Source organism: Glandiceps talaboti, chromosome 2, assembly GCF_964340395.1.
Source record: "Glandiceps talaboti chromosome 2, keGlaTala1.1, whole genome shotgun sequence".
Taxonomy (NCBI): domain Eukaryota; kingdom Metazoa; phylum Hemichordata; class Enteropneusta; family Spengelidae; genus Glandiceps; species Glandiceps talaboti.
In genome coordinates, this window is record NC_135550.1 from 30799176 (window position 1) to 31011675 (window position 212500).

At 35.8% G+C, this 212500-nt stretch overlaps 10 protein-coding genes and 1 long non-coding RNA gene across 18 annotated transcripts; 5 read left to right on the forward strand and 6 right to left on the reverse strand.

The window, feature by feature from the left end:
• The first annotated feature begins 6793 nt into the window (after positions 1-6793).
• On the forward strand, positions 6794-8612 carry LOC144446569 (cyclic AMP-dependent transcription factor ATF-3-like). Its single transcript, XM_078136367.1, has 3 exons — positions 6794-7018; positions 7719-7847; positions 8451-8612. The coding sequence occupies exons 1-3, from the start codon at positions 6794-6796 to the stop codon at positions 8610-8612; spliced, it is 516 nt and encodes a 171-aa protein (XP_077992493.1).
• Positions 8613-18783: 10171 nt separating this feature from the next.
• Positions 18784-39556, reverse strand: LOC144446954 (uncharacterized). Its single transcript, XM_078136816.1, has 4 exons — positions 39445-39556; positions 21459-21714; positions 19447-19578; positions 18784-19091 (listed from the first exon to the last, which is right to left on the reverse strand). Exons 2-4 carry the CDS (start codon positions 21693-21695, stop codon positions 18939-18941), a joined length of 522 nt encoding a protein of 173 aa, XP_077992942.1. The 5' UTR covers positions 21696-21714; positions 39445-39556; the 3' UTR covers positions 18784-18938.
• LOC144450929 (uncharacterized) lies at positions 26778-32543 on the forward strand. Its single transcript, XR_013482271.1, has 3 exons — positions 26778-26804; positions 28932-28998; positions 32485-32543. It is a non-coding gene; the product is annotated as an uncharacterized LOC144450929 (long non-coding RNA).
• A 4951-nt stretch (positions 39557-44507) lies between the features above and the next one.
• Positions 44508-58563, reverse strand: LOC144450312 (cyclic AMP-dependent transcription factor ATF-3-like). Of its 2 annotated transcripts, none has more exons than XM_078140921.1 (4): positions 58511-58563; positions 51466-51756; positions 48200-48307; positions 44508-45983 (listed from the first exon to the last, which is right to left on the reverse strand). In XM_078140921.1, exons 1-4 carry the CDS (start codon positions 58520-58522, stop codon positions 45834-45836), a joined length of 561 nt encoding a protein of 186 aa, XP_077997047.1. In that variant the 5' UTR covers positions 58523-58563; the 3' UTR covers positions 44508-45833. The 2 variants fall into 2 exon arrangements, with proteins under 2 accessions (XP_077997047.1, XP_077997039.1); XM_078140913.1 differs by lacking the exon at positions 58511-58563 and adding an exon at positions 56447-56693.
• Positions 58564-62353: 3790 nt separating this feature from the next.
• Positions 62354-68845, reverse strand: LOC144449553 (protein c-Fos-like). 3 transcript variants are annotated; one of them, XM_078140122.1, is made up of 3 exons: positions 68459-68845; positions 68009-68110; positions 62354-65644 (listed from the first exon to the last, which is right to left on the reverse strand). In XM_078140122.1, the coding sequence occupies exons 1-3, from the start codon at positions 68657-68659 to the stop codon at positions 65621-65623; spliced, it is 327 nt and encodes a 108-aa protein (XP_077996248.1). In that variant the 5' UTR covers positions 68660-68845; the 3' UTR covers positions 62354-65620. The 3 variants fall into 3 exon arrangements, with proteins under 3 accessions (XP_077996248.1, XP_077996232.1, XP_077996240.1); XM_078140106.1 differs by having other exon boundaries at positions 62354-65922; XM_078140114.1 differs by lacking the exon at positions 62354-65644 and adding an exon at positions 65779-66223.
• A 6212-nt stretch (positions 68846-75057) lies between these two features.
• Positions 75058-79253, reverse strand: LOC144449531 (cyclic AMP-dependent transcription factor ATF-3-like). 3 transcript variants are annotated; one of them, XM_078140078.1, is made up of 4 exons: positions 79056-79253; positions 77953-78198; positions 77297-77404; positions 75058-76682 (listed from the first exon to the last, which is right to left on the reverse strand). In XM_078140078.1, exons 2-4 carry the CDS (start codon positions 78175-78177, stop codon positions 76419-76421), a joined length of 597 nt encoding a protein of 198 aa, XP_077996204.1. In that variant the 5' UTR covers positions 78178-78198; positions 79056-79253; the 3' UTR covers positions 75058-76418. The 3 variants fall into 3 exon arrangements, with proteins under 3 accessions (XP_077996204.1, XP_077996212.1, XP_077996220.1); XM_078140086.1 differs by having other exon boundaries at positions 79052-79253; XM_078140094.1 differs by lacking the exon at positions 79056-79253 and adding an exon at positions 78328-78365.
• Positions 79254-87073: 7820 nt separating this feature from the next.
• Positions 87074-92350, forward strand: LOC144453503 (uncharacterized). Of its 2 annotated transcripts, none has more exons than XM_078144816.1 (4): positions 87074-87173; positions 89412-89660; positions 90461-90568; positions 91161-92350. In XM_078144816.1, exons 1-4 carry the CDS (start codon positions 87138-87140, stop codon positions 91464-91466), a joined length of 699 nt encoding a protein of 232 aa, XP_078000942.1. In that variant the 5' UTR covers positions 87074-87137; the 3' UTR covers positions 91467-92350. The 2 variants fall into 2 exon arrangements, with proteins under 2 accessions (XP_078000942.1, XP_078000943.1); XM_078144817.1 differs by lacking the exon at positions 87074-87173 and adding an exon at positions 88402-88545.
• A 9788-nt stretch (positions 92351-102138) lies between these two features.
• On the reverse strand, positions 102139-109040 carry LOC144453499 (uncharacterized). 2 transcript variants are annotated; one of them, XM_078144809.1, is made up of 4 exons: positions 108715-109040; positions 107241-107630; positions 105127-105234; positions 102139-104863 (listed from the first exon to the last, which is right to left on the reverse strand). In XM_078144809.1, the coding sequence occupies exons 1-4, from the start codon at positions 108841-108843 to the stop codon at positions 104474-104476; spliced, it is 1017 nt and encodes a 338-aa protein (XP_078000935.1). In that variant the 5' UTR covers positions 108844-109040; the 3' UTR covers positions 102139-104473. The 2 variants fall into 2 exon arrangements, with proteins under 2 accessions (XP_078000935.1, XP_078000936.1); XM_078144810.1 differs by lacking the exon at positions 108715-109040 and adding an exon at positions 108152-108344.
• A 21005-nt stretch (positions 109041-130045) lies between these two features.
• Positions 130046-131377, forward strand: LOC144446578 (uncharacterized). The gene has a single exon (XM_078136379.1). The coding sequence runs from the start codon at positions 130046-130048 to the stop codon at positions 131375-131377; it is 1332 nt and encodes a 443-aa protein (XP_077992505.1).
• Positions 131378-133513: 2136 nt separating this feature from the next.
• LOC144449629 (protein arginine methyltransferase NDUFAF7, mitochondrial-like) lies at positions 133514-141447 on the forward strand. Its single transcript, XM_078140206.1, has 11 exons — positions 133514-133599; positions 134359-134510; positions 136091-136171; positions 136862-136972; positions 137305-137524; positions 137799-137860; positions 138460-138576; positions 139399-139542; positions 140024-140129; positions 140685-140752; positions 141009-141447. Exons 1-11 carry the CDS (start codon positions 133530-133532, stop codon positions 141192-141194), a joined length of 1317 nt encoding a protein of 438 aa, XP_077996332.1. The 5' UTR covers positions 133514-133529; the 3' UTR covers positions 141195-141447.
• LOC144449619 (ESF1 homolog) lies at positions 141327-149737 on the reverse strand. Its single transcript, XM_078140194.1, has 11 exons — positions 149717-149737; positions 148407-149033; positions 147678-148012; positions 147086-147234; positions 146768-146881; positions 146247-146506; positions 145210-145368; positions 144704-144849; positions 143944-144043; positions 143245-143345; positions 141327-142433 (listed from the first exon to the last, which is right to left on the reverse strand). The coding sequence occupies exons 2-11, from the start codon at positions 148978-148980 to the stop codon at positions 141981-141983; spliced, it is 2391 nt and encodes a 796-aa protein (XP_077996320.1). The 5' UTR covers positions 148981-149033; positions 149717-149737; the 3' UTR covers positions 141327-141980.
• Between the last annotated feature and the right edge of the window lie 62763 nt (positions 149738-212500).

Genomic DNA, 212500 nt, shown 5'->3' on the forward strand with positions numbered 1-212500 from the left:
TAAGAGAAAGGTAACTAGCCAGTGTTTCATATTTGTGTTAATATTCATGACAAGTAGCATACACTTCAATCGACACCGTGACCTTTTAATAAGGCAGTGATGTGTGTGTGTGTGTGTGTGTGTGTGTGTGTGTCTCGTAGTGTTTCTACCTCTCCGAACTCTACCTCTGTTGTTCACCTCTCTCTCACCTATAAAAATGTACAGAATTAAGACTCTCGAAACAGAGACATGCACACAGAGCGCCCGCAAACGTTAATCGGCAGTATCACAGGCACAAATTATACACAGTGTACGTAGTAATTCTTCGCTGTGCATATGGTCACGCTACATCAAAGTATTAATAGGTCAAGGAAGGAATTGGTTAATGAAAGGAAATTGTCACTTTAAAGGTACTTTGTTAAGTTTACTCACGTTTTTCTTCTAATGTCACAAATCTTTTCATCCCTCGATTACGAAGGATTCTTTACATTTACTACCTTTAAGTTTTTTGACTGTCCAAACTGTCTCGCAAACTTTTCCATTTTAAAAAAAAGACAAAACAATAATAACAATATTTTACCTTCATCAACATTGCATCAACGTCGTCGTAAACTACTAGCTTCTTTAGCGGCGCTTAACAGACCTCGCAGAGGTACAGTATATTATACTATGACTTGTGGGAATGGAAAATGAAAAACTAAGAATAAAAAGACGGAGATAGAGTGATATATAGAAAGACACACATCCAATAGCAGAGATTGACAACGAAAATAAGAGGCTGTTAAAAGGACAGACAATTGACAGGACAAGGTGCTGTAGACATTCCTACTTGTATATATTACGATGTAAGCGAACAACAAGAATTGAGATATGATATCGCTATACTTTCGAATTCATTCATCTTCATATTTCGTCTTTCATTGATACTTAGCTGTTTTTGAAAAGTGAGTATTTTATCACAAGTTATTGTGACCTTTTAACTAGGTCATCATTATAAAACCTAAACTTCTTTCGGTTTCGGTTATTGAATGGCGCAACTGAACACTTACATTCTAGACAAGGTTAGAGAGATATAGTGAATGTGGAATGTATGTCGGGTCAGCTAATTCCGAGTATCCTGCATGTAATCAATGTCCAGCTGGATTGATGTATGCAGTGTGCCTAGCAAACACAAAATGAATGTTGGATTGTTAACTCGGAACGAGGTAAATGGTATGCGGTGGTTGATTCTTATTATTTATGAGCCCGAACAGTGTATGTAAAACTTCTTGGTTTCTACAGATGTAGAAAACACCATCGACGAAATTAAACGTTTCGCCATATTGGCTATAACCAATGATTGCATCACTGAATGAATTGGCACTTTGTTATCAAACTTTAAGTACTGGCAAGATGTACTTTGCCAGAGTTGGATGGACATCTGATCTACATTACCTTGCAGAAGCACTATGGTTTGTACAGAAGAGTTTAATTTTACTGGTCTGGGGTGATGGCGCAATGATGATGCTGTATCTGTGGATTTTGTTCACCTCTTCACCTTGGAAACCGGTTCCCAATCACAGAGTCAAGTGCTGCATATATTTCCAGTAAATGATTAAAAATTGGATGAATAGTTCCCTTTAATCTGGAACTATCATCAAGATGTTGTCTTGTAACGGTGCCTCTATGTACATACTAGTTAGTTATTTTATTCACTGTACCAGATACACAGAACAAAAGGCAATGGTACCGCTCACATAGATTTGACACATACAATTCACCTCTACATGTTAAACCTTTCTACTATCTTGGTAAGGGTAACATAATTAACGGACTATGGATATGGAGTGTTTGACTGTTACCTGCAGCAATATGTCTGACTTATTGGAGTGTTGCCCTGTGATACGAATTGAAGGACATAACCCAAGGTTACCTTGTTATTGACAACATGTCTAGTGACACACATAAAGCAACCACAAACAACTCAAATTCTGAGAACATCATGTTGTAGTACGGTCGTACTGGTTTGTACGTTTAGAGGAACCAAACATTGATGGCCGTCCGATGTAATGACCGTGAGTTGACAATTTTCTCTCTCTCCAGATTTTCTGATTGAGTTAGTGGAATGTATGTAGTCCTTCTTAGTCTGTTCATTGATCTACACTTATATGGCCCCATGACCTAGCAATTAAAGTACTAGTGTCTACGATTTGACCACAGCTGTTATTGTTGGTAAACTGCCTATTTTAGTTTTTTGTCGAGAACTTGGCCAATTAATTCTTCTCACTGTCTGTAATCAATAGTTCATCTAGACAAGTACAATTTATGACGACTTTATTTGCAAAGTGAAAAATCAGTGATTTTGCGAAATGTCAAGGTCTTCACAACGTATCACATTTTGGTATCTCCCTTACTACCCGCCAAAATTGGAGTATTTAGTAATTTGAAAGTGAGAAACACCGACTATTTACGCCAAACGAAGACTTGCCTTATACTCTTCAACATATTTAAAAGGTATCCAGATTGCAGTCACGTGACTAGCCATGATTATAAATGTTGGCCTTGTGTAACTTTTGGACTTGTTATTTTATGAGTGGCCTTTGTGTTGTTGGAAATTATAATATGTCACAAATTTTGATCAGCCGTTAAGGTTCGTGTCATGGCAGTGAGTTGTATTCTTGCAACATCACAAATATGCAAATTCTTAAGTCATGCAATATTTTCGACCAATATAAAAAACAACAACGAATCTGAAAAAAAAATCAACTAAATAAACCATCAAAGGGGAAAGGAGAGTGGGTAAGAGTATAAGGTATAAAATGGTAAGAATTACACGAGTGTGTCAAACTTTGCTGTATGGTGCATTGTATTTTCTTGAGGCTTTGGGTCGTTTTTGTACAGAGTCGCATAGTCTCCGAAGGACCACGAGCATGTAAAGATAAAATAACCCACAGTCACGTGTGTTAGCATTGAACGATAGAATCATGCCAAATCACACGTAGCCAAAAACGTAACCACTACGCCTGCAACGGAAGTCTAAACTTGAATTTCTTAGAACGTTCTGTTGTATTTAATGGGACGCTTTATTCTTTGGAAGACGTACTCATAAGTAATTTACTAAAAGTTTCCCTGACAGCTTGTTTGAAAATATATCATATTTAAAAATACATATTCCCGTCATTAATGAATAAAGGAATTGTCAACGAGGACACAACGCATACTTGTAACGGTAAATATGTGATATTTAAAAAAAATATGTTTAGTGTATCGCTATAGAAAATACTAATTTGACACAACTGACTAGTACTTGAAAAATATGACGACGGTGACGACAAATTGGAACCACCGCCGTACGTATCTTTTGGCAGGACTGGAGAACACTGGTTAGGGCCTAACGTATCTGTTTTGTCAGACAAATCATGATTATAGGGTTGCGAATGGTAGAATTCAGCTCTTAGCCAGTATCAAATTATTTAATCACATTCTTAGAAGTAACCTGAGTCACCTGTGAAGGTTGGATCGCCTTTTGTTTGTAACACATTTTACATATGATAAATAGCAAGACTAAATTATTTTAAAAATAATTTTTAAAAATATCTTCTTTCTAGTCAGTTTCGATCGGTTAGAAAAAAGAAGCCAAAAAAATGCCACGAGGGTTACACTTTCAGAAAATTTTCTTACCAGTCTGTTCCCCCCCCCCCCCCGAAAAAAGTCAGGTTCACGGGAAACAAAGAGAAGTACTAGTGACAATATTACGTGGAACTGCCAGTGGGTTAGAGACGAAACATCACGTCGTATTTGAGATTTTGGCAAATTTATAAACAGAACGTACGAGCATTACGTCAAACTACCCGGCACTGCACTGTACTGTACTGCACTGTACTGTACTGTAAACTCACAAATCACATAGGTTATACACGAGGTCGTGTGAATAACAAAGTCACCAACCTTTACGTTAATCTCATGTATTCATAACGTCTTGTATAGCTCTAGGATTAATAAAGGGTTGGCAACCTTTACCATGCAGGTTTTTAAAACATTTTTATTTCATTCGAACAACGCATATAAATGTGGGGTTTTTTTTGCATTCTGAGCTTCACATCACACAAAACATATTCCAATTAAATTTTAAAAAATGACAGAAACTGCATCATACCGATGTGTCGCCAGTGTATGCTTTGTTGTGATTTTATATAATTTAAGTACATCTTTAGGGAATCTAAGTTTTATTTCAGAGCAATATTGCGCTAATTATGAGCAAACCAAACACTCACAATTGATCGACTTGTTTTACAAAGTTGCTAATAAACCTGCGCATGCTTGCATGTATGTAGGCAAGCAGGTACGGCAGACAGACAGACAGACAGACAGACAGACAGACTGACTGACTGACTGACTGACAGACAGATTGACCGGCTGTCAGTCAGGCAGACGGACAAACATACATTCACACAGCCAGCCAGGCAACCAGCCACCCATCCAGACTGGCTGGCAGATAGACAGACAGACAGACAGACAGACAGACAGACAGACAGACAGACAGACAGACAGCCACCCAGCCAGCCAGCCAGACTGGCGGACAGACAGGCAGACAGACAGACAGACAGACAGACAGACAGACATACATACATACATACAGACAAACAGACAGACAGACAGACAGACAGACAGACAGACTGGCGGGCTGGCAGAAAGACACATATACACAGACCAAAGGTATATACACTTGTTGTAGGCATGCATGGTACATGTATGTGCTACTTAATCACTTTTTAAAGAGTCATGGAAATCGTTTTTACAATACATGTGAGTCCACATTTTCAAAACAAATGCATTTTGGTATGGCTCATATATACAGCGCCACAAATTTTGGAATAACGAACCGTGATAAATCATCATCATCTTCATGAATAGGAATTAGCATAGTCCCTCTTTGGGCCTCCTAAAGCCATGTGGGATCCATATGTCATATTGTCTGCAGTGACAATGATGGCACACTACAGTATACGTAATTACAGTCATAATTTGTCAGTTCGTCTGGAAATTTGACGTTTTCTTCTGAGTGCCACTCCTGGTCCGTAATGTTCAGTAGGCCTTGCCAATGGACCATGAGGTTAATTCCATCTGTTTCCAGTGCCCAATGGTATACATTTCCTAACTTGCCACAGTCAGTAAATTTGCGTGACCAGTGACCACGGTTGTAAAAATTGGCGACAGATTTATACGATGATTTGACTCTTCGTTGAAGTTTACCTTCAAACAAAATTGTAGGTAGATTTACCGTTTGAAATACTGTGTGAGGTATTTCATGGTAATCAATCCCATTATGCCTCTACTCCCTTGAAATGTTGAGGATGATCTTATTTTTCTTTCAATGAAAATGTTCATTTTCTGTCAAATGCGTGGTTAGGATTCGTCCCTTCATTCATTCAAATATCCACTCCCCAATACCGTTCTCACTGCTTATATTTTGACATAACCATTACTCTTCGGAGAGTGATTTCGAGGCTATCTTCTATCCCCTTGTTTCTTTTCCTATAGAGCTGTATGGAAAACCCTGCCTCGTCCAGAAAAATAGTGAATGTCGTAAACAAGGAAATATGAACAGAACCAGATTTTTTTTATTGTAAATGTTTTCCATTTTATTAGTTCTCAAAAAGTCATTTTGATTGATAATGTGTGTATACGATGTCTTAATTCATACTTTAACCACTTCGAATGCTTGGTTTATAGGCCCTAATGAGTTCAGTCATTTACAGCGGTTGGCACGGTCCAAATACATAGAATTTAATGTAATATTTCAAATGTTGCATAACGTCACACACACACCCATTGCCATACTCATCAATCATTACATCATGTAAATTCAGACCGTTATTATACTCAATGAGTTTGCTACTGATCACGTACATTCATATCATTGCAACTTAACATAATGACCCATTAATATTTTTTACAAGTTCCACATTCCCCCTATTTCATTCGCGTTATACTCTATACACTGTGATGTATGTATACACTCAGAGTCTTCAACAAATTGTGGCGCAATAAGTCAAGTCTTTGTTCTCTGGTCAATCATTATCTCTAATAGAGCGTTATTGTGTATCTATGGGATTATCTGAAATAAATCAAATTTGTCAAAAAAGTGAAGTATGAGGTAATAATTCGTTTTAATATTACTCTTCTACCATATCGTCGTGAAAGTCCCCAGACTTCAAGTTGTGTGTATGTACAATTCAATTATGTAATGATCCAAAGTCGAAATGTGACAATGTAAAATGGTTCTAATAGTCATTCGCTGGCAGATTGCCACCACATTACATTACATTAACTTCAAGTGGAAGCTCAAAGTCTGTACGCGTCGTCGTCGAACCATCCCTTATTTTGTATCCGTGTGGGCCCTATGTGTAATAATATAGACTTCAGACTGAGTAATTATTTCGTCGAAAATTTGCCTAGCCATGATAATTTCTATTCATTCGGCTATGACGTATGGCGGATTCGTACCTCAATTGACGTCATGTAAGTTAAATAAGTCGTTCCAATGTTCGATAACTACCATAATCAGCGAGGCGGCTCCGTATACCAAGTCTCTTTCTAATTAACAGTTTTTGTTTGAAATACAACTCTATTCTCTCACAGAAACTTTTTGCCAAGTAAGATCGCAGAGGTTTTTAGGTACGACATAATTTGTTAAATTGATATCAACAGTGAATTTTATTTAATTATACAGTTTCTATCCTGTCTTTACTTGTCGACCTTGGTGTAAGAACAATGATTGTTGTTGTTGACATTTTCTTTTTGGTGTGTTCGCAGTTTTTAGACTGAGCCAGAAATGGACAAAGACGTCTTGTTATCAAACCAATATCCTTTACTCGATCAACTTGAAAAAATACAAGAAAACAGACAAACAGTTCAGTACTCGTTACCGTCCACTGATATTTCTCACACCACGTCACCGCTTATCAAAGAACAACTAAAACGTACAATTCACACCAAAAGGACAATTCAGGGACTGCCAAAACTAACGACAGATAGTATCACACGTCAAGTCTGTGAGGTGAGTAACACCGAGAAGAGTGAGAATTAACACCCGTACGCTCTCAGAGAGCACATGTTACTTACAGTCCGAACCAAATGTGAAACTGCATATTTCCATTTAGCTTCCATAATAGCGAGTAACTTCTCAAAATAAAAGCGGATGTGTAATTGTTTGAATCAAAGAAGTTCTTTGTACCTTATTACATATTGTTCTAACCGTCAAGCCCCTTTTACGGCAACGCTAGTTCACCTTCCCTCAGAGGAAAATACTCTGACTTGAGAGACTGGTCGTTCTACGATTAGCATTAAATCAACTGAGGCGGTACTTTGATAAAGAAATGGGATCAGCAAAATCTATTTGTTAATTGGACGAAACATTTGAAAAATACAATTACCATTGGTGTCAGGTGTTGTGCAATATGTTCACATTCAGGTATGAATCCCCACTCCCCAATCTTCACTTTCATATAGATAGGGTCATTTTGTTATTCGAATTTCATACATACACAGGTGTCCATCATTAAAGGATAGGTAAACAGTGATTGTAAAATGCCCGTATGGCAGAGCTTTGTGTATAAATCAACCTAACAGCCAGGTGTACAGCCTGTCAGCCAGTTTTTCTTAGTGATAAACGAATTTTTACACAGTTGACAATGCATAGCGTTGTTTAGTCATTTGGTTCTCTGTCGCTCTGTTTGATTGGACTTTGTAACGTACAGGTGATGAACCAAGGCAACGATGACGGACAAAAGGAGACCGATATCAAAAGAGTCAGAAGGGAGCGGAATCGGTTAGCAGCTGCAAAATCTCGTTATAAGAGAAAAGAACAAAGTGAACATCTTTCAACGGTTAGTTTAAATACCTCATTTGAAATGTACCCATGTGTGCTTTAAATTTATTATCTTCTCGTTTATAATATCAATGGAACATATAATGTATGTCATGAATGCACTTCTTACAGAGCGCCATATAATGAAACATAGTGTTCGTTGGAACTATTTTATATACTTTAAGTTTAAAGCGTAAGTTTCATATCTTTCAAACATGTATATTGTAACCTTTCCCTGTGTCGTATAACTTTATATCTCGTTGCTCTGCTGTATATTAAATGTCTGTACAATCTATTTTTTTGTAGTCATAAATTGAAATAAATATTTCTCGGGTTCCAACGACTATCATTATGAATTTGGCTTGCAAGAAGTCAGTGTTCACTGCTGGGAAAGTTTTGATAGTGCATCATATCCAACGATTTGTCTTCAAGTAGGCGTTTACAAAAGACTTCAGTTTAATAACGAGTCTGCATAACGGTCGGAAGCTGAGAGGTGTGTGTCCATCCTGTGCTTACGAAGATCAAAATATTAACATAAGAAAAGAAAAAGACCCATTCATACAGGGCATACCACATTCTATGATAATGGTTAACGTCCTTTCTCTTCTATATTCAATTTTAGGAAGTGGCAAAACTTGAGGAGGGGAATTTCAAACTCAGAGACGAAATACGAAAACTGGACAGGGAAAAAAATCGACTATCGTTGATGCTAGGGGTTCACGAGCTCAAGTGTCCAATTCGTGGAACTCCATTGACAAGACAAGAGTCATGGGGCTCTGCATGACGTTTTCTTTTCAACACAAGGTTAATATACAAAACACTTATTGCCGTATGACGCGACCTACTCTTTGCTCACATTTGTATATGAGTTGAAAGAAGAAGAAATAAGATAAAGGCGACACTTTACACTCACAAGTCATACGTTTTCACGTGTTGTGTAACGATTGGTAGTCACCTTGCATAGCCAATGACTCATTATGTAACTTATTGACGATCCCGTGTTCATGATGTTATTATTTATAAAAATTTATACATATATGGACTGGTTTAAGACATTTCCCACTATACATTCAGAAAAACCCGACATTTTTATATTTATATTTTAAAAATTTGTCATAGTACTCTAGTTCAAAACAAAATTTGTGTGGATTTACATTTTAGACGATTTAATATTCAATTTTAGAAATTCATTTTGTTGACCGAAAATATTATTTTGTATCATTATTATATCATCTTACACATTCTAGTCGCTTAGATTATTATTAATTAAAGACAAGTTAAAATATCTTGTGACTTTATACGATTTTTTTTCTTCATCGCTTTCTAAGTCAATCATATGAAACTCATATGAAACAGTTGGTACTTTATAAGACTTTCTCTTACACATGGCGTAGTGATGAAGGCCTGTTGTTTAAAAAAAATCACCAATCTTTAAATTTGTAACATTTCATTAATTGAGATCAGATATGACGGTGCTGACAATCAAACTAAGCATTAGTTATAAATCATTACTGAAAAATATATCTCATAATGATCATATACTCGTCAAGTAGCATTTGAGGACATTCTATGAACTACTATGTACTGTGTGTCATCGTGGAATTCTCACAGGGGATTGTGACTTCGAAGACATATAGGAAAGTAACTTGGGGATGCCATGGAAAGGAATTGGGGAATGCAAACGTAGTTAGTTTTGTTATGGTTGTTTTAAGTACGTTGTAAACTATTTATGGATTACTATCTAACATGCCTATGTCACGTGATTGTTGTCTTGTAAACTTGAATGATGCAATGAAGTACGGCTGCTGAGACGACAAATCGAAAGACGAAACTTCACTCGGTTTTGCAATCTTGCAATGTACAAACGACGAACTATCAGCTTACATTTACTCCACTTGTCTTTAGTTAGACTTCAAGTCTTTTCCTCCAATATGTGTCAGTACACACTACATATAAATTTGGTTCAATTTTTATTTAATCACTGGGCCATTAAAATGAAAAAGAACCACGAGTGGGTGACAATTAAATCTCGACCTGCTTAAAAGTATTGTTCAATCGATGTGTTCCATTTAGGTTCATACCATTTTTATATCAGATTTACAATGTGTTAAACGTTCCCATGAAGCGACATACTGACACACAGTATACTACACCTCACTATGGTATTTTTATTCAACGAGTCAACGAGTGTTAAAAACGGTTGCTGACCATAAAACGAAATAGTTTATCTGGATTGTCTGAGCCATGTTATAGTCCTTAGTTACAACAAATAAATTGCATATTTATTGCACAGGACATGTACACACAGACATATTGGTATATGGACAGCAACGTGACCTACATACACAGTGTGAAAGAGTTACGTGACTTCGTGAAAACATGATTGGGAAATTCACAACAATTTTGTTTGGTAAATGTCACTATAATAGCAGTATCGATCGTAATTTCAAATTGTATGTAAAGTTCTACATCTACATTAACCTTTCTTTCTGAAAAATTAAAGTCTTCATGGAACACATAGTCCCGGCAACATACGTCGTCCATAATGAACACCTTCTGAACTGACACTTTAAAAGTGAAAATATTGCAAAACAATAATTGTTGTACCATACATTATGTTACATACATTAGATTCTTAAACAATATGACATTGTTTTGGCATATTAGACCTCTAAAGAAGATTCACGTTTACCGTAAAGTGAATGCAAAATAAGATAGTAACTGGTACTATTCACTTACATAATGTTGGTGTGTTCTTTATCAACGCTATAATAGGGCCGTTTAGCCCACTTGTCATATCCAAACTCTATCTTAGCCATTCTAAATCGATGGTCCCTAAATGGTACCAGACAGTAATATGTGTGGTTGTTAAATTTAATAGTTTAGTTTCAGTGTGTAAACCATAAGTTTAGTAATGCATTCATGTTACTAAGATTACATAAACAAGCATAAAATGGTACCTCGAGACTGCTGACCATGAAAGTCAAGTTAACATCTAAAAATACCAACAGAACGATCACATTTGGTAGATGAACAATTCAATATTACTAGTAATAATAGTTATGCACAAATCGGCTAATATAGTTTCAGCACATATGCCTATCATTCGGTCTAACTCAATAAGGATGATCCTTTTTTTCATGTAAAATAATGGGTCCGTCTATAAAAGATCTGGGGGGGGGGGATACGTATTTGTGTGTACATGTTGTATTGGCGATGCTTTAAATTCGTATTCAAAGTTTTAACAGTCAGGATGTATTTGAAATGGCCATTAATAGTCAGAAGGAAACTTCGAACCATATGTTTTATTAACGTCTCAATATCAGTGATAAACGATAGTTTTATCTTATACATGCTTGTGGTATGATCATCTTACCAGAAGTGACGCTCTTATTTTCTAATCCTTTCATAGAGACCACAAGAGTTTTGTCAGATTCATGAAATATAGGGGTGGTCGGATAATGAGAAACAGAAATGAATAAGACAACCCTAACCAATGACAATACCGTTCGCTCGTTGTCCATGTTCTGTCCCACACAAAAAACACACACATACACACAGACAGATATACATACATACATACATACATACATACATACATACATACATACATACATACATACATACATACACACACACATACATACATACATACATATATACATACACACACACAGGTACACATAGTTACACACGCACATACACACACAGTTACAGACACACAGGCAAAGACACATAATCACAAATCTAACGTGTACAACATGTGTTAACCTCTTTCCTCTTGAAATCATTTGAAGTGTGAAGAAAACGTGTCCGTCACATGGTTACTCTTGCAATGGCGAAAGTACGCATTCAACCCGCTGTCATGTAGTATTATTGCTAAACCAATTGCAGAGCGTTGTGTCTGTGATTTATGACGAATAAATAACGTCTATCTAAACCACTGTGATTAATATACAGTCCATTCTTAGGGAACATATGTGCACGTATAAGTGATCACACAATATGTCAGAACAAAACATTTCGAGGCTAATAAAAAAAAGAAAAGAAACCAAACCGTTTTCTATTTCTTTGTACATTTTATAAGTACTACTAACAGCTTATGATGTAACATATATTTACCTTTTGGTTTCGACTGACTATACAAGGACTTTCAATTCTACTTTTCTATTTGTACATTATAAAATTATAAAATTACAAGACAAGTTTTTATTACTTGATTACAAATAAAGCTGCCAAATAGATAAACATGACAATGTCATCTTATATCGAATACCACTGATCTGTTTATGAATTTGCTAATGTTTGTCAATTGTTGAATTATCATCTATGCTAAAACAGTTTACATCAGAAACATATTGCTTTACTTCTGTATCATGTTGGGTAGCAGCACAGTATAATTTGAACAGATGAGTAATTTGTTAAACAATTTTGATGGTTTGCAATATCCTAAATGCACACTATTGTACTTTTGATTAATTATCCGAAGGTCATAAATTGTCAGTTTATTGACGTATCCAAGGAATCAAATAGTTTAAATAGATAAAAGAACCCATTAAGGAAAAAAATGGAGAAGTGCTCAAGCGAAACAGATAATGGAATATAGAAACGGAAACCCGGTGGTAAGATTTTATTAGAACCAGGTATAAATAATTGTTTACAGAAGTACGACGGTTACATAGGTGTAATGCGTAATGGCAATATGTAAACTAAGCATTATCTTGATACCATGCAGCTGAAACGGTGACCTGAACTTATTTGCAATCCGATGTTTAGATCAGTTTTGCTTGGTCCATTGTTATATCTGTCCACCCCTAGAAACTCTCCGAACAATTATCAGTCCAATCCACGCAGTAATGCGTTGAAAATTTCTTACCAAAAATCATATTTTTACCGAGGCTCAGAACAGCTCTTTTAACAAGGATTTTGAGTTGAAAGCTTTTGACCAAGATCATATTACAAGTACCTCTGGTATTTGGATGATCAAATAGTCAATCTTATTTCGACACATTCAAAAACATTCTAATCAAATGGAAGAATTAGCTCTGCCTCTGTGACACATTTGTGACCAAAAGTAACTTCATATGGCGGTCATTTTAGTTCAATCAACTTCATAACTAGACACTGTATATGTCCCTGCCAAGGATCAAGGTAATTGGTCAGGCAGGCTTTTACTCTAGTTTGAACACACCCACCCACCCTTCCACCCCCGCACAAACGCTCATGCACGCATACATACATACATACATACATACATACATACATACATACATACATACATACATACATACATACATACATACATACATACGTACGTACGTACGTACGTACGTACGTACGTACGTACATACATACATACATACATACATACATACATACATACATACATACATACATACATACATACATACATACATACATACATACATACATACATACATACATACATACATACATACACACTAGATAAGGATATCATAAAATATATTAATCATAATGCTAATTATGCAAATTATGCAAATTAGTACCAACAGCTTGTACTCGTGAAATAAACCTTTATCAAGTAGTGTGTCAATCAACCAAGTCACTGATATATTGACAAAACAACAGATATGTAAATTTGGATAATTAATACGCACGAATTTCGCTAAAAAAAATAAAAGTTCCCAGCCATAAATACGCAGAATATTTGTACAGTATTTCATTTCATTTGATGCAGTAGTTTCGTAAATTATGGTGATATTGAGAAAATGTTATTAATATGAACAAATGTCGCCCAAGAAGTGATTAACATATGAGTTGCTATGTTTATATAGAATATATGGCAAGTATGAAAGTCATTTAATTTTAGTCAAATCTTACAAATAAACTTAAGGAAACAACAAATTTCTTAACATGATATGAAAATAAGTATGATAGACAGACAGACAGACAGACAGACAGACAGACAGACAGACAGACAGACATGCAGGCATACAGACAGACAGACAGACAGACAGACAGACCTCAAAGACCCCAAACATAAGCATTCCACCGCATAAAGGTAAATGCACCTGCTAACGACAGAACACAGAAACAGGGATACAGGGATTTATAAATATAACATTGGTGATATACCACAAGAGATTACCCCATTCCAAACATAACTGCATATTTGACGATTACAGTCTACAACTAAACGTCAAATGTCTGACAACGCCTAGCATGATCAAACAATTCTAAGAAATCACACTTTAAATAAATTTCGTAGAATAATATAAATATGTAACGCTTTTACATCCATTACCAGGGGAAATTCCTAAGCCCAAAAAATCCACCTAACTCAAAAAGGTTGTAAATCTTTTACAAGGAAGAACAGTAGGACAGTGACCAAATACATGGGGAATTATTCCAACCAACTTCCTTGTTGTATAGGAGGAAGTTTCGAAATATTGTTGGACAGAAATAACTTAACATGAAAATAATCAAATTTGAACTGTGAGCTGAGCTGTATATATTCTACATGTTGACTATTAGTACCTGTTTTTCACCGATGGTGATTTGTTGTACACGGTGTGGACAGGAAGGTTGGTCAAGAACTTGTTCATTCTAATTCCCTTTTCTTGAGAGTTGAATACATTTTCTAAGGTAAGAGGGTATACGGGATATACAATATGGCAAATGATGACAAACTTTTAGCAATACTTTGCAAATCATTTCTTTCTTAAAAGTTAAATATACTATTGTTGGTTTCAGCTTTTTATTTGTTGAACTTAACTCAACATTTTCCAGAAATATTCCTCCAAACGAAAACACCACCACCACCACCACCTTTGCTTTCCTCGATGTCTGAACAATGCGAAAAACATCCATAATTTACACTTCTACAGAATACCAAGGGACAACGCTCTTAAGAAACAGTACTATGAGGTGATGATACCCCCAATTTGAGCGAGGGCGCTGTATTCTCAATTTCCTGTTTGTAGTCTGCAATGGCCTATTCCTGACATCTTGCTTTACGTTTGTGTGATCCCTCGTATGTTTGTTTTCTATGTATAGCAATAATTTTCTATGCCTATGAATTCGTTTATACAAGTAAGTTGAACATTGCGTGTCTCCCTTTACTCTCTCCGAAACTTAATACGACTAATGTGGAATGTCCATACCCTCATTTTCAAAGAATACCTTTGAAGATATAGTGAATGGGCGGCTTATGAATGGCTAAACGTTTCACACAGTGTTTAGATATATCTTCCTGATGCTCAGTTGATGGCATCATGGACATTCGTTGTTTATGACACCATGTCAAAGTGAAGGGATTTATGTATTTTGGAATATGTCACATATGATTTTTTCTTCGGGTTTACAAAGTTGAGTCATTGGGTTTTTTTCAGGAAAATGTAGATAAATCATTGACAAGTGTGTGTATAGCGATGCTGAATGAAATATATACACTAACATACACAACTATCATGAACACTTGCAATCGACTAAATAGTAATTTTTCAATACATTTAACACCACACCTGTAAATTTATCGAAAATGTTATCATTACACTTCCGAATCGCAGGAATTCACTCTCACTTGAGTATCGCACTGTCTTCGGCTATAACTGTTCGATTGACTACGTCGAGATTCTTATGGGGTGAGATTCCCGCCAAATTTATAGATATATTTAATTGACACAATTATTTCTTTATTTATTCACTTCTTTATTTTAAAATAATATTAATGTATTTACTTTATTGGCAAATTTATTTATTTTATTATAATTCTTTCTTTATTTATTCACTTATTTATTTTAATAAAATGGATGTATTTACTTTATTGTCAAATTAATCTATTTCAATTATTTTTATTTAATATTTCCACAATTATTTCTGTATTTATTTATTTATTTATTTATTTATTTATTTATTTATTTATTTATTTATTTATTTATTTATTTATTTATTCTCTTATTTATTATAATTATTTCTTTATTTATTCACTTATTTATTTCAATGAGATAGGTGTATTTCCTTTGTCAAATTAATTTTAATCATTTTTGAAAATATTTCATTATTTATTTATTCACTTATTTATTTTCCTTATTTCTGTATTTTGTTCTTAATTTGCAATTTGTTCTTGTTATTTTTATTTTTCTATTATTAATTCAAGTTCAATTATTTCACTTATGTCAAGAAACTTGCTTATTTAATCATTTACTTTTATTTCTTAACATTCAATTAGTTTTTTATAATTCCGTTATTTAAGTCTGTATTTTGCATCTGATTTCACTTTTCCTCACCATTATTAAGATTTTAATTATTTATCGTATTAAATTATTTCATTACTTCATTTGCATACAGTCAATTTAAACATTCTCAGCAATATATTTTAATTATGATGTTCTCTTAAGCTTATCATTAAATTATTTTTTCAATTCAGTATTTTGTTATTTAAGTCTATATTTTGATTCTTATTTGTGCTTTTCATCAATTGTAATTGTTTAAGTTTAAGCATAGACCCTACACACGTTGGTGTAGGGTCTATGGTTTAAGTTATCAACTTGAAATATTTAATTTATTCACTATGCTTGCAAACCATGTTCCGGGGCCAAAGATATGTCGTTCATGACGTCGTTCACTATTAGTAAATCAAGTATCATGAGTATGGCGGAAAGTGAACGACAGTACAGCGACTGATCTCCACGACATTTTACAGGAAAATATCCCAAACTGGAGGAGGAGGGGGGGGGGGGCTATGAAATTTGCCGCACGCATGTTGGTGGGCGGCATTTAGACTGCATTGCTTGCCCGGCTGCACGGCACGTCAGATTACCCATATGTAAGACACAAACAATGTTGTTGGTTCTACACATGCATTACGTTGTGTCACTTTTGAAGAAAATATATGACGGCTATCGCGTCGTCCCTGCTGTCCCAAAGTAATCAGTAGTAGGCATGAATTTATTTGTCTCTTTCTTTTTGCTCAAATGCCATGGTTTAGTACACATAATTTACCGAGCTGTGGTGCATGCTTGTAGGTTTGCAATTTAGACTATTAAAAGTACAAACATCAATTCACAGTTATAACTTTATTGGCTGAATTTTATTTCTTCGGGTTGATTGCTCGAAAGTTAGAGCGTAATTACCGAGATGTTTACACTACTGTACAAAACACATGGCCTGTGTGATGATGGCGTCCGGGGATGGCGTATGCACCGTGCACGTCACTTTTTTGTAGAAAATACGAGGATTTACAACCCAGCCATCCCACAATCGCAATTAATATAGTACAAGTACATACATTTACTCACAGTTATAAATTTTACTTGTCTCATTTCTCACTCAAAGGCCAGAATATAATATTAGTACATGATACAATTTACCGAGTGACAGTATTGCCATTACAAACATACGGTGTACACGTAACTTGACTAATGTTGTGCCTAGCATGATGATACACGTTACACCGTCCATGTGCACCACCGCAGCACCGATTGTCCATAGAAAATACAGGTAAAGATTTACGACCCTGCTGCATACTGTCTCATATTTACATTTAATAAAACTACACAAACATTTATTCACGGTTACGAATTTATTTTCTCTCGAAAGTCATAGTTTAATTTTGTTACATCGATTTTTGGGGATAAATGGCGCACATCAGTACTGCCAGCTTCAACACATTCCTGCAGATCCTGTAAAGTTGTTAAAGCGTGCCGAATGTAATTGAAGACTTCATTTGGAATATCAAAACTAAGGGCATGCCAAACCAATTCTTCTTCAACCAAAACAACTTTATGGACTGCAGTATTCAACTGATTAAACTCTGAAACATCATCCAGCGATCTAACGATTCCAGGCATATATTCACATATATTTATAAGCTCAGTCGCCACGATGCGCGATGCATGATAGTCAGTTAGTGATCAATCACGATTGGAGAGAAGTGATGCAAATGCGTCATATGACGTATCGTAAGACCCTGAACATGGTTTGCAGGCATAGAGAATAAATTAAATATTGTATTTTGGCGGAGATCTCACCGTAGTTGAAGAAATTTATTCACTGTGCTTGATAACCATGTTCCGGGCCAAATACGTTGCACGTTGAAGTCATAGGACGAATCGATGGCCCCGAACCATGGTTTTCAAGCAAAGTGAATAAATTACTTTAAACTATGGTGAGATCTCCGCCAAAATAAAATATTTATCAATTGTAATTGTAATTGTTCAAGTTTAAGTTATCAACTAAACATGGTGTGCAGGCATAGAGAATAAATTACTTTAAACTACGGTGAGATCTTCGCCCAAAAAAATATTCATCAATTGTAATTGTTCAAGTTTAAGTTATAAACTAAACATGGTTTGCATGTAAATAGAATAAATTAAAGCACGAACAAGAATCAAAATAAAGACTAAAATAACAAAATAATGAATTGAAAAAAAAAAAATTAATGATAAGAGAACATCATTATCATAATATATTGCTGAGAATGTTTAAATTGGCTTAGCAAATGAAATAATTTAAAACGATAAATAATCAAAATAATAATAATGGTGATGAAAAGAGAAATCAGATGCAAAATATAGACTTAAATAACGAAATTATGAATTTTATAAATAATTTAATGTTAAGAAATAAAGCCAAGTGATTAAATAAGCAAGTTTCTTGACAAAAGTCAAATAATTTAACTTGAATTAATAATAGAAAAATAAAAATAGAAAGCAAATTAAGAACAAATACAGAAATAATTAAAATAAATATAAGTGAATATATAAAGAAATAATTATAATAAATAAGTGAATAAAAAATGAAATTGCGGAAATATTTAATAACGAAATTCTAAATTCTAAAAATAATTACAGAAATAATTATAATAAGAAGTGAATAAATACAGAAATAATTGCGGAAATATTTAATAATGAAATATAAATTTTAAAAATAATTACATAAATAATTAAAATAAAAAAAGTGAGTAAATACAGAAATAATTGTGGAAATCTTAAAATACATTAAATACATTTATTTTGACGGTGATTTCACCCCATAGATTCCTTCCGTTCTAAACTCTGTACATTATATTTTTCGGTATGAATGTAACACCAAAGTTGTACATATGTTTACCGTAGTTTCAACAGATTCATCGCGACGAACCGCCTGGACTTTTATCTTTGATTAAGGCACATTTCATTTCATGGATCTGCAGTGCCAACGTGAGCTGTTGTTTCTCCTTGTCAAGTTTCTGTATTTCTTTTCTGAGTTTGAAAAAATCCCCTTCCAACTTCACTGCTTCCTAATTGATAGAAATGAAAAAGTATTAGGTTAACAAGAACATACATACCTGTAGAAACATGTAATCAAGCAAACGCCTATTATCTTTAATGACAGGGCTGTACACACACACACACACACACACACACACACACACACACACACACATACATACACACATACTCACACACACACACACACACACACACATACACACACACACACACACACACGCACGCGAAAAATGAACTTATCCAAGATATTATGAGACGTGTGTGAAATCTTAGATCACGTATGACATCACCTAGCAATATGTGATGAAGTAAACTTTGTCGTAGGAGTGGTTATTTACGAAATGATTATTTACAAAGACAAACCTTAGAAAGTTGTTGCATTCGTTCTCTTGTTTTGCTCCTGCTTCTTGCTGCAGCTAACCGGTTTCTTTCTCTTCTCAATTTGTTCCTGCCTTGGACAATGACCTGTTTCCTTTTCTCGTCATCAACTCTGCACTACAAGTTTTGACAACCGATAGAAACAAACGTTTTAATAGTTACGTATGACACAAAGCATCACAGTGCATTAAGAAATAACTGTGACTTTTATAAGTATGATGTTACTATGAGATACGAGGTGACTAAGGTACGGCTTATTTTGTAATATGACGTGTTACTATGAGGTACGAGGTGACTAAGGTACTGCTTATTTTGTAATATGATGTGTTACTATGAGATACGAGGTGATTAAGGAACTGCTTATTTTGTAATATGACGTGTTACTATGAGATACGAGGTGACTAAGGTACTGCTTATTTTGTAATATGACGTGTTACTATGAGATACGAGGTGACTAAGGTACTGCTTATTTTGTAATATGATGTGTTACTATGAGATACGAGGTGATTAAGGTACTGCTTATTTTGTAATATGATGTGTTACTATGAGATACGAGGTGATTAAGGTACTGCTTGTTTTGTAATATGGCGTGTTAAAATGTGATGTGATTTCATATGATATGGTGGATACGTGTGCGATGGGATGAGATATGATGACTGTGATCCAACGCATGTAATATGTAATATGGTGTGATGTGAGAGATGATGTCAAATGAGATGAGATGAGATGAGATGAAATGAAATGAATTGAGATGAGATGAGATGAGATGAGATGAGATGAGATGAGATGATGTTTTGTGATGTGATGGAATGTGATGTGATGTGATGACTGATCCAACGCATGTAATATGTAATATGGTGTGATGTGAGAGATGATGTCAGATGAGATGAGATGAGATGAGATGAGATGAGGTGAGATGATGTTTTGTGATGTGATGTGATGTGATGTGATGTGATGTGATGTGATGTGGTGTGGTGTGATGTGATGTGATGCAATGTACATTTGATGTGATGTCATATGATATGATATATGACATGATATGACATATGACATGACATGACATGACATGACATGACATGACATAACATGACATGACATGGCGGCCTACAAAATCTTGTTTTGTGATCCCAGAGATCGGTAGCCTTGTGCTTGATGCTGTTAGCATTGGCCTGTCAACATTTAATAGAAGTGTCACCTATGATTGGCAATCGTTTTATTTTGTGATACCTGAATTGTAACCGTGTTGTTTTCTATTACTCTGAGGATTGGCGCTACTGTGCTGACGTTACATGACATGTACATAACAGGATAAGACACGACACAATATGATATGGCATAACACTGCCGATAGGGTGTGACTCGAATGCAACACAGCATACGAACGCGTGGCTAGGCATAAATAAACCCAGACAGGCAATATAAGACTTTGCAATGTCAATTGATCGACCATTCATGGCAGTATGTTAATGGCAATGCATTGAAATAGTTGACAGCTAATGTTGATGAGTATATTGCAAGTGATACAGTGGGGAAAGGTACAAGACTGTTGTTATATAAATTGAGATTAATATTCGTAAAAACAAATCATTTAGACCAGGCTGTCCCATTGATAGGTAAGGCGTAAATGTGATCCGACCTTTAAGCTTATAATCTTTGACAGGTTATACATTGTTCTTCAACTTTCGCTTTCAGTTTCACCGTATTACTTTCAGCGCAAATTCTTTTGTTTTCAAAAAAAAATTCCACATTTCAAACTGCTCTGCCGGAAAGTGAAATAAACATCAAGAAAAAACCCTGAGACGAGAAAGAATTCGTTTCAGGAGTGAAATGATGGTATGGTGTGGATAGTGACGTAATGTTTGTGAAGGCAAAGGATACAACAGATCATCGACCCTCCACTTGGTGGAGGGTCTATGGACAGATTAACAACATCAACCATTGAATTGAAACTGTTTTGTGTATACAATTTTACATGCAAGGTAATTAAGTATACGCACGTGTTTATCTTCAGAATCTGTATACATAATTCCTTCTTTGAATGCTTCCGGCTGTACTTCACACCGTCGCTTATTTCTAAGCTTTGTCTCACTTATGATATCACCAAAACCACATGACTTGACGGTTGGTAAATCACAGACAGACGAACGATCTCGTGTTTCTACTCTCAGACTATGGGTTAGATCATCGTAGTCATAACCAAGTTCAGATGAAATCTGGACGGACTCATCTTCCATTGTAGTTCAGCTAACCATCCTGTAGATTAGGATAAAATGAATACGTAAACGCCATGAGTTTGATTGTCTATCCTCTGATTGGTGGTTAGTTTGCAGGAAACGGCACATCGTCATTTCCGCCATGGGACGTTGCGCAGCATGTTGACGACTGTGCAAGGAATGTCGTCATGACAAGTGCTGGTCTTCAACTTTCTTTTTAGCCATAACTCTGAGAACACAAAGAACTAAAAAAGTAGTTTTAAATCGTATTATTCAAACAGTAAACTTAACTTAAGTTGAAAAGAAACGGTGAGATAATTTCATGACTGTATCAATCAATGTTGACGTGGTCAAATATTGGAAATGAACACCGCGTCGTCGTCATCGTCATCGTCATCATCATCATCATCATCATCATCATCATCATCATCATCATCATCATCATCATCATCATCATCATCGTCATCGTCATCGTCATCGTCGTCGTCGTCGTCGTCGTCGTCGTCGTTGTTTTGGAAATACCAATATCCTGCAGCATCACAAGCATAAAAGGCTAATTTTGTGCAACCTTGCAATTGGTAGTTTATTGAATACTGCCTCGCTTCTTCTAGGTGTCAATTTACGAGATTTCTTCCCTATAATTCCAATAAGATAAACGAGGGTGTCTGTCAGGGGTAAAGTCAAAAGACTATCTGAGACTTTTAATTTTTGTTGCTTTTTTGTTGTCGGGTTTTTACTTATTTATTAAATCAAAAAGATTTTTTCAGTGACTAAATAATTTCAGGAAATCATAACGGCCCCAAAATAATGCTGACTGTTAGCTCACAGAGAGACGAGAGCCATAGATTTATCGTTCACAAATAGTTCGGTGCAGTCGGATAATAGAGGGCGCCCTTCCAATCATGTCACCGTACACTACTTCCTTATTTCACTTTTTAAAAACTGACTACTAGTGTGAACATTATCTAGAATTAAAGTGATCGATATCACGGGTCACGGGTCACACCATAGTCACATGTCTCAGGAAACGTTAGGGTTATCAAACTTTTTTAACGCGGCCAAGGTTGTTGAACGCAAATTCGTAGAAATCCTCCATTGATACATTTCGGCGAAATGTCGATAATTCTAAATATAGGCAAATGTAGCAAACGACATATTTAATTAATTTTTATGGAGCCTTTACAGTTTGCCTTCTTTTTCGGTCGTTAATTATTGAACATTATCCAAATCTTATTAAATACTACGTATTTTCACAAAAAGTCCATACTACCTGTGATTATTTTATATTGATAATTTACATGACCGAAACACCATTCAGATGTCAATGTATTCTGACTCTTCCAAGTTGTGCGAATAAATAACCTATTTGAATACTGTTAAGGCGATTTCCATACAGCTCGTCACAGCTCGTTGACCAATCAACATATATCAAACTAATCTGTTTCACTTTATCACTTTCTTACTCCTAGGTAATAAATCTGAACGTCAGAAATATGCTTTAATATATGTTGTCAACTTGTCAAAAGGGGTGGATTATTGCTAAAGTATATACTCTTCTTGGTAGTAACTAAATCTTTATATGTATTCTTGTGAAAACTAACGCAACAAATTTCCTAAAACTAACTCAACAAGTTTCCTATGTACAGACTGAGCTGTATGTACATTTATTGGGGTCATGGTCCCTTGAGATTGTTCTGGTTGGGTAGAAGTTTGACTCGTACTTCCCTTGTGAGCAAATACGTATATCATAATGTTTTGTGATATATACGGGCACAATATGTAAAATATTTGTAATGTTCCGTTGGTCCACCGCTCAATTCCGACTTGAGAGTGAGGTCCGAGTAAGGGGTCCTGGACTGAACAATATGGTGTCTGTACCAATGTATGTATCCTACATCATCACTGACTTGCAGTCTAAAGCCTTGGTCTCGTACACAATTTTTTTCTACAGTAAAATTATCATTATTAAGACATGGTGAATTTTTAAATTGCAAAATTTAAACATATACTGCAACACTTACTGCTATAAAAAAACTTCGTTCTTTGAAGAGAACAAGTATATGAAAAATTAGTTTTCACCGTTCATGCGCTCAGGCGGAGAGACGGTGACAGCAAATAGCATCTCGCCATGTCATGTAATGTTGGACAGTTTCATTGTGAAAAACATCCATTGTTAGGACGTCCTAACAGTTGAAAATTGTAAACTGCCAAATTTACAATAAATCAATCACGTGTACAAAATACGTCAAGAAAGAACCATAACAAGAATAAACACACAAACATGGTTTAATATAAATCTAGTTAGAAGATAAAATATACCATTGTCATCAAAATAACCCGGCAAATTATTAAGCGGGGTTATCTGTATGTCTGTCCATTTATCGATTAACAGAATGAAGTATGTCAATCATTTTCTATCAAGTTAGATTTGTCGTCTACAATTGTCGATTGAAATTGAACAGCCTACCGCGGTATACATTCGATATTATATATAATTCGATTACGGTTGCTAAATCTCAACTTTAGAGAGATACTGCCACTTGTCATGCCCCACTTATTGGGCTGTAGTTGTCCATTGGGTAACAATGGACAGTCTTACTTAAAGTTTATGTAGGTGTACCATCTTTACCTTGTGTGAGGAAGGTTATATATTGGGGATAAAAAGACTGTGTGTGTGTGTGTGTGTGTGTGTGTGTGTGTGTGTGTGCGTGTGCGTGTGCGTGTGTGTGTTGTGTGTATGTATGTATGTATGTATGTATGTATGTATGTATGTATGTATGTATGTATGTATGTATGTATGTATGTATGTATGTATGTGTGTGTGTGTCTGTCTCCCTATTTGTATGTCTGTCTGTATGTCTGTCTGTCTGTCTGTCTGTCTGTCTGTCTGTCTGTCTGTCTGTCTGTCTGTCTGATCGTTTTCTAAAAAAACGGCTGGCTCAATTCAAACGAAATTTGGTGCATGTATTCTGTAGGGTAATGGCAACAACTGATTAGGCTTTGCTAAACACCCATGAATATTAATGAGTTATTTATGTAATTAATAGTTTTCGGTAATTAGCCTATATCTAATTAAGAATGCACTCTCCAAGTTCAATATAATTTGACACATACATTGGTGATAACAGGATGCATGTGTCATATAAAGTTTGATGATATAGTTTGTGGTTTAATGACTAATTTGCATAACTAATGAATATCAGTAATTACGCTATCACTTACGAATGCGCGCTTCAAACTCAATATATAAAAATTGGCACATACTTCAACCATAAGAAAGGGTACATGTCCTGAAAAACTTGTTGATATAGCTTTTAGTTATAATGAGTCGTTTACATAATTAATTATGTTCAGTAATTAAACATGAAGAGTGTAAGTTTCAAATTCCATATAATTTTGTAATGTTTACATTAATGATACCAGGGTGCACATGTCTCACAAGGCTTGCTGATGTAATACTTAGTTTTAATGAGTCATTTACATAATTAATGATTCTCAGTAATTAGGCTATATATGTCCCCTTCAAATTTAATATAATTTGGTATATATCTTGATGGTAACAAAGTTCATGCTCCATAAGTTTGATAATGTAGCTTTTTGTTTTAATTACTCATTTGCATAATTAATGATTTTATAGCATGCAAAATGACAACTTTCTTTTTAAAAGAGATTTCTATTTAGACCTATGGACACTGTGTTTAGGACTCGTGTTGCAAGTGAACAGCTTGATCACTAAAAAATCCGCCGTTTCAGGTATTCTTAGCGATCGAGGCTAAAGTCCAGCAACTGCTGTGAAAAATATCAACATTACTCTGGGGATTAAACGTTCACCAAGTTATACCCAACATGATCTTGTATTGACATAAAGGATCCTGTCTAAACGGATCAATCAGTGCCGAGTATTGGAATAGCTCCCTCATGCGCCACAAATTGTTACATTAACAAGAACCATAATGCATATGACGCTGGGGAAAACTCAAGGTCAAGGCCTCATTGCTTAACATTGTACTTGACAATATAACCACTGTTGCAGTTTGCAGGCGTCATTGAAGCAATCGGTAGAGACCTGTTCTTCGGTTTCTTCTGGTAAGTGATGAAAGTTTGACAAATATTTCCAACCACTTCTAACGTTGAGGCTCATGATTGATTCAGACCCAATATTGTATTCAATGTCCCCCTTTGAAATCTTGCAAATACGCCTAAATATGCTGCATGCAAATAAATACATGTATTCGCGCTTGAAAGCGATTTATAGTTTGAATAATTGGTAAGTAGACATCGGTAGTGTCCGATCTAATAGTGTTTTGAAAATATTACAGAATGAATTGCTTGCTCTCTTACTAAACAGTATCTAATAGGATATTTATGCAACTAGTGTGTTGTCGCTCACAATTAACAGACCTAAAAGTGAAAGTCCTGAATGCAGAATTTGTCTTATTTATTTGTGGTAAATATAACACGCCATTGCCCCTGGCAGGTCTAACTCTTAGTAGTCTACATATTTGTTTTCCATTTGATTGACCTCCAAAGAAAAGTGGTAAATTATTGATTTGACAGTGCCTCAAAATTAAAACTTTTTCCACGTAGCATCTACCAGTCTTTCAACGTAGGCAATATGTCTTATCTAATGTCCATGATTCAAGTTCAAGATAAATATTCAATGTCGTTTAATATATCTCGGTATTCGTTCATTAATAAGACTTACACAATCAATAGTGACAACGTAATTCCATGGAGTTACCTGGTCCAGATCATCACAGTCCGTCCAGCCATTCTTATTGCGTTGTTATGGTATCAAAATATACATGAAACAAATACCACCGCGTTGTCGTTTTAAAAAATGGTGTCATTTTTCATCGTTTCCTAATTTACTTTCTGTTTGACTAGAATACATTTACTTTCAACCATAGCTAGGTACTTGAATGCGAACAAGGGGTATTTCCCTCAATACTGTATACTGCTTTTCTTTGCACGTGATTGGTCGAAATAAGCAAAGCAGGCTCTGATTGGTTCAAAGTGAACCATATGCGCCCATCATGGGGGTCAGAAGTCACGTTGTTCCAGGTATTCATAATATCAAATCATTTGCTAAAATAGGATATGTGAATGATGTATTACCTTCTAAGATTGGTGAGTATTTGCATTTAAACTTATAAAATACATACTGTGGTTATTACCCTCTTGATTGTGGGTACACATTTTAGGACAGGCAAAGGCTGCGCCGTTTCATTCTTATTACAATCCCTTCAATGACGTCGACTTTTTATCAAGGGCTGTGTATGGCCAAAAGGGAAACGAAATTCTTTTTAGCGACTGTAGTACATCCTGTTTTAGCACATGTCTCGAAAATAAAATGGAAATTGTACTAAAAGTGTCATTGCAACCCATTATAAAGTGTAATATCGTTTAGTAGAAGAGCGAAAGCTAAACACTGCAGGGTAAGGGTCTGCGTCTTTGTGATACACGGTACTGCTAAAGCTGTACAATGAGATTCGTAGAATTACTTACTCATTTGAATAAACCAATAAAACGAAATCGAAAGAAGTAAAAACTGTTGACAATTCTTCTTATCTAGTCAATTATGAATATTGTCTCTTTATCAAAAACCCTGGTCATAATTATCTCAAATAGACATGATGAAATTTGATAAACTTACCAATGGAACCATCGCAATACAAGATTTTAGTGACGCAAAATACGTCATAATGTACGTCATAATGTGTTATCTGTATGTATCTGTATGAAGTTAATAATGTATTATTTGTCGACTGTATATTGCTTTCATTTCTATATCACTGACACCATACGAATATTACATAGGATAAAAAAGCTTGCTTGTGTTATCCTATACTTTGTTCCAAGTTCAGATTTTGAAGCTCAACTTGGTATGATCTCAAAAGGCTCAGACATCGGTCGTCACAGTTAATTTACTTGTAAATTCATGGCCCATGCCAATTTATCAAACATAACCTATTACGATTATTAACAAAGAATCACTTTGATGTTATTTGTTATGAGTAACCCCTTAGGAAGTAATTCATTATGAATTACTCATCGAGTGTTTTAAAAGACAGTTATTATTATTACAAGTACCTCTTAAAATTCATTGCCTAGATTTGATATAGCATCTGTGCTATGATGGTACATTTTGTGTTCAAACATAAAATTTGACTGCTATTTGAAAGAGTGGTTTCTTATTTTAAATGACTGCTCTTTTCTTTCTTAATAAATAAATAAATAGTTGTCATATGTCTCAATTGTAGATGGTGTATTTTCTGTGATTGAAAGCCTCACGTAGAAAGTTTGTGATGTCAATTGGAAATGTTGTCAGTAAATGCTGTTATTCATCATATATATTCATATGACTAAAGTTTGGCGTCAAAGTTGTTATTTTGTCTAGTAACAATTTCCTGAGGTCCATGTCTTGATTGCGATAAAACAAAAAGTGTACTTCTGATCATTTTATATTGAATTTTAGCAAAGGTCACTGTCTGTTTCTATTTTGAGTGGGAGTATGCCCATTCTAATGAATTGAGCCATAATGGAGCGTTTTGCACGGGAAATTGTCCCTAATAGTCAACAGACAAGGTAAAACGGTAAACTCGACGTTTCGTCTATCATCATATCAATCTCTTCTAAATTAATATAGTTTTTGTTGGTTCCATACATTTATTCTGCAACACAGTCTCTTTCCAAATCATCACAAAACGTCGTGTGAAGTAGTTAGCCTGAAGCGCTTTAAAAAACATTATATTGTCTGTTGGCAGTGTTTATTTTATCGCTCTGTATATCTGCCTGTCGGTCTATCTCTCTACGCAGCGATCGTCAACGTTCTAACCACTTAACTTATTCTCCACGCTCCTTCTTTATAAAGGAATGGAAGACAGATTCAACCATTATACAATAACCTGTGCAATTCTGGCTATATACTTGCCTGTCCTTTTCCATGCAACCTATTTTTCAGATAATTATACAATTACTTTCTGTTTTAGCCCATCCCTTCTTTCGTTTTACCTATCTGTCCTATATCTTAAAACAACCATTTTGATAGGTCGAACAAAGATAATAACATCGACTTTGATTTGTTAGTTTAATGAAAAATTGCTAGATACAAATAATTGTACATACTCCAGGTATATGGTATACAAGGGATCTTGATTTTGATACTCAGAATTACTTTAATAGACCCGAATTCTGAAGAACAACGACGACCCCCTTTCCCCGTACATTGACTTGTTTCCCTTTGTATACATACAGGTGTATTACAAGTCAAGTCATTATTTGCCTCAACGTGTCTGGTGCAGAGAGAAGTGGAACCTACGGTGTAAGTAAAATAAAAGTTTGTCTTTTTGATTTGTGTATTACCGACTAAAATAATTATATTTTGAAGGGTTTTGTTTAGTGTGCGACTGTGTTTTCTTGTATTGTCTTATTAAATGCATTCATTACAGCTGCGAATCGAACTGGGCTACATGGCGAACTTAGTTTGTGTTTGTTTAGAAAATGAACCATATAAAGAGCCCCCTCCCTTTCCATTGAAGACGGGTATTCAATTTCATATTACCGCTAAAAAAACTGAATTTTAAATACATTAAAAGAGAGATGTTAGACGAGAAATTATCAGAAATTAGACTAGTACCAAGAATGTACCTGTCAATATGCCAACCATTGTCGGTGGTGCTATATCGTACCATGCCAGTCATACATTTGGTATGCACCTATAGGCGTCAACAAGGCTTCTACAAATACAAGTGTGTCAATTTTATCTTTGCATAATGCAAAAAGGGTCAATTAAATGACAGAAAAAGAAATAAAGTAAACGCCAACAGTAAATAGCACGTTTTTTTTTTGTTGAATTACGATTCATTACGGAAAGGTTGCACAGGGTTACTACTTTATGTATTTCGCCTTAAAGTCATTCGCAGGCATTTGAGTTGCTCCAAAGTACACGATACGTATGACAACTGATTTAAAGTGAAAGAAAAGTTAAATTTCTATATACACATTTATTTGTATGAACTATTTAGTGTGGATGTAACACAATTTACTTACTTGGCAGAAAGTCACGTGACAATTTTTCGTTAACAAATCACTTTCAGAATATTGGAATTACGTCTTAACAAAATTGCGATGTTTAAACTGATGAGTAGTTATTAACCGATATTGATTTATCCTTTTATCGGAATTTTGTCAGGTAAACACATTGAAAACAGTTTCCGAGTGTTATTGATATTTGCCATAGACTTCCACGTACTAAACAACTTTAACAAAGAAATGTTTGGTATGTATGGCGGCCGATCGCAATCACAATCAATTTCATCTTCAAAATGGAAGGAATTTCAGCGTTTTATTCCAAACCCAGGAAGTATATTTTCGTATGGATTTCGTTATGAATAAAACCGAGTCTTCTAGTCAGTCCAATGACAAATGACGAGATAGGTAAAATATGCTGAGGTTGTTTTCCCCCCGAATATTTACACTTTTTGTCAGAAAACCTTAGCATTTGGGTGTTTGAGACACACACAATTCTTGTTTGAAACACACACAATCCTTGTTCGAAACACACACAATTCTGGTCATAAGACCTTAGCATTTGCCGTTTTGTGCAACAATTTACTCTAAAACTGGACACATCAAAAGATGCGTCAGTTCCAGGCGACAAAACAAACACTCCAGTCGAAACCACACCAACTTGTGTCTGCATCAACTCTCATTGACGGAACCCTTGATGTCTTCTGTTTTAGAGTAAATTGTTGCAGAAAACAACCAAATGCTAAGGTCTTATGACCAGAATTGAGGTGTTCGAAACACACTGAATCCTGGTCAAAAGAGCTTAGCATTTGGGGATTTTCTGCAACAATTTACTCTAAAACAGCACACACCAAAGGGCCGTCAACACGGATTGACAGTTCGGGTAGTCTACACGACGGGTGTTTCGGTGACCAACAATTCTGACTCTCCGACGCCCCAGCGGTGGCAGTCGCTCGATCATGGATGGGTGGGTACCGCGGCTTGTTAGCGAAATTTCATATGTACCCCTTTTCCAGTTAATATTTCAATGAAAAAGACCCCCCCCCCCTTTTTTTTGTATACTGAATCTGGGAGAAAATCACTTCAAAAACCCCCTTTTTTTCCGAAATCCGGGAGGTTTTACCTTCAACTCGCTCTGGATTTCTACACTACGGGGTTCGGTTTCGACACGTCGTGTCGAAACCCCGTAGCGTATAAATCCAGAGCTATACCTTCAACGCACAGTCGCTTGTAAACTGTTATTCCTTTCCTAAATGGTTTTATTCTTGTCTATGACGGTCCTAATACGGAACCAATGACGTTATTATAGGGATTGGCGATATTCTTATAAAATCGGTAGCGATGCAATACCCCCCTACATACATGCAACACATTGAGAGAGAGAGAGAGAGAGAGAGAGAGAGAGAGAGAGAGAGAGAGAGAGAGAGAGAGAGAGAGAGAGAGAGAGAGAGAGAGAGAGAGAGAAGAAATGGGGCATCGTACCCATATTCTCGGAGGGTGATCTGAAAAAGGTACCCCCTTTTTATGATTCCACGGACCTAGATGGCCGACGAGATGCGAAACATCCATTGGACCGCGACTAAGAAAACAGGTCGTAAATTGTGATATTGCGATTCTGAAGAGTCACTTTTACGGTAGGCATGCTCGCAGACGTTGTACGCGTTTCGCTCAAGGGACGACTTACTCCGGCCGTATGCAAGCAGGACTACTATCACGGCAGAGTACCATATTATTTGGATGAAGAATCATTGAAGTTTGAGCGTATCATACACCACTTTTTAAAATTTGATGTAGACTCTGGACGTACGTACTCTACGAAAAGACACAGCGAGAGAGGGGTTAAAAAGGAGACACGAGAAACATCATCAGTGGAAAGCGGGATGGTCACCGAAAACACTGGACATCGCGTAGTAGACGTCTACTGACTGCTCGAGCGCTCTCTTCAACGTTGAAAGCGGCATCTTTTGATGGTCATTAATGCTTAGCATTTGGGACTTAATGTCAACAATTTACTCTGTTCGACAGACCAGAAGTTAGTGTGTCTTAGACACCACACGAAATTGTAACAATGTGTAAAGCAGGATGCTTTGAAGAAGTCACCTCCGACTAACGCATCTTTTGATGTGTTCTGTTTTAGAGTAAATTGTAGCATAAAACGTCAAATGCTAAGGTCTTATGACCAGGATTCAGTGTGTCTCAAACAAGGATTGTGTGTGTCTCAAACAAGAATTGTGTGTGTCTCAAACACCCAAATGCTAAGGTTATATGACAAAAAGTGTACAAGTTTTGACATTATTAACATTACTTTGATATGCGTTCATTGACCTGAATATTTCACATTCATCTCAAAAGTATTTTGTATAAATATCAAAATTGTTGAGTAATGTGAAAATTCCCAACTATTGGCATTAGAGAGATTTCATTGAATCACATCACAAAACAATAATCTTCGTTGGTATTTTGCTTAGTGAAATATTAAATTCTGTTACGATACAACAGTTTGTATATTCACTAACAGTTTACTGTGCAGTATCAAGTTTTTTTTGTTGGAGATGAAACAACTGAACAGTTTTGTGATAACATGAGCTCTCTACTGTTCTTGCCTCTGACACGATAAGCAATCATGATCACTGCGTGTTTTCCAAACAGTGTGACAGTCCCCTAACTTTTTGGGTGTCCTCATCAGTACAATTTCATTAGGCCTATCTCAGTTATCTTCGTTTATTTTTAGATTTTCCTGTTTTTCTGCATTATATCTTTCTCTGTCGTCTACACACAGAATGTATTCAGGGAAAAAGATGGAAGATGGAATTTATTCTTTATTGGGACTGTCGTCTACAAGTCAGTTTGAAAAGCGCGAAACAACAGCCGTAACGATCGGTGGAGTTGAGGCGTCATCCTCGTTCACGGCAAACAACGTGTCATCCTCGTTCACGGCAAACAACATGTCATCTACAATTGTTAGAGAAGGACTAAAACATGTTATTCACAACAAAAGAAAAGTTCAGGGATTGCCGACATTAGGTCTTGATAGTTTGTCCACAGGAATACAAAACACTAAACAGGTACGTAAGTCATCATTTTTGTGATTGTAAATGATCACTCGACGCTATTTCAGAATATTTTTATGAGCAGTATAAGTGTCAGCTATCATCATGCAGCTAAAGTATGGTGATTACTTTTGGCCTCTTATCATACATTCGTTCTTTCCCTTTTCTGTCATTTTTTGACTCTTTCTCTTACCCATGGAGTGTATCTAAAAAAATCTCGGCAAATGTTTTTGTTGTATTGGCTTATTAACCGACAAACAACATATTTCCATAATGATTGCCAATTAAAGAATGAATGTACTAGAATTTACAGCCCGGCCTATGGATATGAATTTTGGCATCAGAGCTCAAAGACAATTTAAGGAAAGAAATGAACGGTCTATGGACCACCGGAACAGAAAAATAAATATTGTGGCCTAAATCCATTGGAAGAAAAATGAGATCTGGAGGTGACAGATTGCCGTACTAGGGACAAAGATGATGATGATGATGATGATGATGATGATGATGATGATGATGATGATGATGATGATGATGATGTGTCAATTTTATCCACGTCAAGCTCAGACCATTGTAGTTTCTATTTTCTATGATTTGACAATGAACATAACTATAGTTGTTTTTGGATATGTTTCAGTTGTCTTGTAACATTTACACAAAACCTTTGGCAAAACCTGGTAATTTCTTTTATAGGCTATCACTGACGACGAAGGTGGTGGTGAAGAGGATGATGATGCACATGACATGTTATTACAAAAAAGGGAGAAAAATAGAATAGCGGCTCAGAGGAGTCGAGGCAAAAAAAGACAACGGCTAGACCAGCTGACAAAGGTTGGTTGGATTTACAAGTATGCATACATACATACATACATACATACATACATACATACATACATACATACATACATACATACATACATACATACATACATACATACATACATACATACATACATACAGTCAAACAACTTACTTACATGAAAAACTGTTTACAACAAAACTCAAATTATTATCAAAACGTTATTGATTGATCAAGTTGAAACTCTAATTCTTTCAAAGTTCCCAAACTTACAGTAAAACAATTCTAGTTTTGAAGTAAATGAAAACTGACCAAATTTGACTGTTATTTGTAACTATTTGCATTGCAGGAAGTGGACAAACTAGAAGAAGACGCTTTCAAATTAAGGAATGAAAAGAGAAAACTTAAAAGCGAGAAAAACAGATTATCACTCATGCTAAGGGTACATGAAATGAAATGCCCTCTGAGAACGAGTGAAACCTATGGAAGAGAAGAACATATCCATTCAGAGAATGCTCCAGGTTCTGTCTTCAGTGGAACTGTTCTTTGAGAAGAATTTCACCCACATTGACGGAAGGGTGATATTTCAAATGGCGCCAAGGCAGCTGTTATTCCCTCCAGGTTTTATCAGGACATTTCGTTCCGGTTTGTTATAATTACACTGTTTGCGTTGCCTTTATTTATTGACTCAGGAACTGTAGTATTTGACGGGTATTTTCTAGAAAACTCTACCTATCTTAGAGAAAGACATTCTATGTCTTGCACAGATGACGTTATTGAAATCCGTAAGAACAAACTCCACGAGTAGATTTATTGTCACCTGGGTATGATCAAAATTGCAGTGTTAAAAAATGTTAGAAGCTTCTCAATGTGAACGCTACGTTGACGCGTTGTATGTTTTCTCTTTTGCATGTTGCAATTATTGTGGTTACATTATCTATTTTAGTCAGTAATTTTATATTTAAAAGACAGCAAGCACACACACACTCACACACACACTCACACACACACACACATACGCACACACACACACACACAATACACACACACACACATACTTAGTATATATATTATACATACACATGAAAACTGGATGGTCTCAAGAAAACTCAACTCTGAGGGTTTCTAGAAGTTCTGACTAGTTTTCATCAGGTCAGTAAATTACAAATCTTAAATATATATTTAATCTTCGGGGCAATATTTCAACAAATGTATGTGCAATGTAGTATTTTCCGCCTCGGACGATGTTTGAACCCCCATGCCACAAAATTATCGATAAAGAAATGGAATTCCAGTGTTGGGCTAGTTTGATTACCGATGAAGTCGAGGTTTCCATTTATAATGAAATGTTAATTGACAGAACAATTTGCATGCCGATATCGGTGTTTTGACCCAGAACATTCTCTTTTGTTAGTACGTATTGCAATTATGTCACAGTAACATTTTAACAATTATACTACATATTGTGTACCGTAACTATTGTCCATTATGTATTGCGATAACAATTAAACTATGTTTTATCATTGTCATATACATTGGGGGTTTTCTTTAGTTGGTATTTGCATTGTTGATGGTGGACAATAACAGGGATACAGAGTGTAGCGAAAGAGGGCCTTGCAATACACGACAAAGGAAGGACCTAATTTCAATAACCCTACTAGTGACGTAACAGGTTCTGTTCGTACATGTCGGCTATATCTTAACTCTATACACCAAATCTACGAAGAGATGTAGTTGGGGAAATTGGGCACAATGAAGAGTAGGCGAAATTAGGCGTTATGGTTGAAAGTTGTATAACCTGGCAGTTTATTATTACCGTATCTACTATTCTTAAGGTACGTCAGTTCTGATACTTTGTTAATACTGATACATGAGTATGTTCCACTTATCAATGAATCATCACATTGTAAATTGTATAACCTCTTCTTAAGACACTTTGGGACAGCTAGAGGGGTTATTACAGGTAGATACCGTAGTCTCGTTATCAATTAGACGTTGGCTGTGTTTTGATGACATAAATACATAAATAGTTAGCCAGTATACTATTCAGTCCTATAGAAAAACACCATAGATTTCTATGCTAATTAAGAACTGGGGTTCTTTATGCACATATCATTTTTATCAGAGTTCAGTATACACGGAGCTCATTTTCTTTGATCAGTTATCAAAGGACTTCAAACTTTAAAAAAGAAGAAGAAAAATATGAAATGATATACAGGAATATCTTAAATGGAGTCATAATACTAGACGCCTCTTGTTCATAATAGTGCATCGTCAGTCATAAATAGGTTGAATTACAGTTTCGATGATATCAACGAATAAATATCAGAAAATAGACATGACCTGTAAACATTGTAAAGGATTGCTACACTCTCTGAAGAGATGTCAATGGTAAAAGTCAAATACATATAGCTACATGTATGTTTCGTTTTATACTACGTGTAATGTTATCGCTTTCTAGTTCTTTTTTTCATAATTTTACATTTACAGTTTGTGCGTTTTACATATTTACGTATGATCTTTCATAATAAGAAAAATTTGACTTTGTACAAATTGGAAGAGAAAATTTTTGTAAAAACACATTAAGTTTATAATAATAAATACAACGCATATATAAAGAAAACTATCTCCGTACAGAGCCTATATCAATTCTGATGCTAATTTCTGCCAATAAACTCTGGAAAATGTCCACAGACTGAAGCCTGTCAGTGTCTTTATGTAGAAGCCATGCCCTAGAAATTGCAAACATGGCCACTATGATGTAAAGGTTTAATTGTTTACTTAAAAGTCTGGCCATCGTGATCGATATTGTTTAGTTCAACGCATACAGTAGAAAGGTCTCGATCTGTTTCCAGAAAGATTTTACCCTTAGGCTTTTGCAATCAATAAGATGACTGTTAGAAAGGTCGTTCTCCACGTCATTACAAATGCTGCACTCACTGTTCTGTATCCATATACATCTATATAGATTGACACCATGGGAAAGATCATTTATGAATCGAAACATAAAGTTTGATATCAGTGGCTCCGATGGTTCTATCTCGCCACAATACTGACCAATCATAAGAAGCCCCTAAACCTGACATTTTCAAGGGATCCATAGTGGTATAAACATTTATACTTATAAAAGACCAATAATACATCTTAGTGTAGGCATTTTGAATACATATGTGTTTCTTAGCAGTGTCATCCATAAGAGAAACATAGAGTGGTGGTAGTTCATCGACATTATTAAGTACTTCAGTAAGGACACTTCATCTTCGTTTGACAGACCATTGTTTTGGTATGGTGTTCTGATCAATAGATTGTACAGTTCATATACATCATTTGATTTGTCCTTCAGCCTTTCCAAAAATTCGCCCAGTTTAAACTATTCCATCATCTCCAATGATATCTTTCACAAATAAAATGTCTAATTTAAAATTCACCCAAGCTTTGAAATACAAAATTGTGCTTTCTAGGTCTATTCACTTTTTTTTCTAGATCCGTATCGATGTGTTAGTTTCAAAGACATATATTATGGGAATTGATATCAGTTCTGTTTTTAGTGATGAACTTGATAATGTTAACAATATATGGTAATTATACCATAAATATTTGTATTTATATCTGTGTTCTTTCTCTATGTTCAGTAATAGAAATACTAAATCTAGGTCACTTTCAAGTACACAAAATATTTTATTTAGGGCATCGTGATTAGATTTTTTTAACGTTTTTATTAAAATTGCCTTCTTTCGCAAAAGAGATGGAAATAATCACAAAGGATGGGATTTAACAAAGAAGCATTTCCATCCTCATCATCAAGTCGTAGGATCGAAGAGATAATGAATGGGCCACATCAAGATTGAAATGTCAGTGGTCACTCATTATAGAGTTGCAACCTATGACGGATCTCAACATTTCCACTAGTGTAGGTCAGTCGCAAAGTTATAGTGATGGAATAGATACAGTGTTGCAATTATATGTTGATATACAGCTAACTACTTCCATAAAAATGACATCTGTTCACGGTTTGTGGTGAAGTTAGATGGCGGCATTAATTGTTCCTGTAATAACGTCACTAACAAATACTTTCACAAAAATCTCCATATGTCGCCATGATGTTTTACAATGCGAAGTGACAAATCTTTAAAGCCAAACTTGTATCAGAAAACAAGGGCATCAAACTGCTGAAAGGGTCAAATGGAGAACGTTAAACATCTTAAGTAACTGGGCATTACCACCGCGCATAGTATATTGACTGAAGTTAGAATGACATTCTCATTCTTTTATATTGTGTGGACCAAAGGTCAAATCGACGTCGCTTTATATTGTTCTCAATAACTGCTGAGACATCGAAATGTATGCACCCCTCACGGTAAAGATGGGAATATATCTACAATAGCAAAGACATTCAAGATTTTGGTTTTAATAACTAGATGAAGTTTTTTCATTCGATTTTTTTTTATCTATCAGAACTATCATGTCTATGGCTGTGTGTTTGTGTATCTAAACTTTGGTATCGAATCGACATGTATCAGATAGCATACAGGTAGTGTAGTGTAAACAGAAGCTGTTTTTGCTGTCTGTCTGTTTTAATTGATCGTACTTTATATGGTTAGTGTTAGTGAGGGTCATAGCAATCAACACTCAATATACACGAAGGTCACTGTATACATGATGTGCTAGAAATAAACTATAATCAATGTTTTACCGAGAAATGCAATTTCGTTGAAATCTACTTATGACAGAGCATTGAATTCTACGAATTCAAGCATATAGCAGGCTGGTACCACCGTGTATATCTTTTTTATCTGCAGTTTTGGGTCAGATGTCATATTTAACTTAACACCTTATGAGAGCTATGCACAGGTGTTATTTACACTCAAGTGCTCCTAGTTTATACTTTAGTGTTCCTAGTTTAGATTATTAGTTATATTAAAACAATTGTGTCTGAACTTTTCCTAGTATCAGAGATTTTAAGTATGTCACTGTACACATTTTAGTATATCACAGAAACCCACAAACAAATTGAGATTTAATACAACTAAAAATATTTTTTTAAGTGAGAAAATATACGTTAGAGCCAATTAACGATGGTGATTATAAAATAATTCGAAATAAAACTTTAAAAATACAATAAATTAATTTGGTACTGTAATTTGTTTAATTGATATTTTATAACAGAAATTAGAAAAACTACATCTGGAATTAAAAAAACCAAATAAACAAACAAACATGAATGTATCATTAACATATAACATGTCATACGGTATATCAGTAGATAATCCTGTTGTACAATCAAATAATATATTTGTGATTAAGATTAAGAAGTATTTCAGTGTGTAGCAAACGAGTGTTGAAATATTGAAATGTACAACATGCAGTTCTTCGAGGTGACTTCACCTACATTCGAACAAAGGCAACTGCAACCCAGTGCTATTGCATGATGTGGGTCTGTTCACGTGAGCACAGACGTTTGATTTATCGTTGGTATTCAGAACGACTGACCAATTTACAATTTACAAATGACAGACAGACAGACAGACTACATTCGGGTTCAATGACCTGTTTGTGTTGTATTCACATACACTACCGTATCGTATGGGACATTTCGGCAACATATTTTGAAAGACGACCATTACTATTCTAGAAAGATTTTCAAGATAAAATCTATCAACGATACTTCAACACTGTTTTTGTAAATGTTTACAGGTAGCCATGACCAACATGTTTTGGCCTAGGATAGTTCCCTTCGTTGTGAAATTGTGATAACTTTAAAGTCATTTCTAAGACTACACCAGGAATTTCTCTCATATTGACGTTGAGAACAAATGGGGAAATAATACTAACATTGTACAAATAGCATTTGAAAAATAATGGCAAGTTTATATGAGAACGACCGACCTACCTGTACGAGCCTCGTTGTCGTATTAACACCAGCATCTACAGTGACTGCTCGGTGGTCTGATATCCGGCTGGTATTCTGTTGAATCCAATTTTGTTCATAGCATGGACATGTACAATCAGGTAATAAAATGTCTAGATAGTCACTTGACAACACAATCCATTATCTCTCTTCCGAGAAAATAATCCGAAAGACGCTAATAAGATACGACCCTTTCGTAGAAATCATTGGAAATGTATTAAGCGTGCTAAGTGAAGGGCCAGGGCCTCGAGTAGTGCGCCCTCTAGAATTGAAAAAGATACTGGGAGTATCAGATCGATTCGAAGAATTAATATACTGTATCATGTATTCACAGGTTATCAGGTTGTTACGTGGGCTGTCTGTTGATATCCTTTCTGTAATGTAGATGGTTTATTTGAATTTACTATTGGGTACTGATCGGATGAAATGCCAACATATACATACATTTGTAACTTCTTCTGCACAGAATTTGAAGCACAGCAGTCCTTCTTTCGTTAATATATTTCAATGTGCTGTGTAAAGTGAAATGAGCAGCATTATATCCATCTCAATTCTGTCTGTCTGTCTGTCTGTCTGTCTGTCTGTCTGTCTGTCTGTCTGCCAACAGACAGACAGACAGATCGAGTTAACAGACTATCTATCTATCTATCTATCTATCTATCTATCTATCTATCTATCTATCTATCTATCTATCTATCTATCTCTCTCTCTCTCTCTCTCTCTCTCTCTCTCTCTCTCTCTCTCTCTCTCTCTCTCTCTCTCTCTCTCTGTGTCTCTCTCAATCCTATTAAAACAATTCTCCGTCCCCATGTAACATAATAGATTGGTCCAATGCCGGATTAACTGTATGGATGATTGTGAAACGTATGCGCAGACTTGGGTCGCGAAACCAGATTTGTGGAGTTTCTCGGTTGTCACGTTTTTTATAAAAGAAACGTGAATATATTGTATCTGACTATACCAATCACCATGTATGTAGATGGTCTGCGGTAATGAAATTAACTACGTACATCTACATATATGGATATCACATACACACACTGTCAAATGGATGCATCGTACCAATAACGTAACAAACAATAGGAAAATGTGAGACGTGTCGCCAGGATCGAGTTAACATTTTTACCGGGATCTTGTTTCTACCTCCAAACAGATTACCATGTTTTATGGCTCCTTTGTTTATACACTGCAGGTGAGTATGTACAGGTCTGCTACTTCTGAGTGTGTATCTTATTTCAGAATGAGAATTTGTGAAGAGTGGTCAAACTATTCTCCAAGTCGATAATTAGATTGTATATTGTACATCGAAACTGCAAGAGTTGATCTCTTTATCATATACTCTGCTGTAATGCACATCTTTATATCGGCTAATGTACACGAAAACACTGTAATGGGAGTGCAGACCCAGTATTTTCCTATAGCATTTTTTTTAAAATTAACATACAATGATATACAATTAACTTTTGCACCAAATTTAATATGTCGATTTAAATAAGATTTAGAACTTTATACTTTTCGGCAAAACAACAATTTTCTGCTTATATCAAATTAATGTCGTAGCGTTTCATTGAATTGTTTTTACACGTGTTCATAGTAGATATGTGTGTAATCGTGTAGTTAGGCACTTCTGCCATCCAGATTTCGTAGAGCTTAAATACAATGGTCGCTATTGTGACCATTTATGGAAGTACTGAAACTGAATAAATGTCCCGTTTCAATTTACATAGCAATGAAAAGATAAACATGTTGGTTCGAAACTCGTCACCATGTTCCAAGAGATGCGAAGCGAAAAAGGGAAGAGATGTGTGCATAGGGCATAGGTAACAACATTCAATATCATCTTTGGTTTCAGTCCAATTATATACAGTTAAATCTTTCTGTTGATATACATTTAGATATATAAGCCCTAAGCTTAATGTTTGTTCTCGAGGAGGAAAGTGTAAAGTCTGATGTTGCGTGAACATCCGCTCAAATTAGTTTTTATTCCACTCATAAATAATTCTTCCATAAACTAATAAATCTCATGACATCTTGAACGAGACTGTTGTTTGAGATATTGTAAAGAGACTTTTATATAACTTGTGAATTAAATAGAACCACGCTATAATTCATCTGAAGTCCAATATATCTGGCAACTATTAGCAATATGGCTTGAGTTGTTTTCAAAGGTGCCTCAAAGGAACCCCGAGTAAAGTGGTTTAAATACAAGGACACTTGGCAGGCAGTGAGCAAAACTTTAAACGAACGAATGAGAGTATGGTTTGTGTAAGAAACGTACAATTAATGAAAAAATTGGAAAAAAGTATAAGTACAAATGTATTTAAATCAAAATAGTACAGAATTAATCAAATGATAATTTAACTGGAACAAAATAATCCATTTAGTATATATGGTGGTATAGCACTCATGTTATCGCCATGGTTCATGCCTGATTACGTTGTCATTGGTTACGTTATAACATTAGTGGCTTCGTCTTAGGTACACAAGAATTCTAGTCAGTCAGTATTCACCATTACAGCTCTATATATAATTCATTGACAGATCGGGGCTGACGATACGTAGTTCAAACAATTCGGGAACGAGCAAAATTTAAGGGTTTTTTTTCGCAGTCCCCTCTTCGTTATCAAAACATTCATGCCCCCCGAAATGAACCCAAGAATTTTAGTAACCCCCCCCCCCCCACCAAGGCTACACACCAAGGCTACACAGAGATTTTTATATGTGCAATGTTACGGTATACACACACGCATTCTGGCTTGATGGAGATGTGAAGTTGTATGGTTCACTACATTTAAAATAACAGTCATTACACATATAGACGCAAGACGTGCTTTTTGCAAGGAGAGATCTCACATAGGAATGTGTCCTGTCTTAGCCAGCAGAGCTTTCCCCTTCATTCTTGATTTGGAGAGAAACAGCATCACCATGATCGCTAGAGAGAAAAGTGTGGGAGGGCCCCCTCTCACATTTAGCACTAGTTTTGAAAATATTAAAGTCAAGTAGGAGACTAGTCTAGTTCCTATACAGTATCGTCACGATTTCTACCTTCACTCACTGTGGTTAGAAACCATATAGGTGGCATCCAGACTAGTTAGAGACACAGAATTTCAAACCATACACATTATTGAAAGCAATAGAGTACTTGAACATTGTCTTCAATACCCCAATTGTACTATAAGTATGTTATTATGTGGTTTTATTGTCTACTACAAAGAATTATTAAGACAGACACACGTTCGCTTGGTTATCAACTGTCTTATAATTAAATATAGGTAATTGAATAAAGTAAAGAATTTTACACAAAATTAACGTACGTACGAGGTGAACGACTGTTCCTAAGGTTTAAGTTTGTTCAAAGTCATTTTTACTCTCTATATATTACATGATGGGTGAGAGAAAGAGAGAGAGAGAGAGAGAGAGAGAGAGAGAGAGACAGAGAGAGAGAGAGAGAGACAGAGAGAGAGAGAGACAGAGAGAGACAGAGAGAGAGAGACAGAGAGCTAGAGAGACAGAGAGAGAGAGACAGAGTAATTGACGCACTAGATAGAACAGCTTTTGAAACTCAACGTAAAACATAGATACAAAGCAGTAATGTAAACAGTAACAGGTACATAGCCATTTAAGGTATTTCACACCAGATTCCTGGAACTCACTCACACCAAAAGCAGCTACAGCCATTGGTTTACGCGTGCCAGCACATACACAGAGCGTTAACATCAACTACGTGTCATAGGAGAAATATATAATCTTCGCTTGTGATACAGACCTCTATCGGACTACTGTATGGGGTCTAAATATTTCATTGTTCTGACTATTACATGTATTCTAAGTAAATTGTGTTTATATGGCTGAGTTCATAACATAATTTAAAAAAATATAGACAATTCAGTAATATATACATCAAAATATGTATTTGAGTATGTATTTGAGTATGTATGTATGTATGTATGTATGTATGTATGTATGTATGTATGTATGTATGTATGTATGTATGTATGTATGTATGTATGTATGTATGTATGTATGCATGCATGCATGCATGCATGCATGCATGCATGCATGCATGTATGTATGTATGTATGTATGTATGTATGTATGTATATATATATGCATGCATGCATGCATGCATACATGCATGCATGTATGTATGTATGTATGTATGTATGTATGTATGTATGTATGTATGTATGTATGTATGTATGTATGTATGTATGTATGTATGTATGTATGTATGTATGTATGTATGTATGTATGCATGCATGCATGCATGCATGCATGCCTGCCTGCCTGCCTGCCTGTCTGTCTGTAGGTATATGTATATATGTGTGTGTATGTATGTATGTATGTATGTATGTATGTATGTATGTATGTATGTATGTATGTATGCATGCATGCATGCATGCATGCATGTATGTATGTATGTATGTATGTATGTATGTATGTATGTATGTACGTACGTACGTACGTACGTACGTACGTACGTACGTACGTATGTATGTATGTATGTATGTATGTATGTATGTATGTATGTATGCCTGCCTGCCTGCCTGCCTGTCTGTCTGTCTGTCTGTCTGTCTGTCTGTCTGTCTGTCTGTCTGTATGTATATATATATATGTGTGTGTGTATGTATGTATGTATGTATGTATGTATGTATGTATGTATGTATGTATGTATGTATGTATGTATGTATGTATGTATGTATGTATGTATGTATGTATGTATGTATGTATGTATGTATGTATGTTGTGTGCATGCATGCATTATGAATATATAGTACATATATTTAAATTCTATGGCCATATAAAAAAGACAGTAGAAGTCGACCACAAATTATCTTGAACTTTTGTGCGGCCATTAAAACTCAACCATACACAGTTCCTTTGTCGTCGTTTCAAATAAAGTTGCCATGTGTTGGGTTTAAAGTATCATATGGTTGCCAGCAGGTTTTACATTCCACATACTCAATTTACTCAAGTACAATGGTGTGACATGTTCGTCACATTGTTAATAAATAGGGATCATTGAGACCTCGTTTCCATAGAAACTATAAATCTACATTTATTCCTCAATGTACATCAACCAATGGCATTACAATATATGTAATGGGTTGTCGTTAGCGTCAAAAAAAGTAACACAACATGACAATAAATCCAGTATTCAATGAAAAATGAATGTGAGTAATCTGTTGCATTCTATAGTTGTGCTTTACATTGTAAAGAAAGAAAGCTAAAACAGGCTACAATATAAAGTGATAGCTACATTCTAATATTTCAAAGGACGTAAATTGATAAATTATTCAAAAATGTTCAAATCTCATTCATTCCTTCCTTCCTTCCTTCCTTCCTTCCTTCCTTCCTTCATTCATTCATTCATTCATTCATTCATTCATTCATTGATCTTTCTTATTCGCCGAACAATGTAAAATTCACGTTCGATTTGTCGACTGTCATTTCTTGCATTGTAGATTTTCATTCTCAAAGTGTTGGTCTATGACTTCAAACAATAAAGAGTTCCTTTTATCAAATGTAGACTACTGAAAGCGTAGACTGATTTTCATACCCTGGATCCAACAACGAAATTTAAGTTTCTTTCTATGTCATTTCAAGTGTGTAGAAATCTTTCTGACAGGTTCAAACATTCTAAAAAATGTTGCTCTAAAAGTGTTTTTCTTGTACTTTCAAACACTCTTCTTCCAACTTGGTGGTCTGATGTACACGTGTTATTTCATCATGTAATGGTCAAAACGACTGAAACATAAGGACTTAAATTTCACAAACGAGGTATTTGACAAATACAAAGCTAGGCAGATATGAAAGACGCTGGGTGTTGTTATGTACATGTTTTATCATTTGGGATTCGTGGCTCTGGTTAAGTCTGTTTTATTTCAATGGCTGTGGAATAGTTATAAAAAAAATACACGAAGTGGATAAATGTTTTCATTTTAAGTTGCCTGAGTTAAAGGTTAGGGGTCAAAACCTTGACCTCTTTACGATGCCGAATTAGAGAGACAAAAAAACCTCTCCGTTATACAGTAAATAACATATTAATAAGCTTAGACAAAATTCAAACATGGATTGACAAAAATATATGATTTCTCTCGCTTTATGACAATTGCAAACATCTCGTTGATCACGATGTTGAAGTACGCTCGTTTCTGATAAAGCTAGCTTTCAGATTTGGTCAAGTTCTAAGTCAGCTTTCATTGTACACCTACTCATTCGACCAATCCGAATCTTCTATGCCAATAGTCTGTGTTCATAAGTATGTGCAACAAGCAATTGCTTCTTCCGATTACGATGAGGTTTTTCCGGCTGATATTGTACAGCATTAACTTTACTTTTACTTCCGTGTGGTCTCCCTTTTTGTCTTCTTAGCCATCTCGATGGGTATTCAAGACACTCCTTTGAGGACAGTGTATAAGATGAGTGTTCAACAGGAATGTTAGTTCTTCTTTTTCTTTATGTAAGCAATCTATCTGCTTCAGAAGAGATTCATTCTGTGTCGTCAGTTTTTGTGTTTCCTGTGACATAAAAGGGAGAAAGAAAAAAATCATTTAGTAAAGTAAAAGAAGGACCTGTACGATAGAGGTCTTTAACTAGTAACAGACTCATGTGAATGGCCCAGTTATTAAATTCACTGATATTACATGGTTTACATATAGACATAACGATATGCATCGTATGGCGAAAGAGAACTCCCTAAAATGTCAAATGGGAGTCAAAAGAACAAGACTTAGACTGTTTCCTATCCATACATTAATCGTTGGTACACTAAATTCGTATTTTTGACATTCACCCTTAACTGTACGAGATGGTTGCCGGAAATTAGTTTTTTGGTCGCGGTACAAGGTTTACAAATGCTATCCTATTTAAACGCGAAAATCACCTTGACGTCTCTGAAATGTTCAAATTTTGATTACGACACCTTAAACTGAATACAACTACTCCTCTAAAGCACAGATGGGGGCAACAATTGCGTACAATTCTCAAATAACACTCTTTGGAGGAATTTCCGCCAATTCACTTAGGTACTACCAATGTGATTATGATAGAATAAAAAGATATATACATGTGCCGAAATCGAAAGTACATAAACTATTTTATTGTGTCGCCAGAATTACTCCCATGTTCAAATTTTGGACCTTAAACAACGAAGTACATTTAAACTAAAAATAGTTTTGTTGTCTAATCGTTATTTTATCCTTGTTTTTTTGTGTTGCAACATAGGTGACATTGAAAGGTGGATTTTTTTTCTTTTAAAACGTATCTGTAGGTGATGATATAATGATATTTTCCCCATTTTCAATTAATCACCGCGTAAACCTAATGTTGAAATTCCTATTGCGAGATTCGACATTGCACTATGATCCTTTGGAAGGGGTAACCCCCGTATATAAGGGTGTTTCCTCGCGTGAAGCGAGGATTCCCCTTTCTGACGTGCTACATCGACTTACCACTCAGTCGATAGTCGCTGAGGTTTGTAAAGTACCCATTAACCTAAACCCGAGCCTCTCACACCACTACGATGGTTTTTATGTTCGTTTTCGCACGCTACTCTGTCTGTGTTAATGCTAAAAACCATATTCAGTCGTTGAAAACATTTCCACGAAGGCATTAATAGTGCTTGAAAGCGAAAATGTAAGTTAGGCTGCAACTGGCCTAATTTATAGGTCATGCTAGGAAATTCCACCATACACATTGTACTAATCTGTGTGACGAGTTTCCCCTTATAATGCATCAATTTAGTATATCAATACCAATCTCGTAGTACCGCAATACCAATCTCGCACATAGATCCAAATTTGAAGTTCGAAACAGCACATTTAAACGCCCCATACACAACTCACTGTAATTACAAAGTCAAGTATTCAGTCTAGCGTGAAAATAAAATGAAACAGCTAACACCGCCTTTAATAGTATTCTCTGAAGAGTCTTTCTACGAAATCGCACAACGAACACATTGTGATGTAAATTACAGCTGCGCTCATTTCGCTTGGTGACCTTGCGTGTGTTCATATAGTGTCTATATTTAGAACTAGATATTGATCAGCTCATGGAATTTGCTCTACAGTTTGTAACTGTATATGTGACATTTTCATTAATATCAATCGATCTAGTCTTGAACTTGATAATGATAATTAAATCTACTTTCTCTCCATGTTTGACGTTTTCAGATTCTCGATAATTCATTGAAATAAAAAAGAAATGCGACAACCAATATGAGGCGAATGACATTTGCGTTAAACACAGACGATAAATTCCATAAGCAGAATTGGTGAACTTTGTAACGGAACTCCTTATCTATGTATATTGTCTTGGCTTCGTCATGATATGCTATTTATCAGTCACGCACATGTTGGCATATAGTGTTACTTCGACATGTCAAATTTAAATATACGAGAATGACATGGAATTAATTGTATTGTAAACATATAACAGTCGACACACAGATAAGGTCACATTGTATTGTCACTGTATATCAGCATATACTTTTGAAACTAGAAAATGGTGGAGAAAAAGACCGTCATCATAATTTGCTGAAATGGTAGCTAGAGAGTACAAACCATCGATATATTCAGCTACATATTATGAAGTATCTTGAGCTGAAGTTAGGCTACTGACTTTATTCATGCATACATACTATACGCCGACTATATCTCTGCCTTGTACATATGTCAACGCTAAAAACCTGATCCAGTAACAAAACCCTCCAATTTTGCCTATTAAATATTCTCACCTTCTCGAGTACTTGCATTCGCTCTCTCTTTTTGTTCCGACATTTTGTTGCCGCAGCCCGGTTTCTCTCTCGTCTTTCGTCTCTCCTCTCTATTTCTTCTTGTGTCAACTGTGAAATATGCAAAATAGGAGAAAATTATGTTATTTTACTTCGTACATGGACAAAACGCTAACAAACTTATGACTTTGCCATGGCTATCGCTGAACAGAAAAAAATAGCGGGAACAGGTGTCGTCTGCTCACCTCATCTGATGCAAGCTCATCGAAGTGGGGAATAGGTGCTTCATAATCGTAATCCATTGTTCTGTGTCCGAAGTCGAATTCTTACAACTATCTAGGATGAAATGTGCTAGTTATATAGTGTTTTATACTTATAAAACATAATTTGAGACTAGTAAACCCACATAAATAGTATTCATCGGCAGGTACATACAATTTCACGAAATTAGGCAATCCCAAGTACCAAATATAGAAATACCCAATGCATGCGCATGCGTGGTAGTTACAACAGGAAGTTACGTTGTGCCAAACAATAGAGAGTCTATATTGGTACCGAATACCTGGAACTTGGGATATTCCCAGAAGCGTAAATACGATGTACTTCCAATATAAAATGAATTGAATCCCGCCTACAGTTACGAGTCTTGCAATATGTACCTGGAAGACAGGTAGAGAAGAGACAGTGCGTAGGCCCGCACGACACACTGCGAGGGACCCGCTTTCCACGTAACACTAACATTGCACGTTGCCCGTATCTGTACATACAACGTACGCTCGTGAGAAAGTTTACGTTTAATCAGTAAACTGAAGTGAAACTGTATGAAAACGAAAGAAATTTGCCAGATAAGTCGAGAACAGAGTCATCACATAGCGTTTAAAGCTGGCAAAACGAAACTAAAATAAGTCTATAACTTCAAATTCAGTGATTCTACGAAGCTTTGCGCCTACTCAACCCACATATGTACCTCATCACCACCCACATATCCCCACCCTCATTTTCAGTGCATCAGGGATTTTCATGTTGCGGAGTTGATATATTTTTTTTCAATCTCACATTTTTCTGCGTCATTCTAATTTATGTCATTCCAATTTTACGGAGTTAGTATTTACAGTCTAAGGCGATGCACCGAAGTGGTTGAAATACACTTGCTCACATCGCATCATTAGAGCACAAAAATGTAGTCGAAACAACAACAATCAAACAAACTAGCAAACAAGTTTAGGTAGTGAAGTATTGACGTTCTATTTGTTGGCTCTATAACCTAGAATCAAGGCGGGGAGAGGGGATATGACAACGTCTCCCATATATAGAGGAGGAACTCTATGCAATTGTCTCTCGAGCTTACATACGTCAAACACGTTGAGGACAACAAGAGTTCCAACTTTATCCCTGGGACCGTTCCAGTGTCTGAGCGATAGCGAAAGTAAATCATACTAAGTTTAGAGTCCCCACTTTAACCCTGCATAGAGTAAAATGACTACAGTCGCATGTAAGAATTTAACTGACATTTTTTGGCGAAGTGAAACTAAAATAACCCACCAATAGTTAAATGTAGGATGAAAATCTAAATTATTTTAGTTAGGGCTCAGACCCCTACCCCGTCTTCTAACAAAATTGGCCAAATTGATTATTATTTCAGACAGCACAATCAATTCCAAATCAGTATGTAGTAGTATGTAGTGATATGAATACAAAGCCAGTATGTAGTGAGGAAAAATAGGTCTTTTGTTGACACTTTACTTATTTTAGTGCCATACATTTCCAATAGCGAAATTTTTTCAATTTCTCAATTTGACATTTTAATAGAAATATTCGTATTAGGGGTACAAATATATCCATTAAAAGTAAAATCGATTTTGTAGGACGAGAACTAAATTATATAAAATGACTCAACCCCCATCATATTGATCTTGCCTCTAACTTAGTAACTTTGGCAACTCTGTTAATTCGCCTTTGAATAAAAAATGCTTTGATGACGTCATGACTCTTCATAACCATGACCAAATAGATAGTGTATGTCTGGTTTGTGTATTCTACCAAATTGACCCCACCAGTTCGTCCTATACTCGTCCGCTCCCCCCCCGTATATAATCGGAAGTAGAAGGCACGTCTGGTGTACCATTAATACATGTACTGACCTTAGATCGCAATCCACTGGTAGCCGTATTCATAAAAAACAACAACTCCTACGCATTTTTGGTTTCTTATCGATGGCGCCAAATTTGTTCTGCTTTCAGTAACATGTGCTTGGCAGGACTGTCATCGTCAAAATGGCTACTACAGAATATAGTATCAAACTATCAACACAAACCAACCCGTACGAAATGACAACCAAATTCTTTGAAACTTATCGCACCGCCATGTTTTAGCAAATGAAGATTTCGTAGAAAAATAACGGTCGGGGCGTTTCAATATACAAATGAAATAGGAAGGTTTTCGCGTGGTGTATCAATTGTCTAAACGTCTAGAGTTTAAAAAACCCTACGTGATTAAATCATGAAAACATAGTTTAGGCGAGCGGATAGAGGCAACACAAAGTTCAGTTAAACTATTCTGATTGTCAAATTTGACAATATGGCGGCTACTATGATACTATTTACGGTGTGGTGTGATAACGAAAGAATAACGCTTCTTTATTTTTTGTTTCAATACAACACGGAATTAATATCTAGTCTCCTTAGAAACACATTTTAGTTCATCGGTATTTGAAAAACAACTTTTGAGAACTGAAGTATGAAATATTCGACGTGTATGTCAACCTGTGATTGTCCGTCTTATACTAGCCTAATTCATACTAGTAATACGTATTTATATCTCTACAATACCTGGAATACAATATATTGTAGAATTTGAAGCTGAATTTCACGGTAGAGCTTATAAGTGTTGAATAGGCGAACCTTGATGCGACGAGTAAGACTGTTCTTCGCCGAAGGACTCGACTCTCGTACTACCGCTTTCGTCACAGTAACAGAAACACAACCGAGCGCGCGTGCGTGCCAACATCCGGACGATGTTGGACCCCGGGTGTTGGATGTTGCATGTCTGTTGCGTACAAGAAAGTTGTAACTTACCATGAACCAACATGAACTAGTTTGTTTTTACACAGTTTATATTTATAAACGTGCATGTCACTGAAATATAGTGTTTGCATGATCAGTGTGAGAAAACTACAGTCGCCGCGTTACAAGACTCGGATAGGCAGATATGTTTAGTTCCGTAGTCCCTAAGAACGACCAACGATATACAACGTTACATTGGATGCTTACCCTTTCTCCCTTAGGCCTATACGGTTCAACCCGTAACTCTGTCAATCCTCGTTGAAGCCTCTTCGTCTGTATGGTATACTTTATTTCTTCTTTCAGCACTGTAGTTAACGAAGCGTTTGCCCCGTCGAGGTCGTCACTCTCTAAGTCTTCTTGAAGTACGTCTGAGTGGTTGTCGCTGTTCGCCTCTTCTTTGTCGACGGCCGATACACGACTGATATCGATCGTTGCCGAGATCAGCCTATTGACACAGTCATCAGATACGAGCACGTTATCTCTTGTCATGGGCGTTTTCTGCGGAGAAAATGGTAAAAAAAATATTATGGAAAAAATTCGTTCGGAAATCAAATGTTCTACACTACAGTATTCGACACGGCAATTATGCTCGCGACTTCTTCATGAAACAGAACTTGATGAACAACTTTGAATTCGAAAGACAAGTTAAAAACTCACTTTTGTGAATTCTTCCTATAGACTTAGCACTATATTGCACAACTTTCAAATTGATTTGTTCGCTGGTCTTCATGTGTACTGTATTTATACACTTTTATTATTTGTTCTGACGTTACTAGTCCGTCGCCGAAATATTTTGAGTGACATTATGGGTCACGTGGTATTCAGATATTCCCCTTTGTGTCTATTCTTAGTAACATGGTGGCTTAGAGGGTGAATCTATCGAGAATTACAATCATCGTCTTTACTTTTGTCAAAATGCTATTGAATTGTTTAGTTAAAACGACTCAAGCAGAAACACGGTCTGCTATAATATTGTATGTATAATTACACATGGTAATGTTTAACATCAGTCTCCCTTGTGATACAACAGTTCACAATGGATCTCGGAGAGAAAAAGGTATTGGCAGCCATACCACCCCTCTGTATAATAGTCTACTCCGGTTTACCCAAAAAAACAATCAATTCACTATCCAATCGGCAAATCCTGTCAAACACGATTTGTCCAATAGAAAACAGTCTTGATACAAGAAAAAACGGGTCAGTAACTATTTTTGTACACGTCGTTGTAACTTAAAAGCAAAACTTCGTACGTCGTAGTCAAGGAATGGGGTTTTGGTGCATTACGTCAGTGTCAACGTCAGCACATTTTCCGCGTTAATAGGAAAGTACGTCAAATATAATTTCGTGAATATCGCCAATGTTATCCCAAAATCACGGGTTATTAAACCTTACACGATTTAGCATTTCTCAATGTCACTGACGAGCTCATCTGTGAACATCTATCGTACCCCCCCCCCAAAAAAAATCCTCATTCCGTATTGTAGTTACTGTAATTAAATAGATATATTCTTTAACAATACAACTGTATCAAATATAATGCATACTATTCAGGCGGAAGAATATGTACAGCGAAAATAGAAACGATAGCAATGTAAATAAAAAAAGGTAACTAACTAACATAAATAAATAAATAAATAAATAAATAAATAAATAAATAAATAAATAAATAAATAAATAAATAAATAAATAAATGAATGAATGAATGAATGAATAAATAAATAAATAAATAAATAAATAAATAAATAAATAAATAAATAAATGAATGAATGAATGAATGAATGAATGAATGAATGAATGAATGAATAAATAAATAAATAAATAAATAAATAAATAAATAAATAAATAAATAAATAAATAAATAAATAAATACAATGATGTGTGATTCATTCTGTCTCAGGCTGTCAGTCACGGTCAGTATGAGACCAATTTTGATTGAAAACAGTGCTTGTCATCATGCCATGGAAAATTTTACAAAGTAATAACATGACGTCTAGTTGGTTTAAGGAGAAGAGATAATTTAATGCTGAAACGTACATCACAGACAAGTATGTGCGTACAGTAAGGTTCTGCCAGCTATGGGCTTGGAAGTGAAATGACCTAGAAAACACTACTGGTCGTCCGAGTCTGCCGCGCTGTGAGTACAGCGCCACCAGCGGTAATAAGCCATGGAACCAGATTTTGGAAGCCATAATACTACATGTAATATATGTCACCTGTTTTAAGCTTTGTTAATATTATACAGGAACACAATGCTACTGATTGAACACTTATTTTTCTGTAAATCGTACTAGGGGACCGTACCCCCTAGCCCACCCTCACTTAACACTTCATTTCCATTCAACGAGTAAAATTACGTCATAACGAGAGAATCCATGAAGAAGATTTGATTAGCCTTAGATATTTCTTGTACGATAAATTTGGATTCATATTATAATTTGATTCCATATTTAATAAATAGTACACGTAAAACTATGAAATTGACAAAAATTTGCTGTCAAAACTACATTTACACTGTTGAAAGTTACTGAGGAAAGGATAGCAATAAATAAAGTTAACAATCTTAGCAGAAAAAAAATGATACTACCGATCAAAAAAGAAAGCAACAGACATAACAATAATTAACTTTTCAAGGCCGTTAGGCCAATGTGACACGTCATTCGGTTTTTGATAGAGATATGGCCGGAATTTAAATTCATTATTCATAATTCATAACGCTATCATGTAATTTATTATAAAATATCATTGAACAGCTTGTCTGAGAATGAGTATCTATTCTATTCGACAAAGTGTTTAAAATCTGGGTTTCGCCAATTTCCTCAGGCGAGAAAGCAGAAAGAGAATTAGGTTTGTAGATGTCATAGTTGCCACAAGGGGGCGCCATTACATATTTTGCCTATCGGAATCTCGAACTCAATCCTCCGTCTAAAAACCGAAACGACCCGACTCAGTCTGTCGAAACGATTGATAAAGTGTACAATCGGAACTTTAGTCATTTTAGTATGTGTCTTTTAAGTTTTTCGCTGAGCTCGTTTGAACCGGGCATTTGCAAACTTGTCAACAGACTTCATAACCGTAATTGTATTCACATATATATTGACAGATGTTTCCAGGCTTAGTATTTTGTGGTCAACATGGGAAGTGGGTTACTAGTGCTGGTCATGAAAATATGCGACATCTCATTGACGTAGTTGAAATATGCATTTCTGATCATTTACAATAAATGTCTTACCCTTTATGAAAAATATTAATATATGTATCATAACACAACAGCCTACAAAGCTTGTATGAAATGGTGATGATGATGGCGATGGTGATGATGATGATGATGATGAGAAGGTGAGTACGAGAGTGGTTAGATTTTTGTTGACCCAGATGTGTTTGTTTAGTAATCTCTGTAAAAAGTTGCTGGTACAATAATATCACGGTGTGGCGTCGCAGATGAATAGCGCCCTCATACGATGTATTTACAACGTGTATGATAATGGTGATGACAAAGTGATTATGCCGTGGCCGTTCGTAGTCTAGGCAACAAGAAGCGATGAATAATAGGAAAGGCATTCAACCTGAAAGAATTCAATCTGAATTCGCCAAGGTCACATAGGAATTTGTCGATGGAAAAATGAGTGATTTATTAATTTGACCACTTAAATTTCTGACAGACCGAAGAAGGATGGATAATTTAAACAACATATATACAGCATGTTGATATCGAAGAACGACGCTTTCTCTGGCCTTGCTAACATGTTAACTGATACAACATAATAGGTCAAAGGGATTTTCAGGACTCGCTTTTTAATCAAAACTAACTGGCGGGAAGATTTACGTTCGCCAACCCACTGATTGCACATGTCTGGAATTCTGCAACATTGGCGGTTTTATTTATATAATGTTAAGTCTCGAATATACAATAACGAGATTAAAACCAAAAGCGAAAAGGGGTTGATAGTTGGTATAGTTGCTATTTTATTTAATACCGTTTAGATTGCGGACAAAGGTCAAGGCTTCTTGAAGTAATTCGAAGTAAATTTTTGACTGTTGACGTACCTTGCAATTCCAAGAACAATTTAGCCCGTATCTACGTTATGCAATATTTGGGTTTTAAATTATGAAAATCCTATGTTCGAATCTCGGAAATAAGTTATAGAACACTTTCGCATCATTAGATAAGTCTCTTTATGTGAACGGATATATTATAAAATGTGCGGGATACTTGCATTAGGCGGACGTCGTGATTCAGTAAAAACGAGACCCGCCCAGGAACTCAATATGCATGGCTGTTTGTTTAAAAAAAATTGTTGGTGATTTACATATAGTGACGCATTACGATAGCAACCAAATATTTCAAAAAACCACTTTTGGGCGTTGGTCACACATTCCGATTATCATCCTCACAATCCAGGCATACTAATTTGTATTGCACTGTCACTACTTCGCAGAGACTGACGCGTATCTACTTCATGTACATATAAATTTTCAAACTCTCAAGGCTAAAATGGTATTAAGATAAATCGCTGTAATACAACACTTGGTTAAGAAACTTAAATTTATTGAGCGTGACCATGCGTATCCTTGTAAAATGTCTATACCGCTTTTGGAGATCATAGAAATGATTCTATGCGATATGAATTTGTGCTGCGTGCGCATCATAGCGTCTCCAGCCACGTAGCCAAGGATGATGCATCCTATGTAAATTAGTTTTTTTTTTGAACCCTGGAAAAAAATCGTCAACTCGGTGTAAGTACTCACAGGATGACAGTGTACGCATTAAGTCATCCCACTGGCATGTCCGTATATAATTACAAGAAACAAAAGATTCGAGAACAAAGCTCAGACTACTTCAACTTGACAATGTCAATAGAAAGGCCGCTATATTTTTTTGTCGCGAAAGTGTTCTAATCAATACAACAACACGTGTACACAGTGTTATTGGTGATGATTACGTAAACTGGATAATATTCCAATTTGAATAAATGACTAGACAATGATCCGTCATAAAGCAGCGTCATTGACTGGACATGAAATAGTCTAAAATCTAGAGACACTGCATTTTGTGTTAACACTGTAGAGATCAATAGAAAGACTTCTAAATCCAAATGATTAAATACGCTCCCAATGCCAGTCCCCTTACGTTTCTTCGACGTTGTAAACACATTCTAACCATGTTGATAAAATTATCATGTAGCCTTACCTGATTACTTATTTCGGTTAAGTATCTATCCAAACTTCCATTTACGTCTGTCGGCCGAATTTCAACATCGGAAGCCTCCCGCTCCATTTTCTACGTCGGAAAGTTTACTTTTTTCACGCGTGTTATCTTAAATGGCGAGAAATTGTGAAATACTGAGTTTCCACAGCTTGTATTGTTTGTACACAAAAGAGCGATGAATCACACGACCTACATAAAGTACGCATGCGCAGGATATGTTCCTCTCATTGACGGAGTGAGCCTCCTGCATGACTCGTAACCGGCTTTTATAACCAAACCAATTCTATTTATAGGTATGACGTCATCGCAAATTAACAGTATTAAGTTCTAATTTTCAATTGGCCACGTGTAAAATGTGAAGACATACATTAGAAGGCTCCTTGGCAAACGTTTGCTGGTGTAGTCATGACAACCAATCAAAACAAACATCGTTTCAAGCTCCAACTCGACGAGTAGAAATATCAAATTTAAAATTTCACATATGAAATGTTTAGCTTGCAATTTGTAAATGATGACTCATCAGCTGGCATGAACCAATAGTGCGACACGTCTTTTAAACCTAAATTTGAAGTGAATGTTCCAGATGTGTTCAACCTGTTCGAACACGTTACCTTCAACGAACGAAAGCAGTGCATACATACTACCACGTGTAGCTACTTAGTGATACGTATATATGTGCAGCCTGTATACACCTCTGGATATACTTATGTATCCTTTTCCCACCACTTTTCATATCGGCAGAGTATTTATTATATGGCTTGCAAGATAAGACGGGTGCTTAGATATGACTTCCGCATATATGTGGAACAGTCACATTGTAATCATCGTCGTAAACCACAACTTCTTTTACGACACCGTCCAAGACACACCGTTATTATAATTATGCAGTGTCACGGAAGAAATAACAGTTTTGGTTTGCGATAGTAAATTGCAATATACGGTGCTACCGTGGATATCTCCACATTTCACACACCGTTTTAGAAAACATACATGTAGTACACGCGCTGTATGTTTGTAACACGGCAAGCATACTGGCTTCCCTCTGAGAGAAAGTGTGCCAGGACATTAAGTACAAGAAGGTCAACCCGGTCAAGGTTTTATGATTTCGATCGATAAGTCATGTCTCTAGTTAGTATAGATAAACGATATCACTGTGTACAGTCTGAGACCACTATAGTGAATAGTAGTCTGAGGTACAGTGTAGTGACCAGGGTGTCTTTCCAGTGAAATCGGAAAATCACCGTCACTCATGCTTTGTATTGCAACAGCGTGGAACGGTTGACTCATTTGTATACGCTGCAAGGTAAATAGTGTGTTGACAAATAATGGTAATAGTGCGATCCCAGTCAAACATTGTGTAATTCCTATCATAGGCGCACGGTAATATATTGTTCACAAAAATCGATATACTCGAAAACAAGGTATTTATTGAAATATATTCTTCCAGCAGCTCTTAGTGTTTTCACGCCATCGTAGAATATTACATGGCAATTACTTTTTGTAAAAATAACATCGTATTTGCAGTTTTTAAAAAAAATACCATTACGTCAGCACTTTCTGTTCATTGTGCAATATTGAATTTGTTATTGTAAATGTAATGAAATGTAGCGTGGCCGAGAAATGTGCCCGTAGTCTACCGAGACAAGCTTTTGACATTTATTTGCTTATCTAAAAGTTTGAGATATCACAGGGGATGTCAATTAAGATGACTGAAACAATGGTAACTTAAGATACAACTAATTTAAGGTCAAAGAAAGTCGATCGAGCAACTTTCCAGTGAAATCGGAAAATCACCGTCACCCATGCTTTGTATTGCAACAGCGTGGAACGGTTGACTCATTTGATTTGTATACAAGGCAAATTATTATACACCTTTAGTACACCTTTATTCAGACGCAACAAGTTGTCATACGGAAACTGTGCAATATTCTTGTTAAAGTATTTGACAGTTTACAACTTTTAACACCCCCCCCCCCCGCTTTCTTAATTAGTCAACTCTTCCTTTGAAAATACAGGAAAAGTCATAATTCACTCATTCATCCTCACCTTATAAGCCATTTTCGGATCTAAGCGTGTGAAGATCAAAGATGCTTCGTCCGTCGTTTTCTACGGTTATAAACTCACTTTTACTTTTATTATAACGAACTTTGGATATGACACATTGTCAGGACAACATTACGACACAGGTCCGTGTGAGATACATACGCGCATGCGTATTGATATGACTTCCAAAAATAGATTAAGTCGTGTGATGTTCAGGAGTCTCCAGTAATAACGGGGGGGGGATGTCCCGGGTTATTGCGTAAAAATGGGACCCTCCTCCGATTCTGCCGCGCTAAAAAGTGACACTCCCTCAATTTCCTTCCTCTAAAACGTGACCCTACCCGCGTTCACATAGTTTGAAAACATTGGTTAAAATACTGTCAAACATGGAAATGGACTCGAGTCACAGAATCAATGGTAAAGACTTAATCCCACCGATGCCACCATGTGAAAAGTTTTAAAAGGCATTGGTTATTTCCCACTACCATCAACAGAATTTTAATTTGTGTGTCTGTGTCGTCAATCAAACTTTGCCAGGGCTCCGAGTTTAATATTTGGGTTCACAGTTATAGGAAGTCTACTCCATTTTACTTCAAATTGTAAACCAAACAATGATCAAATGTCTGAACATATTATAATAATACGGTCACTCATACACTTGTCGCTGACTCAGTTACTGTGTTACGGCTCACATGACGAAGAATCACGACTACTACCATTTTTGGTCATGTGACCCGTTTAAGAATTAATAGTATGTGAATAGTGTTATAAATAGCATTTGTTTGTTTGTCAACACTACACTGAGAAGGGACACTTTAGGCTGCGATCAGAATTTACGGCAGGAGGGCTGGGCAGAAATTGGGGGCAATGAAAACTTGAAGAATTGAGGGTTCAAAGGGGGGGGACATGTGTACCATGCTACCACGTGTGGCTGATGGTCTGAAGGGGGGGGGTGAAATATTTTGCTCATGATTTGAACCAAATTAAACCTCAGGAGAGGTCGTTTACCGAGTAAATTAAAAGATTTCTCTCAGGAGTGGTCGTTTACCGAGTAAATTAAAAGATTTCTCGCGGCTTCGCCGCAATTACTTCTAAAACCTATGTTCAGTGATGAGTTTGGTGACAGCCATGCGAATGTGTTTGTGTATACGTGTATGCTTTCTCTGTCTGTCTGTCTGTCTGTCTATCTGTCTGTCTGTCTGTCTGTCTGCCTGTCTGTCTCTAGTCTCCGTTTCTCTATGTATCTCTATGCCCCCCCCCCTCTCTCTCTCTCTCTCTCTCTCTCTCTCTCTCTCTCTCTCTCTCTCTCTCTCTCTCTCTCTCTCTCTCTCTCTCTCTCTCTCTCTCTCTCTCTCTCTCTCTCTCTCTCTCTCTCTCTCTCTGAGGAGACTTTTTTGAACATTCAAACCTCAGGAGCAGTCGTTTACCTTGTACTTTGCAAAATTGTTCACTTCATTTACCTACCATACATTTAATTATGAGGCAGTCAATAGCCAAGCGAATGGGTGTGTCAGCCAAAATATCTCTGTATAAGTTAAAGTACAGGTAATATAGCCATACAATTATTTAATAATGTATTGAGAGTAAAATTGGGGTATTGAAGACAATTTTCAAGTACTCTATGGCTTTCGATGTGTATGGTTTGAAATTTTATGCCACTAAATGGCCTCCAGCATGTCCTTATTTTCAAAAAATGTTCTTACCGTGGGACGGGACACAGCTTCCCCACTAGCTACCGTGGGGGATGCTATTTCTGCCCAGAATCAAGATTGAGAGAGAAAATCCTGCTGGCTAATTTCCAAGTACAAGTTACAGCCAAATGTGAGTCCCTTTTTCGACCTATGCCATGTATGAACATTGAAGTTGATTTCCACTGTTAGTTTAATGTAGTGTACCATGCTGTACTGTACAGCTCTGAAGTGGAGCGGGGGGGGGGGGTACTGTATAGTTACACATTATCAAAATATGTGTAGCCGGGAAGGGAGGGGGTTACTGACCCCAGCCTTACGTAGGCGAAAAGAAAGAATACCTCAGTAGTAAATTAATGAATGTATACAGTTGGACTGTATAAACCATAAAAACTGACTGTTGTGGCCTCGTTAGACCAGAAAATGAACATAAACCAGTTGTTCACGTTTTTCAAAATTAATTAACTGAAAAACATAATCAGATTATCCATGGTCAATCTTAATGCCCTATTTGTATGTTTTCCAGTGTCCTTACTGGCTGTATTGTTTTTGAACGATTATTCCGCACCGGTAAACACAATTTCATTTCAAATATTATTATCAAAGATATGGTATCATAAAAAAACTATTCTAGGACATTTATATGATAAAAGGCCCAGGACCTCTATAAAATCTAACTCGTTCCTAATTAATTGTTTCATGGACATCGTCACTTATGGGACAATCATGTCAATTAATGGGAGAGGTAACCTTCAATACTCTTTTGATTGTGATCAAAATGAGTCATTAAACCATTCTCACTGTATCGGCTTTTATTGAAATAGTTTGAAATTCGAGATTTAACAGGTGCATAATTTTTTTATTATGTGTTCCAACGAAGTATAAGGTAAACAATACTGAGGGTATTAATCTTAACAGCAATTCTGAAAGACGTTAAAAAATACGGTAGAAAATGAGGACAGTTGTCATTATTATTGTTTTTATTATTGTTGGCTTTATTTCTGTCGGGTGATGATTTTAGGGTATGTTTGTTTCCTCACAAAGAAGTGACACAAATCACTCCATTCGACCACCTTTCCACTGCTACATCCCAAACAATGTTTTATTGACTATATCCATAAGTCTGGACACAGTATCACGCAAATAAACGTCAACAATATTGGCGCGCGTTGGACCGTGGTTGGGACTTCCTTCTTGTCAATGTTCTACACCAAAAACATGTAACTGTTGGGTTTGGTTTAAATTTTGGCACGGAATCAGAAAAGTATAACTTTGCAAAGAATCTATTTATTTCACTTGGTAATCTCCAATCAATGCATTAGTCATCCAATGATGCAAGGCATTGAAACCATTACAATACAGATTTTTCTTTCCAAACTTCGATGGATCTGACCAGCTATGTCATCGAGGCAACTTTGACCTCAAACTGACACAGTTCTCAATATTCAGTATGCATTTTTGACGAGGTGAAATGTCAGGTGAACAATGTTTACACAAAATGTGTGTCATTTTTCTCTCGTTAAAATTAATTCCAAATTCAGATTGATCTCGCATATGACTTGTTTCGACATCCTAGACCATGGATGAATAAGTATAAATTTTGTGAAAATTTATTCCATGTAAGATGCACGCGAACCTTTATCGCAATATAGTCAGGTGGGGTAGTCACTATTCAGGCGATCTTCGTACCTGATTATCTATATATCTTGTTGTCTTACTAAACTGGACTGTGGGACTGCTACGGTTAGAAACCTAGTCGAGGGGACAAGCTATCTATATGCTATCGTTTATGCTCTGGACTCTTTTCCAGGGTGAACTTAAACATAGTAACCCCAAGCCTTGCATTCGAGACCATACCTGTGCGTCTGATTGTCTCTTTAATGCCAGGACTACATGCCTCTCTATTTGTTTCAAAAAATTCGACCAGATACAATTTTTTTCTCTGTGTTCTTGTCCTGTCTAAGTTTACTAGTGCCGGTCGTTCAATCTAACAACTTCAAATGCATCACTGTATGGTTACACAATGTGGACCAACTTGGCGAACAATACTCAATATTGGGTTGGAGGTGATGACCTTGACGATTATAGAAATAGATAAAAGTCGGACACTGGAGGACGAATCGGATTCTGTATAATCTTTTAATAATTAATAACGCCTCAACGGACATTCCAAATATCAAAATTTCATAACAATATATAAAACTCTAAATAAACACCTTATTTACAAGAATTCACAATTCTATAGTTAAACGATAAAAGCATGTCATGACATCTTTCTGTGATGGTCCCTGATTGAAAATTGATAATTAGTCTGCGAGTATCGTAGAATGGGTACGATAACAGCGCCGACTCACCCCTTGTTGGTTCCCATACTGATTCAGGAATATGGTTCACGTCTAAACAGTCAAATGATACAACAAAACACACAAGTTCACATAAACCTAATCAGACAATTAACAAAGGTACGTACTTCCCCAGTACGAGTCTATAAACTGGCCAGAGTGTGGTAGAACGTGGAGATAAGACTTCTATGCTTGTCTAAATATCACTAAAACGTGATAATATGCATTGAAATCAAAGTATAAGTGAATGGTAAATATAATACTGATAAAAAAAACTCGGCACTTTATGTGACTATTTCATACAGTTCATCAACTTTGTGATAGTGTGCAACGTAAGACTGCAACTTTTCTTTGTTTCTGTTGTGATTTCCGTGATGTAAATTTACATTTTTGTGTATTTACTACGTCATAACGCCAACAAATGTTAACAATTAAAGGGTTATTTCAAAAGCAATATAAGGTAACGAAAATTCTTCATTACTACTAGTACTACTACTAGTCTTACAAATCCCACAGAAATAAATAATACACAGTATATGTTGATGAGTTGAATTATTGCAATAGTAACTACATTTGCAGGCAACCATTATTTGTGAATGCTACTCGACACTGTGATTAAATATCAAAATATTGACCCATCTATAACTGATATAACACAACATTATTGCTGAGGGTTGAACCAACCTTCAGACAATTTGAAAGAATGTTTCTTTGTCTGTGGTTAAACTCACTGCCTGATAAACTAAAAAAAGAGTACCAGTAGTTGAAAGAAGTTGATTTGACAGGTCGAAAATCATACATGATCTCTCAGAATTACATACATTTATTCTTTTTTCATGTATAACAACTGTAATTGCACTATCAAGTTTTCGCGCCTATAGCTATGGATATGATATTAAGTGCGGGGAGACACTGACTGCAGTACTTTAGTAATGACATGAATCTTATGGAGCAACCAAACATTTGTATTGTCTCGTCTCTCCTGATCGCCTATAATCATCAGCATGACAGATCAAATAACGATCGTGATACTAATAGCATGGAACGTGAGATACATATGTCACCATGATTTATATCCTGTCGGGCTTTCACTCGGAAGGTGGCCTTAATACAAATGTAATGATAATTTCCGTTGTTGTTGTCTTCCCGTCCTTCGTCCGTCACTTCTTGTATAAGTGTTTTTAATCGTGTTCCTTTTAAAATGTATTGGAACCTTCACGGTGGACGATGTGATTACTTTATGGAGGCAGTGACCATGATGAATAGGAGTAATGGACACGTACCACACAAAAGATGGTGGAAGTTGATCTGAGGAAGTATACAGGGAAACTTTGGATATCTACTCGTCTGGTGTACGACTTCCTGAACCATCGATTGTAGATATGCATGGTGAGTCAAACCATGGTGGGGTTTTTGACGGTCGGTAATGTGATATATTTAGCGATAGTGACGAACTTAGTGAAGGTGATTTCACACGTACGTATTGTTCCTCCTTGAGGTTCGATCACCAATTATTACTTTTGTAGAATTAGTCTGTAATCAGTGTGACGCTAGAACTTACACGTATCAAAAATACCTTTCATGGTCGTTGGCGTGTTGCGCAACTGTTTAAACGAGTCGTCAGTTGTTCAATTTATGTCTCCATTTTCATTCTTATTTTAAAATATCATATATACATGACGTATATTGCAAACAAATCGCCATAATTTTCTTTTCAGTGTTGACATGGTCTAACTGTTTGTTTGTTTGTTTACATTACTGGAGAAACACGACAATTTGAATGTTGTGGCGGCAAATCACGTCGGAACGCGAACAGCTTCTACGAGACTTCAAGTAATCATAATTTCATCAACCCCATATACGTATATATAAACAATGCATAAACAGACTGACTGTATATAGTATGTTTAGCAGTTCTCCTAAGAAATTCCTTGTGAACATTTATATCAACTTTAATAATCCTGTCCTTTGGAGCCATAACTCTAGGTATTTTGGTTGCGGCAAGAAAAGGGTGATAGTGATTTATCACTCGACATAATTTATTGCATAACTGTTTTTGTAAAACGTGGCGCATTGTTACCAGTGGAAAGTATGATTGTCTTTGATACTGGGGATAGTACAGGCTTGACTAGCAAGACAGTCATAGTTGGTCCTTGCCCTATCAGCTGAGTGTGCAAAAATCACTTCTCAATATTTGGCTACAGAGGTAGACATGAAGATTACTGGCATAAAAAGCAGACCAACTCTGAAGAATGGTGCCAAAAGTATGAAGTTTCATCATTCAACATACCAAATGAGTTAACTTCTACATAAATACACCAAATCATATAAACTTACATAAATACATCTGGATGACAAACACCTTCATCCCCTAATTCTGCAAATTGTACAAAGGAAAGTCATCAATTCAAAATTTCATTTGACACACTTAAAGTACATGCAGTAAACTGCATTATGGGTACAATCACCCATGTTGTCAGTTATTGTTGTATACATTAGATGTATGCCAATGGTAGCATCAGTTGATTGGCTGATTTAGGATATAAGCTTATCTCAAATTCTAATAATTTCCTTCTCTGTTCTGTATAAAGTTGAACATGTCTGATGAAAGTGTAAATTTATGAATATGCCATAAATACTCTAAAAGAACATGGTTGGAAGTGGAATGAAATTCTTGAACTTAAAATCTTGTCATGTAATTTTACAAGATAGTGTCACACATTGATTTTTTAAAGATTCAAAATCTGGATATAATCCAGTCCACTTTCACCAAATTGTAGCCTAGCCAATACCACATGCCAACTATTACCACCATTGAGTGGTTTCTTTACATAATTGTGGCATTAAGATTTCAGATCATAACATTTTTGGTTGACCAGAATGATCTTTAGCATGAATGCTAAATGTTAGTAAATGATGAAGTGAGATATGGTATTTTTTATTACCTGATAACTGTGTTATTACTCTTCCACTACCAACCTACATCAAAGAAGTATACCCATAAATGTGCCTATCACACTGATGCAGTTATTGATAGTTCTTATTAAAATTTTCCTGGGACGTCTCTATCTGGTGAAGCATCATCACTCATGATGCTGCTGGTAAAACTAGAAGGAAAGATAACAAAATTGTGCAGTTATAAATATCTTTAGTGCAGTCTTGTTGAAGTAGCCAAACACAATGGCTCAGATTGTTCCATACAAGACTGCTGACAGTGATGATATGAATTGTCATTTTCTTCCTCAACCTCTGTGTTTGCATCGTGACATACAGGACAGCATGTTTTAATATTTTTGATGGCATGGACCCAGTACTCTCTCCTGTCCTCCATGAGACGAAGTTTGGCCTTCAAGGCTATGTTTGCATCTTGCAGATCTTCAATTATCTAAACACAAGAATCAATATTGAAATTGCAGTCAGCGAAAAGGGATCTATAGGGTGTGCTCCTGGTTTAAGTTTTCTTTCGGGATCAGTGGTTTATTTTGAACCCATTCTGTTCTTCAAATTTACAAAACGTAATCTATAGGTCAAAACATCAGTTTCATAGAACCGGGAAAAGAGGGCATCTTGAAAACAGCACCAGGCCGGACTTGACCTAATAGTCGAGTCAAAAAGTTCTTGTGTTCTTCCAGGCCTCGTATCTTCTCATGAAGTTCTGCGTTAGCCTCCTGCAAGCGTTCAGACTCCTACAGGATCAAATGCAAATTAATGGGCAACACTATGATAACTGGCTATGAACTTTACAACTTAACATACTGTACTCTATTTCCATAAGTACTACAGATAATGCTTACCATGTGAGTGTTGATAAAACAGGGTGGCCTTATCAAGTGGGGTGATACATTTAACAAAGTGATAACCTCAATTTGAAACTCACATCTGTCAGATAACATATACAGTTTACAACTAAAGTCGACTTGCCACCTTTTGTCTCTTAGTTGTGAATAGATTCTATCATCTGCCTTATTTTTCTGACAATCTAATCTATAACTTACCATTTACATGCAAATTTGTGTATTTATGGCAAAGTGTCATGTTATTCAGAGTTACAACTAAATACAATATATTTTATATATTTTCACTACCTGACCTTAGTATAAGGTCAAAAGTGTTCTATCCTTGTCAAACTTGTTCTAACGAAGGCTCTTACTTTCAAGGTTAAAATATTTATTGCCTGATCAACTTCAAATTACCCAATAGGGAACTTGCAATCCAGACTGAGCATGCTCAGACGCAAAGGACTAGGGGATTATCTGTGGTTATCGTAATACCTAATCTGGAGCTACCAATAAAAAAACCTCCCAAAATTGTCAGGGTAAACTATGAATTGACCATTCGTGGTTGCAAACAATGTAAAAGTATTGTGTACAATACCAATTCATTAGTATTTATTATCACATTTCCCATGATGTAACATTCAACATGGCGGGTTTGCAAGTTCCCTATTAGTTGAAAATATCTGAGATTGCAGTCTATAACTCTGTTATCAATACTTTCATTGAGGATTAATTGCTTGTTGCATCCTGCCCCTCAATCATAGCAATCTAAAGGATTTTGGCTACAAGATAAATATGACTACTCAGTACTGGCACAATATTTACTCTTGTTGACAATAGTTTGTATAAATGACCAAGTTATTTATTTCCATTTTGCGATGGATTGTGCATCATGAGAGAGAGAGAGAGAGAGAGAGAGAGAGAGAGAGAGAGAGAGAGAGAGAGAGAGAGAGAGAGAGAGAGAGAGAGAGAGAGAGAGAGAGAGTGTGTGTGTGATAGTGATGTGTGACACTCTTTTTTCCTTCAAATTAAAGTATGCAATCAAAAGAAAACAGTCAAGGTGTGGATTGAGCTTTGTCCATTTACATGTACTTCATTTGGATGGGGTGCTATAGAAAGTTATGTTGTATTACAGAGATAGTGTTACAAATTATTACATTATGTTAAAATATTCTATGATAGACTAGGGACAAGTCAGTTCAGAATAGAACAGAATAGAATAGAATAGAATAGAATAGAAAAGAATAGAATAGAAAAGAAAGGAAAGGAAAAGAATAGAATAGAAAAAGAAAAGAATATGAGAGGTAGAATAGTGAATAGACTAGAAAAATGAGATAAAATAATGTGAACACCGAGTATTGACAATGGTGCTTATTCAAAGGAAAATGAAGACTATTTCCGACAAGAGTAAATAGTTAGTTTTTTGTTCATTATTAGTATCGTCATATCTACCTATCCTTTTGAACAGTTATGCTTGACCTACTCTAAAATGTGCTTACTAAGTATGTCTTCTCTATTGAAGTAAGTCTCTGTGTTCTCCAGATCATGATGATGATGATAGCTGTACGAGTGGTTGCATCATACCTTCTACACACTCTACTATATCAAATTATCATGTCGTTATATAACAACCCCACCAACATGGCTCATCGTTCATATTTGAATCACGGTCTACAAATCACCACTGTTTCTTACCTTCGTGAGGGAGTCGGAAGATTCTCGCTTCCTATTTCTGTATCTCGTGGCAGCCATTTTGTTTTGTTCACGACGTTTCTGTCGTCTGTCTTCTTCGGCAGCCTGTGCAACGTAAATGAAGTAGGTGTCAATAGCAATACTATACTGAAGGTAAAATGGGTCGGGGAACAGAGGCATTATGACTCTACGAGAGTACCCACGATATGTAAGTTTGGCGAGCCAATCGTATTACCAACTGGGCAATATTGCAATGAGTTGCAGCTTCATATGTCATGACATTAGTCAAGATGAAGGATTCCCCTCTGTGGGTGTACCCACGGTTCAAATAAACAGTACTTTGCTATGTCAGGCAAGGTGATCATGCTACGTCCGTAGCGTTTGTCAATGCTGTAGGGATACACTTGTAGTTGTACGCTAACCTGACTAGGTAATCGATATTGTGACACGTACCTGTGCATTTCTGGTAAGACTGCTCATGTCGATTGTTAGTCTGAGCCCACTAGTTTCGGGTTGAACCCACTCTCCAACAGCTGCAGCATCTCCACTAGTGCACTTAAATCCGTATATGCCTTGTAAATTGATACCTTGCTGACCCGTCGTGTCCTCGCTGCCTGTATGTGTTGTTGTCTGTTGATGCGAATTGCTTGCCATGATAGTTCTTTTCTCTTTTGAATATCTGGTTGAAGTCTTCAACGGAACAGTTCGAACATAATATTTGACTTCGCTCACTAGCTCGTTTGTGTAAGAATGACGTTGCGTGAGACGATTCGTAGTTTAAATCGTAGTCTCTTGCAATCACATGCCGGTATTGCAACATCACCTGATTATAATCGTAGGTCGGGGGGATCCCAAAGTATGACGAGGTGACGTCAGCAATCACATGACGGGGAAAGGCCCGGATGCTTGGCAAAGATGATGTAATCTCGAAACGTGATTTCATCAGCGATATCATGCATATGCATATTAATGCTGACATGACCTATTTAAATTTCACCAGACATAGCTGATTAATATTCATCGTCGTCAGTAGTGACGTCGTCAGCTCATCTGCCCTCAGCCTGACCTGTATTGTTCAGTCTGTTCGTACCTGATTTAATATGCGTGCGCCACACTCAACACTGCCACGGATCTGACATCTTCGACGTATCAAACTACCAAACTGTAAATATATTCGATTTATTTCCACCGATCAAATTAAAGATAAGACCATCATTTATCAACCTAAATTTGGATATTTGATGACATGTACACAAAACAGCGTGTCCTACTTCAATGACACTTCAGTCACTCAAGGTTATGTTGCTATTATATTTCAGACAGGGAGCTTGTTTGTACGGTGGCGGCCTCCGAGGGTTTGTCGATCCCAGACATGTATTTTAAATAACAAAACATTACATTTAATTGTTCTTTTAACAGTGTTGTCTTCGACAAATAACAAATAAACCCTTCAAAATTAAAATGTGTAATTTTTCACATTTAAAAAAAAAAGTAGCCGTATGGTGGCGATGGTTGCCATGGGGACCCATTCCCCCCTAGACGGATAGACTTGTGCAAAGATCAGACTATAGATTTATATATAAGATCTGTCACTTTTTGTTTGCCTTTCCGACTACATTTTAATACATGCCTCCGAGTCAGACGGATTTTAATTCGAAGTAGCTGAACTGGCGTACATTATGTGTTCACACGATTGCCGGTGTCCTTGCGTTAGGTTCTTAGTTGTTTGTGTTTATGTTTATAATGTCGATTATTTCGTCTATTTTGGTCACATTTTGTCTTCATGTTTTGCCCAATTTCCTATATATTGTTATCATCATGTCACTGACTCCTTTCACACTTCAATATTACGGTTTATTTTTCATCCTGTTATTTACAACATATTTTTGTCAGATTTGTTGTCATTGGCTTGCTGCACGTAACATGCTCAACACTGTTCAACTAAGTTCTGTCCCCTCTCCTATATTTTATTGAAAATAACAGGACACGTTCAACAGTAATCTACCATCGCATTGGTACAAATTGTATCCTGAAAAAAAAACAAGATAAAATTATTGAAAACCGCATTATTACAAATTTATTGAAAACCGCAATGTTACAAATTTTATCCTAAAAACCAGGATAACAATTTTTGGAAAATAGTGAACATATAGTACTGGAATTCTGATAATGAAAAGGGTACTTGAAAGATAGACTTTGGCAATAAAATCACAGGTGATGATTCCCATGTATTTATTCCTAAACACCCAGCAAAGACTTTACTCATTTTTTGCCCTTCAATAATTGTCACAATTTTTGCCGCCATGGCCCATGTCGTATTTGTTGATGTTGATATACGAAAAGTCTAGTCCCATTGTTAATCAGTAGCGGCTTCTGATAAACCTAAATTGTGCAGTTCCTATAAAATGTTTAAGTGTTCGATCAATAACTTCTTACAGTAACTACTTAAATGTCAACATTTCTGATTAGTTACATGTAGTATTTAGCGCAAAGGTTCCAGTTGATTCTCTTATAACTTTAGATTGATAATGAATGAAACTGTAATGAAATCTAATTAAATTTTGTTTACATGTGGTTTATAGTACGCCTAGGTACAAATTCGTGCTAAATTCGTTGTAGCCATGACCTGCGTAATGAAATGGTAATATGACGAATTTCACCAATGTAATTAAAAGGTTTGTATTTTGTCTATTTGGTGGAAATTTGCGGGTCACTGGACATTTAAATACTGGTTGGATAATCTATGACCGGTTAGAAGACCAACACAACACGGAAACGTGAACGATGCTGTCATATCACCTACACGGCTTTCAGCAGGCCGTGTCATTTCTTGTAAGAACTGAAATGGTCAATGTTAATACGATACTGGCTGGACAAGGTTGCAACCAAAACAAGGAATTGCTACAGTTACCTGCTATTTGCCTATTAACTATTTTACTCTTCCTACGGCATTATCCTGACAGTTTGATGTCGTGGAGGTATACCGCTCTTCTGAGTTACATACAACAAGCCCGTGCCGTGTATGAACATTGTCGTATAAAACGTGTCCATCGTGTTACTAAAACTCAAAGAGAACATAATTTCTTTTTTTAACAGATAAAACTCTGGTGACATAATTGTTTTTTTCGCACTTAAGAGTATTTACTAATGACAGGATATTGAATGCGACGTTGTTCAGTCGATGTCTCTGTTCACGGTCGCCGGCCACAATAAGCCCGACGCGGCATATCCGCCCGCACGTCCAAACAAACGGGAAGCTCGAAGCAGTGGGCAAAAATCCAAATGACCATCGCATGGTTGCTGCGCCATTATTTAGAGTCAAAGTCAAATTAAAACATACATGTACTGTAAATTTTCATATTTTTGAAACATCGATAGGAATTTTAAAGAGCTAAATATTAGGATTTTCGTTGTGTGTACTGTGTATATATGCCCGTGTGAATTCTCCGATGACGCATCGACAACAATTATGTATTGCAATATAGAGCGGCAACTGAGCACACTACTTTTCAATTCGTTTAATTTTCAGTCTTTGTTTCATTTAAGACTATGAAAACAATAAAATGAATAAACAATTACTTAATCCACTAACTGTTTTCATTTATACGCCCCCATCATTTCTTTCTGATTGTTTTTTCTCAAAATATTTCGTAGTGCATCATGCGACTCGGACTACCAAACAAACGACACACCGTACATGATTACCTTACACGGCTACTCACAATCCTCAGGATTTCCTTCGATTTTCCGCCGATGTAACTAATACCAATTAGAAGATCTAAAACTGCCTCGGGGTCTTATCCTAAATAAACGAATCAAGGACAGTTATACAAAATAAACAGAAATTCTGGAACAAGCAAAACAAACAAAAAACATTTGCCCATGTTATCAGACAAAATTGCGGGGACTGTCGGTGATACAACTTCTGGTACGTACCGTGTTAGTGATGTACACGGGCAAGTTGTCCATCCTGGTAAAAGAGAATCGAGTTTCAAATGCCCTCGACTTTAGAAGGCCGAAGGAAATGATATTCAATTTGACGCCTTCGTCTATTGATTTAAATAAGGATTATTTTTCATGATTCATGATGTGGTTATTTGATAATAGTACCTGCTACTTTCCCTCTACTGTTGACATCAAAATGTGTGTTTTATCATTTAATGTCAGTATTGCAAAGCTCTAATTAAAAGCCGAATGTGTTGGCGATGTTGTTTTCGTTTTTGTTGCTACTGCTATTTTATAGGGATGGCCGTTGGATGATGATGATTGTTGTTGTTGGTTGGTGCTGTTGTTGTTGATGATGATAGTGATAATGATGATGATGATGATGATGATAATGGTGGTGGTGGTGGTGGTGGTGGTGGTGGTGGTGGTGATGGTGATGATGACGATGGTGACGCCGACGACGACGACGACGACGACGATAGTATTGCGGGGAATAGAAACTTGAAGGAGGGGGTTGAGGAGAGGGATAAGAGTAAATGAGACAAGGGTGATGATGATGATGATGTTATTATGTGTGTTGCCGATCAGTTTTGTGATAATGGGGCATTCACCTTGCCCACATGACTATCTGTACAACAACGGTTTATCATCTTCTTGTTTATTAAAATGTGGGCGCCACATGTGACCGACTAGTCGCGACAGCAACACCGCTAGCTGTATTTCATTTTAATTGACCATTAGTTTAGTTCGAATCTCTAACTTTAATACCTTGTCATTGGTACATATCACCCGTAATCTACCCTTGTTTTGTTATGACAGTATTTGTGGTTTGAAGTCTCACCAAAAAGACTCCAAAAGCCTGGGAAATTAACAGCCTATAATCTCATTGCCATTATTGTCTAAGTGCTTCGATAATTTCGAGACGACGGCGGGAAACAAAAGACATATATAATTGCCGTGAAGACGAGACAGTGAAAGAATTTTTGTGATTAATGTTGAGATATTGGTGGATTAGTAGAAATGTGATAACTGTGCATCGATAAGGCGCTTTTTATGAACGATGGACCTAAAGACTGCATAAGTGCAAAAACAAAAATTACGAGGTTGCTAATAGCCATACATGGATGGCTTGTGACCGACAGTCGGAGCGTGAGTCTCCAACAGGTGTGCAATTAGTAACGGTAAGCCGTATGACAGGCCGCGGAAACAACAAAACAACAGAGAAAAGAACGGAAACGGTAGAATAATTCAACGCGGAAATTAGCCAAGGGAAGAAACAGTAACCCGTTGTTTTGTAATCAATACTATAGGGTGGTTGTCAACAATGCATGTTGTCAAGTTTCGGTTGAAAGGTTAGGCCGTCTAATGGCTCTAAATTAGCAGTGGATTCACTGCACGCTGTTGTGTGCTGTCGACACTGAAACGAACAGACGTATTCGTTTTCCGCTAGAGTTATCCGCTTCAACGCAGCCCGAGTTGAATTATGGCTTTCCGGCTGCTTATTTACATACTTCATTATCGGATCCATATTTAGACTGTTGTCGAGTGGATGTAAATGACCTGTCTACGGTCACAATTTTCTTCATATCTGTACAATATGGTCTGCGTTGATATGTGAAAAACAAAACAAAAAGCGGGACAATGGTTATTGCTTGTTGACACTTAAGACAGACACGGGGACAGACACCGCATGTTGTGTTACAAAAAACTGACCACAGTAGATGAAGGTCAAATAAGGCCAAGAAAATGCGGCTCTATGTCAGAGATGATCTTTTGTGTCTGACGCATCGCTGTGACAACTGTTCCTGGCACGCGACCAGGCGATATTTTTTATTGACTCTGAAAGCGAGCACCGTTGTAAACTACACGCGTCTGTAGTCATAACAGATATCATAAAGCATAATACCATGCAAAGAACTACCCAAATCGATTGCCTAAACTGTCGGATTCTTGGACAGGTCATCAACAGTATTACCGTCTCCACCCGCGAGGTGAATGCGGCATGTCAGACATGTCTGGGCCTCACGTTTGCAGCTTTTCAAAATGATAGCGTTTGGTGTAAGCCGAAAGAGACGTCGGCATTCTCAAAGGGATTCTATAAACTTTGTCTTGCTAAAACCCAGTTAAACTGCCGACTGCCAAAGTATTGTTTTTATGGGTCTCGAAGGCCAGGTTTGAAACATCAAAAGAGAGGGTATAGAGTACACTATTTGATTAGCTGGCCGACCATGAAATTGATTATAAGTTGATTAAGAAATAAACACGGAAAAGCGAACTCAAGACTAAAACTGTAAAAAAAAGAAATGAAACGAACACAATTAAGTCACCCAATTTCACTAATGTAAATCCTACTTGTTGCATTGATGGATACAACACAATGGAACTGGAAAATAAACTATACATCCATTAGACTTGTCAGTAAAACAATGTCTGTGTTTCTAGACAACAATGGCCTCTACCAACTTTACAATAGTGTTTGTGTCTCATCCATTGTCCGATAGTCCAGTTCTCGGCTACTTAGTAAACAATTACTTCTGTTTCTCGATATTTCGCCTGCCCCCTTTCTCTGTCCAATCTTTTTTGTCCCAATGTACTCTTTTCCTTCTCTATTTTCCCACCTGTCCAGCTTTGCCTATTACCTCTTCATCATATCATTTTTTCGAAGCCCAAATCTTTATCATTGTTTTCGGCCCCTTCTCGTCTGTTTGTTCGTTTCTTCATTACTTCCCTTCCTCCACCCTCCACCATTTCGTACCCCTTTCTGTCTCCCACCATTCATTCTTCTCTCCCATTCTCAGTTATCACTTTTCTGTCCGTCCGTCCGTCTGTCTGTCTGTGTCTGTCTGCCTGCCTGTCTGTCCGTCCTTCCGTCCGCCTGTCTGTCTGTGGCCGTCCGTCTGTCTGTCTGTCTGTCTGTCTGTCTGTCTGTCTGCCTGCCTGCCTGTCTGTCTGTCTCCCTCCCCCTCCCTCTCTCTCCCCCCCTCTCTCTCTCTCTCTCTCTCTCTCTCTCTCTCTTTCTCTCTCTCTCACCGAATGACCACCACTTGGCAACATGTTTATTAATCTCTTTATTTGTTTGTACAAAAATATGACAGTAATCCTGTTTGATTTATAATTTCACCAATAAAGAATTAATACCTCAACCACAACTTTTTAAAAACAAAAAGAAATGAAAATGTCGACTTCAGTTTGAAATTATAAGTGGAAGCATTTTTGTGTTCCGACGGAAAATGAATGTGACGACAATGATGGTAGCCAAATAATTAAGTACACAAGTTTAAGATGACAACACATCGCATTTTCAGCATCGTCATAAACATCTGTTAAAACTATAATGAAATTCACACGTCTAGAGAAAAAAAAAAAAAGTTTATGAATGAACAAGGAATGTAATTAGGAGCTATCATTTAAATGGTGAACTTGTAAAAACGCAACAACTTGAATAATGAAAGACAATATTTCGCTCCTTTTATGTTTAGAATTTGAAAGACGATTTACACCAAATACCAAAGTTGTCAAACCCAATGAAAATAAAATGAACGACTCGAATAAAAATACCGTAATTTGACTTGAAATTTGAACAAATGTTTTGGCTTTTACCTGATTTAAATACAATACATTTGGATCACTGTCGTTTTCGAGGTTGATATACAAAAAGAACATATCTCCTAAGAATGAAGTCCTTTGTTCTTAAAAACCACGGTTAAGCACATCCTTAGGACCTTGTGACCATCGAAATAAAAGCTATTATTGAATTCGAACTTAAAAGGTCGAACTAATTTAAGTTCGCGTGTTCAATGCAAAAAAAACAACAACCTTAAAGTCGAACGCTAGGTGTTGTTTGCGTGCCAAACCTTTCTGTAAGTTACCTGAGCTTTACCTAGATGGATGTTTCTTTTTAATTTTTTTCAAGGTTTTATGTGAACGGCAATGACCATGGCCGCTATTCGCGCACAAAAAAAAACGACGCAAAAATATTGAAGTGCCCTGTAAAGAGCACTAAATATACAACACTGTATAAACTGAGGTAGATGAAACAATCACATCAGGAAAGGACACAGGCTGACGGAATGTCGGATTTTTTGGCTAAAAGCCAGGATTGCGACACGCAAACCAATCCTTGGCGTTCAAGGTCCTTTGATATTCTTTCTTATATCTCGAACAAAAAAAAGAAGAAGATAAAAACGTCAGGTAGAAATTGTATGAAATTCTATACATGTCCCTGTTCTTGCTAGGATTTTCCCCTAGGATACAAGTTTCCACGGCTAATTCGGCGTCACAAATTGCCCTCAGGATGTAGACTATGAGAGATTATTATCTTCAACCTCTGTTGATGAGTTCAGCTTTCTTTCAACTCATACACCTGCATGCTTTCACACAAAGTGACAAATTTACGACGTACTTTCACCAACTCAATGTTTCACTTGAGGCCGGTTCTGATGATTTGTTTACAAACAAGTCAAGTCTACTAGATCATCTGTAATCCACCTGTATAGTGCGATACTGGTAACACGGCAGTGTGTTCTGGCAGAAATGGCGTCTCCATTGCGTCAGCAGTTGGAATTTTCGTCGATTCGTCGAAATGGGTACTGGCATTCAATTCGGCAGTGGGTCGCATCAAACAAAGAACCAAATGTGACTGTAGAGTCTCTGACAAGTACTTTTTCTCAGATTCCAGTCGCGCGATGTTTGCCTTTAATTTGGCGTTAGCTTGTTGTAAACGCTTTGTCTCCTGTGTAATTAACAAAAAATAAAGGGAAAAATCAAATAAACTTAGCATTCCTAAAATAAATTGTCATCATTCTGAATAAAATTATTTCTTTAACAAACGATTTTTAATAATGACAGTCATGTTTGCATTGGGTTGCAATGAGATTGTTCGTTTTGTATTGATCTATAGTTATCTGCGCGATCTGAATATTGTCATCACCATGACTATACTAACATACGTTATTGTCAACCCCTGTTGAAAACAACAATTCCTGTTTGAATACAATGTAAAGAGCCCAACATACTTTTGTTTTTTCTGAACATAAACCCATCTCTACTTATGTTCAAGTTGCATATGAAGGGAAAATCCGATGTAGTTTGATTAACAAATGACTTTTAATCGCCGTCAAACAACAGGCAGACAGAGACCCAACGGAAATGCATTGTTTCCTAGGTTGGAAACTTTGGCTGACGTTTCCATTTAGGCGGACAGTCGTTTGCGGTTTGTGGCTGATTTTACATATCAATCTCAAATCTACCAGGTCTCAGGTTCACAGAACAGACGCAGGTAAACAGTACATGCGCAAAAATACATGTTTTCAAGAAAAAAACAAGACATGGGTAACTATTAAATACCTGTTCCAGTGTTTCGGCTTTATCCCGCTTCTTAGTGCGGCACTTGGCAGCTGCGATTCTATTTCGTTCACGTCTCCTCCGACGCTTCAATTCCTCGTCCAATGTAAGCTGGTTTATCGAACGAGAAAGGGAATAGTATTAGTAACGGCACGCAGTTAGCAACCTCGAGTAAATGTTTATGGTTTTGATACGGTCTCCTCGTCAACAAAATGTACGCAAGTGAGAACGAAATGGGTCAATTTATAAAAGTTGGCGGACAGAAACAATGATGAAAATAAAAGAACTTCCTAAATATAAAACGCAGGAAAATCTCAGCCAAGTAGCTCAATTTTGTAGTGTCATCCATACAAAATGGCGACCTGTGCGATACTGAGTGCGACATTTCGTGTTGTTGGATTTCTACCCATACAAAACCATCGAATTTCAAACTAATTTATCAACTCTTGCACTCTTGAATGACATAGAAATAACAAAAATTTTAAAATTATTCGAAATTTACCAGAAATGTAAAAAGTAGAAGAGATTTCGAACCCAACGTCAGTGGACTATATGCCGTGTGGATACGACGTCTGATTGTCATTAACATGCAACGGTTCATAATACACACAGTTTTCCGTAAAATTCAAACACAAAATCTGAGTATTTTAAGCACTTACTATGTCTGGCTTTATTTGTCTGTCTTCTACCTTCAACTCGTTGAGTCCATGTGCTTTTCGCTTGGCCTGGATTGCGAATTTCAGCCCCTCTTTAATCAACATCGGCATAATTTCGTTCTGTATGATAGCTGCGCTTGGATCGCTGGACATTATGTCACTCTCCGGGAATTTGTCCACTCTGTCCCAGTCAGTGGACGTAGCCTGGTTGATCTGTAGTACGTTCATGACTGTTCGAATAAAATCAACCTGCAAGTGTGATAAAAATTTACGTTAAGAAAAGACGTAACAAAACAGACGCTTAATACACTACTGACCAAAACCACAACAACGAATGAGTCACGGCACTGCTTTGCAAGTGACCGGCTTTCAACTAACAAGTCTAGGCGGATCCAGGCCACTGTTTTACCAATAGGTATCAGGAGAAATTCTGTTTCCATCACGTTTCTACCCTTTTTATCAGAAACTCCTGACGTAAGCATTTCGTTTGTTGCGACATTTCACTGAGGCCATACTTGTAGTAAACAAAGCTAATACCTATGTGAATTTTCAGCTAAAATGTAGCGAATACCAAATAAAAGCAAGTCAAATTTTGTTACATTAATTTCCGACAAAAAATGTTGTCCAAATAGCTTTCTAACGAAAATTTAGAGCGAGAAAATGAGTCATTTCCAATTATTGATTGTTTATAGCTACACAATTTTGCAAACGGGGATTCCCGGGGTCTTGTATGCACTGAGCTCATGCATTTGCATAAGTTTGTATGGCAAGATACACCGCAAGTAGACAAAATCTTACCCTGGACGTAACAAACAATTCACTTTATGTCTGTCCAATATCAATAATTTGAAGTCTGTTAAAACTTTGACATTTCGATACACTTCGTCAAGTAAACTGTGCTTCTGTAAAGTTTGGAATGAATGAAAAACCAGTGCTAGGCTATGTGGCGATCGATGAACCCTACGTTGCTACACATACCAGAGGATAGGCAGCCGAAAAACAGCGATTTGACCGTCGAAATAGTGCCGAAAGCACGAAACCAGCAACTCTTCAAACTTAATCGAAGTCCAACAAATAAAATATTGAATTTTACATTTCTCACCTACCGATTTAAAGGGCCGAAGGTGCGAGCCAGCACTTCACGTGTAAATGTTGTTGTTTGAGTCCCGAAACAAGTCAGTACATGTACTCGTCTCGACTAAGAGCTTTTGTTACATTTGACGCATGCGCACTGTGCTCGTCAGGTGTGCAGCAGACCGCACTCGAAATTAGATGTATTTCGTTCGTCGTTTTTCAATCCCGTGTTTTCACCGAGTGCAAAATTAGAAATGACATCACTGTGAATAATTATTATGATCGCTAAAAGTAATATTGGTGTTTCTACTCGGAGCGTTTTCGATGTAAACAAATAACAAACCACGCACGTTCCAATGTTATGAATGATGGTAGTGGGCCTACATACTGTTATTCATTTGCCAATAAATCACTACGTAATGCATGTTTGATTTTACCGTTCTATGCAAATTTTATTATTCATAATTTCCATTGTGTTCTGCTTTGCTTTGCTTAAGTCAGCGTAAGTTTACAAACACCGCTACAAACTTGACGTCATTTTCTATATTTTGATTATCGTGTTTAGACACGCTATACTCAGCTTGCCACGAGAGGGCATACGACTTTGAGGCCACCGTTTTCAAAATAGATGTATGTCTGTATTGTACTGAGTTTCGGGTGGGAACATTATAGTGACTAACGTTCATGTCAAATAGTCAATTGATTGATAAAGAGATGTCCATTTATCAATTTAATCTTATTTCCTTCGGTTTAGTCTGAAGCCAATAACCTATGATTGTGTGACGGTAGAATCACGGCGTAGTAATCCCGGTTACACTATCGTGTTAACAAACCATTCATGTAAAATTTGCACACTTTGCAAATTTACAAAAAATCCCTCTCTTTTTTCTGTCTGTAGGTTTTGTTTCGTCCGAGACGAAAGTGTGAACAATGGCACGCGACTATAAAAGGCTGCAGCCGCTGATCAAAAGAGAAAGCTCTAGAGCTGAGAACGTCGTTGACTATACGTGTCAAACATAACAGCGTTTCGGGTCCAGCGATGCAGGGACTCGAGACTCTTACAAATACATCTAACGAAATAATAACAATCACTGTTTGAGTAATATAAGTTAAACCTCTTCTCAACATCACGAACTTTGAAAATCTAAAGTTTAGAGCGGTAAAATCACCATGGATTATACCGCATCGGCATGCACAGTAACACACGAATAATTTTTGCAAGTAATATGTTTCAGCATCTCTCTAACGTCTATAGTTTCACTACAGTATATTCCCATACAGTGACTGGTGACATACATGTAGTAATGATAATATCGGTGAACCAAATGAAATTTTATGACAAAATAGAAATATGAAATCTACTTACTGTAGTCTTTAACTTCAGTTAATATCTGTGTCGAAATAGACGAGGCATCAAGATATGACGTTTGGCTCCTGCTTGTAAGTGCCTGGTGTGTTTGATTTAAGGTGACAGACAGTTTGTGATAACTGAAACGCTAGATTGAATGTTTTATTTACAATGACAATCTCACAGACTGTACTGCACAGGACAATTCAATCTAGACAACAAAGCAAGCAGGGTGGTGGGAAGTCAATAGATTAATTACTCATTGCTTGTCTGCATTGTGAGTGTATCATCAAAACTGGTGTACTAGTCATCAGTTCGTATGTGTTTGTTTCATTAACATTCGATTGTATGTAAATTTTATTAATTTCAATCGAATCCATCACTAGGTAAAATATGTTATTCAAAAGTCTCACATGCAAATAAGAGGTACACCCCGGCCAGAGACTGAAGAGCAAACTCATATGAGCACCATATTCTACAAATAATAATATAATATACAGGTGTCGACAATATCCGACAGGAAGTCGCGTGAAATCGAGCTGTAATTATTCGTTTCCGAGATTACACAGGTGGCCTCGACATGTTAACACTGTGTCACTTTCACCTTGACCACATCAATTACATTCAGCTGACCCCTTGACCTCCATCCATGATGATTCAATACGTGGTAACGAGACTACGGGGATACGCCCTTGCTCAAGGTAGAATCATCGCAACGATCCACCTCAAAACCCGCGGAAATGAATGCATATTACGTGTCATAAACACAATGCTTCATGCATCGAAGTTATCGGCGGTTCGTTGCACCTTGTCTACTCCCATACATTACCTGGGAGTTCGTAGGCGCGGTTTCTCTTCTCGGGTTTCCCTTCATCGTGATGTCTTTCCACGATCATTATTCGCTCGTCAATATGTCTGTATTATGATATGACACACATAACTACATAATTGATAGCTCATAAGTCGTAAATTGTTTGGTAACGCAAACTAGTAGTTGGGAAATATGTGGATTTTTCACCAAGCAATAAATCATTTTGTCGGTTTTATATACAAGAAAGAAAGTTAATTGTCGGACATAACAGATGGAATAGTTTCCATATTTTTAGTGCCTTAAATATTTTGATACCGGTGAAAGATTTAATTATGTACTAGTAAGTTTATGTTAACGACACACTTCCAAGCTGGCAGACTTCTGCCTTTGCTTTCTCCATTCGCCATTTTTCTTTCGGTCCTCTTCGCCATTTCAAGATGAATATAATAATGAATGTGTTATCCCTTTCTGTGGCCATTGAAGTACACACATGCACATATACACAGTTTCATAAAGTGTCTACTTGTCTATTCTCATAAAATTATGATATATGATCGTTTGATCGGTAGGAACATATAGTCGTTTCTCATCCACATAAATATTGATTTGCATGGATAACTTCAATGATAAGTGCAGACAATATGGAACCGGATTGGTTTTATTTAAAATGGCGAAGAAAATAAACGTTTGACATTTAATTGGCAGTACTCTCAGCCTAGCTATACACTTGCAATGATTGAGCATAACTATCATCCACTGCTATTACCAGTGTCTTAGAGCCTGCACTTTCCGGTTTGTGTTTTACTCGTGGTGTTTAAACTTCCAAGGGATTGAATTTACCAATTTCGCTATAATATTTTAATTGATTTGATGGGGGAATGCACGAAAAAAAGTTACAGTTAGGTATTTTGTTCCAGGATTTGATGTCAGAGTGAAATGTTAATATTATGAAGCATTGTGAAAGTTGGTTCTGTCAGAGAGTTATATTTGCAATCAAATGAAAACTGCACACCTACACAACAGTGACTTTTAGCATAATATAGAAAAGATTGACGTCATTGTGGTTGTTCAAACATTTTCTCTGGGAAAGACGTAGACACATCTAAATGGAGAGAGTCGCTATACATGTAGTCTGGATGCCAACGTGGTCTCTAACTAAACCACGTCTTCGGTGAATGGAGGTGTAAATCGTAATGATTCCTTAGTAATGATACAGTATAGGAACTACATGTATAGTACAGCCTAACATGGGCATTATAGGAATAATTTGGCAAAATAATACAGCTGTTGACTACGGCTTACATGTTTCTTAACTTACATGTATTAGCCGTAGCTTTCACGCTGTTGTTCATAGACACCACGAACCCAGTATATTGCAGTATCCTGTTACATGTACAAAGGCTTGCTTAGCCATTTGCATGATTCGTTCGAGTCTTACAGCCGCCTGTTCATAGCCGTTGAAGTCTCCGCAATTTCAGGACTTCAAAAATCCAAATAAAAAACTGGTGAGTTTCCGATAACCGGACCTACCCTAGTTTAAACCACCGACTTTAATGATTTTAACTTTAAAAAAAAACCCGAGAACTTCTTTGCCTTCCTGATCTTCATACATGTCTGTTTTCTTTCCCCCGTGATGTCTGTACATATTTCATCAAATTAACACAAAGGGGGTATTCTGACCGACATTTAGTTCGTCTCTGGGTAGGGGTAATGTTTTTCAAAAAAATAAAATAAAATAAAATCCCGACCTACCTATCCTATATTCTGAGGGAGTTTTGTCAGAAAGAGACAATTTTTTTATTTCGCTTTAGCATTTTCATGTTGCAACTTCCATTGTGTCTAACTCTCCGCTGAATACTCTTCTAGAGTCAGCCTGTGAAGCTAGGTCTTCAAAGACAACACGTAAACAAACGTCAAATTGGTCGAACTTTGTTTATTTTCATTTTTTTCAAGAATTGAAATTAGAAAGTAAATCGGTTTGAAAAATAACGTTTACCTCCAGTTTACTAAGATTGTTGCCTAAAGAAAATAGTAGTTTATTATGCTGTCTCTACAACAACAACAACAACAACAACAACAACAACAACAACAACAACAACACATATATGCGCTGCGAACAGATCAAAATGACCGTTCTATCCCACTGTACATGATATACACACGACGAATATATTGTTCCCTGAACCACTATTTGAATCAATTACATCTTGTGTGGTGAACGTGAGATTGGTTTTGAATTACACGTAATTGTAATGTATTTTATCCATCAAATAGTCTCCATGTCGAGACGAGTCTCTAAATTCGACGTTATCGTTTGTATAAATCAGCGGAGGTATATTTACTTTACTTTTGTTTGGATATCTGCCAACGTCCCTTTATTACAACTTGTATTAATTTGGAAAAACAAGCTATAGGCAAACTATTAACTATGATAGATACAACTTAAAATTATAATTTGTTGCATGTGGTAGGTGACACAAATGAGTGATAGGGATACCTTGGTTCTGTGGATATAATCACCCTGTAGTCAAGATTTAGTGTTACATCAGAGTAACACCCTACGTTACATGTTGTAACAGTGAACGAGGTTGAATGTGTCATCACCTGGGGAAATCTTGCATTCCTACTGTGAGTGTAATCATGTCAATTAATAGCTTACATCCCCATGCATCGTCGTAAACCACAGCCTCTTTTACGGCACCGCCCAAGACGCACCTCCATATTCGTTATTTCTCTGTGTCGCGGAAGAAATAACAGCTCTGGTTTGCGAGAATTATCCACATGTTGAAATAACGTTTTTAGTTTATGTCTGTATTAGCTTGGCAAAAGTTGATTTTCCATTGTCATATCTATGTATCTGTAGGTAATATGAGAGTTATTCAAGCACCCAAGTTTAAAACTTATAGCCATACATGGTAATAACGGTACCTGGCCATCTTGTGCGTAATTTCCTAAATTTAGAAATGATGTCAGTGGTGGCTGTATTGATCACTAACCTGGCACGGTTTTGGGTTTTAAGAAGGTAACAATACAATGGTCATAGATAACATCAAAACAACCAACAACTAGGTCATGTGATGTGGGATTTGCTGTCAATCATCCGATAACCAACTTGTAATTTCAATATGTAATCTGCGCCAACTTTAACTTTAACTATGTCATACTTGCAAGACCATATACGTGCACAGTGGTATCGATGAAAAGATACTTCATGATACGACTGGTGCAGACTGCGGCACACTGCTATACACTAGTACATCACCGTCTGTAAGGAAACAAAGAGCAGTGAGATTGCCAAAAGGGGGTCACACAATATGGAAACGTTATCTTTGTTGAAATAGACATGAGATAGACTAGGTATTGATAATTGAGTATTTGCTATGAAGCAGGGTGGTAAACATGCTATGTGTCACACAACAGAGAGAAACATGCCTACGCTGTGTTGTGTTGTCCTCGTTCTCACGATAAACATAGCCAGTACACAAAACAAAGGGAGATGATGGCTCACAAACTTATACCTTCAAAAATTAGACTTATGATATGTTAATCTTGTCATTTGTCTTCTTTGCAATACACATCAACACACCATTTAGAAGTATTGCTTCAATGAACGCGGGGATAGACTGTAGAATACAAGTACTGTTATATAATCCTGGTAGGTGTGACCACAATGTCATGATAGAGGGTTTGCAATCGTATACTAAGACAACATATTTCGTGAGTTGACGGGGAAGGGGGGGGGGGGGTTTATATCGTTTTAACATTCTAGAGAAATATTATTCATAACATTGTAGGGATGCAAGTACCATCATGATAAGTATTTTCGTACTCGATGGAAGAAGTTGGAATAAGCTGCTGGTTGCCACTCGATAAAAAAAATAGCAACGCTGTGATGCAATGACACGGTCATTTCTAAATTTAACTCCAATAATGCGTGAATAATGTGAGTAATAAGAATACTAAATGAGGTACTTTCCCTTTATGCTAATTAAAGTCGGCGGGTCTGATTTTGAAGAGTTCGTTCGTTCGAGTAGGATATCTGTGAAATGCTAACTTTGTTGAATGAGATCTTGATAGGCCGTGTTTCATGGTACAGAGAACACGGTAAAGCGGGGACAAAATCAGCAAATATCAGTACTTTTCGTCCTAAACTTACGCCGATTATCAACCTATTAGCTTACAGAACAAAAACAAAAATTTCACCAAACTTATCAAAAATAACCAGGAAAACATGACCCGAACTCTACCAAATAACTTCTCACGGACTAGCTAAGGTCACGGTCCAAAATCCAACCACAGTGAACAAGAATATCCGTACTACAGTGGTCTAAGCGTGCCAGAACAACAATGGCATAAGTCATAAAACTACTTTAGCGGCACAACATGTCAATAATAATATGGAAATGAAACAAAAACCGTTATATTGATGGTAATTCTCAGCTAATGACAACTACAATAGTGTTTCTATCATGTTGCGATTTAAGAGGCAATGTTATTCAGAAACTACAGGTAGCAATACAAAATGTATGTTAAATGTCCGTTCTCCCACCAATGTATGATAAATGTCCGTTCACCGACCAATGTATGTTAAATGTCCGTTCACCCATTCTCGCAAACCAGAGCTGTTACAAGTTGTATTTCTTCCGCGACAGTTCTAAATAACGGTGCTGTAAAACATGCCGTGGTTTGCGACGATGCGTTCACCGAACCAGTATGTCTACTATTAAAGATTTAACAATTTATTATTTACTGCCATTAAAGAAGGCGGTCATTGTTCAATTACAATCAGTAAAAATTACAACAATGAAAGAAACCAATTACCAAAGAAATGAAAATGAAATTTCGTTGATAGATTTTTAGCAACAAACGTACATTCTGTCATGAATACATGTAATAATTTACAGTTAATAAAAGTCTGATAAAAATCACTGATAAGGAAAGTAAACTGTGAAGTTTAAACTTCGATATTACAATTACGATGTTCACTTTTTATCTCAGCCATAACACAAGATTTGATCAAAAGTCGTTTTGGTAATTCGATGTCGAAGGGAAAACAAAGAGGTAATCGCTCTGCTGTAACAACTACTATAGCCTTTTTATTTAGTCATATAGTGTGTACAGGGACGCCAGATATTACATGTCTACTCATGGTGCTTACTTCACGCAAAACAGAGACCTAGCTAAATCATAGACAGTGGGGAGACCGGACCATTGTCCTTTGGATAAATTAAGTCTCAGACCAATACAAGTTTTCAATACAGTTGATGAACTGAGGTAAAAAGGTCAAAACACCGTAAATTAACATGGTCTGTGTAGTATACAATATGCTTCTGTGTGTTTTAAGGTAAACAGAGCGACTGTAACACGTGGGTGTACCTCTCTTTATGTGAACTTGAACTCTGCGGTCACGAGCCACATGGTCTAACAGTTAATATTATGTGGTCAAGGCGGATGAATGTCACAAACATGTCAAGGTGAACTGTGCGATCTTGGAATCAGGACAATGGCCGGCCATACGTTTCGAACAATTCGACTGTCTAGCTAGTGTAAGCATATGGTTGATGAAATCTTTAGCAGTCAATACATTAATCGCTTCACTTCAATTAGATGAGTATCTGTGATTGAAATCGACAACAGGTGTATTTTTTGAGAGAATGATTGTCGGCTTAGATTTCTAACAGACGACCAGTCGTTTTTCAATGACATGACCCTATAAAGATGAAGACCATAGAGTAGTAGACGAGAGACAATGTCATCCGGCCATGAATGATTCAACTATTGATTTCCCCATTGTCGACTAGAATAACTAGTTCTAAATGGAGTTCATTCAACTGAATAAAACTACGGTGTCTCCCCTCTTAGACATCAAACCGTTAACGTTATCAACCACGTCACTACTGTATACGCTGTTGCAGACATAATCATTGAAGGGGTATTTTAAATTTCTGGAACACGATGTTTCTCTTCGAATCACACTGTCATAAACTAGAGGTAAGTAAAACCAACATTTTTTCGATTTTAAGGAAATAAACGTATTCACATATCAAACCGAATTATTTTTTTTAAAGTGTGTATTGTCGGCAGAATATCTATTATAAGATATACTTGATTTGATTTTTACTGCAATGAACACAGTGATTTATTATTTTCTTTTTTATAAATTATTTCCAGTTTGGTATATATGTATGTTATCGCCGTCGTCAAAGAGTAATATTCATTTTCATTATATGAACGAACTACTTCGCACCAAGTTTGAAAACGTCTAAGATTATCTCATGTTTAGTCTTTTAGTTGGTTAACTGAGTTGATATTTTATATATTTACTTGAATATTTACAGTAGGAGAGAGAGAGAGAGAGAGAGAGAGAGAGAGAGAGAGAGAGAGAGAGAGAGAGAGAGAGAGAGAGAGAGAGAGAGAGAGAGAGAGAGAGAGAGAGAGAGAGAGAGATCGGTATTATCTGTATCATTGTCACACAAGGGACTGAGGCAGACACGACGAATTTTAACCCACCCGAAAAAGGAAACACGTTAACAACTGCTAGACATACAATAAGTGGGCATTGCATCACTTGTAATGACATATAGACATATGTAGTTGGCGTGTTGTACTATTTGGACCTTTATATGGAGTCAAATCATCACTGGACTGCTATGAATCGCCTCTAAAAATAAAAGATAATCCTATATCATAACAAAATCAATAATTTTAGAAAATAAAAACAAGACAAATATTTAATGTCACATCATGTTAGTCCATAACCCTGCAGAAAAATACATTATATTTAATCTACTGCTGTTGTCAGTATGTGCCGTTTAAAAGTCACGCTTAGTTGTAGGTCACATCCAGTAGCCTCGACGTCCAATCAACAGTAGACTGGATTGTGCGCCCTCTATCAAGCCAACTTTAAAACATACATTTGTCATTTTTTACTGAAGTAATGTACTTCAAGTTAGCCTACATTGGATTTCATACTGTGATGAAAAAATAAATGTCTTAAATTTGTGCAGAATTATACTGAGTGGGAAGAATACAAATTAATAAACTATACCACAGGTAGGCTTATATATATCCCATGTTTACTACTAACGATAACGTGTGACGCATGTCATATTCATATCCTCATAAACTGTGTCAGAAGAAAAGGCAATGTGTCACAATTACAGTATTAAAACCATGACACGTGTTTCTATGTGACGTATGTTCATAGAATACATTGTTATAAGGAAAACATTTCGTGCGATTTAACTCAGCATGTGTACATCAACAATGCGCATGCGCTAAACAAGTACAGACCTGTTTTTGAGTCGACAGCAACTTTAGCACGTGAAATACTGTCTCGCGCCTCCGGACCTTTAAACATCGGGTAAGAAAACTAATATTGTATCATTTAGTGGTGAGGAGGATCAATAATTGGTTGGGAAGTTATTTTTAACATTGGATGCAACTTTGTGGATCAAATTACAGCGATATCTACTTTGGATGACTGACTCGGTGATGGCATGATACCCGTAGTGTTGCTATCGCTGTAAACATGGTTAACCGGTCTTTCATGTCACTCTAATATTCATTCGGCGATATTTTGTTCTGCAATAATTAGAATTTTTCTCAAAAGTAAGCATCGCGATATATTGACTTTCGTTTTGTTGATGAAGCATTATTTAGACTTCTGTATATGACTGCCGTATCAGGGTACTGCATGCATTGTAGTGACTATGCCAGTACGACGTACACCCTGTTGTTGAGATCCAGGGAAATCCCCATATCAAAAATTGCTGAATCAGGTTTGCATCCTTACACAATTATAAACCTCGTTCATTTTTCAGACAAGATCTCGTCATAATTATTTGTTTCTTGGATGAAATATGACAGTATAGTTTCTGGCGTTATTAGGACCCACAACGAGCTTTGTTCGATGCCCATGTAAAAAAAAACACACTCGTTGGAACAAGGTCACATTTGAGAAAATGCTTACGTCAGGATATTTAGCGCTCTAGTTTGATTAAAAGCAACAAACGTTGTGAGGAATTATTGGAAAATGTGTCCATGTGCTCGAACTCCAATGCTTTAACTGTACCATGCACTAACAAAGCCATGACTCCATTTCGTCACGCCGTGACAGTCCTCGCTTGTTGTTGTGACCGAAACTCACCCATATATCTGTTGTTTATAAACTTCAAATTTTATTTCAAAACTATTTTTTAAAGCAAATCTTTTTATTTTATGCTACAGGAAGAATTTGGCCACGTATACATGGAAGTAATGGACGAACTACAATGTGAACACATGACGTTCGTCAAGGGTAATAATTCAAACGAAGTGCAGTTTGACGATGATCGCTATCAACGAGATTCTACAATACAGAACGAAATTATGCCAATGTTGATAAAAGAGGGGCTTAAATTCACCATCCAGGCTAAACGAAGAGCCAAAGGACTTGATGATTTGAAAGTGGAAAACTATTGCAGAAAACCCGATGAAGTAAGTAAGATTTTAATTATACGAATCCATGTAAGGAAAAACTCTTGTATAGTATCGCTATGACTATGCATGTGACCGTTGTAGGCTTCACCTTTGACGGCATTTCTCATTTCCCTTCCCGAAAAAGATGATTTTGAATCAGTTCTTATAATTATTTCCATAAAAATTAAAGCACTTTCGCCCCTAAATATAACACGCAAATGCATTCACTTGGGACTTCATCACTTATACTTACAAATTCATTAAACTGTTCAGATTGTATTGAATTGAATTGAATTGAATTGAAAACCAAAACATCCTACACTCACGTTCGTTCGTTAATTTAAAATTTAAATATTTCTTATTTTTAAATATGTTTTATATATGAGAACAATTTTCTGAACTCTGAACTTAAAACACGTAATATTTTACATATACAAGAAAACATTAACATATACATTGTTACAGTATGTTATAGAGAGAAAGACAAGTCAGTTAAAGTGTAAAAAAATCAACTCTCCTTGTTGACCCCAACGTCTGTTTAGACAGTATATCAGATATTGGTGACGAATTGTTATAACTTATATTTAGGTGTATTTCTAGTAGTAGCGGCATTTTCAGGTTAGTTACATTGGCCAATTACTGACTGCTTTGTAGAGCTTGGACTTGGACTTAAACAGTCCTGGTCCATCAACAACAACAATTAACGTTGACAACAATTTGAAAAATAGATATAAGTTACATAAGAAGTTGAGTTATATTCATTCACTACGTATTGACATTTCATCAAAACTTACTAACGTCTTACGTCTATAAACCAGCTCACTTCCGAAGATTTGGAGCGACGCCGCATTCGACGAGAGAGAAATAGAATCGCAGCGGCCAAGTGCCGAAAAAAGACACAGAGCAGGCTTACTATTTTGGCGCAGGTAATGAGATTGTATTGTTTATATTTTTCTCAAAATCTCCTCCCTCCCTCCCTCCCCCCCCCCTCTCTCTCTCTCTCTCTCTCTCTCTCTCTCTCTCTCTCTCTCTCTCTCTCTCTCCCTCTCTCTCTCCCCTCTCCCTCTCCCTTTCCCTCTCTCTCTCTCTCTCTCTCTCTCTCTCTCTCTCTCTCTCTCTCTCTCTCTCCTCCCCCAGTCTCTAGATATGTAATGTGTCGCTGTCTATCTCTCTGTCTCCCTCTGTAGATCTTTGTACTAAGCGTCCCTTTCTACCCCCTGCCTCACCCACCCACCCACTCACTCACTCACTCACTCACTCACTCACTCACTCACTCACTCACTCACTCACTCACTCACTCACTCACTCACTCACTCACTCACTCACCCACCCACTCACTCACTCACTCACTCACTCACTCACTCACTCACTCACTCACTCACTCACTCACTCACTCACTCACTCACTCACCCACCGACCGCTCACTCGCTCAATGTATGGTAAAGCTTAATCATTGTAATGTTCGGATTCCGGATTTTACTTTTAATTCAGTGATTTTATTCCCTCTTGAATGCGTAGGAGGTAAAATGCCTAGAAGAGGCCAATGTCAGATTACATGTAAAGGTGAAGCAACTTGAAGCTGAGAAGGCACAGTTGTCAGAGGTTTTACAGTCACACATGGCGGAAAATCGTACATGTTTGGTCCATTCTCCAGAACAATACACTGCCACTGCTGATATCATCTCCGAACCTACAACTCCCACAGACATTATGATCAACACTATGGATTCGATTGTACGAGGGGACACTGCCTTTTCACCGATTTCTACATACACTGGCGAATTGTCAATCATTGATTGGCCTTCAACAAATATCATATGTTAAACTCAGAAACTTCGTAAAGTTTGTTTTAACAACATTCAAGGCTGACGGGAGAGGAACGCTGAAATGTTTTGGCTGCACATCCATGATAATGGTACCTAAGTAGTTTGTTCAAACACAGGTCAGATGAGAGAATTGGAAATAAAAGCTCTTTTCCATATTTGTCATAACTACATTTTCAACAAGTGTGTCAGTCGCAGTCACTCAAGGTCAAGACGAATTGAATGGGAAATTCAGGATGCCTGTGTTTGGTTACAGTAGTCGTCGTTCTCTTATTGTTTATATTTCAATTTGATATTTCAGTGGCTTTCAGGATACATATAGTTCAGTGTTTTGAAGTTGGAGATTTCCCAATTAGGAGGAAACGTTGAGAGAAACACAAAATAAACACTTATAGTTGACCTCATTTTTGAAAAATGTTTGGCCATGTTATTACATCATGTATTGTTCGTAAACTATGGCCGTTACAACTCTACGTTATATTTCATCTTTTATTTTCATGATTTTTGTACATAACTTAATCATGTTTAGTGAGTCACTAAATCTTTTGTACAATTATATTTTTTTTTATCTAATAATTTGACAAAAAGTAAAAAAAAATGTTTTGTAATCATTTATCTATTATATCATCAGAATGTTTATTTGAATGTGTACTCTGTTTATCATAGGCAAGTTTCATTCTTGAATGTTAACAGTTTCCGGTTCAAACTATTCACACCAGGTTAAAGGTTACCATAATGACGTCGATGTATGCTGTTTTGTGTGAAATGTTACAAATTGTCTTATTGACACAAAATCATTGCTACTGTAGATTGTTACATTGTTACATCACACAACTGTTAACCCTTTGTTGCATCATTTGTTTCTTTCATTTATATTTATGTATTACAGAGACAGGAACATTTCATATATTCCTACAATTATATATTTGGATAATAAAAACAGTATATATTCTAGCTTAAAGGTTTGTGTTCATGGCAGAGAGATTGAGAGGAGAGAGAGAGAGAGAGAGAGAGAGAGAGAGAGAGAGAGAGAGAGAGAGAGAGAGAGAGAGAGAGAGAGAGAGAGAGACAGACAGACAGACAGACAGACAGACAGACAGACAGACAGACAGACAGACAGACAGACAGACAGACAGACAGAGAGGGGGGGACAGAGATAGAGACAGAGACAGAGATAGAGAGATGGGAAGAAGATATGCTGTATTTTTTGGTTTGTTTGATAATTTAATGGAGTGTGAAGGGGATGAGTGCCGGGATGAATGGTAATAGGATGTAGTAAAATCTTGTATATCCAACAATACACTACTGATCTATCTCTTTCGATGTCATTCAATGAAATGACAAAATTCAAAGTCCACTTGATGGAGAAAATAACAAAAGTCAATAATCTAGAAATAACAAGAAAATCCACAAGTACCCTCTGATTACAAATTGGCCTTAATGTGGCCATTGCAAGTCCTCGACGATCGATGTGGCTGCAGTAGATATACAGAGCGCCACCAAAGTTTTGTACGATTTACAAATTCTTTAAAAACGAAAGAAAAAGCTGTGTTGACGGTTGCTTATTTGCTATAACTGTTTCTCTGATAACCTCTCATATTTTCCGTTACTGAACCCCCATCCCCACCCCAACTATTTAAACATATTTTCTCTTAGTAATATTAGTTTTAATAAATATTAAAACGTGATCACCAGTTTATTTTTTTTTATGTTTTGACATGCGATCCCAGACACGTTGCCAATCATATTGTGGCTGACTTCTTTCGATAGCATCGGCTGTGCTGTGTTGATTTCGAGAGCCGTAAATCCGGGTCATTATCTGCACAAGGAGCACTAGTACTTCAAACAAGAATGAATCGAGTGAAATCGTAAGGTTGGTGGCGCTCTATGGTACATGTTGTTTCTGCACTAATGATGTTTAGAATCTCATGTTGAATAATTTTGCGATAATATTTGATAACTACAAGATATTCTTCTTTTAATAATTCAGTAACAATTGTCGTTTTTCATCATTCAAGGGTTGCCTCAAAACGTGTGGCGATTCATTCTTCTATGCAAAGTGCTGTTTAGCAAACTGTTAGTATTGTTTCTATCCCCGGAATTCCACCAATATCAGCAAATAGTACCTATCTAATCACGGACAGACTAACAGTGAATAGCCCTGATTATGGGGGACGGGGGTATTGTAACTTGTTATTTCTTGATGTGCTTGACACTAGAATATACAACTTGTACATAGATCGTTAAGTTCAAAGTGTACTCTGTACAGTATATTCGGTAGGTCACAAGTCTGTGTCAGTAATTATATCGACGGACTGTGCTTGCATAGAAGGTACATCTTCAGGTGATAAAGCCATCGTTCTTTCACCTCCTGAAGGTATTTCAGCCGCCATGGGATCTGCCATCGATTCCTGTGCAAAAGTATAAAAGTATATGGTCAAAACCACAACATTAGTTATTAATTCGAATACATAGTGTATTTATACACTCATGTAACTCTCAATCCCTAAACTGTTATAAAATAATTGTTATCCTGGTCAAAACGTTTTCCATAGTCTTTCCATAATAAACAAACATACTTCTTAGGAGAATATTTTCCCCATTTCATCTCTACCCCGATCGTGTACTCAAATACGAATATTTGTAATCCTGTGTGGACCAAGAAAAGTAATTACAAATGTATCACCCACTCCAGTGCATCGTGCGGCCCGGCCTCTCTAGAAATGGCAAATCTTGTTTAGAAAATGTCTTCTGTACACTGGGGGGGGGGGGGCATTCTGTGAAACGTACAGAGCCAGGAACTGCTAATCTCTTTAAAGGTTAGCATTGGTTTTGGTAATATTATCATAACGACATTAGTAGCTCATAGTTGTGTTTGTTTCCCAGGACTTTGTATACAGCAGACCTCTTCTTAACCAGGTTTCCCAGGACTTTGTATACAGCAGACCTCTTCTTAACCAGGTTTGCCAAGTTATTTCAGAGAAGCTGTGTTGATGAACATCACTTTTGGTGAGCCCCATAAAGAAATGCAGCTAAGATAAAATGAGCCTCGTCTTTGTTCCCCTTAAAGTTGTGATTGACCGCACACAATGATAGATATTATCACATCAAACTGGAAACCACGTGGCTTAAATTATACCAAGTACTTACTGAAGTCGACTGGTTGGTACTGATCGGTGTGGGATTTTCTAACGACGGTTGATTATTTCTGGTATACCGCATTTCTGTAAGACGACTTAGGTTGTATGTTTCGATATTACACGGCCCGGGATTAGTTTCTCTTGGTGATACAGCCATCGTTAGGACTAGAGTTGCAGTGATAGATTGGTCGTCACAACTGTCAAATAAATAAACGGTCGTGAAAACTTAAGGATTGTTTTCCGTTTTCCTTTATTCATATTTACCCCCCGTACGGATACGGAGGTATTAAAAGGGGGATGTCTGTCTGTCTGTCTGTCTGTCTGTCTGTCTGTCTGTCTGTCTGTCTGTCTGTCTGTCTGTCTGTCTGTCTGTCTGTCTATCTGTCTGTCTATATGTATGTATGTATGTATGTATGTATGTATGTATGTATGTATGTATGTATGTATGTATGTATGTATGTATGTATGTATGTATGTATGTATGTATGTATGTATGTATGTATGTATGTATGTATGTATGTCTGTCATTATTTTCTTAAAAACGGCTGGTTCAATTATAATGAAATTTGGTACATATAATGTTTGGGGTACCGGTTATGGCTAGACCTGATTAGTTTTTGAGCGAGATCTGTTCATGTTAATTAGGGAAATTTGCATATAAATGAAATCAACTAATTAAGCAATATCTTAAGACTGCACACTTCAATTTCAATAAAATTTAGTATATTCGTTAAACATAACAACATACATTTGTCCTATAAAATTTGTTGATGTACCTTACAGCGTTAATGAATAATTTGCATAACTAATTAGTTTTGGTAACATTAGGCTATATCTTAAGAAAGCATTCTTCAATGTCAATATAATTTAGTACATATAAGAAAACGCATATGTCCTATAAAATTTGTTAATGTACCTTACAGTGTTAATGAATAATTTACATAATTAATGATTTTCGGTAATTAGGCCATATCTTAAGAATACATACTTTCGATTTCAATATAATTCAGTACATGATACACTGACCATAAGAATCGCATATGTCCTGTAAAGCTTGTTGATGTACCTTTCAGTGTTAATGAATAATTTGCATAATTAATGATTCTTGGTAATTAGGTTATATCTTACGACTGCATACTTCAATTTCAATACCATTCAGTACACACATTAAACATAACAGGGTGCATATCTCCTATAAATGTTATTGATTTCGCTTGAAGATTTAGTGAATAATTTGCATAATTAATTATTTTCGGTAATTAGGCTATATCTTAAGACTGCATACTTCAATTTCAATATAATTTACTACATACATTAAACACAGCAAAGTTTATACGCCCTATAAAGTTTGTTGATGTACCTTACAGTGTTAATAACTAATTTGCATGATTAATGATTTTTGGTAATTAGGATATATCATAAGAATGCATACTTGAATTTCAATATCATTTAGTACATGCATTAACCATAACAAAGCGGATATGTCCTATAGAATTTGTTGATATAGCTTAACATTTTTAATGAGAAATGTGCATAATTAATGATTAGGTAACTAGGCTGCATCTGGGAAATGCAAGCTTCAAATTTCGTATAATATGATACATACATGTATATCAACCACAATAATACGCACCTGTCCTATGAAGTTTGTTGCTACAACTTTTACCTTTAATGAGTATTTTGAATAATGAACGATATTCAGTAATATAAGTAGACAGTCGACAGTCGCTCGCGCCTTTTTTTCCTACGTTTTATCTAAACTTAACTTGAGTCGTTATCGCGCTTCGATCCGGCGCAATACTACTATAATCGCATACTGATATCGAGGGCCGAAGCTCGGGCCTTCGGCCCTCGATCTCTCGGGCCGTCGGCCCTCGATTTCAGTATGCAATTATAGTAGTGTCGCGCCGGATCGGAGCGCGGCGACGACTTAAGTTTAGATAAAACGTGGGAAAAAACGCCCGAACGACTGTCGACTGTGTATAATATAAGCAGTATAATGCACTCTTAAAATTCCGTATAATTTGGCACATACATTAACCTAAGAAAGCACGCTTGTCCAAAACAGCCTGTTACCACAGTTTTTAAAGTTTAATTTGCATAATTAGTGATTCCCTTACGAGAGGCATTCATTTTAAATCTGGTTCTTTATTATTGTCGTTCTTGTTTAATCAGTCATTGCTCCGGCGTGTTTAGTTTACATTGCGCATGCGCGTTTAATGCATTCTGAAAGACTGATGTCTCAGGCGCTAGTTTTTGTGTCGGTTGTGCGCTAGTAAATTTTTACCATTGGTAAAAGTATCAATCGCACCGGAGCTGGTTCCGCATTTCCTGTAAAAAAGAAATCAAAACTTCTGTTTGTGTATGTGCAATACCTGCAGATTGCAGTTCCGAAAACCGAAACAATAAAACGACTGAGATTTAAAAATAAAAAGAAAGACGTTGATTTATACTACACTTTTGTTCATTATATCGCTTGGGGAAAATGGACATGGGAGAATAGAGGGTGGTCATGGAGTTTTTGCATGACCGAAAAGACGCTAGAAATAGCGTAGACGGCACAGGAATATATAACTATTTTTATTCTAAATAGTACCACAAAGTGATGGAATGTGTGTATTATTCACCTTAAATCATTTCAAGTTTAATGTCATATCTGACAACATGTCCATAATAATATGTACTCGTACTAGAGTTCGTATCTGGCAGATTAGCAAAGACCTGACACTTACCATTGGTGTGAAGAAAGGTCGACTTTCATGATATGTGTATCCACCTGCAGGAAAGTCCAGAGTTTCAATACTGCAAACAGTCCCCGCAATTCAGTTAGGAGATAAATATTGTTACTTTGATAACACTAGTTGTCCATTGAGATGTGAATTCTCATCGGCAGTAGACACACTGAACCAATTTAACAATTGTCACATTTAAGTGAGTTGGTTACTCCTCAGGGTCATACATACTTGACACAGCCTCACACTCGTGCTTGCGCACTTGTTGTCGCCCTAGCGCCCTCTACGATAAAGGTGATACGGTGTATAGGTTGAATAGTTACACGATTATATAGAAAGCAAACCATTATTATCTTATCTTAAAGTAACGTGGAAGGCACTTATCAAACACATACATACATACATACATACATACATACATACATACATACATACATACATACATACATACATACATACATACATACATACATACATACATACATACATACATACATACATACATACATACATATAGTCATACATACATACATACATACATACATACAGTCATACATACATACATACATACATACATACAGTCATACATACATACATACATACATACATACATACATACAGTCATACATACATACATACATACATACATACATACATACATACATACATACATACATACATACATACATACAGTCATACATACATACATACATACATACAGTCATACATACATACGTACATACATACAGTCATACATTCATACGTACATACGTACGTACATACATACATACATACATACATACATACATACATACATACATACATACATACATACATACATACATACATACATACATACATACATACATACATACATACATACTTAGTAAATACTCAACACTCGCTATTTATAACAGACTCCTCCTGGATATAGAATATTCAGTAGCTAGTATGTTTGAATAGATTGCCAATTCGCTAGTTACATTGGTGGGTGTTTTTATTTTCCCACTTCTAGCTAGAGTCGGGACTAAAGTCACAGAATAACACCAGGCAAGCAACACAACACAACACAACACAACACAACACAACACAACACAACACAACACAACACAACACAACACAACACACATGAAAAACGTTACCGAGAAATCAATCCATGGACAGAAGTAAATGATATTACATTTTTGAATTTCATGCACGCATGATTGAAATTAATTATTTGCACGATAGAAAAAAAATATCAATCGTGCTTACTAAAAATGTAATCGATCAGAACGATTGAAATATTTGAAAGCCGACATCGACATTTTATGTGTTCAGTCGTGTAAAAATGCCAATCTTGCAACTAAATTCAAGTATTTCGTCAGCTTTTTCGGCTTTCAAAAATGTCAATCGTGAATTACCTGTAGGCCTGACATTTTTTAAATAGAATAAGTGGGGTGTGTAGATTATTTATTATATATATATATATATATATATATATATATATATATATATATATATATATATATATATATATATATATATATATATATATATATATATATATATATATATATATATATTTGTTTTCATATGTGAGTGTCTAATTCAGGTAGTTATCTTTTCCGTTGTTTTCCATATGGTCTCTGTGTTGTTGGTATCTTCTCATCAGATGTACATCCATTACAGATTGAAAGAACAGTTTCATATTGTCTTTTTAAGCTGAGGTCAGTTTCCGCATCCACTATTTCTTGCGAGACTTGATAATTTTTACGATTTTATTTTGAATACGCAAAAAGTTGAGGGTCGGCGTGAAAAACTAGGTGGGGTCAAGTAACCGGAACAAACTTTTTCTTAGGCCTTACATTTTTGAAACGTACGATTGATAATTATGCTCCGTGATCATAAACGTGACGTAGATCAATGGTATCAGCCCACAGTCAGTATAAAAGGATCAACAGTTGTAGTAAATGCCCACAGCTCACGGCATATCTTGTCAAGTATGGGCGGGAAATCCGTATCCGTTTTTTCTGTTTTATGTGTATCTCAGTGAAGATCCTTTGAGATTCAATTAGAAACGGGGGACTTATACAATAAGGCGATTATCATCCACTCGGCAATAGTGACAATTTCGTGTTTAATGTCATTGGCTTGCCTTAATTTAAAATCATGGACAATGCAAATGCAATGTGTATATATGGCAGAGGCAAGAATGTTTGCTTTTCCCTCTTGTGTGGAGTTTAGTAGAACAGCAGTCGATAATATCATCCGGTCCGTAAATTTATGGTCAGTCAGAAGTCGGCATGGCACATGAAATTCTACCAGTCTACACACCCAGTACGGCAGGAACAATTCTATATCGCTATTACGTCAATTTTGGAAACATACCGTATATTCACAGCGGAAACGTGGGTATGCCGGTTTGCCTATTCACATTTTAGCGTTCCCTATAGTATCTGTAATATGATCTAGTCATGCATATAATGTCCATGGTAGGTTGGCCAGCACTTCACACAATTATGTCCAATTTGGTATACCTGACGGCTGGTTAACAATACATAACTGTATGAAGGTGAGTTGTTTATCGTAATCACAAACTATGAGAAGTTTAACGACACGAAATTTACCGTACCACTTGCGATAAATAGCTACGTTGAATGTTCATACACTTTTAACATATAAACATTAAATTAAGAAAGATAATATTAACTGAGAAGTTATATGAAATCTTATTTGGATATAAAAAAAGTATCAAATTATAATTAGTTTCCTTGGTTGTAAACAGACCAATTTTAGGAATATGATAACATTTTATGAAGCTAAGTATGTATACTGCGCATATCATGTACGATGGCACCGGACCAATGTTTAAATTAGTACGTTGTATATAACATATAACATTTCTGGAAGCAAACAAATGAAACGTTTAAATCTAAAACTTTACGGTATCCAACGTTTTATACTGTCACGTTTATAGTGTACCCGCGCCGCCGCCGACAAGGACAAGGACAACGACCGAGACTCGGGCCCTTCTGAGTGTTAGAATGTCTCAAGCATCATTCTCATGAATGGAGAAATAAAAGAAATCTTTAGATACATGTGTACAATATTTTTCACAACAAAGATTTAGAAATATGATAACCTGTACCATATAAATAACCATTTTTCAACCATAGATTCTATGTTTCAACCATAATACTTCAATTTTATATCAAGTGATATGATCACATTTATTGGACAGTTCATATCTGCAGAAATTCTAAATACCCGACACTTATTATTGCTGTGACCAAGAGGTAGAATAGCCTTCGAAAAGCCATGCCATGCCATGATAACCAACCTCGTTGAGAGGCTAGTGAAGGTAAGGTCGTACCTGGTCGGACTAGTAGAATAACACTGTATAGCGCCATCAACCGTCGCAAATCCTTAATTATGTGTCCTAAAATTAGAACATAGGTGGCATATCTGGGCATATCCCCTTCTGAAATGTATCCAAGGAATATCCATCCCAGGAATCCAAGTACAATTTCATGTGTCATACATCCGAAAGTTTCCTTGCTGTGATTTCCTATGATTGTACAGTACAGGCTAGATCCATACAGATCATTGTCTTTCGATGATTATATTCTGTGTAAATTTCTTAAATGACAGTTGTTCCTTGGGGACTATGTGGGAAGAATCTTTCAGTACTATTTTTTTTTTTACAAAACCCAGTCCGATTCTGTCCGTGGTACAATGTTGTCTACTGATACAATGGTACGGTATGAAATCAATATCGGAGGGTAAGGTAAACGTACACTGTTACAGGAGGACTACTACACAAGAGTGACCCTGTTTTCTTTCTGTTTCCCGACCGACCCAAATTTTTTATTTGCCCCCGCCCTTAATATTTTGCGGAACAGTGCCATCTCTCCGCAAGAATAAGCAAGTGTCTGGACTGTCGATGTAATCTACAGTCATGTTGGCGATACACTAGTTCATTAACATAGCATTTTTTAATGACGGAAGTTATTCAAGTGTGGGGGGGGGGGGGGCTGAAAACATGACAATTGTGTAGAGAAGCTGGGAAAGGACTTGTTACCAGGAATCCAATAAAGAGAAGATAGGGTGAAGGAAAAGGGGGTGCAGAGATATATGAAGATGATTTTTTTAAACATTTTTTTTTAAATTCGACCGACCGACCGCGACCCAGTTACCATTAAAAAAATAGGGTCACCTTATAATTCTACCACCTCGTCTGACTTTACAGTTTGAGGTACATGCGCCATCATACGAATAGTTGTAATCCACTGATATAAATGCTATCGTGAAATTTAAGTACTTTTAAGTAGACCTCGGAGTCATATATATATAAAGACACTTATATGAATATATATATATATATGAATATATATATATATATATATATATATATATATATATATATATATATATGAATATAATTGTATATATCAATGACTACTATTCCATGACCCCACCTTTCAGAATATCAGAATTTTCAAGGTACTCCCCATACACGCAAAACTTTGTTGTGCTTCAATTTTCTCAACCCCCCCCCCCCACCCTCCGTAAATTCTGCTCATTCACAAAGTGAATGTGATCCTTTTAAATTATTCTATAATATCTATGGCTCGTTAGTTACCCAGAATAAATAGCAGAGAAGAGGATTTGCCAAAGAAATCACCGGCACCCCGAGTAAGCTTCTACCCGTGTACATGTAGACAGTCGACAGTATCATGACATATATACACTATATGACGGAAGAGATTTGATGACAAACAAACAAACAAACGAACAAACAAACAAACAAAACTTTGTGGATTTCAACCATTCACTTTATTTTTTATTACATATTTGTCTCTTCAACCTCTGTACAATGTTGTGTAATTTCCATACTGAAAATTATCAAAATCAGTAAATCAATAAAAAATATTAACAATTTTCTCATATAAAAAATTAAGAAACTGTACGAAAATTCGGAAGCCCCAATTCATTCATGAAGAACAACTAAACATTGTACTCTTACGTCTGCCGTATCAGCTGCCACACTAAGGGGCCCGATAGGAAAGAAAAGTCTTGGACATTCGCATTAGAATAAAATGACAGATTGAAGTTAAAGAATACACCATTGGAAAGATTATGTAAGAGATTTCTAAAGCTATTGAGACCATTTCAAAAGCTACGAAAACGTTTGTTTCAATGCTTTCGAATATGACAATGTATCTCCACTTGTTTTGTTTACAGTTTTGCAAGGACGATAGACAAGTGTGACGTAATAAGGAAAACGGTCACGTGATTTCTAGCAGTTAACCTTGCTACCATATATGGTCATGATGTGTTGCCTTAAATCATGAGCAAACCAAGTTTGTACTAGTTCACAAGTTTTGAGACGTGAAGGTTACCTTTTTTGTTACTCAAGTGGCAAAGTAATTATAATCGATGTTTACTGAGAACTGAAGGAGGAGGAAGACTGAAAGAGTTTCAAGGAAATACATCATTCACATACTATTAAAATATAATGCTTTAATGGGAACGAAAACGAAGACCTGCTCCAAACTTAAACAACAGCATTTTGTTTATTTAATAAGAGAAACTTGTGGAAACCAAAGTAACTCACAAAATAATAGGTACCAGCCCTAAAAAAATACTTATATAGCATTTGACATAAACAATTTCATAAATATATTAATCTATGGCTTACTTTGATTAAAAACTTAAATGGCAGAATTATTAGACAGTGTTATTCATGCATGCATGTAGTAAACCAAACTAAACTGGAGTCTTTTCTCAAAAAATAATAAAAATATTACATGTCATAACTATTCAGAAATCACTCCTGAATATACATAATCTTTCCCAAGTCACAGTGGTTGAATATCCATCAAAATCTGTTGAAACTTATTTTAGTTAGTAGTAAGTTACAGAATTGAGTTGAGTAAGACATTGCACAAATGGCAGTGAATTTGCTTTTTCCCCCATCTAGCAAACAACACATATAAACCTGAGACGTTGTATGAACCGGTTATACACTGTAGCAATGTCACGAGATAAATACGTGATTTCAATATATCCGATCCAGCTTTTCATTATTAATAAATAGATGAGAAATGCCATGCAATAAATACTATTCAAATATAAATACATAGTTAGTTAGTTAGCCTCCTAACTTGAAATATACGTTACAATATCATGCAACGTGTAATAAATTCCGTTACTTCTGTAAAGTACTAACCACTTTAAAAGTGTCTGAATTACTGAAAAGTGGCCCCACTCTTACTCAGCCCAAGCGTTTATCTTCGACTTTGAATACCATAACAATTGCGCCCTCTACTGGCCATTGGGACTTCTAAAGCTTGCTGTGAAACTTTTGCCGAAACCAGCCTGAGACTTCGTGTCCGAACTCAGAAAGCTAGATTTCCTAGAGGGGAATTACATCATTGATAAAGAGAACTTCAGTGTCTCGTGACAATGCTACATATCCCTGTACTACTAAACAATCACTGTTCACGTGGTGACAAACATGCTGACGTCATCAGTACACGTCGTATACACAATAGTCCACGAACAAACTGGTACGTAAACACACTGGCATATACAATAGAATTTACAAGTGTCAATACTGGTGAAAAGATCGGTGCACATTCATAGAATATGATATGACATTGACGTCCTTTCAAAACACGATCACGTTATCAAATTGTACAAAACCTCAAAATATAGACCTCTCCTCTCAAGTCAAAAATAGCACCGTCTACCTCTAATTGTATGTTCTCTTTCTCTTTCAAATTCTTACAAAAAAACAACAATTGCATCTCTGTTCCTTGTACTTTTTTCACTCCTCGTTGTCACCTCAAAGTCAAAGCCAGAGAGAACATCGCAAAAGAGTCTAATTAGAGACAGAAATGGTTTGACGTCACTGGCATTGCAGTTACAACAGAATTGATATGACAAAGATTTAAGTGCCATGATATACAGAACTGTTGATTTGAAGCTCAAATAGAACTTTACTTCTTGTTTGAGTTGGATGAGAATTATTTTATCTCAAATTTTGATTTGAAAGACTGTCTTTGCTTCTTCATCGCTTTGGCATCGTACTTTGAGGATCATGATGTGAGGTCACCATGCATTTTCTATACCCCTGACAAGTTAGCAGTTTACAGAGCTATCAGATTTTGGACAGAATCAGGACTCGATAAATCACTACTGCTTTGCTCTACCTTTATTACTTCGTTGCCACACGATGTGTTGCTGATCAGAGTAGAACTTGGCAGAGTTTCTGTGTCCATTGGGAAAGTAAACATGCTCGATGTCGGTGTCACAACTTCTGTGGTCGGTGTTTCAAGGGAACTTGTCTTTGCCAGTGATGTGGACGTTGAAAATACTGGGGTGCTGAGAGCCATTGTGTACATGTTGAAGTTGTTGTGTGCCATTTTACACATTGGTTTGTGAGCTTGAAGCAGGAATTCGAGTTGTTCTTTTTGCTTTTCTAACTTGGCAATCTCATTCTGTAAAGTAGCATTTTTCTCTTCCCAGTCTTCGGTTTCCTGTAAGACAGAATGTCAAATATATTTAATATCTATGTTTACATTACCTATTCGTTGTTGTCAACATGTCTTAATTCTGCCTTAATTTCCTCTTTCAAAGTCATGCGATGACGACACAGTAAAATGTTTTGACGCCAAGAAACATTCATTATGATGTGTGAAATTGCTTTGGGTTGAAACGGTCATATTCACACTGAAGGATAAAACTTATGTTTATGCTCCTCAACATTTTGAAAAATTATAATAACGGACATTTTACTTACATTTACAAGCAGATTCGTCTGGTCAACACGCTTCTGACGACATTTGGCAGCAGCGACTTTATTTCTCTCCCTTCTAACCCGTCTCTTATCACGTTCGTCTCTACTCAGCTGAGGACAAAATAGAAATAAAGCCGAGGTCAGCACTGAATTGTAAGCATAACAGGGTCAAGTGAAATTCATCGGGCCATTGATCTTAAAGGTTTTAACGAGCCTTACATAGACTATTACGATTAAATACAACTGTAAATCTACATCGTACGACGACTGTTATAACAGAACAAGTACTAAAATAAAACTATCGGGAATAAAACACGTTTATGTGATTAATAGTGACACCGTTTGATCTAACATAAATTTAGAATACACAGAACATATCTGAACTCATTTAATATATAATCAGAATGACATCATTTCTTACTTGTAGCGTGAACAGGAAGTTATATATTATTGCTAAACGTCTCGAGATGCTGAGATATTCTGCGCACAATTTCTAACGTTTTCTTTTAATCTCTAAACGTGGGCGGCCATGGTATTTCACTATCATTGTAACATAGCCTGATTACGGCACTTACGATTCCGTTTAATCTTTCATATCCTCCTGATATGAGAGGTTGAACGGAATATACCTTAAGCGCCGTAAAAAAATGGCTAAACATAACGAGTCTTTGGAAGCAACGATAAAGTTCCTGTTCGTCCGGTGCTCTCAAATTTATGAATCCGACAGAATTTACCACAAATAGGAGTTTTTAATTTCCGACGAAATTTTGAATGGCTGGTTCGAAAAGAAAGATTACGAATTGTAAACAAACTGAGGTCTTTAAAATCCCCTAAACAGCGTCCTTCTTTGAAATCTTGCAATAGACTAGTATTACAACTAACTTCCTACGTTGAAAATGAAAACCCCGGAAGTAGACGTTTACAATACCATACAAAAGAACGTCCACGCCGTGCTATCATAGCATACAATCGATTCGCAGTTATTAGGGTAACACGACCCACGAAGCCGCACCCAAATGAAATGAGACACGCCCATACTACATAAAAAATATTACATCATCGCTAAAATTTTAGATAACTTGAATATGAGCATGATAATTTTTATATAATATGCCGATAAATATCCGAATCATCATCGGAACTTTATACGATGTCGTTGACCTCAACATGTGTTGTGACTCACACCCAATCACGTAAGGTTCCAAAATTATAAATTATTCATAAAATTAATGGATATAGTAACACCTATGATAATGTGCACACTGTTAATTATATATGGCAGGTGGTCACACTGGTTAACTCCCAGTTTTTCGATCATTCAAGTTGAACGCCCACGCGGATGAGAAGGAAAGCTGATGATGAGTCAGCATTTTCAATGGGCCTTAAATGTTACCTCAGATGCATACAGAGTTTCCTTTCTTTCTTTCATTAATTTTTTTATCTTTTCCCAAGTCGCTTATTTTTTTTCTTAGCGTTTTTCCTTAGATTTCTTTTTGACAAACGAATTAAGTCTAAGGAGTTAATATTAATGCTGATCGCAAAGGCAGATTAAATGTACAAACTAGGAGAAAAAAAGCGATGACTCAGCATGTTTGGATGACTAGTTTTTTTGGCCATGAATCAACTTCTACTCGCGATGTACTACTTGAATTTAGTGAATCACTCGATACTATTTCAGTCACTTTTACTTATGATTTCTCTCTTCAAGAATCTTTTAGGTCACATGTTCTACGTGGGGTGATTCATTCATCTATCTTTTTTTCACTCTTTCCATTACTAAATAAACTGTTGCTCCCAATGACTAAAACGTCCATATTCAATCAATCCAACCAACCACTTCGTCTAAATATCACAAAACTCAATTTAATTTATCCCACCCACTTGTTAAGTAGTGAAAGCCCTAGAGGCAAACGACGGAAAGGACAATTTTTACACCAAAAAGGGAGTGGTTCTATAGTAGTAAAGGGTGTGTCTGTTTCCATGGTGATGTGGGTGGAGTGTAACAGAACAGGAATGCAAGCGTACAAACTCATTTATAATAACTGTAATTTTGCTACCTCAGTCATGCTTATATATTTAGAAATGTGTCATTTTCTAATCCCAGAATGTGTTCTTACCTCAGTGTCAGGTATTCTCCTCCTCAGTGGCCCTGTCAATGTCATGTTGACCTTTCCCAAACCACAATAGTCATCATTGCTTGTCACGCTTGATAAACTTGGTGCTGGTGATGAGTTATTACTAGCTCTGCCACTGCTTGTACCATCACGACTGTTGACTGACCGAACTGAGTTGTCTTTAGCGAAATTGGAGATTACTGGTGGGGTGAACCCTCCACCATGGATGAAATTGTCATTTGGTATGCTGTTTATTTGATTGAATAACCAAGGACTGTTGCTCGGAGCACTGGTTGGGGTTGTACCCGTCATTGTTGACAGTGTGGAGGCGCTCGTATGAAGTGAAGGGGCAAATGTTGATATATCCATTAAATCTTGAGATTCAGTGTAGTCCTAATGATTTAACAAGAGAGGTGAAACAAATTAATTCACTGGAATCTACATGTATTATCCACACACATTACACAAACTTAGGAAAGCAGATTTTTGTAGTTAAACAAAACACAATTATGGTATTAATACAATTGTCATTAAATCTCCTGGCCCTTATTTTCCTGTGTTAAATACTCAATAAACGTTTATAGACATGCTAATTTTAAAGACATTTTCATCTTCAAATATTATACACCTCTAACTGTACTCGTGAATTGAAATTTCCAAGACAGAAAGTCTTTGAACACAGTCGTTGAAAACTAAGTTAAAACGCGAGAAAGTGAGAGTATATATATATAATACTTGTATAGTATTTCACACATTTCCACGATTTTCTCAGACAACGATGACCTCAAAATGCTAAGTATCTCTGTAAATTAAAATATTAAAATTCAGGTGCGCATACGATGAGGTTACTGTATATCGGCACGCACGCTATATCTATCACACGCCATAAATGCTTGACCTAGAATATTACATACCCCACGACGATCATACGTTGTTGTGTACGGTGTAATTCTTCTTCGGTACATGCCGACTAATATAATCAACTTTGAAATTTCACAAATAATACGAATCTTTCAGACTTAGTCAATATACTGGACTAGTATTGGTACGGTTCAGTTCACTACGATCTCCACTTGAAATACTAGTCACTACGTATACGTTCACTGATAGACTACCAATCTCGACACCTACTTCCGAGGATCGGTTCGGAGAATTCCAACCGACCTTTTGTATTTCCGGATTCTAAGTTCAATATCAGGGCGACTTCCAGTTGCGTAATAGATAAGGGGTGACTGTCCGATCGGTGAAACCCCCTCGCAACCGGATGTGGTTAAGCAACACGAGAAAAAAGAACAACAACACCCGTCCCGTGTTTACAACTACTTCCGTACAGAGTGGTTAGCCAGGCACGCGACCATACAGGTCGAAGGCAAAGCCGCGTACGGTTACAACTATCAGTTATTTCGCACTGTCTTTTCAAATTGTGGCCTATCAAACATAAATGTGTTTTACGATTATTAAAATAAAGACACCCTACCTTTGCGTCTGCAGGTATTACTCCAGTCGCCATAGAAGACAGAACGTCAGCGACTACGAACTGTGCTTCGTCATGTACGCTCGTTGAAATGGTATTATCTGGTTGCACGGTGCCAGGCATGTTGTACATATTCACGATAAAACGGTCGCTCAAAATATCAGCGGTGCTCAATTTCGATTTCTGGAACTTATGCTCTTTTTTGTTGTTGGGCGTCGTCTATACTTGGATACTAGTATTCAAATTAGTACGATTCTGGAACAATATCGCAGCTATCCTCTAGTAGTGGAGTTTTCACGATGAGTCATTCGTCTTGTACTGGGATTTTCCAGTCAAAGCGTATATATACTAGAAGGACTCGCGTCGACTATTCTATTTTTAGCCTATGATCTCATATGACATCATTATCACGTGACCAAAATCAGTTGGGAGAATCTACACGAATATCAGATTAGTTTGCAAATACTACGTACAAAAGACAGAGTTAAAACTGACAATTTCCGACAATGCTTCCAATTGTAACAGTCATTGCTCTCAACATACTTATATCGAATGTGATTTACCAATGCAGAAGTATGTAGAAATTGTAGAAATTTCATTTAAAATACGAGGCCATCGCATGTTCTCATTACAGAATCTCTAGATTGTTCGCCGTATTTATAAACATGTGACCCTTCACCCGCTTACGTCAATATCAGCCAATGAATTCGAAGAACAGAATAATGAATGACGTCTTTCACTGCGGTGTTATTTACTCCGTGACGCAGATAAACAATCTCATTCCCAGGCAACGTATTGTAACAGCTACAGCGAGGCAAATAAAAATACTCGGATATTGTAATACACCACAAGCAAAGTTTCCAAATTTGGAAAGTACATGCCTCTAAAATCCTAATTTTAGAAATATATACACAATAATGAGCAAAAGTTCATTATAATATGAAAATAATTGGGTGAATTGGAATTGCAAATGAGACAGACATGCTCGCGGGAGGTATCACTGGATCGTGTTTCATTGACTGCCAAGGTTTGCACTATACAGTGAAGGAATGTCATGGCTCGTTATTTGTCGTAAATTTAACCTTTCAGGCTGTAACCGATGAAATGACGATTTTTCCATGGAATAATTCCCACGTGTAGCACAAGTCGTAGTAGTCACATTTTGACGTTTTTAACCTTAATGTCTGAGGCAAACACAAAAATTAACGAATAAATGCCGCTATAACTTGGCTTAGAGTAAATCGTAACCATAAACTGTGTTTAAATTCGCATCATGACGGTGAATTTCTCGCCAACCACCTTCATGTCATTTTATTTACTCCCTACGGCTAAAGAATTTAGTAGCATGCGATTTTTAAATTTTCTGTTATTTATTTATTTATTTATTTATTTTTTATTTATTTATTTATTTATTCATTCATTCATTCATTCATTCATTCATTTGTTTGTTAGATTGTTTGTTTTATTATCTATACATTTACCTTTATTCTTTCTAGGCCTGTATAATTTATTTTTGCTCAGTAGGCGGCGTTGGGATTATAGCCCCTAAATATATAATTTTGCCTTATATGATATTGCAGAATACGAATCGAATTAAATATAGTGATATAGTGGGATATTTCGCAAGTAGCATTGAAATGACGAGTATTAAGTGAAAGGTGCTACTTCACAGTCTAGTACATGTATGTACGTGAATTACTACGAAAGTGGCCTTCTACTAGTATGTCAGAGTACATGTAAACATGGTAAACATTCTGTTACGTCCTTTGGCCTCGTTTTCACCGAGGGATATCCTGTTAGGGTGAGGTTTTTTTTTTTTTTGTTTCTCATCTCCAATGGAAAAGACAGATGGGGCGGGCGGGCGAAATAAAAAAAAAGGGGGGCAAGAAAAAAAATCTGTATTTTTTCAGTTCTATTCTCTCTCCTTTCTGTCCTGGCAGTCTCTATACAACTTCTTTTCTCTTCTCTTTATTGAATTCCTTGTTACAAGTCTCTTTCCTCCATTTTAGCAAGGTTGACAAGTCCGTAGAACAATTTTGTAAGAAGATGATTGAATACTTAACATCCTGATGGGTGTATATCTGTAGCCATGAACTATTGTATGATTTTATCAGGAGTACTAATGCATTCGTCCTATTAATCAAAGTGGCATTGACATCGCTAACAATTTTTTCAAGTTATCCAATTTGAACTTCAGTGTGTAACTTTTTGAAACACTTACGTGATTGTCATCAGTGTGCGAGATGAATTTTCACTTATATAAATCATTACTTCTATGAAACATTTTTCTTCAGTGTGAACTTGTCAAAATAATCCACCAGATAACATGTAAACATTTCTAGAACTCAGAACTCCTTTGGGATTTACTGTTTAAAAGTAATTAAAAGTAATAATGTAAACCTCGGAATTATGCATGTCATGGGTCATGAAACGCTATGGAGTCGATCATTTCCCCGATGATACACAACTGATTTAAAGCTTAAAACTGGTCAAGAAATTAGGAATGCAGTATGACTTTTACCAATTTTAAGCATAATTTTGAAAATGATGGAAATATTCTGAGCTATTATTACATTGCAGCTAAATGTACTGTGCGACAGTATTAATTTCGAGCCCTGTCCCTCATCAAACCTCAACGGCCTTAGACACATGCTGCTCTGATGTAACAAAGGGGGTGGGGGTGGGGGGTAGACGGCAGTGTTCTGCCAAGGTTTCCAACAAGTGGGGACAAAGGCCCCTTGGTTGCAAAAAGTGGTGCCATTTGACAGGGAGTGGGGTCAATTATTATTGTCTATGAAATATTCGTATAAATTATCTCAGACCACTATAGAGATACTGTGGTCTGAGATATTCCATTACGTATAGACCATTACCTAACTACATAAAAAAATTCCATTCATAATAACAGTTCCCAGTAAGCTATTTTTGAAAATTGTGTACTACACATTACACCTTATAAAAAGAAGGCAATTAAGATTATGTAATTTTAAGTCATTTCTACAGAGTATATTATATATTATTTAGAAAGATTGGACAGCCAGGTAGTCACAATTTTTAATCTGGATATCAATGAATAGCAGCGCTCAAATTTATAATTCCCTTTTTTCAGACAAGGACAAAGAACAACTTCAAAATAAGTCACAGTGAACATATGATTGAATAAAAACTTTGAGAAATCCTAAACTTGTAACCACTTGTTTCATTTTTAAAATTGTTAGTACACTGCTGTATTTATCATTCCCTTTTCAAATTCATGACATTTTGAAGAAAAGAAAACTTTAAGAAGTACCAAATGCGAACGAAGAACTTACAAATAATAGTCAAACAAACTTTAAAATAATTTATTTTTTATTAATTAACCGTTACTGGCTGTGTATCATGATTTGGTCCTGCTATATCAAATGACAGCATAGTTACATACCGTAAACTTGCAATGATACGGAAAGCTGACATTAGGTGTCCTTGAAACTCAGAACATGAATCTTTAACTAAAATTATCAACAACGTCAAAGTTGGGATGCTTTGTAAATACCACTGTAATTATTTTCTGATTTGCACAACAAGTTCGTTCTTCATGTCTGACCGGGCGCACATGCATCGGCCGTCTATAGTGGCCATGTCAGTGATTACGCATTGATTCAGTGCCCAGCATTCACATGTGTCACTGTCAACATCATGCAACAAGATCCCCTAACACAGCTTTTTCGGAATCAAAATACACATGTACTCATTTAATTTAACCCATCAACAAATGGAAATCACAACCTGTCCCATAAATTTGGTTTACTAAGGCTTCTGAGCTGTGGCAGATAGATGTTCCGGTAGCAAGTTCAGTGTTTCGCACGTCAGTGAGTAGGTCAGAGGTCACGACAGTGACGGTAGACAAAACATGTGACGAGAGACGTCCATTTCGACGTCTCGTCTACTCCCTCTAATGTTTCAATTTGTTGATAAAGTTTATCAAAGTTGATCTTTTTGTGGCATTTTTATGTTAACAATAGAACTGCGCGTTGTCACTGTATCTTATATGATGTCAACAAAACTTTCCCTTACGCAGTCAGTATACTTCTTGTGGGATTGACGTTGAGTCAGAGCCTGGCCTGGTCTAGCTGCAATAATTGTAGCGTCTTGTTGCGGTTTTGTGGGTTTTTTCGTCTGTTTTGGTGACTTTTTAAGTTTTTGTGTTTAACCCGCACCTAACGTTAGGTGCGGGTTAAACACAAAAACTTAAAAAGTCACCAAAACAGACGAAAAAAACCACAAAACCGCAACAAGACGCTACAATTATTGCAGCTAGGCCTGGTCCGGCCGTGGACTTAGATAATTTTGATGTCTGCCGTAAAATGAATGCGCCAAAGCGACGCAAGGTGGGACAATTATTGCGTCATTTGTAATTTATGGGGGCCAATGTCGCAAGGTCGTGGCCTCGGCAGAACTGGTCTAGGACGCCATGAGGAACCTTACAATTTTGCTGTGCTATGGGGTCGGTCGGAAATAAAAAAACTTTTTTTTTTCTGATGTCGGAGCTGCAAATCAGGGTCGGTCGGGAGATGAGAAACAGAAAAATAAAAAGGGCCGCCCTTACTTGCTTGAATGACGTAGATAGCCATATTTCCAGGGACTAGTGAAACATTATTTTTATATTGTTCACCCATACTTTATTTAGAGTCAATTCTTCGGTATTTCCAGAAGGTCAAGTTTGTTTAACGTAGCTTGTGTTAAATCTCTATTTTTGGTAGTGTGTTTGTGGAAGGTCAAAGTCATGCAGTGGGGCATGTGTGATATTGTGTGAGCACTGAGATATAGGATAGAGCCATAGATCATAGTACTTGAAGGGGCTGGAGTACGAGTACAGAAAACTAAGCCCTGGGAGCTTGGCTTCAATAAAGTGTACCAACGTGTAGTTTTATCTCAAAACTGCTAAATTGAGTTTATTCTGCAAATTGTAGCTCACATCACTCAAATATGCGGCCCCTTAATTTTAACCTCCAGCAAAATCGAAGTGTTGTTCAGCTAGTTAGCCTCGACGACAAACAGACATGTGATACCCCACCCCCACACACAAACTTCCTCATCTGTTTTAAATGACTGGAGCTTATTATGACAAAAAGTGTACAATTTCTTCTAATATATTCAATACATGTAATAATAACGTGTTGGTAGTCCGACAGTAGGCCATCACCACTGACTTTGTTATAGTAGGTCAGGGCCAGTTTCACCCAATTTCCCAGTTAGGCCTACATTATATTTTCCGTTTCAAATGTGCAATTTTCTATAACCATTCCAGACGTAAGTATCCAGTAGGATTTATTGCTTAGAACGTTACCTTGTGGATATTCCAGAATATCTCATTGCACCCCCCGGGGCGGGGGCGGGGGGCAGAAACCGTTGATGGAAGTAGACTCTAACCTGAAAAGACTTAATTTTGGGACCTGTTGTTATCCGAATGAACTCTTACTATATGTGTTAATTGTGAAAAAATAAAGTTTATAATTCAAAACAAATGCTTGTGTAATTTAAGTCAATATGCCAATTTCATGAATGTGCCGCGGAAACCACACTTGAAGTCCCACGTATCAATAGTACTCAATGTACAACATCAAGTAGGAGTATTGCTCGCTCAGACATTTACCTTACTTTAACGATCACTTTCTATTAAATTCGATTTCCTCGCGGTTTTGTTGTGGGCGGAATCATGATGCCCTGTCATGGGAAACATCCTTACACTTGCGACATTATATTTTGCTCACTTATGCTTCCTTACTGAGCAGTGATCACCATTATTAACATGTACCTGTGCATCATTCAACACTTTATGTGGGCCTATATTTAACGACTGAAGACAAAGGGTGTTTTTGACATCAACGAAAGCTTCGAGTTGCTTCGAAGCTGTTCCTGTTGTCACCATGACGATGACAGAGTAGACCATAATTCATCCCAGATAATTAAACAAATGTTTCAATTTTTGTATAGTTTTTTTCTTTAATCACAACAAACTCGTAAAATAGGACAGAGTGGTTGATTCTAGTTCTGTATAATACTATAATAAGACGCCTTTCGAGACAGGGGAGAAAAATCCGCAACTGAAATTTGATTACCGAGTCTGGCATGTATGTAAAAAAAATGAGATTGTCTACCGTGACCTTTCCAAAACGATATTGGAATATCATAGAAATTATAATTGGGCAAGTAAAATGTTAGCTTAAAATCTGTATTTTACTATGCCATCTAGTGATCCTTCCTTCACAGCATGATCGTTTCAGTTTTGGAACGGATATTATATTAGCCTGTAGCGGACTGCTGTACATGTGTGTTACGGAGTAATTTATACCGTACACAATTTAATATCAGCGCCATGAAACTGACATGCATATGTCCACGCTACTCAGTATATGTTCGTGCCCTTTCTCGTAATATGGCTCCACAAATTCACTAATCTATGCTAACAATGGATAACACAGCTTTGACTCGAGTAAACTACGGTAAACTGCTTTATTGCGACTACATTAACGTATTCCCATGGGTTACATGTGTCTAGATGTATGGAGATGTGTAAGCATGCGGAGGCAGTCAATGGATGGTTATCGTACGTGGGAGGCCTTGAACGAATGGCCTTCACTCCTTTATACGTTCAATACAGCATGTAAAATACAATGTGAAATGAAACATGAGATAATGGCTATGTTCACGATAGATGTTCTAGTTTTCCAACGCAATTTAGTTCCTCCTGTGCTTTATGAATTGTTTGTTTCAAATCATTATAGTAAATAGCTTTAAGATATAGTACATTAATTAAAGTGTAATCAGTTTCATCTAGGTAAATTTATATTCAAATTTTCATGATTAGGTTACCCTTTAACCCATCGCCTTTTATAGTGAAATTTAAGCTTTTATTGTGACGCCACTTCCGAACTGTCTGTTTCGAACTGTGAGGAAATGGCATTGAACAACTGTATCTGATTGTATCTAACAGTGTGTACACATGTAAGCGTATGTATGTGTATGTATGTATGTAAGCGTATGTATGTATGTATGTATGTATGTATGTATGTATGTATGTATGTATGTATGTATGTATGTATGAATGTATGTATGTCAGTGTATGTATGTATGTATGTATGTATGTATGTATGTATGTATGTATGTATGTTTGTAGGTATTATATCGAGTATTTTTAATTCAGATAAGCTTAGACTCCTCCACTTGAAACAGTCGTTAAACAATTTTATTTGCATCTACCAACATTTATTACCTTCTTCATCAAGCATTCTCACAAAACTATATCTAAAATTAATAGTGTGAGTAAAATCTAGCGTCCTAATATTAGTACAGTCAATTATATGTATATGATAATCCGAAGCTTCATCAAGGTATCAGTTTTCAGCGACGCTTGAATGTTGGACGATAATTTTCAACCCAAGGTCAATTTAAGCACATGATATCACTTCAAATAATACCGACGTACAGCAATGGTATTTTCGACTTCATTCTCTGACCGTCGACCCAAGGTCACCAAACCGGGGACATCAGAGGGCTGGCGAAGTACATTTTGTACTTCAGTTTTAGCCAAGTCTCTTTTCTTCCAAGCGACTCGAGTTTGACTGGGAGACTAAAAAAAGTCCTTTTCGCGGAGTTCCAAAAGAAACAGTAACAGCACAATGACGAGTAACCTCGGGTTATTTTCAGTGTTGCCTAAGGTTGAACATTTTCAGACTCTGGACTGTTCGGCAAACTTATAATAAGTAAATAATATTATATAATAATTACTTTATTCGTCATGAAAAACATGAGATTTCCTTTGCATTGACAGGAACTACACAGCTACATAGATTACATTTACTCAAATAATAATCCATGAAAAGTAAAGATTACAATAAATACAAATAAATATTAAATACATTTAGTAGTGATTACATGTTATCAATGATATTGCACGAAACTAAACTTAAACCTGTTTGTACGTGCATGTGGTACTATGAGGCGACGGCCCCTTGGGAGATATTCATATTCTGTATGTAGTAGATGTGTTGAATCTTTGATAATTTTTGTAGCAGTCCTAACCACTTTGTCTTTATACAATATGGAGTTTCAGATAGTTGGTAGATTCCATTATCAACTGATTTTCTGCAAATATTTCTGGGACTGTTTAGATCGTGTTTAAGATAGTTAGGCAGCATATCATAGAAGGCAGTGTTACTTAGCATAGCTGAGAACTGTATAGATGGTTGAATTGTAGAACATAGCAATGATATTGAATTGAATTGAATTGAAATTTATTCCCCACAAGAAATAAACATACAGAAAAGAAATAAATGATAACATCCTAAAGGAAAATGATTTTAAGTTGTGGGTGAGAGACTAGAAAATAGTTTTCGGAAAACTAATCGAGTCTAGCCACTCAATTTCCAAAGCATAGAATTGCATATCATAAAAAATGTTGTGACTGTAGTTGCTCAAATTAACACTGATTGCATAGTCAGAAAACAACTAACAACAATTGTTTGCATTAATAAGAAAACAGAAAAACGAAATGTACATGTAAATTGGAGCATAATGAAAACACAAATAAATAATAACCTTAATATGTACTTAGAATCCAGTGCTTATATTTTGATTTAAACCTAGCCCTGTTGGGGATATTTCTGATATCATTGGGTATTTTGTTCCATAGCATGGGACCGACAAATTGAATTGAAGACTGGCCAAGTCGGCTAGTATATTTTGGAACATGAAGATCTCCTTTTAATTTACAGCGAGTATTACGATCATGTGAAATAAAAGAAAAGTAGTTATGGAAGATAGGTGGAAGATTATTGTTTAGTGCATCATGCACAAAAATACCTACTTGAAACTCATATTGTTTATATATGTCAAGAATATCAAATATTGGAACGATCATTTTATATTTCTCATGGCCCTTACATAATCAACCTTTTATTTGCCCTTTTCAGCTGATTTTACACGTGTTGAGCAAAGAACAATTTATCATCGACCATACAACTAAGATATTTATACACTGATGTTTTTTCGACTTACATATCATATTGTTAATTTGAACACGTTGTTTTTGTTGTTTTATGATAGCATGCATACATAAGACTTCGGAGTAAACATAGCCCAGAGACTCGATAGGTTAGAAAGTACTATTTAGCACAAGTCCCTGGGCCGCGAGTTATCAGGTAAGTATAAAGTATATGTCAGAAGACAAAATCGTAATCTAAGATACGTTCAATTATTTACTTTGACAACTCCGCCATGATGTAAGTGGTTGCCCCATGGGGTCATTGGCCCCCTGTTACCTATCTCACAAGAATATGAGTCTGGCGTGTTTTACATGTAAGTTCCATGTCAACGTACACCTAATTTCAAGGTGTCAGTATTTCCTAAACTACAATATAATGTTTACGATGCTACACAGTGGCAAACATCCTGTACACAGATAGTAGGTTTTCGTAAACAAATTCCTCCGGTATTACACACTACGTATATATGATAATGAACGATGTCACCACTCCGTTTCGGGTCGCAATAGGGAGGGGGAGAGGGGTAATGGTCGCAAAATCCTTGTGACTATGACTTGGTGATCACGAAGTGGTCCTCTTACAACATTTTGTAGAAAGGGTAACTGACGCACCCGTCCTCGTTTACAAAGTAATTCCATAGTAACAGCGTCAGTGTTTATTTTAGGGTCTATACGGGGCACTTCATCCAAACGTAAATCATAGGTATATGCAGGTACATACGTTGAACGCGTGAGGTCTGACGTCAAACGTTGCTAAGTAAACAGTGTAGCAGCCCGATATGACGTCGATTACTACAAAAATATCACACGGGTGTATGTGTGCATGTGGTGTAACATATTGTCGTAATCAACCTCACGCCACCTGTACCATAAATCTCATTGTGCAATAGTCCATATTTCGCTTTACATCTGGTTCACCATCACTGTGACAGTAGAGTGAATTTAAAATATGTTTTCCCTGCAACTCTTGGGTTTCAAAGTCGAACCCGCCGTGTAAAGCATGTTGTCGAAGTAATCGTTTTTAGCTACTACTACTACTACTACTACTACTACTACTACTACTACTACTACTACTACTACTACTACTACTACTACTACTACTACTAGTAGTAGTAGTAGTAGTAGTAGTAGTAGTAGTAGTAGTAGTACTAGTAGTATATTTTTGCAATGTATGACGAGGACAGGTAAATGCGGCAAACGGAACTTCGTGTTGCTTTGCACATGCTGTGACTTGGTCCATTTTCTTTGCTTCCAGCTGTGATGTTTAACCACAGACAAGGAAAGGACCTTTTCTGTGATGTACTCGAACAGATTATTTGGTGGAGGGTCTATGAGCAGATAGCACCGAAAAGGAATATAATGTTTCTTTCTGTTGTTACAGGGTTTCCTGGCCAGGTACCCTGATGACTAAACGCGGGTCAGGAAGTAGTTATACAGGATGGTATACTCGTATTTAGCTTTGTGTGTGCTACAGTAACTGTACATGTTATGTTATGTTATGTTATGTTATGTTATGTTATGTTATGTTGTGTGCAGGTGTAGTTCCGTTCAATATTGTAAAATATACCTGGATAAACAAAATATGAACTGTGTTGTTACACGAATTACAACAAAATTGTTGTTACACCGAGTATAACTGGATTGCGCTCGGCAACTTTCTTTCAAACCTAATTCGTAACCTTTTGGACTGGCTTGAGTGATTGGCTATGTCGGTTTTGATTATAGATTCATCTCATGTGACGATAACTCGTTCGACGGTTCGAGAACAATGATTTTTTGTTTTCCGTACCAGGGAATACAAGCTATTTTGTCGTCGGTACATTATATTATTGACAAACATTCCCAGTAAATGAAATATCTTCTATTAAAACACGCGGCTTCGTGTACAATGCAATTCTAGGCAATGCAACAGGTCGTGCGTTGTACAGTCAGTGAAGTGAAGAGTAGACTTGTTGACGTGACCGGATTGCTGGGAATGGACCACATATTCTAACAATGAACACTATAAAATGTGCCTGTCTCTAGTTTGAGGAAACGGATCCCGGACTACCCTGTACAATTGTTGCCAATGTAATCAAATACAGGAGCAACTCAAAGTATTCGTTTATGACAGTGCATTAAGGGAGCCTTCGGTAATTACAAGGAGGAGAACTGGGGGGGGGGGGGCATGGCCCGGGCTGTTGCATACAAGATGACCCCCCCCCCCCGACTCCGTTGTGCTAAAAAGTGACCCTCCCACAACTTCCTGTAAAAAATGAACCCTGGAGCTTTAAGTAAATGAATAATATTTTAGATAAAAACAAAATCATCTATGGCGATTTCAATGCCGGGTTTTCGTAAAAGACTGTGCAATACAGGTTTAGGGGAACATTTCGAATCGAAGCTGTTGGTAGATATGGGGGGGGGGGGGCAATAATACAGTTCATATTACGTGCATTTTATTCCAAAAAAGATCATTTGCTAAATACCCCAATTTACTTGTATCGATGGGACCCAGATTGACTTTTGAAAACCAAATTTTCGATAGCATACTTGTAATTTTCGATAAAAGATCACAGAAAATGCTGATGTCACAGTTTTCCACAAGTTGCTTAGTATTACATTTAAATTAATGTCACGTTTAGAAAGCGAGGAAGAACACATCAAAATTCTCTCCGTGATGATTCGACTAGATGATTACATTTTGTGACTGTTTTACATGATTCATGCAGCTCTCGTTGGGTGTTAGTCAACACAAGCCGAGCAAGGCAGCATTTAGAAGGTGACCTACATAGCCACTATCGAACCACAAACGGGTCGTGTAGTATGTGAGTGAACCATGCAGTATATAAAGGTCGACGAGTGTGGACCTATTTGCACACGCAATGGTACTGCGGCCTTGAAATCGTACCAGCAGAACTAGGGGTCTGCTATTAACAGTATTAACTGTAGCCTGGGAGTATGTTGGGCCTATTACCATGGTTACCTTGGGCGCAATATTGCTAGACGATGAACAGAAACTTACATTTTCGGTGACTGTCCGTCGGTGATTTGTGTGTGTGTGTGTGTGTGTGTGTGTGTGTGTGTGTGTGTGCATGTGTCTATCTGTACGTACGTACGTACGTACGTACGTATGTATGTGTGTCTGTCTGACATGTCTGTCTGTCTGTCTGTCTGTCTGTCTGCATCCACTCTGTCTGTCTGTCTGTCTGTCTGTGTATGTGTGTGTGTGTGTGTGTGTGTGTGTGTGTGTGTGTGTGTGTGTGTGTGTGTGTGTGCGTTTCTTTTACATAAAGCTTTCATTTGCTCAACTGACATTATAAACCCGCCTGAGGCCAGCTGAGGCTAGGTTGGTATCTACACATACAGTCGCCATTTCACTTGATAACTAGATAAATAAATAAATCATCTTGCCTGGAAACAACACTAGGAAACGACACCCGACATGTTAGTTCAAGGGACCTGCAATCGATGACATACTCGACAGCGACATATCTACTGGTACGCACAAATATAACACAACTTTATTTTGTCTTCAATTATTTGATTACCACAGCAAGGTTAAGTCTGATTTGAATGATTATTCTATAAATATAAATCCATATCAATTGCTCATTAATACTTGAAAGACAACAAAAATAGACATATGGGTAAAGTCTGTTGTCTGGACAGACAGTGCAAGGACTTGCTAATGAGACGATTGTAGTAGCTTATCTACCAGCCTGAGAAACTTTATAATGCAATTCACCAATGTTCTGTTGTTTCAGTCAAATTTCACCATGACCATTGATAAAAGGGAAGATAATATACATGATATCAAATATTTTTTACTATCAGGTGGAATACAACTAAAGTAGGCCTCCGGCTAGGCCACTCTGTAGTCCTGCTTGCAGTCGGTGCACGGGTCTAGATTACTGACAAGACCCTCAGAGAAGGAAGGGACGACGTACATACTCCGTATACAAGCAGGACTAGGCCACTCTGTAGATGGCCGCTCTGTAGAGCCACTGATAGATGCTACAGTACCATGCATTATTCCAAAACTGTATATATTCACTATTGACAAAGTTTTATGAGTTTCATCAGCTGATTTGCACCCAAGCTCTAACAAGATGGTGCATTTGAAAAAACTGGGCTAAAAATATCTACAGACGTAATACATAATAAATAACTTGTCCTGATTAATAAACGTGTGGCACGCGTGCCAGGTATGACCGTTGTGTGACCGATTGCATGTCTCGTCTCATCTAGAATTTACCTGTACCACTTGGTCTAAAGTCCTCGTGTCTCGTGATTATGACGTCAATATGACTATTTTTAGCTTGACTTGACAAAGGCCTGCCCTGGGATGCTATACTCCATTTGGCACACATTGTTCCTCCTTGGATAAGCACACACAATAGAAGTTATTTGTTTAGCACCTCCTGACGTCTGCAGAGTCGTTACACCAAGCTTTGACGCACATACAGTATTATTCAACCTCTATTTTTGGCACCAAACAAACCCAAATTTTGAATACCTATTATGTATATTTTTTGCATTCAGGGAGTATCTTTGTTCTTTCTAAATATAGACGCGAAATTTTCGCCCCATATTTGGAAAAAACTTTCGCACAGGTGACGTTAACTTTCCAATTTATACTTTAGTTTTAATGTGACCCTTGCCACGTCATAGCTCCCTTTGAAAATTCCTTCCAAATTTTGCTGAGCCAGCTTGTACCCGATGAAAAGAGTTAGGAACGCGTGAACGGTTGAATTTGTTATTCAGTTACACCTCTTACATCATATTAACTAAAACTGTGTGTATACATGGTATATCGGTGTTCATATATAAGAGCCACAGAAACATTACACGTATTCACGTAGTATTGGTAACATGGTATGTTTTGATACACGTACCATGTGTTTCGACAACATTGCTGACACATTGACAATGTCTATGCTGCTCCGATCCATAATTTGACGCCGAGTCTGAAATTTTAATCAAATTGAGGAGAAGTACAAGTTGTCCACAACCATAATTAGTTCAGCCCACCAATAAATCGTATTCTGACGCGCTACACTGGCCTATCCAATTTTCCAATCTGCTGTACATTGTAACGATAAAAACAGACCAACAGCCATATCGAGTTTCGATCTTAGGTGACCGGGGCACATGTTTTCAACATCTAGGGTTCGAAATACGACGCATTTACCATTTGGTGCCATCACTCAGCCCTACGTCATGTGGGGTTCCCGCCTGTCCGGGTCTGTTCTAGGATCGGAACCGTGAGATGACAACGAAGGACAAAGTAGGAAGTGTGTAAACATCAGTTTTGAACTACTATTAAGGTTCAGTCTTGACTGGTGCTGGTGCTGGCTTGCAGTGGGTCGGGTCGGGTCGGGTCAGAACCAAACGTTAATAGTTTTGAGAAACTATCGACACATAGCCCTGTGAGAGAGAAAATGAAACATTACACGATAAGTGCTGGTCAGAGATATTAAGTATCCAGTTTTCGTTGGCTTTGACAAATGAGCAGTTTTGACTCGTTTCCGTGTCTTCTGTTCAGCGAGAGAACAAAAACGTTTAAATTCGCACGGTGCCATAAAAACATTTGTTTTACCATGGTATATCATGTGATAATTTGTAATCCAATACTAGTACCGTGATTTACAGTAACATGTCTATATTCTTTTGACATACTTAGCAAACCTGATGTATTGACCATAACTTATATCATAGCAGTGCAAACGTGCCTATGTTGTGATAATTAAGTCTTGGCAAGTCTTTCTCTCTAACAGTAATGCCGAATATGAAACCGACCCGTACCCAATTTGCAGTCTCTGGTAACGTTTTATTGTTCATCTCTCCGTAGACTCTGGAGTTCCGAGATCTATGATCTATCCCAGGCATGGGACATATCACAAACGAACTAAGAAGGATAAACGTATGATAGACATAGATATCATATAGCTCGCAAAAACACATGGGAATAAATACAGTGTCAAGACGACTCCACCTCTACCGGCCTTGATATGAATTTAGCCAAGCAAGGGGCCATTTCATGTTCACAAGAAAGACTCGAAAACGCAGGTCATTTTACAATATGACAATATAAGCATTACACGTATAAATACCAGGATGTTCTACATATGATGTTCCTTAATAATACGTATATACATGTATATTATTGTATTACAACGTGAGTGGACTCAGTGGAGGTGTAAATGGTAACGATGCTGTATAGGAACTAGACTATATACATGTGCGCACATACATATATATATATATATATATATATATATATATATATATATATATATATATATATATATATATATATATATATATATATATATGTGTGTGTGTGTGTGTGTGTGTGTGTGCGGTCATGGAAGAACACATATGTAAGAAATCCATGATCATCCTGGCTATAACATCTCTCTATAGTAGTCTGAGTTTTAACTTACCTCCAGAGTCACAGAGACAAATCATTAATCAGCGGGTAATTTGCCATCTCATACTACCTGTCATATATACTGGTGTTAACATACCCGAAATTCTTGTGCTATTGTTTTGATGATATTATTATAAATGACAATGTTATATCATTACATAACAGCATAACAGAAACATAATGTCCTGTGGTATGAAAAATGTTAATATGTATGAAAAGTGACAATCTGATTAAAAATCTGATGTTGGACTTCGGTTCGATTTCTTTATTCGTAGTACCTTTACATGCATTTCCATCGTATACTACAGTTTGTTTTTTAATTTTGTAGTTCTGGGTGTAATCGTAGGAGAAGGCGATCGCACACAGAACTGAAAAATCGCGTAAAGCACCGACGGTATACCAATGACATAACGGTAAATCTCAGACCACTATGGTCTGAGGATAAATCAAGGACTCGAGATTTTAATTAGATTAATATGGTTTTGTTCGTTAGTTTTTGTTCTATTCTACTAAATATGGCAATATATCTTTAGATGAAACACTGACTCATTCTCTTATCGTGATAAACGCAATATTACATAGGTTGGAATTTATTAAGAGGAAGAGCTGTGAAATTACCTGAAAAGAGTTAAATAAGCGTTATCGTATTATTGTATATTGAATTGTTTTGTCAACCAACACCTGGATGATATTGAGTTTGAGGTTTTCGATAGTGACTAGGAGCACCCCCCCCCACATCCATGTATTCTTCCTCCCCTTTTCTCGTCCTTTGACATGGTGTGACATTTCCCCCTGGTCTGAGGTAATGCAACATAAACTTTTATAGTCAACTTGTAATCATGTCTGATAATATTTATATACTGACGTCTGACTTTTACAAGGTCATGACACCGTGACCCGCTATGATGGCTATATTGATGACGTAAATAGGGTTTGATCAAATTTGCTGACATCACATAACAAGTGATATTTCCTGTTTTCAGTATCCTGAAAAATACTTTACTGCAACAATAAAATACACTGTGTGCAAAACTCACCTCCATGAGTGACTTGTTTTGAAATGTTAATTTTATTATGTAAGTGGAAATTTGGCAACCAGAATTAATGATATAGGTATTAATTACTATATTATCCCAATCTGAAGATTTAGAAGAAGGATGATGGAAATTGGTGATTCTTTATCAAGTAACGTCAAATTTCAGCCATGGACACGCTTACGTTACATTGATCCCGATAATAATGAGATTTATAGAGCGCCAATGTCGGTGAATTAGGGTTTTAAGGACTATCGCTGGAGGCATCGAGATTTGAGAGCTGAGCAGATGCCCAAAAGCGTACACGTCAGAAGTTATACGAAAGTCCAGTGAGAATTTTATTTCGTATGTATTTATACCTTTATCCTCAGATTTGAAATAAATAAATAAATAACTATATTGTAGGCTTAGAATAAACTATGCACACAGTTTATACTTAGCTATTAAAGGGTTATTTTCTCGTTAATAGTTTTGTCATTCAAGTTTATAGGAACATTGACTGTTTGATATCTAAGGTTGTGGTATCAAAGGTATACATGGGTTACCCTCAAAACCACTGTTAGCCTTCATAAGTCATGCATGACCAAAGCTTGAATTGACTTCGAGGAAACCACTTCGATAGTTCCAGAACATTACAACACGCCGGGATGGATTAAGTCAGCGTCGTGGTATTCAGACTTGTAAAATTTCCAATGACCACTACATTGTAATTTCTTGTAATGTATGAGTCTATGTCTGTTTTTTTGTTTTTTTTGTACAAAGTTTATAGCATTCCGTTGGACAGACAACGTCTATATACCTGTTGTGTAAATGCCAATTTATAAATAATCTGCCCAAATACTATTTACATCTACTAGATCTAGAGTCTGAACTTTTCAAGTCATCCTCATACATGTTGCGAATATGGCAAAAGTGCAATATCGTGACGTCACTTTTTGTTAGGTACTCAAAACTTATGTTTGTAAAGGACTGAGATTCCCGTGAACTGCTGAACTACCGAGAGTGACTTCCATATTTGGTATGATGTTATGACCTTTTAAAGGTCACCTACAACACCACCGTGACGCTAGCCCATGGCCCAGTGAACCCCATGACGGTGAAGGTGACATTCATCTATTCTATAATCGCGTCCCACGCAGGGATGTACCTCTTGGGCTGTTCTCCATTTCCCTTCCTCTTCCTCTTCCTGCAAATTTCTAAGACGTTGAAATGGAGTATATTTCAAGTTACCAACCCAAAGTTTGGCAATTCCCAATGTGCATTTCCGTCTTAGTTTTTGCTTTACCTGCTTTTAGACGTACTTTGCACTTAGTTGGCGACGTGACGTCACGGTGTTAAAATCATGGAAATATCCCATAATACCAGAGTACATATATATCAAGTATCAATTACACATCGACTATTGTCATAACTCAACAGCTTTCAAAACAAGTTTGAATCAACAACGAAAGGGAAGTATATTTCTGTAAAGCCTTCGTTCCTTATGACATCCGTCACAGTGCATATTGGCCTGTGTGGATGAACTTTACCACATCATCAGGCATTCTTGCAAAAGTTAAATCGTTTAATTTAATACGTGCTTTTTCGATGGTAGAAGAGTTTGTTTTTCAAATCGTAATTTGCTAGCATTTCATCGATACATTGCACATGTACAATCCTTTTAATTGTCCTGTCGTGCCTGTCAGCGGATTCAGCGACCTATAATGTTAATACCGCCCTCAAGTACAGTGTCGAAACCTGAAGAACGAACATTTTCGATTAGCCAATCAAATATCTGAAATATTGCACATTCGGCTTCAAAAAATGTATAAATTGACGGTTTCCAATATCAAAGTCTTAATAGCAGGATTCCCATTAGTCACAATCGTTTCATGAATAGAAATTAAAAGAAACATTCCATGGGAAAAGGTGAAGAATTTGGATCGTGAATTTGAACATTTGAGGAACTTGGTGCATTTTTCTCGTTTGATTACAAAATTAAACAGTCGTAAAAGACATTATATAGAAGTTCAAGATGAACAGATCAAACTGTATGTAGTGCGTAATATGACAAAATTTATGAAATTAGAATCATTCACTTATACATTACTACCATAACCAGAACTTGAAGAGTAAACTGCCTATCTACTTGGTTGTGGAAATGATTTACCTTATTGTGACAGGCAATTACGTTTTATATACCAGAGGACGATGGTACAATCTGGTCTGAGGTACAATGCAACATGACAATTTTGTTTTTGTTTTTTCTTCAAGACATGGTGCTCGAGTTGTCATATTCATCATTGACGGTCATTCATTGTGGCCCAATGTGAACTATAATGTATATGTCAACGCAGGAATTATGAGTTGGATCATATGCCAAATATCCCAAGACACTCGAGACGTGTTGTTGTGGTTTTCGTTGTGGTCTGTGAACATTGACAGATCAATGGCAGGTCATCAGTCATGTGTTATCAAGACCTGGGTATCAAATGTTCGTAGTTCATGGTGATGTTCCTATTATTTACACACGGTGCCAACTTAAACTTGACAGTCAAACTTGATAGCCTGTATTTTATGATTAATGCTCCATCAGATTTAAGACAGAAATACTGTATTTTATAGTTTTTAATTAGCCGACTATCATTTATGTCAACGCTGTTTTACGTTGCACTTCTCTTTGTACGGTCAGTGTTGAGGGTCCCTTCGATCAATACAGCCCCGAATTTGCTAGTTTTGTGTAAGCAGTCCACCGTTATGTCAGAACATGAAAGCTCGCCATCTTAGTTTGCCCACTGAGCAGTCATGAGTCGTGTACATGTGGAAGACCTTTACCTGCTCGAGTGTCGACCCATATGCCTATACCCGTTGTCCTTTCACGCCAATATAGGTTTATGTATTGCAACAATTCTATTGCAGAGTGCAAAAATGTTTGCCGGTTTAGTAGATTTTCATTGTCTAATGTACTTTTAAAAAAGGTTTTTTTTCCACAAAATTTAGTGGGATTGAGTGACAACTTAGTATAAGCTCCAGATACATACAATAACACACACGATGAATTACAAGTTAATATTTCGCTATATTGGATGAAGCATTATTGAGCCTGCATCCCTTTCTCACTTGCACGGTGTATTTCGTGTGAACGTACATGTGGTGACCATGTGACCTTTAAAGTGTGTCAAATAGACAGAGTGAAATAAAATACAGGAAAGAAACTGGAAATAAACTTCGGAAAACAAAACAAAATCAGACCTTTCCTTCTATTTCAGTATAACGAGACGTCCTGGATGTAGTAATTAACTAATATTTATTGGAAAATTTAGATCTTGAAAACCAACTTTAACATGTTTAACCTCTGACATTATCACAACCACTGATGAAGCACAGCATTTTGATGACACTGTACAATTTGGAAATCACTGTTTCATACTTAAAATAAATATTATTAAACAGCTGTCCTGGCTAAGGTATGGCTCCTGTATGCCTTTGGGTACTGCATCACCATACTTGCCATTCGCTGTCACAAAATTTACCAAGTTGAATGTATTGCGTTAATTTTCCAATCTCTTCTATCGGTATGGATATACTGTTATTCTAACAGATTGCCAACCAGTACTATTTTCGCTATGTAGGACATGCATGTACAGCTGGCCATTGCCCTTCATCAGTCGATATGTACGGTTTTTTCTAACTCAAACCATTTCATTTACTCTTAGGTTAGGATGTTAATTTTACTACTTTGAAGAAAAGAAATGTCATTTAACAATTTATTGTTGTCATAGCCTAAGTGTATATTGCCAACTTATATCAGGGACGTAACATAAAGAGTTTATACGTCCCTGCTTAATCAGAGCCGTGTGTCACTGGACATGTGTGTTCCGGTTTGCCTTTTAAACTTTACCAATTTGGCCATTTTCCCTTTATTTTTATTGAATTATCTTCTGTATGGCAAGTTCAAGTTGTCTCGACAGCTGTTCTACAAGATCCCTAAAATGTAATACAAAGACGTGATTCAAGCAAAAGCTAATCAAATGTTATAATAATCAGATTACATACCAAGTATACCCAAAACTAACCTTCTACATGTAGAAGACCTACTGTTATTAAGAGTCACTCAATCAAGGCAGTGAATAAAAGATGGTAAAAAAGAGAAGGTCATTAAAATCGGCTACATAACATACCATTATACATCCAATCTACTTATTTAAGGGTTTGTCATCGTTTGCCACAACGGGATAGAGTCTGGGTATTTACGAATTGTATATTTTCGACATAGATGGCGCTGTGTAAAAGTTTGCCTCCTTGGAACAAATAACAATAGAATGACGTCACACGCACTGAAGTAAATGAATAGTATTGTAGTCAAGAAACCAAACAACTGTTCTGTAACTGAGCTGTGTGGAGGAATGCCTGACTTGGGTCTCGGAGCTGTAGCTGTACCAGGAAGGAAAGTGCAACAAAGTATATATTAATCGAGGATGTGAACAGTGTACATAATTATGTGTCGACAGACGACATCGACGAAGTAGGATCTAGGAGATCAGCGACAGGAGTCAGGACAGAAATCTTAACTTTTCGTGCCGTGGTCTTCGATACTGTGTGTTGTCGGTAGATTTGTTAACACAGGTACTCTATGCAACGTAATCAGATCAGTGACCGACGGCCGGGTAGCGGAATCCGAGCTTGCGAAGACGATAATACTGACACATGAAATGTGGTGCTCAACACGAGAACCTAAGACGGACAAGTGGAGCAAACTGTCCACCCAATACGTATTGTTGAACAACTGAAGTTTTTAAGAACACTTGAACTGGTACATTCCTCGTTGTTGGATTCCTCAAAGACGTCACTAGCTATTGTACACATATATAATTACAAACAAATATGGCGGATCAAGGAAACTCGACAAACTCTACCAACTCCACTATCAACACCACAGACATTACGGAGTTGGTGCAACAGTCTCCTGGAGCAGTTGAGGCGATTTTAGCTGTTATTCTCATCATAATTATAATGTTTGCTCTGGTGGGAAACTTTTTTGTGTTAATTGTGTTTGGGAAAATTGGTAGACTGCGTACACCTGGACCGATGTTCTTCGTTGTACTGATTGCAATAGCACAAATTATTGCTGTACTCTTTTCACTAATACCAACCCTTGTCTCTGTTATTGCCGAGAAATGGTTGATGGGCGACATATTTTGTTATGTGTCTGCCTACGTTACTAATTTATGTTACCATCTCAATATTCATACGTTGGGGCTGATATGTTTCGAACGTTATTTAAGAATCTGTCGACCATTGAAACATGAAGAGATTTTCTCTGAAACTGTTGCTGTAATCGTCGTCTTTGGTATTGTCTTTTTCGACTGTGTATTGGCTGTATTTCCTTTGGTCGGCTGGGGAGAATACGAGTACTTGCCAATGGAATATCGCTGTCTGATGAGCGCTCTCGGCTGGCAGAAACAAGTTTCTCATCTTCATTTCACTTTTGTCATGACCCTCGTCATACCAGTCCTATTTTCACTTGGGTGTTTAACATTGATCGTCCTTCGTGTCAGGGAACACAGACGGGTCGGTATTCAAGGAGAATCGAAGAAAAAGACGAAAGACTCGTATGGCGATCGCGTACGTCGTTCGCAGGATAAGATGAAGCGACGGATATTGCGCAAGAAATTGAAAATGTCGCTGACCGAGAAAGAAACTGGAGAAAGACTAAAAGAAGAAAAGGAAGCTAGAAAGATGGCAGAATTGAGTGATAGTTCTTCTTCTGAGGACGAAGATAGCGCCCCACTCGGGCATCGTAAGTACGTACGAGCAAGAAATGTTGCAAGAAAAGTGCGATATCGCGCATACGAGGTTGCGATGACGAGGACAATATTTTGGACATGGGTCTTGATATTCCTATGTTGGTTCCCTTACTACGTCTGTAAATATATCGAGACGTACGAAACAGCACCAATGCCACAGGGTATTCTCGTTCTATCTGTATGGATAACTTTCCTAGTCAATGCTCTAACTCCAATTGTCTACCTGGCTGATAATCGTCGCTTACGCTTTGGTTTTCTCGAAGTCGTGGGCAAAAAACAGAAAGGTTCACTCGACCACACCGACACTGACCTCGCCGACAACGAGAAGGGTAATGCGTATAAAGCAGGGAAGGGTCAGCAATCTGAGACAGGTGAAGACTTGCCACCAAGACCACCGTCTGAGAGTTGAGAGAAAAGTGACTGAATGTGATAACTCTGGCAACCGATGATAGGGCTTGCTTGCAGGAATAATGAGAATTTAATTTCTAATGTTATTTTTATGCCTATTAGTAATAAGATGTTCAATCAACCTTAAGATACAACAATCTTGATGGCATATGTCATCAGATATGCATCAATTCTGAAATCAGTGTAAATCGATCATACTTGATAGCCTGGAACCCAACTTTATTGAATTCCAGAAAATTTAACTTCCGTCAATGTCTCAGATAGCATAGGACCAACTTAAATTTGTTATTTTGGAAAAGTTTTGTCAGTGTGATGAAAGTGACGTCACAACATTCTGAGTTTATATGGGGGGGGGGGGTTGCTGCAAGAGAATGGGTACCTGTCAGAGTACCTGTAGTATTCTACTATAATACTGAAGCATACTACGATGATCATCAAAGACATGCTCCAATATCTACATTATACTATATATATACCCGCGACTGGTCTGATCAGTCACCAGTTATCAAATAGTTGTGTAGGTGCTGTGATCCAACAACGCAGGGTATAACAATTAGTTCTGCTTGCAGACGACAATTGTTGGGACTCGATTCTGACATGTAGCATGTAGGTACAACCATGGAGGTAGCATCACGACTTCTACCTCTATACAGTAACTATAACTATGAGGCAAATAATATGAATTTCAGGGGTTATTGTTACAGTGCCGTCCATTCAACAACAGATGGGATATTTTTAAATGTATAAAATGTATATACTTTAATATCGATATGTGTACAGGATGTGTTGTATTGTTACGTTAAATGATATCTCTCAGTTTTGACATAAACTAGCTATAGTACTAGTGTCTCTTTTTGACGTCGAAATTTCCAGTTGACTGCTTGTAATTTCAATAAAGAATGATAAGGCTTATCATTTAACTTTATATACCATTTTTTCATGCCTTGACTGACTGACTGACTGCATGCGTGTGTGTGTGTGTGTGTGTGTGTGCGCGCGCCGATTTTTAATTTTGTTTTAAATCAAAGTGGCAAATCTGTAAACCGACATTCAGTCATTTGGATCTATACTGCAGTGGTCACCGGTATGACATACGCTTATAGCATGGAAGTAAGTGACCCATGGATATGCTTATAGTTTCCTGGCGTTTGTCTTATAGAAAAATCTTCTCAAAGTCGATATTCAATGTAGAAGGCGGTCGAGCGTGTGCAAAGTGGCTGAATAACGCAAGGCTGCTGTAGCCTTTGAGTAGATAGAGTGGTTTCTCGCATACGACCATTTTATATGCTCGTTCCGACCGCAAGGGGCGGGCTTCGGTCTACATCTCTCTAGCTGCACTCATGCACTCTAGCTGTGTAGCCGAATATTTGTGAGACGGAGTGAAGACATTCGTTGATGAGTCAAAATGTATGCAGTGTATGAGCGTTCTCTATGTACATTCAATCTGTTGTACAGTCAAAGCATTTCAATACATATTTCAATAAGAAAAAAGATTAACTCTAACCATGGATGTATTAGGGAGATCTCCCTAATACATCCATGCTCTAGCAAACTTCAAAGTACCGAGGGAATATGTTTAATACCGTGAACAAGCGGCAAGCCAACCCGGCTAGCCAACCGTCAATTTCGTTTCGTGTTCAGACACAAGTACGTACAGTGACGTAAACACTTTAAATCGTCTAGATGTAATCTGTCCCTCTACTACTAGTACTGCTTGCAGACGGTATACGGGACGCGATACTGTCAGAATCGACTCCGTCTGCAAGCGACTATCCCTCTACCACCACAGACAAGTAACACTCAGGCTGTGCTACCACGTACCACGGTGGTAACTGGACTGTCATTCAAAATACGGACAAAAATATATATTTTAAATTTTCTGAACATCAATATAGCATTACCAATATTTGATACACAAATGTATATTCATTATCACACCTACCTTCAACAAAGTAGTCCCTTGGCTTTCATAACAGAACTTAGAGACATGTGATCATTTATTACCTTGATTGTGTATCAGTTTGTGTATGAAGGAATGGAACCGTGCTTCCATCTGCTGCCCTCTAGAGGTGGGATGTGCGGAGTTACAGAAAACATGGCTGCGCCCTTGTCATTCACGTGTCTTTGTTGACAAACACTCGTCGATATATGTCATGGCTCTAAGGGGTTTTAAGGCGACGAGGTTGAAATTTCCAATTTTTGGAATAACAGCTGCAAGTGGAGGTATAATTTATTTGTGTTTCGAAGTCTTAGAAATGCCAGAAAGTACAAGATCACTAGGCTCGGTGTCAAATCCAAACCGCAGTCACTACACTACCTCACTAATATCAATGATTCAATATATACATTGATGTAGTATCAAATCTCATTGACATACATGGACTGTGCCAAAACTGTTGTCCGATTGTCGCTTTGCAAAACCTGCAGACAGATCAATTACTTGAGGCGTGGATGGAAGTAACGACGTATCACTTTCTGCGTTGACAATGACTGGTTCAACTTTTTGTTTTCTTACCCCCACCATAGACCCTCTATGCCCCCACTGACACTTCATACCAGTACATTTTGTCTATCATTGGTCAGTGGGGGTCAGAGTTGAAATCTTACAACCAATGAATGCTGTTGTTCAAGGTATTTCTTGATAGTCCATGCACTATAGGAAGTAGTAGATGATGTATCTACAGACCAGGAGAAAACAAATTATCTTCCACATTTCCAATTTGTTTATACATTTCAGGACTATAATTATGATTATACAATATATGAACACACGCACATTGTGGCCATACTAAAAGATACGTTGTGGTGCCCTCTGAGCAGGATGTTACCAGTAGTAGGTTCCACAACGTCATGTACACATGTAGTGTACTTTTGAATAAATCAACATATGACATATTTACATTATGAGTTGAATTTTTCATATGTTACAGCTAGGAATTGAATGTTTTCTATACTGCAGTAACTGTAACTTGTATATTTCAGCATGGAGTAAGACCAATATTGGCTGCAGATGTTATGCACAACAGTCATCAAATAAAACTGATCTAGCACATTATCTAAAGCAAAGAATCAAGTTAAATGGCCCAATCACAGTGGCAGAATACATGAAAACTGTGTTAACAAGTCCACATTCAGTAAGTTCAAGCTCGCACAATAAATATCTTCAACAGAACTTTCAATACCAAATTTGGATCACTGTCAACATACCAACTTGGGCCCACACTCAAAAATAAAAGTTTTGTTATTTACAAATTTTGAAATCCCTATTGTTTGGAATTATTTCATTTGAAATTGAGCAGTTTCATGCTTCTCTCTGATTTCCATATGTGATTGGTTGGCAGCAGAAGTCTGGCTCTTCCAACTATACCTCGACAAATACTTTCCGATGGGATAAACAAACTGAAACAAAATTAGATGTCTCTGGTGAGGATAATCCAAGATAAAAAACAAGAAATTAATGAATATTTTCATGTATGAACCATGGACATAAGGTACAGGAATTTGAAAGTCGCATTGGTAACTTGTGTATATGGGTCTGAGCATGTTGGGTGCAGGTAGATATGAAAAGCAACAGTCATATATGTGAAAGCATAAACGTATAATGTTTTGTAACATAATTGCTCCAAAATGACAAATGGATAGTAGTGATAGGTAGACAGCAGAACAATGACGTACTAAGTGTAAAGATAATGGATATGTTGGCAGTGTCAAGGTGAAAAGGTGTAAAATTGTCTGGCTTGAAGTGCTAGGGAAGCATTCAATGGAAATGAAATATGTTCCCTCCTTGTCAATACAGAGTACAAAGTTAGAAATTGTCTTGAAATATAATGACTTTGTATATTAAACCTTTCCCTGGATACAGAGATACTGAATTTACAGGACCTACCTTTCAACACACTGTGGTATTTACCTATGGCCACACTCTGTGACTATGACCTACCTTTCAACACACTGTGGTATTTACCTATGGCCACACTCTCCAACTATGTATGACCTACCTTTCAACACACTGTGGTATTTACCTATGGCCACACTCTCCAACTATGACCTACCTTTCAACACACTGTGGTATTTACCTATGGCCACACTCTGTGACTATGACCTACCTTTCAACACACTGTGGTATTTACCTATGGCCACACTCTCCAACTATGACCTACCTTTCAACACACTGTGGTATTTACCTATGGCCACACTCTCCAACTATGACCTACCTTTCAACACACTGTGGTATTTACCTATGGCCACACTCTCCAACTATGACCTACCTTTCAACACACTGGTATTTACCTATGGCCACACTCTCCAACTATGACCTACCTTTCAACACACTGTGGTATTTACCCATGGCCACACTCTGTGACTATGACCTACCTTTCAACACACTGTGGTATTACCCATGGCCACACTCTGTGACTATGACCTACCTTTCAACACACTGTGGTATTTACCCATGGCCACACTCTCCAACTATGACCTACCTTTCAACACACTGTGGTATTTACCCATGGCCACACTCTGTGACTATGACCTACCTTTCAACACACTGTGGTATTTACCTATGGCCACACTCTCCGACTATAATGATGATAAGGAAAAAATGAAAGATAAAAATTAAATAGCAATATTAATATATTTGTACTGTGCAATGAATGTATTACGGCTACAGCTACTGACATTTGTGTACAGCTGGTGATATTATGTTTGTATCTAGGGCTACTACATGAACAAAGATGTGTTTGGAGCTAAAGGAGATTTCATCACTTCACCTGAAATTAGTCAGATGTTTGGAGAAGTAAGTACAATGTACAGTTCTCTTTTTTCCTTTATGAAAGTCTTCTTGTGCTTTTCATATAATATTAAAAGTTTCTGTCTATGGCAGGGTGCTTGGAAGGGTTTTAATACTGAAATTAAAAGTTTCAGTTTATTGCAGGGTGCTTGGAAGGGTGTTCACACCGAAATTAAATGATTTAGTCCAAAGAAACAAAAATGACAACATATTTAGTGTCAAATATGAAGTCAATAGTAATAGTGTCAGCATTGACTTAAATCCTCTCTCTACTGGGGTTGGGGGTGGAGGTGGGGGTGGGGATATTTGTGTGTACACAAAAAAACTACAAGTTGGACAAAACAGGATTAACTTTGTAGACTTACAAGGAAGAACTACTGGTAATATGTTTAAAAAAATGTGACACTGATGCTGGTAATGTACCATATTCATTAAAACTTTGATAAAAACTGTTTTGTCCAACATCTTGACAGAGTGTAGCAGCCATAGTCCCTTAATTTTTGGTCATCAAGTCAGGGGCATGATGATAAATGACTTTGGATGATCAAAATCTGTATTTTACACCATATCTAAGATATTGTAGAAATAGTAAACCAACACAGCACTGTTCTGTGACTCCACCAAAGTACATTGATTGTTGATTAACGTACACCATATTCTTCAGTCATGAGTACAAAGTCTTTGTTTTTGTTTCAGTTACTTGGTGTATGGATAGTCCATGAGTGGATGTTAGCAGGATCACCAAAACAATTACATGTTGTTGAACTTGGTCCAGGAAGAGGTACCTTAGCTGATGATATCCTAAGGGTTAGTAACTGCCCCCCCCCCCCTATGAGAACATCACCCTTACCACATTTATGATATGTGGAGAATCTGTTCTTTGTCCGTTGAGTGTCCAGTGATATAAGACAATTTATAATATAATTTTTATAAAGAAAATCATAACCTTATATGAGTGCTATACATTCTCAAGAAAATGATTATCATATATCAACAAATGAACTGTAGAGGGCAGCAAACAGGTTTATAGTTGGCTGGCAAATACGTGAACGAATGTAAAACTATACTCAAAAGACTGCTGCAAGGTAGAGATAAAGTCACTATATGTCAGATAATCTTCCATTTATCTTTGATGACAGGTATTTCAGCAACTAAAAGGAATCAAAGATGTTGTGTCCCTTCACTTGGTAGAAGTGAGTCCCGCAATGAGACACATGCAGGAACTGAAATTAACGGGAACTAACCGAGTTACAGAAAGACATGCTGAAACACAAGAGAAAGATGGCATACACAAAACTATACAAACTAAAAGTGGAATACCTGTAACTTGGTATACAAATCTACAAGATGTACCAACAGGTAAATCACAGAATTAAGATCACAAAATACCTTTTATATTACGGCATAATACTAAGCACTGATATGTTATGCTATATCAGTTGTTGATAAGAATAATTCAATCTTTATGTATTTTACAATTTTTTTGTTGAAGTGAAACATCACATTGTACTCCACTTGTTTTGAATAACTCAACTCTTTGTTTTAGAAATAGATATTTTAGTGTTGGAATATTTTATTTTCAAAGTGATGAAAAATATTTCATTTTATTTTATCATCATGTTTTCTTTCAAAGGAACACCTTCATGTTTCATAGCACATGAATTCTTTGATGCTTTACCCATCCATAAAATTCAGGTATGTGTAAGTTAAGTTTTAAAGTGACTAATTACAAATTTTTATCAACTTGATACACACTGTCAGATCTGTGCATGTTAATATTTAAAACCAGGATGTCCAATGCTGTCAATACAATGACTATAGTACAATAATTACAACATACACATAGTTGAACCACCATCAAGAGTTTGCAACAGGCTATGTATGTACTAGTATGCTTCATAATATCTGTATTACATACTGTGTGAAGTCCAAACTTACCAACATTAATACATTTTCTGGACAGATGATCAAGACATTTATACTCACCAACTCTTAAATACATACACAGTAACAATTTGATAGCCAATTGCTGAATCACATAGCTTGAGTTACTTTTCTCCTGAAATTTTCTATTTAAAAAAAAACACACTTGGGGAAATAATTCATCAATGACCATCACATATGTATTCTTACAAGCTGTCATGTCAGAAGTAAGAAGTACCATGTGTTGGTGCTGTATTCTAACATATACTAAATCCAGCTGCTATATTCCATACTTTGTATCAGTATTGTGGGGGATGTAATTGTAAAATTCCTACATAGTTTTCCTTTTCTTTAAATACATACTTGAACAGAAAACTGAGAAAGGGTGGCGTGAAGTATTAGTAAACACAGCACAAGAGAATTCATCAAATCAATTCCAGTTTGTACTAGCACCAACAGATACATCCATATCTAAACTGTTTGTTAAGGTAAGTTCATTGGTTAGTGTCAATTGTTTGCTCTTTGCCAATCAGAAATATCTGAAAATGTTACTTCTATTGAATGTGTAAGAGGAAACATAACATTCAATATGTGGCAAGTGTGGTCTTTCACAGACTTTTGTGCTTACAGAGGCTATTTACTACCGGTAATCAAGTTGTTTTTCACACAGTATATAAATAGTAATCTTGAAAAGTTGTTGTCTGTATTTCTGTATACATGTACTTTTGTTTACAAACATGTTCACTATGCAACAAAGAACATAAACCCTTTTGCATATTTCCTGCCATAATAGGCCTGTCCAAACTCCAAACTGCAAACAGGAAATTGAGAATAAAGCACCCTCGCCCAAATTGGGGGTGTGATCACCTCATAGTACCCTTTGTTCCTTGGTATTCTGTAGAAGTGTAAATCAGGGATGTTTTTCATATTGTTCAGACATAGAGGAGAGCAGCAGTACTCTATGATTAACCGAGTAACCTATACCATGTATACCCCCAAGGTACACACAGACAGGAAGTAGAGCGCCACCATGGCAAATTTTGAAAAGGTCTATTCTGTGATCTTTGATCCTTAGACTGAATGGTAGCATATTGCCTGCTCATTCAATGCCATTGAAATCAGAAAGTAACAAATATATTGAACCCAAGTTTGTATATGTATATTCAGATTGTAACAAATGCATTGAGAGCTCACATTTGTATATTATCAGATTGTAACAAATGAGATAAAGTTCCAAACTTGTCTTACCTCAGTACATGAGATAGTTTCAAGCTATGCATTCTACAAATGTTCCTTTTAACAAAATACAGAAAGATGAAAAGAGAGATCATGTTGAAGTTTGTCCGGAAGGAGCCGTGATTGTTCAAGACATTGCTGACAGAGTGACTCAAGATGGTGGTAATGCACTAATCATAGATTATGGACATGATGGTACAAAGGGGGATACATTCAGGGTAAGTATGGACTTATAAAACCTCTACTTATCACAAGGGTGATGTCTTTGTACAATTTCTCTTTCCCAGAAAGTGCTAAAATTTCTAAACCAAATTACAAATAACATTAGTACTCTCTGAGTAATAAACTCAACTTGAGGGAAAATGTCAAAATATTTGATGTGATTACTCTCTATTCTTTCCATACATCACATTGTGTGTGTGAGAATCTCAGTCAATTGATAAAGTAATGATGAAGAATTGAAATACTGAGTTGACACCACATACTATTTCAGATGTTTAGGACACCAATATGTCAAAACTTACATAGCACAGACACCATTAGGAGAATAACAAATTTAGTTTACATTAGGGGGTCTGCTCTATCCCCCTAGGTTGATGACAATTGTGCAGTACATCCAGTGATGCAAAATGTCATTGGAAGTGGAGATCATAGTTTCTCATAAAGCAAAATTCTATTTTGTTCCTACAATGTCTGTAGGGTTTCAGGAATCATAAACTACATGATGTACTGGTGGAGCCTGGTAGTGCTGATCTGACTGCCGATGTAGACTTCTCATTTCTAAAAAGAATGGTTGAAGGGAGAGGTAAGTTTACACACTGTAAATAGACTTCATTTGTAAGGAGAATGGTTGGAAATAGAGGTAAGTTTACACACTGTAAGTAGACTTCATTTGTAAGGAGAGGTAAGTTTACACACTAAGTAGACTCCAGTTGTAAGGAGAATGGTTGGAAATAGAGGTAAGTTTACACACTGTAGGCATCACATGTGGAAGGAGAATGGTTGGAAAGAGAAGTCAGAGAGAAACCAAGTCATAGAAAAGTCTTAGTCCCAATTCATCATATGGCTTTCTACTAAGAATTGGGTTCAATGTTGTTTAGTAATATACAATCTGTACTGAAGTCCTTCAATGTAAGATAAGTATTTTATATTCATCATACTTAGCTAAAATTAAATGGAGAAAACAGCATACTGGTAGAAAAACAAGTAAATGCACCATATTGTAAGAGAAGGCAAATCTCATTAAACTATGTATACAGTTTGGTAAGATTTGCAATAACTTTCTGTTTGCAAGGACAGGAGATATTTTGTTTATCAATTCTGGAACTTCACATCATAATCTCTTATGATTATATTTCAGCAACCTGCCATGGACCCATCTCTCAGCGTATGTTTCTCAAAAATATGGGCATTGATTACCGAGTGCAGGCAAGTATATTTAAATGTACAAGGATCATACTATACCTATCATACGTAACTTATTATTTTACTCAAGGAACTATTTTCATCTTATAACTGTCACAACAAAATCAATACGAGTTACAAATGTTAAGAAATGTAACAAGGATTGGAAACTTGTTCTTGGGAAGACCCTTCAAAATTTGCACAAGATGGGTACTTTTGTGAGTGTTATGAGCAGCCCAAGTGCATGATGTAATTATATGTTATATTCCACTTATCACAGGCTATTATGAAGAATGCCAGTGAAAGTCACAAGAAAGATCTATTCAGTGGATATCAAATGTTAACAGACCCTAAGCAGATGGGAGAGAGATTCAAGTTCTTTGCTATCCTACCAAAGACAGACAAGGACAATGACAGGACTTCACAGAAACAAAGACTGCCTACAGGATTTCAAAGTGCAAAATAGTGAACTGAAAGAACATTACAACAAGATGGGTCAATGGATAGGATTGAACTATGGTTATGAGACAATAGAAAGACTATCTGGTGTTATGGCAAATTAACATTTATTTCATTTGATCATGTCATACACCACCTCTACAAAACACAAAGACAGTAGTATTTTGTACGACAATGACTGTTATGAATACATAGTATTTGCGATGTAGTTGTGTTATTTACGCCAACACAGAAATCAGGAAATCTGATTTCTTTGTACTAAATTACTTATGTATAGAATGTACATAAATATAAGCTTTTTATTTGAGTTTAATAAAAGGTAATATGTCACAATACATTCACCACTTTTCATCAATCATGATGTATTAACACTCTGATCTCTACCATACACACTGAATCAAAGTGTGTAATGTATTGTAACGTGTGAAGCATACTGGTATACAACAATGTCCAATACAGTACAGATCCTGTATTCCACTATACATTCTTAAAACATATTTTACAAATTAATGGAAATTATGTAAAATTTGTTGAAAAATAATTTCACAAACAGGTAGTTTGTATGGAAGTTTAGAGATATGTAGTTATTGGGGACCTCCAAAAATAGCAAACATGCAACACTGAAAATGATTAAATCAGATGTTGGGCAGAATTACAGTCTAATGACATGCCAAGTATCCTCAACCCAGTGTTTACTTATACATGTATAACAAAAAGGCCAGGTTGTGAAAGTCCACAAGGGTTCAACATCAGTTAACACCAGTAGTACTCTTAACGGAAGTATTTTCTATCTCTATGGTTTCTGTTTCTTAGAATGAAACTGGCCTGTTTTTTGTTTGACTGACTTAACCAGCATTGAAAGTGATGGGTCTTTTCTAGGTTGGTCATCTTTAGTTGGTGTTTGTCCTTGTGATTTAGCCTTATCTTTCCTTTCCTTCTTCTCTGAAGTTTCCTTCTGTATTCGCCTTTTCTGTTTTTCTTTGAAAATCTTGTCCATAGCTTTAGTTTTCTTAAACTGTGGATCAGAGGGATCAATCTGGTAATGGTGGGAATCGTAAATTGCTGAAAATCTAGAATCTTCCACATTAATCTCGAATGTGTCCTTGAATGTTTCCTCTTCATCTTGTTTTCGCTTCTTCTTCTTCTTTTTCTTCTTTTCATCTTTCTCGGCATCCATAATTGCTTTGAGGCTAAAATGTTCTTTACCATCGTCATCATCATCCATCATCAGTAATTCTAACTCCGCCTGTGAATCATAAACAAAATTTAAGATTTAGCAGACTTGACAATGGGGTGTCGCATGATACTACTGGTTCAATATCTAATTACTAGTAAATATTGAATATTTCAAATTAAATTACTTGAAAAAGACTTGATTTGCAAAACTCGTCAAACCAAGCCATTTTTGTACTCATTGACTGTTCATATATGATCAAGTATCTAACAAGTTGACAACAAGTGAACTCATGTCTTAGGTATGCCTTGAAATATATGTTGCATAATTTTGATAGCCCAGTCTATCTTAGATTTTCTCACTCTTGCTATATTTTCACCCCCCCCCCCCCTAACAGAAATAAGACCAGAAAGTTGCAGTGATGGGAAGATTTGAAGACTATGATTGAAATAAGGAATCTCATGTCACAACATCTTTATGTACCAGTATGTTACCTGACATTGTAATAACAAGATGTCTGTCTCTCTTTTTTATTTCAATTCAACAAGAAAACAATACCAATTCCATCTAAACTCAACACCATAGAATACAACATGCATTCCAACTCAACATGACATTACAGACAATATTCTTTCAACATATTACTATATCATGTACCGGACAGTGACAAAATCTCAAGATCTGACACCTACGGAAACCTAGGATGAAAGCAGACCTGAGATCCAGATGAGTTTATGAATATTTGTATACTGCTTGAAAGATGCATTGCACACTAACATCTTCACACAAGTATTTCAAATGAGATGCCCTTTGTAAAAACGAATGTCTGTAAGTTTTTGACAACGCCCAAATATACAATACATACAAATACAAAATATAGTACCTCTTTCTGTTTCTTTTCTACTAGTTCCTCAGCTGTAAGGTTATCATCACCATGACCTCTCTTTCTCTTCTTCTTTTTCTTATCTTTTGATTTTCCGGGCACTGAAACAGGAAGATAGATAGGATATTAATGAGCATGGAATTTGAGTGAATGATTTTGTGGAAAATATTTATACTTGATAGTTCTTTAGGTATGTAAACACTTGTCTCCCAAGAAGTTCAGTGAGGGCCATCCCTCATAGGTTCTGTGCTAATGCAGGAGAAAACCGGAAAACCTGTGTTGTTTGGTAGAGTCAAACTGAACAACACTCTTCTTACTTACAGAATGGTAAATTTAATCAAACCTTGAATGGGTTCGAACTCCAACCGCAGTGATAAGGGGCAAGTGGCCACTTGGCCACCGACAACCCTATAAATGTATGTGTGAAAATCCACATTTTACTGACAGTCTGTTTTGGCTGTTCTAGTTCTGATGTGTATAATTAATATTTATTATACATGTGCATTTTTGATGACAACACATACAGTTCACATACAGTTCACTCTCTTTAAACATTTATTGAATAATTTAAGTCCACTTTGGACTTCTGAAAAAATAAAAGTGTTGCATAGAAGATTAAACTATTGACCCAGATATATGATTACAAAATACTGTAGTGGCTATCTAAAAGCCAACCACAGGAGTCCAAACCAACCCTACCATGTTCAGCCGTCTGCTCTTCTTTGAAATATGGATCATTGAGATCAATATCAGATGGCAAGTCATCATCACTCATTGGAGCCTGCTCTTCCCCACGTTTCTATGGATACAAACAGTAAGACTTTGATGTAAGGAAGTTGCAATATGACATTAGCATCTATCATGTTCTGTTTCATTTTTCATTACACATCTGTTGAGACGAAAGGGGCTAACTCAAAATGACACAAATTTGCAAAATTTGGTATCTTCAAGATCATAGTCTTCGCCATCTTAATCTTGTCTAAATCTTATTTTAGTTTGCCGAGGTTTGTCATGCTTGAGTTTAAATTATTTTGTAAAGACCAAACAGAACGTTGATAATTTATCCAAGTTATCTGTAAAGTTTTGTTCTCATTGACAAAGTCTCTCTACATTTTCAAAATCTTTATGCACCTCATCTTTAATAATCAAAAGGAACTAAAATCAGATTTTAAAACTTTAAATCAAAGTCTGTAAAAAGTAGAAAATGAGTGCAAGTTATAGAGAATACAATACTAGATACTTAACCCACACACGTACAATTATGTTACATAGTTCCACGACACGCAAGAAATGGCTTCAGCCATGGACAGATGAACTTTGAACTTCTAGAATATATTTTCAACACTATTACTAGAAGGAAGCAATACTGAATATAATGATTGATAAAACATTTGCAATAATATTGGTTGTACTAATCTTACTTTCAGCTATTTTGTTTGCTTGTGAGCACAGTAGATACCTTTTTAATTTCTTCCCTTTTCATCCTCTCTTCTTTCTGTTTTTCCTTTTTCTTTTCTTTCTTCTTCTTTTGGTACTGTTGCCATTGAGTCAAATCTTTCTCTTCTTCCTTGGTCTTTATCAATACTTCTGTTGTTTCTTTTAATCCTGATAAGAAAAAAAAATGAGATAAAAATAAGAATTTTTGACTCTTGTGAATCATGAATTGAGTTATAAATTATCAGAACTCAACTTAAATGTCAAATAAAATGACAGGTTGTGAGAATACTGTTGAAAATACATTACACAATTATATAAGGCCTCTCTACAAATGGAAAATTAGTCTCTGGTCAATATGTACATGTACCCACAATTTAATATTAACCTGAAGTAAAGTAGTGTTTTTATATGGGCACCAACATCTGTGCCTTGCACAATGTACCTGCAGTTGTTCCCCTGAAATACTTACCTGAGATAACAAAACATTATGGCTAAAATAGATCATAAATGAATTCTTGAGCTGTTTACCTGGTTCCCAAGAGATCTCTAACTCCATGTCTTTGTCAAATTTCTTTTCCTCTTTTTTCTCATCCCCTCCTATCAGCAAAGCTCTGTACTTGGCTATTCGCTGGTCATCATTCATCTCGTCATCATCAGAAGCAGATCCAATCTCAAGATCACCTGGACCTAAAGAAGTGTTAATTCCAACAACCAATCAATCGTTGTCATGCTTACTTCATTTGCCCTCATTTTAGCCAATGTAGAATCTTTATAGCCAGGTTAACCATTTCATAAAAATAGCACCAATGGTGTTGTACACGGCACATACAGAAATAAAAGCTGTTGTTATAAGAGGATGTGCCTATTAAGTGTAGATCTGTCTAGAAGTTTAAAATTTAAAGTTTAAATCTTTGACCAAAACTCTGAAATAGTATGCATATCAATGATTTGTATAACCTTTTCATCTAGTTTTTATCATATCATATCAGTACTGTTGTTGTTTTGAAGATTTAGCTTTTTTGACAACCAATACCACTTTCAGGTTTTATTTGCATATAAATGGGGTCATATTGTCTTGAATACTTCTTCAATTGCTAAAAACCTAGAGAAGGAGCTATTTTTTTCACATGGTTTGGGGTGTTACTTGAAATAAACAGATTCTGTTTCACAAAATCATGCTATGCACTTCATATTGAATACCATGGATGTAAATTTGCATAATTTGTAACAACAGAACTACATGTAAACCAAAAGATTTCTCGTTGTGTTACTCCTGTCAACCATTAGCTACACAGCTTGTACACAGTTTGTACACAGTGTACACAAGTAAGAATCTGTCTGTCTAAAGTACATGTAGAGTGATATTTTCTTCAACTTCTGGTATATTACCCCTAATCACATCGCATAGCAATCTAGATTTTGAAAAGAATAAACTGTGTAACTTCCTAGATGACCACCCTGCACATTTTGTATGTACATGTACCATGTCACCAACTACAAGCAAGATAGACAGACTTACAAATAATAATTCTTTGAAGCCAGTTACAGACAGGGGTGTCACTCACCAAGATCCTCACTGTCATTTTCTTCCCCACTAGATGATGCTAGATAGGCTTGTAAATCAAGTTGCATCAGTTCATCATTGTTGAATTTCTTCATTGTAACTGCCAACCTTTCTTTATCTGTCTCGTCCCATGTCAGGTCAACTTTTGTCTGTTGTAAAGCTGTGGTCATGAACTCTGAGGGTTTGTAAGTGGACACCTCTGGCAAGTTTGTTGCCTCTGATGTTGGTTCATCATCAAAAGTCATTTCTTCTGGGATAAACCTACACAATGAATGTACATCAGATAACAAATACTTTAACTTTCAACTCTGCAATGCTATCCTTCTAAGAACCCTTTCTACATCAACTGCACCATTATTATGATAAGTATAATTATGCATGCAGGGTTAGTAACAGTAAGCTGAGAGGGAGAATATTATCTGGGGTAAGATTTGTAATTCTTTACCCTGCACTTACTAATTTTCCTGAAACATCATGCGACTGATGCATGTAAAGTTTAAAATATGTGATAAGTTGACTAACCTGAGATCCAGTCTGGTTGAACTATTCTGATACTCAAATCCATCACACTCTTCATATATGGCATTGGCAGTGTTTTTGGAATCACATTCTATCACAGCATAGTAGTATTTCAACCTATCAAAATAACAACAACAAATTTGATTCCCACATACTTGTCACAATACTAGTTTTACCCTGTGTGTTAACAATAAAGTTGATACAGCTACAGATAGAGTGTAAGGTACGCCATGTTGGGGCACCTGCTTGCAAACCCTGTCCAAGATTATCCAAGAAAAGAAACCTGCTGTTAGTATCAAAACGATCATTTATTCATTTTACCTTTTCATTTGGTATTGTCTCAGTCTTTCAGTGTGATATTTTTCTCCTTCAAGGGATTTTGATGTATTGCCTTCATTCTCTACCAACTCTTTGGGTCCCTTGACATCTTCTTCTTTTAATCTCTCTTTACCAAATTCTGACAGGTAGATCTGACAGGTAGATTGTGAGATGAAAATGAAATTAGTGAAAGGAAGCTAAAATAAGAATCTTTTCGTCCACTCGAATTAAATATTTACACCTGTTTATATGAGACTGCAAGGCTGGAAGAGAATTGATGAAAATATCCTGGACAAGTCATGTCTGTACTTAGATTAATACAAAGTAATACAAGGAACATGAAATTATGGAACTCAACCTATTGATCACACTTTTGTTCATACAAGGACGGGAAAGCTGTAACATACAGCATTGGGAGACAAATTATTCACAAGGTTGCCCCAACATTGTAGATGTCAACTTTCATCATTGTTTGTCTTACATCGGTAGCAACAGTCCTGTACATGTTCTGGACCAACCTTTCTATAGCTCTACCAGATAACTGTATTTTACACCTAGATTTTTATCCAAGTCCAAACCCATGCATTAAACTGACCTTGACTGATGTAATAATCCCTCCAGTTGGTTTAAATGAACTGAACAAAACCAATAAATCAGCTGCTTTGATTCGGTCCCAGTCCATGTTACACACAGCAAGCCTTGATGAAATCTCTTCTGTCATCTTAGCATCTGCATCTAGCTCACCCCACTTGTGTTCAACTTGTCCATCATTGACAAAATCGAACTCTTCATCATCAGAGTCTGAACTAGTAGACATGTTGCCCTCTCCTCTTGCCAAATCAATCTCACTATCACTGTTATCTCCGGCTGAAACTGAAACATCAGAATCATCCTCTTCACCACTGGTCTCATTATTCTGGTAATCATCAGCTGTACAATGAAAAATATCATAATATATTTTGTACTGTTTTATCAGATTGTAGCACAGAACAGAATAAACCTCAAAAGACTATATGCATAGTTTAACACATCCTCAGTGAATTAACAAGATACTAGTACTCTTTCCCATGATTCAATAGCTGTTAATATATTTGGCACCCCAAAAAGCAGTTGGTCATATGATCACATAATTTTACATGATTAGAATGGCACAACATCCTAAATATCCAGACACTTATTAAAATATGTCACTACATTTAAGTGTTCTTTCCATTTTGTCAAAATTGCAGTAATATTGCACTCTGTTTGATAATAGCATGTTCAAGTACAACCATCATGTACATTATACAATGAATGAATGAATACAAGAGAATATCGTCATTACCATCATCACTATCATCATTATCTTCATCTGATTCATCATCCTCTTCTAAACTTTCTCTTTCCTTCTTACTTCGTTTTTTTTCAACCCTTGCACTTTCATCAGTCTTGGTTTTTATGATTTGTCCTTTTCCTTTCACTTGTGTCTTATCTTTATTTGTGACTTTTGTTCCCTTCAAAACAGCTTTAGTTTGTTGACCTACGTCTTTATCTTCAGTCTCATGCACAGATTCAGCTAAATTGTTTTGTTTCTTTTTCTGTTTTTTCTTTACTTTCCTTTCCTTTTTATTTCTTCCTTCATTTTCTTCTTCCGAGTCTGATAATTCATAGAATTTCTTCAAGTCCTCAGTAGTTGTCAGATTGACAGGTCTTCCCCTTTTATCAACAGTGTACTTTTCTTTGAAGCGTTTATCTTTGAACATTCCTTGGAAACGTTTATCAATTTTGACTTTGCGTTCCAACATTGGCATTTGTTGGAACCTTGGATCTTTCTTGATGTGGGCAAATCTCTCATCGTCTAAGGTAGCATCTGTCCTCTTTGAAGGCATCTTGTTTGCACCTTTCCCCTTGGAAGGCATTTTTGTTGGATATATTTTATACAGAAATCTCTTGATATGGTACTGATAAACACCTGAAAATAAAGTACACATAGAAAAATTCACATCCATACCTGCATTTGGAGTAATGTGGGGGGGGGGGGGGGATCATTGTAATACAACAAATGTACAATACATATAGCTTGTAGAATAGACTTTGGAGAGGTCTCTCTCCAAATACTATGCTTGTAGGAATGAACATACTTCCTGGTACTTTTATTGGCAATTAATAACAAAACCGTGCGCAATATACGACAATTACGTCAATTGCTTACTGATCAAATTTACTGAAGGTTTCTTTTCCAGATTGCAGACGGAGATTGCCAGAACTAAAATGTGACTGTGATACTTTCACCTCAACCTACGTCACAATCCAGTTGGAAGAAACACCTGGGGGAAGGGGTGTCCCCGAATCCCGATTAGTTCAAGACCGTAGACGTGCATGGACCGATGAACGTAAATGTTGCCAACCTTTCACCAAAACATAAACACGCTTGGTAAACGACAGAGCAATCATCTAAACTTCGATGGAACTTTAACTTAGTTAACAAGTTGACACTGTGACAGTGCATGCAGTGTCCATTTCCTGCCAGCTACTGTATTTGCAAATAAATCGTAGGGATTACACGTTTATTACCGATAAACTTATATCATTCACTTGCCGAGAAAATCATAATTTTACAGAATTATGTAGACAATTTACAATAAATATACAAACCTCTGCTCACGTGTAGATCGCCATGTGGATTTCACAATTTGTATATTGTTGTTAACTACGCATGCTCACGAATTGACCCCCAGAGGTCACATTTCAAAGCGAGGCAAGGGTAATCCCAAAGTAGGACTAGTACTAGTAGTGAGTAGTTGTACACAAACTTTTATGCACACAGGATCATAACTGTATAATTATGTATGTTCAGTAGTTACCTGCTGATTTTCAATTAACAACGTAGAAATGACAATGGAAAGGGAAATGAGCCGTATCAAAATATACGACAATAGGAAAAGGTTAGTTGAAATTCATCCTCAAAAAACAAAAACAAATCAAAACTAAATAGAATACCTACCCTGCATTGTATGTATGTATGTATGTATGTATGTATGTATGTATGTATGTATGTATGTATGTATGTATGTATGTATGTATGTATGTATGTATGTACGTACGTACGTACGTACGTACGTGTGTGTGTGTGTATGTATGTATGTGTGTGTGTGTGTGTGTGTGTGTATGTATGTATGTATGTATCTATAGGGGCATATGGTAAACATGATTTTTTTTAGTAAACAAACTAAATTGCACAATTGTTCCTTTCAATATCCAGTCAAGATTAAAGTGAACTGTGACTTTGTACATTTCAAATTGTTCATTCATTTAGCTTCCCTATCTTACTGTTGCATTCTCCCTCCCTCCTAGTTACTCCTTAGTTACTCCTTAGTTACTAAAGTTATTTCAATCTTTGGATGTCTAGATTTACTAAATAAAGCCCATTTTTAAAGTGTGTGTCTTGTGTTTATTTTCAATGGATGACAATGCCAATGTTAACTATGGCTGATATTAGGCAAAAATTTAAAAAATGTGTTGGTTTCCAATAGCATGACTTCAGAAAATTGGGTAGGTCAGTTTGAATTTTATTTAGTTGATTATTTAATTAATTAATTAATTTATTTATTTTTGTTTGTTACAAATTGCTTCGATCCTAAGGCATAGTACTTGTTGATCACAATGCTTTTCTGTGATTGTTTGATGAGGTATAAGACGTAAATAAAGACAATTGTATGTGAAGTACACGAACACAATGTCCAGACTGTATGCTGTTCAAATTACTTGAATGTAAAAAATGTGTACAGTCAGCAGTTTAGACTAGGGCCAGTTGGCTTATCAGAAACACAAAAGTTTTTTTATTTTGTCCATATTACATTTCCTACTGTTCACATTGTGTTGCCAACCTATTCATGAGATTTGATCATATTCCAGTATTTTGTGTACCTACCAGTCATAATTCTATCATCATGGCATTTTAATATAGCAAGTAAATCTTTGGCAAGAGAAATTTTTAAGGTAAAGCTTGTTTTACAAAATCTTGAGAATATATGTATAGGATAAACAACTTTGAATATTTTGATATTTGTTTGAATATATGTAATACAATGCAGAAAAAACAGTTCTAAAATAATTGAAACAAGAAAATAAATTGGAAGAGCAGTGATAAATGATTTTTTACTTTAAAAACAAAAAATATTCAGATTAAAAAGATATGTGGCTGTATATACCAAAAACAAAGGTATCTGAGGATGTGTGTTAGAGGGCAGTGTTTAAGTGTATCTAACTACAAACTTGTATAATAATCACATTCAAGATAGCTGTAGTTTAACACAGCTCACCACTAGGTGGCAGCAGACATGATAAATAGATAGATACACAGACAGACAGACAGACAGACAGACAGATAGATAGATAGATAGATAGATAGATAAATAGATAGATAGATAAATGAAAGGCCGATACAAAGAATACTTAGAACTCAAGTAATGAGCAGTTTTGGTCAACATGCATTTTGTATGTCAAAAATTACATTTCCCAGTAATGAAGTGATTAATAATCTTTGTAAAAAGATCAGATCTATAGTTTGTGATAAATCATCAAATCTTGATGTCAAATACTAGTATGTGAATGTGCTTGAAATTGTAGTCATTCACACATTTGCTATTTTAAAAATGTGAATATCATGATTCTGAAAAGGTGTGAAAAATCATCTAAAAACTGCATCTCCAAACTGTATTGATTTTTCACCAAAGGTGTGAGACATCTCCATCATTGATGATATAACTAGTTTGCTACAGAATATTTGCTGTCTTATTTGTTAAGTTTGTTAATGGTATATGAAAGCCTTGCAGCATTAAAATATTACATTCTCAAGACAACAATTGTAGCTCTAGATGTTATAGTGGTCAAGGTGTGTCAAATGTTATGATGTGTAGGAGTAATTGTCCATGACGTAGAAATCACTGATGCATCACTTTCCAACAGTAAATAAGGGTCATTTGCTTTTGTGTGAATGCAATGACTTCATAGAAAGCAGTGTGTTGACTTCTATGTAAGGGTTTTAACAGAAATTTGTTCCCACCAAAATTCAGTACAATTTTAAATTGAAGTTTTAATTCTAATGAAAAAAATTCACTTTTTTGACCAAAGTAAATCATAGTAATCTTTTTAAGTATTTTTTGATAAAAAAGAAAGAGACTGGGGATTATTTTTTATGAAAAAATTCAAATTTTTGTGTTAAAGTTCAAGCTTCCATCTGTGAAATATATATGAACAGAGCTGAGTAATAAGTATTATTGTTTAGATGGAGGCTTAAGGTAACTGACCGTAACTGGACTCATTTTGTTTGACTAACAATGATCACTCTTCAAGTCATGTAATAGGGGTCATTTAATTGCTTCATTCACATGAATGTAAGAAATTTACTCAAACTTGATGTGAAGATTTATTCACATTAATTCCTGCATTTTGTGTACCTACCAGTCATAATTCTATCATTATGGCATTTTAATGTAGCAAGTAAATCTTTGGCAAGAGAAATTTTTAAGGTAAAGCTTGTTTTACAAAATCTTGAGGAGAATATATGTATAGGATAAACAACTTTGAATATTTTGATATTTGTTTGAATATCTGTTATACAATGCAGACAAAACAGTTCTAAAATAATTGAAACAAGAAAATAAATTGGAAGAGCAGTGACAAATGTTGTTTTAATTACTTTACTACAAAAAATATAAATATTGAGATTAAAAAGATATACTGCTGTATATACCAAAAACAAAGGTATCTGAGGATGTGTGTTAGAGGGCAGTGTTTAAGTGTATGTAACTACAAACTTGTATAATAATCACATTCAAGATAGCTGTAGTTTACATGTAGCAGTTTTGGTCAACGTGCATTTTGTATGTCAAAAAGTACATTTCCCAGTAATGAAGTGATTAATAATCTTTGTAAAAAGATCAGATCTATAGTTTGTGATAAATCATCACATCTTGATGTCAAATACTAGTATGTGAATGTGCTTGAAAAAGTAGTCATTCACACATTTGCTATTTTAAAAATGTGAATATCATGATTCTGAAAAGGTGTGAAAAATCATCTAAAAACTGCATCTCCAAACTGTATTGATTTTTCACCAAAGGTGTGAGACATCTCCATCATTGATGATATAACTAGTTTGCTACAGAATATTTGCTGTCTTATTTGTTAAGTTTGTTAATAGTATTTGAAAGCCTTGCAGTATGAAAATCTTACATATAGTAAATTATTACATTTGGTGAAAATTACACGTGTTTATTATTATTAACATTTTATTATTAGGTGACACTTACATTTCTGTAGAAAAAGTTCTATTTGTAATCACTCCAACTATGCTTTGTTGCTACATGTGTTATTTTACTAACAAGGTACTGTTTTCATTCTTTCTTTGTTTAAATTTTAATTACCATCATTCAAGTTTGATGAAAGGAAAATCTCCTTTCCTAAAATTGCTTTCTTACATGGATGGTCATGGGTGATTGAAGAAATTTTGCAGTGATTGGTTTTTGTTGTGAAAATGTCAATAATTTTTGATGGTACGGATGCCATGATTTCAAGAGATTGTTGTATTAGATAGAGGTAGTAAGAATAGTTTGTTGTATTAGATAGATGTAGTATAGATTTCAAGAATAGTTTGTTCTATTAGACAGATGTAATATAGATTTCAGGAGTAGTTTGTTGTATTAGATGTAGTATAGATTTCAGGAATAGTTGTTGTATTAGATGTAGTATAGATTTCAGGAGTAGTTTGTTCTATTAGATGTAGTATAGATTTCAAGAATAGTTTATTGTATTAGATGTAGTATAGATTTCAAGAATAGTTTGTTCTATTAGATGTAGTATAGATTTCAAGAATAGTTTGTTGTATTAGATGTAGTATAGATTTCAAGAGTAGTTTGTTCTATTAGATAGAGGTAGTATAAATTTCAAGAATAGTTTGTTGTATTAGATGTAGTATAGATTTCAAGAATAGTTTGTTGTATTAGATGAAGTATACATTTCAAGAGTAGTTTGTTGTATTACATGTAGTATAGATTTCAAGAATAGTTTGTTGTATTAGATGTAGTATAGATTTTAAGAATAGTTTGTTGTATTAGATGTAGTATAGATTTCAAGAATAGTTTGTTCTATTAGATGTAGTATAGATTTCAGGAGTAGTTTGTATAGATTTCAGGAGTAGTTTGTTGTATTATATGTAGTATAGATTTCAGGAGTAGTTTGTTCTATTAGACAGATGTAGTATAGATTTCAGGAGTAGTTTGTTCTATTAGATGTAGTATAGATTTCAAGAATAGTTTGTTCTATTAGATGTAGTATAGATTTCAAGAATAGTTTGTTCTATTAGATGTAGTATAGATTTCAAGAGTAGTTTGTTCTATTAGATACATTGTAGTATAGGTCATTATTACTTCACCATGAGGTTTCAGTACAGTAGACAACAAAAGAATAGCAATTAAAGATATATTTTCATTTCATGGAAAACATTCACATTAAAAATGAATTAAAAAGTTGTTACAGTGATGTATAGTTTGGTTTTTATCATTGATGTAAGTTTTTGACATTTCTATATCTGTAATGAAAAAATGAAAGATCTGTTATTGCCAAACATTCTCATGGCAACAATTGTAGCTGTAGATGTTATAGTGGTCAAGGTGTGTCAAATGTTATGATGCATAGGAGTAATTGTCCATGACGTAGAAATCACTGACGCATCACTTTCCAACAGTGCTTACCTATAAATAATAAGGGTCATTTGCTTTTGTGTGAATGCAAGGACTTCATAGAAAGCAGTGTGTTGACTTCTGTGTAAGTGTTTTAACAGAAATTTGTTCCCACCAAAATTCAGTACAATTTTAAATTGAAGTTTTAATTCTAATGAAAAAATTCAAGCTTCCATCTGTGAAATATATATGAACAGAGCTGAGTATTATTGTTTAGATGGAGGCTTAAGGTAACTGACCGTAACTGGACTCATTTTGTTTGACTAACAATGATCACTCTTCAAGTCATGTAATAGGGGTCATTTGATTGCTTCACATTTACATGAATCTAAGAATTTTACACAAACTTGATGTGAAGTTCTAAAATAACAGTTTCTCAGAATATCTATTTCCACCCTCAATCCCACCAACCATCTCCTCCCCTCCCCTCCACCCTACCCTACACCAGATCAATGTACAGAAATATAATACTTTTCAAAGTTATTTCAATGTCAAAATTTAGGTTTTAGGTCAAAATATCAGGCTAGAATTTGCATATGAAAAGGAAATGGAAGAGCTGCCATGAGTATATATTCTAGTATAGCTACAAATGTGACACACAGGATGAACGTTTATAGTCTTATCAATAATTTATGGCCAATATTGACCACTCTTGTAGGATTGTAAGTTGTTATGAATGCAAGGAATTCAGACAAAGAATTTGTTAACTTCTGTTATTTCATTCTACTGACATTTTGTCCATCAATGTCATATTTTTCATTTTTGAAATAGTTATTGATATTGTTCAAATGAAAAAGAAGACTCTGAATTAGAGTTTAATGAGTATTAGAGTTAGCTTGAAGATGAAAAGTCAGGAACCGTCATACATGTTGGCCATTGGTAGGGATCATTGCAGAAATGAATCTGACAGAGTTAGGACATTATAAGAGTGATTCTGTTTATTTCTATATTTCTCAACTAATCATTTTTTAACTGATCGGTCGGTTGGTCGGTTGGTGGGTTGGTGGGTTGGTTGGATGAAAAACAAAAATGTAGTCATATGAGTGACCAAATTGATTAGGTTGTGATTGTTTTTGATTTGCTGCATTTATTTGTCTTCAAAAAATCAAGTCTGCCAAGTACTGGTATGTGCAAATATGTAGCTAATACAAATAGTCTATATGTGTTGTATGTATTATTAAGCCTATGTGTTATTTTGTAATTTTTTAGGGTTATGTGAATTTGTCATATTTCAATGTTGGCCATGATACACAAATTGCAGAAGACACAGAGCTATTGACATTTGCATTGCTATTCCATTGATCCCCTGGACTCATCAGTGGTTACTCTTTTGCTATAGCATGCAAGTGTAACACAAAATTCACATAGAGATTTGTAAATTTACCATTTCCCCCAGGAACAGAAAGTGAAATGTTTCTTTTATCAACTGCTAGAAAACCTGATTTCATCTCTCTTTTTAGGATTAAGGCACATGATGTAAAATATGCAAAATATTAATTTTCCTAGGCTTTAAATCATCCTTTAAGAATTTATGATAGTTTTGTCACATTTTGAGTCCCCTTAATGATCATTTTCACTCAGATATATGGTGGGTTCATATCTTACCATCAGTTGCATTGTTTTTGGCGGTTGTTTTTGCTGAGGCCTAATAAAAAAAAACCACTCCACCTAGTTTTTCACGCCAACCTGGAACTTTTTTTTATGTATTCAAGAAAAAAAAATAAAAACTCGAAAATCATGAAGTCTTGCAAGAAATAGTTTTTGCGGAAACTGAAATTGACTTAAAAAGACAATATAAAACTGTTTTTCCATTCTGTAATGGCTGTACATCTGATGAGAAGAAACCAATAACACAGAGACCATATGGAAAACAACGGAAAACATAACTACCTGAGCTAGACTCTCACATGAAAAAAAAATAATTTTAAAAAATAAAATAAAAAATTTACTACCCCACCTATTCTAAGATTGAATGTAATTGGAACCACACAATTTTTTTTTCTCCTGACCTACGCCATTGTGGACATTATTTATTTATTTATATTTTTTGGTTTAGAAATAGTGTTGGTTGGGTCACAAGAAACAGAGAAATGAAAAGTCAGTCAGTCAGTCCTTGACCATCATGGCTACAATTACCCTATTTACAAAGCCACACCAACTAGTTCACTTCAGTGCCATAGTTCTGAGAGATCAGCTTCATGTCGGTGACTTCCTTGATGATGTCAAACTATACCATCCTTGGACGTATGTCCTCTCTTCCTTTTCCCTTTAACCATTCTTTCCATTATTGCCTTTTCCAGACTGTTTGCTGCCCAAAATGAATAGGGCCACCCTAAACTTACCTTCCACTAGTATTCAGATAGGAATCAGATAGGTTAATTTTATGTGGACTAAAAAATTATGAAAATGTTGTATTTTCAGATTAAATAGTTATCCTCTTTATACATATATGCAAACACTTCCATCACACAGTTTTAATGTCAACTTTTAGTTCATTTGTATAGATGTACATTTTTTTAGGCTGACTAACTGAAAATAGGACCTCGGTTGGATCATGTATGCCACTTCAACTTCAATTTATCTCAAAAGAGACTTTTTAACAACAATCTGTCAAATGTGAAAGAACATGAGATTTGCTGTGCGTGAACACAGCGTGTGTTGTAGTTTTCAATCATAGAGGTAATTGACCTAAATTAGAAACGAACATATCCTTCAACCAACCATGACCACTCTCTGAATAATAAGGGTAATTTGTTGTGCATGAGTAGAAGATCTTTGAAGAAGAAAACATTGACTGGACTTCTTTATTACCATTCTGACCAGCATACTGTATTTTTCCTAGCGAGGTGCCAGTTTTTATAATTTTCATACTTTTTCTTTATAATTTTCATTCAGAGAAAAATATTACTGAATACACAATGTCAAGCTCAGTCAGAGGAAATTAAAAACTTTTATAAAGATTGAAATCAGTTCAAAAATTAATACTACTTCAGTTTGCGAAATGTTTATATATATGAACAGAATGGTACTTGTATATGTCATGCACACACACACAGAATAATTGACCATAACTATAATGTACATCCAACAATGACCAGTCTCTCCAAGTAATAAGGGTCATTTGTTCAAAATAAACGCAAGGATTTTTGGTGTATGAATGAAGCTTATTAACGTCTTTCCCATGGCAACTTGCATGATTCCCGGTAATGATGCAGTGAAGAAGCACTACCTGACAATGATAAGCAAGCCCTGTGGGATTTTAAAGTTGGCCTTGTATAGTCACATTGCTTAGCAATCATCAATTTACATGATTGACAGCTCAGCTAACACAAAAAGACAATTTCTTTTTTTCTTGCAAGGTCTCAATAATTGATGATTTTCTTTTCAATACATCTAACACATTGCTTGTAAAATTTATCTTGTGAGTTTGTTTTGTTGACGTTTATTTCTGTACATAATATTCATGTTCTTTCATATCACCCTGTAAATATATTCTAAATCAAAACCTGAAGGACGGTTATTTTAAGTTGTTTTTGTGATAGCGTTCATTCACATGAGAAGTATACTTTGACCATGAGCAAAAGAAATGACAAACATTTTATATAATAAAGTAGTGTGTCATTTGGAAGGACCTTTGGTAAGAAATTTTTTTTGTTTGCTGAATGAGATATGTATAGTCATGATTATAACCTACTCAGTTTAAAATTACTAGTATGTAATAGAAGTCAAAAATGGAACATTTCACAAGGCTTGATAAATTATTGGTCACTATCAAGATTCATTTCAAGCAAAGGTTCAAATATGAAGGTGAGGCCCCACAGTCAGCTCTCTCCGTGGTTCATATCTGCTGAAAAGCACACTAATGTGTTTTTTTTTCAGTGACTACATGCTATCTCTATCTAAAGAAAGACGCTTTCAAATTATTCAAATGCTATCAGAATGTTTACTTGACAAATGTTTTGACTTTTAATATACATCTTGCAATTCCAGGTAGGTTGCAGATACAGATTTGGAGTATAGCGCCACCAAGTGTTTATATTTGTCTAGTAAAGAGATAGGAGCCAGAAAGCCCAGTTTGATGAATATATGTGAGAAGTATGGTTTATTACAGGTATACCTTTTTTTCTTTTATCATGAGAATATCCCATATGAAGACTTTAGACACTGGAAGTATATGTACATTATGTTGTCATGGATGCCTTGCCACATACCACCTGTAGAGGGCGTACTATTGAATTTACTTGGCATCTTTAAAAGCTTGAATATGTGCCATTCTCTAAAACTGTCTCAAATCCAGAATTCAACTAAAATGTTTCTTTACTATAAGTTTCAACATAAAATTATTACAATTACAAAGTAAATCACTTTATGGAATCAATTTCATTGTGAAATAAACATAAAATGTTTTCTGCAATAACTACTCAACTGTACAATGATTGAAATACTCAACTGCTTTTACTACAGTTATATAACTTTCAAAGGAACTTTTTATAGATAAATAGAAAAAATGATTACAAATAGAATAATCAGAATGAAAAATACAATGACACAGCTGCTGTATGAGACTACAAGCAGGTGGTAGAGCAATACTTCAATCTTGAGTAGGAAAGCAACGTCGCTTCTTTCATAAACCATGAAGTGTCAATTTCCTTCATGTACATTTCCTTCCATTGTATTTTTCCACTTGCACAATGAGGATTAACCATCAAAAGTATGGAGTCATTTTCTCCCTCACACCTGATAGATCAACCCTGTTTGGATAGAGATGATGGCATTCCTGTTGATACACACACATATATATATATATATCTACAGTTGTTTCATTTCTCATATGTTTTATTCATCCCAGCACTAAAATGTACCAAGTGAAGTGTTTGTGTGTTGTGTAACCCTCCAGGTGCAGTGTCTCATAGCAACAGGTTCATATGTAATTCATAGCAACATGTTGCTATCTAGAATCCATTCCCCTGTTGTTGTTGTTTTTTGCTTTCTCTAAATCTTCACCAAAGGATAACATGAATAATTATGTTCGTTTCATAAGTTTTCATTGTTTGGTATTTTCTGCAAACATTCAAGCTTCCACTGTGGACACAGAGGCCAATTATTTGGTAAAGCCAACAAAATGGTTGAATACATTTATAAAAAATGTACTAAAAATAAATGTGGAGAGTAAAGATGTTAATAGTATTATCCTTGAAAACATTTTAAAAACAACAACACCATGCTATATTACACACAACATGCTATGGAGAGTATGGTATAGTAAATACACAGACAAAATGTCACATTACAATACAACATGCTATGGAAAGCATGGTATAGTAAATACATACACAAAATGTTACATTACACACAACATGCTATGGAGAGTATGGTATAGTAAATATATACACAAAATGTTACATTACATTACAACATGCTATGGAGAGTATGGTATAGTAAATACATACACAAAATGTTACATTACAATACAACATGCTATGGAGAGTATGGTATAGTAAATACATACACAAAATGTTACATTACACACAACATGCTATGGAGAGTATGGTATAGTAAATACATACACAAAATGTTACATTACACACAACATGCTATGGAAAGTATGGTATAGTAAATACATACACAAAATGTTACATTACAATACAACATGCTATGGAGAGTATGGTATAGTAAATACATACACAAAATGTTACATTACACACAACATGCTATGGAGAGTATGGTATAGTAAATACATACACAAAATGTTACATTACACACAACATGCTATGGAAAGTATGGTATAGTAAATACATAGACAAAATGTCACATTACAATACAACATGCTATGGAAAGTATGGTATAGTAAATACACAGACAAAATGTCACATTACAATACAACATGCTATGGAAAGCATGGTATAGTAAATACATAGACAAAATGTCACATTACAATACAACATACTATGGACAGTATGGTATAGTAAATACATACACAAAATGTCACATTACATTACAACATGCTATGGAGAGTATGGTATAGTAAATACATAGACAAAATGTTACATTACATTACAACATGCTATGGAGAGTATGGTATAGTAAATACATACACAAAATGTTACATTACATTACAACATGCTATGGAGAGTATGGTATAGTAAATACATACACAAAATGTTACATTACAATACAACATGCTATGGAAAGTATGGTATAGTAAATACATAGACAAAATGTCACATTACAACACAACATGCTATGGAGAGTATGGTATAGTAAATACATACACAAAATGTCACATTACAATACAACATACTATGGAGAGTATGGTATAGTAAATACATACACAAAATGTCACATTACAATACAACATACTATGGAGAGTATGGTATAGTAAATACATACACAAAATGTTACATTACATTACAACATGCTATGGAGAGTATGGTATAGTAAATACATACACAAAATGTCACATTACAATACAACATACTATGGACAGTATGGTATAGTAAATACATAGACAAAATGTCACATTACAATACAACATGCTATGAAAAGTATGGTATAGTAAATACATAGACAAAATGTCACATTACAATACAACATGCTATGGAAAGTATGGTATAGTAAATACATAGACAAAATGTCACATTACAATACAACATGCTATGGACAGCATGGTATAGTAAATACATAGATAAAATGTCACATTACAATACAACATGCTATAGAAAGTATGGTATAGTAAATACATAGACAAAATGTCACATTACAATACAACATACTATGGACAGTATGGTATAGTAAATACATACACAAAATGTCACATTACAATACAACATACTATGGAAAGTATGGTATAGTAAATACATAGACAAAATGTCACATTACAATACAACATGCTATGGACAGCATGGTATAGTATATACATAGACAAAATTTCATATTACAATACAACATACTATGGAAAGTATGGTATAGTAAATACATAGACAAAATGTCACATTACAATACAACATGCTATGGAAAGTATGGTATAGTAAATACATAGACAAAATGTCACATTACAATACAACATGCTATAGACAGTTTGGTATAGTAAATACATAGACAAAATGTCACATTACAATACAACATGCTATAGAAAGTATGGTATAGTAAATACATAGACAAAATGTCACATTACAATACAACATACTATGGACAGTATGGTATAGTAAATACATACACAAAATGTCACATTACAATACAACATACTATGGACAGTATGGTATAGTAAATACATAGACAAAATGTCACATTACAATACAACATACTATGGACAGTATGGTATAGTAAATACATAGACAAAATGTCACATTACAATACAACATGCTATGGAAAGTTTGGTATAGTAAATACATAGACAAAATGTCACATTACAATACAACATGCTATGGACAGCATGGTATAGTAAATACATAGACAAAATGTCACGTACATTACAATACAACATGCTATGGAAAGTATGGTATAGTAAATACATAGACAAAATGTCACATTACAGTACAACATACTATAGAAAGTATGGTATAGTAAATACATAGACAAAATGTCACATTACAATACAACATGCTATGGACAGTTTGGTATAGTAAATACATAGACAGAATGTCACATTACAATACAACATGCTATGGACAGTATGGTATAGTAAATACATACACAAAATGTCACATTACAATACAACATGCTATGGAAAGTATGGTATAGTAAATACATACACAAAATGTCACATTACATTACAACATGCTATGGAGAGTATGGTATAGTAAATACATACACAAAATGTCACATTACAATACAACATGCTATGGACAGTATGGTATAGTAAATACATACACAAAATGTCACATTACAATACAACATGCTATGGAAAGTATGGTATAGTAAATACATAGACAAAATGTCACATTACAATACACCATGCTATGGAAAGTATGGTATAGTAAATACATAGACAAAATGTCACATTACAATACAACATGCTATGGAAAGTATGGTATAGTAAATACATAGACAAAATGTCACATTATAATACAACATACTATGGAAAGTATGGTATAGTAAATACATAGACAAAATGTCATATTACAATACAACATACTATGGAAAGTATGGTATAGTAAATACATACACAAAATGTCACATTACATTACAACATGCTATGGAGAGTATGGTATAGTAAATACATAGACAAAATGTCACATTACAACACAACATGCTATGGAGAGTATGGTATAGTAAATACATAGACAGAATGTCACATTACAATACAACATGCTATGGACAGTTTGGTATAGTAAATACATAGACAAAATGTCACATTACAATACAACATGCTATAGACAGCATGGTATAGTAAATACATAGACAAAATGTCACATTACAATACAACATGCTATGACAGTTTGGTATAGTAAATACATAGACAAAATGTCACATTACAATACAACATGCTATAGAAAGTATGGTATAGTAAATACATAGACAAAATGTCACATTACAATACAACATACTATGGACAGTATGGTATAGTAAATACATACACAAAATGTCACATTACAATACAACATACTATGGACAGTATGGTATAGTAAATACATAGACAAAATGTCACATTACAATACAACATACTATGGACAGTATGGTATAGTAAATACATACACAAAATGTCACATTACAATACAACATACTATGGACAGTATGGTATAGTAAATACATAGACAAAATGTCACATTACAATACAACATACTATGGACAGTATATGGTATAGTAAATACATACACAAAATGTCACATTACAATACAACATACTATGGACAGTATGGTATAGTAAATACATAGACAAAATGTCACATTACAATACAACATGTTATGGAAAGTTTGGTATAGTAAATACATAGACAAAATGTCACATTACAATACAACATGCTATGGACAGCATGGTATAGTAAATACATAGACAAAATGTCACGTACATTACAATACAACATGCTATGGAAAGTATGGTATAGTAAATACATAGACAAAATGTCACATTACAGTACAACATACTATGGAGAGTATGGTATAGTAAATACATAGACAAAATGTCACATTACAATACAACATGCTATGGACAGTTTGGTATAGTAAATACATAGACAGAATGTCACATTACAATACAACATGCTATGGAAAGTATGGTATAGTAAATACATAGACAGAATGTCACATTACAATACAACATGCTATGGAAAGTATGGTATAGTAAATACATAGACAGAATGTCACATTACAATACAACATGCTATGGACAGTTTGGTATAGTAAATACATAGACAAAATGTCACATTACAATACAACATGCTATGGACAGTTTGGTATAGTAAATACATAGACAGAATGTCACATTACTACTCATGATGTACCTACTGAAGAGACTGTCTTGATTTACACTATCAGAAAGGAATTTTACAAGTGGAAGTTTATCATCTAAACTAATAAAATACAAAAATAATTCTTCATTATTTAAGGTATGAAAATGAGTACATTTCAGTCACATACAAGAAAATAAAACCACTCTCTCATTATAATATTGTGCTCAATCAATAAGAAAATAATATTCATCTTCAACAATTGTAGGGCATGACTTGCAAAATCTTTAGTTTGCAGGAATTGTTCTACTCAACTCTATTTGTAAATGAAAATCAGAAACTATAAATTTTATAAGTATATCTGTGGCAATCTTGATTCTCAATCCTAGCAAGATAACTTTATAGTTCAAATTACTGACTTAAAAGTTCTGTATGTTTTAAGTTTATTTTTATCACTTCTATTTCTTCTAATATCATTATGTAAGCCATTATACCAAGACTTATAAAACTCTTTACACAGGTTGTCCTGAATGATATTTAGGTTAGAGTTAAATTGCAAATACAAGACCAAATATTCCTCTCACTATATTTATTAAGCAAAAAAGTGGTGCTAATATCTGTAAATGTAAAATATATAAGTTAAGATTTGATGCTGTATTTTTGAATTTTTAAAATTTTTGAATTTAAAGCACAAAAGTGGAAAATAGCTTCTCCAGTGCCTAATTTTTATTTAAGTAAGTTTGTACTTTATTTTAATAATTCATTTGAGATATGTTTTCATCATAATTCATTTTTCCACTATCTTTCTATACAAGTCATCATTTGTAAAACACTGCATAATTCTGAACTTGTCAGATATGACAGCCAATGCCATTATCAACCAAAGCCAAACAATTTCACAGAAGGCAAGGAATTGAACAGTTATACACATAGCAATGTACAGTTGATGTATTACAATATTATACTGTATCTCACAGTACAAAGACTGATATTGACCTTCAGGACCAAAACTGTTCATCAGCTTGGTAGATCAAATGACTTACACTGTTTATAATGCACAAACAGTTCAAGAGTTTAGCATTGATATTTTGGCTGACAATCCTCACCAATATTGCATATTCCATAAATATTGTCATGTTTTAATTTCAGTTCTTACTCTGCACGCCAGTTGTTCATTTCACATATACAGATACCCATGTTATTATCTGCACATTCAAAGGGGTTCTAACATTGGACATTTCTAATTTAAATTCCAAATTATCACTAACACTTTTACAATACATTGTATAGAAAAGTATGTTTTTCATCAAAGAGTACTAGTTTGAATATTTCTGAGGTGAGAGACATTCATTGATTTTTTTACATCCCATTCTTTGTAAGAATTTTGCCAGCTATTAGTACTTCATACACATTTTCCTGGTAAGCAATTTTCAAAAATATTGTGTATTATAATGAGGTGTAATGATGCATACTTAAATGGTTGGTTGAACATAAAGGTTAAGTACATACCCACATGGCTGATTTGTCATTCATTCAGTCACCTTTATTATCAAGGCATACATACTGGCTTCCCATTCCCTGTATTTATCCCAAACTAAATTCCCTGCTACAAGTCCCACACCTCTAAGATCAGTGTATTTATGCCAAACTTTCAACATTTATTGTGCAGCACTTTGATGATAAAAAAGTATTAAAGGACAAGTATGAGCTTCCATAACACTTCTTCATTAAAATGTGCTAAATATAATTCGATATAGAAAGTGACAATTTGCCTTTGGTAGAGTCCATTATGCCAAATAACTATTGCAGATGACAGAGTTCACTACAAAAAATGACCATTTACTGATGATAGAGTTCACTACAAAAAGTGACCATTTACTGATGATAGAGTTCACTACAAAAAGTGACCATTTACTGATGATAGAGTTCACTACAAAAAATGACCATTTACTGGTGATAGAGTTCACTAAAAAAAGTGACCATTAACTGATGATAGAGTTCACTACAAAAAGTGACCATTTACTGGTGATAGAGTTCACTACAAAAAGTGACCATTTACTGATGATAGAGTTCACTACAAAAAGTGACCATTTACTGATGATAGAGTTCATTATAAAAAGTGACCATTTACTGATGATAGAGTTCACTACAAAAAGTGACCATTTACTGATGATAGAGTTCACTACAAAAAATGACCATTTACTGGTGATAGAGTTCACTACAAAAAATTACCATTTACTGGTGATAGAGTTCACTACAAAAAGTGACCATTTACTGGTGATAGAGTTCATTACAAAAAGTGACCATTTACTGATGACAGAGTTCACTACAAAAAGTGACCATTTACTGATGATAGAGTTCACTACAAAAAGTGACCATTTACTGATGATAGAGTTCACTACAAAAAGTGACCATTTACTGATGATAGAGTTCACTACAAAAAGTGACCATTTACTGATGATAGAGTTCACTACAAAAAGTGACCATTTACTGATGACAGAGTTCACTACAAAAAGTGACCATTTACTGATGATAGAGTTCACTACAAAAAGTGACCATTTACTGATGATTGAGTTCACTACAAAAAGTGACCATTTACTGATGATAGAGTTCACTACAAAAAGTGACCATTTACTGATGATAGAGTTCACTACAAAAAGTGACCATTTACTGGTGATAGAGTTCACTACAAAAAGTGACCATTTACTGATGACAGAGTTCACTACAAAAAGTGACCATTTACTGATGACAGAGTTCACTACAAAAAGTGACCATTTACTGATGATAGAGTTCATTACAAAAAGTGACCATTTACTGATGATAGAGTTCATTACAAAAAGTGACCATTTACTGATGATAGAGTTCACTACAAAAAGTGACCATTTATTGATGATGGAGTTCACTACAAAAAGTGACCATTTACTGATGATAGAGTTCATTACAAAAAGTGACCATTTACTGGTGATAGAGGTCACTACAAAAAGTGACCATTTACTGATGATAGAGGTCACTACAAAAAGTGACCATTTACTGATGATAGAGTTCACTACAAAAAGTGACCATTTACTGATGATAGAGTTCACTACAAAAAGTGACCATTTACTGATGATAGAGGTCACTACAAAAAGTGACCATTTACTGATGATAGAGTTCACTACAAAAAGTGACCATTTACTGGTGATAGAGTTCACTACAAAAAGTGACCATTTACTGATGACAGAGTTCATTACAAAAAGTGACCATTTACTGATGATAGAGTTCATTACAAAAAGTGACCATTTACTGGTGATAGAGTTCACTACAAAAAGTGACCATTTACTGATGATAGAGTTCATTACAAAAAGTGACCATTTATTGATGATAGAGTTCACTACAAAAAGTGACCATTTACTGATGATAGAGTTCACTACAAAAAGTGACCATTTACTGATGATAGAGTTCACTACAAAAAGTGACCATTTACTGATGATAGAGTTCACTACAAAAAGTGACCATTTACTGATGATAGAGTTCACTACAAAAAGTGACCATTTACTGATGACAGAGTTCACTACAAAAAGTGACCATTTACTGATGATAGAGTTCATTATAAAAAGTGACCATTTACTGATGATAGAGTTCACTACAAAAAGTGACCATTTACTGATGATAGAGTTCACTACAAAAAGTGACCATTTACTGGTGATAGAGTTCACTACAAAAAGTGACCATTTACTGGTGATAGAGTTCACTACAAAAAGTGACCATTTACTGGTGATAGAGTTCACTACAAAAAGTGACCATTTACTGATGACAGAGTTCACTACAAAAAGTGACCATTTACTGATGATGGAGTTCACTACAAAAAGTGACCATTTACTGATGACAGAGTTCACTACAAAAAGTGACCATTTACTGATGACAGAGTTCACTACAAAAAGTGACCATTTACTGATGATAGAGTTCATTACAAAAAGTGACCATTTACTGATGATAGAGTTCATTACAAAAAGTGACCATTTACTGATGATAGAGTTCACTACAAAAAGTGACCATTTACTGGTGATAGAGTTCACTACAAAAAGTGACCATTTACTGATGACAGAGTTCACTACAAAAAGTGACCATTTACTGATGATAGAGTTCACTACAAAAAGTGACCATTTACTGGTGATAGAGTTCACTACAAAAAATGACCATTTACTGGTGATAGAGTTCACTACAAAAAATGACCATTTACTGGTGATAGAGTTCACTACAAAAAATGACCATTTACTGATGATAGAGTTCATTACAAAAAGTGATCATTTACTGATGATAGAGTTCACTACAAAAAGTGACCATTTACTGATGATAGAGTTCACTACAAAAAGTGACCATTTACTGATGATAGAGTTCACTACAAAAAGTGACCATTTACTGATGATAGAGTTCACTACAAAAAGTGACCATTTACTGGTGATAGAGTTCACTACAAAAAGTGACCATTTACTGGTGATAGAGTTCACTACAAAAAGTGACCATTTACTGATGACAGAGTTCACTACAAAAAGTGACCATTTACTGATGACAGAGTTCACTACAAAAAGTGACCATTTACTGGTGATAGAGTTCACTACAAAAAGTGACCATTTACTGGTGATAGAGTTCACTACAAAAAGTGACCATTTACTGATGACAGAGTTCACTACAAAAAGTGACCATTTACTGATGATAGAGTTCACTACAAAAAGTGACCATTTACTGATGACAGAGTTCATTACAAAAAGTGACCATTTACTGATGATAGAGTTCATTACAAAAAGTGACCATTTACTGATGACAGAGTTCACTACAAAAAGTGACCATTTAGTGATGACAGAGTTCATTACAAAAAGTGACCATTTACTGATGATAGAGTTCACTACAAAAAGTGACCATTTACTGATGATAGAGTTCACTACAAAAAGTGACCATTTACTGATGATAGAGTTCACTACAAAAAGTGACCATTTACTGATGACAGAGTTCATTACAAAAAGTGACCATTTACTGATGATAGAGTTCATTACAAAAAGTGACCATTTACTGATGATAGAGTTCACTACAAAAAGTGACCATTTACTGGTGATAGAGTTCACTACAAAAAGTGACCATTTACTGATGACAGAGTTCACTACAAAAAGTGACCATTTACTGATGACAGAGTTCACTACAAAAAGTGACCATTTACTGATGATAGAGTTCACTACAAAAAGTGACCATTTACTGATGACAGAGTTCACTACAAAAAGTGACCATTTACTGATGATAGAGTTCACTACAAAAAGTGACCATTTACTGATGATAGAGTTCACTACAAAAAGTGACCATTTACTGATGATAGAGTTCATTACAAAAAGTGACCATTTACTGATGATAGAGTTCACTACAAAAAGTGACCATTTACTGATGATAGAGTTCACTACAAAAAGTGACCATTTACTGATGATAGAGTTCACTACAAAAAGTGACCATTTACTGATGATAGAGTTCATTACAAAAAGTGACCATTTACTGATGATAGAGTTCACTACAAAAAGTGACCATTTACTGATGATAGAGTTCACTACAAAAAGTGACCATTTACTGATGATAGAGTTCACTACAAAAAGTGACCATTTACTGATGACAGAGTTCACTACAAAAAATGACCATTTACTGGTGATAGAGTTCACTACAAAAAATGACCATTTACTGATGATAGAGTTCATTACAAAAAGTGACCATTTACTGATGATAGAGTTCACTACAAAAAGTGACCATTTACTGATGATAGAGTTCACTACAAAAAGTGACCATTTACTGATGATAGAGTTCACTACAAAAAGTGACCATTTACTGATGATAGAGTTCACTACAAAAAGTGACCATTTACTGGTGATAGAGTTCACTACAAAAAGTGACCATTTACTGGTGATAGAGTTCACTACAAAAAGTGACCATTTACTGATGACAGAGTTCACTACAAAAAGTGACCATTTACTGATGACAGAGTTCACTACAAAAAGTGACCATTTACTGATGACAGAGTTCACTACAAAAAGTGACCATTTACTGATGATAGAGTTCACTACAAAAAGTGACCATTTACTGATGATAGAGTTCACTACAAAAAGTGACCATTTACTGATGACAGAGTTCACTACAAAAAGTGACCATTTACTGATGATAGAGTTCACTACAAAAAGTGACCATTTACTGATGATAGAGTTCACTACAAAAAGTGACCATTTACTGATGACAGAGTTCACTACAAAAAGTGACCATTTACTGATGACAGAGTTCACTACAAAAAGTGACCATTTACTGATGATAGAGTTCACTACAAAAAGTGACCATTTACTGATGATGGAGTTCACTACAAAAAGTGACCATTTACTGATGACAGAGTTCACTACAAAAAGTGACCATTTACTGATGACAGAGTTCACTACAAAAAGTGACCATTTACTGATGATAGAGTTCACTACAAAAAGTGACCATTTACTGATGATAGAGTTCACTACAAAAAGTGACCATTTACTGATGATAGAGTTCATTACAAAAAGTGACCATTTACTGATGATAGAGTTCACTACAAAAAGTGACCATTTACTGATGATAGAGTTCACTACAAAAAGTGACCATTTACTGATGATAGAGTTCACTACAAAAAGTGACCATTTACTGATGATAGAGTTCATTACAAAAAGTGACCATTTACTGATGATAGAGTTCACTACAAAAAGTGACCATTTACTGATGATAGAGTTCACTACAAAAAGTGACCATTTACTGATGATAGAGTTCACTACAAAAAGTGACCATTTACTGATGACAGAGTTCATTACAAAAAGTGACCATTTACTGATGATAGAGTTCACTACAAAAAGTGACCATTTACTGATGATAGAGTTCATTACAAAAAGTGACCATTTACTGATGATAGAGTTCACTACAAAAAGTGACCATTTACTGATGATAGAGTTCACTACAAAAAGTGACCATTTACTGATGATAGAGTTCACTACAAAAAGTGACCATTTACTGATGATAGAGTTCATTACAAAAAGTGACCATTTACTGATTATAGAGTTCACTACAAAAAGTGACCATTTACTGATGATAGAGTTCACTACAAAAAGTGACCATTTACTGATGATAGAGTTCACTACAAAAAGTGACCATTTACTGATGACAGAGTTCATTACAAAAAGTGACCATTTACTGATGATAGAGTTCATTACAAAAAGTGACCATTTACTGGTGATAGAGTTCACTACAAAAAGTGACCATTTACTGATGACAGAGTTCACTACAAAAAGTGACCATTTACTGATGATTGAGTTCACTACAAAAAGTGACCATTTATTGATGATAGAGTTCACTACAAAAAGTGACCATTTACTGATGACAGAGTTCACTACAAAAAGTGACCATTTACTGATGATTGAGTTCATTATAAAAAGTGACCATTTACTGATGATAGAGTTCACTACAAAAAGTGACCATTTATTGATGATAGAGTTCGCTACAAAAAGTGACCATTTACTGATGACAGAGTTCACTACAAAAAGTGACCATTTACTTCACCATAGAAATAGTGTCCATATGCTGACGTTAGAGATCTGATTGTTTTTCTGTGTTATTTTTAGACTCTGACCTTTGACCTTGACATTGTCTTTCAAGGTCAAATATCAAAACAAGCATATTGCAGACACTATGTGGTATTTAGATGTGGCTGATGTCTTTGTTTTCAGGTAATACAAAACAAACATGTATTACTTTTAATGCTTATGGCAAATTGACCAAATGGTGGCTATATTTGTAACTAAAAATCACAAATTTCAATGTTATCTGGAGATCTTGTCCTCATTTCAAAGTACAAATTGACATTACATACACTACTAGTTTGTGAGTTTCATGCATGTGTTTGAGACAAATCAGTGGTACAAGTTGGCCCATGCCCCTGTAAAAATGGCACAATTCAGTGAGTTTTATTCAAATAGTTTCCCAACACCGACAAACTATGTCAAAAGTTTACATGTGCTAAAAAAGTTTCCCCATGAGGTATTTCATCCAATCTTTTTATCAGTATTGAATGATTTTGTCACTACTCATTGTACAAGGCAAAGCTCCCCCTGAGAATAATGCCCAATGAATGGATGGATACAATAGGTTTTTTTCTCTTAAAACATTAAAATCATCACTGCTTTTGTCCCAATATGAGAGTTCTTAAATCTTATGCTAATGGTTGTGTATCTATCACCATCACAAAAAGGCACTCATTTCTTTTAAGTTAATATTTAATGAAGGCAGATTGAGATGGTATAATGAAAACATTCCTCTTTTCATTCTCTGACAGTAAAGCTGGTTTATCATATTTATAGCTTTATACTGTTCATGCTATGAGCACTGAGGCAGGACAGAAGAGACAGGAATGAGCTGATCAAAGGGGAATTTGCAGACTCTGAGGTGTCTCATTATTTTCTGAATAGCTGTGATATGCAGTTGTGCCCTGAAGCTTTCAACAACTGAATCTTTGATGTTTTTTTTATATTTCTGGTGACATCCGGCTACATTCGTATACAACTGATGCAAATAAGTGAATTGTGTCTAGGGCCTCTTTACTCACTACTTTCTCACTTCATCGCTTGATTGAATTGAAATTTGTGGTTTGGCTAAATTGAAACTAAATACAAGTTATACTCTGACAAGCAATTAATTTTACATAGATTCAATAGAACAGATCCAAAATGGTGCAAAAATACCCCAAAAATTTAAATGAAAAATTAATTAACCATTGTGGAATCTGTCAGCAGTTCTATAGTTGTTGTTGTTTTGTAGAATTAGTATCTGCCATTTTTTGAAAGCGAATAGGTGAAAGTATATAGCAGTAATGCCACCATACACTAATAACATGTCAAATGCATAGCACATTCCTAGCACTAGAAAAAATTCTCTTCAAAATGTCACGACATTATCATGTTTCAATAGCACTTTGATATTTATATCTTGAAATGATTTTTAGCACAACTGAAGTGAGGTTCAACATACTATAGGCATCAAGTTTTGTCTCTGTTTATATATGTATGTATGTGTGTTTGTTTTGTGTGTGTTTGTTTGTGCATGCGTGCATGTGTATGTAAACAACTGAAAGTGAAAAACCGCTGGATCAATTGATTTCAAATTTGGTAGGGACATTGCTTATGGTGTGTAGATGAAAAATTGTTCATTGATCCAATCAGTTGTTTTCAAGTTGTGTCCAAAAGAGTGATTTTCTGTCGAAATAGGTCGTCTTTTACAATGGAAGTCTATGAGGTATGGGTATATTTATATATAATACCATGAAATCAATGTTAGTTTTGACAAAACAGTCATGTAGCTAACTGGCTTTAACACTATCAAATAATACCACACAAAATAATCAAATTTAAACCAGCTTTGGGAGATACTTCCGCGAACTAAAAACTTGATCTATACACAGACAAGTTCTTGATTTATATAAACAACCCATAGTTGGTTACGTTTATCTGGTAAACGAAATACCATACATTTGATATAATATTGACGGTGTTTGGAATTCCCTTCCCCATCATTATGTTATTAGACTAAAGTCTGTGGGATGTTCCATTATCCTGTAGGGGTGTTTTCATGTCTGAAGTGTGTTTCTCTCACTGCATGTGTATGTCAGATATTGGATTTCAGTTGTGCACATTGCCATTGGCAGTATTTTTAGTAGAAGCTTATATGGAAAATGTTTTTAAAATTATGTATTATCTTGAAAGAAAGCAACACTTTCTAGCCAATCATTTTTGGCAGGAAAGTATGAATGTCTGTCTGTCTGTCTGCAAAAAAAGTGAAAATGTCAAGTAATTGTAAAATAGAAATCACTGAAAATATGAATTAAGAAAAACTGTCAAATCATACCTCTTGGTAATCAGTATACATATTGAGAAGGTCAGCGTATTGTAATGATAAAAATTACATCAAACCATTCATTTTTCATCCTATTGCTCAGAATTCCCAAAAGAACAGATGACGAAAATGAGCCTATTCATCACAAAATGAAGTACTGGTCATCATAGACTAAATGAAACCAGAGCTTATCCTGCAGCGCTTTCATTAATATTAGGCAGCATCTAATTATACCAACATAATAACAACAAAATTTAATGACCCCCGGTGTATTATATCAAACAAAAGAATGAGTGTTGAGCTAGCCACCGAATCGTCCATTGTGAACACTCTTGTCAAACACAACACAACAATTGTCATCCTAATTACAAGACATGCTGATTTGATGTTGCCAATTCTTCTTTCTCTAGGCATTCATCAAAAATTAAAAAAGAGAAATTCTCTTTGATGCAGTGGTTCAGATTTCGACATCTTTACCCCCCCCCCCCCCAAAAAAAAAAAAAAAAAAAAAATTGTAATTGTATGTGCTGTGTCATTGAATTGACTGATGATGATGCTTTTGGAAAACATTTTTGAAGCCACTAAAAGTAACTTATGTGCCTACAGCATAAGTGATTAAGAGGTAATAGTTTCCTGCCTAGGCTACCTTTTCTTGATTATAGCTTATTTCTCTAAGACCACTTACGTTCTCCAGAGAGAGAATGAATGGCTAGATAATCACCCCAAAGATCTTCTGTCATGTTCTTCATCCTTTCAAGGTGTTTCATGTTTCTCACATATAAATAAGTTCTTGTTACATCTTTGAGATGACGTGGTGTCTTCCAGCATTACCGTATATCCATTTACACAGCAAAGCTGGTCAGTGACACCATGGTATTAGCTACTTCCTTGGTTGTCTAATTCTTGTGTGTCAGAAACACATTTGTTCTCCCTCAAGAACTCATAAGAATCAAACTGCTTTTGGACTTTGCAACATGAAAGCTTACAAAGAGGAGAAAGAAGGGTATATTCACCTTCTTGTTTTCAAGGAAGTAAACACACGACATTGTGATTTACCCACAGGTTTGTTAATCATTGGAGTACACAAATTACAACTAATATTGCCTGAACAATTCATGGTAAAAATGTACAATGCCATACAGAGTAACATATCTGATTAATTAAACATTCATTCATTCATTCATTCATTCATTCATTCATTCATTCACTCATTCATTCATTCATTCATAATTCTGCTATTTGGTTAGAATGCTTTCCACCCACAGAGATTTGACTTGCTATGACATTTATCATATACCAATTATCTGGCCATCTACCAGTTATCTGGTCATGTACCAGTTATCTGGTCATGTACCAGTTATCTGGCCATCTACCAGTTATCTGGTCATGTACCAGTTATCTGGTCATGTACCAGTTATCTGGTCATCTACCAGTTATCTGGTCATGTACCAGTTATCTGGCCATCTACCAGTTATCTGGTCAACCGTCATGTACCAGTTATCTGGTCATGTACCAGTTATCTGGCCATCTACCAGTTATCTGGTCAGCCATCATGTACCAGTTATCTGACATACGGGTACAGATATACACAATCTAGGTGTTGAAATCAACACACCTGGATCTTGAACTTGATCCTTCTTGTCAAAAAACAGAAATGGTGAAATGTTTTTAATACATGCGTGTTTAAGGTTGATAATGTATGAACCACAGTTCAAACACTGGCAAGAAAACTCTAAAAATGTCAAAATGAATTTAAAAACACTTGACAAGTATGTAAAAGTATATTTTTGGAAACAGAAATTACAAATATTATTGTCTGTCAAGTATTTTTGGTAGTTTGATCAGTCAAATGACCTTTAACCTTTAGTAATAGTAACTTTAGACTTCTATCAAAATAAACAAAAAAATTACTGAATGAATCAGTTGCTCAAGTTATGATCAATTTTTAATTACACAAATGAGAGCCCTGTAAGTAGATGTTCTAAGTTTTAGTTAATAAAGTAGTAAAAGTGTTGTTTTTGTCAGACGAGGATGTATTCACTAACAAGACCAATTTCTGTATCAAAAATTGCCAGGGATGAATAGTTTACTTCCTGTCATGTTTACTACGAATACATCATTCTGGCAAATATTGCAGATTTATTATATACATGTTGAAATTGAGTACTCGATCAACACCTATTAGTGTTCATCTCACCACTGTTTGATACATAATTGATAATAGATAAATTGACTATCAAAGACGAAATAAATTGGTCTTTTGAAATCCAGATTAGATAGCCCGAGTATTCATTCTGTGTTGATAAAGGAGATCAGTCATGATTTGTACAAATCAGCTTGATTCTTTCAATTAGGATATGTATATGCTTCTGTCAAATTTTGGAAAATTATAACTTGTCCAGTAATAACAGTAGGAACTGTGTATAAACCTACTATCTATATTATTCAATACAATTATATTTTTTATGTTCATGAAACAGTGTTACTTGTTCAGTAACAGGGCTTGAAATTAACAGTAGTTCCATGTCCACAGCCTACCAAATTCTTGTCATGGGGCTACCATAGTTTGCAGCTGATAGCCCACTCAGGCTACAACTGATTATGTATGTGATGAGGATGGAAGATTTGTGGACATGAAAGTATTTTAATAACACATATTTCCAATAGAGGAAATCTGTTTTCAGTTCAGGAATATTGGACTACAGGTCACAACATTTGGGCTACCAATTTCTGAAACTGGTAGCCCACTAGGACTACCGAAGGAAAAAGTTAATTTTGAACCCTGAGTAATGTAGCACAGGCTGAGTTTACAAGTAGTTTTATTCGAGTGAAATTGGCTTGTACCTCTTTATCTATTAAAGGAGAGTTAAAATATTCAAAATGTTAAAATATTCAGATAGTCATGTTTGTTGTTCTTTTACAGCATACTGGTATTGGTAGACATGTTCCAATGAAGAAAAACTTTTATCACCCTGGTAAACGCGATCTGAGCATGCTCAGTAGATAGAGTCACCTTGTTCAACTTACTGTATGTATGATCATCGAAAAGCTGACAAGTCAGTGACTTAGAAAACTTCTGGTGTGTATCAACCCCTGCTTTATTAATATTACAAAACCTGCTAGTAATAAATATTCTACCAGTCCCCAAGGTGGCTATAGCAGAGAAAGTCCATCTTCATATTTCCAAAGATTTACCATTAAAATTTGATTTTCAGGTCTGCACATTTTGCCTCTACGACAATGTCACTCTATGGAAAATTTTTTCACTTATCCTCTTATACAAATAAGAACAGAAATAACTAGGTACAAGCCCCAGGCTATCATTTGGTTTTTTTTCCATTCAATTTGAGCTCAGCGTGACCCATCATCTCATCGTTTGCTATGAAATCTTTTGACAAAAGTGAAAGTTTCCTTAATAAGTTTTTTCCTTACACATCATAAGAGAGCTTTATCTACCTGCTGGGCGATCTGAGCAACAATACAAAATGAACGGTTATCAGGGAATGCATCTTAAATTAATTTTCTCCTAGATAGATGACTGCATAACGGCATATTAAATCATTTACCCATATCACTTCCTCCAATGTTAGATGACCTTTTGACCCCTGCCATATCTGCAGGCAAAGATATTACCAAATATCTGTCGCTTATCATTGGTGTGTGACAGTTGCTTTTGCCATACTGATAAAAAAATTTGTTTCTGCAAACAAAATTCTAAATGTTAATTTTCTGAGGAAAATTTAAGGTGTTTTTTTCAGATCTCTACATGCCATATTTACAGTTTGCAGTGTACTATAGAATACATGTATTTTGACAATAGCAATACTAATTAGTAGTATGCCAATGTGACAATAATAACATATGTACATGTAGAAACTATACAATATAATGACAAGTTTACATAATCGTATAATATCGATACAACCTCTTTTATAATTCAGTGTCATGTGATGTAGATTTGGGGATATTTTTTGAAAATTAAAAACTTGATACTAATTTTAAAGTACTTGATGTAAAACAGAAAATTTTAAAACTGTGGCTCTCATTAACAGTTACTATGACAATAGGGAAACTAACAATAGTTGACTTGATGAGTTTTGATGCAGTTTTTCCTCTATTCCTAATCATATTGTACTATAGCTGCAGGCATTATACTGTATCATACATTAAGTTTTCCTTAGTTGTAATGGATGCAGATGTTTTCCCCGGATACTTATTATTTGTGAAAGTGACTGTCATACTATAGAAATTACAATAAAAGATGATAAAGGTAATAGCATAGCGATATATATTCATATTTGTCTTGTTTACGTGTCATTTTTTATTCTCATCATTTCTGGTATTTCTCAGTTTTCATCAGCTTGTTTCCTTTTCCATGTCTTTTAATAATACCTTTATTCTTCTAAGAGTGCATCACTGTATGTGAAATATGGTACAGCGTGTATCATATACCAGTATATGGTGCGTGATTTGTCAGTTCTGACTATTAAACAAATATTTCACTTGTAAAAATCATTGGCGGTCACACACACACACACACACACACACATGCACGCACACACACAAACACACTCACACACACACACACACTCACACACACACGCACGCATGCACGTACACACACGCACACACATGCACACACGCACACACACACATGCACACAAACACATGCACGCACACACACACGCACACACACACATGCACATGCACGCACACACACACACACACGTTTGTGGTAAATTATTTTACTTTGAGTCAATGTCATTTCTCAACAAATATAATTTTGTACCAATAAAATGCCCGTACTGTATCTGTCAATCAAATATCGATATTGTGTCTGTCAATTAATTACATAACTGTACATGTCAATCAAATATCAGTATTGTGTCTGTCAATTAATAACATAATTGTTCATGTCAATCAAATATCAGTATTGTGTCAATTAATTACATAACTGTTCATGTCAATCAAATATCAGTATTGTGTCTGTCAATTAATTACATAACTGTTCATGTCAATCAAATATCGGTATTGTGTCTGTCAATTAATTACATAATTGTTCATGTCAATCAAATATCAGTATTGTGTCTGTCAATTAATTGCATAACTGTTCATGTCAATCAAATATCAGTATTGTGTCTGTCAATTAATTACATAATTGTTCATGTCAATCAAATATCGGTATTGTGTCTGTCAATTAATTACATAATTGTTCATGTCAATCAAATATCAGTATTGTGTCTGTCAATTAATTACATAACTGTTCATGTCAATCAAATATCAGTATTGTGTCTTTCAATTAATTACATAATTGTTCATGTCAATCAATCAAAAGACCAATCACATATTAGTAATGTGTATGTCAACCAAATGTGAAATATATCATGTATTTATCAATGGTCAGGTCTTTTTATGTGTCAATCAAATACAAGAAGTGTTCGAGATGTGAAATATGCCAATCAAACAAACCATTGTAACAAATTAACAAATTTCTCGCTTGTAAAATATTGTCTTTTGAATGTGTTTACATTAATTATTATACTTTTTGGAGACTACAAAGCAACGGAAGTTTGCGTGTCAAACAGCTAAAATAATGTAGGCTTGGTGTTTCACTCATGGGACATTACAGCTAAAATGATGTAGGCTTGGCGTTTCACTCATGGGACATTACAGCTAAAATGATGTAGGCTTGGTGTTTCACTCATGGGACATTACAACTAAAATGATGTAGGCTTGGTGTTTCACTCATGGGACATTACAGCTAAAATGATGTAGGCTTGGTGTTCCACTCATTGGACATTACAGCTAAAATAATGTAGGCTTGGTGTTTCACTCATGGGACATTACAGCTAAAATAATGTAGGCTTGGCGTTTCACTCATGGGACATTACAACTAAAATGATGTAGGCTTGGTGATTCACTCATGGGACATTACAGCTAAAATGATGTAGGCTTGGTGTTTCACTCATGGGACATTACAGCTAAAATGATGTAGGCTTGGTGTTCCACTCATTGGACATTACAGCTAAAATAATGTAGGCTTGGTGTTTCACTCATGGGACATTACAGCTAAAATAATGTAGGCTTGGCGTTTCACTCATGGGACATTACAACTAAAATGATGTAGGCTTGGTGATTCACTCATGGGACATTACAGCTAAAATGATGTAGGCTTGGTGATTCACTCATGGGACATTACGGCTAAAATAATGTAGGCTTGGTGTTTCACTCATGGGACATTACAGCTAAAATGATGTAGGCTTGGTGATTCACTCATGGGACATTACAGCTAAAATGATGTAGGCTTGGTGTTTCACTCATGGGACATTATGTTTTTGACACAAAGGTAAACATTTCAACTCTAGACTAATAATAACAGCGACACAATAAACATAGCAGGATCCTTTGCCCAATCACATTGAACACTGCTAAGCATTGCTATTCTTTTACAGTTCAGTAAACAGACTTCTAATGAAAACATTTAACATGGCCTTTATGATTGGTTACTGAAAGAATGTTTTACCATTCAAAGTTTTAATCATACATTTTCATTGCCCAGTATATTGTGTATGTTTGTGCGTATCAGCAGTGCCAGTGTGTGTGTGTGTGTGTGTGTGTGTGTGTGTGTGTGTGTGTGTGTGTGTGTGTGTGTAAATCAACTTTTCACCATGAACAATATCTATCTGTTGTTAGAAACACTTTTGATAGAATAGCTGTTACAAAATTAAGGATTTCAAATCATACACTGCCATTTGAAACTGGCCAGCCATTACAAGAACATTGAAAGGAAACAGAGAGTATGCACATTATGTGTAGTTCGAGTATTGGAGTTGAATTTCACTGTGCATAACTGTGTAAAAAATGAAAAGAAAATTCAGAAGATAAGAGATGAATACTTGGGCACTTTATTTAGTTTACAGTTGCAGTTCCAAAATTGATAATCATTCTCTATTTAAGTACATTTTTTCATTTGTAGATGACATTCTAGCAAGTGTCACAGCTAGATATTTCAGTGATATACTTAATATTTTCAAGACATTGTATGTGTAATTGATTTGAACATCAATGCTTTATCTGGTATATTTTCTTGCCAATTTCACTTCTTGTGTACACGGCTTAATAAATAAAATATGTATGTATGTATGTATGTATGTATGTATGTATGTATGTATGTATGTATGCATGCATATGTATATATGTACGTACGTACGTGTCTCTGTTTATTTTTGTATACATGTATATTCATTACTACATTTATGGTGCATTTAGGTAGGCTTGTATAACTTATTTATGCTAATAACTTTGATCCGATAAAGTTATGAAAATGCCAAAGTGTGATTTCGCCATAATACATCATATTACATATTTAACCCATATAATATGGCGAGATTAGCATGAGTTCATCTTTCAGAACCACGATTTACCACTCCTTCGTTGTCACTCAAAGGGACTGCTGTCTCGTCACTATGTCGTCGTTATATCCAAATACTCTTACTCAACTCAACTCACAGTCAGTATTGTATGTACCCCTCGATCGCAGAAGTTGTCAAGTTATCATAATGCTTACCTACAGAATTACGAAGAAACACATTAGTTTACTTCCATGTTCTATATACAGTAAACTGTTGTTTGGCTTGAAATAAAAGCGGGTCTTTGGAAGTGTACAGAACTGATGAGTGCATATTCTGGCGAACACATTGAGTAAACCCCAGTAATTTTAGTAGGAAATCACATTCTCGCAACGGTGTGTCTTGGACGGTGCCGTAAAAGAGGCTGTGTTTTACGATGATGGAAAGTCATAACCGTGACGATACCTGATTGTAATGATACGACAACATCAAACGCCTCACAAAGGTACGGACTGTGTCAGATCTCACAAAGTTCAAAAATCAAAGAAAGGCAATATAGCGGCATGTTACAAAGTGAATTCCCATATGGGGAACAGACGAAAGTTTTACTTTTGTAAGCTTAATATACGGATGAATGAATTGTTCAGTATTGTTACTGTAACAATAACAAACAATATGTGATGTTATTTTTTCGCAAGGAAAACCTTTTTAAAAAAGCTATGATAAGGAACGATTATGACATAATGTCTTGTGCACACCGGTATACCCTTTTTTCTCAAGATAACACCTGCAGGGTGAAGGTAAAATGTACATGTGCATCGAATCATGTCCGGTGATTAATGTTTCATCTGAATGTTAACTTTAGTTTATTCCATATCATGGATGAAAGAATTCCCCTGTTAAGATTAGGCATGCATAGAAATATATGCATACACATCCGAACATAGTTATGAAAATTTCAAAAGCTGAAGACTTGGGGACATTGAGATAGAAAATAACTCAGTCGACACGGCAATCAGAAATATTGTCATGAATTATGCACAAATCACCTGTGGTGCGTTTCACCTGTACTGCGTTGTAGATTTCAAAAGGTTGCTTTAATTTCGTCTGTGTATAGCTTTAGAGATTGTATACTGACTCATAGATCTATATTGAATGAGAGTGAAATACCCAATGCTAACAATTTCACTGTAAGCGGCAGATTTTTCCTATTAAAAGTTGCTTTTAATAATGCTTAATATTTTAACAGCCATTTCATCATGGTCTAAATCGGCTTAGAGTTGCTTAGCGTTTGACTGTAGTCGTACCATTAGGGCGGCCCTTTTTATTTTTCTGTTTCTCATCTCCCGACCGACCCTGATTTGCAGCTCCGACATCAGAAAAAAAAAAGTTTTTTTATTTCCGACCGACCCCATAGCACAGCAAAATTGTAAGGTTCCTCATGGCGTCCTAGACCAGTTCTGCCGAGGCCACGACCTTGCGACATTGGCCCCCATAAATTACAAATGACGCAATAATTGTCCCACCTTGCGTCGCTTTGGCGCATTCATTTTACGGCAGACATCAAAATTATCTAAGTCCACGGCCGGACCAGGCCTAGCTGCAATAATTGTAGCGTCTTGTTGCGGTTTTGTGGTTTTTTTCGTCTGTTTTGGTGACTTTTTAAGTTTTTGTGTTTAACCCGCACCTAACGTTAGGTGCGGGTTAAACACAAAAACTTAAAAAGTCACCAAAACAGACGAAAAAACCCACAAAACCGCAACAAGACGCTACAATTATTGCAGCTAGACCAGGCCAGGCTCTGACTCAACGTCAATCCCACAAGAAGTATACTGACTGCGTAAGGGAAAGTTTTGTTGACATCATATAAGATACAGTGACAACGCGCAGTTCTATTGTTAACATAAAAATGCCACAAAAAGATCAACTTTGATAAACTTTATCAACAAATTGAAACATTAGAGGGAGTAGACGAGACGTCGAAATGGACGTCTCTCGTCACATGTTTTGTCTACCGTCACTGTCGTGACCTCTGACCTACTCACTGACGTGCGAAACACTGAACTTGCTACCGGAACATCTATCTGCCACAGCTCAGAAGCCTTAGTAAACCAAATTTATGGGACAGGTTGTGATTTCCATTTGTTGATGGGTTAAATTAAATGAGTACATGTGTATTTTGATTCCGAAAAAGCTGTGTTAGGGGATCTTGTTGCATGATGTTGACAGTGACACATGTGAATGCTGGGCACTGAATCAATGCGTAATCACTGACATGGCCACTATAGACGGCCGATGCATGTGCGCCCGGTCAGACATGAAGAACGAACTTGTTGTGCAAATCAGAAAATAATTACAGTGGTATTTACAAAGCATCCCAACTTTGACGTTGTTGATAATTTTAGTTAAAGATTCATGTTCTGAGTTTCAAGGACACCTAATGTCAGCTTTCCGTATCATTGCAAGTTTACGGTATGTAACTATGCTGTCATTTGATATAGCAGGACCAAATCATGATACACAGCCAGTAACGGTTAATTAATAAAAAATAAATTATTTTAAAGTTTGTTTGACTATTATTTGTAAGTTCTTCGTTCGCATTTGGTACTTCTTAAAGTTTTCTTTTCTTCAAAATGTCATGAATTTGAAAAGGGAATGATAAATACAGCAGTGTACTAACAATTTTAAAAATGAAACAAGTGGTTACAAGTTTAGGATTTCTCAAAGTTTTTATTCAATCATATGTTCACTGTGACTTATTTTGAAGTTGTTCTTTGTCCTTGTCTGAAAAAAGGGAATTATAAATTTGAGCGCTGCTATTCATTGATATCCAGATTAAAAATTGTGACTACCTGGCTGTCCAATCTTTCTAAATAATATATAATATACTCTGTAGAAATGACTTAAAATTACATAATCTTAATTGCCTTCTTTTTATAAGGTGTAATGTGTAGTACACAATTTTCAAAAATAGCTTACTGGGAACTGTTATTATGAATGGAATTTTTTTATGTAGTTAGGTAATGGTCTATACGTAATGGAATATCTCAGACCACAGTATCTCTATAGTGGTCTGAGATAATTTATACGAATATTTCATAGACAATAATAATTGACCCCACTCCCTGTCAAATGGCACCACTTTTTGCAACCAAGGGGCCTTTGTCCCCACTTGTTGGAAACCTTGGCAGAACACTGCCGTCTACCCCCCACCCCCACCCCCTTTGTTACATCAGAGCAGCATGTGTCTAAGGCCGTTGAGGTTTGATGAGGGACAGGGCTCGAAATTAATACTGTCGCACAGTACATTTAGCTGCAATGTAATAATAGCTCAGAATATTTCCATCATTTTCAAAATTATGCTTAAAATTGGTAAAAGTCATACTGCATTCCTAATTTCTTGACCAGTTTTAAGCTTTAAATCAGTTGTGTATCATCGGGGAAATGATCGACTCCATAGCGTTTCATGACCCATGACATGCATAATTCCGAGGTTTACATTATTACTTTTAATTACTTTTAAACAGTAAATCCCAAAGGAGTTCTGAGTTCTAGAAATGTTTACATGTTATCTGGTGGATTATTTTGACAAGTTCACACTGAAGAAAAATGTTTCATAGAAGTAATGATTTATATAAGTGAAAATTCATCTCGCACACTGATGACAATCACGTAAGTGTTTCAAAAAGTTACACACTGAAGTTCAAATTGGATAACTTGAAAAAATTGTTAGCGATGTCAATGCCACTTTGATTAATAGGACGAATGCATTAGTACTCCTGATAAAATCATACAATAGTTCATGGCTACAGATATACACCCATCAGGATGTTAAGTATTCAATCATCTTCTTACAAAATTGTTCTACGGACTTGTCAACCTTGCTAAAATGGAGGAAAGAGACTTGTAACAAGGAATTCAATAAAGAGAAGAGAAAAGAAGTTGTATAGAGACTGCCAGGACAGAAAGGAGAGAGAATAGAACTGAAAAAATACAGATTTTTTTTCTTGCCCCCCTTTTTTTTTATTTCGCCCGCCCGCCCCATCTGTCTTTTCCATTGGAGATGAGAAACAAAAAAAAAAAAAACCTCACCCTTACCGACTACCTCATGCTTCCACGGTTTGCTACTTTGCAAGGATTGCAATCCGTCTTTAGTTTTAGATTCTGAATACCGTTATACTTGATGCTGTCATGACAAGTACAAATCAGTAAATATCTCACAGCGTGGATTTGTAGATGTTCCGAAATCAGAAGAAATGGGCAAAGATCAGGCCATACATATATTTCTATGTGTTTCTTATATATGACAGTGTCAGACCTACCACTGCTAATTATATCGAAGGAATTTGGTGATTTGCTTTGTTGCTTTGGACACATTAAAAGTCATTAGTCTGATGCCTGGTAGACGTCGACGAATTAATTGGTCGCTTGACTGATTTTATACATGTATTGAGTAATTGAAAAAATACTTGGTGGTTTTATTGATTGATTGATTGATTGATTGATTAATTGATTACATATTTGAATGGTTGATTAAATTTATCAATCGATTCATATATTGGATGATGTAAAATTTGTATTTCATTTATTTGAATCACACTTTACACATCGTCTATTTCGATCTACATATAATCTAAACATTTATCCCAGTATCAAACATTTTCCATCCGTTCATATCTACCTACCTGTCTGTCTGTCTGTCTGTCTGTCTGTCCATCCCTCTATCTATCTATCTATCTATCTATCTATCTATCTGTCTGTCTGTCTGTCTGTCTGTCTGTCTGTCTATCTATCTATCTATCTATCTATCTATCTATCTATCTATCTATCTATCTATCTATCTATCTATCTATCTATCTATCTATCTATCTATCATATAGATTTCAAATTCGCCTTGCTATACTCTTCAATTCAGCCATCTCTATAAAAATGTGATGCTATCTGTAAAACATGAAAGAAACATCAAGTAAATTTGGTAAGTTACGTTTGTCGATGTGTACTTAATCACTTCAGAGGACATCAAATTCCATGGCCACCATTGATACAGTAATGTCTACACTTTAACCTTTAACTTTTGTCTGAGTGGCATATTCGGGTAGGTTGATTTATTTGAATTGTTGAATTAAAATTTATTGTGTATAAATTAATGTACTTTATAGTCACTGTATAAATTATTCTTAAAGCATGATCTTAAACTTTAAATCACGTGACTGTGGTTTACATTTAATTCGAGTGTTCTCGATACAGTAGATGTTATGTACGAATGATGTTACGTATGAATTATCCTTTTTATAGCACGTACGTTTTAGTGAATAATCTCTCTCTCTGTGTCTGTGTCTGTGTCTGGAGAGTTACACATTAAAACTATCTGCCTTGTAACATTCCATTTAGTGGTCAGTCAGTGCGTGTGCGTGTGTGTATATGTGTGTGTGCGGGGGGGGGGATTATACACAGTAGAGAGGAGCTATTTGAAAATGTTATAAGTGTGTCAGGAGGTATTCGAAAAAAACTTGTTGCGTCAGTGAAAAGTCTCTCAACCCCCCCCCCACCCCAGGTGTTTGTGAATGTAGCCTAACACGAATTTGATATTAGTAACTCTAGAAATAAGACAACCCGTTGAACCTTCGTTAGCATGCAACGTTGATCGGTGTATATGTTCAGTCACAGTCATGTGTTTTCTAACAAGAAAATAAATTGTACAAGAGATGACATCAATTTACTTTGCGTAAACAATATTTTGACTAAGTGTGGCTCTATGCTTCCGTTAAATGACACCTTGTAATACAATTCTTCACTTTATCCACCGACATCACCATGTTGGATTTCAATATTTTATTAGAAATTCACCGACACAGTCTATTGTTTGATTTCAGACAACCAAGCTGATTGATTGCACAGTGGAATGGCGATGAAATGTACAGCATATATTCAAAATAAAAGACGGTTAGTAGCATGCCCTATTCAACAGTGCCAATTTGCGCTGATCTTCTTGCCGCGACCGATATTTTCTTTGACGTGTACCTATCCTATCATTCGATTGTGAGATGCTATGAATCGAGATAGGGTCTTATTAAGTGACTTCGGATCGTTAAACCTGACAAATCACCATAGGGATAATCGGTGGATTTTCTTGCTCACATCCTTCATTTTTGACATTCTTATACTCGCTCTGCATTCCCAAATATCCTAACAAAGAATGCCTAATAAATCAGCTGAATAGCAAAGTTGTCACAGCTAGGGCATATAAAGCCAGTACCATTGTATTGCACATTGAATTTATAGGTTTTTATGAACAAAATCAATAAAAGTATGTCTGCTTTTGCTTTCAATCATTGTAAATTAAACGTGTTAAGATTACAAGGTAATTTGTCGTTAACTTGTAATGTCGATTTACACAGAAGACAACATTAGTTTGTAAACACTCTCTAAATGGTTTTGTTATGAGATTGACGAAATTAACTACGGCGTTGTCAATCTCAAGGTTGTGAAATGAGTGTGACAATTACTGTACACGAACGCAGATAACTGCACCGTCGAGTCTTTCTTGTGACTTTGACGGTCACGATTTATCACATAATATAGTTTAGTTTCATTGCCAACTACTGGTAGTTATATGCTTCGTTACATATTACAATGTCCATATCTTGAGATAGCCATATCTGCATATCATATCTTGGATCAAGTGAAGGTGATAACTTGTCAATAGCACCAACTTGAAAATAAAATGGTAATAAAATCAATAACAATAAACGTTTACCTAGTATGTGTTTGTCTGTCTGTCTGTCTGTCTGTCTGTCTGTCTATCTGTCTGTCTGTCTGTCTGTATGTATGTATGTATGTATGTATGTATGTGTGTATGTATGTATGTATGTATGTATGTATATATGTATGTCTGTCTCTATGTTTATTTATCAATTAGTCGATATATTTTTGTTTGTGAATTGTAAAAAAAGATTATTTTGATAGTATATTTCAATCTTTCATTAATTTCCATTTTGATATTTCATATATTCATTTACTTTGTTTTGTTTCAGCTGTACTTACTCATCAATTTATAAAATTGTGTATCTTTCTTTTTTCCGATTAGCAATGTTTGATTGTCAACAATGCCAATTGTATATTAATATTATTATGCGTTGTACAGTGACTGGTGCCTCTTTGTGTAAAGAATTAATTTTCCAAGTAAGAGCGATTACAACTGGCAATTATTCCACGCAAACACGACAGTCCTTACTAACAAATACTCAAATGTATTCCAATCTGTCACTGGAGACAATAAAATGACTTTTTTGTCCACACTACATGAAAAAGCCATTCACATAAACGTTCAAACTGTTTGCATTATTGTAATCAAACCAACCGCCAAATGTTTTCCATCTATCGTACATAGCGTGTAGTTGAAATTCTGGTACGAGAAATTAACGTGTGAGTTTGTATTTCTGTCAGTTCATTGCAAGCGTGAAATACATTATAATCAATCTCAATGCAATGTCAGGTTTTTATGTTTACTAACATGAGAAATGAAACATGGTACATTTGTGTACCTTTCAACCATTGTTCCGCTGATCCTGCACTACGTGCGAGTCCATACTTCAATTCGTAATAAAACACAATGGAACATGATCTAGTCAATTTTATATGACAAGTTTAAAATGTTATCATTTTGTCAAGTCACAACCATATTTTTTTTTCTTATGTTGATTAAAACATTAATGATTTCTAAGCCATACAAATGCAAACATAGGAGTCACCCTTCATAGCAGGTATAAACATCAAACTTTCTCTCCAGTTATAAAACTCGAATTAAAAAGAATAATTGGTTTTATAAAACCTCAGCCCAACCGGCCTTCCAGGTATGTATTATCATTAGAATATTAGCTAGTACTGCTAAAAATGGTTTTAAGTAGAAATTGGCGGATAAGCCGCAAATATTCCTTGTATTCTCTACGTGCTGTAAAATCTTCAGTTGAATGCGTTTTGTCACTAAATGAAAATTATGAAAATTATTCGAACGAAATTTGTCAATTTCAATTGAGATTTTGTAAATGAAAACATTCTTATTTAATGTCATAAATACTAGAGATAAGTCTGATAGTACAATGGCTATTATCGACAAATAATACAATGAAATAGACTACTAAATGAAAATACACATATCAAAGAGAGTAATATACATACTAGCTCGCATTGGCATATAGCTATTTGTATAGGAATAAATGTTTTGCTACAGAACTGAGCACACACACACACACACACACACACACACACACACACACACACACACACACACACACACACACACCCTCCCTTCCTTCCTTTGCCTTGCCGACCTGTTGGCACCATCAATATTACACACCATGTGGAAAATTACAAAAGAAAACGGGAGTAAGCTTAGTACAATATTTGTCTGATACTTTAGTTTGTATATATTTATTTGAGAATCATGGTCCTTACGTGAGTTTGATATTGACTGATTGCACATTATGACAAAATAAAATTATTGAGTGTATAAGATGTCTTTGACAATCCAAATAATTTCTTCACACGACAGGTGACCATAACTGCACATATTTTTTTTCCTCTAAGACTGGTGACACGTTCTTTACCTTATATAGGTAAATGTAATTAAATAAAAACGCCTGAAATTGCAATAAAACCAAATCAAAACATCTCTCTCCACCTATATATTTCAAATTTATCTTTAATATTGATGAACGTCTGTCAACCACGAAAAGGAACAATATTGGATGCTAGCAAAGTCACGGACATGTTTTACAATGAAATGCTATATGTAACGTTTTTTTACTTACTGTCTCACTACGTATACAGATCTATCTATCTGTCTCACTACGTATACAAATCTATCTACCTATCTGTCTGTCTGTCTGTCTGTCTGTCTGTCTGTCTGTCCGTCTAGTTATGTATGTATGTATGTATGTATGTATGTATGTATGTATGTATGTATGTATGTATACGTAAGCATTTGTGTATTTATTTGCATGTTTGCGTCTGTCTCTCTTGCTCTTTATTTATAAAAGTTTATTTATTCATAATTTATATACAGAACAGAGCAATATTAATATTTACTTTTCTGTGTTGTGTTCTGTGGCATCGTCATTCTATAGTTAGTTATGTAACCTAAGGTTTGCTTTATAGTTTATTTTCCCTTTATTTGAATTATATTTTCATTGGTCAGTAGACATATTGTGATAAATGCATATATCTGTCCGTACCTTTCCTGTTATCATTGCCATGAATAAATTATTGGATTATTTCTCCAACAACTCCAATTGGGTGTGCAGAAATGTTGACATAAGGAACCAACAAGTCAAGTTGTCCTCGCCACTTAAATGTCAAATTACGTTTCGTGGACAAGTGGAGCTATGAAAGTCAAGTATTCAATCTCAATGTAGTTTCATGGCATAGAACCAAAGCGTGAGATTCGATAGATTATCGACTACTTGACCGTTCCCTTCAGAAATTCAATATTAGAGTATAAGCTGGAATAAGTCTTATACACATTACATCTGTGGTTCTCCCGTTACAATAGTAATGTTTATCTACCTTCCCCACCCACTTGAAGAAATGGCTGAGCCTAGCAAGATGTAGGCATCGACGAATAATTAAATTTATTGATTTAATATTTTTTTACATTGAAAATGTTAACATTAAACTGACTCCACTTTATTCTGGATTTACCTTTTCTTCAAAGCGAGATCGTCTTCTTTTCAATATTTTTATATAACCCTGCATTCGTTCATCTGCTAATTTCCCCTGTTGATAGTTTCCAGTTCACTTATTTGGCTCGGATTGCACGCCATACGAACAAAGAATTGCAATATAGGCGGTTCACTTTCATTCATTTTCTCTTATCCATATTTATTCAAATAATTCCGTCTCAATTTTGTTCTCCATTTGTGTACCAAATATCTCAATTATGGAGACTCTGACGTGCACGACCGGTCCTAAGTGTATATTTTTAGAGAGAAATTTGATCTCTTCGTACCACTCCGCAATTAGATCGACAAATACATTGAGTACTTATTACTGTTAGCAAATCGTCTGATGAAGTAAGAAGTAGTGGCAATTCGCCGGTGTCTTGTTGACAGTTGTAAATCAGTTGCCCCAGTTTACCATCACCACCACTTTGTCTCTCAGCTCACAGGAAATGAAAACGAATCTTTACGCTGTCGTCACGGTAGCTTAGCGAAGCACTGTATATGTAGACAAAGAGCTTTTACAATTCTAATTGGGACCCTCGCAATAATTTGTCCGCTAATTAAGATATTTCACCGGTGAATTATTATCGAAATGTGCGGGGATAATAGCAACTCACTCCCCATGGGACTACCCGATTCCGGTACACCGAATCCCGTTAAAAGTTGTCCGCTAAATTAAAACAGATTAAACTGGAAAGTAATGGTCGGATAGTAATTAAATTAGAATTAGAGTTCATCCTGTATGTTATGGAGGCATTTTGATGTCATTATACGCTTGTATCTACGCTGGTGTCTTTCAGGGAATTGTTACCAATTGAACTACCGTCATTCCATATTGTCCGACTAAGATGATTTCACATAGTAGATGGGCCATCTGTTAACGTTTTTTTCTCTCTCGTTGTGCTGTTGTACGCGTGACTTAACGTCAGCCGACGAATTCAATCTTGTTCCGCGCCTTTGATTTTAAAAAGAGGTCGGACACTTAATTTTTTAGCGAAATAACAGAACACCTGATATACATGTAAAGCAACGTTTTACATCAAATACATCAATCATTAACACAATTTACGGCGCATTTATTTTTACATTAGGAATTAAGAAGAACTTTGACAGAGAACTAACTCGATAAGTGACAGAATAATAAGCCATGATACCATGACTAGTCCACTGTCTGTTTAATAGACATGTAAACTGTATATATCTCACACACAGAATGAAATATGCCTCAGTTTTTCAACATCATTTCCACTTTCATGTATATTTCATCTACACCAATACGTACATATGTTGGAACGTACACCTGTATGCGTATATATCGGGAAATGTTGCATTTTGACTTTCTTTTACCACCACCACCACCACCACCGCCACCACCACCATCCCGACCACCACCACCACCACCACCACCACCACCATCATCATCATGAATTTATTAATACTCGACAACTCACGTCTAGGCTGTATACCCCTTGTCCTCGTGAAGGAGGTCGGCCGACAAATTTTAATTATCAAGGGCCTACCATTCGTTTAGCGGGGGAGGGAGGACTTCTGAACGTGTTTTACTTTGGTTTGCGCTGCAAATTTCCATTGGAGCTCCCCATATTTTCCATTTCTCGGTGGTTCATGGGAGTAGGGGTTTCTTGAATTGATTGGTGTATTAAATATTAAACTTCATCTTCTTACATTTTCTTACTTTCGAAAATTTTATTCGTTCATTTTCGCTCAAGGCAGACTTGCCCCTCTACAACTTCAAAACATGGTGCAAAATTATAAAATTGTTGGTGTTCATCTGATAGTTTCGTTTCCCACTTGGGGATTTTTCTTGATTCACTTACGTAGACTTGTACTTCCCCTCCCTGTGCTACTCCTTCTTGGGGAGGGGTATCTTACCCATTGCATTCGAGATGTTTTTGTGGTTTTAGGCTGTAAACCGTTGTGTACTTACTAACGATAAGAACTCACCTTGCCTTGAGGTGATGTACACATAGTAAAGCTAAGACGTCTTAGATTTACCATGTCTACCATAAAGAAACATATTTGCATAAAGTATGGCATCTTAAGGAATCATGTACATGTGTACACAATTTAAGGGAATCCCATTTATATTCAGATCAATATTGTTTCTAAGGATATCTAGATGAACCCAAGAACTGTTCAAGACATATTGAGCATATTCATGCTATTGGTCATATGCAAATAAAGTCTAAAATATGATTCATTGCAAACATGCAAAATAGGTCGAAAAATATGACCTTTGGTCAAAAATCTCAAATGCAAGCGAGGTCTGGTGAAATTCCACGGGAAACTTTGTAAGGATTTGAAGATAAACACATTGTTTAGGATATGATCACGCCTTCTTAAATTTCAAAATGGCATAAAAATGAAACTTTCAGTGAAAAATATTAAATTAAATATAATTCCATGAAAATAAAGGCATTTTGTATACCTTTGATTCTGGAGAGTCATTTCATCATTTCACATTGCTTACTTAATGCTCTATTGCAGAGAAAATCGAGATGTAGCTTGTTGATTATTGATTTTCATTGAAGGGTGTTTCCATGGACATGCAACAGATCTTGTGTAAGTCAGTAGACATGCATAGTACATCAAATTAACATTACTCATAATTCCTCAGTGCTTTTAATGATCCCTCTATTTTGATGCCAAGTTTTGTCAATCCTGTTACATAACACACTGTTACCATGACACTGTAACAGTCTTCTAAATGACCGTATTGGGATATATCAAAAACGTGGTTTGTTTTGGAAAAGTTACGAATGTAACGGAACATGTACTTCTTGCAGACACATCAGGGTGCCTGTTGTAAACACAACATATTTACTTGTAAGAGTTACAGAGTACAAATAGTTTTGTTATGACTGTCATTTTTTATATCGTTAAACATCTTGCGTACTAAGCTCTATGTCATATTCAATATTAAATTCAGTGACTCGGTTATCAAGCCATAAGCTATGAAATTATTTTCGTCCTATGCCTGCAACAGATTCCCAATCACTGCTTACCTAAACTATCTTATTACTTTCAATGTGTTTAAGTTTGGATAATAATAATTGAATCAGTCTTAATATAATACCATACTTATTTCGGGAAGAACTGTTTATACACGTATATCATGGACATCAAATGTTAATACCCTGTGTAGTCAGTATTTGGAATATAAGAGGGAATAAATGTCTTGGTGTTCTTAATAAATGATCGTGTAATCTCAACAAGAGTTAATGAAATTATACGTAATATGAAAAATGACGTAACTTGGTTTTATTAACATTCATTTCTTAGTATAAAAGCTAAATTACCTTGAACAATTATTACAGCAAATAATAATGTGTAGCGTTCAATTAGATGTAGTCATCACAACACACTTACTGAATGATGTGTATCTTTCGTTTCACACGAACTACAAGTTAAGGTACAAGCTGGATTTATAAGCTACTTACTCAAAATAATTGTATATACCCAGTCTGTGTCCCTTTAATGTTGAAATCAGTGATTATATCTAATATCAAACTGTACCACAATAAGAACAAGATACTATCAAAACTAATAGCTAATATATATACATGTTCCATTTCATTTGAGCAAATACGTATCATTATAAGGATGTATATTACAAAATAATTAGTTATTAAAGATGTTCATAGAATTCAGTTTAATCATCATTTTCCAAATTTCCAAATTGCCAAAATTCACTTATTAAACCACTTCTCTCATGGAATGTGTGCAAGCTAATTCATAACAAGATAGTCCGAAGTTCTTTTAACATCTAATCTGCGTTGGCCTCTTTCTCCGCTTGTGTGCTTGCAGCACATCATATAACAATACTGACTGAGGTTTAAGACAGAATTCATTGGGTTTTTTTCAGATGTACAATTGTCCATTCAATAAATGCTACATGTCATAAAAACGAAAACTAGCAAATAAATATTAAGCATTTGCAATTATTCATGTGATAATTTGTCACATATTGTTTGTAATTGACTAAAGATAATTATTTGTTTTTATAACACAGTTTTAACATGTCATGACTATTGCTGTAGTGGCCACATGGATGAGGATTGGGTAATTATTTTGGATTTAATTTATAAAACAATTTTATCATGGCTTCCTACTTGAAAAATCAATGTAAAACAATATATGTCAAGTCCTTGTGTTTGTAACTCAATACATTGCTAAAGATTAATAAATACAATAACAAACATTTGCACATTTCTTTTAGCTTTTTGCAATGTATTGAGTTACAAACACAGACGTTGTCAATGTTGTTTCACATTGATTTTTCAAATAGGAAGCCATGATAAAATTGTTTTATATAATATCCAAAATAAATACACAATCCTCATCCATATGGCTATAACACTATCTATAGCTATCTATAACACTGTGTGTACTTTTTCTCTGTGTCTGTCTGTCTGTCTGTCTGTCTGTCTGTCTGTCTGTCTGTCTGTCTGTCTGTCTGTCTGTCTGTCTGTCTGTCTCTTCGTCTCTATCTCTCTCCCCCCCCTCTCTCTCTCTCTCTCTCTCTCTCTCTCTCTCTCTCTCTCTCTCTCTCTCTTTTTTTTTTTTTCGTATATATATATCTCTCTCTCTCTCGTATTTACAAATATATGTTAAATTTCAGGTAATATATTGGCCTAATATTTGTACGACACAATAATACAAAAGGATACATTATTAGCCATAAAAACCCTTACCACATTTTACAGCACAGCTATACACAACATTCCACTTTGTTTAAATGCCAGAAATTATATCTAAGGATGAGTTTATCAATTCCAGAACGATAAAGAATTGATGACATCATAATTGTTCATTTTAGTGTTGATAGACAGGTATGATAGTTTATGAAAGTAATCACGGTTCAAAATGAAATGATTCTATATTTGTACGCAAGCTTGTGAAATGAATCACTTCTAGGGATGAACTGACGGTGTGTTAAACAATTCATTGTGTACTCTCACTGAGATACATCGGTAGCTATGAAGAGAATGTATTCGAACTTGCATCGGATACAGAGTGTTCCATTACAAGTCTAAAAAATGTGTTTTTTCAGATAATGACAAAAGCGAAAGAGTTCTAGTTTTGCCTAATTGCTGGGGCACATTCTTTTAGCCAAGTGATTACTCGACTCGTGTACCTATAGCTTCGTCTTTCCTTCCTTTCTTCATCTTAGTATGGTATATTCAAATGGCCGCTACTCACCAGCCAATCAGTAGCTGACATGATAATTTCGACACTTTGATTTCACGATACTTATATGTTCTACTTCCTAATTAGTCCCAACCTTTAATATCCTCAACCACAAACTTGAAAGCATAGAAGAGAATTCTACAATTTCCCCGCACGTTATGTAAAATCTTATTTACTTATATATGTAGGTAAATGGGCTCTAAACAGAAAGGTAAACATTATCATTACGAGGTAATTCAACTGGAGAGCCGTACAAATGTGACAGCAACAAATTACTTTCTTCTGGGCATCGACATATCTTATTTATGATAAATTCTAAACATCTGACGGTGTCATACTGGTCATATTCATCATGCTGCAAACTGCTGACGGTTTCCTACTAGTCACGTGACACTCAACATGTGACAAACTTGAAGTTCCATAGAAGTTGCTTGAAACGTTCATTCATTTTTTAACAATCGTTGCGGTAAAGTTTTCAATGGGGGAGTGTTCATGATAAATAACTAGCAATTTCAAAGCATACATTATCCGAACAATATCACACCACGAGTGCTTAATTATTGATTCCGTTACAGCAGGAAGGAAATATTATACAGAAAAATTGTCAAATTATGAAAATATTCATGAAGTTTCCGAGAAAGCATTCTTCAGGAAATATCAATAAGCAATAAGTTGATAAAAGATAGTGCATTCTATTCATAATTTATTCATCAACTCTGATGGAATCTGGAGAGAGCGTACACAACAGATGAGACACGTACCGAGAAATGCCGGCGGAGTCAGGTCGTATCAGAAGTGAAAATTTAAGTTGAGTTGAGGGGTTCTATCCAGGTACTGTACAGTGCACCCTGATGCTGAGAAATGTACAGGGAATCTGGGATTCGAGATCGATAGCGATTGTGTTTCACCGCAAAAAATCCGTCAATCATCAAACATCAACCATGATGGATGTTTGTCTGGCGGACTGACTTTTTTCTTTACTCTCTTTGCGTTTCTAGGTTTGTTTTTAATCCTTTTTGAGTACGAAAATTATTTTTAAGATGTAAAATTAAAAGGAATCAAACATGAATGTATCAGCTTATACGTGTATGAAAATAACCCCGTTCGTTTGCTTGGAAATCAGGACTGCATGAATGTTTAATTCGACCTAGCTTTGCTGAGCCCAGGAAGCTTGACTTGCACATAAGCTGATTACAGGAGTCTGCTTTTCGCATTAGTGTGATCATCTTTCACGGTGAAGCCCTGGGGCAGGTGAAAAAATAGAAATACATACAGATGGCAAATTCACAAATAGAAGATGAGGGCCTTGTGTAAATTGAAATAAGCAGTCGTTCAATCGCACTAATTACAGTGCTTAGGGTCAGTAAACTATGCCGTGTCTGACTTCCAGCGAATCAGGTGGAAGTGCTAGTATTTTGGGGTAACAAAAACACAAAGAGATACTTTAACTATGTGAAATAACCACGTAATTGCAAACATATGAGTATCAACGTTAGCCGTACAATTTTAAGATGAGTAGCTCTTTCCTAGGCTAGGCTAGTGTTAACATATAAAACAAGATCAGAAAAAGTCGATGGTTATGTAGGTAGTAATACTAATAGGTAGTTTCCTATCAGTCTTCCACATTCGTTGATAATCTCTTTACCTTCCTTATCTCCTCTCCTCTCCCTTATCTTCTTGCTATCTCTTCCACTACCCCATTTATAATGATTTAGTCCGTCAAACTATTAACACACACCCACACACGTACGTACGTACTTTAAGGCATATAATAAAACGCTCTCTTGCGCGTACTCTGTCAACGCTGTCTGTCTGTCTGTCTATCTGCCCTCCCTCCCTTCATTCTCCCTCTGTCCTCCCCTCCTCTCCCTTCCCATTCTCTCTCTCTCTCTCTCTCTCTCTCTCTCTCTCTCTCTCTCTCTCTCTCTCTCTCTCTCTCTCTCTCTCTCTCTCTCTCTCTCTCTCTCTCTCTCTCTCTCTCTCTCTCTCTCTCTCTCAATACCTGTTGTCCCTGTACGTGAATTCATAAAGGTAACCTATACTATTTACATATATACAAATATATACATATATATCTGATCCGTGCGGTTTCCACTATCGAAACGGAAATTCTATAAAGCATCGAATGAATTAACAGATGATCGATGCCCAATTTACGGAAACGGCGTATAGGGTTTAATTTATAATAATAAAATGTGGGATTATGACTGTTTTAAGTTTAACAATGTTGATATCCGCTACTAGGCTTTTATCACGCCGCCATCATAAATGGTTGCCGTTTAGCTTCTATTCCACACGTAAGTAAGCAGAAAATCGTGAATAGGGTATGTAACCAGTATATCCTGCTCAAAGAATAAAAAGGTTGAATCGGAAACATTGCTATGAGAACAAATTCTACGAATTTTGATTTTGACAGCAAATGTTTAAAAATAAACCGGACAGAAAAAAAACAAGTTGTAATTCAAGGCATTTATTGTGTTGATCAAAGTTAAGATGTGATATCAAACTGCTCAGATATATAGATTTCGAAATGCTTGATATAAAATTGTATTACGTACCCTTTCCCCTACAAAAATGAGGGATAAATATGATCGTTTATACATGATGGGATATTTTTAATCAATAGAAGGTTTTATAACATGTTTTTATGTGTCTTTAGACACGCTTTGATTTGCATACAATTTGCATTCTAAATGACGATCAAAATGCAATGATGAGGTGAACACCTGACTCAGTGAGTCTAGTAATACATCAATATTTATTGTAGGTTTAACTAAAATAACACCACATCAGTTCTATATTAATTTTACCTTAAATCCGTCAATCTATATTAATGCAATATCGTGGCTATCACTGCTGCTATAATGCCAATGTTGAACAATATATAACCCAATCAAAATTATGTCATGCCAATTAAACAGAGCGTCGTCTGACGGGACAAAAATCTTTTCTATACTTTGTTAAATTCAACAAGCATTGTTACATTTTCTGTACTTAATAATAATAGATTGCTACTGTAAATAATTTGTCAACGATATCTGCCTGTACTGTTTTTTTCTGTGACTCTTTCATCGCAACCTTTTTAGAAACCGTTACGCGTATACGGCGGGTGATGTTGTTTAGATACAGATTTCAACCCTTATACCGGTTTTGTGTCGTGTTGTGTCGTGTTGTGTTGTGTTGTGTTGTGTTGTGTTGTGTTGTGCTGTGCTGTGCTGTGCTGTGCTGTGTTGTGTTGTGCTGTGCTGTGCTGTGTTGTGTTGTGTTGTGTTGTGCTGTGCTGTGCTGTGTTGTGTTGTGTTGTGTTGTGTTGTGCTGTGCTGTGCTGTGTTGTGTTGTGTGTTGTGTTGTGTTGTGTTGTGTTGTGTTGTGTTGTGTTGTGTTGTGTTGTGTTGTGTTGTGTTGTGTTGTGTTGTGTTGTGTTGTGTTGTGCTGTGCTGTGCTGTGTGTACATGTATATTGCAAATAAGTTTATTTCATGATCACCACTATGAATACAATGATATACAATGATATATATGTAAATATATCGTTATTAACTGAAAACATAAAATGATATAGCAAATCCAGAATCTTCAGACACGATAACTATAAGTTACACTCCTATATGATATGCACATGACGACACTTTTCAAGACTTTCGACCAATTGCTAACCTAATTAAGCTTATATAATATTCATTCATTCATTTATAGCAACAGATACATAAACAAATAAAGTTTGCATTTTTCGTCAACGTGCAAGTCATGAAGTTATTGTGTATATGTGTTGAGAGGTGATTGTGACCCAGCCAAGTCTTTAGCAGTAAGGTGGGTTGCATTGCTAGTAGCGAAATATGCTGGGTAAAAAAAGTGACGGTAAGCATCCTACGTGAATATTAAACAAGTAATACTATAGAAAGACTTGCCTCGAAGATATCATATAGAATAATAAAGATTTAATAGTTTAAAACGAAGGCTTTGCATAAATTAATAAAGGATAGAATTCATTAATTCTTGTCCTTACATTTATCTACTATGTTATTCAAACTGAAAAGGTTGGTTTTAATACGTGTTACTTAATCCTTCACATTGTGAGACGAGTTTTCCTTAAAACCAGAATAATGTCACTGGCCTAGAAATAACGTTCGAAGAATATCCAAAAAAAAAGTCTTGCTTTTTTCCTATATGGCAGACATTGTTTGTATCACCGCTCCTTCTCACCACCACCACCACCACCACCACCACCACCACCTCCATCACCTTACTCTTTCCCTATTCAGTACTTCTGTTCTAACTACAATTAACATAACGATTAATATATATTTTATTTCATTGTTTCATATTGACACACACACCCAAAGTAGCAATTAATTGTAACAGCTTCTGAGTAATCACAATATAGGCCTATATTTTAATAAAGACGAATTTTGTGGTGCTGAAAACGATAGTAAGACAAAATAGTGATACTGTAACATCTTCCAGCAGCTGTTCAAGTTCTTAATTTTAACTCGGACTATATCATCCCATACTGCAGGCATACTAAATTTCTTCAGTTTCCTATGCCACATTTAAAGTCATCAATTCATTCCGGGGAAAGTTACATCGGCTTCTTAGCTATCGTAAATCTAATTTCCGAAATCTGTTCACATTCTGGGCTACATAGTCTGCTTGAGGGTAATTCAAAATCGACTGATTATAGCACGATTTTGTGCGTCATTGCTTTGTCACATAGGACATTTATTAAGTATTTAGTCGTAGGTGTACCGTAAAAATAGAGTTTGAATAACACACGATTAGCGTTACCAACGCTACCTCATAGGTGTGGGATAAACATGTTTCTATATCCGCAGGTGTGGAAACTGGGAATGTAGTATGGAAAAATCTTCCTGTTGTAGATTCAATGTTGTTGCGTCTTTTAGTCTAAAATGTTCACTTTGTTTTAACAGATGTATAAACTGGTTTATTTTTTATTAATTAATTAATTGACTTAATTATCCATTGGTTAGTTAGTTGGTTGGTTGGTTGGTTGGTTGGTTGATTGATTGATTGATTGATTGATTGATTGTTCAATTGATTATTGATTGTTTTCTTGATTTATCGATTATTTGGTTAGTTAGTTGATAGGTTGATAGATAGGTGGACATGCTGTGCACGGGTCACAGTGAGCATCGCGCGCCTACCCATACACATCACGTATTCTGTATTGGGAGAGGGTTTTACACACGTTTCTCAGAGATATGGTTGTCAACTGACCGCATCCTTGGTTTACCAGTAAATTCCTTGTCTGTCATTAATGGTGTTTAGTCTTTGTTCTATAAAATCACTAACAACTAAAGAGGTCAGTATTTTCTTTTCATCGGTCCATGATGAAAATGTTATTTCAAATGAAACCAATCCTACGAAGTAACCACAAAAGCGACGTCCTCAAACGCAATGAATCTTGGAGCCGGAAAATCGTCTACTGAACAATTGTTTGCCCCAATATTTTAATTGATTTCTTGATCGATTTATTCGCAGATACCTTTATTCGTATTTCAATTGATTTCTTGATCGATTTATTTAGTGATAACTTGATTTGTAGTATATGTTATCTTGACAATGGATTTACGCATGATCTTTATCGGTTGTTATTGTTGTTGTTGTTGTTGTTGTTGTTGTTGTTACTAGAATGTACAAATCTGATCGTACATGTCACGTCATACCAAATATTCCACCCTTGCTATATGGATAAATTTTTATCTGCATATTTATGTTTTCAATATGACCTGCCGCCGTATTTTGTAACCACAAAGGAGAAAAGCAAGTAAAACATAACTTAAAATATAAAGATTACTATCTCATGATCTTGGCAGATAACAATCGAAAGGGATATACATTGTAACTGGATTTAAGGCTCAAAACAGCCGTGATTGGCTACACACGGACAGGTAATCATAACACACACACACACACACACACACACACACACACACACACATACACACACATACACACATACATAAGCTCGCACACACGCGCTCACGTACGCGCACACGCAGACACAAACACACACGTATATCCACAACAATATGTACACATGTGCACTGACGGAATCTGCCCTCAGGAGTAAACTATTTCGATAAAAATTGTCCTTCAAACTTTGTGATTCACACGATGTACATATACCGTGGTATAATTGGACGGCTGTGACTTCTGGTTTAGCAAGTTGGAGAAATAATACACACTCTCTTTAAGATTGTTATCGGTGTTCAATACCAACGCGACACACGACGACGCCGTCAGAAGTCATCATCGGGGAATTCATGATTATCGAAAGTGGGGTGATTACCTAGTCTTGACGAATGTCGCCATCTTTTCATAGAGAATACCTGCACTCAATAGTTAGTGATGTACCAACATATCGAATCAGTGTCGTCATAGTAACTATTACAATAATGCTTATAGAAAAAAATCCTGATATGTGCATTAAATTGCCCCTAAAATGCCGCGATAGCCCCGTAATCAGCGCCTCTTATCTGGTACACAGGTATTTTTCTCTCACGGTCGTAATATGCGCAGATGATTATTGTGTTCAGAAAGCACATCCGCCGTAAAGTCTACAGATAAAAACGTTTTGTTGAGAAAGGTGTATAGTTGTAAGGTGCCTTGTCGGATTTCACTGGAAAACGTGCACAATGGCAAGTCAAAAAAGAAAATAATGGCAAGTCAAAAAAAGAAAATTACTGGGTATATTGAAAAGCCGCTGAGAAAACGTAGGAATGCAGTTCATTCATAGATATCGTGATAACAAATAAGAAGCGAATGTTGTCAATAATTGCAGCGGAGAAAAAATCATCATCACCTTCCCTGCATGAGGTATTGCCGTGCACTGGGGATTAGTTCAAAATATTATTGAAAATGCCTTTAATTGTGCGCCCCTTCTGCACAGGAAGAGAGAAAATTACCTCGCCATGCCGAGGCATGCATTCATTCTAGCGGCAATGTAAATTTCCACAAAGAAAAGCGTCAGTTCAGAAATTTCACATACACTAATAGCCGTGAAAAAAAGTGAATAGCTCGTACAAAGCGCTGTAAATCAGGGAAGTGCAATTTAATTGTCGCTTTCTCTCTCCGGTCAATATTAAAGCGCACATATTTAAACTCGGCAGGCGATGTCGAATTAATTTTCATTTCCTAAATGGGGGTTTAATTTGGCGTGTTCACCATTTCATTTAGATGAATTATTGATCCCCATCTCTGCCGCCAAATGTAGAACTCTTGCCAATACAGCTTCAGGCAATTTGATGTTTTGATTGTGAGGAGTGAGTTTATCTTTCTACATTTCACTAGTTGATATTATTACGTTTGTTCTCTATCCTTCGATACTGGGACCTTTAACTTCAACAGTTCAAAACTCTTTTGGGGATTCTCCGACTACGAACATATTGGTCAGGCTGTACAGCTTCACAATATGTTGAGTCATTCAAGCTGTTACGTAATAAACATTTATATGCATTTTTTTATTCCCCTGTGTTTATTTAAATTATTTGTATTAGCATCCTTTCAATGGAATACCCTAATCAAAAGTGGGTTTGATGATCTCATTTGTGAGCCAGTGTATTGTTAACACTATTGTGATTATTTTACCCCGGGTCACATCATTTAATTGAACCCTATCTCTGGTAATCAGACTACTACTAGTACGTTGATACAATTAGATTTCAACGACTAACATATTAAAAATCGTCAGTGTAAAATTATGTTTTCAGTTTGGAGTTCTAAGCCCTGAATCTCTAAATATTTCATTACGTTGTTGCACAATTAATGGTTTGGTCAGATCAAAACATGTAGTACTCCAAGGGACATTATGATTGCTATATCTCCTCTTGAAAATAACAATAGTATTTACTACATACAATGAAATGATAAAGGCAATTGCAATTTTTAATGCTCGACTGGGGGGACATGTTTGTAAGTGCCTTTACCATTTCATTGTATATATTTGTAAAAGAAACAGGGGTATAACAAAAGGAAGGTATGGAAGTCAAGGAACTCCAAATTTATCCCCCTCATCTTACACACACTTTCCAAGCTTCCTCTCCTTTTCTTCAGATGTCTTTCGTGATGTATCAATAGTCTTGTTTATCAAATAGAAATAAAATTGTCTCTACTGTAATGAGCTTGCAACGTCTTAATAAAGTTACGTAACATTAGCTTCAACACGTGTCATCATCGGTCTGTTTGGTATGCAGGCAAACATACAATACACCTAACTCGTTGATTTCCAATGAACTTAACTGTTTTTCCCATGTGAAAACGAATAACAGTCCATTGTAAATCCATGGTGTACCTTCCAATTAGCCATTCCCAGGGGAATACCTGAATAAACGTTGGTGATGAGAAATGCATCGAATCTTAAATTGTACCAACTTGACAAATAACGGTAAAATGAGTGTGAAGTTTTTCATCCATTTTATGGCGATGTTTTTTTCTACAGATAGTTCATAATTAGGGAAATGTATTCGTAATTATGCATAAACATTCTGAATACTAATGTATAAAAAGAGTTTCACAAAAATTAACATCGGCAAAGATGGTAATAGATGATATGTTTTTGTTTTCCAAGTTTTTACTTGTACCGCGGATTCTCACCGTAGTACTATCATTTGTATACCATCGTGTCGATGCGACTGGTCACATTTTAAGTGGTTGTGTGTGCATGGTATTTGCATTTCTCCGATTTTATTGTCTTGAGTGCCATGGGGCAAGCGTAGATACAGTATACTGGATAAGCAACAGGTCAGTGATGGAATTATCGTCATCATCATTATTATTATTCTATGTCTGTCTGTCTGTCAAACAGTTGTCACGATCTAAAAACGTTTGTTTTCTCTTCACGCATTCACTATGAAACTTCGAGTAGTTATTTTAATAGATGAATAGCACACTTGAACATTTTGAAAGTAGGTGTAAATAGAAAACGTCATATTTGGAGAAATCCTCAACCTCTGCCCACGCCTTGTCAAACGCCTTTTCAACTTTGACTTCTAGAAACCATGCGTGGAGCGCAAGAACTTGTTGGTATGACCAATTCTTTTGAAAATTAGGAGTTTCATTTGAATTCGGCTGCAAACGAAATTTCCATTTAAGTTTTGCTTGCTGCTAATATCACTAGAATAAAAAAGCGTATTTTCAAATGCATCCATGCCTTATTTCAGTCACGTTGTTCAGTCGAAATAAGAGAAATACAAATATTCAACAGTTTGAGTAAGTATTACCTAGGAATATTACAGGGGGATTAGTTATCAAACAGTAACAAAATCCTTTATTGATTTCAACATTTTTTTTCAATAACCTGACTTGACCGAGATTTGCTTTATCCGTGACATTTTCAACCGCATCAAAGATTTACCTCTATAGGGATATTATTTCTCATGAACTTTAATGAAGATACTTATGTCTGCAAGCGATGCTGCATTTGAAATGTTATATAGAGGTGTTGGTAACGTTGAATGTGGACTTGAATCGTGATCGCATATCAGATCATGAATATGGCAAATTATGTAGTTTCCTCCCGATATGCACAATTCTTTGATATCGTGATCTTTAGCCCTGCGGTCCCAACGTTCATTTCCTACTACTGCAAGTGGCAACACACTAAGAACGTGCTTCCTTGCAATGTACAATATCCCTGGCAACTGGACATGACGCCCTAAGCTACTAACAAAATATACACATGCCGTGTATGCACCATGCAGGGATAAAAAGTAGGAATTTATAAATTGGTAAATGGCTGACTTGAACGGCATATTCTACTGAAATTGTTTGCTTGTTTGATCTAGGTCGAAATACAATTATTATGACGCATTCTTAGGTACATAGCAAGATGGTGGCAGGAATTGAAACCTTGATGTTGTGTTAAATGTAGTCCATCATATAGCACAACGACATTTAACAAGTTCCATGACTATATCAAATCTGAGTGGGTATTTTAGGTATGACATAATTTGTTGTCAATGTAGACATATTTGAACGGAGTCGTTAAAATCTATGATTTCGTGTATGTATGTATTTCTCATTATAATCGTTATGGCAGCGTGACACGGTAAATTATTTCATTTTCAGATTACGTATTATTAGTTTCCACCATAACAACGGACCGAGTACTGTTTTTTTAAATCTTGTTCGTGTCACGTCATGGCATTTGAATCAACGAACGTGTCAGTGTCTCTTGCTGCGAACACTCCCGTTGCGAAATTGAATTGCAGACCTCGCCGCACTTTTAGGGTATTTGTTCTACCGCACCTCTTCTCTATAACGACACAAAGCGATGCCTTCACATCCAGTCTTCCGTTCACCATGGAAACACTCATCATTTTCGCCGCGTGAGATGCAAGACTTTTAGCGCTGCTGCCAGACTCTCATTTGAGGTTCCATCACAAACGAATAGGTAGCTGGGACACCCCGGTGTGTTGCATTTACTATATCAGTATCAGGGATTGAAAGCCAACCGGCAATCAGAGAAAATTGAAATTACTATGAATATCAGTAAATATGCCCATTTCCTTCGCAGTATATTACCTCTGGTAAATTCCTTCGAATAGTAAATGGTTTGAAAGTCTCGGCATGAGCCCAACATTCAATAAAGCCAGTTTTAGTCTATTTATCCATGTCACGTACACCTACCAAACAAATTGTTTAGATTGTTCATTTTAGTTTTAAGTGCTCATCCAGGCATTTCGATTTATATAATTTGTTGGTGAATTAGTCGAAAAAGAACAGACTTTGATTTTTAATGTATGTCATTAGAAATAAAGGAACACAAACTGCAAGTAAATATCCAGTTGTATTGTGGTGTCTGTCTGTATGTATGTATGTATGTATGTATGTATGTATGTATGTATGTATGTATGTATGTATGTATGTATGTATGTATGTATGTATGTATGTATGTATGTATGTATGTATGTATGTATGTATGTATGTATGTATGTGTGTGTGTGTGTATGTGTGTGTGTGTGTATGTATGTATGTATGTATGTATGTATGTATGTATGTATGTATGTATGTATGTATGCATGCATGCATGCACGCACGCACGCACGCACGTGTGTGTGTGTGTGTGTGTCTGTCTGTATGTCTGTCTGTCTGTCTGTCTGTCTGTCTGTATGTATGTATGTATGTATGTATGTATGTAAGTATGTATGTATGTGTGTATGTATGTATGTATGTATGTATGTATGTATGTCAGTTATGATGACGATGGCGACGACGACGACGATGATGATGATGATGATGATGATGATGATGATGATGATGATGATGACGATGACGATGATGATGATGATGATGATGATGATGATGATGATGATGATGATGACGATGATGATGATGATGATGATGATCCACAATAAATATAATGTTACAAACAAATCGTTTTGAATAAATCTCAAATAGGGTTTATTAATACCAAGCAATTACGTATAGCAAAGCATTGAGTTATCTGTAGTAGGTTCATTATCAAAGATATTACTTATTTATTTATTTATTTATTTATTAAATTAATTTATTCATTTATTTAGCTGTGTACACAAGAAGTGACATTGGCAAAAGAACTTAACAAATGTAGCATTGATGTTCACTTATTTTAAAGGTATGTATTAAAGGATACTTACTAAACTTGAATGTATTATTGAATGAAGAATGTGTATGATCAGCACCATATACGGTGAGTTATTCCGATATACATCAACTGTTCACAATGTATTTATCTTGTATGTAGTTTACTTGAATTAATTTGTTATTTCTTTCAGTATACATAGCTAACTCATCCTATTGTATTTTAATACATGATGTGTCCTCCAATACACCAAATCCAGTGGATTTGGGATGCTAACAGCATTACAACAGCGACCATTCCTCTCTCAAACTAATCAGTCCGTTCAACAAAGCATTCTTTAAAGTGGCCCACACGGTTAAAGAATAGTACATTGGTTCCGCAGACTTAGTCTACTCTAATTCTGCAATATTTCTGTGTCCATTTCGGTTCGTCCCAACCTGATCTTTCACTAAGTATTCGTTTCCGGCAATTCAATAGCTGAAAGAAAGGGTCGAGTTCTATTTCACTGCAAAGTAAAATACATAACTACACTATAATAAATTTCATCACTGTCACCGAAGAAATTGACTACAACATATATTTTGCTTTCAGGCGCATACATTCGCTCTTTTCCGGCTTCGAAATTAAAGATGCACAGTTATTTTCTTTGTTGTCCCGTTCTAGTCGTTATAATTGCTCGCGTTCAATCAATCAGCACGCTGCCTGGGGTTCCTTTTAGAGTCGAGCTTTTTGTGTTTGTGCAGATTGGAGAATCAATTCTCTGCCCGAAGAAAACAGCATTTCAGTTCGCCGCCATTGAATCCAGGCACACGCTGGAGACAAAAGAAACTCGCTTCTGACAGTGAAACGGACAAGTCGCAATGGATTTCTATAGTTTGCCTCACAATGGGAGCACGCGACTCACCCGATTCCCAGGCCCATTATAGAAAGTAAAATTTACAATACTCTGCCTGAAATGACATGGAATTGCGAAATGTACACAAACCGAAGCTTAGTAATGTTAAGACACTGTATTGTTCAACTTACTGTTTATTGTTGTCGAATTTCCCATCGATTCACTATGAAATAGCAGTACTCTTCGGATCCACCTGACCTCCGAGTACTCTTATTAGTATTGTACATTTTTTTTAATGCTATACTCTCTGTTGTTGAATATTGGTAGCTGCACCTGCACAATTTCTTTTCATACGACATTATCACGGAAAAATCGCCTTTCAGTATATAGAATCTCAGACTCAATCTTTCTAATTATCGTGCTTGGAGTAAATCACCGAAGCAAATGCACCAAGGGGAGCACAGGAGCATTGAGGTGGACTCTTATTCGATGCGGTGTTTTATCCATTTACAAGTTATAAGTATATTGTGAAACGACTACTTAATATCTCGTGAACCGTGCAAGAGACGGCCATTGTCCACATTTTTCTTTGTTAGATCGGAACACTGACGACAACCTTGGAAAATTTGGAGCGCTGCATCTTTGGCAACCGAACAATGTTTATATTTCGTGATTCTATGTTATTCAAAGATATTACATAGAGTCTAATGACAATCAATATGAAGTCTTTGTTACCCCCGTCTAATAAATTGACAAGGTTCAGACTATTTGTGTTATACTTATCAGATCAACAGTTGATATCCTATCCTATCCTATCCATCCAGTTACTCCAACAAAGTTCAAATTTTGAAGGATTTCGCCTCCGTCAAATGAGTAATCATTTCAAATATTCTCTTCCATTACCACATTGTCCCGTTTCAATGAAACCCCTCAGTTACTCACAATGGATAGCGCACGATATACAATAAATCACCGTCAATTATTAATAACATTTCATTTTCCGCCTGTTTACTTTGCGTTTTTGTGTAAATTTCCTCGGCTATTGCGGCGGCTTTCTCACATCGACTGAAATGAACACAAAGGTCAAAGTCCTCTTCGTTCTGTCACTATTAGCAATACATTTTAGATGTTGTCATGCCACTTACTTCGACTGAGCGCCTCTAATGTGTGGAAATATGACATGATGTTCCATAATAATGGCATTTTATGTGATTTCCCTGTTAATTTTCTTGTCCCATTTCAACCCATTATATGGAAGGAATGTGTTCATTTTTCATATTTAATTACGAGGCTATTGTTCGCTCTATTTGCTCGCCTTACGTTGATTCTTCGTATTCTTTCCATTTGGTTAATTGCAATTTGTACTTGCATAATGCATCAACTTCACCTATGATTATTTCTTCAAAGTGTTCGGATTTATGTGTGTATCATTACCCTCTTTCAATGAAAATTTTGGGTAATTGTCATGTCAATTGAAAAAGTCAACTTTAAGTTTTAAAAAAAATCAGCCAACGAAACGATACAACACAGAACTAAATGTGTACATTTGATAATTAATCCGGAGACATTTCTTCTGCTACAATTTCGATAAAATCTCAGTCGTGTTATCTTTGCCATCCATCCATCCATCCATCCACCCACCTAACCACCCACCCACCCACCCACCCACCCACTCGTCCGTTTGATGTATTTTTAATTTTCTAATGTTGGTGTCAGAGCTCAATTTATTGATTAGACTGTAACTTGTTGGTTACATCCGTCAATTGCCTCGCAGCTGATAATATAACTATTTCCTTATACCGGGAAATTAAACCATCCAAAATGCATAGTATCAGTACATAGGTAAATGACTAGACCGTGTCATCCCATTTTGACATGTCAATACACTGTCAACCCTCTCAACGAATCGCATTGCCAGTATCTACATACCATTCATATCAGCGTCATACACTGACATATTGTTAATCACTTCACCACCCCCAAAAAAGAACACAAAGGAATTACTACGGGATAGTCGTCTTTGTTAGACATGTTTGCTAGCAATGTAATAATATATCCGAATTAAAAAATAAAGCTCTACAAGTGTGACATGGTAGAAGTTTGTCGTGTAAATATAAATGACATGATTGACATTATTAACTCATCACTAGTAGTCTCGATAACAACAATCCGTGTTTGAAGACACATAGTGTTAAAAAGGATAAACTCCTGGCCTATAAAATTATACAATTTTATTAGATAGCTGCATCGACAAACAACGGTGTATTACTTAATTGTGGTGGTAATTAATAGGCAAATACGATCAATAATGAATGAATACATAATCCTCACATATCTAGTCCAGATTTTTTTTATTAAAAGTCATTTTAAACAAAAATCTAATTTGCGATAATCAATGTGAATTGCTATAATGAAATTCGACTGAGGAAATTAAAAATAAACATTGTATGTGACCAAAAGGTGAAAGGTCACCTTGGGCAGAGTTTAGTATTAATTTAGAGGGTTTTTTTCAAAGGTTTTTCCGTTTCTCTGTATCATTTAGACCTTGTTTTTTAGCCCCAGTAGGAATAGCTGAACTAAGATTGTTTGATGTTAGCCGACATTCAAGAATACGACCGTGTTCTCTCACTTTTGTACGTCAGAATGCAAAAGGCTCAGATAACTCATGCAATTACACAAAAGAATATGGACTTTAATTGGCCTTTCAGGACGTCGTTGATTTCAATGTTGGCAAGTTATTTTTAATACATCGTTATGTGTCGTATCCCTTGCTTGTTGGACTAAGTTGAGTGTCTAAGGTTGTACTTCGCTGCATGTCGATATATACTGCGATCAGAAGCACCGTTTCTGGGGAAATTGACATTAAATCTTTAAAACTTTGTCCCGTGTTTTAGTGAAAGTCCCTCCGATAAACGAGACATAATTATAGATTTCATTCTTCCGTTGAAATGCACACCCTTTTATTCTGCGAGAGCATAGTGTTCCTGTATTAATTTATTGTTTACGTTGACATGGATACTAAAATTGCTGCTAACCCTCCCGGGCAAGACTAAATAGTTGTTCTAAATTTTCATCAAATGGGTGTTGGTTTTCATCCACTTTCTCCTCTTCTCTTTGCTGAGTACATAATATGGCGCCATGGAAAGCAGAGAGGAAAAAAGCAGGAAATTGTTATGCACTAGTCGACTCCGGTGTTTTTCATTGCTCTATTCCAATTATGGGTCTTTTCAGCACAGGTTCCCTTCTTCAATATCGCTGCCATTCATATGAATCGATTCACTGTCTAATGGGAAAATTTCCTTCATTCACGTAGTTAATAAGACAAGATTTAATGGACGAGATCAATAAATGCCAAAACAGCGATTTCACTCGCATTATAGCGTCGCCTACTTTCTTTTGTCCGAGGCTGACTTTTTACATAGTGTGACAGAATCCTTTTCCTGTTTTAATTTTGGCGTTTTTGCGCAGTTTAGAAACACGCACATCGGGGGAATGTAATAACAAAAACTTGACATCAATAAATACTATATCAAATAATTGTGGACTAATATCCAATTTCCATGTCGATATCTCTCCTTTTCTATTTACGCGTCATCACTATAAACTATAAATGGAGCTGTGTTGGTTCGGAAAAGGAAGAGATACGATTCGTTGACATTAAATGAACTACGTTGAACCATCTTCTTACGGGGTCTATGGTTAAAACTTCGCGTGGAAACCACAA

What these genes read in the sequence shown, in the direction of transcription:
- LOC144446569 (XM_078136367.1), top strand. Translation starts at nt 6,794, where the DNA reads ATGGACAAAGACGTCTTGTTATCAAACCAATATCCTTTACTCGATCAA. An exon ending in TCACACGTCAAGTCTGTGAG is followed by an intron (nt 7,019 to 7,718) that starts GTGAGTAACACC and finishes TGTAACGTACAG; the next exon opens with GTGATGAACCAAGGCAACGA. An exon ending in AAAGTGAACATCTTTCAACG is followed by an intron (nt 7,848 to 8,450) that starts GTTAGTTTAAAT and finishes ATTCAATTTTAG; the next exon opens with GAAGTGGCAAAACTTGAGGA.
- LOC144446954 (XM_078136816.1), bottom strand. Translation starts at nt 21,695, where the DNA reads ATGGAAGATGAGTCCGTCCAGATTTCATCTGAACTTGGTTATGACTAC. An exon ending in CAGATTCTGAAGATAAACAC is followed by an intron (nt 19,579 to 21,458) that starts GTGCGTATACTT and finishes CAAAACTTGTAG; the next exon opens with TGCAGAGTTGATGACGAGAA. An exon ending in GAATGCAACAACTTTCTAAG is followed by an intron (nt 19,092 to 19,446) that starts GTTTGTCTTTGT and finishes TCTATCAATTAG; the next exon opens with GAAGCAGTGAAGTTGGAAGG.
- LOC144450312 (XM_078140913.1), bottom strand. Translation starts at nt 56,533, where the DNA reads ATGGAGCGGGAGGCTTCCGATGTTGAAATTCGGCCGACAGACGTAAAT. An exon ending in TAACCGAAATAAGTAATCAG is followed by an intron (nt 51,757 to 56,446) that starts GTAAGGCTACAT and finishes TTTTCTCCGCAG; the next exon opens with AAAACGCCCATGACAAGAGA. An exon ending in ATAGGCCTAAGGGAGAAAGG is followed by an intron (nt 48,308 to 51,465) that starts GTAAGCATCCAA and finishes CATATTTCACAG; the next exon opens with TTGACACAAGAAGAAATAGA.
- LOC144449553 (XM_078140106.1), bottom strand. Translation starts at nt 68,659, where the DNA reads ATGGCAAGCAATTCGCATCAACAGACAACAACACATACAGGCAGCGAG. An exon ending in GTCTTACCAGAAATGCACAG is followed by an intron (nt 68,111 to 68,458) that starts GTACGTGTCACA and finishes TACGTTGCACAG; the next exon opens with GCTGCCGAAGAAGACAGACG. An exon ending in CTTCCGACTCCCTCACGAAG is followed by an intron (nt 65,923 to 68,008) that starts GTAAGAAACAGT and finishes TCTTGTGTTTAG; the next exon opens with ATAATTGAAGATCTGCAAGA.
- LOC144449531 (XM_078140078.1), bottom strand. Translation starts at nt 78,177, where the DNA reads ATGAACGTACTACAGATCAACCAGGCTACGTCCACTGACTGGGACAGA. An exon ending in GACAAATAAAGCCAGACATA is followed by an intron (nt 77,405 to 77,952) that starts GTAAGTGCTTAA and finishes TCGATAAACCAG; the next exon opens with CTTACATTGGACGAGGAATT. An exon ending in AAGCCGAAACACTGGAACAG is followed by an intron (nt 76,683 to 77,296) that starts GTATTTAATAGT and finishes TTAATTACACAG; the next exon opens with GAGACAAAGCGTTTACAACA.
- LOC144453503 (XM_078144816.1), top strand. Translation starts at nt 87,138, where the DNA reads ATGTTTCTCTTCGAATCACACTGTCATAAACTAGAG. An exon ending in CACACTGTCATAAACTAGAG is followed by an intron (nt 87,174 to 89,411) that starts GTAAGTAAAACC and finishes TTTATGCTACAG; the next exon opens with GAAGAATTTGGCCACGTATA. An exon ending in ATTGCAGAAAACCCGATGAA is followed by an intron (nt 89,661 to 90,460) that starts GTAAGTAAGATT and finishes TCTATAAACCAG; the next exon opens with CTCACTTCCGAAGATTTGGA.
- LOC144453499 (XM_078144809.1), bottom strand. Translation starts at nt 108,843, where the DNA reads ATGTACAACATGCCTGGCACCGTGCAACCAGATAATACCATTTCAACG. An exon ending in GGAGAATACCTGACACTGAG is followed by an intron (nt 105,235 to 107,240) that starts GTAAGAACACAT and finishes TTTTGTCCTCAG; the next exon opens with CTGAGTAGAGACGAACGTGA. An exon ending in AGACGAATCTGCTTGTAAAT is followed by an intron (nt 104,864 to 105,126) that starts GTAAGTAAAATG and finishes TCTGTCTTACAG; the next exon opens with GAAACCGAAGACTGGGAAGA.
- LOC144446578 (XM_078136379.1), top strand. Translation starts at nt 130,046, where the DNA reads ATGGCGGATCAAGGAAACTCGACAAACTCTACCAACTCCACTATCAAC.
- LOC144449629 (XM_078140206.1), top strand. Translation starts at nt 133,530, where the DNA reads ATGGCTCTAAGGGGTTTTAAGGCGACGAGGTTGAAATTTCCAATTTTT. An exon ending in TACCCATCCATAAAATTCAG is followed by an intron (nt 137,861 to 138,459) that starts GTATGTGTAAGT and finishes ATACTTGAACAG; the next exon opens with AAAACTGAGAAAGGGTGGCG. An exon ending in AAGAATGGTTGAAGGGAGAG is followed by an intron (nt 140,130 to 140,684) that starts GTAAGTTTACAC and finishes ATTATATTTCAG; the next exon opens with CAACCTGCCATGGACCCATC.
- LOC144449619 (XM_078140194.1), bottom strand. Translation starts at nt 148,980, where the DNA reads ATGCCTTCCAAGGGGAAAGGTGCAAACAAGATGCCTTCAAAGAGGACA. An exon ending in AGAGATCTCTTGGGAACCAG is followed by an intron (nt 144,850 to 145,209) that starts GTAAACAGCTCA and finishes TTTTCTTATCAG; the next exon opens with GATTAAAAGAAACAACAGAA. An exon ending in AGAGCAGACGGCTGAACATG is followed by an intron (nt 143,346 to 143,943) that starts GTAGGGTTGGTT and finishes TTCCTGTTTCAG; the next exon opens with TGCCCGGAAAATCAAAAGAT.